At 40.4% G+C, this 250497-nt stretch overlaps 1 protein-coding gene across 1 annotated transcript; it reads left to right on the forward strand.

Moving 5' to 3' along the window:
• The first annotated feature begins 101835 nt into the window (after positions 1-101835).
• LOC124613451 lies at positions 101836-243282 on the forward strand. Its single transcript, XM_047142154.1, has 14 exons — positions 101836-101950; positions 124651-124800; positions 125236-125544; positions 143316-143429; positions 149625-149798; positions 149953-150093; positions 155185-155435; positions 169421-169879; positions 178160-179063; positions 188355-188518; positions 221540-222694; positions 224517-224669; positions 242753-242956; positions 243097-243282. Exons 2-14 carry the CDS (start codon positions 124674-124676, stop codon positions 243280-243282), a joined length of 4341 nt encoding a protein of 1446 aa, XP_046998110.1. The 5' UTR covers positions 101836-101950; positions 124651-124673.
• The last annotated feature ends 7215 nt before the right edge of the window (positions 243283-250497 follow it).

The following is a 250497-nucleotide window of genomic DNA, read 5'->3' on the forward strand; positions in this document are numbered from 1 at the left end:
GGTGAGTTTGACAAGGCAACCTTTGCCACGTCATTCTAGGATGCACTTGTAGTTGGAACACTTAGCCTGTCGACTCAGTGATACATTGTCTGGAGCAAGAGTTGATAATTGTATAGCTGTTATGAGGAAATATTTTGGTTAACAGAGGATAGGAGTCGTAAATAAAGTTCTACTTACAAATGGTTCACCACGATGGATTAGCCGAGCGGTCTGAGGCGCTGCAGTCATGGACCGTGCAGCTGGTCCCGGCGGAGGTTCGAGTCCTCCCTCGGGCATGGGTGTGTGTCTTTGTCCTTAGGATAATTTAGGTTAAGTATATTATAAGCTTAGGGGCTGATGACCTTAGTAGTTAAGTCCCATAAGATTACACTTTTTTTTCTTTTTTTTCTTTTTTTTTACAAATGGTTCAAATGGCTCTGAGCACTATGGGACTTAACATCTGAGGTCATCAGTCCCCTAGAACTTACAACTACTTAAACCTAACTAACCTAAGGACATCACATATACCCATACCCGAGGCAGAATTCGAACCTGCGAGCGTAGCAGTCACGCGGTTCAGGACTGAAGAGTCTAGAACCGCTCGGCCACCGTTGCCGGCTGCAGGTAACAGAACACAGTATAAACTCACCCGACAGAATACTTGTCACCCCCTTAAAAGAGCACACTGGTCGCTTTGTAGCGCTGTAGATGCTGCAAAACTGGTGCCAGGTGGCGTTGTGACCTTCCACCGCTGACTTAGGTGACGGCACTGTGACCAGTCGATAGTATGGAATCAGTGCAGTAAGATCAGCCGATATGGAAACATCACAGAATGTCTGAAATGAGCCATCGTGTTTTGGCGTGCCCATGACCACGGCATGATGAAAGTGGCCCGATTTGTTGGTATACCATCTCGAGCTGTGCACTGTGTCTACCAGAAATGGTTTACCAGTCGCAGCCACTGAGGAGTGTCAGCTGTGATCGGAGCATACCCCTAGATGCACAAAACCAAACTGTGGTGTCCCACAGAATGAGTAATCACCCTAAATATCATGAAAATTAATTGAATGCAATGATACCATCACGCAATGGAAACGTTCTATATAAATGAATATTTATATGCGTGGCCCAAATAAGCATAAGACAAATGGGTCCACACCACTCACATGGATATAGAAATGGAGGGGGGATCTTTTAGCTATGAACGGAAGCAAATAAACACTATAACAAATAGATTTATTAGCTTTTACCATGTACATTACTCACTGACATCTTAAAAAGAACCATGAACAGTCGGATAACGTAATATAACTCAAAGTATAACCTTGGCACTGATGGGCAGGGAGGTTAAAACATGGCTACGTTAGTAATTCGAGGACACAGCCTGTGACTCCATAGGTCGTTGATTAGTGCACAACATACGCCGAAAGATATAAGCGAACACCATTAGACTGCCGAAAATGAGCATTGAAAGCAAGATGCGTGACTGTAAGATCGTGGGTGCGCTTCCTGAAAGTAAGATTCGTTTCTATTAGAGCTGAAGTACAGATATATTCCTAGCGGCAGCAAGGGACATCTCATCAGTCATCTCTTGTACCCAAAGCCAAATAGTGATAAAGACTGTTTTTAATAGTAAACAAAAGCAAAGTCATCAGTGAACGAAGAGCTAAAGCGAAGTGAGTTCTCTAAGAGCTGTCTGAAACTCGGCAGACTTCCTGCCAGAACTTTAAATGGCTTCCCAATGAGCGCGATGGTTCCAAGTGCCGACGAATGAAAAATGCATAACAGCCGTTAAACAACCTCTCACTCTTTCCTATCGCGCTGTAATTCAGCCAATCGCTAAGAGGCGGGCAGCTAGAGCCAGATGATTCGTTCCACTCCGTGATGTGATCCCTAAATGGACAAATGAGCTCTGCACTTAGGCACAATGCAGAAGAGCGGGCACTGCCGAACATGTCAGCGTGGGACGTTCAGGGAGCTGTATTTTGAAAATTTAAACTGGACGTTACTCCCAGGCATCGTAACAAACGTTCACTCGTCCGAAGAGAACCTCACCTAACGTGACTGTCTCTTGGTTGGGTTACTGACGGATCAAGTGTAGTTGGACCCACCACCTGTCTCATCTAAGTGAACGTTTATGTTTCTAGGGGAACCGCCCTCCCCCCCCCTCCCCCCACTGGAAGCTTCTGAGTGCTGTTGTCTATACTGTCCTTTTCATGGGTGTTTAATGGTCTGTTGGTAATTTATTATAGCCAATGCTTTAAAAGAAATTTTTTGTGTTTTATGTAAATCAAGGGCCTTCAGCCCGTATAACTAAGTTTGAATTCTGGCAAGTCGATATTTTGCTGAAAATTTCTGTTGTTGTGCTATCTTTTTATTTAGTGCGCTGTCAGCCACTTAAAACTTAAAGGTTTAAGGTATTTTGAATTTGGAAAATCAATTGTGGGCCTTCAGCCGCTTAAGGCCTTAGTCTCAAAATTTTTCCTTAAGCAAAAAAATTCGGCCTTCTACCTTAAAAGATTATTGTAAAATGTTTTAAAATTTTGAAATTTAATTGTGACCTTCAACAGTTTGTATTGCACCTTGTTTATGTTTGTTCTATCCACTTTTGCCTTGAGGCTTTCAGCCTAGCTGTGATATATATATATATATATATATATATATATATATATATATATATATATATATATATATATATATAATTATTTTATTAACTGGGTGTCTTTAGTCACTTGAAATTTATCTTGTTGGTTTTTAAGATTTCTTGTTTGGAGGCCTTCAGCCGTGAAAGAATTGGATTTTGAAACTCGTAGTTGTAAAGGTTTTGGTTTAAATGTTTTATTAAATTACAATAAATTACAATTTTGAAGTGAAACTGTCCGCCACCTTATTTGGCCCTTTCCACAGTCCTAATCACTTGTTCTGCCCAGTGGGTTTAGCGGGCTATCACAGCCATTTATTTAACGTATTTTTATACTCAAAAACTCACTCATCAAAACCTATACGCTCCATCCCGTTGATTTAGAGTCATGAATTTGAGAAGAAACAAGTTTTAACATTACAAATAAAGGAAATATTCGAAAGTTGTAACTTTCTAATTATACAACACGAAAAAATATTTTTTTCTCATTTGTTTAGCCGTCTGTCTCTTCGTCTCTCCGTCTATTAAGACCCTTGTTCTCTGGAACTGTTTGGTGAATCAAGTTCAAATTAATGTCACATACTAAAGTTTATGATAGCTTGGAGGTGTAAAAATTGTAAGTGCCTAAGTCAGTGCAGTCGAAAGATACGGCCATTAATGTCACGTATTTCGAAACTCGGAAACCCACTTATCAAAAACTATAGGGAGCTTCCCGTTGACAAAGAACCAGGAAATTTGGCAAGAAGTTAGGTTTCACTGTACAAATAAAGGGAAAAGTGCGGAAATTATGAATTTGTAATTATATTACGTGAAAATTATTTTTTTTTCATTTGTTCAAATGGTTCAAATGGCTCTGAGCACTATGGGACTTAACATATATGGTCATCAGTACCCTAGAACTTAGAACTACTTAAACCGAACTAACCTAAGGACATCACACAACACCCAGTCATCACGAGGCAGAGAAAATCCCTGACCCCCCCGGAAATTGAACCCGGGAACCCGGGCGCGGGAAACGAGAACGCTACCGCACGACCACGAGCTGCAGACTTTTCATTTGTTATCAGACTGTCTGTCTGTCCGGCCGTCAGTTAAGAGCCCTCTTTCTTAGGAACGAGTGGACGTATCAAGCTGAAATTTATGTCATGTATTACGACTGCAGATTTTCGGCGTAAGAAGTCACCCTCATTGTGCCAATGGCCTTGTCGAAAGGACGGAGGAGCGGATAGAGGTTCAGGGCAATCTCTTGCCCTTGCGTTAGGAAACTGCTCTAAAGGCGGAGGAATCAGCAATGATCAATGGCATGAGGATGCACAAGGCAATGGAAACTACCGAATTAAAGATACATAATACACTCCTGGAAATGGAAAAAAGAACACATTGACACCGGTGTGTCAGACCCACCATACTTGCTCCGGACACTGCGAGAGGGCTGTACAAGCAATGATCACACGCACGGCACAGCGGACACACCAGGAACCGCGGTGTTGGCCGTCGAATGGCGCTAGCTGCGCAGCATTTGTGCACCGCCGCCGTCAGTGTCAGCCAGTTTGCCGTGGCATACGGAGCTCCATCGCAGTCTTTAACACTGGTAGCATGCCGCGACAGCGTGGACGTGAACCGTATGTGCAGTTGACGGACTTTGAGCGAGGGCGTATAGTGGGCATGCGGGAGGCCGGGTGAACGTACCGCCGAATTGCTCAACACGTGGGGCGTGAGGTCTCCACAGTACATCGATGTTGTCGCCAGTGGTCGGCGGAAGGTGCACGTGCCCGTCGACCTGGGACCGGACCGCAGCGACGCACGGATGCACGCCAAGACCGTAGGATCCTACGCAGTGCCGCAGGGGACCGCACCGCCACTTCCCAGCAAATTAGAGACACTGTTGCTCCTGGGGTATCGGCGAGGACCATTCGCAACCGTCTCCATGAAGCTGGGCTACGGTCCCGCACACCGTTAGGCCGTCTTCCGCTCACGCCCCAACATCGTGCAGCCCGCCCCCAGAGGTGTCGCGACAGGCGTGAATGGAGGGACGAATGGAGACGTGTCGTCTTCAGCGATGAGAGTCGCTTCTGCCTTGGTGCCAATGATGGTCGTATGCGTGTTTGGCGCCGTGCAGGTGAGCGCCACAATCAGGACTGCATACGACCGAGGCACACAGGGCCAACACCCGGCACCATGGTGTGGGGAGCGATCTCCTACACTGGCCGTACACCACTGGTGATCGTCGAGGGGACACTGAATAGTGCACGGTACATCCAAACCGTCATCGAACCCATCGTTCTACCATTCCTAGACCGGCAAGGGAACTTGCTGTTCCAACAGGACAATGCACGTCCTCATGTATCCCGTGCCACCCAACGTGCTCTAGAAGGTGTAAGTCAACTACCCTGGCCAGCAAGATCTCCGGATCTGTCCCCCATTGAGCATGTTTGGGACTGGATGAAGCGTCGTCTCACGCGGCCTGCACGTCCAGCACGAACGCTGGTCCAACTGAGGCGCCAGGTGGAAATGGCATGGCAAGCCGTTCCACAGGACTACATCCAGCATCTCTACGATCGTCTCCATGGGAGAATAGCAGCCTGCATTGCTGCGAAAGGTGGATATACACTGTACTAGTGCCGACATTGTGCATGCTCTGTTGCCTGTGTCTATGTGCCTGTGGTTCTGTCAGTGTGATCATGTGATGTATCTGACCCCAGAAATGTGTCAATAAAGTTTCCCCTTCCTGGGACAATGAATTCACGGTGTTCTTATTTCAATTTCCAGGAGTGTATATATCCACAGGATATGTGGCCTATAATTGAAAAAGTGTCATGACGATCTCTCCATTGGCAAAAAATTCCGGAATAGTCCCCCATTCGGATCTCCGGGAGGGGACTGCCAAGGGGGAGGTTACCATGAGAAAAAGATTGAATAATCAACGAAAGGGTAACGTTCTACGAGTCAGGGCGTGGAATGTCAAAAGCTTGAATGTGACAAGGAAACAAGAAAATCCGCAAAGGGAAATGGAAAGGCTCAATCTAGATATAGAAGGAATCAGTGAAGCGAGATGGACAGAAGACAAGGATTTATGGTCAGATCAGTATAGGGTAATATCAACAGCAGAAAATGGTATAACGGGAATGGGATTCATTATGAAATGGAAGGTCGGGCAGAGAGTGTGTTCCCGTGAACAATTCAGTGACTGGGTTATTCTCATCAGAATCTACAGCAAACCAACACAGAAAAGATAGTTCAGGTATACATGCCGACGTCGAAGAGACAGGGTAAGCATATGAGAATATTGGAAGGGTACTACAGCACGTAAAGGGAGAAGAAAAGGTTACAGCAGAATATGGGTTTGGGAGAAGGAATGACAGAGGAGAAAAACTAATTGAGTCCTATAACATATTTCAGCAAGTAATAGCGAATACTCTGTTCAAGAGTCACAAGAAGAGGAGGTGTACTAGGAAAAGGCTCGGTGACACGGGAAGATTTCAGTTAGATTACATCAAGGTCAAACAGAGATTCCGAAATCAGATACTGGATACCCAGGAGCAGATATAAATTCAGATCACAATATAGTAGTGACGAACAGTAGGCTGAAGTTTAAGATATTAGTCAGGCAGAATCAATACGCAAAAAAGTGGGATATGGAAGTAGTAAGGAATGGCAAGATATGTTTGAAGTTCTCTCATGCTATAGATACACCAATAAGAAATAGCTCAGTAGGCAGTGCAATTGAAGAGGAATTGAGATCCATAAAAGGGGTAATAAGTTGGAAAGAAAAACATAGGTACAAAGAAGGTAACTGCGAATGAATCATGGGTAACAGAGGAAATACTTTTCATCGATGAATGAAGGAAGAACAAAAATGTTCAGGGTAATTCAGGAACTACAAATCGCTGAGGAATGAAATACGAGGCCTGTTCAGAAAGTAAGCTCCGATTGATTGCCAAATTGAAACCACAGTGAACATCAGAAATGTTTTACTTGTAACAATTAGCTACACCTTTCAGCTACTTCTCTACGTAGTCGCCGTTCTGACTTAGACTTTTGTCATAGCGTTGTACCAACTTTTCAATAGCCTCATCATAGAAGGCAGCCGCCAGTGCTTTCCGCCAATTCTCCACGCTGGCCTACACCTCGTTGTCTGTGTCAAAATGTTGTCTTCAAAGACAGCGGTTCATGTGACCAGAGATGAAACTCAGGGGGAAACAATTGCGGACTGTATTGTGGGTAATCTCACATTTCCATTTGAAAACGATGCAGGAGCATCTTCATTGCCCCTGCAGAATGCGGCTGAGAATTGTCTTGAAGAAGAAACAGCACGACAGTTATCTAATGTTAGCTGCATAGCTTCAGGCGAAATTTCTCACCAGGCCCTCGTACTTAGCGGCAGACACTATTTTCTAGACATCTTTACGCACTCACTGCGAGCTCAGAAATGAGAAGAGTGACGTGATGCTAACTGGGGTTATACTAGAGACACTACCCAACACATCTGTGCAAAGCTTTATCGGATTTTCATAGTCGTTTCCATTTCGCGACCGATCTGAGCTTACTTTCTGAACGCCCCTCGTAAATAGAAAGTGTAGGGAAGCTAAGACGAAATGGCTCCATGAAAAATGTGAACAAATCGAGAAAGAAATGACTGACTCAGCATATAGGAAAGTCAAAACAACCTTCGATGAAATTAAAACAAAGGGTGGTAACATTAAGAGTGCAATGGTAATTCCACTGTTAAACGCAGAGGAGATGGTGGATAGGTGGAAGGAGTACACTGAAGGCTTCTATGAGGGGGACGATTTGTCTGATGTGACAGGAGAAGAAACAGGAGTCGATTTAGAAGAGATAGAGAATCCAGTACTAGAATCAAAATTTAAGAGAGCATTGGAGGATTTAAGGTCAAATAAGGCACAAATGATAGATAACATTCGATCAGAATTTCTAAAATCATTGGGGGAAGTGGCAACAAAACGACTGTTCACATTGGTGTACAGACTTACCATCCGACTTTTGGTAAAATATCATCCACACAATTCCGAGATTGCAAGAGCTGACTAGTGCGAGAACTATCGACCAATCAGCTTAACAACTCATGTATCCAAGTTTCATACAGTAATAATACACAGCGAAATCGAAAAGAAAATCGGGTGTGTATTACATGACCGTCAGTTTGGCTTTAGGAAACGTAAAGGCATTAGAGGGGGAATTCTGACGTTGCGGTTGATAGTGCAGGTAAGATTTATCGAACTGGAAAAAGCGTTCGATAATGTAATGTGGTGTGACATGTCCGAAATTCTGAGAAAAATAGGGGTAAGCTACAGGGAGAGCCGGGTAACATACAATATGTAGAAGAGCCAAGACGGAATAATAAGAGTGGACGACCAAGAACGAAGTGCTGGGATTAAAAAGTGTATAAGACAGGGATGTAGTCTTTCGCCTCTACTGTTCAATCTGTTCATCAAATAGCAATGATGGAAATAAAAGAAAGGTTTAGGAGTGGAATTAAAATTCAAGGTGAAAGGATATCAATGATACGATTCGCTGATGATATTGCTATCCTGAGTGAAGGTGAAGAAGAATTACATGATTTGCTGAATGGAATGAACAGTCTAATGAGCGCAGAATGTGGACTGAGAGTAAATCGAAGAAAGACGAAAATAATGAGAAGGGGCAGAAATGAGAATAGTGAGAAACTTAACATCAGAATTAATGGTCATGGAATAGCAGAAGTTAAGGAATTCTGCTACCTAGCCAGCAAAATAACCAGTGACGCACGGAGCAAGGAGGACATCAAACGCAGACGAGCAATGGCATAAAACTCATTCCTGGCCAAGAGAACTCTGGTAGTATCAAACATAGATCTTAATTTGAGGAAGAAACTTCTGAGAATGTACGTTTGGAGTACAGCATTGTATTGTAATGGAACATGGACGCTGGGAAAACTGGAACAATCGAAGCATTTGAAATGTAGTGATACATCAGAACGTTGAAAATTAGGGGGACTGATAAGGTAAGGAACGAGGAAGTTCTGCGCAGAATCAGAGAGGAAAGGAATATGTGGAAAACATTGACGAGGACAAGGGACAGGATGATAGGACATCTGTTAAGACATCAGGGAATGACTTCCATGGCACTAGAGGGAGCTGTAGTGGGCAAAAACTGTAGAAGCTGACATTTATTATACAGCGTAGTGACCATTTTTTTTTTCTTTTTTGAGTGATCAGCCTTCTGACAATCCAGAGATTGGAATACATCCAGCAAACAATTGAGGACGTAGGTTGCAACTGTTACCCTGAAATGAAGAGGTTGGCACAGGAGAGGAATTCGTGGCAGGTCGCATGAAATCAGTCAGAAGACTGATGACTCAAAAAAGAAAAAAAATGGCCACTTGGCTTTATAATACATGTCAGCTTCTAGGTCAACGCAACGAAGAGATATTTCCATTTATCTCACATTTTGATACAAACTCACATCAAAATCTATAGTTCACTTCCCATTGGTCTAGAGTCCTGATTTTTGGAAAGAAGCAAGGTTTCACTCTAAAATTAAAAGAAAAGATCTGAAAATTGTGAATTTGCAATCATATCGCGTGAAGAAAAATTTGGCATTTGTTATCAGTCTGTCTCCCTGTTCGTCCGTGAAGCCCTCTCTTTTTCTCAGGGACGGGTAGACTTGTCCAGTCTATAGTCCTTTGCTGGTGTTAAAACGTTAACATTCTAAGTCACGGCAATCAAAAAATATGGCCAGTTATATCACAAATATTGATACTCGAAAAATCACTCATTAAAACCCATAGCGTATTTCCCCTTGGCGTAGAATCATGAAATTTGGCAAGAGGCCAGGAAATTGTTAATCTGTAGTCATATCGCACGAAAAAAATATTTTCTTTCATTTGTTAACCGTCATCACACTTGAAATTAAAACATTCTTGAAAGTGTTGGAATCCCTGGGACCGATATCTTGCCAGTATCAAAGTCGATAACAGGCAAAAATCGTCGAGATTCTCGATTTTCTTACTGGAAGAACTGTCTTAATACATAAATAAGTTTGTTCTGAACCTTCAAAGCGTGAGTCCTACTCGTACCTGGCCAATTTTTTATATCTTGATGATGGGTATGTTTGTGGACACTAGAGATCATGAACTAACGGCTCCAAGCCGGCCGTTGTGGCCGAGCGGGTCTAGGCGCTTCAGTCTGGAGCCGCGCGACCACTACGGTCGCAGGTTCGAATCCTGCCTCGGGCATGGTTGTGTGTGATCTACTTAGGTTAGTTAGGTTTAAGTAGTTCTAAGTTCTAGGGGACTGATGACCTCAGATGTTAAGTCCCATAGTGCTCAGAGCCATTTGAACCATTTAACGGGACCAAAGGAACGAGAGAGGAATGAATTCTAAGGAACGGTCTTTCATAGATCACTTCGGCCGCGTCTTTCTATTTAAAGTTCCCGGGAACGGGAAACGGTCGATGTCGTTCCCGCGACGGCACGTCGGCCGGTCTCTTTCCAGCCTCGGTCCCGTTGCCGTCTGTCTCGCTCTCGGTCTCGCTCAGCCGGACTCGTCCTTCCTCGCTTGGCCACTCGTCGGAGTTCCACAGCGACTGCTCATAGTTCAGTATCGAATTGTTGTTCATTTCGTTCGCTGCGCACGCCCATTCTAGATCTGTTTCAAACCTTTTGTGAACTCTCCACTTCTGGTTCTTTTCGTATTCTATTCAGCGTCCACGACCGGTAATTAAAATGTATTTTATAATTACGTAAATTACATAAAAATTATGTGGTATGTAATACATACATCTTTTCTGGTAATAAAACGGCATAGTTCAGTATTTCGATAAACAGCAGAAGAAATACTTGTAAAAAGGCAGGATTTTTTGTTATTAGACATGCAAAGAAAGTCCGCACGGCACACACGAGTGGCCATTTTCCGTCTTTTTTTGATCCGAGGTAAAAGGGCATGTTCATTTTTATGGAAGGCAGACCGACCTACAACCTAATGAAGCCCGCGCTTTATAATCGAGTGTCTGGTGTCGCATTTTGTAAAGATAATATGATAACTTCTGCAATATTATTTCAGTGGAACGGGGAGGCGCACAATAAATCGGCCCCGAGTACTAGACTGCTCGTTGTCGCCCACCAGTCGTCATCCACTGTTTCGAAGCCGTTGTCTGCATTAGCTTATTTGTTATTTCTTCACTGCCTAATTATTACATGTTTATCTATTTTTCTCGTAGTGGTCAACAATTCGTGTGTAATTGGCGTGCAGTCTTTACTCGGGGCCGGTGTTTCGTGCGCCACCATATGTTATTTCACTGCGGTCAGCCACATAACGCTACCGTTGGCTAAACGAGAGGTTTTGCAGAATCACGAAAATTACAAGTGTGTGATAATTCTGTTATCAATAAAAACTCTATACTCCAGGGGAGAGGCAAGTGCCCCCTCTTGGCGCCTTCCATCTTCAGTCAACTATGCTACTAATTTTCAGTTTTTCAGAAGAACCATATACCAAGCACAAATGAACGGTGAACGAGTAAAAATGAACGGTTCCCAAAAAAAGGGCGGTCACCAGTGAACTAGTTCCCAAGGATGAACGATTTTGCCCATCTCTAGTGGACACTCATTTCATCCAAAATGACGACAGACTTGTTCACAGGGCTGCAGGAATACTTTTTTTGTTTGGCGAGCATTCACTCTACCACACCTCGACTGACACGCTAAGTCAGCCGATCTTAATCCCACAGATAATATATGGGAGCATTTGAAACAGTGGGTAAAACATTCAATAAAAACGTCTGCGTTTTGGTGCTATACGGGATTTAATCGCCAATGATTGGATCTGTCAAGCTGGAAGAAACGTTTGAGGATGTAAGGTTGTGCAAGACTTTCGAAGACCAAGAACAAAGTCATCAGTTTAAAAGGGACGTAAGGCGGAGAAGTAGTCTTTCACTACCTATTCCTCAAGCTATACATCGAAGAAACAATGACAGAAGTAAGAGAAAGATTCCAGAGTGGGATTAATATTCAGGATGGAAGGATATCAGTGATAAAATTCACTGATAACATTGCTATCCTATCCTCATTGAAAGTGAAGAAGAACTGCAGGACATCTTGAGTGGAATGAACAGCCTACTAAGCTCTAAGTAATACAGACTACGGATTAAGAGTACAACGAAGAAAGACGAAATAAAGAGGAGTAGTATAAATGGGATTGGCAATAAACGGAAAATCAAAACTGAAGACCAAAATGTAGACGAAGTTAAGAAATTATGCTACCTTGGAAGCAGAATAACAATTGACAGACATAACAAAGAGATCATAAAAAGGACTTTATCACAGCTGAGATAAATGTCCGCCTCCTCAGGTAAGTGGTAACGTGTTTGCCTACCACGCAGGAGGTCCGGATTCGATTCCCGGGCGGGTTCGACATTTTCTTCGCCCGTGGACTAGGTGATGTGTTGTTCTTATCATCCTGAAGTAAGACCTGTACACGGCGGCCGAACTTCCCCTAGCTACAACGCCACTCGATCATCTCTTTTTTTTTCCAAGAGGAATCTCCTACTATCAAGCATCAGCCTTAATCTGTGGATGAAGTGTCTGAGATCGAGCTCAGCCTTCTATGATAGTGAACCATGGACTGTGACAAAACCGGAGAAGAAAATAATCGAAGCGTTTGTTGCGTGGCACTATTGAGAGATGTTGAAAATTAGGCACACTGATATGTAACGAGGAGATCCCCCACAGAATCGGCGAAGAAAGGAATATACGGAAAACACTGTCAAGTAAAAGGGACAGGGTGACAGGACGTTTGTTACGAGCCAGGGAATAACTTCCATGATACCAGATGGAGCTGTAAAGGGTAAAAGCTGTAGGGGAAGACAAAGATTGGAATACGTCGAGTAATTCAGATCTAGAGTGCAAGTGCTTTGCTGAAGTGGAGTGCTTGGTACAAGAGAGGAATTCGCCCCGTACCGCATAAAACCAGTCAAGAGACTGATCACTGGAAAAGGGAAAACATAAGGAAAGAAAAATATTGCTTCAGCTAAATACTGCATACCTGAAGAACTCTATGGACTCTCTTCCCCAACAAAACGAAACATTATCGTATATAGAGGAGGCGTTTCACGGTATCGGTATAACGTCTGCCGAAAGTGACTAATTTTTACTGCGGTTTGCTTATTTGTTGACGTCACAGGTGGAATTTTGAGTATTGTAAGTAATTTCATGACCTAGAACGCTTACTGGATAGCCAGTAGAGATTTCGCTGCTCTTTCAGTAACCATCTTGGTGTTCCAGCTAGATGTCCGAATTCAAAAAGGTGGCCGAAAGTAGAAACATCAGTCATTGTGTATGGAAATCCATATAATGGAGTTATTAACCTTGCTCATAATGAATCTGGCATCAAAAGTTTAAAAATTCGGTACAGCAGATCTTATACGGCAGAAAAGTATGATTTCTTAGACGAAAATTGGCATTTTGGGATCTTTGACCATGCTAATAACGATTTTGACATTCTCAGTCGTTAAAACTTTCTTTTGATTATCCTCTGTTAAAAATAAGAACCAAGGCATCACTGCCATTCAATAAGCTGAAAACGCTGAATTTAAATCATTCCATTTTTTTTGTCCCCTTGCATGGGCTGAATGATAAAACGTCTTTAACAACTTTCGACGTGTTCAGCTTTCCTAACGTTCAGAGATTCATTTGCACAGAATATTACAGCCTAGCTGGGCTGTGATACATGAAGCAACCTCGGTTGTCCTTAGCCTTCAGCTGCCGAATAATCCTTCACATTCTCTTCGAGGTACACCTGATTACTTCTTTTCTAGTCTGGCACAAGCAGGAAAACTTACTCTACTATTCAACATACTGTCGAAGTTCTTAAAAAAGTGATAATCTCGATTCGCTTCGTCGTGTTATTTGACATCAGTGTGCTAAATATAGCTGAAATAAATCACCTCTTACCATCCGGCACTTAAGTTGAACGTCCACCCTTTTCTATCAAAGATTCTTGCTGTTGCTAACGACTACCTGAAATTTAATTGACGACTGACACCAAAATCTCTGCCACAGTAACCTCGACCATGATGACAGATGAACCGAGCGTTAACGTCAATATACAGTATTTACTCCGTATGATGTCGTTATCGATTACGTTTTATCAACTTTTTATCTTCTTTTTTCCTTGTCATTTATTATTTTGTCCCATAGTTGTACTCTTGATATAGATTAATGTTCTTTTCTTTTTCAATCAAGAGCTTGACAATATTCTCAAATGACTGAATAATAAAGCTGCCATTTCAAATGAGGGTTATTACCTGAATAGCGACTAGTACTTAAGTTCTACGTGCTGTTCACAAAGAAACAGTACATACGTTATCATACAATTTGAAATACATCAAAATGTCCTGGAGAATGTAACTTATTTTTTGATTTTCATTGTGCTTCATGATAATTTCACTCATTTTTCGGTACGAACCATATTTTGTAAAATGTTAATATACGTTATATTAGAGTTTATCTTCTGCAGCAGCCTACATTTAAGCTGCCACCCATTTCTACGGGAGGAATGTAACACTCAGAACATTAATATTTTACGTTTTGTAAAGCATGTGGAAGTTGTTACCTGTGGCTAAATTTGAGGAGTGGTGTAAAATTAACGACACAAGAAAACATACGCCTTGTTTTCCATAACAATGTGTGCACCAAAAACATACCAACAGATACTCTAGCTCTACACGACCCCCACACTACACGACCCCACAATGTTACAAACATACAATAAATATGTACCACCTGATTCGGAACCGGTAATGGAACGTAATAAATCGAAGACTAAGACAAAAGGCAACTGGTTGCAGTACTTTGTGGAAACTATTAATATATTTTATCTACTAGCACACTGTTCTAAGTAGGAGATTTGTATCTGTGCATGTTGGCCTCGAACTCGTAATTCTGACCAACTGTGCGACCCTAAAGAGATTTCGACAAAGCAGAAATACTTGTTACCAGTACGCATTTACTGAGCCGCCAATACATAACGCCTAAACTCGATAACGAATGACAGGCCTGCACCTCGTATTCTCTCATATCATATACAAATTTAATAATGTATTCTTCCTACTATAACGTATACTCACAATAAGTAAAATTTCGTTATTTGCTGGTCTTCTTGGTGCAAGTTTAATGGGTAGCAATATTCTATCATTCTTAATGAATACTCCTACAGCGCACTGAATTTATCTCGTTAGATCGATTTGACAAGGATGGAGAAGGAAATCGGTAGTGGAATATTCAATTAAACGATTCCCTCACTCACTTGAAACCACGGGAAAGCCATATCTGTACACCGCAGCGGGAATTTGAAACTCGCTGCTGCCGAACGCAAGTACATTAACGGTTTCCCAGCCTCTCTTTATAGGCTATCCTAAATCAAAGTACACATATCCACAGAAGTTAAGTCCCATAGCGCTCAGAGCCATTTTGACATACATTTTATAAGGATTTGAATATTTAATTACTGTTGTTTATGTAATACCCGTTTTCTCGGAAAATAATCAAGCAATAAACTGAAATTTCGCAGTTTACAACTGCATAAGAGGCCAATAAAACGTGTGGAACAGATTTTTGTTTAATGTCAGAGTTACTCTGAAATTAATTTTTTAGTTTTATGTTAACTGGGACTGTTCTGTTTTTCTCAAATTAAGGAGAACATTTCTCAGAGAAAAGATACCGGGAAAGTGCTGCACACAATTATTCAGTAAGTAATTCTTAAGAAGTATGCCAGATTTCAGGTTGCTAGCTTTTATAGTTCCTGAGAAACTTTATAGCTCAAAAAAGTCAGTTTAGGCAATTTGAATTTAAAGTTTTTATTTCAGTTTATGACAATATTGTTATACCTCTAACGATTACTGCTGTCCATATCCACAATCTTTATTCTTTCTGGAGTAATCTCTTCTACTGCCTCCTTCGTCTAGCCAACTTTTGCAGTTTTTCTTCTGCTTTGTCCTGTCGCACTTGACCAATCCTTCTGAGTGTCTTCAGTGTGAATACACCTGGATGGAAGCCTAGTCTCTTCAGGCACTTAATCCTATCTACATTTTCACTAATGAACACTAGACAGACATCACATGCAGCTACCTTCATAACAACTGAGGACACAATTACCCTTTTTGGAAAACACATCCATGTAAGGTAATTGTAACTCTCATTTGCATTCTGTGTTTTCCCATGTACACACAATTACCATATGCACATGAAATGTTAATCATATAAGCAAGTATTTCTAAGTCAAATCCACTGTATAACTCGTCTTTGGAACTGTCCACAGCATCATCAATTCCTTCACTAATTTTCTTCATCAATGAACTTAATGACTTTGTCGAAAATGGTTCTTCACATTTAGAAGCGGCATCTGTAGCACTGTGATTCAAATTCCCTGCATCTTTTACACATGAAATTCGAGATTTCCTCACTTTTTTGAATACACGTCTACTGTTATGGCCCATTTCGAGCAAAACAGGTTGACATATCCAAAATTTAAAACTGAAATAAGTTTGTAGCATGTACTGTTAAAAAAGCACTGTATAAACAAAGGAACAAGCAAAGATAATCTTTCTCACAGCCTTCTAGACTCATCTGTAGTCCGTTTCGATTGTGTGAAAGAAAAATTAACTCACACAAAATTTCTAGCGTAGGAAAGTGCGGATCAAACCATAGAAAGAGGGAGCGTGGCAGGCGCAGACACCCAAACAAAGTGTTTTAAAAGATATTTCTAGCCAGAATTCGAGTATGAAACTTTGTGACGTTATTCTTAAACAATCAATGTAATGTTGTTGTTGTTGTGGTCTTCAGTCCTGAGACTGGTTTGATGCAGCTCTCCACGCTACTCTATCCTGTGCAAGCTTATTCATCTCCCAGTACCTACTGCAACCTACATCCTTCTGAATCTGCTTAGTGTACTCATCTCTTGGTCTCCCTCTACGATTTTTACCCTCCATGCTGCCCTCCAATGCTAAATTTGTGATCCCTTGATGCCTCAAAACATGTCCTACCAACCGATCCCTTCTTCTAGTCAAGTTGTGCCACAAACTTCTCTTCTCCCCAATTCTATTCAATACCTCCTCATTAGTTACGTGATCTACCCACCTTATCTGCAGCATTCTTCTGTAGCACCACATTTCGAAAGCTTCTATTCTCTTCTTGTCCAAACTAGTTATCGTCCATGTTTCACTTCCATACATGCCTACACTCCATACAAATACTTTCAGAAACGACTTCCTGACACTTAAATCTATACTCGACGTTAACAAATTTCTCTTCTTCAGAAACGTCTTCCTTGCCATTGCCAGTCTACATTTTATATCCTCTCTACTTCGACCATCATCAGTTATTTTACTCCCTAAATAACAAAACTCCTTTACTACTTTAAGTGTCTCATTTCCTAATTTAATTCCCTCAGCATCACCCGATATAATTTGACTACATTCCATTATCCTCGTTTTGCTTTTGTTGATGTTCATCTTATATCCTCCTTTCAAGACACTGTCCATTCCGCTCAACTGCTCTTCCAAGTCCTTTGCTGTCTCTGACAGAATTACAATGTCATCGGTGAACATCAAACTTTTTACTTCTTCTCCATGAATCTTAATACCTACTCCAAATTTTTCTTTTGTTTCCTTTACTGCTTGCTTAATATACAGATTGAATAACATCGGGGAGAGGCTACAACCCTGTCTCACACCCTTCCCAACCACTGCTTCCCTTTCATGCCCCTCGACTCTTATAACTGCCGCCTGGTTTCTGTACAAACTGTAAATAGCCTTTCGCTCCCTGTATTTTACCCCTGCCACCTTCAGAATTTGAAAGAGAGTATTCCAGTCAACGTTGTCAAAAGCTTTCTCTATGTCTACAAATGCTAGAAACGTGGGTTTGCCTTTTCTTAATCTTTCTTCTAAGATAAGTCGTAAGGTTAGTATTGCCTCACGTGTTCCAACATTTCTACGGAATCCAAACTGATCTTCCCCGAGGTCGGCTTCTACCAGTTTTTCCATTCGTCTGTAAGAATTCGCGTTAGTATTTTGCAGCCATGACTTATTCAACTGATAGTTCGGTAATTTTCACATCTGTCAACACCTGCTTTCTTTGGGATTGGAATTATTATATTCTTCTTGAAGTCTGAGGGTATTTCGCCTGTCTCATACATCTTGCTCACCAGATGGTAGAGTTTTGTCATGACTGGCTCTCCTAAGGCCATCAGTAGTTCTAATGGAATGTTGTCTACTCCCGGGGCCTTGTTTCGACTCAGGTCTTTCAGTGCTCTGTCAAACTCTTCACGCAGTATCTTATCTCCCATTTCGTCTTCGTCTACATCCTCTTCCATTTCAATAATATTGTCCTCAAGTACATCGCCCTTGTATAAACCCTCTATATACTCCTTCCACCTTTCTGCCTTCCCTTCTTTGCTTAGAACTGGGTTTCCATCTGAGCTCTTGATATTCATACAAGTGGTTCTCTTCTCTCCAAAGGTCTCTTTAATTTTCCTGTAGGCAGTATCTATCTTACCCCTGGTGAGACAAGCCTCTACATCCTTACATTTGTACTCTAGCCATCCCTGCTTAGCCATTTTGCACTTCCTGTCAATCTCATTTTTGAGACGTTTGTATTCCTTTTTGCCTGCTTCATTTACTGTATTTTTATATTTTCTCCTTTCATCAATGAAATTCAATATTTCTTCTGTTACCCAAGGATTTCTATTAGCCCTCGTCTTTTTACCTACTTTATCGTCTGCTGCCTTCACTACTTCATCCCTCAGAGCTACCCATTCTTCTTCTACTGTATTTCTTTCCCTCATTGCTGTCAATTCTTCCCTTATGCTCTCCCTGAAACTCTCTACAACCTCTGGTTCTTTCAGTTTATCCAGGTCCCATCTCCGTAAATTCCCACCTTTTTGCAGTTTCTTCAGTTTCAATCTGCAGTTCATAACCAATAGATTGTGGTCAGAATCCACATCTGCCCCTGGAAATGTCTTACAATTTAAAACCTGGTTCCTAAATCTCTGTCTTACCATTATATAACCTATCTGATACCTTTTAGTATCTCCAGGATTCTTCAAGGTATACAACCTTCTTTTATGATTCTTGAACCAAGTGTTAGCTATGATTAAGTCATGATCTGTGCAAAATTCTACAAGGCGGCTTCCTCTTTCATTTCTTCCCCCCAATCCATATTCACCTACTATGTTTCCTTCTCTCCCTTTTCCTACTGACGAATTCCAGTCACCCATGACTATTAAATTTTCGTCTCCCTTCACTACCTGAATAATTTCTTTTATCTCGTCATACATTTCATCTATTTCTTCATCATCTGCAGAGCTAGTTGGCATATAAACTTGTACTACTGTAGTAGGCATGGGCTTTGTGTCTATCTTGGCCACAATAATGCGTTCACTATGCTGTTTGTAGTAGCTTACCCGCACTCCTATTTTTTTTTATTCATTATTAAACCTACTCCTGCATTACCCCTATTTGATTTTGTATTTATAACCCTGTATTCACCTGACCAAAAGTCTTGTTCCTCCTGCTACCGAACTTCACTAATTCCCACTATATCTAACTTTAACCTATCCATTTGCCTTTTTAAATTTTCTAACCTACCTGCCCGAGTAAGGGATCTGACATTCCACGCTCCGATCCGTAGAACGCCAGTTTTCTTTCTCCTGATAACGACGTCCTCTTGAGTAGTCCCCGCCCGGAGATCCGAATGGGGGACTATTTTACCTCCGGAATATTTTACCCAAGAGGACGCCATCGTCATTTAATCATACAGTAAAGCTACTCGCCCTCAGGAAAAATTACAGCTGTAGTTTCCCCTTGCTTTCAGCCGTTCGCAGTACCAGCACAGCAAGGCCGTTTTGGTTAATGTTACAAGGCCAGATCAGTCAATCATCCAGACTGTTGCCCATGCAACTACTGAAAAGGCTGCTGCCCCTCTTCAGGAACCACATGTTTGTCTGGCCTCTCAACAGATACCCCTCCGTTGTGGTTGCACCTGCGGTACGGCCATCTGTATCGCTGAGGCACGCAAGCCTCCCCACCAACGGCAAGGTCCATGGTTCATGGAGGGGAAGATCAATGTAATAAATACTCAAAAAATTCAAATGTTTTCGCAATTTTTCCCTGCATCTGCCCTTAACGAATTTCATCCGAAATTAGTGCTTAAGAGCAAGCAAATTATTTTTCGTTGAAAAGTCACAGGAGCTCACCGACTCAGTGAATAAACAGTTAAGACTGTAATGAAATGTAAAGCAACAGAAAGCCGTTTTTAATACTAAGACTACTCTTATTGTAAATGAGTATATTAACACACTCGATGAATCAGGCAATTTCCTGGAGTAAGAATTACACCGGTGTGCCAAAATGTTTTGACCGCCTGCTTACTAGAACGTTGGTCCACCTTTGTATCGTAGTACAGCATTGATTCTGCGTGGCATGGATTCTACAGGTCCTTGGAAGGTTCCAAGAGGTACGTGGTATCAGATGTCTACGGAGAGGTCTTGCAATTCCCGCAAATTACGGGTCGGTGGTTTGTACGCGTGGAACTGGCGCCAGATAGTGTCCCAGATGGAATCGATCAGGTTCGTGTCAGGTAAATTTGGTGGCGGAGGCATCAACGTGAGTGCACTACAATGCTCCTCAAACCACTGTAGCATGATTCTGGGAATGTGTAATTGAAAGTTCTCTTTCTGGAAGATGCCACCGCTATCAGGGAAGACATCAAGCACGAAGGGATGCAGGTGCTCCGTAATAACGTTCACGTTAGTTGTCACGAGGCGTTCAGTTACTACCGCAGGTGCCTTGGAAGCTGAGCGGAATGACCTCGTGACATAATGCTACCCCCACCGGCCTGTGTCCGTGGTGCTTTGCTGATTTAGAGCAGTCGAGTGCCTGGATGCTATCGTAGCCGGACACGATCATCGACCAATTGCAACAAGGAACGTGATTCATTCGACCGGACGATGCGTTTTCATTGAGCCATAGTCCAGTTTCGATGACCCCGTGCCCTCCGCCATTTTTTTTTAGTCATCGGCCTTCTGATTTTCATGCGGGCCGCCACGAATTATTCTCCTGTGCCAACCTTTTCATCTCAGAGCAGCACCTGTAGCCTACGTCCTGAATTATTTGATGGATGTATTCCACTCTCTGTCTTCCTCTATAGTTATTGCCCTCTACAACTCCCTCTAGTAACATGCAAGTCATTCCCTAATGTCTTAACATACAGGGTGATTCAAAAAGAATACCACAACTTTAGGAATTTAAAACTCTGCAACGACAAAAGGCAGAGCTAAGCACTATCTGTCGGCGAATTATGGGAGCTATAAAGTTTCATTTAGTTGTACATTTGTTCGCCATTTCAGCCAATAAAGTTTTTGGTCCCTTTTTCTTCGAAGGTGCTACTGTAACTGGACTACAGTATCTGGAGATGTTAGAGAATTGGCTGTTCCCTCAGCTCGAACAAGAAGCACAACAATTCATATTTCAGCAGGATGGAGCGCCACCACATTGGCACTTATTTGTCCGTAACTACCTGAACGTCAACTACCCGAGGCGATGGATCGGCCGCCAGGCAGCCCGTGACAGAGCACTTCATCACTGGCCTCCAAGAAGCCCTGATCTTACCCCCTGCGATTTTTTCTTATAGGGGTATGTTAAGGATATGGTGTTTCGGCCACCTCTCCCAGCCACCATTGATGATTTGAAACGAGAAATAACAGCAGCTATCCAAACTGTTACGCCTGATATGCTACAGAGAGTGTGGAACGAGTTGGAGTATCGGGTTGATATTGCTCGTGTGTCTGGAGGGGGCCATATTGAACATCTCTGAACTTGTTTTTGAGTGAAAAAAAAACCTTTTTAAATACTCTTTGTAATGATGCATAACAGAAGGTTATATTATGTTTCTTTCATTAAATACACATTTTTAAAGTTGTGGTATTCTTTTTTAATCACCCTGTATATCTTATCGTCCTGTGCCATCTCCTTGTCAGTGTTTTCCACATATTGTTTTCGTCTCCCATTCTGCCCAGAACCTTCTCATTCCTTATCTCATCAGCCAATCTAATTTTCAACATTCGTCTGTAACACCACATCTCAAATACTTCGATTCTCTTCTGTTCTGGTTTTCCCACAGTCCATGTTTCACTACCATACAATGCCGTACATTCTCAGAAGTTTCTTCCTCAAACAAAGTCCTACGTTTGATACTACCAGACTTCTCTTGGCCAGAAATGCCCTTTTTGCCAGTGCCCTGTGTGATTATAATTTACGATACGTTGGGTCAACATAGGGACACGTAGGGGTTTTCTGCTGCAGAGGCCCATGTTCAACAACGTGCACCGAACAGTGTGCCCCAAACCCCTTGCGCCTGCACCGGCGTTTTACTGTCCTCAGTTCTGCCATAGAGCGCGGCCTATTGTACTTAACAGAGCCAGCGAGCGTCCCACCTCCACGTTCTTCTATGAGACATAGTCGTCCAGCATCTTGTTACACGTCCAACACCTTGTTAACTCTTCGTGGTTTCGCCGTCTTTCAGCCATTCTCCATAGATGCTCGTAACAGTTGCAAGCCTACAGCCAGCCGGTTGTCGTTTTCGAGATTCTTCAGTCTGGAACCGCGTCACCGCTACGGTCGCAGGTTCGAATCCTGCCTCGGGCATGGATGTGTGTGATGTCCTTAGGTTAGTTAGGTTTAAGTAGTTCTAATTTCTAAGGGACTGATGACCACAGATGTTAAGTCCCACAGTGCTCAGAGCCATTTTAACCATTTTTTGAAGAAGATAAAGACTTCTGGCCAGACGAATATTGGATAACCAACAGCAGAAGAAAATGGTATAATTGAAGCTAGACTCATTATGAATCAGTTACTGTGTACAGTTCAGTGATACGGTTATTCTCACCAGAACCAACAGCGAACCAACACCGACGGCAATAGTTCAGGCATAGGTGCCAAGGTCGCAGGCAGAAGATGAAAGGAGAGAGAAAGAAAATGAGGATACTGAACGGGTAATTCGGTGTGTAAAAGGAGATGAAAACCGTATAATCATTGAGATGGAACGCCATTGTAGGGCAAGGAATAGAAGAAAGGGAGAATATGGGCTCGGTTGTAGGAACAAGGGCTAGAAAGAAAATTTCAGTAGTGACAAACAGCGAATACTCTGTTCAAGAATCACAAGACGATGAGGTGTACTTGGAAAAGACCTGGAGACATGGGAACATTCCAGCTGGATTACATCATGGTCAGGCAGAGACTCCGCAGTTAGATAAAGAATTATAAGTCGTACCCAGGAGCAGATAAAGACTCACATCACGATTTAGTAATGATGAAGAGTAGAATGATCTTTAAAAGAATCGTACGGAAGAATCAGTGTGGAACGAAGTAGAATACTGTAGTACTGAAGAATGGTGTGACGCCAAGTTCGCTGTGGATACGGATACTGCGATAAGGAATACCACAACCGAAGAGGAGTCGACATCTCTCAGAAGGGCACTCACAGATGCGGGAGAGTCTAACAGAGGTACAAGGAAGGTAACTGCGAAGAAACCTTGCGTAGAAGGAGAAATACTTGAATTGATCTTTGATAGAAAAAAGTACAACAATGTTCAGAGAAAGAAGGAATACAACAATATAATTCTCTTAGGAATGAAAAATATAAGAAGTGTAGGTAGTCGCGAAATGGCTAAAGGAAATGTGTGAGGAAATGAAAAAAGAAATGACAGTATGAAGGAATGAGGAATGACTCAGCGTATAGAAAAGTCAAAATAGCCTTTGGTGAAATTAAAAGCAAGGGTGCTAACATTAAAAGCGCAATGGGAATTCCACCGTTAAACACAAAGGGGAGAAAGGATACGTGGAAAGATACATTAAAGCATCTGTGACGGGGAGGACTTTTTCGATGACATGATAGAAGAAGCAATTGCATTCGATGTGGAAGACAGAGGATGCAGTATTGGAGTGAGAATTTAAAAAGGCTCTGGAAGATTAGAGATCAAATAAAGCAGAAGGGATATTCCATTGGAATTTCTAAAGTCATTAGGGAAAGTGGCAGGCATATGACTGTTCACGTTGGTGTGTAGAATGCATGACACTGGCGATGTACCATCAAACTTTCGGAAAAATATCATCCACACATTTCCGAAGTTAGCAGGGGCAGATAAGTGCGGGAACTATCGCAAAAATCAGCTTAACAGCTCATCCATCCAAACTGCTGACAAGAATAATATACAGAAGAATGGAAAAGAAAACTGAGGATGTTTTAGATGACGATGAGTTTGGCTCTAGGAAAGGCAAAGGGACCAGAGAGACAATTCTGACCTCGTGCTTGATAATGGAAGCGAGATTGAAGAAAAATCGGGACCGTTCATTGGATATGTCGACGTAGAAAAAGTGTTCGACAACGTAAAATGATGCAAGATGTTCGAAATTCTGAGAAAAATAGGAATAAGCTATAGTGAAACAGGGATAATACTGTATAACATGTACCAGAGCCAAGAGGGAAGAATAAGACTGGCAGACCAAGAACGAGCGCTCATGTTGAAAAGAATGTAAACGGAGATGCAGTCTTTCACCCCTACCGCTCAATATGTATATCGAAAAAAAAATAACGGAAAGAAAAGAAAGGTTCAAGAGTGGAATTAAAAATTAAGTTGAAAGAATATCAATGATAAGATTCGCTGTAAGAATCTCAATGATAACATTCCCTGGTGAAATTGCTATCCTCAGTGAAAGTGTAGAAAATTACATGATCTGTTGAATGGAATGAACATTCTGTGAGCACAGACTGTGGATTAAGAGTAAACTGAAGAACAAAAGTAATGAGCAGTAACAGATGTGAGAATAGTGAGAAGCCTAACATCAAAACTGTTGATCACGAAGTAGCCGAAGTTATGGAATTCTGCTGCCTAGGGAACAAATTAACCGGTAACGGACGAAGCAAGGAGAACACAGGCAATAATGGTGTTCCTAACCAAAAGTGTTAATGTCAATCATAGGTCTTAATCAGAGGAAGAAATTTATAAGAAATTACGTTTGGAGCACAGGATTGTATGGTAGTGAAACATGGACAGTGGGATACCGGAAGAGATAAGTTTAGGAACGTTTGAGACGTGGTGCTACAGAGGAATGTTGAACATTAGGTGAAATTATAAGGAATGAAGAGGTTCTTCGCAGAATCGGCAAATAAATAAACATATGGGGAACAGTGACAAGGAAAAGGGACACGATGATAGCACGTATGTTAACATGTCAGGAGATACGAGGGGCGTTTGAAAAGTCCGTGCAAAAATAAAAACTACGTATGTGATTGGGGTAAACCTTTTTAATTTTTCGACATAGTCTCCTTTTAGATTTATACACTTTGTCCAACGCTGTTCTGATTTGTTGATCCCTTCCGAATAATAGGAATTGCCCAAGTCTGCAAAATAGCTATTAGTTGCTACAATCACCTCCTCGTTTGAATATAATCTTTGTCCCGCCAGCCATTTCTTCAAATTGGGGAACAAATAGTAGTCGGAAGGAGCCAAGTTTGGAGAATAGAGGGGAAGTGAAACGAGTTGGAATCCTATTTCCAATAATTTTGCGACCACAACTGCTGATGTGTGTGATGGTGCATTGTCATGATAGAAAAGGACTTTTTTGCGGTCTAATCGCCGCGCGTTTTTCTTGCATCTCGGTTTTCAAACGGTCCAATAACGATGAATAATTTGCACCACTAATAGTTTTACCCTTTCCAGATAGTCGATGAAGATTATACCTTGAAAATCGCCGGCCGGAGTGGCCGAGCGGTTCTAGGCGCTACAGTCCGGAATCGCGCGACCGCTACGGTCGCAGGTTCGAATCCTGCCTCGGGCATGGATGTGAGTGATGTCCTTAGGTTAGTTAGGTTTAAGTAGTTCTAAGTTCCAGGGGACTTATGACCTCAGCAGATGAGTCCCATAATGCTCAGAGCCATTTGAACCATTTGAACCTTGCAAATCCCAAAAAACTGTCGCCATAACCTTTCTGGCCGAAGGAATGGTCTTCGCCTGTTTTGGTGCAGATTCTGCCTTGGTAACCCATTGTTTAGGTTGTTGTTTGGTCTCAGGAGTATAGTAATGTATCCATGTTTCATCCACAGTGACGAAACGATGCTTAAAGTCCTGCAGATTCTTCCTGAAGAGGTACAAACCATCCTTGCAACACTTCACACGATTCCGTTTTTGGCCAAGCGTGAGCAATCACGGAACCCATCTTGAAGATAGCTTTCTCATGTCCAAATGTTCATGCAAAATATTATGTACCCGTTCATTCGAGATGCCCACAGCACTAGCAATCTCACGCACCTTAACTCTTCCATCACCCATCACATATCTTGGCTTTTATCAATGATTTCTGGACTCCGAACTTGCACAGGGCGTACAAAAAGTTCAGCATCACTTGTGCCCATATGACTCCTCCGAAAATTTTGAAACCACTTGTAAACTGTTGCGGTAGCGTTCTCGCTTCCCACGCCCGGGTTCCCGGGTTCGATTCCCGGCGGGGTCAGGAATTTTCTCTGCCTCGTGATGACTGGGTGTTGTGTGCTGTCCTTAGGTTAGTTAGGTTTAAGTAGTTCTAAGTTCTAGGGGACTGATGACCATAGATGTTAAGTCCCATAGTGCTCAGAGCCATTTGAACCATTTTTTTTGTAAACTGTTCTAATCGAAGGTACACAGTTACCGTAATGTTTATAAAGCTTCCCTTTAGTCTCCTGAGGCGTTTTGCCTTTCATAAAGTAATGTTTAATCACCACATTAAGTTCTTTTTCGTCCATTTTTTGAAAATCAATCGACTTCCTTGATTCACACGAATGCCAAACACAAAGAAATATACCAATATGGCTGAAACTTGGTGTGCGTTCTTTCCAAAGATGCTACTAACTAAACGTCCGCAGCTCGTGGTCTTGCGGTAGCGTTCTCGCTTCCCGCGCATGGGGTCCGGGTTCGATTCCCGGCGGGGTCAGGGATTTTCTCTGCCTCGTGATGACTGGGTGTTGTATGTCTTTCATCATCATTGACTCGCGAGTCTCCGAAGTGGCGTCAACTAAAGAGGACTTGCAATTCCGGCGGCCGAAGACCCCGCATGGGGTCTCCCGGCCAACAATGCCGTACGATCATTTCATTACGCGCCGGTGGTGCCATCTCTCGGACTTTGCAAGGACTTTTCAAACGCCCTCGTAACCTCCTTGGTACTAGAGTGAGCTGTAGAGGGTAAAATCTGTAGAGGAAGACAGAGTTTGGAATATATCCATCAAACAATTGAAGACAAAGGACTGAAGGGCCACTCTGAAATGAAAAGTTGGAACAGGAGAGGATGCTGTGCTCCACACATACACCCTCAGAAATTTCGTCCTCAGATTAGGGCCAATGTTTAATTATAGCAGCCGTATTTTGCCTACGAAAACCTTCTTTGACCATGCTAGTCTGTTTTTAATGTCCTCCGTGCGTCATTCGTCATACGTTATTTTACTTCCAAGATATTAGAATGCCTTCATTTCGTCTACTTTTTGGTCTCCAATGTTCATATTAAGTTTCCCACTAATTTCATATTTGCTACTTCTCGTTAGATTCCTTTTTCTTATATTTAAGTTCTACCCACATTTCTGTATTCATTAGACTGTTCATTCGATTCAACAGACCTGTTTTCTTCATCACTTTCACTGAGGATAGCAAGGTCGTAGAGAAGCGTAGCAGTGATACCCTCTCACCCTGAATTTTAATTCTACTCCTGAACCGTTCTTTTCATTTCGTTATTCCTTCTTCGATGTACAGACTGAACGGTGGGGGCGAAAGACTACATCTCCGTCTTCCATCCTTTCTAATCCGAGCACTTCGTTCTTGGTCTTCCATCACCAGGAGCAGTTGATTTATTTGCAGCAGGAATAATATTGTGAGGTCAATTGATAAGATAGGATGCCTTAACAGTCATCATAAGTTTGCGTCGCAATTATTCAAGGATTATAAATAGAACTTCATATTCGGTTCAAATTAGGTTTCACAACAACCACAAATTGAGATTTATGCTGTGACGTCGCAAGCTTTCCCGGCGTAATAAGTCTTAAAAGTCTCTTCAAGTTTGCTGCCGGATCCTAAAATCAACTCGGTTCGATATTTCGGCGATCCAACTGGCCGCCATCTTCAGGAGAATGCTGCTTTTGCTGATGAGTCCCGCTGAGACCTGCCGCCAGGGTGCAAATCGACGTCCTATATATGCCACCGTACAGTACACGGTGTTCTTCGTTACATGTCTGAGCGGATATAGATATCCGGAAGTACACATGCGGGTATACGTAGTTGTGGTTACTGTGTGGTTAAAGTTATAGGACAGTGTCTTTATTAGGCATAATTTACATTTCATGTGATCTACGAACGTGATTGCAAGAAATGTTACCGCACATCGGTTTTGAGAGTAGCTGGAATTTTGCAATCTTCAGCAATTCTTTAGACGTTTGCAGACCCTTGGTTCAATGTAAATGTGCTTCCGTCTTTACCTGTTAGCTACAACCGCTTTATCTGTTCTTACGAAGCATGTCCTCGAAGACATCCCTGACCGCTAACTACCTATGCTGTATGAACTGTCGCTCTTTGCATACAACAATACCATGTTCGACGCCATGTCTCCTTTGCTATAATAAATAAAGAAACGTCTTCTGGATCATAACTGTTTATTACCGACTACCCATTTCAGTATGCGCTGTAGATCAAGTCTGGCGCCGCAAACTGCAGTTTGACAGCACAGTTGACTAACTGAACTTCGTGGCGCACGGACTGAAACCGGTGGTCGGTAAGAAAAATTTCTGATCCAGACAATGTTTCTTTGAAACTTCCTGGCAGATTAAAACTGTGTGCCAGACCGAGACTCGAACTCGGGACCTTGCCTTTTGCGGGCAAGTGCTCTACCATCTGAGCTACCCAAGCACGACTCACGGTCGGTCCTCACAGCTTCACTTCTGACAGTACCTCGTCTCCTACCTTCCAAAATTTACAGAAGCTCTCCTGGAAGTTTCATATCTGCACACACTCCGCTGCAGAGTGAAGATCTCATTGTGGAAACATCCCCTAGGCTGTGGCTAAGCCATGTCTCCGCAATATCCTTTCTTTCAGGAGTGCTAGTTCTGCAAGGTTCGCAGGAGAGCTTCTGTAAAGTTTGGAAGGTAGGAGACGATGCACTGGCAGAAGTGAAGCTGTGAGGACGGGGCGTGAGTCGTGCTTGGGTAGCTCAGTTGGTAGAGCACTTGCCCGCGAAAGACAAAGGTCTCGACTTCGAGTCTCGGTCCGGCACACAGTTTTAATCTGCCAGGAAGTTTCATATCGGCGCACATTCCGCTGCAGAGTGAAACTCTCATTCTGGAATGTTTTTTTTATCTTTTTATAACAATACTTCCAGTTCTCTAAAACAGTGTATGTCATTTGTCATCGCCTACAGGGGAAAGGAATAAAATAGAAGACGAATGGGCAGCTTTGAGAAATCAATTAGGAAGACAGCAGAGGATCAAATAGACAAAACGACAAAGCCCAGTGGAAATCCGTGGATAACACACGATACACCACATTTAGTTGACGAAATGAATGAATTAGATTAGCAGGTGAAAGAAGAAAAGTGGCTTATGAGTTTCGCTGTTTTGGCTCTAAAATGACTGACGATGGCCTAAGTAGAGAGGGTTTACAATGCAGGTTGGCTGCAGCAAGGAATGTGATTCTGAAAAAAAAATTTGCTAACTTCGGATATAATTTTAAGTCTTATGAAGTCTTTTCATGAGGTATTTTTGTGGGATGTACGCACCTGTACAGCCACACAAGTCAGCAAGAGACTTCCGTAATTCGAGGATAAGTGCCGGCGCCGGATCAAATGCGCCCAGCGGATTAGCGACGAGGGCGGGTGTGCCGACCAGCCTGGATGTGGTTTCAGACGGTTTCCCACATCCGAACAGATCAATGCCGGGCTGTTATCCACGTCCCGCGTCAGTTAAACGGTTCTCCAACACTTCGAAAAACAATCTAAAATTCTCATGGAATTAACATTGAAAGTAGCCAGTGGGGTTGACTACAGGAAGGTCATCTGGCCTCCCTCTGCCACTAACACTGCAAAGTCCAGATTAACATCTCGACCCAATGACGATACGAGATAAGGCTAGCACAAAAAAGAAGATGATTGGTTCGGTATGAAGCACGGTACGGAAATGAAACGTGAACGAAGACGATTACAGAAGATTTTTGAATGTGGTACTACAGAAGAATGTTCACCCGCCATGGTAGCCGCTGCTTACTGGACTCGGGTAGGCGCGCCGGCCCCGGATCGAATCCGCCTGGCGGATTAACGACGAGGGCTGTTGTGCCGACCAGCCTGGATGTGGTTTTTAGGCGGTTTTCCACATCCCGCTAGGTGAATACCGGGCTGGTCCCCACGTTCCGCCTCAGTTACACGCGTCGCAGACATCTGAAACACGTCCCGCTATTTCACGACTTACACTAGACGCAGACAGTTGGGGTACACTGATTACATCCCTGGGGGGGGGGGGGGGGGGGGGGGTACGGGGTGGCGGCAGGAAGGGCATCCGGCCATCCCTAACACTAACACTGCCAAATCCGTTGTAACCACGCCGACGCTGCGATCGCTGCGGGACTATGGCGTAAGCGAAAGAAAGAAACTACAGAAGAATGTTCGAAATCGGATAACTGATGAAGTACTTAATCAAACTGGGGAGAAAAGAAATTTACGAAATAGCTGGACTAAATAAGAGAAACAAATTGAGGCTTGACTGTAGCAGACAGGTTCAAATGGATGTTGGTTGCAACATTTATGCAGAGATGAAGAGCCTTGCTCAGTATAGCCTATTGTGGAGAGCTGCACCAAACCAGTAACAAGATGCTCACACAAAATTTAAAGGACGTTTAAATAACACTAACATAGTCCGACATATTCAATTAAATATTCAAAAATAATTCTGCTGCCATGACTGTCTGTGATAACACACTCACATCAGAAATAAGTTTGTTAATAAATATTAAGTATACATGTGTACTTTGTGACAGTTGTTTTCCCTATAACTCATTAGTATTTCAGAATTGCTATCTCAGCACACGCAGATCATCTGAACGAGAAAAAACCTACTTCAAAACAAGTCATGCGCAACAACCGTCAAAATTTAAATAACGCCTTCTGATAGTGTTAAATAGCAATTCAAACAAATATCCTTGTTGGGCAGGCAAGAAGCAGATAACTGTGGGGATCCACGAACCATAGATAACAGGCATGAACGACTGCTGCATAGATGTGTACGGGCGAAAAGACTTGCAACTGTTGAGCAACTGACCGCCCAGGTGAGCCAGTGGGCTACCAGCACTGCCACCTCAGCGAACGTTGCTGCGTATGGGCCTCCGCAGCAGGCTCCTGGTTCATGCATCCATGCTGACTGCTGTTCATTGACTGGAATTTGCACGCCAGTACCGGAACTGGACGTCCTATGAGTGACGACAAGTGGTCTTTTAAAATGGAATACGTTTTATGCTCCATCGTACAGATAACCGTTGGCGTGTACGGCGTTGAACACCTGAAAGCATCCTGTAACAATGGTCGGAAAGGTCGAGGGAAATGTTTTCGTGGCATTCCCTGCGCTAGCTCGTCATTCGGAAAGGCACAATAGGTCAACACAAGTATCCGTGTACCATTGGGAGCCAAGTCTACTACCACATGCAGTTTGTTTTCCTCGTCACGATGCACATGTACCAAGGATGTAGCCAAAGGGAGGTCCAGGGGGTCTCCCCCCCCCCCCTCCATTCCCCTGCATCATCTAAATAAAATTACGCACGCCCTTGTTGCCGTGTAGTGAAATTAAAAGATATTTTGATTTTCAATCATACGACGAAAAAGGGATACTCACTATCAAATAGTCAACAAAGCCAACGGTCGATTTAAACTATCTATAATACATAGCGCTATCGGCTAAGCCCATCCCAATTGTACCCAAGACCAGTTGTTGGCCTTGCTTGAGCTCAGTTGTTATTTTTTTAATCAGTTCAGTCCTTACTTGCAGTTGAATTTAAAGTATGTGCTACCGTTTATTGTTTTTGTGCTATGTTCTGTTGTGATAGTATCTAATTATAGATGAGACAAAAATGTAGAGAAAACCAATTTTAATTCGTCCGCTAGCGTTTTGGTAAGTTAAAAATATGTTTGGACTACTATAATAGCCCAATTACCTATCTATAGCAGTTTAATGTTAGCAATAGCGTCATTATTTAGAGGCTGGTAGAACTTTGAGGTTGAAATATTTCCGTATTTCACAAGGCAGCGAAGCGGTAAATATCGTAACAAACAACATTAAATTAAAATTAGCGCATAAAAATATACTTAGATTTGGCTGTGTCACCCAATAATCGCGTTGATCAACAAAAATATCGCCCAAATGGCGATGGTAATATTTCTTTTAAAAATTTGCTCAATATTCTATCATTAGTAGCCGAAATGGCAAAACATCGCCATCGAGCTGCTACTACGGTCGCTGGTTCGAATCCTGCCTCGGGCATGGATGTGTGTGATGACCTTAGGTTCGTTAGGTTTAAGTAGTTCTAAGTCTAGGGGACTGATGACCTCAGATGTTAAGTCCAATAGTGCTTAGAACCATCTGAACCAAGATATTGCCCAATCTGGTCACCCGGCGGTACTCAGTTATGAAAACCAGCTCCGACATGGAACGATGGGGAGGGATTTGTGGAGAGCGGAAGGAGAGTGTGATGACAACACATTCTATACTTCGTTCGTTCCTAAAAGGCTTTTTCAGCGAGCTGCTTGAATTCGTCCGAGCCGGCAGAGCCCTTCATCCCACCCTCCCCCTTTCGTCCAAAATCTATTTACGCTCTTGTAATATTATAATAACTGAAGCCAGCAATCCCATGTACAATTAAATCTTAAAAAAATGCACATGGTTTTAATCCATCCTCAGGCAACCTTGAAGATGATTTTCAGTGGTTCCCCATTTTCAGTTTAGGCAAATGCCGAAGTTGATCCTTACTATAGGCCACAGCCACTTCCTCACGAAAGCCTCTCTTTCCTGACAGATTCCAATTCCCTTAAAGATGCAACCCCTCTGCTTAAATGAAAAGAGTTGCATCGAAGGCGAGCCGAGCATCTCTTCGGAGACTTCCGGCACCAAAAGCCATACGGTAAATAGACAATAATCCAAATGTTCCTGATTTACACTCATGCATTTGTCTGCTGGGATATTCTTGGATACAGAAAAGTATCTTCTTACATTGCAAAAAGTGCTATTGACGTCATGGATTCTCTACCGTGAAACCTAGCGCAGCTCGTCACTGCACTGGAGACGGCACGGCTCCAGATCCTTGTAGGTGCCTTCCAGAACCTCAGTGACTCTCTTCCTGCACGACTCACAGCGGTTCACGCTGCAAAAGGTGTTTATTTAGCCTCTCGACAGATGGACACAATAATGTGACTGGACAGTGTATCTGATATGAGTAGTAGTATGGTATTCAGCCTTACGGCAGGTCTTGTCATGGGTTAAGAATCTTCCACTTTTGTCTGTCCATAGCCAGTCTTTTCATGACTGAATATTTGCCTCCATTGATACTGTCCATCATTTGATATCTTCTTTTTCCTCTTCCTCTTTTTCCATCCACCATCCCTTCTATTCCTTCCTTCAGTAAACAATCCCTCCGCAAACAATGTCCAATCCAGTTCCATTTCCTCTTTCTGATGACTTTCAGCATGTTTCTTTCCTCTCCAACTCTTCTTAATACTTCTTCATTCCTTACTCAGTCTTCCCATTACACTTTTTCCATTCTTCTCCATATCCACATCTGTAGTGCCTCAAATCTTCTTTCATCTCCCTTCCTCAATGTCCAGGTCTCCGCACCATATAGTGCAATGCTCCAGATGTAACATTTGGCAAGTCTGTTCCTCATATCTTCGTTTAGGTGTCCACAAAGTAATTTCTGTTTCCTCTTGAATTTTTCTTTTGCCATTGCAATTCTTTTCCTAATTTCTGTCGAGCAATATCTATCATCCATTATTACACTCCCCAAGTAATTGAAGTTATTCACTTGCTCTATTTCCTCTGCCTATATTTTCTTATGGCATTTTCTCCCCTTTCCTCCAGTTACCATACTTTTCGTTTTCTTCTTTTTAACCTTCATTCCATAGTCTTCTATCTGATGTGAAGCCCCTGTTTAACATTAAACCATTTTTCTCTCACTTCTAGTACGAATATTGTATCTGTAGCGGGGTGTGCGCTGATTTGAAATTTTCTGGCAGATTAAAACTGTGTACTGGACAGAGACTTGAACCAGGTAAGTTCGCGGGTAAGTTCTCTGTGCCGGCCGGAGTGGCCGTGCGGCTCTAGGCGCTACAGTCTGGAGCCGAGCGACCGCTACGGTCGCAGGTTCGAATCCTGCCTCAGGCATGGATGTGTGTGATGTTCTTAGGTTAGTTAGGTTTAATTAGTTCTAAGTTCTAGGCGACTGATGACCTCAGAAGTTAAGTCGCATAGTGCTCAGAGCCATTAGAACCATTTGAACCAAGTTCTCTGCGGACTGATCTTTCCAAGCACGAGTCACGACCCACCCTCACAGCTTAACTTTCTTCCAGGACTGCCACTCCCGCGAGGTATACACACAACCTCTGTGGAAAGTAGATGATGTACTGCCGGAAGTAGTGCTGTGAGGGTGGCGTGAGCCACGCTTGGTTAGCTAAGTAGGCAGAGCACGTGTCCGCGAAAGATGACGGTCCCAGGTCGTGTCCTAGTTAGGCACATGTTTTTAATCTGCCTGGAAGTTCCATGTGTGCTGTTATACAACAATATAGTCTCCTGTAAATTGATTTTTCTTCACAATATCTTTTACCGTGCACTTGTAAATGTGGCACAACACACAACAGAAAATTAGCGCGAACATCAGGAAAAAATTTATTTTATTAAAGACAGAGACACTCGTGCTCGTGCATTCCTGATTACTTCCTCCACTCAGATCCAGACTGAAAGAAGGAGAGCATAAAATGACCCTGGATGGTGAAGGGAGATTGGAACAAGACTGCTTGTTAGTGGTTTGCCAATATACAAAGTGGCGCTAAGCGCTACGGGACTTACCATCAGACGCCGTCAGTCCCCTAGACCTAGAACTACGTAAACCTAACTAACGTAAGAACATCACACACATCCATGCCCGAGGCAGGATTGGAACCTGAAACCGTAGCAACACCGCGGTTCCGGACTGAAGCGCCTAGAGCCGCTCGGCCACATCGGCTGGCTGTCAATATACGGCACACCTAAATATCAAGGTGGTATACTCGCAAAGTAATGCATTCCATTCCTCATTCAAACAATAACAGGTGTAGATGATAGCGCTTTCGATTTATATTAATTAAAATTTACTCTCTAGTATGTAATGAATATACAAGGTGAACCAGGACTCCACTGAAAAACTTTCAGAGGTTGTTGAGGGATACCTACTGGGTCTTTTGGTATAACGGATGCAAGGCCGGCTCGCTACAAAGTTATAACTTAATTATGATTGTTACCGCAGTCACACTTTTTTCTGTGAAAATAACTTCACAACAATGATGCAGCCTGTAATATGCAATAATCAAAACGTAATACACATAAAACAGAATAATGCAACACCCCTCAGACGAAACACGTGCACTTTTATCAAAGTGTATTCAGTCTGTTCTTTCAGTGTACGGCACACCACGTAACAAATGTTCTATTACAGGCACTGTTCAAATTGTTGACTACCATGGTCACGGCTGATTCTACAGAAATGCACAAGCGATTGTTCACAAGCTCAAGAATTCCAGGAGTCTGGCGTACTACTTCCGTGGATGCGATACTCTTAGCGTCCAGGTCCGTGCGATTATCGACCAGAGTCTCGTTAGCTTTTGTATTGGTAGGGCGCAGTAAAATTGCGTTCCTTGCGTACCAGTAACTAATCTTTCTTTTGTGTAGACAGATCTAATGTAAGCGTGCCTTTAGAACCATTTGTAATTAAATTAATGTAAATTAGTTATGTCTCATGAGTTCTCATTTTAAGTTTCCTAATAGATATAAGACACATGGAGTAGATATAAGACACATGCTTAACAGATCGTGGCGTGGAGACGCAATGACGGAATACAAGTAGTATTCTGCCATTTACTCATTTGCTACTTGCCACAGTGTCACTGAGATTAACTGCTTATCATCAAGAAGCGTTTTGGAAACTTGAATGCAAGCGCGGATCCTTAGATGATCTACCCGCAGTTTCCGAGCTACTATTCCATTTCGCCAGTATTAACAGATACAGACCCCACAGAAATGATGGTGGTATTATAAGATGTAATTTTCTCTAAATTTTACAGCATTTTTCTACAAGTAAATTTGCCCACCAACAGAAATGCAGCCACCATCAACAATGGCAGACTGCTCCAATTAATTTTAACAATTTTCTTTCCAGTGATTAATTTCAATTTCTACTTGAAACCAAATTTTAGTAATCTTTCTTGAGCAGAAGCGCCAAAGCCGTACGTGGGGGCTTCTGCTATTAAACTTGCCCTCTCTTGTAAACACGGCCTCGTCTGTAAACAACATCAAAGTAGGAAAATCGCGGTTTCCTGTACATTTCCGGCCGGAGTGGCCGAGCGGTTCTAGGCGCTACAGTCTGGAACCGCGCGACCGCTACGGTCGCAGGTTCGAATCCTGTCTCGGGCATGGACGTGTGTGATGTCCTTAGGTTAGTTAGGTTTAAGTAGTTCTAAGTTCTAGCGGACTGATGACCTCCGAAGTTAAGTCTCATCGTGCTCAGAGCCATTTGAACCATTTTTCCTGTACGTTACTTAGGAATGAATTTTCAAACGTCACTCGAAATGGGAAACCCCCTGGCTACAATGACTGCACGTTCTGTGGATGATACGGGTGCAATTGTTGTTCATGTAAGATTCTCAAAACAGTTGACTGGCTTGTGTTCAGAGCTCGTGAAAAATTAAGTCTGCAAGAGGCAGGATTGACAAAAATCGCGTATAACACGTTCTCTTCCATATCAGATGTCCTAGCATACCTCACACAGCCAGTATGTTCCACTCTAACACGAAGGATCCAGTTTCTCGTAGGCTCCTATGCACAGACGTAAAACTACCGCGATGCGGTAGCCGTCGGCAACAGCTCAGCATTGCGTCGGTGCGCCGCTCTTCCACTGCGTTCAGTGAACCCACACATATGATGCATGTTGGTCAACTCTTCATCAATAAACCTATCCATAGGACTGCCGTGTATCACTGCTAATGCACAGCCAACAACGCCGGAAAATAAAACCCTGGACAGAAAAGAGCAGTACTAAAGGCAAACTTGGGGAGCTTACTATTGTCAACAGCAGGTATGGTGAGCAAGGGGGAACAAGACACACAGCATATATCGTCGACATTCCCAACGCTGTGCACTATCTTCAGTGCAATACGGATAAAAAGCTATTTGGGGCAAGAAACGAAACGAGCCTCCGGAGATGTCCATTACGGCAAACTATTCAGAGGGTATCTCTGAAAAGCCTCTGAAAGTTTATCGACGGAGGTCTGGTTCACTCTATGTATACAATGTACCGTATAAGCGCAACCATATGGTGTGATACAACTGCCGTCGGGTACTAGCTCGTTGCATCAGAGATCACTAAATGCTAAGTATAAACGAAGATATCGTCTTTATTAATAAAATATATTAAAACAAATGACAGGAATATCACTAAGTAGCATTCAGAATGAGAACTTACAAAAACTGAACTGTATATTACACTTTCATTCTATAAAAATATTCTTAGCCAAAATGTCACTCTGAGAAACCACGGTCCCACAAATTACCTTATAAGAACATTAGTACTGTATCACAACACACAAACAAGCCAGAGTAATTGAAAGTCAACAGAGAAAAATAAGTAATCTCGTGCCGAGGAACGATGATAACATCAATAAAACAGCAACAGACATTTAAAATATATATATTTCCTATTAAAATACCTTGTCCAAGTGTGTATCGTTTCTCATCTTTATTTTACGTATGATTGTACTGTAAACAATCGACCAGAATGTATTTGATTCGAGTATTAGTGAAATAAAAACCGCACACAAAACTGCCAGTCAAACTTGAGCTAGCTCGCAGGACGCACCTGTGGCATAGGCAACCCGCGCTACCCAAGTGCAGTAGAGGGTGTATACAAAGCAGGAACGCATCTATCAACAGATCTGCCTACTCTTCTTTATTTTGTTGCGTAGTGAATGTATTGCAAACAATTGTTACTACTGTTATTATTATTATTATTATTATTATTGTTATTATCGTATTTTGAGTCTTAGTGGACCATGTGATGTACAACAGAGCATTTTCAGAGTTTTGTTTCGGTTTTTCTGTGTGTCCATCTTACTTTCATTCCCTCAAAATGGGTTCTTTCCCGCTAGTAGGGCCAAGCTGTTACGGTCTTCATGGATTTTTCTACCAAGCGTATTGTCCAGTCTTGAATCTCTTGCCTACAAATTTTTCTGTCCAATATATCAAGTTCTATTATTCCTGCTTGCTTCAAGTCATCTGTTACTGCACCGACCCATTTTGTTTCAACTTTAGCTTTACTGCGACTTTTAGCGAATTCCACAACCTGTCTAGTTAATTAGACAGGTTCCCTTTTTTAATATGCCCATAGATATTTAGCCTGCGTTTCCTTCGTATCCGAATAAACGTTGGTGTATTTTTCAACTTCTTTATTTGCTCTTCAGTATAATTTAGATCCGAAATTTTCGTTATTACTTTTCGTTTTCTACCTTTGATTTCACAATTTTCTCTGTGTTTAAAACATTTCAGCCCGATAAGAATACTCTAGACTGATGATTGTTGTAGTGTCTCAGATTTGTGTATTTTGAGATGCATATTTTGATAGATATCTTTCCTAAGTCTGGAAGCTGTTTCCAGCCCCATAAGAATACTCTGGATTCATGACTGCTGTATTGTCTCAGTTTTTTTAATTTTGAGATGCATATTTTATAAACATCTTTTGTAAGTATGAAAGCTGTATCCATTTGTGTCAACGAATTACGCAGCAAATCTTTTCTAGACCAGTCTCCTGAAAGGTTTCACCTAAATATTTATGTATGAAGTTCTCCCGTACTTAAATAAACTAAACTCCATCCCTACAGGCCATGAAGGAACAACAGTACCTACCGGCCACTGTACGCGGATATGGAGGGTGGAGGGGCATGTGGTCAGCACACAGCTCTCCCAGCCGTATGTCAGTTTAAGACGGGGGCCGCTACTTCTCAATCAAGTAGCTCCTCGGTTTGCCTGACAAGGGCTGAGTGCACCCCGCTTGCCAACAGCGCTCGGCAGACGGGATGGTTTCAAATAGAAGTGCTAGCTCATCCCGACAGTGCTTAACTTCGTGATCTGATATTTCCTGTACCTAATTTCTAAAATTTTGGATGCCAGGTTGTTGCTAGTCATCTATATTACATCTCCAAATGGTATTTGGAGACCTACTCATCCCTCATCCGCTGTTTCTTTAATATATATATATATATATATATATATATATATATATATATATATATATATATATATATATAATACGGGGTTGCGGTCGGAAACGCCTATATAAAATAACAAGTGCATGGCACAGTTGTTAGATCGGTTACTGCTGCTAAAATGGCAGGTTATCAAGACTGCAGTGAGTTTTAAAGTGGTGTTTTAGTCGGCACATGAGCGATGGGACACAGCTTCTCCGAGGTAGCGATGAAATTTGGATTTTCCTGTACGACCATTTCACGAGTGTCCTGTGAATATCAGGAATCCTGGAAAACATCAGATCTCCAACATCCGTGCGACAGGAAAAAGATCCTGCAAGAACGGTACCAACTATGACTGAAGAAAATCGTTCAAGATGACAGGAGGGCAATCCTTCCGCAAATTTCTGCAGAATTCAGTGCTGGGCCATCAACAAGTGTCAGCGCGCGAACCATCCAACGAAACATCATCGATAAAGGCTTTCGGAGCCGAAGGATCTCTCGAACACGGTTGAGGACTACACGACACAAAGCTTTACGCCTCGCCTGGGCCCCTCAGCACTGACATTGGACTATTATGACCGGAAACATGTCACCTGGCCTGACGAGTCTCGTTTGAAATTGTATCGAGTGGTTGGACGTGTACGTGTATGGAGACAACCTCATGAATCCATGGATCATTCACGTCAGCAGGGGACCGTTCTAGCTGGTGGAGGCTCTGTAATGGTGTGGGGCGTGTGCAGTTCGAGTGATATGGGATCCCTTTACGTCCAGATACGACTCTGACAGGTGACACGTACATGAGCATCCTGTCTGATCACCTGCATCCGTTGATATACATTCTACATTCCGACGGGCTTGGGCAATTGCAGTAGGACGATGGGACGCCCCACACATCTAGAATTGCTACAGAGTGGCTCCAGGAACACTCTTCTGAGTTTAAACACTTCCGCTGGTCACCAAACGCCCCAGACATGAACATTATTGAGCATATACGGAATGGCTTACAACGTGCTGGAGAGATCTCCACCCCTCGTACTCTTAAGGATTTATGGACAGCCCTGTAGGACAGCATTTCTTACGCTGTCTTACAAAATTATCATTATTATTAGAAGTAAGCCAAGAATTACTTACAAAACACCATATGATGCATAAAAGGAATAGACGAACAATAATAGAGTACATCGTCACTACGATTATGTTGAATAGCTTAATAACCCCGTTAGCGGACTTGAAGATGGGTGCAGAGGAGCGCGGAATAGCACAGAACGTTGTCACGTTGGATGCGTGCGAAGCGTGCCACAGGCGGAGCCACTGGCCCAGGTATTTGCCGTCTTGTGCCAACACTCCTTGTCCGGCAGTTCTGACGCCAAGCCTTCACTTCGCACAGTGCTGTCTTTCCGTGTGCTCAGCTGTCGGTCGCTGGCGGTGGTCGCCTGTTGTGTGTTCCTCCGCGCTCGTTCTCTGTGTAGTTTTGGAGTCTGCTTCTCCATAGATTCACTCACATGTCGAAATTCGTTCCCTCTTACGGGTTTCAGCTCACTGGCTGGTAGTCGACCACCCGTCAGCTGTTATACAGTCTAAGACAAAAAGAAAACGACGTACCATCAAAGGAATTACGCGAATATGACAGAAACCGGTAGATGTGATGCACACTATCAGACAAACAAATGATTACAGTTCCAGAAAAATTGGATGATTTATTCTAGAGAAAGAGTAGGTCAGTAGCGCGTTTGACCACCTCTGGCCCTTGAGCAAACAGATTTTTTTTATCAAAGGTATTAGTTACAAAGAAGGTAACAAAAATGCTTAATAGTTATAGACATGTGTGCATGGACCACAGACATTAACATATTTAAACACGGAAACAGACTTGCATGACACTAATTAAATCACTTTCACCCATTACATCACTTCCACGCATTAGAGTTAGCATGCAGTCGTGAGTGTTTGTAAATGAATAAACAGTTATAAATACATTTAAGCGTAGAACTAATAAAAATTTAATTTAATTGTTTTCGCCCAAGACATTAGAGTTGGCCAGCATTAGATCCTCTTCGGTGCATAATGACAGACACAAATGGCAGTTACACGGATGATACATGATCTGCTGCTCTCCACATTCACAGGTTGACGGTCCACTAGCGCAAGCCCACTTTTTAAGAATTTCTTTACACCACCCAACACCAGTTCGTAATGTGTTGAGGGACTTTCAGTTACACCAGTTCTCATTGACACCTAGTTCTTCTTTAGCTATTCTACAGCCTAAAGGAGCATTGTCTCCTTTCTTTTTGCACATTAGGCTTCAAATGTGATGCTGCTGGCGAGAGTTCAAACTTAAAAAGCAGCTGATGTCAGGTGGAGCTATGCCTGCTGTTACATGTAGCTGCTCCACTTTAGTTGGTTTCAAGCGTCCAGTAATTATGCAACACGTCTCATTCACAGCGGTGTCCATTTACCTAGCATGGCAGGAATTTTACCAGACAGCCACCCTACATTTGCCCGCAGAACAGCACTAAGTCAACTCAGAAGTCCGCATTGTGGCTGGTTGTGCATCCGAGTTAGAGCCCCTTAGTTTCCGTATATTATTCCTTGCGGATACTAGTTTCCGTATATTATTCCTTGCGGATACTTTTATCTTGCTGTTACGGCAATGCGTTTTAAAGGTTAAGCTGCGGTTTGAGGTCACCCCAAGGTATTTTGGGGAAAAAGGAATGTTCGAGCTGAGTGCCATTCCATGAAATATTTAGTTGTTGCTTGGCCTGTCTGCTTTTTGAGTGGAAAGCACAGATTTGTTTTTTGGTAGAATTAGGCCTTAAGTTATTATTTTTGTAGACCTATCCTAGTTCTTTCGAGGCTTCGGACAAGTTACTTTCAACATCATGGAAATCCTTTCCCAGGGTAGCAAAACCAGATAATCCGCATACAGAAAACTTTTGGTGTGTAGGGGAAGTGGTTGGTCATTCGTACGTGGAAGGAGCCACCCCGTAAGATGTGCATGTATCTGATTTAGAGCACATCCGGGAGCATCGTGGTAACAGTATAACAGCCGACTAATCCTTCAACTCCAAAGGCATCAACCATTGCAAGCAGTTGGTCGGCTTAGCATTGATAGAAGTGGGTGTCTTCCTGACGGATATCGTGTCAAATTTTGTCCAATTGGCATGTTACATCGTCAAAATCCCGCGCTGGTTGGAGGGCTCTGTCAATGATCTCCAAACGTTCTCAGTTGGGGGAAGATCAGGCGACTTTGCTGGCCAAAGTAGGGTTCAAACGGTTCAAATGGCTCTGAGCACTATGGGACTTAACATCTGTGGTCATCAGTCCCCTAGAACTTAGAACTACTGAAACCTAACTTACCTAAGGACATCACACACATCCATGCCCGAGGCAGGATTCGAACCTGCGACCGTAGGAGTCCCACGGTACCGGACTGAGCGCCTAGAACCGCTAGACCACCGCGGCCGGCCCAAAGTAGGGCTTGGCAAACACGAAGACTAGCAGTAGAACTCTCTCAGTGTTCGTGCAGGCACTATCTTACTGAAATACACTCCTGGAAATTGAAATAAGAACACCGTGAATTCATTGTCCCAGGAAGGGGAAACTTTATTGACACATTCCTTGGGTCAGATACATCACATGATCACACTGACAGAACCACAGGCACATAGACACAGGCAACAGAGCATGCACAATGTCGGCACTAGTACAGTGTATATCCACCTTTCGCAGCAATGCAGGCGGCTATTCTCCCATGGAGACGATCGTAGAGATGCTGGATGTAGTCCTGTGGAACGGCTTGCCATGCCATTTCCACCTGGCGCCTCAGTTGGACCAGCGTTCGTGCTGGACGTGCAGACCGCGTGAGACGACGCTTCATCCAGTCCCAAACATGCTCAATGGGGGACAGATCCGGAGATCTTGCTGGCCAGGGTAGTTGACTTACACCTTCTAGAGCACGTTGGGTGGCACGGGATACATGCGGACGTGCACTGTCCTGTTGGAACAGCAAGTTCCCTTGCCGGTCTAGGAATGGTAGAACGATGGGTTCGATGACGGTTTGGATGTACCGTGCACTATTCAGTGTCCCCTCGACGATCACCAGTGGTGTACAGCCAGTGTAGGAGATCGCTCCCCACACCATGATGCCGGGTGGTGGCCCTGTGTGCCTCGGTCGTATGCAGTCCTGATTGTGGCGCTCACCTGCACGGCGCCAAACACGCATACAACCATCATTGGCACCAAGGCAGAAGCGACTCTCATCGCTGAAGACGACACGTCTCCATTCGTCCCTCCATTCACGCCTGTCGCGACACCACTGGAGGCGGGCTGCACGATGTTGGGGCGTGAGCGGAAGACGGCCTAACGGTGTGCGGGACCGTAGCCCAGCTTCATGGAGACGGTTGCGAATGGTCCTCGCCGATACCCCAGGAGCAACAGTGTCCCTAATTTGCTGGGAAGTGGCGGTGCGGTCCCCTACGGCACTGCGTAGGATCCTACGGTCTTGGCGTGCATCCGTGCGTCGCTGCGGTCCGGTCCCAGGTCGACGGGCACGTGCACCTTCCGCCGACCACTGGCGACAACATCGATGTACTGTGGTGACCTCACACCCCACGTGTTGAGCAATTCGGCGGTACGTCCACCCGGCCTCCCGCATGCCCACTATACGCCCTCGCTCAAAGTCCGTCAACTGCACATACGGTTCACGTCCACGCTGTCGCGGCATGCTACCAGTGTTGCCACGGCAATCTGGCTGACACTGACGGCGGCGGTGCACAAGTACTGCGCAGCTAGCGCCATTCGACGGCCAACAACGCGGTTCCTGATGTGTCCGCTGTGCCGTGCGTGTGATCATTGCTTGTACAGCCCTCTCGCAGTGTCCGGAGCAAGTATGGTGGGTCTGACACACCGGTGTCAATGTGTTCCTTTTTCCATTTCCAGGAGTGTATAAACGAGGATGGCTTTCCACTAAGGACAACAAAACGGTGAGTAAAATATCGTCGACGTACCGCTGTTCTGATAGGGCGCCGCGGATGACGACCGAAGAGGACCTGCTGTGAAACGAAATTGCACTCCAGACCATCGCTGTTAGCTGTCGGGCCATATGGCGGCGACTGCCAGGTTCGTATTCCACCGCTGGTCATCGGGGCTCATTTCAAAGCGAGACTCATCACTGAAGACTATTCTACTCCTGTCAATGAGGTTCCAGGCTGAATGTGCCAGGCACTACCGCAAACGGGCTTGTTGGTGCCCAGAGGTCAATGTTAGTCGGTGCAAGGGGCGCCGTCAGCTCAGCCCCATTTCTGTGAACCAACTTGAATGGCCCCTGTGGTCACTGAGATACCACCTGCCCGTCGGATAGATAATGATGACTCCGGGGATCAGAGTGCCTCTCTGATGACTGCTCGGTCTTGTTGTTCTGTCGTCTCTCTAGGTCGACCGCTTCCTTCTTGACATTGTGTTCGGCCATAGTGTACGCATTCGTGCCAACATCGTCGAACAGTGGCACCGCTTCTGTTCAAATGTCGAGATATTCCCAAGCGATCTCTTTGAGCCCAGATACACGTCCTCTCTCAAATGGTGACATGTGCGTATATTGTTCACGTGCCAGTCTGTGAGTCATAATTACTGTCCAATTGACCACTTAGAATGAAATCCGCAAAAAGTTTATGTCCTGGAATCGACATGTTCCGTGTTTACTATCCTTCCCAGCTGCTCTGCGAAATTGTACATGCATACATCGGCTGCCAAAGTTTACAATTTTGCATTCTCCGTCCATACCGGTGTGAATATCAATTTGCGCCAGATTTGCATAACTCCTTCGTGGTGCGTCTTTTTTTTTTTTTTTTTTTTTTTTTTTTTTGTCTTAGAGTGTAGTTACATATGTGCCGCACTGACGAATTCGCGGCGCTATCACACCTGCGCAAATACTAGAAATGGGTAAGGAATTCCTTCTGAAAACGTGTTAACGATGTCAGAAAACTGCTGACATACACATAGAATATTTATCAAGGGGTTCGAATATTGTTCAAATATGATTCCTAAGTGTTTTCGTGTAACTCATGCACTCCGGCTGATGGTTACAGAGTGATACTGTAATTATGATTTATTGTTGTTACCCAGTTAATTATGTTTTCGTGAAAATACCTTCAGAACAATGAAAAAGATTGTTGTGCACAATTATCAAAATGTACTACTCAAAACACAGGAATCTGGTTGATTGTAGATGTTCACATACACATGTAACACTGCTGTTATGTGATTTGTGTCACAGCACATCTTCGTTTTTGCCAGTCTTCCATTGTTTGCATTGAACTCATACATGACGTACACGTCAACCAATTCCTCTTTGGTGAACGTATGATAGTGCTTTACACTGAGGCGACAAAAGTCATGCAATGTCTCCTAATATCGTGTGGGACCTCCTTTTGCCCCTACGTAGTGCAGCAACTCGACGTGGAGTGTACTCAACAAGTCGCCGGAAGTCCCCTGCAGAAATACGAGGGTCGTCCACAAAGTGAGTTCCATTTCTATTTCTATCGGCGGCAGCGCTACGATCGCGGTTCCGAGCATGCGCGGCGGTTACTCTGACTCAAGGAGAAGACATGTACGCCATTTTCAGATCACTGCTGCCGACGTGTGCTTTGTAGTGCTTCTTTATAATGTCGGCCGTAACTGAAATTGCCACCGCGTGTGAAATCAGATCTGCGATTCGTTTTTTAAACGCAAAGAAAGTTAAACGAAAGGAAATTCATTGGCATATCTGCGAGGTTTTCAGACAAAATGTCATGAGTGATTCAATGGTTAGAAGATGGATCAGACTGTTCAATGAAGGACGCAATCAAGTGCCCGATGAAGAACGAATTAGATGCCCGTCTGTGGTTACTGATGAACTGGTTCAAACAATTGAAGAGAAGATTAAGCACAACCTGCCCTTGCTATGGAAGTTCCGCAAATCTCACGATCGCTAATTCATGAAATTGTTACTGAAAAACTGAAATTTCGAAAACTTTGTTCACGTTGGGTACCCAAAGTTCTTACTGAACAACACAAAAAGTAACGGATAGGTAGTGCACTTCAGTTTTTGACACGCTACAATAAAGAAGGTGATGGTTTTCTTTCTCGGATAGTCACTGGGGCTGGAACTTGGGTATCGTACGACACCCCTGAAACAAAACGGCAGTCATTGAAGTGGAGGAACACTTCATCCCCAACGAAGGTTAAGGCTAAGCAAATCTTGACGCCTCGAAAAGTCATGTGCACCGTTTTTTGGGACAGAAAAGGCACTTTGCTGATTGATTTCTTACCATGTGGCCAAACAATCAATGCAAATGGTTACTGCGAAACCATTAAGAAATTGCGCTGCGCATTACAGAACAAGCGCCGACCATTACTACCAAAAGGTGTTTTTTCCACTATAATGCCCGACCTCACACGACGAATGTAACCAAACAACTCTTCACTGGGACACGTTTGATCATTCTCCGTACAGCGCAGCTCTCTCTCCTAGCGACTTTCATCTTTTCTTGCACCTAAAATCTGTCCTTGGTGGTCTACATCTACATTTATACTCCGCAAACCACCCAACGGTGTGTGGCGGAGGGCACTTTACGTGCCATTGTCATTAACTTCCTTCTCTGTTCCAGTCGCGTATGGTTCGCGGGAAGAACGACTGTCTGAAAGCCTCCGTGCGCGCTCTAATCTCTCTAATTTTACATTCGTGATCTCCTCGGGAGGTATAAGTAGCGGGAAGCAATATATTCGATACCTCATCCAGAAACGCACCCTATCGAAACCTAGCGAGCAAGCTACACCGCGATGCAGAGCGCCTCTCTTTCAGAGTCTGCCACTTGAGTTTGCTAAACATCTCCGTAACGCTATCACGGTTACCAAATAACCCTGTGACGAAACGCGCCGCTCTTCTTTGGATCTTCTCTATCTCCTCTGTCAACCCGATCTGGTACGGATCCCACACTGATGAGCAATACTCAAGTATTGGTCGAACGAGTGTTTTGTAAGCCACCTCCTTTGTTGATGGACTACATTTTCTAAGGACTCTCCCAATGAATCTCAACCTGGTACCCTCCTTACCAACAATTAATTTTATGTGATCATTCCACTTCAAATCGTTCCGCACGCATACTCCCAGATATTTTACAGAAGTAACTGCTACCAGTGTTTGTTCCGCTATCATATAATCATACAATAAAGGATCCTTCTTTCTATGTATTCGCAGTACATTACATTTACCTATGTTAAGGGTCAGTTGCCACTCCCTGCACCAAGTGCCTATCCGCTGCAGATCTTCCCGCATTTCGCTACAATTTTCTAATGCTGCAACTTCTCTGTATACTACAGCATCATCCGCGAAAAGCCGCATGGAACTTCCGACACTATCTACTAGGTCATTTATATATATTGTGAAAAGCACTGGTCCCATAACACTCCCCTGTGGCACGCCAGAGGTTACTTTAACGTCTGTAGATGTCTCTCCATTGAGAACAACATGCTGTGTTCTGTTTGCTAAAAACTCTTCAATCCAGCCACACAGCTGGTCTGATATTCCGTAGGCTCTCACTTTGTTTATCAGGCGACAGTGCGGAACTGTATCGAACGCCTTCCGGAAGTCAAGGAAAACAGCATCTACCTGGGAGCCTGTATCTAATATTTTCTGGGTCTCATGAACAAATAAAGCAAGCTGGGTCTCACACGATCGCTGTTTCCGAAATCCATGTTGATTCCTACAGAGTAGATTCTGGGTTTCCAAAAACGACATGATACGCGAGCAAAAAACACGTTCTAAAATTCTACAACAGATCGACGTCAGAGATATAGGTCTATAGTTTTGCGCATCTGCTCGACGACCCTTCTTGAAGACTGGGACCACCTGTGCTCTTTTCCAATCATTTGGAACCTTCCGTTCCTCTAGAGACTTGCGGTACACGGCTGTTAGAAGGGGGGCAAGTTCTTTCGCGTACTCTGTGTAGAATCGAATTGGTATCCCGTCAGGTCCAGTGGACTTTCCTCTGTTGAGTGATTCCAGCTGCTTTTCTATTCCTTGGACACTTATTTCGATGTCAGCCATTTTTTCGTTTGTGCGAGGATTTAGAGAAGGAACTGCAGTGCGGTCTTCCTCTGTGAAACAGCTTTGGAAAAATGTGTTTAGTATTTCAGCTTTAAGCGTGTAATCCTCTGTTTCAATGCCATCATCATCCCGGAGTGTCTGGATATGCTGTTTCGAGCCACTTACTGATTTAACGTAAGACCAGAACTTCCTAGGATTTTTCTGTCAAGTCGGTACATAGAATTTTACTTACGAATTCACTGAACGCTTCACGCATAGCCCTTCTTATGCTAACTTTGACATCGTTTAGCTTCTGTTTGTCTGAGAGGTTTTGGCTGCGTTTAAACTTGGAGTGAAGCTCTCTTTGCTTTCAACACTTCAACGATGATGACGAGCTGAAAGAACATGTTACTAAATGGTTGAATACACAGACGGCAACCTTCTATGAAGAAGGCTTCCAGTAACTTGCGCCACGCTATAACAAGTGCCTACAAAATTTCGGTAGCTATGTACAAAAGTAGTTAACCGTTGTAGATTTATGTACAATAAATATTTTTTTCTGTATCTGTAAACGTTTGCTTTATATAACCAAACGGAACTTACTTTGTGGACATACCTCGTATTAAGCCATGCTGCCTCCATAGGCGTCCATAATTAAGAGAGTATTGCCGGGGTAGGATTTTGTGAAAGAACTGACCTCTCGATTGTGTCCCATATATGCTCGATGGGTTCAAGTCGGGCGATGGGGCGACCAAATCATTCTCTCGAAATGTCCAGAACATTCTTCAAACCAGTCGCGAACAACTGTGCCCCAATGACATGGCGCATTGTCATTCATAAATATTCCATCGTCGTTTGAGAACAAATGGTCTCCAAGTAGCCGAACGTAACCATTTCCAGTCAATGATCGGTTCAGTTGGACCAGAGGACCCAGTCCATTCGATGTAAACACAGCCCATACCATTATGGTGCCACCACCAGCTTGCACAGTGACTTGTTGGGGTCTGCACCATACTCTAACCCTACCATCAGCTTTTACCAACGCTAATTGCGACTTATCTGACCAGGCTACGGTTTTCCAGTCGTCTAGGAACCAACCGATATGATCACAAGCCCAGGAGAGGCGTTGCCGGAGAAGTCGTGCTTTTAGCGAAGGCACTCGCATCGGTCATCTGCTTCGATAGCCCATTAACGCCAAATTTCGCCGCGCTGTCCTAACGGATACGTTCGTCGTACGTCTCACATCGATTCCTTCAGTTATTTCAGTCAGTATCGTTTGTCTGCTATCACCAACAACTCTACGCAAGTGACACTGCCTTCCATCATTGAGAGTAGACCGTCGGCCACTGTGTTCTCCATAGTGTGAAGTAATTCCTGTAATATGGCATTCTCGACACACTCCGGACGCTGTGGATCTCAGAATACTGAATTCCTTAACGATTTCCGAAATTGAATGTCCTGTGCGCTTAGCTCCAACTACCAGTCCGCGTTCAGAGTCTGTCAATTCCTGTAGCGCGACCATAATCACGTCGGAAACCTTTTCACATGAATCGCCTGAATACAAACAACAGCTCCGCCAATGGACTGCCCTTTTGTACCTTGTGTACGCAATACTACCGCCATCTGTATACATGCATATCGCTATCAAATGACTTTTGTCGCCTCAGTGTAAATCACTATCAACGTGCAATTGACACTGCCGAAAAAACAAACACGAGACAGAACCGAGCAGCAGGACTACTGAATGCAAGCTTGAAGGCGAAGAGTACAGTGGGCGCTACTGTTGAGAACTGCATGCACAGCGAGTGAACAGAACACGGTGATTTCCAAAGAAAACACATACCACTGACAGCCAATAGTTGTACACATACAAATATACACTGAAGCGTCAAAGAAACTGGTACGGATAGGCACGAGTATTCTGACTCGAGGGAAGTTGCCTGGTCGGAAGAGTCTCGCTTCAAATTGTACCGAGCGGGTGGACGTGTACGGGTTTGGAGACAACCTCATGAGTCCATGGACCCTGCATGTCAGCAGCGGATTGTTCGAGCTGGTGGAGGCTCTGTAATGGCGTGGGACGTGTGCAGTTGGAATGATATGGGACCCCTGATACGTCTAGATACGACTCTGACTGGTGACACGTACGTAAGCATCCTGTCTGACCACATACATCCATTCATGCCCATTGTAATTTCCGACGGACTTGGGTAATTCCAGCAGGACAATGCGACACCCAACACGCCCAGAATTGCTACAGAGTGGCTCCAGGAACACTCTTCTGAGATTATACTCTTCCGCCGGCCACCAAACTCCTCATACATGAACATTATTGGATGCCTTGCAATGTGCTGTTCAGAAGAGATCTCCACCCCCTCGTACCCTTACGGATTTATGGACAGCCCTGCAGGGTTCATGGTCTCAATTACCTCCAGCACTACTTCAGACATTATTCCTAGTCCATCCCACGTCGTTTTGCGGCACTTCTGCGTGCTCGCTGAAGCCCTACACGATATTACGCAGCTGTACTAGTTTCTTGGGCGCTTCAGCGTACAAAGCAAAATTTTAAAGATGAGGAGGCTGAGGGAGGTGGGGATGGAGGGGGTGGGGAAATCGGTTAAGAAATCAAAGCAGTGGAGCAGCAGTGATAATTATGACTTTAGAACTACCATCAGTTTAACATGTTTCTTAAAGATATTTGTCCGCACCTAACGTCAGATACTGTAAATAATTATATTCAGGGGTTTTGCAAGTCAATTGAACCAAAGGAAACATTTAAGAACACACATTAACAAAAATTCACAAGAAAACGCCTCATCCTGTTGCAAGAGACGATCTAATAAAATGATAGCTCTTGCCTTTTGATGTCGGTGGGTGGATTATACGTGCTCACCTCATCAGTGCTCGGTACCATTACGAAACCTTGCACATCGCAAATAATGTCCACGGATTCCTTTTACATCTAGGCATTATTACGTGCGACGATTATTCCTGAATGTACACCTTAAATACCTTCCATACTAGACTAACATAGAATCTGACTCCATTTTATCTGCTCAGCCATTACTTCCAGCCTCACACGATACGTCGACTAGTCGGGTCTTACCATGAGCACACACTCGTTTAAACTTTCGCTGCTATTTGTGCGCGTGCCAGCCTGCAACACTCCAGCACACATAGGTTTCCACAACATATGTTTCCAGTTTATATTTCATACAGACACGCAGTAAAAGTTTAAGAAGGACGAAATTACACACACTCCACTATATTCAATCCCTCTGAGAGGTTCATTACACATTCTACTAATAACAAAGACAATTCGAGAATTTACGCCTATATTACCATACAACTAATAATTACTTACTGACCGAATTTAAAAATTTAAAATGCTGTTATAATCTACTCACAGAGAGGCATAATTTTATGTTTAAGATTTAACACAAAAAGTATTGCGTAATCTTGAGGCAGCATATCTCACAGCGTTCAAATACCCAGACTACATTCATCCACAATTTGAGAATGAGAGAATTTAGCAACTTACAACAAAAGTTATACTTGAAACTTCCTGGCACATTAAAACTGTGTGCCGGATCGAGACTCGAACTCGGGACCTTTGCACTCCTCGGGTGAGTGCTCTATCGACTAACCTAGTTAAGAATGTCCTTACAGCTTTACTTCCGCCAGTCCGTTCTGGAAACGACACACAAATTCAAACATTTACTAAGTTTTTCTCGATGATACTCCCACAAAATGATGAAAGGAAAAAAGTTTATAGCTCACTACATATTCGCTATTCATGCAGTAAAACTTGAACATCAAGTATGACGTTGTAATATACTCGTATTACTTCTTTACTATAAACTCTGTTCGCAAGACATTGTGCCGATAGTATCGACATATGTTACAGAAGGTACTTGCAAAATTATATCACAGTACGACATACAGTTAAGGAGAAATGAAATGTACCCATACAGTGTTTAATAATAAGTGTGCTTAGTGACTTCAGACAGAGTTTAAATAATTTCAAATTTTTTCTTAACTTCTGCTCATTCACCTGCTTAACGTTAAATATATAACTTATTAAGTCATTTGAAAACTCTTATTCATGCGATTTCGATTCTTTAAAGAATCGGGCAGGCCGGGGTGGCCGAGCGGTTCTACAGTCTGGAACCGCGCGACCGTTACGGTCGCAGGTTCGAATCCTGCCTCGAGCATGGATGTGTGTGATGTCCTTAGGTTACTTAGGTTTAAGTAGTTCTAAGTTGTAGGGGACTGATGACCTCAGAAGTTAAGTCCCATAGTCCTCAGAGCCATTTGAACCATTTGAAAAAATCGGGATTTACTGGTTGTACAGTTCCTACAGTTTTGTTGTTCTTAGACATGAGCTTGTGTTTTGTACAGCTTTCGAAAATATTTGCGTTCTAGGAATTTAAGTGATGTATAATGTATCGACCTAAACTAAACTCCGCCCGAACAGGCCATGAAGGACCAAAGGTACCGTCCGGCCGCCGTGTCATCCACAGTCCACAGGCGTCACAGGATGCGGATATGGAGGGGCATATGGTCAGCACACCACTATTCCGGCCGTATGTCAGTTTAAGAAACCGGATAATATATTTAAGTTATTTAAATATACTGTTAATTCTTCAGGTACAGAATTTCATGGTGCGTAAAATTCTATATATTTTTGGAATTATTTACATATGGACAGTTAAGCCATACTTTGTCAATAACGCAACATCTTGTACCTTGAAAAGAAGAAGGCATTTTACCATGGAACGTATGATACTTGCAAATGAACTGGGTTTCTTTAATGTCTTAATGATTTTACCTGTCTAGAAAATGAAAAATTGGGTTTATTTTTCAATAACTTCTATTTCAAAATGTGTTTCACTTGTAACTGATTTTTGATAATACCTCTACATCGATTTGACTTAGTGATTATTGGTGTCTAGTAGAGTAATAACGATTAAATACATTACTGAATAGATTTACTCGATTGCAACACTTTTAAATTACAGTACAATTACCATGGAACATGATCTCACAGTTGGAAAAAACTTCATTTATCCGGAGTAGTTTTTGTAATTTGAGAAAAAGGCTGCAGCACATAAAAACGAAATGCTACAATTTAAAAATAGAAAAAGAAACTACGAGTATATTAAACTTCTGTTACAGGGCCGGTCACAGGCAACAAAATAAAAAATTAAAAAGTGTATCAAGATACAGCACTGTCCCTTATACACTCCAAGACAGAAAAAAGAGCACCACGAAGGAATTATCCGAAAGAGAATAAAATCGGTTGATGTGATGTACGTGTACAGTCAAGCAAATGATTACGACTTACGAAGAACTGGATGATTTGGACAAGAGAAAGAACTTCACAAGTTGAGCAAGTCAACAACAAGTTGGTCCACTCCTGGCCCTTGTGCACGCAGTTATTGAGTTTGGCATTCATTGACTGAGTTATTGGATGTCCTCCAGAGAGATAACACCAAATTCTGTCCAACTGAGTCGTTAGAGTGTCAAAATTCCGAGCTGGTTGAAGGGTCCTGCCTATTATGTTCCATATATTCTCAATTGGGGGAAAGACCCGGTGGTTCTGCTGGCCGATAGGGTTGGGAAAGTATGACAACAAGCAGTAGAAACTCTCGTCGAGGCGGGCAGGCACTGTCTTGCTGAAATGTAAGACCAGGTTGGCTTGCCATGAAGTGTAACAAGCCGGCCAGAGTGGCCGTGCGGTTCTAGGCGCTACACTCTGGAACCGCGAGACCGCTACGGTCGCAAGTTCGAATCCTGCCTCGGGCACGGATGTGTGTGATGTCCTTAGGTTAGTTAGGTTTAAGTAGTTCTAAGTTCTAGGGGACTGATGACCTCAGAAGTTTAGTCCCATAGTGCTCAGAGCCATTTGAACCATTTTTGAAGTGTAACAAAACGGAGCGCAGAATATCGTCGACGTACCGCTGTGCTGTAAGGGTCCCGAGGATGACAACCAAAGGAGTCCTGTTACGAAACCAAATGGCTCTCCAGATCATCGTTCCTACTTGTGGGGCACTACAGCGGACGTTAATCAGGTTAGTTTCCCACAGTTGCCCAGGGCGTCACCAGACACGTCTTCGCTAGTCATCGGGGCTCAATTCGATGCAGAATTTATCACTGAACACAATTCCACTCCAATCAATGCGATTCCCCCCCCCCCCCCTGAAGTTACTTGACTAGACTGCTTTTAGCCATTGTGTAACGAATTCAGTGCTACAAATATCTGGTTCCTTTATATAGTCATTAGATGTTCTTCTCACCTCGTTATTGATTTTTTTTTAATTTAGAAAGTCGTTCGCGCTATACCCTCCCAGTCGGTAACTTTATTCTCTATTGCTTCAGCAGGTGGTTGGTCTTTTTTCGTAGTCGATTTGAACAGTTCCTCTTTCGAAGAGTGACTGTGTTGGTTAACATCATAGCCAACATTTATTCTTGCATGCTGGCGACGCTTTCCAACTCTTTCCTTTTTTTATTTTTTTGTTTGTTATAGGCCCTCTATTGTTCCTGATCTATATTAACGACATAGGAGACAATCTGAGTAATCGTCTTAGATTGTTTCCAGATGATGCTGTTATTTACCACCTTGTAAAGTCATCAGATGATCAAAACGACTTACAAAATGATTTAGATAAGATATCTGTATGGAGCAATAAGTGGCAATTGACCCTGAATAAGGAAAAGTGTGAAGTTAGTCACATGAGCACTAAAAGAAATCAACTAAATTTCGATTACGCGATAAGTCACACAAATCTTAAGGCTGTAAATTCAACTAAATACTAAGGGATTACAATTACAAAAGACCTAAATTGGAACTATTACATGGATAATATTGTGGGTAGAGCAAACCAATGACTGCGATTCATTGGCAGAACAGTTAGAAGGTGCAACAGCTCTACTAAAGAGACTGCTTACACCACGCTTGTCCGCCCTATACTGGAGTATTGCTGTGCGGTGTGGGATCCGCATCATGTGGGACTGACGGATGACATCGAAAAAGTACAAAGAAGGTCAGCTCGTTTTCCATTATCACGAAATAGGGGAGATAGTGTCACAGACATGATACGTGAGTTGGAGTGGCAATCATTAAAACAAAGGCGTTTTTTGTTGCGACGGGATCTTCTCATGAAATTACAATCACCAGTTTTCTCCTTCGATTACGAAAACATTCTGTTGGCACCCACCTACATAGGGAGAAATGATCATCACGATAAAATAAGAGAAATCACAGTTTGCACAGAAAAATTTAAGTGCTCGTTTTTCCCGCGTGCCGTTCGACAGTGGAACGGTAGAGAGACAGCTTGAAGGTGAGTCATTGAACCCTCTGCCAGGCACTTTATTGTGAATAGCAGAGTAATCACATAGATGTAGATGTGAAACACTATGTACAGTTTTTGACATACTATATTGTGCAGAGTCTACTACAAAAAAAAAAGAACTATGAAATGCAGGTGAGCTAAAGTGAAATGGCTGCACAAAAAACGTGAAAAAAGTGGAAAAATGAACTGTTAGGCTAATTCAGCAGACAGGAAAGTCAAAGTATATTCACAAAAATTTTTAAACCAAAGGCATCAGCATTAAGAATGTGGGATTCCGTTGCTAAATTCAACGGAGAGAGCATGTAAGTGACAAGAGTGCACTACGGAACTTCACGGGGGGTTGAGGGTCGAAGCTGTCTAGATCATGATGAAACAGGAGTCTGTTTGGAAGGCAGAGTTGAAAGAGCTTTGGAAGCCTTACGATCAATTAGGGCAGAAGGTGTAGACAACATTCCTTCAGTATTTCCAAACTCTTTGAAGGGAAGTGGCAACCAAACGATTACTCAAATTAGTGTCTAGATTATATGATACTGGAAACATAGACGGTTGCCCACATCTCATTAGGTGAATATTGGGCTGGTTGGTACCTACGACCCACCTCAGTTATACAATTCACAAATATTTAGCAACACTTTCGCTCATCTTCACATGAATAACATTGCATGCAGACAATTGTGGTACATACATTCCGTCCCGGGGGGTAAAGATACGGCGACAGGAAGGGCATCCAGCCGTCCCTTAAACTAGTCATCCAAATCCGTTTTAATCATGCAGACCCAACGCCGAAGCGAGGCAAAGGCACAAGAAATAGAAGAAGAATTAAGTTTGACTATAATTTGATTCGTGGTTTTATGTGTGATGTGAGGGCAGATGAGAGAAGCAAATAGACGGTAATGGTGCCTTTTTGTAGAGGTATACTTTATCGTGCCAGATTCCAATTAATTCATAAGTTAATAATCTTCGCCAAAATAGCCCTCTGTGCTAAGCCTGAACGGTCCTTCCCACATGAATACACCAGAGAGGCGCCAGAGAGGCTTGTGAAAGAAGTCAGTGTCTTGCCGCCTAACGCAACTAAGTAGCTTGCACAAAACTGTGCAAAAAGGCTCAGTTAGGTTGACTACGAAAAGTAGAGCCCTCCGCGCAGCCGGTCTTCTTGTTCAAAACCCGAAGCTTTTAGTAATTCCATCAGCAAGAACTTTGTTGCCTGGCACCCGAGTTCTTCTGCTATCGAGACGCGTTTCTGTTGCTGGTACAGTCACTCTCCAGACCAAGTGATCCTACCGTTTAGACGCCATGCTGAGACAGTTTAGCTGTTACAGGCACCAGGAGGTCCATAAGAGACTGTCGGTTAGTCAGAGAAATAATTAATGCCCGTGTTGCTCGCTAGTTGCCACAATCAACGCTTCCACAATTAGGATGGCAACTCGTAATTTCGTTGTATACTTGTCACCAGCGTCTGTAAGCTGCCACTATGGCAATCTACAAGTTCTTTTACCATGTGCAATCATTAGGTAACATCTCTCTCTCTCTCTCTCGTTTTCAATCGTATCTTAAATTTCTTTCTCTGTATATGTCCTTTGACTACTTATGTTTGTGGTTTTTTAGGATTAATCGAGCATTGTCTCCTGGTTTTGTAATAACTGTCTTGTTTCCAGGCATTTTTGCCACTTATTTCAGTGTCTTTTATTTTGCTGTACCGTGTTCGCATTACATTGAGTGACAAAAGTCATGCAATAACGATATGCACGTATACAGATGGCTGTAGTACTGTGTACACGAGGTGTAAAAGAGCAATGCATTGTCAGAGCTGTCTTTCGTACTCCGGTGATTCATATGAAAAGGTTTCAGACGTGATTATGGTCTCACGTGAGAATTAACAGACTTTGAATGCGGACTGGTAGTTGGCCCTAAGCGCACGGGACATTCCATTTCGCAAATCGTTAGCGAATTCAGTATTCCGAGATCCACAGCGTCCGGAGTTTGTCGAGAATACCAAATTACAGGAATTACTCTCACCACGGGCAACACAGTGGCCGACGGCCTACACTCAGTGATCGAGAGGAGCGGCACTTGCGTAGAGTTGTCAGTGCTAACAGACAAGCGACACTGAGCGAAATAACTGCAGAAAACAATGTGGGGCATACGACGAACGTATTCGTTAGAACAGCGGAGCGAAATTTGACGTTAATGGGCTATGAAAGCAGAAGGCCGACGCGAGTGACTTTGTTAATAGCACGACATCGCCTGCAGTGCCTCTCCTGGGCTCGTGAACATTATGATTGGACCCTAGACGACTGGAAAACGGTGGCTTGGTCACATGAGTCCCGATTACAGTTGGTAAAAGCTGATTGTAGGGTTCGAGTATGGCACAGACCTCATGAATCCAGGGACCCAAGTTGTCAACAAGTCACTGTGCAAGTTGATGGTGGCTCCATAATGGTGTGGGCTGTGTTTGGATGGAATGGACTGGGTCCTCTGGTCCAACTGAACCGGTCATTGACTGGAAATGGTTACGTTCGGCTACTTGGAACCATTTGTTCTCAAACAACTATGTAATATTTATGGATGACAATGTGCCATGTCATCAGACCACAGTTGTTCGCGACTGATTTGAAGAACATTCTGGACATTTAGAGAGACCTGCATCGCCCGACATGAGCCCATCAAATATATATTGGACACAATCGAGAGGTAAGTTCTTCCACGAAATCCTACCCCGGAAACACTTTCGGAATTATGGACACCTATGGAGGCAGCATGGCTTAATATTTCTGCTGGGGACTTCCAACGACTTTTGAGTACACGCCACGTCGAGTTGCTGCACTACGTCAGACAAAGAAGGTCCGAACGATATTGGGAAATATCTCATCACTTTTGTCACCCCATTATGTCACTATGGAATTAGTGATCTTTATCAAAAATACATGTATTTGGCTGTAACTGGAGTCGACACTTGCGTAAGCAGAATTTTTGGTACCCACTTCCGTCCTTAATCCCTCATCACGCATGTTGTACTTCACTGTGCCCATGAAGAGAAGGTAGAATCACAGCTGTAATAGGAGATGAATTCGATGCTTTAGGCACGGTGAAGGTATGGGTTGGTGCAGTGGGAGCACTTTTACAAATCACGCAGCTTGGAATGCGGTTTCACCGCTTCACAACGGCAACAGGAAGTAACCTGGCGAACTACCACACGGTCTACTTGACAGCTCATATATCCGGGTCTTGGTATGAATAAAATACAGAAGAATGGAAAAGAAAATAATACATCTGGTAGAAAATAATAAATTTGACTTTTGAAAGATAAAGGCATTAGAGTGACAATTCTGATTTTACAATTGACAATGGAAGAGACAATAAAAGCCAGGACATGTAAACAGCGTTCGACAATGTAACTTCTTACAGGATGTTCGAAATCCCCAGGAAAATAGGTATATGCTATAGGTAAAGATGTTGTGGCTCGGAAAACGTTGAGAATACTAAGTGATGGGGGCTGTATGGGCATAAATACTAATCAAGCATGAAAAAAATTATTATTAACCCAATCCAGCAAATTAGAGTGGATGAGCATAATAAAAACATAAGGAAATGTTACTTGTGTTCAAAAATCAACTGTTGGTTGTGATTCGTACGGGCCCGATGGGTGTTAATGCAGCACTGCGTTCGGAAGACCGCTTTTCTATCTTCGTGCGAAACCATGTGTGGCGCTCCCCAGCCCGGCCGTTGTCCTCGGCTGCGAGAGGCTTTCTAACAGGCTTAAGATTAAATCGGATATCCTGTGCAGGCCATGTGCCAGGGATGCACTATTTTCACATATTTTAGCATTATTTGTGGAATAACATTTTGATATTCGCCTGAAGATGTGTACATGAGCTGGAACCAGCTTGCGCTCTTCTTTTTAAAAATAAATAAATTTTACTACTGTTTACGTTTATTAAGCATCTAGAGGCTGTCGATCCTTATAAATACAAAATTTTACAACTGTAGCGGACTTTATCATTGACGAAATACGTATGAACTTCATCTATGACTTACAACGCTAGCTTGTTAGAATTCTTGGCTCTTAAAATAAATGCAGAGGAGAGCACAAAGCAAATCAACAAGCCTACAACTAACTGACTATCCAAGCTGGAAGATACAGTAATGGAAAAGTGTAGCTGGGCACAAGTTAGGATAAAACTGAAGATCTCAGCTGAAAATAATGCTAAGGGACACTCGGTGAGAAGCAGAGTAATTGCACATAAAACAATACGTGATGTGCTTTATTCTTATTAGTTGATGGCTCCATGACAAACCCAGAAATGGCAGCTCTATCTCTAATTTCAGATTCTCACTAATGGCAGTTTTGTCAGGATGTGTGCATGTGAGCAGTGGTAAGTGCCAAAAACACGGATACTAGCACTAATAATGTAAGCGATGTTCGCTCCATAGAAATACTTTTCACGGACGATTTGTACAAACCTGAGGATGATGTGAATAAGCACGACTCGGATAAAGATCTTGAATTCACTCTAAGACAAAAAAGAAAAAAAAAAAGTCACGCCACGAGGGAATTATCCGAATGGAACAGAAATCGGTGAATGTCATGTACACGTACAAACAAACAAATGATAACAATCTTAGAAAAATTGGATGATTCATTCAAGATTAACAGCTTCACAAAGCTAGCAAGTCATCATTCAAGAAAGTGGCGAGGTTGAGTGAGCAACGGTTGGGAATTTGTACGGGCGCTGATAACCGCGCAGTTGTGCGCCCCACAAACCAAACATCATCATCGTCATCATCGAGCAAATCAACAACGCGTTTCCACGTCTGACTCTTATGCAAGTAGTTATTCGGCTTTGCGTTGACTGATAAGAGTTGTAGCGTCTCCTCCTGAGGGATATCGTGCCAAATTTTGTCCAGTTGGTGAGTGAGATTGTCAAACTCCCGAGATGCTTGGAAGGCCCCGTCCATAATACTCCAAGCGTTCTCAACTTGGGGAGAGATTCGGCGATCTTGCTGGCCAAGGTAGGGTTCGGCTAGCACGAAGACAAGCAGTAGAAACTCTTGCAGTGTGCAGGCGGGCATTATCTTGCTCAGATGTAAGCTCAGGATGGCCTGCCGTCAAGGGCAACAAAATATGGCGTACAATATAACGACGTACCGCTGTGCTCTAAGGAAGCCGCTCGTTGACAACCAGAGGGCTTCCACTATGAAAATAAATGGTGCCCCAGACCATCACTACTACTTGTCAGGCTGTGTGGTGGGCGACAGACTCGTTGGTATCCCGCCGCTGTCTGAGGCGTCTCCAGACTCCTTTTCGGCCTGAAATCTGGCCGTCTTCAGTGACGAGACCTGCTTGGAGCAGAGCCCTATGAAAAGCGAAGACACGTCTGGAGTCGCCCCAGACAGTGGTGGGGTACCAACCTCACTGTCGCCCGCCATAGGGCCCATCAATCAGAAATGGTGGTTACGTGTGTCATTTCTTTTCGTAGCAGGATCCCTTTGGTTGTCATCTGCGGAAATCTTACAACACAGTGGTCGTCAACAATACTCTACGCCCCATTTTGTTGTCCTTCATGATAAGTCATCCTGGGCTTACATTTCTGCAAGATAATGCCCGCTCGCACACTGTGAGAGATTGTACTGGCTTGAATTCGTACGTGACAAACCCTACCTTGCCCAGCAAGATCGCCGGATCACTCTCCCAATTTATAAAGTTCAGAGCACTATGGGGAGGGCCCTTCACCCAAGTCGGGATTTTGACTACCTGAATCGTCAGATGGACGAAATTTGGCACGACATCCCTCAGGAGAACATCCAACAACTATTCCAATCAAAGTCAAGCCGCGTAACTGCTTGCATAAGGGGCAGAGGTGACTAGCACTCCGTCTTCAGGCCACAAGTGGCCCATCGGGACCATCCAACCGCCGCGTCATCCTCAGTTGAGGATGCGGATAGGAGGGGCGTGTGGTCAGCACACCGCTCTCCCAGTCGTTACGATGGTTTTCTTTGACCAGAGCCGCTACTATTCGGTCGAGTAGCTCCTCAATTGGCATCACGAGGCTGAGTGCACCCCGAAAAATGGCAACAGTGCCAGCCACACCCGACAGCGCTTAACTTCGGTGATCTCACGGGAACCGGTGTATCCACTGCGGCAAGGCCGTTGCCCGGCAGAGGCGAGCTAATACGTTATTGATTTGCTCAATTTGCGAAGCTCTTCCTCTTGAATAAATCATCCAATTTTTTTGAAATTGTAATCATATCATTTGTTTGTCCTTACATGTACATCACATCTACCAATTACCGCTCCTTTCCTATAATTCTGTGTGTCCTTTTTTTAGGATGTATTACATGTTGCATCAGCAGTCCTTTGGCTTGGAATTCACTGACTGAATGCAAATATTTATTTACTAGAAAAGTGTTTAATGTCCTCTTGAACAGATTTGCTTCCCAAATTAAGTATGTGACAATTTGTCTTCCATATCAGATCACTAATATATGGACTGTAGTTCGTAATTCTTAGTTTTGTCGTCTGGCTGAATTAGTTACCCTTAGTTCCTGTCATAGTTGCTCGCTTTATTTCGACTAGGCACAAAAATATTATAAGGTTATACAAACACAAGAAATATGTTGCCAGATACTTTGGGCAATGGATTCACAACAACACTCTCTGGAACTGAGTTGGGTTGTTTAGGGGAAGAGACCAAACAGCGAGGTCATCGGTCTCATCGGATTAAGGAAGGATGGGGAAGGAAGTCGGCCGTGCCCTTTCAAAGGAACCATCCTGGCATTTGCCTGGAGCGATTTAGGGAAATCACGGAAAACCCAAATCAGGATGGCCGAACGGGGGATTGAACCGTCGTCCTCCCGAATGCGAGTCCAGTGTGCTAACCACTGCGCCACCTCGCTCGGTTCTCTGGAACTGACTAATATTTTCTGTAATACGAGTATTGTATTCAGAGGCATGTCTGCTATGCAGTCCCAGAGTTCAATACTATAACTAATAAAAGGATAAATTGTTTCCTAGTGCACAGCTTTTAAAGTTTGGCTTCGAACGGTTTTGGCCAGCTGGCTTATAAGATACAGGCCACAGCTGCTTATCACATACACATAATTAATATTGTTTACCAAACGAAGATTTTCATCCTGGAAGAAACCACAAAATGTAAAGTTGTCTGTGTCTATTGATGAAATACCACATATACTGTTTACTTCGCCTAATATGAACTGGTTGTCCAGACACTGTACTGAATAACTAATTACAAGTATTACAGCAGAACTTCTATTAACAATTCAATTGGAAAGTAAGAAAGACTAATACCAACTGATGCTCTAATTTTAATTATTACTTTTCTGTGTTGATGACACTGATTTCAAATCTAAACCGCGAGGGGTAGCCGCGCGGTCTAAGGCACCTTGACATGAAGTTTCGAATCCTCCCTCTCCCATGGGTGTGTGTGTCGTCCTTAGCGTACGTTAGTTTAAGTTACATTAATTAGTGTGTAAAGGTAGGTACCGATGGTCTCAGCAATTTGGTCCCATAAAACCTTACCACAAGTTTCAAATCTTCCAACTTGAAGTCTGTTTGATTTCTGGATTATTCAGTTTACTGTCATTTTATTTTAAAGGAACTCTACAGAAGAAGTAATTTAAAACTTCACATAAGGAACTTTTTGAAACTAATTGAAAATGATATATAAGTATGCAAATGAAAACAGTTTGTCCCAAAATCTTTATGTTTATCCTCTATGCTCCTTATCTTGCTCTCTGGATCTGTCACTTGTCGAAAATATGAATGATAACGAAAGGAAAAGTTACACCACACGACCAAAAACAATAGTCTCAATGGTCTGTCTTCCAGGGAGGCAGCTGCGTTATCTTTGTTCGTTAACGTAGAGGGGGCGGGGGGGGGGGGGGGGCGGAGGAGGCAGCGGGGACTGACAATGCGTACTAAAGGAGTACAAAAAGGCTAAAAATGTTGGCGTTTAGGGGAGGGCAGTTGGATTATTTACAGTCTCCCGTTACATTTGTCTACGTCGGTATCCTGTCAAAATTGATTGCCAAATGAACGCAGAGAAAATTTCAGATAAAACCGAGAGAAAGCTTTCATAGACATAATAGAACTTAATTTCAAAGTTTATTGAGAAACCTGAATGTATTTAAATCTGTATCCAAATTATTCAATTTCTGGATGTAATTTCGTTGTGGTTGCAACATAGCAACTGATACGGAATGTGAGGAGATCGCCTAATCAGATTTCCTGATAAGAAATGATATTCGTGACGTACCAAGGGACTGTTGGTCGGTTGATATTAGGGCTATGTACGGTTCTGTTCAAAAAATGTGGCTCGATGTTGTACTAGGGTTGAGACGGGCAGTTCTGCTTTCATGCCCACTGACTAAGACAGACAAAATAAAATTTACATATAGTGATCCATCGGTGAAATAGCTAACGCGCTGGTACGTTCAGTGAAATTTTATACAAACACAAACTCCAATTAAATAAATATTAATGAATGGCAATAAAAGATTATTATCTACTGATAATGAATTGAAGTGACGACACCACAAATCTATGCTGAATAAAGTGATAATTTTATTCAGTCAGTCACATAAAAGAATATCTGGAATAGTGGTCCTAGAATAATTCAGTTTAAAAGACATCAAAATGGTAAATATTTAATTACATTAAGACTGCGTACATCTGCGCAATCAGAATGGTAGTAGACTCCCCAGAAATCTATAAATCATCATTAGTTCGCCAAAATAACGAAGTCTCATACTTTGAACTAGGTACAAATAATCCCAGAACAGCAAGTAAATAACGTCAGAACTGTTTGACGCACATCTTATGATAACCGTTCACAGTTAAAAGTTCATATTAACTCACTGAGTCAAAAGTCCCACTTGCCTCGGAATTTCGCTAAAGTACGAACAAATCATAAACTGTTCGCGACCATTTACCCCTCATATACTATTACTAAGTGTTCCCTATCACCTCTCGAAGCCACGTCCTCTCTCTCTCTATCCGATCTCGACACGAAGTTCACCGTACCACTTCTCCACGCAAAGTGTCTCCTCTCACATATTTACATCAATTACTTCTCTCAGAAATCCCACCTTGCTCCCGAGAGCAACTCCACAAATCTGAATGTGCGATGAGAAACACTTGACACTCGATCCTCCAACAAATAGCTTGATTTACTAAAATCTATAAAATTGACAACCATTTACGTAATTATAAAGTTACAGATTAGATACATGGGTCAAATTAAGGAACGTTTTCTCCTACAATTGATAACCATTTGCGTAACAATAAAGTTACAGGTTAGATATACAGATTAAATTGAGCAACATTTTCTCCTGCTTATGCAGAGGTCAAACACGATATTGTATATATAAAAGTATAGACATAATTAATTAAACATGATATAGTGCATATGCACAAATAATAGAGAATACTCGTTAAGACATACGAAACATATGTTTGGCCTGCTCAACTAATGCATCTTTTCACGCTTAATCTATTTGTGATATTTAATCTTACGGGTTATTTACTGGTTTTAAGTTACAAACATTTTAATACTGGCCAACATGACTTTTAGCCATTTTTCTTTTCTATTGTTTCGGGCTGCATAATTTGTTGTGAAAACTTAAATTTACGTCTGAAGTGTTAAATTTTGTACTCCATTGCTCCAATACTTGCTGCATGGTCACTGACTGATCAATAATATTTTCATGGCTATTATGCCTAAATGAGTGAGAATAATTCAATAAATGAAGCACAAAAATAGCTCAGCCACCACCAATTTTTTACAGGAAATATATTCGCAGTTGCGAATATGGACCACCTTCGGCTGCATATTAGAATGACGACAATGAGTATTTGAACCAGACTGAAACTCGAACCCGGATCTCCTGCTTGAAGTGTAAAGAAGAAAATCCGGGTTCGAGCTCCAGTCTGGCTCAAATATTCATTGTCGTCATTCAAATATACAGCGGAAGGTGGCTCATATGCGCAACTACGAATACATTTCCTGTATTTCTTGACGGCTGTAGTCGCTGCAATGCCTGTTCCTTCGCACCTGCATGGACTTCCAAAGGAACGTTGCATCACATTTCTTAATAACAAAGACACTGCTGTTTTGTACATTTTATTTTTTTGTAATTTAGTGTTTATAACTTGTGAAAAGTTCTAGAAATTTCTCATAATTTCAATGTTTATACATACCTGAATATTCGATATTCGTATAAATAGTAGCATGCTCTGTGGAGGAGTTCAGTTCTGTTCTGACTGTACCCTGGTGTTCGTAGTAAACATGCTTGCTATGCACACTATGTGATCAAAAAGTATCCTGACACCTGGCTGAAAATGATTTACAAGTTCGTGGCGCCCTCCATCGGTAATCCTGGAATTCAATACGGTGATGTCCCACCCTTAGCCTTGATGACAGCTTCCACTCTCGCAGGCATACGTTCAATCAGGTGCTTTTCTTGGAGAAAGGCAGCCCATTCTTCACAGAGTGCTGCACTGAGGAGAGGTATCGATGTCGATCGGTGAGGCCTGGCACGAAGTCGCCGTTCCAAATCATCCCAAACATGTTCTACAGGATTCGGGTCAGGACTCTGTGCAGGCTAGACCATTACAGGGATGTTAACTGTCGTGTAACCATTCCGCCACAGCCCGCGCATTATGAACAGCTGCTCGATCGTGTTGAAAGATGCAGTCGCCATCCCCGAATTGCTCTTCAATAGCGGGAAGCAAGAAGGTGCTTGAAACGTCAATGAAGGCCTAAGCGGTGATAGCGCCACGCAAAACAAAAAGGGGTGCAAGCCCCCGCCATGAAAAAAACGACCACACCATAACACCACCGCCTCCGAATTTTACTGTTGGCACTACACATGCTGGCAGATGACTTTCACCGGCCATTCGCCATACTCACACCCTGCCCTCGGATCGCCACAGTGTGTACCGTGATTCATCACTACACACAATGTATTTCCACTATTCTATCGTCAAATGTTTACGTTCCTTACACCAAGCGGGGCGTCCTTTAGCATTTACCGGTGTGATGTGTGGCTTATGAGCAGCCGCTCGACCATGAAATCCAAGTTTTCTCACCTCCCGCCTAACTGTCATAGTACTTGCAATGGATCCTGATGCAGTTTGGAATTTCTGTGTGACGGTCTGGATAGATGTCTGGCTATTACACATTACGACCCTCTTCAACTGTGGGTGGTCTCCGTCAGTCAACAGAAGAGGTCGGCTTGTACGCTTTTGTGCTGTACGTGTCCCTTCACGTTTCTACTTCACTATCACATCGGAAACAGTGGACGTATGGATGTTCAGGAGTGTGGAAATCTCGCGTACAGTCGTATGACACAAGTGATACCCAATCCCCTGAACACGTTCGAAGTCCGTGAGTTCCGCGGAGCGCTCCATTCTGCTCTCTCACGATGTGTAATGACTACTGAGGTCGCTGATAGTGAGTACCTGGCAGTAGGTGGCATTTCAATGCACCTTATATGAAAAACGTATGTTTTTGGGGGTGTCCGGATACTTTTGATCAAATAGTGTAGGTGTTATACTTCACTGGCGATCTTGCTTGCAGATGTGGACTTGATTCTGGTTACGATGTGACAACATTAATCACCACCAGGAGACATAACGCTAAAATCACTTCTAACGTTCATAATGATCTCTATTTTGTGAGGAAAAGAATCGACAAGTTTCTTCATGAATGCTGTATGCAGCAAAACCACTCCTTGATTATTAGATCCTGTTGCCCATGGGTGGGCAACAGATCTGGCCCCTGGCTGGTTTCATTCTGGCCTGTGAAAGAAACTCCGATGCGTAAATGATTGTGAAAATCTGAAGAAGCGTGAACATGAAATGATTGTACTCTCCACAAACGTGAGTTTTGGGGCGTAATTTGTTTACATGGCCTGTCAGGAGAGGGGTATCATTCACATCATTCACAAAGGCGTAAAGATTAACGTCTCAGACGCTGTAGTTTTGACTTTATGTGGTGGGAGAGCGCTGTTGTCGCATCACGTGATGGACCGGTTTGCAAGCTTTAGTACGTGAATCTGGTCACCAAAGGATGCCTATGCCTGCTGTAGAGGTATCAAATTGTGGGGATGTTAACTGTTGCATTTCACCTGTTGTTCCAAATAGTCCCAGACATTTTTTGTAAGATTAACGTCGGGTGACCTAATGGGCCATTCAAAGTGCTATGGAATGCACGAGTGTTCTCGCAACCAGAAATGTTTGTGTGCAGCCCTCTGAATACGGGTGTTGTAAACTTGTAACACAGGAGTGTACACACTGTACTCACCATGAAAATGTAGAAAAAAGCAACATTTGTACATCTAGAATGTTAAAATAATGATACTGGTTCATGTTCCTAGTAGTCTGAGTGAGAGGGCCAGCCGTGATGTGAAAGACGCTTCCAAAACTCACAGAATCACCATCAGTCAGCACTAAATCCTTCACACATCGTAAGTTAAGTGCCTAGTTTGGCCTTTGATGCACTCGGCGCGTTGCCTTATCTGAAAAGAAGTGAAATCTCAACTTGTCAGATTGCACTAGTTAGTTACTGCCCAGTTTCTGTGTTACTTGTGCCATTAAAGTCGTGCAGTATCATGTGCCACTGTGAGCCATCGACCTGTGCGAGGTACCTGTCTTCAAATGTACATTCACTTCGCATTGTTCACTCAGAAATTGCTTGATATGGACCTGCATTCACTGGCAGTCACAATTGCTGTTTGACTCGACGAATTTAGACTTTGGTGTTAGCAGGACTTTTTTGAAGGTATTTGTAATGTAGCCAACTAAGGAAGTGAAACATGGACGATAAATGGTTTAGACAAGAAGAGAATAGAATTTTTTGAAATGTGGTACAACAGAGCAATGCTGAAGGTTTGAATCACAATATTGTACTCATTTTTATAATAATATTATTATAATCTTGACGCAGTTTGTCCAGCAATGGCTGGTAAACGACAGAGATTTGGTAATAAAGTAGCTGTCGTTGCAAAGAAGTGAGACTAATTTCTGGTCGCTGTCGGTTAGAATCTTTTTACGACCAATTTTCTTTCTCCGCGTTACATAGCTGTCAGTGGGCCATCAATAGTGTAGATACGTTGAACAACCAACGTCGATGCACCAGTAAATCGGAAAACTTCGTTCACAGTGTGGTCATTGGCTCATTCAAACATGATAGCTTCTCTCTACTATTCTGTCATGTCTATACGCTGAACCATCTTATTGCACTGATTCCATACAATCGACTGACACCCATTCAATACCATGACTTATGCCATCAAAGAGAAGTCACACGGCCGCCTGGTAAAGCTGTACATCATTTACAGTGTTCCAAAGTGACCGGTGTTGTTATTTTGGGGGGCGACAAAATTTTGTCTGGTGGACATATTTTACACAACAGTTTTGTATTTATATTTGTATTTGTATTTGCTCCAGAACATTTCACACATAGAATACAGCACGTCAGATACTGAACAAGTCATTATTTACCACTATGTGAAATGTGAAAAGATAGTTACATAATTCTGTTACATATACATGATACGAGAAAATTTCAACATTTACAGTATATTTTTGTAATAAAATTATTAATATGTAGGTGTGGTTTCTAAATATATTAACTTTAATCGGAAAGAATGGTGTTATTCCTGTGTGTCAATTTTTCTCCTTTAAATTTCGTTCTATTAAATCCTCTGTACAATTAAGTATACTAGTAGAAAAATTGTAAAAATTTCACACTCTGTCGTCACAAAAATAGAATTTTGCTTTATCTAGACATGGTGATTGGTTTAAAACACACTTCATATACCCCAGCTGTCCTTCAGCGAGGGATAATGTTGAATTTCCTTTGCTTCACTTGTTTTGAAGAAGGGATCAAACTCTTTCAATTGTATCAACAGAGAAATATAATTCATGAATAGGGATGTCTTCGCATTGCATCGTCAAACTTAGCTTATTCAAATAGTCTATGATAACAAGAAAGGCAAAATCCTTACGCCACTAGAGATCAGGAAAGTTGTAGAAAGTGTACATCTTTTTCTTCAGTTCCAGTAGCAGAACTGGGAGGGGGGGGGGGGGTAATTTACTTAGGATAGGCATGTTCCGGCACATACCAGGCACACTTCTCACAGAGTTGATATTTATTAATAATACAGTTTGGTAACAAGAAACTAGTTGCAGAAAGCGACTACAGTATCACAGAACACTATCAGTTACAGGGGCGATCACTAAGTCACTACGCATGGGCTCTCACAAAGGCGATCATTGAAATTATTGGACAAACTGTGTCACAGGAGCGATAACTGACAACACTGTATACACTCCATTACTCGAGCGACCATTGTATTCAATGGACATATCCGCTGCATGAGTGAGCACTCAAATCGCTATACACAATCCGTTGTTCAGGACGACCACTGTAATCAATGCATAGAATTTCTTGCAAGACACATAACAGACAGACAGACCTTAGTGCATTCCTATGTGGACTCTCACTATATGCGAGCCAAACGAAGGTGCATAGGTGGGAACACATCAGATTCCTCTGCTGCACCTCCCAAATTGGGCACTCAGTGACACGAAAATACTGTAGCTAGAAACTGGACGCCACTCTAGAATCGTCTATCGTTAGAGTCCTGTACTTATGTTTTTATATGGGATTGCCTCCTCACATACAATCAGTCTGTGCTGTGGACGACGCTGTAAACTTACAGCTTGGCTGACTGTGCATTGTGACCTGTATTGTAAGTTCGCAGCTCAGCCAATAGATCACGATACTGGGGCAGCTGCAATAGGTGATTGCAGATGACAGTCTCCATACAGCCTACCGTGACTGGAGTGTGGAGGCGAATTGGGGCGGCAAGCACTGTCGTCTCCCAGAGCGGAATCGTCAGTCTCAAAATCGGTGGTTATGCTGACTGGGAAGATGGTAGTGGTCGAGGCAAAGCCACCTGAGGGTGGTGCGTAGTGTTGGACTGAGATGGACAGGTGTAGGCTGACTCAACATGATCCAATGACACTATATGTGTGTTATCAGTGATAGCAATCTCCAGTGTACAGTGACCTCACCTAACAGTCTTGTAAGGGCTGGGATATGGAAGATAGAGACCAGGCCTGACCCCATCAATCCAAACCATTACATGCATGTCAGCAGCAGCAGTCAATTCTGTATGTGTGAAGTAAGGTGGGTTGCCATGCCGACAGTCGGGTTGCAGATAGATGCGCGCAGTATGGAAGCACATTTCATCCATGAAGTTTGGGATGTCAGGGGCAGAGATGGAAGCAGAGGGCTCAGCAAATTCTCCAGGTATCCACATGGGCTTATAGCAGACTAGCGGAGCGATTGAGGCATTGAGTTCAATCTTGAAGGGATGGGAAGTGCAGTAGTCCACGCTGTTTCATATCAAAGTAGACAAGCTTTCAAGTTGGGAAGCCATCACTTGACCATACCGTTTCTGGCTGGGTGATATGTGATGGTGCGGTGATTTTGAGTGCCCCAAGAGTCAGACAAGCTCGCTGAAGAGTTGGGATTCAAATAATCTACCACAATCCAAGTGTATGTAGAAAGGGGGGAGGGGGGGGGTACGAAACAAACCCACGATGTACTCACGAATGCTCATGTCATAATTTCAGCTGTGATATCAGTAACTGTCATCACCTCTAGCCAGTGTGTGAAATGGTCAATGATTGTTAAAAGACACTGCTGGATGTCAGAGGTGGGGAGGAGACCGACAGTGTCAATATGGACATGAGAAAACATTCCTCTTGCTTTAGGAAAACCTTCAACAGGAGCACGGAAGTGCCAGCTAACTGCACTATGCTGGCAAGTAACACAGCAGCACCCCCAGCTTTAATTGAGCCAGGCCACACATAGTGGTGGGTAACAGGCTTCGTTGTGGCCTTAGCGCCAGGGTAGCTCATGTTGTGGACGATGACAAAGCCCTGGCAGCAAAAAGTGGCTGGCAGGAAGGATCGTGGCTTGCCTGTGCAGGTACCGGGTTAATGTAATTAAGGTTCAGCTACTCAGAGTGGACCAGTGTGGGCTCTAATTACAGTAAGTCAGCGACACTTGGTAGATGTTATAACATGTTAATGTGGAACCTATTTATGCTGGAAAAATTAGTTCCAATTTCGCCACCAGGCCCAAATCTGGCACTATAAGCATCTCGTCGACATCTCCAACACTCGTGTTGAATAAACTGTGCAAGCAGCAGTTAATAATATCAGAGTTATGCATTTCTCACTTGCCTGACCTTTTCTGCCCATATCCCGTTCCTAATCCAATAGACGTGGAAGCATTTCTATACATCCTTCTTTGCATTCACAGCGCTAGATTTGCAACTGGTGGCCAAAATTGGAACTTATTTTTTCCAGCATAAATTGATTCTGCATTAACACATTAGGATATCTGCCAAGTTTCACTTCTATACGATAATATAGTCCACACTGGGCTCCTGTGAGTAGTTGTACTTTAATTATAACCACCCAGTATAATAGAGCAATATTGTGTCTGCGTCAGAGATAGACACACACTGTAGTCTGTGTCTGTGTCTTGGCGGTAAGCATCCAGCTCTGTATCGATCTCTTGTGCTGCACTGAGTGCAGCAAAATCGATGCAATCGCAGATGCTGGCAACTCGTGATAGACAATCAGCAACAATATTGTTGCCATCTGCACTAATCTGGTGACACAGGAATGGCACCTGGGAGGCACGAAGGAAGCATTTTGAGAAATTGATAATAGCCCCAAAATTGTTGAAGCACTCAAACACAGCTGTCATATGCTCACAGTGTTGCTGCAGTGCAGAAGAAAACACAAATATGTCATCGAGGTAGGTGAAGTGTTGTGACTTGGCAAGACAGCCAAGCCACTAGGAGGTGAAGCCGAAAGGCACGCGTTTAAGCTCACACAGGCTGGCGTGAGGTCTGGAACAGTTAAAGGATTTGAGTCTAGCAAATAAAGTATGTAGCTGTTGGAATACTTAACTTTAATCCATAATTGGTGAACATCGGTCTGACGGTACATGCATCACAAGATAAATAGCAAATGATAATGGCGCCTTGCTAGGTCGTAGCAAATGACGTAGCTGAAGGCTATGCTAACTATCGTCTCGGCAAATGAGAGCGTAATTTGTCAGTGAACCATCGCTAGCAAAGTCGGCTGTACAGCTGGGGCGAGTGTTAGGACGTCTCTCTAGACCTGCCGTGTGGCGGCGCTCGGTCTGCAATCACTGACAGTGGCGACACGCGGGTCCGACGTATACTACCGGACCGCGGCCGATTTAAAGGCTACCACCTAGCAAGTGTGGTGTCTGGCGGTGACACCACATGAAGCAATAGGGCATGTCATGTAGCACACTATTAGTAAATCTCTGCTATGTCTGAACCAGGTTTTAAATTGTAAGACTTTTCCAGGGGCAGATGTGGATTCTGACCACAATCTATTGGTTATGAACTGCAGATTGAAACTGAAGAAACTGCAAAAAGGCGGGAATTTAAGGAGATGGGACCTGGATAAACTGAAAGAACCAGAGGTGGTACAGAGTTTCACGGAGAGCATAAGGGAACAATTGACAGGAATGGGGGAAAGAAATACAGTAGAAGAAGAATGGGTAGCTCTGAGGGATGAAGTAGTGAAGCCAGCAGAGGATCAAGTAGGTAAAAAGACGAGGGCTAATAGAAATCCTTGGGTAACAGAAGAAATATTGAATTTAATTGATGAAAGGAGAAAATATAAAAATACAGTAAATGAAGCAGGCAAAAAGGAATACAAACGTCTCAAAAATGAGATCGACAGGAAGTGCAAAATGGCTAAGCAGGGATGGCTAGAGGACAAATGTAAGGATGTAGAGGCTTGTCTCACTAGGGGTAAGATAGATACTGCCTACAGGAAAATTAAAGAGACCTTTGGAGAGAAGAGAACCACTTGTATGAATATCAAGAGCTCAGATGGCAACCCAGTTCTAAGCAAAGAAGGGAAGGCAGAAAGGTGGAAGGAGTATATAGAGGGTTTATACAAGGGCGATGTACTTGAGGACAATATTATGGAAATGGAAGAGGATGTAGATGAAGATGAAATGGGAGATAAGATACTGCGTGAAGAGTTTGACAGAACACTGAAAGACCTGAGTCGAAACAAGGCCCCCGGAGTAGACAACATTCCATTGGAATTACTGACGGCCTTGGGAGAGCCAGTCCTGACAAAACTCTACCATCTGGTGAGCAAGATGTATGATACAGGCGAAATACCCACAGACTTCAAGAAGAATATAATAATTCCAATCCCAAAGAAAGCAGGTGTTGACAGATGTAAAAATTACCGAACTATCAGTTTAATAAGTCACAGCTGCAAAATACTAACGCGAATTCTTTACAGACGAATGGAAAAACTGGTAGAAGCGGACCTCGGGGAAGATCAGTTTGGATTCCGTAGAAATGTTGGAACACGTGAGGCAATACTAACCTTACGACTTATCTTAGAAGAAAGATTAAGAAAAGGCAAACCTACGTTTCTAGCATTTGTAGACTTAGAGAAAGCTTTTGACAACGTTAACTGGAATACTCTCTTTCAAATTCTGAAGGTGGCAGGGGTAAAATACAGGGAGCGAAAGGTTATTTACAATTTGTACAGAAACCAGATGGCAATTATAAGAGTCGAGGGGCATGAAAGGGAAGCAGTGGTTGGCAAAGGAGTGAGACAGGGTTGTAGCCTCTCCCCAATGTTATTCAATCTGTATATTGAGCAAGCAGTAAAGGAAACAAAAGAAAAATTCGGAGTAGGTGTTAAAGTCCAAGGAGAAGAAATAAAAACTTTGAGGTTCGCCGATGACATTGTAATTCTGTCAGAGACACCAAAGGACTTGGAAGAGCAGTTGAACGGAATGGACAGTGTCTTGAAAGGAGGATATAAGATGAACATCAACAAAAGCAAAACGAGGATAATGGAATGTAGTCAAATTAAATCGGGTGATGCTGAGGGGATTAGATTAGGAAATGAGACACTTAAAGTAGTAAAGGAGTTTTGCTATTTAGGGAGTAAAATAACTGATGATGGTCGAAGTAGAGAGGATATAAAATGTAGACTGGCATTGGCAAGGAAATCGTTTCTGAAGAAGAGAAATTTGTTAACATCGAGTATAGATTTAAGTGTCAGGAAGTCGTTTCTGAAAGTATTTGTATGGAGTGTAGCCATGTATGGAAGCGAAACATGGGCGATAACCAGTTTGGACAAGAAGAGAATAGAAGCTTTCGAAATGTGGTGCTACAGAAGAATGCTGAAGATAAGGTGGGTAGATCACGTAACTAATGAGGAGGTATTGAATAGGATTGGGGAGAAGAGAAGTTTTTGGCACAACTTGACTAGAAGAAGAGATCGGTTGGTAGGACATGTTCTGAGGCATCAAGGGATCACAAATTTAGCATTGGAGGGCAGCGTGGAGGGTAAAAATCGTAGAGGGAGACCAAGAGATCAATACACTAAGCAGATTCAGAAGGATGTAGGTTGCAGTAGGTACTGGGAGATGAAGAAGCTTGCACAGGATAGAGTAGCATGGAGAGCTGCATCAAACCAGTCTCAGGACTGAAGACCACAACAACAACAACAATGTCTGATCAGTATTTTGGAGGCCAAATATATAAAGTGATTCAGAGAGGTCATAGGACAAGGTTATAGCTGGCTTTGAGGACTGGTATCTCCATGAATCCCTTGACACAGTTGAGGACACTGAACACAGAATGTCCACTGAGGAAATGATCGTGGAGGTTGGGGACCAGATGTCTGTCTAGCATGGTGCATGCATCAAGAGCATTAAGGGTCGCCAGGATGCATTATGCAAGGTGGATCATATCTGAACACCAAAGGAACCATCCCACAACATAACTTCGAATTTGGGTTTAGCAGCAGCAAGTCATTCAGGGATGAGATTTGGCAATCCACCGAAAACTATAGGGCCAGTCGTGTTGCAAACGTGATAGACTGTACTGTACACCTCTTGGTGCTCCAGGTGGCCGTACAAAGGCTGAGAAACAGTCAAGAAGGTCCTAGTACGGCCTGTATCAACAGAATGGAATAGTTTCTGCACAAATTTTTGAACATGGTGGAATCTGATGGTTGACCAACTAGAGAACTTGTCAATGAGACAGGTGCTGTCAGTTTCATGGAAGAGACGAAAATGTGCCAAAATTTTAGCACCAATAATTGTGTCTGTGAAATCAGCAAAAATGCAGGCCAAGATCCAGTTGCATTTGGTGGACGCAGCAGGTAGTGACCGACCATTTGTTGGCAGTTGACAGCCAGAACGCTGTCATCTAGTGGCGTCCAGGGAGCAGTGTGCCTGTGTAGACACACAGGTCCCACTTAGTGTTTATAAGGAAATATTGTCTCAACCATCTATCTGAGCTGAACATGCGCTGTGAGGCAGGATGGCATCTGTGTGCACTTACGCATACCGCTGGCGTCTGGGTGGTTGTACAGTCGGTGACAGTGGGAAACTTTGTTCACCAAATGTGCGATGGTGACAACACATAACAATGGTCAGGGGTGCGCTGGCGATGTCTGGTGGTGTGCAAACAGCATTAAGCAGAGCACAAATTACAGACATATGTGCTATGAGGGGTTTCGATTGGGGCAGAAAGCAACTGGAATTATTGACTGGCTATGGTGGTCACCTAAGCTAATGTGGTCTGCAGCACTGGCAGGCGATGCAGCTGTCATGTCAAAGACGGCATTGCTTTAGTTGTTGGTGGCAACATGAGCTGGGCCAGAAGATAAGGCTGCAGTGAGAACCTCAACTGGAGGATCAGTAGGGGTTCCTAGTTGTTGCAGTGCAACTTTCTGCTTAGCTGCACAAAAGACAGTTGCCTCTCTACATACCTGGCTCAGCCAAAGTACTCGGAGCAATTCGTCGGTAACCATGCCATTGTCGACTATGCTACGGAAGTGGCACAGGATCTGTGATGGTATTCTCTCACTAGTATCATCGCTAGTAATCAGACAACGTGTGCTCTCGCCTGGTGACAGAGAGGCCGCCTGAGGTGCTAGTATGGCTCAACGGGTGGTGGAGCATTAATGAAATTGGCGACCTTAGTGTCATAGTGCCGGTCAAGCTGGGTCTTTTATATGGTCCAATGTTTATCCAGGTCCCATCTTAATTTCCTACATTTTTGTAATTTCATCGGTTTAAACCTGGAGCTCACAACCAATAAATTAAGGTCAGAGTTCACACCTGCCCCTGGAAGTTACTTATTTTAAATTTTGGTCTCGAAAACCCTGCCTTACCATTATATAATCAATCAGAAAACTTCCAGGTTTAACCTGATTCTTAAAGTAAATGTTAGCAATGGTTAAATTAAGTTCTGTACAAAATTCTAATAGACGACTTCCTCTTTCATTTTTTTCCCTGAGTCCATATTACCCTATTACTTTTCCTTCTCTTCCTTCTTTACTATCGAATTCCAGACCCCCGTCACAGTTAATTTTCGTCTCTCTTAATTATCTGAATAATTTCTATCTCTTTGTATATTCTTTCTATCTCGTTGTTAATTGTGGATCAAGTTAGCATACAAACTTGTACGTCTGCAGTTTCACCTTGCTCTCAGCCATTCGCAGTAGCAACGTAGCAGGGTCATGTTGGCTAACATTATAAGGCCAGATCAGTCAATCCTGTTGCCCTTGCAACTACAGAAAAGGCTGCTGCCCCTCTTCAGGAATCATAGATTATTCTGCCCTCTCCACAGATACCCCTCTAGTGTGATTGCATCTACAACATGGCAGCCAGTAGCGTTGAGGCACAAAAGCCACTCCATTTTGGCAAGGTCCATGATGGTTAATGGACACCAGCATAGGTTAATGAGAGTATTAGGTAAATTCGTTAAAGGCTGGATTTTATCTTAGCGTTACTTACATCTCAAAACAGCGGCTAGTCACGCTCCTATTTACTGTGGATTGGCAAACGTCACAACCTGGGCACAGTCAGATTGGACCCATCAAGAGTCCATTCTATGGCAAGCTGCAAAGATGGATAGCTTGACCATCCAGTCGTAGCAATAAACAAATTTTAAAGTTTCTGTTTTAACTATCAAGGATTCAGATAACATGGTGAACATGGTCTGAATTTTTCTTGAACGTCGAAGCCCTTCCTATTAACGTATTTTATTGGAGGCGTTGAAGAATCCGCCAATAAGTTACACGGTGACTCTGATGAGAAAATTAAGCTTTAAGTGTGCCGAGCATGCGACGGTTTTGGCTTGTGCCTATGGAGTGGTGCAAAGATCGTATCTTTTACGACTTTCTGACGTTCAGAAAGAAGCGACTGTTCCAGGACTATACCGAGAAGCAATTACAGCATGTGTTACTTAATTAGCAGATGTGGCCCGCCAGCCACTCATGGTACGATCTCAGGTACTGTAGCTCATTGCTTACTATGACCATATCAGTTAATTATTATCAGTGTGTGTATATTTGCGGAGTTCTCACCAATCTTCACAGCGTGTTTCTTGTCACCAGGTATTCATCATAAAGGTACATCTCAATCAGGGTAACGTTTTTCCAGTCACAGTATCTTTCTAACGCCTATCACTTTTGTTTGAAGTGTCTGTGCACCACCTACTTGCATTATTTTCTACTGATAGTAATAGTTTTACTACCTCTATGATTCGTAGTTAGTATTTCAGTTGTCTTTCCAACTTCCTACAAGTTCTTAGACTTGTGCTGGGCCTTTTATTGCGTTGGCTGTGAAGAGAGCTTCTGACGACAGTGATTTAAGTGGGGCAGTGCCATGTCGATACAAATATCTTGATATTTCGAAGTAAACCTGCAGTACTGAGTTAACACAGATTGTTTTTACACTGAAGCGCCGAAGAAACTGGTACACGCATGCTGATCCGATTACAGAGTTATGTAAACACAGTGCTCCGATCGACAACGCCTATATAAGACAACATGTGTCTGGCGCAGTTGTTTGATGGATTACTGCTGCTACATTGGCTGGTTATCAAGATTTAAGTGAGATTGAACGTGGTGTTATAGTCTGCGCACGAACGATGGGACACAGCTTCTCCGGGGTAGCGATGAAGTGGGGATTTTCGGTATGATCATTTCACGAGTGTACCGTGAATATCAGGAATCCGGTAAAACATCAAATCTCCGACATCGGTATTGTAGGGAAAAGATCCTGCAAGAACAGGACCAACAACGAGTGAAGAGAATCGTTCAACGTGATAGAAGTGCAACCATTCAGCAAATTGCTACAGATTTCAATGTTGGGCCATCAATAAGTGTTAGCATGCGAACCATTCAGCGAAACATCATCAATGTGGGCTTTCGGAGCTGAAGGCCCACTCGTGTAGCCTTGATGACTGCGCGACACAAAGCTTTATGTCTCGCCTGGGCCCGTCAACACTGACATTGGACTGTTGACAGCTAGAAAAATGTTGCCTGGTTGAACGAATCTCGTTTCAAATTGTATCGAGCGGATGGATGTGTTCAGGTATGGAGACTACCCCAGAGTCGATGGATCCTGCATGTCAGCGGGAGATTGTTCAAGTTGGTGGAGGCTCTGTAATGCTGTGGGGCGAGTGCAGCTGGAATGAATGATATGGGACCTCCGATACGTCTAGATACGGCTCTGACAGGTGACACGTATGTAAGCATCCTGCCTGATCACATGCATCCATTCACGTCCAATGTGCATTCCGACGGACTTGGACAATTGCAGCAGGACGACGTGACACACCACACGTCCAGAATTGCTACAGGGTGGCTCCAGGAACACTCTCCTGAGTTTAAACACTTCTGCTCGCTACCAAACTCCCCATGAACGTTATTGAGCATATCTGGGCTGCCTTTCAACGTGCTGTTCAGAAGAAATCTTCACCCCCCTCGTACTCTTACGGATTTATGGACAGCACTGCAGGATTCATGGTGTTAGTTCTCTCCAGCACTACTTCAGACATTAGTCGAGTCCATGCCACGTCGAGTTGCGGCACTTCTGCATGCTACTGGTAACCCTACACTACATTAGCAATGTGTACCAGTTTCTTTGGCTCTTCGGTGTACATTTTATTAGCAACTGATTTCCGTTTGGCACAATCAAAATTAGTCTAGAGCACTAGATACAGGAAAAATTCTTGGTTTTTAAGGCTGGACTAAAGTTATCCTAAATGATAGTGTAGCTTTGTTCCAGCATTAAGATTGAAATTTTACTCCAATAGGTCATAGTATAAATTTTCACTTTACCAACCAATGAGTAACTATATACATTAAATTTTACAATGTGTGTTGCGATATGTAATTTATTTTGTGTTTAGTATTTTCAAAAAGTGGTAAAATGTGGTTCAAAGTTACCCCAGTTAACTGTACCAAGCCTCGTCTGTTCCAACCCCTTGGAGAGTGACTATTATTTTCAAAGATACGGTTTTACATGTGGCAAGTCGGCTTCTTTGCCTACGTTGCACAGAAATTTATCTGCACTTCTTTGCTCTAAATGTTTTCTGCTTTTTTGTTTCTCCAACTGGTCTTCTTTTGTAGAAACCATTCTCAATATTCTGTTTTTATTAATTTTAAGTCAAATCTGGTTCAACAGCAAAATGTAAATTATGACACACACTTAGAGCAGATACCATTAGTGACATAGTAGATGAACCCACTTACTGCATAGCCAGATATTTAGATTTGTTGGTGAGACCTTTTGCAAGGAAACACAAACGCTTTATCCATAGTTCAGCGTGTTTTATTTGCGGGTTAAAAACATTGAAACTGCAACGTTTATGCTGCACTGTGATATAGTTTTTGTTTATCTGCTACTATAACAATTTATTCACATGCGAGGTGTGCGCTGCTGTAGTTGTCCGAAGTTTGAGTTGTATTAATGTTGCAGGTTCCACTAATTGTACTGTAGATAGTGGGAAGTGGGCGTGGTAATTACGATGATGAATAATCTCTTGCACTCTGTGTCACTTACTATGAATATTTTTATTCTTGTATCGTATACATAATGCGTGTAGCATAGAGCATGTACTACAGAGAACTGATCCGGCAAAGATATAATTGTTCTTACTGTGCTAGGGCAGTGATATTGTTTGGGGTAGAGCCAGTGGTTCTACGGCCCCACAGTACGAATCGTCGAGGGTCTGGAGTTGTTCCCGTTTTATTTTGATATCGGCAGACGATAAATTGGAGTTTAGATCATTTTTAAGTGAGCTGTTGATTTGTAGTTAAACGTACGTTAACGTCATAGGATACCTCTTAATATTGTGCTGGACCTCCTTTTGTTCAGCTTAGTGCAATAACACGACCTGGCAAGGAATAAACAAGTCATTGGAGGTCCTGTATAGCCATCCATAACTGAGATAGTGTTTCCGGTACAGGATTTTGTGCACTAACTGACCTCTCGACTATGCCCCATAAATGTTTGATGGGATTCATGTCCAGTGATCTTGGTGACCAAATCATTCTGTATGTATGCATATCGCTACCCCACGATTTTTGTTACCTCATTGTATAACCCCTTAACTTTGCTGGTACATGTGTCTCTTAATACTTTGTGTCTCTTAACACTTTGTAATAGAGTATCCACAAAATTTCCCAGGCTCCTCATTCTTGTAACAAACCTTGCCAATACATTTGATCAGTTTGGAGCTGCATCAGTATGCCCACACTCCAGGTTTTAATTCTCGCTTTTTGAGCTATGGAATTATGCTTTCATAACCTCCTTTCAGCACTGACTATTAACATTTCCTCGACCAGTTTTGCACCCAGTGCTTCCCTCTGTGAACTGTGATACGGCCACTTCAGTTTTTTTCAAAAGAGTCTCTCCTATGTTCTACCAAATATTCTGCATCATTCATTAATTTAAATTTCCAGGCTAAGATGCTGTGCTCGAACAGCAGAAATTATTCCTCCTGACGTTTCGTTGCCAACTACAGACAACATCTTCCAAGGTGAGCCAATGACTGGCTGCTGGGCTGCGCATAGAGGGCGCCACCACTCATCACACGCTGTCGACAGTGAAACTATCTCTGACTAACAAGGTCGACTGCCATAACTTATCTAACTTAAGCCTCCTTTTTTCTGTTAAAATTATTGTGTTGTTTATAAATCTCTGTGGCTTCTCTGTACATATGTGCACAGTAATGCAATGTCTTAGCTAGCAGGCTTGTCTCACTAAATTTTATTTCATAATCATCGTCTTCAAAAACATGTTCCACTAGAGCCGATATGTCAGTCAGTCCTAGATGATAGTTCCTTTTGTGTTCGATTAGGCAGGTGTTAAACTCCTTTTTGTTGTTCCAATATAAACCTTACCACAACTGCAAGGAATTTTATACATCTAAGGCATTGCAAATGAGTGATGTGCATCTTTCACCAATCATGAACATTCACTGAGTCAAAAGATTGCTTCAACTGGAAATTTGGCCAGAACTTTCCCAATATGGTCCGTAATATAGTGGATAAATGGAAGAATAACTTTTTCAGACGACAGTTGTTGTTGCATGTTTTCAGACACTTTTCTTCTCGGATGGAGTGCTCGATCTATCTCATTATCAGCATCTCCATTTATCTTAAAAGCTGTTCACAAATGATTTAGTTCCTCTTGCAAATAAACTGGCTCACAATTTTTTTTAACTCTGTCCAACAATGTTTTAGTAAGACCTATGTTCTGTCTGGGTTGATAGATAGAATCCTTACGAAGGTATATGTATCTTTGATATATACCTATATACCTCATTATGTGCCAACCCATGAAAGAAGTAAGGTAAAGAGTAAGGACCAATCACATACAGCAGAAAGGTTTCAACTAACAACATGGAATGTTAAGAGGTCTGACACTATAGAAACAGATCTAGAACAAAACTAAACAATGCTAAAATTGGTAATGCTGCCATAACTAAAACAAAAAAGAAATTCTGGGGAATAAGTGAATTATAGAATTATTTGATGATCATTGCATAGTATTGCAAGAACAAAGAACTGCTACTGCATTCTTCATCTGGGTGCGAAAAGCATTAAAGACAGTATACATTCGTATACATTTATAAACAAAAGAATACTACTGCAACATCTTAAAGTTGAGAGAGGATGTGCTAGAAGAAAAAAGAATTCAAAATTCTACTGAATTTTATGGCATGTTGCAGAACACTATAGGAAAAATAAGTAAACATGATTATATACTTCTCATGGAAGACTTAAATGCCCAGGTGGATAAAGGACCCATTAAAGATATTGTAGATACAGAGAGTGAAGATACACTGAATAACAATGGTAGAAAGGTAATAGAGTTTGCTACAGTTAATTATGAATAACAAACACGTTTTTTAAACATTGTGATGTCAATAAATTTACATAGGCAGCTCAAGTACAGCTTCACTAATAGACAATAATCTTGCAAATAAGAATCCATAGATAAGAATAAAAATACAAGAATTTAAAAACACAAGAGTTTACATAAGCTTCGATGTATCATCACGTCACTTTCTAGTAAGGAGTTACACAACTTTTTAAAAAGGTGCAAGAAACCACACATAAACACCCAGTCAGCTGTAAGAACTTACAAAGTGCACCTGCTCCAGGAGTATAGTATCACACTATTATACCAAGAGAGACTAAATAAGAAATGTGAAATGAAACCAGTAAGCAACAGCATAAACAGAGAATGGAATACTATTAAAGGAATTATAATGCACACGGCTGCTGAAGCATTAACAATGAGAAAAAAGAAATACTCTAAAAAGGGGTTAACGATTTGGAATCGTCATATTAGCAAGTTAATAAAAGATAAAAAGGAGGTAATCTAAAACTTTCTCATTACCTAATAATGCGAATTACAGAGAGGATTACAAAAGTAAATCTGCTTTAATAAATAAAGAAATACAGAAAATTAAATGGGAAAGTTGAGACCAATATGTGAGTGAAATAGAACATGATATCCATGAAAGACAAAACAAAACATACAAGATCATGAATCACTTGATTAAACAGGAACGAGATACTTTGCAATTGAATGAAATATCTGAAAAAGAATGGTTAAAATACTTCAAATGTCTGTAGATAATAAAGAGAAACCAGAAATAAACACCGATACCAGGGACTCTGCAGATCTCATAATAATGGAAGAGCTACAAAATTTGATAAAAGAAACAAAAAACATAAAGTCGACTGGTACTGATAACGTAAATGTGGAGCTGATTAAATACACATCTGATCAACTGAAGCTCAGACTTCAAACTTTTATGAATGTTTGCTGGCTGAGCAAATGTGTAGCACATAAATACAATCAAGTTTTGGTATGCCCTATTTAAAAGAAAGGCGATAAATCACAATGCGCAAATTACCAAGGAATAAGTCTATTAAATTCCTAATATGAACTGTATGCTAGAATTGTATTAGGGCTGCATATTCCAATAATCGCACAAGTCATCGAGGAAACAACGTTTTAGCGTTTTATTCTCCTATTAGCAGACTGTAAACTGTAACTTAGTCTGTTTCTAAGTGAGTTGTTTATCTACAATTTGTCAGAAAATTCTTGAATATTCTGAAACTATTCTAGACTAACAAGATCTGTTAACTGAGTTTCTGTTAGTTCTCTAAAAGTAAAATGAAGTTGTGATGCTGAAGTAGAAGATTACTGCTATCTCTGATGTGTGAAAGTTATGATTGCCAGTATTCAATACCGACAATTGTAACTTTCGCAGGTCAGAGATAGTAGTAATCTTCCACTTCAATGTTGCAACTTCATTTTTCCTTTAGAACAGTTGTAGGCGCCCCCGTAGTCCCGGTCGCCTACGGTGGACTGGAGGCTGAGCGCTGTGCTCTTCAGTTGTCAGGATGCTAGGAAATGGCTGTAGAAGCGTCAGAAACGCCAAAGAAACATTATTAATTCATAATACCTTTATTCCTGCCGAGTACAATGTGGCTTGGTTATATCAACGACTTTCCCGAGTCCTCGCTGACTCGTAGCGATGACACCAGCTCCGGGCCGCACCAGTCTTGCTAGCGCAGCGCCGTGTGCTGTGACGTAGCGGAGGAATGTCCTTACATCGTACTTCGGCCGCACATGGCTGGTGGCGCACGGCTGGCCGGCCGGCTCGGCTGCGGACAGCAAGCTGCAGCGCGTGGAGGCTCTGGGTTGGAGTCCCGGCGCTGTCGGCACGAGAGGCGTTCTCGTAGTGTGGAGTGTACTCTATCCCACCCCATCTTCTTCCCTGATCCTCCTGGTGGCTCGTCTGCGGTGGACGGACGGAACAGGCTGCAATCCCACAGCGTCGTCACTCACCCGGTTGTGACGGCGGATGCACAGGGCCTAGGCCCCGCACGATCTCGACGATGGCTCACTGATGTGGTCAGCAGTGGTGGCGAGAGTGTCTGCCGCGATGTCTGCTAGTCCTGGGTTGATGATTAACAGTGGCAGCTGAGAGGACCAGAGCCGGTACTGTTCCCTCACGTCTGCTACTGGATGGGCCGCCCTTACTGCAACATCTCCTTAATAAAGGTTAACATGTCGATGACCAAGCTGAGCGCTACGCAGCGACCCAGTACACATCTAACTGCAAGTCTAAATGTAAGTGTGAGTGCCTTGTTGCTATCAAAGCTGGCGTATTTAAAGGAAGCAAGAGCGACGTCCTGACGTCATGCTCGTTTGTAATGAACGCATTCGTTCCACTTATACTGCTGATTCATCTGTCGTACTCGCCCCTTAGATGTTCTTGCGACAGAGTTACGTGTTGTTACTGCAGACTTACGCAAAGTTGTGAAATGCAGTACAGCTGACGCTATACCTCTGTCTTGCACTCTAAGAAAGTCTCCGTCTAACACAAACCCGCGTGCTAAGCAATTCTCTCTTGCCTGTTGTGTGTAGCGAGGCCATTGCCCCTGCGTGACGACACATTCCAGACATGTGCAATCCTCCTACCTCTTGGCCAACCTACTGCCTCTGGCTCTCGGCATAGGCAACGAAACTTTGACAATATTTCACGTTTCCAACTCTTTACTATTCCGCGACACTACACAGTAACAGAAACTCTGTTAACAGATTTTCTTAGTCTAGGGATTGTAAAACCTCCATTTGATGAAAGTAAACATAAATCACAATGTCAACAGTTTTACACACTCTTCAGGATATTTTTGTTACTCAGAGCTATACCTGATGTCTCTCCTACGAGTCATCAGGCTCCATTTCTATGGTGTCTCCACAGATATTTACTATTTCGTTATTGTATTGTATGGCTGGAATTAGCCCAAGAAATTACTGCTTGTAAAATCTTTTGTGCAATTCCCAGTGTCAACAGAAACCATCAGTTTGTTTCCCACCAGAAACAAAATTATTTTTAAATCACCTATTCGATAGAGTGCTCTCATATTCATTTTAACAGTGTGTGTTATCAGGGAAGTAAAACTTGCGGAATAAACAGCAATCCAACTGCGACTCAGTAGCACAGCGTGCTTGGTGGTAATGATGAGTGTGGACCAGGGCAGTCCTATCGATGCTAAGTACTGGTTATTCTTCATGTTTTACTATCCCTGTTAATGCACATCGATAAGATAAATATCGCCTTAGACTCATCTGGGACCGCTCTATCCAATCGACATACAAGATTCCGCTATGAAAATTAGTTAGTTTCTCATGGGAAACAAATCAATGCCTTCCGTCGACAGTGTGCATCGCATAAAAGACATGATGAACACTACTTCTTTGGGCTGACTCCAACTCCACAGTGCAAAAAATAAATTGCAAATATCTGCTGAAACACCAGAGAAAATGCTCCCGATGACCTTTCTGATTACGCCCTGTATACAAACTACTGCCATTTCACTAAACTGATAAATTTTTTGATAAGTTTCATTTCATTTTCAGATATGTTTAAATATATGGCCTCAAATATTCATAAATTATCTTCTAATCTTACAAAAGGACAATTTATAGAAACAGCAAAATACTTTGGATTTAATAATTAAAGAAAATGTTTATCCTTATGGAGATACGCATTCTGAAGAAGACTTACAAGGAACTAAAATACCTAAAAATATAGGTTTTTATGCGAGATGTAATAAAGATAATATTTCTGATGAAGATTATAATTGAGCAAGAATAGTTTGGAAGAAATTCAATATTAAAAATTTAGATGAAAATATACAAAATTATTATTAGATCTTAATTATGAGGATTATGTGTCTCAGTAAACTTAATGCACTTCAAATAGTAGATGCGATTATCATTCCTCTTTTAGATAGAATAAACATAATTAAATTATTTCACCAAATACCATTGTCTTTGCATCAACTGGAACAGTTTTAACAGAATATTTTAATGTAACAGTTAGAAAATTTGATTTGCGCTCTATTTTTATTGATTGGATGTCAGGAGTTATTTTGTAAGGTTTGTCAAGAGCACTCATCTGAATATCAAAAACATTAAATGTTAAGTCTCTGTTTATGTTTTCACCAACAACAACAACTTTTTAAAGAATAAAATCATATCCATTAAAATTGTGCATTTTTTGCTCACCACCAGTCATAAAAGTAAAATTAATAATTTTTATATCACTTACTTAATGATGAAGATTCTTTAACTTATTGAAGTATGGAGTGAAATCATTTTTGAAATAGCTTCTTCAATTTCCTTTTTTGAGAAGTATTTACTTAGTTCTTGTTTACTGTACATTTAAAATTAGTTGCAACTTTTGATATTTGGCTGACTGGAGGGGGACATGACACTGTTGCCTAGATAACACCAATAACGAATTTGGTTTCCCTACCACACCACCAGCGGTTTGGCTGGTAAGGGCCTCTGCTGCCAAACCATGAGTAAACACTACCATGTGGTTTCATGCATTAGATCCATCAATGTTTGCCAGCTCTCGTAGTAATGTCGTATTTTCTGGCATTGAAGTGTTCTCTAGTCGTCAGGTATTGTGAACAAGTGTTTTTTGTTGGCATTGCATTAATTATAACAGTGCAGTAGATCTGTATATGAGATTCGCAATAACAGAGTCGTCGAGGAACGCTGTCACTGGCCAGGAAGATAACGTTCTGCTGCAAAACTTTCTTTTGGAATTCGACAATAGTTATGGACTAAACGCCATACCACTCTATTTTGATGCATAAAGCTCCAACATTGCAGTGGATGAAGCAGATATTTTACTCTGGGTACAAAGAAATGTTCCCTGAGATAAAGTTCAACCTACCAAGTATAAGGCGAAGTTAATTGAACTTTTAGTGTTGTTCAAGCCAAAACTTCACGCTATCATGTCGGTGAACTGGCTAACAGTAAAGGATATAGTGCAATCAGGCTTCATCCATATCATATTCATTTAAATCCGACGGAGTATATGGGCCTAGGTGAAAAGTAATGTGGCAACAAACAGCAAGGAGTTTACACTCACTGAGATTGAAATGCTGGTAACAGAAGTCACTGCAAATGTTTCTCATCTTGAGTTGTCAGCCATAATACCAAGAACGTTGTTGTGGAGACATTGATTCATGAAGGACTATGACGAGTTTTGAGGAATATGTAACTACTCCTCTTCCCACGTTAATGTCTGCATCTCTTCTTAAAATACAGCAGTGTTTAGAAATATTCATCTCACTAACATTGTAATGATGTTGATATTGCGACAGTATCATTAAATTGTGTAATATTAAACTAACAACTGAGTGCAAGTCAGGTCAGTAGTTTATGTAACAGCGAAGTCTCAGTGTAAAAGTAAACACAAACCTCTTCACCTATATTGTTACAAAACCCACAGCAGTTCTCGTTTTACCATGGCCCTCAATAATTACATCATTTCTTTTTAAAAAATCTGTAGTCGCTTGAATATCGCTGTAGAAAGTAAAATCACACATATTAATCGTATGGCAAATGTATCGTAATCGTTATCTTTTGCTAAAATCTTGTTTCAATATCTCAAAACATTTATGGAATACAAGGAGTTTATGAATATTTCATTATAGCTTTTTCACTGACATACGAGTTAATGTTGGAGCACTTTATGTACCTTCCATTTTCTCAAGACTGGACCCAGACAGCGATATCCTGACAAATTTTAAGAGTAATTCAATATATTATCTACATTTAATACATGGCAACATGTACCCTAACAAGCATCAAACACAAATTCATAGCAACAACTATTTTTCACTGCAAACTAAAACTTTCTTGCAGTAATTTACCTACTACCGAAATATCAGAATAACTATGAACATTAACAAAACGATAGGTGGTTCATCATGAAGCTGATAAATTAAACTATAGAATGTATAATAATGAGAGTTTATCACCGAATAGTTTCTTCAAAATGCTTTTAGAAAGATAGAGGATCGACCAGCTTGCTGTTCACGCTGTCAAGCGACCCTGTCAGGTTCCGTGCCGAGTAGGACTGGCATTATACTGTGGTCGTCTTCTGACAAATGGTGCACACACTGGCATCTACATTTCCCTCCATTCATTCCAATGCATTATACTAATATAATTATTGAGCTGTGTTAGAGTACTTGTGTATTCTGGTTCTGTAACAAGATTTTATAACTCATTCTGTAAATAATGTTTGTTCACTGAATCATTTGCATACATTCGATAATTTACATTTCCAATTCTTCCACCTTTAAAACTAGTATACCTTCTAGTTACTTAAACTGGCATTTAATTCTTTTTGAAATTGTTTACTTACATTCATTATTTTTTAGCCTACCAATGACTTGATAACTTTAATTTTTGAAATGAATCCATAATCAGTTTTTGGTTCTAATTTAAGAAAATATTTTATTTTTTCTAAATTATTATTGAGTTAAGCATATAACTTATTTTCAAAAATGTCTATTTATTGAATTTCAAATATCATTAAACTTATAATCCATACATAATATTTTTCAAACAAATAGACACAAATGTCCATAAATTTCTTCATCAAAGTTTTATATTCTCTCGATATTGTAGTGTAATTATTTTTTCCTAAATAGTTAACTAGTTGTTTACGTATATTTCTGCCATATGTATCAAAACCAAAATTTATATTTTTATTTTTATAATAACATATCCAATGAGCACCAACATTATCAGAAGCATCTAAATTTACTATTCCACATTCTAGATTTTTTGGTTCATTAGGAATTTCATCAATCATAAAAACGACACGAAAATATTTAATTTTTAATTATTTACCTAATTCTTTAATTCCAGAGTTAGGTAAAGGATTGTTAATTTTTTGATTATTTCTTTGAAAATTTTTCTATGACCACTTCCTTTTTTTCCATAGCTAATTTATGTCTCTTTGTTCTTCTAATTCTTTATCACCTTTTTTCTTATTTGTAACTGTGTTAACAATTATTACAAATCCACCAGCTAGTGAACCAAGATCAGTTAAATACGGCAATGCAATCAATAGTAAAGATAAAAATCCACCTTCATGTAGTCCTACTCCTTTACCTACTTTCTTTTTCATAAAATACTCAATTTTTTTTCAATACAGGAATAGCTAATGTAACACTTTTTTCGCTACATTTGTTTTTTGTGTATCAGTTGAAACTAGTGAAATAATATGTGATTGTTCATTATTGAGATTAATTTGGAGTGATTTTTATTTAATTTTGGCACTAGATAGCATAGTATAATCAACTGTAGATATTCATTTATATAGATTACATAAAATAAACAATTTTTATAATCTCCATTGTTGAATACCCAATCCTAATTTTCGTTATGCTATGCATTAGATCTGTAATTGTAGTTGAAGCTATTTTTTATTCTAACGCAGCATCCCTTACAGGCATTCTATATTTTGCAAACAACTGAAGTTTTTTTTATCATCTTTGTGTCGTTTATCTAAAACTTTATTATCACTATAAGAAATATTATGTTTTTACATGCTTCTTCTGATGGAGTAATTCCTTTATCTCCTCTAGCTAATCATCCTTTTAATTTGGTTCCCAGACCAAACAATCGATAGGCTGGAACATGAATTTCAAATGCTAAGTTATTAAATAAAGGTATAACACATCCTTTCCCATAGTTTTCACTTTTCTAAATCGTATATGGTAAATTATTGAAAAATCTGAATACATAAAGAATTCCTTTTGGATCATTAATAATAAAATCACTAAATTTATCAGTTAACACTGTAGTTTTCCTACTATTTTCTCATTATAATAATTTTATTGCAGCTAATTCTTCTCTGTAGATTTCTGCTAATCAATCAATTAAATCTCAAACATCATCCATCCAGACATATTCCACAGGTTTTTTTGTATATTTATTAATTAAATCTTCAACAACTTTTTCAATTGAATGATTAAGATATCTTACTGAAAAGAGGGAATATATACTTCAACAATTGTTTTTATCAAATAATAATATTTATTTACTTTACTCAATATAATTTTATTTGAATTATTTTCGTTTGGACAACAATTGAGTTGAATAATATTCTAGCATAATTTGCAAATCAGGAGAATAAAATTCTGTACCTAAATTAATCATAGTTAATTGTTTTTTAGTTAAAAGGTTTATTAATCCCTCTGTTCCTCCATATTCTTTTTCACCAATTTTTTTATCTATCAGCATTGAATTCTACTGATAATTTACCAATATATTTATAAGGACCAACAGGTTTTAATCCAAAAACATTATATTCACTATGATTGATAAATTCTGACATTCTTTTCATTATATTTATTTTTTACATCTTTCTCTTTTAATTTTCATTCTTTTTCATAATTCTGTAACAAATTATTTATTCCCAATTCACTTAATGTGTAGTCGTTCCTAGCAGGATTATCATCAAGCCATTCGTATTGTGGAATTGATGTATATCGTCAAATTCTTCTAAATAATGTTGATTGTAAAGAAGCAAATTGTTTCTCAAGTTCTCTATTCTCTTCAATTGCTTGCAAAACTTTTTCTCCTAATCCTTCAGTTTCTTGGATAAATTTTTTAATTGTCTCAATAACTGGCTGATCTTTTTTTAAAATTTTTCATTCTCTGTTCTTGCTTGTTGTTCCGTTACTCTTTTATTTTGTCTGACTTTTTTATCAAATCTTAGATCGTATTTTTCAAGTATTTATTGAAAATTAATATATAATAATCATTTTCATTTTATGTTCAACATTTATGGTCAAATTTTATGTTCATCTTTTACATTCAACATAATGTTCAACGTTTAAAAAATTCTTCCCTATATATACCTACATAAATGTTTCTTGTCATATCTGTTGTATAAAACTAACTTTGTCTTTATTCCAATGTTTACTACACATTTCTTTAAATTCATCAAACTTTAAATTTCCACCAACAAATTCATGATAAATATGATTTAAATTTGTATCCTTTTGTCTAAAATTATTCAAAAATCAAAATTAAGACTAACTGATTGTTTTGATGTTTTTAATATGTTTGACTTAAATTAAAATAATCTAAACCTCTATATCCACCTCTAGTAAAATATTCAAAAACTATATCTTGATTTTCAAGAACAAAATCTTCCAAATCTACTACTGAATTATCTTCACATTCATCTAGTGGAATAATTTCATCATTATTTTCCTTGAAAACAACAATTTTTCATTAATTTAATCATCAATTTTTTGCATCTTTTTATAAATTCTTGATATTTTGATCTAAAGTTTTTGAATAAATGTACAAATAATAAACTTTTACCTAATTTCCCATCTTGGTGCTTGAATACACTTACTAACCATTAATGTTTTTTTTTGCACAACCTCTTAGTCCTATGATTGCACATTGAATAGAATTTGGTAACAGTTTGCCATATTTATTTTTTAATTTTTTTTCTAGAATGCTTATTTTTGGTTCCCAATCAGATATTTATTTACATTACAAAACTAATGTAACTCATTAGATAATTTCAATTGAGTGATAATTTGGCTGTTCTGAAAGAAAGATTAACTGTTCTTATAAAAGCGTTTCACTAGTTGGTTTTGATTCAACTTTTTTTGCTCCAAATATTGCATCTAAAATAATAAATGCTACTGGGATGGAGAAATTTCAGATTCATCAAAAAATCATAAATTAAATACCTTTGTAGAAACGATAGACATTCCTGTTAGTCAATATAGTTTTTAAAATTTAGAAAAACTTATTCAAACGAAAAACCTAATATAATCATTAAAGAAAATAAAATTTTAAATATAGTTGTTATTCAAAGTGAAGTTCAGTTATTTATAGATAAAGAAGATTGTGTTGATTAAGTTTTAGGATTTCTTAATCAAATTTTTGGAGCTAATGACAAAACTATTGGTAACAATATCCATAAAATTTTTCCATTTGAATAAATAAAGATAAACTTTGATCTATTTGATGGAATGTTTGTCAAAAATAATGATCATTTTCATTGAGAAACTAATATGACTGCTTCATATAAATTCAATGCTGTATTTGATGGTCAAGTAATTTATGAATCAAATTATCCTATAAATATTCCACTTTTTGATACTGTACAGAAACTTAGTTAAATTCAGTGGTGCTTAAAAAAACTAATTTTGAAAATGAATTAATAATCATTTCCTTTAATTAACTGTGAACGAAATCGATAATTATGTATTTTACTCATTTCGAATTAATGAGAAAAATTGAATGATTAAAATCTTCCTACAAGGAAACAGATATTATTATTAATATTGGTGATGGTTGAATTCATCCTAACTGAAACTTTTTATGACCTTTGATGTTATTCACACACATGGAACAGATTTTTCAGGATATGATGGAAAAATCAAATATTAAACTAATTGATAATTATGTTTTAGAATTGCTGGTACTATTGCAATTAAAAAACGAAATAACATTTTATCTAGAATAAAAATCCATTTATTTCTATCTCAACCCTTATTTCATTAATTTACCCCTTTCAAATGAATTAAATATGGAAGGACATATTATTAACAATGGTAAAATTAAAATGAAACAAAATTAAGTACATTATCCATTAGAATTATCTGGTGGATTTTTTAATAATTATAAAGAAATTTTGTGGAAGGATGATTTACCTGTAATTTTTACTTAGTGCTCAAGAAAAGATCAAGAAGATTCTATTCTTCGTTGAACTACTGATAATGATAATAGTACTCTTCTTAAAGAAGGTAAAATTGGTATTAAAAGTATGAAAAATCGGGTTTCTGTTGTTAAATGTGAACCAGAATATTCATTTGAACTAGAACAAGAAATACTTAGTAATACAAAAATTCCAATTTCTTTCTTTGAACCCCAAACAATTGAACTTGCTGGAATAAATGGAAAGAGAAATTTTGAACTAGATATTACTAATTTGTATAATTCTGCAAGTTGGTATTTCTTACCTTATTTTCGTTGCTCTTGAAAGTAATTGAAAATATGATCATTTAAATGATTCTTCTTTATTAGATTACGTTAAACCACTAAATATCTCTGTTAAAAATGGAAGAAATCAAGTTTTTCCTCAATTGTTATGGAATCCACCTAACAACTTTTTAAAACCTTATGATGCTTTTAGAGATTTTAAAAGAATAACGCAGTTAACTAACGATGTAAATGTAAGGCTATTCATTTTTATTGAAAATTATCCTATCTATGTCATGAATATGACTAGAAGAATGAATGTTGTAACTACACAAAAACAGCAATGAAATTATTTGCATTATTTAATGAAAATATGCCATATGATGCAATTGCATACGTTATTATGTATGGTAAAAAGAATGTAACTTACGATTCATATAATAGAATGCTTAATGAAAAATTTGAATATTTCCATAAAACTAGAGACAATAAAACTGAAAACTTTGGATTATCTAAAATTGGAACGCTTTCCAAACGTTGGAAAAAGTTTTAATTTTTGATTCCTTAAATATTTTCTATGTAAATGAAAGCAAAACAAAATGAACAAGAATTGTAGCACTGAAAATCTATTAACTGAACTTAACAATGCTTGTGCAGAAGTGCTCACTACATTATCAGAGCTTAAGAAATATAAATCTTATGTCATTCCAAATGCTGAAACTTTACCAACTACATCTGGAGAAAAAGTTTTATTGTTTTTAGATCATAAATTTAAAAATACTCTTTCAGAGCTTTCTATTAAAATCATTACGAATGATGAATTAGAGAAAAGTGTAGAATTAAATTTTATTTTTATCTAAAGAAGTCTCACTCATGTTATTGAATTTGAAAAAAAAATAAATATTTTTGTCATTTTTATTATTTAATTAAATGAAAATTTAGTTTTTCAGGTATAGAAAAATTTTAGTAGTGGGATACTGCGAAATTAGAATCCTGATTTATAGCCTGCAATTTTAATCAAAAATGCTCTTTGGTCCAAACACTCATAAATATACTACTCTCATTCTTCCACCTCCATCAATCCTGAGCAAGGAACATGAAATATTCAGGCAGACACATATCCATTTGCAATATCACATAGGAACATGAACAGACCAGAATAAATATATTTATATTTTCCAATACTTATCACTATATAACTCACCATTTATCGTGTGATGGGAGATTCAAAAATGGCTCTGAGCACTATGGGACTTAACATCTATGGTCATCAGTCCCCTAGAACTTAGAACTACTTAAACCTAACTAACCTAAGGACATCACACACATCCATGCCCCAGGCAGGATTCGAACCTGCGACCGTAGCAGTCGCGCGGTTCTGGACTGAGCGCATAGAACCGCTAGACCACTGCGACCGGTTGTGATGGGAGAGACCAGCATTGTAAGAGGCCTTTTAAAATGCTGTATCATTACAAAGTTGGGAGCTGTTTGTTAGTTCACTTTGACATATTTTCCTATTCTTGATTCTTCAACAGTGATCGACAGAAAGTTTGAGGACAAATACTAGCATTATACTGATGGGTCAAAACATTATGACAATCTTCTTAATGTATGTATGTCCATGTTTGGAATCTCATACAGCTGCCATTGTCTTATACGGTTTCGAGAAGTAATGTGTACATTACTGTAAGTACTGGTTGGTAGCTTGTGGGTACAGAGCTGGCACCTGATAGCATGATATGTGTTCCCTTAGGTTCAGATACAAAGAATGTGTTGGCCAAGATGTAAATGTGATTTCACTAGCATTATCCTCAAACTGCTATAGTATGATTCTGGGCTTGTGACATTGGCAGTTATCCTACTAAAATATGCCATCATGTCTAGGAAGACATCTTTGGATACAGGTGGTCTGCAATAATGTTCACATGATCCTGTCATAGGGCCTATGATTACTACTAAAGGTTCCATGAAAACCCATAACATAATACTGACCCCACCAGCCTGCATCCATTACATGGCATATGCTTCAAGTAGCCGCTCACTTGGATGATGTTGTATCCTCACACGACCATCGACCTGGTGTACGAGAAACGTCATTCCTCTGACACAGTGATACGTTTCTATTCATCCTGGTTGGTAGCCCTGCGCCTGCTATACGGACATCTGAGTCACAACTCTCATACAAGATAAGTAATTTAAATAGTAATAAACTGTTTTTAACACTTCAAACTAATTTATTACGTTAATTATAGTACTCTTCAAGCGTACCATTAAAGGTTTTTGTCTTACTCGCGTATTTTCACAGTAATCACGTAAACTTTGTTTTGTTTACATATCGCATCCAAGCCGAACTTTTGAGCTTTCAGATTAAACTTCATACCGCATTTTTAAGTGCATTTATTGATAGTTTAGTGTGCTAAATACGTTTGCTGCCCCTTTATATCTGTAGAGTATCGTCATCTCTTAAGTAATTTCCAGTAAAAAACTTCTGAACCACTGTTTACATAATAACGAGTAGGCCTAATTTTTCGTACATGTATTTTCATTGTTTTCCGGTAACTTAATAGTCTTTCTGTCACTAAAATCGATTTGTACCATGAGTGTAAAGTGCCTGACGTGCCATAGAATCGTTAGCTCCGGGGTCTGGTGTGATGGATGTAGTAACTTTTTTCATTGGGACGATTGTAGTGACATGGGAATTGGGAAAATGAGCGAGACTCATCAGTGGTTCTGTAGGCTATGGAGTAGAGATAGAAAGATTGTGGAACAGGACGGGAAAATTGCTGCCCTTCAGGCTGAGTTAGATGAGGCTAGACAAGAACTGGGCAGGTTAAGGCGGGAGAAGGGTAAACAGGGGAGGGAAATGGCAACAGGGATAAGGAACAGGCCAAGAAATTCTTCTGACAGCTTTGTTATTAATGTACAAAATAGGTTTGACCTGTTGCCTCAGTCAGAAACTGATGAGTCTCTCACAGAAGCAGATGTAGACAGGGATCAACAAGCTTTCAGCAGCAAATGGAATAGGAATGTAGGGAAGTCTGCAAAGAGAAAGAAAGTCTTGTTGCTAGGTAGTTCGCATGCTAGGGGTGTGGGCCAACTTCTGCAGGATTAATTAGGGTCAGAATATCAGGTCACAAGTTTTTTCAAACCTAGTGCTAGACTGGGGCAGGTTACAGAGGATTTAGGTTCACTATGTAGAAGGTTTACTAAGGAAGAAACCGTGGTTATTGTGGGTGGGCCGGGCAACAGTATTGACAGAGATCTGGGGTGCAGCATCAACATCGAGTCATACCAGTGTTGGGTTTGTGTCGGTTCTGGAGCGCCACGACCGACCTCATTTGAGCTCTTCTGTCAGGAGAGTTAATTTGGAGTTGGAACGGCTACTTGGATCTGGTGCAGGGTCACACATTGGTGTGGTTCCTGTTGATTCACTCTGTAGGTGGGACTATAATAGACATGGCCTACACCTCAACAAGAAAGGGAAGGGTAAACTGGCTGGGCTGATAGCAGGAAATTTAAAGGGGGGAGGAACTACATCTCATGGTGGAAACTCTTTTTTAGTGTAAGATCAGTGTCCAGTGGGAAACTCAACCAGGCAAGTACTAAAGATGTTAAAAAAGTTCAAGATACTCTCAAAAGTGAAGTGAAAAATAATGTTAGTGTATTTCATCAAAATATGGGGGATTGAAGAATAAAACTGATGAGCTTCTGCTTTGTTTAGAAGATATAGAAACTGAGAATGTAATAGATGTACTATGCCTGTCTGAGCATCACATTATCACTGATATGCAAAAGGTTAGCATCAATGGGTACAAGTTAGCTGCACGTGTAAGTAGAGATAATATGATGAGAGGAGGAGTTGCTATATATGTCAAAAGCTTCCACAGTGTAAAAAATGTAGAAACTAAAAAATTTTGTGTAGAGCAACATATGGAAGTATGTACCACTGAACTTAAACTAAATGATGGCACTTTCATAATTGTAACAGTGTATAGGTCCCCCTCAGGGAATTTCCAGCTATTTCTAGAAAACTTGGATGCTTTGTTGTGCTATCTGTCAGACAGGGGGAAGCAAATTATCATTTGTTGGGATTTCAATGTTAATTCCCTGAAAGAGTGTAATAGGAAGAATGACCTTGTAGTATTACTCAGTTCTTTCAATTTGAGCTCTGTCACTGATTTTCCTACTAGGATAACAAAGAACAACAGTACATTGATAGATAACTTTTTCATAGGCCAAGATAAGTTTAAGGACATAAATGCTTATCCGGTTGAGAATGGTCTTTCAGATCATGGTGCACAGCTAGTTACAGTACATGACATAACTCCATGCTGTATATCAAATCAGACTTTCAAAGCAGTGTGTTCAACTAACAATATAAATATTGCAAACTTTAGGGAAAGCCTACAGCAGCTAGACTGGGATGAACAGTATAAGGAACCCGATGCAAACTTGAAATATAATTTATTTCACAATACATTTTTCAGGGTATTTGAAAATTGTATTCCCAAGAAAATAGTTAAACATAATTCCAAGAAAACATATAACTACTAACTAAAGGGATAAGAATATCTTGCAACCATAAAAGAGAACTGTTTCTAACAGCAAGAGGGAGTACTGACCCCGAAATTGTTCAATATTATAAAAACTATTGTGCGGTACTAAGAAAAGTTATTAAAACGTCCAGAAGCATGTGTATCATGTCTGAGATCAGTAACTCTGATAATAAAATTAAAGCAATTTGGAATATTATTGAAAGGGAAACAGGGCAACCAAGAGCACAGGAAGACTTTAGTGCCACAAAACTGAATGACAAGTGTACTAACAAACAATCAGAAATTGAAAATATTTTCAATAATCATTTTTTAAATGTTGTGGAGAAAATAGGATCTAGATCTTCACTAGAAGAGGCAAGGCTACTAATATAAGAGGCCATACCTGTGCAGTTTGAAACAACTGTAATTCTACCAACCTCTCCCTCTGGAATCAGTAAAATAATAAACTCACTGAAAAGTAAAAGCTCTTACGGAATTGATGGCATTTCTATCAAGGTACTTAAAGCTTGTTCCCCACAGATAAGTAGGATCCTCAGCCACATATGTAATAGCTCTTTGGAGCAGGGTGTTTTCCCCAACAGACTGAAATATGCCATTGTAAAACCATTGCATAAAAAGCAGGATACGTCGGATGTCAACAACTACCACCCAATCTCTCTTCTGACAGATCTATCAAAAATAAATTAGAAAGTAATGTATTCAAGACTAGCCTCACATATTTGTAAAAATAAAGTACTAACAAAATGTCAGTTTGGTTTTCAGAAAGGCTTTTCAACAGAAAATGCTGTATACACTTTCACTGATCAAATATTAAATGCTCTGAATAACCGGACATCACCCATTGGTATTTTTTGTGATCTCTCAAAGGCCTTTGATTGTGTAAATCATGGAATTCTTTTAGATAAGCTAAATCATTATGGTTTGAGGGGGGCATTGCACAAATGGTTTAATTCATACTTAACTGGAAGATTGCAGAAAGTTGAAATAAGTGGTTCATGTAATGTCAAAACAACAGCTGATTCCTAAAACTGGGGGCTATCAAGCACGGGGTCCCACAGGGTTCGGTCTTAGGTCCTTTACTGTTCTTGATATACATTAATGACTTACCATTCCACATTGATGAAGATGCAAAGTTAGTTCTTTTTGCTGATGATACAAGTATAGTAATAACATCCAAAAACCAAGAACTAAGTGATGTAATTGTAAATCATGTTTTTCACAAAATTATTAAGTGGTTCTCAGCAAACGGACTCACTTTAAATTTTGATAAAACACAGTATATACAATTCTGTACAGTAAATGGCACAACTCCAGTAATAAATATAGACTTTGAACAGAAATCTGTAGCTAAGGTAGAATTTTCAAAATTTTTAGGTGTGTCCATTGATGAGAGGTTAAACTGAAAGCAACACATTGATGGTCTGCCGAAACGTCTGAGTTCAGCTACATATGCTATTAGGGTTATTGCAAATTTTGGTGATAAGAATCTCAGTAAATTAGATTACTGTGCCTACTTTCATTCACTGCTTTCGTATGGCATCATATGCTGGGGTAATTCAGCGTTGAGTAGTAAAGTATTCATTGCTCAAAAACGTGTAATCAGAATAATTGCTGGAGCCCACCCACAGACATCCTGCAGACATCTATTTAAGGATCTAGGGATCCTCATAGTAACCTCACAGTATATATATTCACTTACGAAATTTGTTGTTAATAATCCAACCCAGTTCAAAAGCAATAGCAGTGTGCATAGCTATAACACCAGGAGAAAGGATGATCTTCACTATGCAGGGTTAAATCTGACTTTGGCACAGAAAGGGGTAAATTATGCTGCCACAAAAGTCTTTGGTCACCTACCAAACAGCATCAAAAGCCTGACAGATAGCCAACTAACATCTAAAAATAAATTAAAATAATTTCTAGATGACAACTCCTTCTACTCATTGGCTGAATTTTTAGATATAAATTAAGGGGAAAAAAACTTAAACATCAGTGTCATGCAATATTTTGTGTGATGTAATATCTTGGACAGACATCTTTTATTAACCTGACATGGTTCCACATCATTACGAAGTGTCGTATTCATGATCTATGGAACAAGTATTAATCTAATCTAATCTAATCTAATCTACAATCCCATCTCGAGAATATGTTGCCCACTGGGATCATAACTGACGATGTCGTTAGGTCAACATAAGAACATGTAGGGATCATCTGGAGCAGCTTTGAAAGACTTGTGCCATCATCAGCGTTATACTCTGTTACAGGTCACAGATCGCCACCTGTCCTGCTTTCCAAAGCGTGCAAGTCTCCGATCTCCACATTCTGTAGCCACCATGTCAGCTGTTCGTGATGTCGCCATCGTTCAACCGCTTTCCATAGATGCTCACGACGGCAATGCGTGAACAGCCTACCAGCTTCATATTTCCAAGACGCTCATTGACAGGCACTGGGCACAGCAATATGCCCTTTGTCGAAGTCATTTATGTCATTTGCGACCCGTATCGCCGCCATAATGATTCCCCATTAGTATCTTCTCCGCTTATATACTTTCCTAACAGCTTCACATGCCAGGCGGCACTCAGTCTCGCTATGCGCAGTGGTCGTAATGTTGTGGTTTATCACTGTATTTAAGCATGCGCCAACTTTTGATTACTTTTAGTTTTGAAGAGATTGACGGTGTCTTTGTGTGTAGCCGTCTCTCGTTCCTATTGCATTGGTACATAAAATTACTAACTGGAGATTTTGTTTATAATGGGAATCAAAATCGACGTCGTTGTCATTGTATTAGGAGCAGCCGCTCTTTTTTTTAGAAGAACATAGTCAGAGAAACTTAACTGAAAACATGTTTAACAAGTCCAAACAAAATACACTCAATAGCTATTTGGAGAAACTCTCGATATACAGGTAAAGTTAACAACAATGAAACTGTCCTACAAACAAATTTTCTCTCTACTTATGAGCAAAAATAATTGTATGGCAGTTTTAAACATGTTTCATTTATCTTAGGGCCGTAGTTAAATTTCTGTTTTCGTTTATAGTTCAGAAGAAACGCTCTCATTGGCTGTTACTATAATTTCCCTCATTACCTTGAACAGTCAACGCTTAAATATATCTTCGTATTATTAATTAAAATACAAATCTGTTGAAAGAGAATAAGATTTACGATATAAAATATTTTCAATCTGATTTTCGAAATCAAAGAGGCTGGACGATGTGGGAAAACAGCCAATCACATGTTTGCTTTTGACTTATAGTTGGTGACTTGTGCAAATGCACATTTGCTACTTGACTGCAACACGCGCAAGTTTCAACTGTCATTCTGCAAAGATCTTATAAATACTTATGACCAACTTTATCTTTGGTAAGTAAAACTTGCTGCCGTGTTTGAATTGAGCGGTCTGCACGAAGGTAGTTTTGTAAATAGTGTACAGTATTTTGATTTAACGGGATGAATACTCACCAAAGAATTTAGGTGTAATATTCGTCAGCCACACATGGTAAGTGCGGAAAATGTAAAATAATCCACCGGCGTCAGTTGCCAGAGCAAATTTTATTTGTTGTTAGAGTCCTTTGCCCCTCCAAATCGGAGTTTGCTACTGTAGGATTACCAGCAGTCGTGAGGGTTGAAATCCCGTATTTTGTCTGTGTAAAATTATAGGATCGCAAGAATAAATATTCGATTTTTCATTGTGATTCTATATTTTCATTGTAGCAAGGCTGTAAGTATAAACTGTCAATATTATCAACCCAGAAAACTTAACGAAAAAAAGTGTGCATGGTGTCATTAACGTTGAGCAAATATTAGCTTTTTCATCGAATTACCATTTGTACGAAGGGCCTACATGCAGTGAATTTCTGCGTATTGGTCGTTCTTTGAACGTATGCACATTAGGGAGACGAGTAGTTCACTGAAATGTGCCAATACGCTTTCTTCTTGCTGTCTAGATCCTTTCGTGTACGTCTGCAGACAACCGTACCGGTATTTTTGCGAGAACTAATTGTTTACATATTTAAATTTACTCATGGGGGAGAAGCGATTGATGTGCCGTTTCAAGTGATTTAGTTTGGTGAGAGAGATTCTGTATGTGTGTTTCACACAGCCGTACTTTTCCAGTGGATCATTACAGCATACTTTGTACATCGAAGTGTGGTATTATTTTGTAAACAGTCTCTCATATAGGTCTACTGACCGAATGAAGCTCTTTAAATCACCTTTACTTTAGGTGTATTCCGTGGATACTGTGGAGAGACAGGTTTTGGATGTGGAAAAAAGGCAAAAATATAAATGAAAGTGTAGTACAGTGAAATTACTTTGCATTAGGCGTAATTTTTTACAGTGCTGATTCTAAATATAATGCAAAACATTAAATTCAGGAGTTTCTGTGAAGTTACTCTTCAGTGGAGTAGGAAGAGTTGGCCAACAGAAAGTTCTGTAATCCAGTCTAAAACTAAAGTACATTGTAAACATGACATTAAATGTGCTCTGGTATGTTGCTGAATCCACAAATAAGACTCCTTTCTGTCGTGGTACCAACATAGGTTGTTTCTGCTCTGAGTGTTACATTCATGCGCTTCACTATTTTCATGGAAACAAACATTAGCAATGTCAAAGGACGTTAATACATAGTTATATTGTGAATTATTTGTAAAGTACCCAGCTTTTTGAAGAAGGATGGTGCGATGACATCAGACATAAGACTTGTAACTCAGTTCACTATTTTGAAACTATCGACTATGTAGATTGAATTTTCCAACAAAGAGATTCCGTAACTCATTAATCAATGGAAATATGTAGAATAAACTTTTGTATCACATACAGCTGTAAATGTGTATTGCAAATATAGCTAATACAAGGTGCGAACACCATTTTGAAGATGTGAATTTTGGAACAGTTCTAGATACTTTGTTTGGGTTTTTTTATTTGAAAGATAATTGCTTTATGATTACAAAGAAATCCTCCATTTGGACTTATCTGTGAAAGTTATTTTACTATAGTGCTCAGAACTTTTTTACAATTTGTGGAAAAAACTTTTTTTTTTTTTCAAAAATGCCAATTCTTCTTTGCCCCCCCCCCCCCCCCCCCATTAGTGTCGTATAGTTCTACATTCCCAGAAAAGGAGAGCTTCTACTTTCAAGTTTGACAGATTTTATTTAAAAAAATCATTTTTTAACTTTCAAGGGTACTGTATGTCTTCACTGAAGTTGTTTCTTACTAATTTCTTTGTTGCAATGTTTATTTCTGTTGGCTTTGTTGCAGTTATTTTTTATCTCTTTCTACGTTTGCAGTTATTTCTTTTCACTTTCATTATTGCAGATATTTCTTACACTTTGTTGTAGTTTGTCAGTTTCTTTGTCGTGGTTGTTCATTGCAGGTTTCTGTATTGTAGTTGTACAGTGCTAATTTGTTTATGGAAGAGGCTTCTAAGAAACCTGAGACCATCCAGTGAGTTCTGTGTTTTTGTGAGGAATTTGCCAGTTGACAGAGTTGCAGTGTGTTTTGTGAAAAGGACTCTTTGAAATGTCTTCTGATTGCGGGCACAGGAGACTATTTGCATATCCATAAAAGAACTATATATAAGACAGACAAAAAACATACTTTGTTTGGGTTGGGAATAAGTGTTCTAATTTGAAGACTGTTTCAAAGTGAAGATGTTCCCAGTGATGACGTTTTGTGTTCTAAATGTTTTGAAAGAGTAACTACAATGATTGTATCTGAACAAGGTGAAGCCTCCCATGCAGATTTTGCATCAATGGAGGACGAATTGAATACCCTGAATCAGCCAACTACAGAGGTAGTTGGGTCATAAGCTCTATGCTTCAAGAAATCTTGGAGAAATTACTAAATCTATGGATTAATACACTACAGCTAAACTTTACTAAATCTATGGATGAATACACTACAGCAAAACTGCCCACACTCTTCAAAGTAGAAATTCCATCTTCAGAAGAAAATTAACCAAAGCACTCTTGCGTCTCTTGCCAGGAATTTTTCACAAATATCAATTCAGCTGTTGAATATTGTGCATCCTACAGTGAAAAGTGCAAGTTTTAACTGTTATTCCAGAGACATTTTCAAAGAAAACAATTTTGAACCACTTTCTATCAGTATCGAAGTACACAGTAGACAAATCGAGAAATGTGAGGTCTGTAAAAGAAGTCTCTATAAGACCAGGTCCCAATTATGGTCATCCTGTAGAAGCAGCTCAAGTTCAAATAGTGCAGTCATTTTATGTGGAAGATAAATGGGACTGTTCTCACCAGAGTGCCAACAAAAAAGACACTATAACTGTAACAGTTAAAGGTCAAAAAGTTGTAAAAGATATTGGAAGATCAAAATTTTTTGCAGTATGACCTAAGTGGGTAGTTCCACACCCACGTAGAAATGTCTGTTTATGTTGTACTGCGCGAATTTTGAACTTCAGGTGGTAACTTTGAAGAACTTACTGGAGCATGTGACATATGACACCTTGGTTGGGCGTGTGAAGTCATTAGTAGTCTGTGACGTAAAGTGAGAAACTAGTTTGTTTGAGGAATGTGGTGACTGTCCTGGAAAGGGAGGACTGTCTTCACTGACACTTGGCCTGGAAGACATAGCAGATAACTCCGCAGAAATTACACATGTGAGAGGAAAATATTTAACTAAGAAAACTATTGCTGTTGGCAGTGTCATTGATGTTAACTTTGTAAATGGTCAGTGAAATGAGTAACACACCAGCATCTGAAGGAATTGCAACACCACCACATTGCAGAAGTGAAAGGGTATGTACAGGCTGAAGAATATGTTTAGTGCTTCGCTGTGATTTTGCTGAGAACTGGTTTGTAGTTCTCCCACAAAAAGTACAATGGTGTCATGGAGTAATGACCAGGTTTCAATTTTTACAGGAGTAACATATTTTCAAAACAAGACCACAAGTGTAGCAGTTATAAGTGATGACACAGGACATGACCCAGCACATGCTGCAAACAGGGGCAGAGAAGATCATCTTTATTACTGATGGTGCTTGTAGTCATTTTAAAAATGGTTACCAGCTGTTTGAATTGAGTAAGTCATTTGTGCTAACTGACTGGGTATGCAGTGTACTAGTCATGGGAAGGGGCCTTGTAATGGTGTAGGAGGCCTGCTGAAGCACCATGCTACGAAACATTATCTTTCCAGACCAAATACAGAGGAAATCGAAGAATTCCATGAGCAGAAGAAAAAGAATGGTCCAAGCAAACTACCCCTGGGAAAGGAATTCAGAAGACACATTTTTGGACTGAAAGTGATGGGCGAACTCATATTGCATGCGCTTTATAGAGCAAGAAAGAAGAAATTACGTTCATTCGGCCAACACCTCAGAAACAGCAAGATAATATTCATATTCACAACCTGAGAAGGGAGATGTTTGTCGTGTGTGTGTGTATGACTGAGACTGGTGGATTGCAGAGATTATAGATACCAGTTATGAGTTAAACAAAATTGTAGTGAACTGTATGCTACCACATGGACCAGCTGCTGGACATAGGTTTCCAGCTGAATGACAGCTGCAGCACCATCAGTGCTCATTTCCTGTTCACTATGTTTTGAAGATTGTAAGTGCTCCAGTTCTTCTTGGTTCAACAGGAAGGCATCACTCTGTATCAAAGGAAGATACTGAAGCAATGGAACACATTTTTAGTTCACTGACTGGCTAATTTCAGTACAAAACAGAGTGCACAGAAGTTGTATAAATTGAAACCTTTAGGTCTTTGGATCTTTTTCACATACATTTTGGAACCATTTAAAATGTTTAAAAATGAGTCTCATACTCATCTTTCAAAACTAAAATTATGTTAAATAAGGTTAGGTTTGGATTTTTATGAACCTGTCATGTGATGATAAAACAGATTTTATGTATGGCATAAATTTCAGTTGTTCATAAAAACTGTTCAACCTAAAAGTGGAAGCTCTCCTTTTGAGGGAATGTAGAACTGTATGACAGTGATCAAAATTTTAAGGATTGGCATTTTTGAAAAAAGATCCATAAATTATTAAAAAAAGTTCAGAACACTATATTAAAAACACTTTGACAGGTAAGTCCAAATGGAGGATTTCTTTGTAATCATAAAGCAATTATCTTTCAAATAGAAAAAACCAACAAAATACCTAGAACTGTTCCAGAGATACAGCATTTTAAAATTTTTTCCAAAATTTGCATCTTCAAAATGACGATCACAGTGTCATCTTTGGAGGGCTTTATCTTGGAGCAGAAATTTTTGACGAAAGTTTTGGCGAAAACAAAAAATTACGTATTCCTCACTTAATCCTTCATTTTAACATATGCTAAATTCAATAACATCCAAGACTATAAGGTAAAATATTTTCCTAGCCTGCCTGAATTGACACAGACTATGCCTTGTTGTTGTTGTCTTCAGTTCTAGCTAGTTAGTTTCATGTCCCATGGAGTGTTTTGCATGATTGTTCACTTGTATTTAAGCTCCACAATCATATTGTAATCATCAGTGAGTCAATCCAAATGAAGTGGTCCAATAAAAATTAAGTTGGTTACTTGACCATTTTTAAATATTTTTTTTTAATATGTAATTACCCTATCATCAAGAAGTTCAAATCGGTTTTTTAAAAAATTTTACCTTTCACCTTTACTGAATGGTGGCCATTTTTGTTTGTGAGCGTGCGACGATGTTTGTTTAGAGACGTTAGCGAAATTTTTAATATCTCTGCACTGGGTTAAGTTAAAACAGTGCAACTGACATGATTGTTCTTAGAAAAGTATCCTCTACAACATTGTCTATTACACAAAATACCCTCAATTCAAAAATAACCAGTCAAAATTACCTCCACAGTTTGGTATCAAAATTTTCAAAAATAACAAGCAAGGAGTGATTTATGAGAGTCTATTTTTTTTTCTATAGTTGGATATCGTACACTACTAGCCTCATATAGAGAAACAACACTTACAAATGTTTCCTTAATTTTTTATGAATTTTTGAAGTTTGAAAATTTTTGTGTTTTGTTAAGTTTGGGGTTCGTTATCTCAGGTGGAACTGAATATAAAAATATGATTTTTGCACAGTTTGTACACCTATATGATAGCAATGTACTGTAAAAATTTCAACATTGATATCTGACTGTGAACAAAGATATGAATTTTTGAAAATGAGGAAATAATTCACATTACTCTGCAACTGATCTTACGGCTGTTGCCTATTCATGTGTGATACTGGTGGGATATAATCAATTATTATTGAAGTAAGATACCGAATGATATACAAAAGGTGGAAACATCACTGAAATTAACATTTATATCATTTTGATATACTTAAAATAAATATTTTCAATTAACATCAGTCGAGATGCGACTGTTCCTAAACCTGGTGGTGAATGTTAAGAACACCTATTTCTTCAGACAGATTCTGTGTTATAGAACAAGATCTTCCAGTTGCTGTGGTAAGTTCAAGCACTGAAAGTTTTCTTAAAACATTTTTCATTGGTATCCAAATTTTTTCACTAGTAGATTTCTTGAATGATGTTCTTGAGCCAGTGGGGTGGTAAAAATGCACAAAAAGATCATTTTTTTCCAAACTTCTTCTTTCAACCTCTGCAAGCTACCACTGTCCATGATACACATTTGCCACTATGTCATTCAACGTTAAAGACAGAGATGTAATTTTACTGACACAATATCCTCATAAATTTTGGTTTCTGATGTTACATAGCATCAGGCTAAGTTTTCTGCAATACCAAGGAATTTGTGGAAATGCCTTATTCCTTTTATTGCTATACAGTTTTCAAATCTGGTTTGAAGGGTTGTTTTCATATGCAGAACCACTTCTTCTTTCTTGATCAGAAAATAGGTAATGCCTTTAATATTATCCTTGCCAAAGACGTAGGTCACCACACACCACCCAACTTGTTTTCTGGTAGGGAAAGAAACAGCTTAGTTTCCACCCACCTTTTCTTGTAGCTTGTTCTTAATCAACTAATGAGTTAAACATTGCTCACAACGTATCGGGCAAGCAGACATGAAGGTAACTTTCTTTCTACTGATGACACGGCCACGTACCATTCTGTTAATGTCCTACATGTCCTGTACTGTGAGAATTTGGTATTTGTAGGCTTACTTTACTTACTTCATGTACCTCCTACTCCACCATATGCTTTTCTACCATGGCAAGATGCTAAAAAGTGCCATTCAGCCTCCAACCAAAAGTCTACTTTGTGGTTGCACAGATTTGAAAAATTCTTTTTGTTCTTATACTGACCACCATTTCCATCTGAAAAGTATATCAGCTTCTCAACCTTGGGAAAATTTTCTTTAATGTAATTTATTACATACTTTTGAAACACATGTACAGCCAAAGTGTTGTGCTCCAAGTAGTCGCTTAGAATGCAAGTTGAAGAACTGCAAACTTCATCTTTCTCATTTTTAAAGCAGAGAATAAATTGATGTACTGTTGCCTGGTCATCGACCCAGTGGTGTCCTTGAATCACAAATGTAAAATTTTCTGCAAAATCAGCTAGCACTATGCATTCAGTTTCATGAAGTTGTGCTTTTTTGTCCTTCACAAACTTACTTTGGATTTTAGAAACATAGTGGTGACTTTTGAGTTTTTGTAAGTTATCAATTAAAGATGACAAGTATTCTCCCTTAGATTTAACCTCTGTTATCATTTCTGCCCTGTTAGTTGTGACCCTCTGTTGAAGGTAATACAGTCTGGTATTTCTACATGTTCGTGAAACAATTCAATACTGGGGGGCGACGCTTCAATCCCGCGTCCGGCCATCCTGATTTAGGTTTTCCATGGTTTCCATAAATCGCTCCAGGCAAATCCTCGCCATCTGGTCCCCCCCCCCCAAACAACCCAACCCCAACTCTTCCATTTACTCTCAGCGCATACTCTATACTCATTAGACTGTACATTCCATCAGCAGATCATTTAATTCTTCTTCACCTTCACTCAGGATAGCAATGTCATCAGCAAATCGTATCATTGATATCCTTTCACCTTCAATTTTAATCCCACTCCTGTACCTGTCTCTCTCCTTGTAGCTTACCACTATTTTTCTCAGAATTTCGAACATTTTGGCACCATTTTACTTTGTCGAATGCTTTCTCCAGGTCGACAAATCCCACAAACCTTTTTTGATTTTTCTGTAGTCTTGCTTCTATTATCAACTGCAATGTCAGAATTGCCTCTCTGGTGCCCCTACCTTTCCTAAAGCCAAACTGTTTGACTTCTTACACTTCCTCAATTTTCTTTTCCGTTCTTCTATGTATTATTGTTGTCAGCAGCTTGGATGCATGAACTGTGAAGCTGATTGTGTGATAATTCTCGCACTTGTCCGCTCTTGCAGTCTTCAGAATTATATGCTGATATTTTTCTGAAAGACAGGTGGTATGTTGGCATTCTCGTATATTCTACACACCAATGTGAATAGTCATTTTGTTTCCTCTTTCCCCAATAATTTTAGAAATTCTGATGGAAAGTTATCTATCCCTCATGCCTTATTTGATCTTAAGTACTCCAAAGCTCTTTTAAATTCTGATTCTAATAGTGGATCACCTATCTCTTCTAAATCAACTCCTGTTTCTTCTTCTATCACATCACACACATCTTCCCCCACATAGAGGCCTTCAGTGTACTCTTTCCACCTATCTACTCTCTCCTCTGGATTTAAAAGTGGAATTCCCATTGCACTCTTAATGTTGCCACCCTTTGTTTTAATTTCACTAAAGGTTGTTTTGACTCTCCTATATGCTGAGCCAGTACTTCTGACAATCATTTCTTTTTCTGTTAGTTCACATTTTTCATGCGGCCGTTTCATCTTAGCTTCCCTGCACTTCCGATTTATTTCAGTCCTCAGCGACTAGTATTCTGTATTCCTGAATTTCGCTGAACATTTTTCTACTTCTTTCTTTCATTGATCAACTGAAGTTTTTTTTTTTACCCATAGTTTCTTCGCAGTTACCCTCTTTGTACCTATGTTTTTCTTTCCATCTTCTGTGATTGCTCTTTTTAGAGATGTCAATTCCTCTTCAGCTGTACTGCCTACTGAGTTATTCCTTATTGCTGTTTCTATAGCCTTAGAGAACTTCAATCAAATCTTGTCATTCCTTAGTAGTTCCATGTCCCACTTCTGAGAGTACTGATTCTTCCTGACTAATATCTAAAACTTCAGCCTGCTCTTCATCCCTTCTGCATTGGGATCTGAGTTTAAATCAGCTCCTGAGTATGACTGACAATCTAATATCTGGTTTTGGAATCTCTGTCTGAGCATGATATAATCTAACTGAAATATTCCCTTATCACCTGGCTGTTTCCAAATATTCCTCCTTCTCTTGTGATTTCTGAACAGAATATTTAGTCTTTCTCATCTCTCATTCCTTGTTCAAGACCATATTCTCGTGTAATCTTTTCTTTTGCTCCATCCCCTATAACTGCATTCCACTCCCCCCATGACTATTAGGTTTTCATCCCCCTTTACATATTGTATTACCCTTTCAGTATCCTCATTCTCTCTCTCTCTCTCTCTCTCTCTCTCTCTCTCTCTCTCTCTCTCTCTCTCTCCATCTTCAGTTTGTGATGTCGGCATTTGTACCTGAACTGTCAGTTCTGATAAGAACAACCCAGTCACTGAACTGTCCACAGTAACATACTCGCCCCGTCTCCCTATTCATAATGAATCCTACTCTCATTATACCATTTTCTGCTGCTGTTAATATACTCATCTGACCAGAAATCCTTGTCTTCTTTACATTTCACTTCACTGGCCCCTATGTAGCTAGTCTGAGCCTTTGCATTTCCCTTTTCAGATTTTCTAGTTTCCCTACCACATTCAAGCTTCTGACATTCCACACCCCAACTCGTAGAATGTTATTCTTTCATTGGTTATTCAATCTTTTTCTCATGGTCACATTCCTCTTGCCAGTCCCCTCCCGGAGATCCAAAGGGAAGACTATTCCGGAATCTTTTGCCAGTGGAGAGATTATCATGATATTTTTTCAATTATAGGCCGCATGTCCTTTGCACACACATTATGCATCATTAATGCAGTGGTTTCCATTGCCTTCTGAATCCTCATGCCATTGATGAATGGCGATTCTTCCACCTTTAGGGGCAATTTCCCATCCCAAGGACAAGGGAGTGCCCTGAACCTCCGTCCACTCCTCCACCCTCTGTGAAAAGGCCTTTAGCAGAATGAGGGTGACATCTTATGCCGGAAGTATTCAGCTGCCAATGCTGATTATTAATCAAAATTTAAGCGGTGGTTGGTTTCAACCGGGCCGAAGATGTTTTGATTACTAACCATAGACACTACCCCTAGATTATCCAGCTATAAACGTGTTTTAAATAGTTCTTCATTAATCCTTCCAGGCACCAACCAGTAAAGCATACTCTCTCCCATACCATGACTAAATTAACACATCTCTTGTGTCTTCTGGCTGCTGCTATATCAGTGTGATGAATTATGTTGGTGATGTTATTCACCGCATATTTTTCATGGCATCATGCTAAGGCATTCATAATACAGCTCCTCCATTGCTGCAGCAGCTTGTGAAACCTTTTTATGCTGTGATTCGTGTCTTCCCGAAGCGATGTGAATGTGACACATGAGAAATCAGAAAAGGAGGGGAGGGGGTTACGAGATGACAGTGCCACAGAAGCTCCTAGGCTACAGATAGGCAACCAGCAACCCTTGGGCTGGATGTGACCCGCAGAAGAAATACTTTTGGGGGGGGGGGAGGTGTGTGAGAGAGAGAGGGGGGGGTGATGGGGCAGGAGGAGGCTGCGGAGTGGGTATTTTTAGGCATAATTTGTTGGCATGGTGTATAGGGAAATTTGTGTCATTCATTTCGGTGCATTACCCCATAAACATTAACGTCATGGATGCTACAGTTCTGATGATGTGCTGTGACAAGGTGGCCCATGAGCTTAAGTAAGTATGTTAACCAGGGCCATGCTTGTCCTAGGCACTCAGTTCATTTGCACACCAGATGATTGCAATGTAGTCCTTTGCCAAAAATTTGTGTCCCCTTAGAAACTGACAGCTGACCTCTCATCCATGAACTATTTTGTCATGAATTATTCCTAGAGAGGTTGAAGAATCTTACACTGTGATGTTATTTTCTGTTTCTTAAAAGTTTTATTTTCTACTGAACTCATCATTACAACAACGAAAAATGATGTCAAGTGGCTCACGTATCAGTGACATGGAAGAAGTGTCTGGGCTGCATGATTTTGCAGTCAGCTGCTGTCACCAGCAGAGAGTGAATATCTAAAAATTAACAGACCTTCCTTTTGTAAGGAAAGTTAATTGCAGTGTGTGTGTGCGTGCGTGTGTGTGTGTGTGCGCGCGCGCGCTCGTAATTATATTATTGTGTAGTGTTACCTTACAAAAGGAAGGTCTGTTAATTTTTAGATATTCACTCTCTGCTGGTGACAGCAGCTGACAGCAAAATCAGGCTGCCTTCCTGTGGCATGTCATGTAAAAATCACTGAATTTTGTATATCCCACCGAAGCTCAACAGACTTCATAGGCCTGGAGCCATTGTTGCACATCAATACTCACGGATTGGCGCGCTCAGAAACTTCACCCTCTCCACATATTGTTACACACTTATTTACTTTGTCGCTGCTGCTAGTATTGTTTATATCTTTCCAAACAGTGCGCTTATTTACTAGGTCAGCCAAACAAACCATGGCCTCCTTCATTTTCTTGAATCCATGCATTCTTCTCCAGGTGGTCCCATCGTACTCATATCCTCTCTTATCCCATCAACCCATCTCAGATATGGTTTTTCCCTTGGTCTGTTACCTCTGATGTCTTCTTCCACAACTTTCCTGGTCATCTGGCCTACTCAATGTATTATTTGCTATTTCAGTCTCCTCTATTTAACCACGAACACAATGTATGATGATTTGTACAGCTCAGTTCACAATTCTCCCTCTCCCTCTTTTTCCAGTCACCTCTCTTTGAAATTGGTCCAAGAATATGCCTCAGAACAGCATTCTCAAGTGTCAGAAGTTTTCATTCTACCTCTTGGGATAGAGTCTCTGCATTGTAAGGGCCATATGTAGCATTACAGTTCTGCAGATCGTAATCTTTCAGTGATATTGCAGTGTAGTGTTTGAATGTAGAGATCAGGCGCCTTCCCGTAGCATGCCAGAATGCAGCCCCACTGTGAGTGGTGTTCCCTAACAGGGCATAAGTTGGTTGATGTTTGTAAATCGCCCTGACTACTGTCAAATGATTGGCAGCTGCTGCAAATCGGTGTGTTGGAAGAGCTCCTGAGAGTCATCTGCTTGTGATACTTGTACCAGAGGTACCTCAAGTACTATCCTCTCCTGTGGATCCTGTCTTCACTGCAGAAAGTACAGGACGTGTCATTACTCACCCACTTGACTGTGAGAGGTGTGTCAACGGTGGATTTAGGCATCCTATACAGGGTGGACGGGGACCAGGAAGCACTCAGGGTGTTGTACTGATACCCCAAACAACAGTTCTGAGGTGCTGTCTTAAACTGAAACTGAGCCAGTAGGACTCTCTTCACCTGTTCTGGGGAAACCATTTTGTCTGGTGTCAGGAGAAGGCAAATGCAAAAGGGTAGGAGTCTATTAATTGTCAGCAGTTCAGACGTGCCGCAAATAATGGTACCCCTTAGGACACAGCATGTTATCTTGGAAGAAGATTCATCATCCGATGGAGAAGTAACTTCAGGTATGCCCCAGGGAAGTGGGTTGGGACCTTTGGTGTTCATGTTGTAAATTAATGACTTTGCGGACCATATTAATAGTAAAATCGTGCTTTTTGCAGATGATACAGTTATCTATAATGAAGTACTATCTGAGAAAAGCTGCATAAATATTCAGTCAGATCTTGATAGGATTTCAACATGGTGCAGAGATTGGCAACTTGCTCTAAATGTTCAGAAATGTGAAAATTTTGTACTTCGCAAAACAAAAAAATGTAGTATCCTATGACCCTAATATCAACGAGTCACTGTTGGACTCGGCCAACACATACAAATACCTGGTTGTAATAGTACGTAGGGATATGCAATGGAATGATCACATAGATTCAGCCATGGTTAAAACAGATGGTGGATTTCAGTTTATTGGTAGAATACGGGGGAAAGGCTGTCAGTCCAAAAGAGATTGCTTACAAATCACTCGTGCGACCTGTTATAGAATATTGCTCAAGTGGATGTGACCTGTACCGGATAGGTCTAACAGAGGATACTGAATGTATACAGAGAAGGCAGCACGAAAGGTTGCAGGTTTTTTTTTAATCCATGGAGAGTGTCACAGAGATGCTGAAGAAACTGAACTTGCAGAGTCTTCAAGACAGGTGTAGACTACCCCGAGAAAGTCTATTAAAAAAGTTTCAAGAACCAGCTTTAGACGGTAACTCTAGGGACATATTACAACCTCTTATGTATTGCTCACATGGGGATCATGAGGATAAGGTTAGAATAATTACTGCATGCATACTTGCATTCAAACAGTCATTCTTCCCACACTCCATAAATGAATGGAATAGAAAGAAACCCTAATGACTGCTACTATAGGATTTACCCTCTGTGTTGCTCCTCATGGTAGTTTGTGGAGTGTAGATGTAGATCTAGATCTCAATAGCAGTGGGACTGGAGAAGCTTTCTGAGTGCGACTCTTGACATGTTTCTGTGTTGCACCAGAGGAGTTGCTGGCAATGGTCCAGATGGGTTAAATGAGGCTGCACATTCCTCCAATAACTTCAACGTATCTTCTATATCACGTCCTTTCAGGTGCATCACTTTTTCACTTAGTACAGGTAAATTGACAGATTGTTCCAGCTTTAGGTATTCTGCATTTAAATACCTTTCTAATTCATCGTATAAGACTTCTTAGTTAGTTTTCAGTGTTTCTTTCGATATCCTCACGTCCTCTAAATGAAAGTTATCTTCACAGGTGCACACTACTCGGCTACCATCTAACTCATGCACATATGACAAACTACCTTGTATGAAACATTGCGTTGCATCCAGTACCTTGTTGCCATGTATTGTATTTATCGGGGTAGCAGCTTCTACATTCACTCAGACCTGTCCTACTGTGCCTTTCGGTATCGTATCCCGCAAGTAAAACTCAGAGATTGTGTTTGCAGTTTAATAGGTTTAACCAACATCTCAGGTATTCCTTGAGACAGTTTGGTTCTTTCAACCATAAAACCTAGACTGAATTATGTATTGCCCAGCTCTATTATGCGCTGCTGTAAATCTCTTTGGGTGTGATGTTTAATAAGGAATTCCAGACCCAGAATGACACCGTAGCTAACGCCCATGGTAGGAAGAACTTCCACACACACACTTGAAAGTCTCTCCTTCCAACTCAGAAACCCAACAGTGTGGAACTGAGAGAATTCACACTTTTACCACCCACACCAATTAACCTACAGCATGATGGGCTCAAATTCATTGTACTCAATATACTCTGGCCAGCCATGGGTATCTGTGATCCTGTATGTAACAACAGCTTATGTGACCTACCTTTTACACAACTGAATAGATCTTGCCCCATGGTGTCCCTTACTCGAATTTACTGGGAGTGTTGCACAGCGGTCACAGTGCCTCTGTTCTGTTTAAAACAGGGGCACAAGTGTTTCATTGATTCCATCATCTTGGTGCCTATGGACATTTTCTAACAGAGTGCCCCATTTGCTTGCACCTCAAATATTGTGGCTTCATACAGAACTTTTGAACATGCCTAAGAGAAAGACGTCTATAACATACAGTCTATGCATTAAACACTTCTTGCTTCACCCTTGGTCTAGTCAGTGAATCAGTTTCAGTCAAAGCTGCTGCATTTGCTGCTGCTGCTTCATCCAAAGTTATCAGAAGCTCTTTCCATACCTTCTGCAGCACTTTGGATGGAAGGCCCTGCAAAAATGCATCAACCACCTGTTGTTCTGCTTGATGAAATTGGCTTTATTGACATGATCGTCATTCATTAATTCATACATATTGACCCTGATCCTTCTGATGCAGTCCACACAACACTCTAAAGATTTTACTTCCTTCTTTGCTACACCATTAAGTTGTTCATGATAATGCCATTAGATACCATATTTTTCTTCCTGAAACTCTGCGAAGGGCTGAGCAACCTGCAATTTTTCATTGCCCTGACGTGTTGTAGCATCCCCTACCAGTTTTAAATGAACTGCGCCCAACAACTGTTCATCACTCCAGGAATACTGTTCGGTTTCTCGCTGCAGTCTGGACAAGAATGTAATATTTTTAGAAGGCAGTTCCCCTTCTCGGTTCCAAATCTATTGGCTTCAGCTGCAAACTACTCACTTAAGTAATTGCACCATTCTGGTACTGTCAGGCGAGGGGGTCAAAAAGGGATCTTGTGTTTCAGGCCATACGCAAACTACCTATGAAGACAAAAATGCCTTTCCCAGATTTACCTGGATTGGTGCCACCAATGAGACTGTACCAGCATGAAGGATAGGTGAAGACACGTCCAAAGATGAACCTTCCATTCTTTGACCTTTCAAATGATTTGCTTCTGTACTCGAAGCTTCATGTCAGCTCTGACCATAGCTACCTTATTTTTAGTATATGCTGAATTGCCTCCTGGGTTGTTGATTTCTCACTGACAGAGATTTTGCTCAGTATAGCATACAGTATACTCATAGATAAAGGAAAGTACAAAAATAACCAGACAGGCTTCATGATAATGCCATTAGGTACCATATTTTTCTTCCTGAAACTCTGCGAAGGGCTGAGCAACCTGCAATTTTTCATTGCCCTGACGTGTTGTAGCATCCCCTGCCAGTATCCCCCTACAGTATACTCATAGATAAAGGAAAGGACAAAAATAACCAGACAAGCCAAAAAAAATTGCCGACACTTACTTGCAAACTAACACTGACCATGACTGCTACTGCACCGTCTTCTCTTCAAGGCTCTGTTGGAAGACCCAAGTCTAGTTCCAGCAGATATTCTGACACCAATACTATAGCAAGTGTAATATAGGATAGGATTGGCTGAGTGGTTCTCTGCTGGAGGTTGGTGGAGGTCCAGGCAATGAATGCAGCAAATCAGTTATTGGAACACTTTATCAACAGACACTAACAGATGTGGTTCAATGCACCTGAAACTGACAGTGGGAGGGATATCCTGTTCCTGGCATGTTGGTACAGATGCACTGACACAGGCATTCCCCATGGACAGCAACGGTGGCCTGACTACCACGGCATGACAGTGGATGGCAGCGGATGGCTGGTGGGTGGTGGTGTGGCATGGAGGTGACGTCTGTGTGGCTAGGTTGGACATGGAAGCAGTGGTCATATGGTTGCAGCTCTGTGGAGACAGTGTCATAGGTGCAGCAACAACTGACACAGGCTGTGCATCATCAGACAGCCCAGACCCACCTGCGGGTTCGGGGGTTAGAATAGGCCCACGGTATTCCTGCCTGTTGTAAGAGCCGACTAAAAGGAGTCTCAAACATTTTAGCTTATAGGTGATGGTCCCCTCTTGGGTTTGACCTCCATATTTCCAAATTCTTCTGAAGAGCAAGCAAATTGGGGATGGGCACCTTACATGGTGCATTGTGTCCATCGTGCATTGAGACCTTTAGCCAGCTTTCTTGTCATCACATTGCCGTCCTGCTCGTTCTCCATCTCTTGGGCAAGGATACATTCCTGGGTGCGATTTACACCATGCACTACGCAGTGTTGCTTTTTGCGGAGATGACGATTATGAACTTCCTTGCGCACCTAATATCCAGCATGGTAGCCAGTCCGTTGTGGTGGGGCCGCCATGTACTCTGTTGGTTGAAGCACCCTGACAACACAGGGATCACTCTGCTGATGCCTGCGCCGTTAACTCCCCATATATGCCAAGGAGTAGATGCCTATCTCCCTGGGGCATTAGGACTCCCAACAATGGCCGTCCTGCCAGCTGGCCCTTGCTGAGGCTGGGTGGCGCCCATGGGGAGGGCCCTTGGTCGGAGTGGGAGGCATCAGGGCGGATGACCCACAATGAAGTGTGGTACGTCGTCTCTTGCGGGTGGCCAGCCACCAGCAGTCTCTAAGCATTCTCGGGCTCAATTCGACGCTCAGAAATACGATCCCAAATCGTTACACTCCCTGGCCACACAGTGGGTGAAGCGTAAGGCTCTGGATGGCAGTGACAATTATTCGCCCTGGTTCCTAGTTTGTACGAGAGCTGATGGGGAGTCTTTCATGTCAACAAAGCCTCAATTATTCGTAGAGCATTTAGAGGACAAGTTTGCGGAGATGGAGGGCTTGTCCAAATTGTGCTCTGTGTCAGTATTGATAAAAACGGCATCCTCTGCCCAGTCACAAAAGTTACTTGCTTGTGACAAGTTGGGGGATGTTTCAGTTACCATCACACCCCTTAAGAGTTTAAATATGGTCCAGGGTATTATTTTCCATAGGGACCTTCTTTTGCAGTCTGATGCCGAGCTGCGCGCCAGTTTAGAGTGACGAGGTGTTCATTTTATCCGTCGCGTTGATCGGGATCCGAAGGATAATCAGATTGCTACCGGTGCCTTCATCTTGGCCTTCAAGGACCAAGATCTCGCCGGACTCTCAGACACAATGGATGTCACTCGCACAGATACTCAATTGGTGGTAGCAGGTGACCCAGCGGCATAATCTGCCTCCTCGATCCCTTCACGCCTTTGTCGGCCATGGACAATGTCATTCTCTGGTGGAACTGCAGCAGTTTTTTCCACCATCTTGCTTAGCTCCGACAACTTTTCAGCCTTCACCGTTTCCTCTGCATTGCTCTTCAAGAAACTTGGTTTCTGGCGATGCGAACCCCTGCCCTCCATGGCTGTCGGGGTTATCATAGGAACCAGGCAGCTTATGAGAGGGTATCTGGTGGCATCTGCATCTACGTCCTTCACTTCGTTTACAGCGAGTCTGTCCCTCTACAAACACCTTTAGGGGCTGTCGCTGTTCGGGTGTGGACACCTCAGGCTGTTACTGTCTATAGTCTCTATTTTCCACCGGATGGTGATGTCCCACAGCGTGTCCTGGCTGCGCTGATGGCCCAATTGCCGCCACCTTTTCTGTTACTGGGCGACTTCAACGCCCATAACCATCTGTGGGGTGGATCAGTAGCAACAGGCCGAGGCAGCACCGTTGAGCAAGTATTGGCACAGCTCGACCTTTCTCTTTTAAATAATGGTGCCTTCACACATTTCATTGTGGCGCATGGCATGTACTCTGTCATCGACCTTTCAATCTGCATCTCTAGCCTATTACCATCTGTCCAATGGAGTGTGCATGACGACTTGTGCGGTGGTGACCACTTTCCGATCTTTCTGTCACTGCCACAGCGTCATTCTTCTGGGTGCCCCTGCAGATGGGCTATGAATAAGGCTGACTGGGACTTGTTCACTTCCATTCCCACTATTGAGCCTCTTTCCAATGACGCCATTGATGCGGTGGTTCACTCGGTCACCACCGGCATCGTTACTGTTGCATAGTCTGCCATTCCCTGTTCTTCTGGGTCCCCTCGGCGGAGGACTGTGCCTTGGTGGTCGCCCGAAATCGCTGAGGCGATTAAAGATCGCAGGCAGGCACTCCTGCGTCACAAGTGGCATCCCTCATTGGAACACCTCATCGCCTTTAAATGGCTCCATGCGCAAGCCCGTCACCTCATTCGCCAATGCAAGCAGGAGTGATGAGAAAGGTATGTCTCCACCATTGGCCTCCATACCTCTCCATCGCAGGTTTGGGCCAAGATTAGGCTATCTGACCCCCGTCAGTGTACCTGCACTTTCACTGAATGGAGCAGTCTTTAATGACTCCGACGCAATTGCAAACTGCTTGGGGGAGCATTTTGCTCAGAGTTCCGCTTCTGCGAAGTACCCACTGGCCTTTCACTCCCTGAAAGTGCAGTTGGAATGTCGGAGCCTTTCATTTCACACGCGCCACCCTGAATCGTACAATACTCCATTCAGTGAGTGGGAATTCCAAAGTGCCCTAGCCATTTGGCCTGATACGGCTCCCGGGCCAGATCGCATCCACTGTCAGATGCTCAAACACTGCTCGGTGGACTGCCAGCGACGCCTCCTAGACCTTTTCAACCATATCTGGGTTGAGGGTGAGATCCTGTCACAGTGGCGGGAAAGCATCGTAATCCCCGTGTTGAAACCTGGCAAGAACCCACTGGAGGTGGACAGCTACCACTCCATTAGCCTCACCAACATTCTTTGCAAGTTGCTCGAACGCATGGTGAGCCGGAGATTGAGTTGGCTACTTGAGTCTGGGGGCTTTCTGGCTCCGTCTCAGGGCAGGTTCCATAAGGGCCGCTCTGCCACTGATAATCTTGTGTGCCTGGAGTCTGCCATCTGTACGGCCTTTGCCCGCTGTCAGCATCTGGTCGCCGTCTTTTTTGACATGCGGAAGGCATATGATACGACATGGCGACATCACATCCTCTCTACACTTCATGGTTGGGGTCTTTGGGGTCCGCTCCTGATTTCATACAAAATTTTCTGTCACTTCGTTCCTTCCGTGTGCAAGTTGCGGCCTCCCATAGTTCCTCCCGAGTTTAGGAGAATGGGGTACTGCAAGGACCTGTCTTAAGTGTCTGCCTCTTTTTGATTGCAATTAGTGGGCTCACTGTGGCAGTGGGAACATCTGTCTCATCTTCCTTGTATGCTGATGACTTCTGCCTATACTATAGCTCCACTGGAATTGCAGCTGTTGATCGGCAGCTGCAGGGCGCTATCTGAAAGCCACGGTCTTGGGCTGTAGTGCATCGCTTCCAATTTTCGGCTGCCAAGACCTGCTTTATGCATTTCTGCCAGTGACGCACTGTTCACCCTGAGCCATGGCTTTATCTTGACGGCGAAGCTCTTGCTGTGGTAGAGACGCATCGGTTTTTGGGATTGGTTTTCGATACCCGGTTGACTTGGTTGCCTCATATTCGGCAGCTTAAACAAACATCCTGGCGGCATCTTAACGCTCTTCATTGCTTGAGTCACACCAGCTGGGGTGCCGATCTGTCTGCCCTTCTACAGCTGTACCAGGCATTAATTCAGTCCTGTCTAGATTATGGGAGCCTGGCTTATGGTTCAGCATCACCTCCTGCATTGCGGTTGCTGGACCCCATCCTTCACAGCAGGATCCGATTCACCACTGGAGCTTTCGAGACAAGCCCTGTCAACAGCATACTTGTGGAGGCAGGAGTCCCTCCATTGCGGTTCCGGCGCCAACGATTACTGGCCACTTAAGCTACACACGTTTGTAGCTTGCCCGGGCATCCCAATTATCGTCTCCTTTTCCCTCAGTTGGTCGGCTATCTTCCGGAACGACGGTCCCGGTCAGGGTGTATGATCGCGGTTCACGTCAGAGCTCTTGTCTATGGGCTTGAGGTTTTCCATCTTCCACCTCTTTTCCGGGACCCTCTGCGTATACCCCCGTGGTGTGTGCCCCGCCCAAGCCTTTGGCTCAATTTGGCACAGGGCCCGAAGGACTCAGTCCCTCCTGAGGCCCTCCGCCGCTGCTTTCTTTCAATCCTTGCCGCGTTTCAAGGCTCTGATGTTGTCTATACTGATGGTTCGATAGTTGCTGGTCATGTCAGTTATGCTCTTACTCTAGGGGATCATTATGAACAACACTCATTGCCGGCTGGCTGCAGTGTTTTCACTGCCGAGCTGGTTGCCATCTCTTGCACCCTAGAGTATATCCACTTCTGCCACACTTGGTGTGATTTTAATTCCTTTTGTCTGATCTCTGCCTGTGTCTTTCTTGTCCTGTGTCGTCTCTTGTCATCTCCATTGTTTGTTTATCTGCAGTGACTCCCTGAGCTGTTTACGAGCTATTGACCAGTGTTACCGTCGCTCTCGTTTGGTGCTGGCTATCTAGGAGTCCCTCCATACTCTTGCCCATTGCGGCCGCTCTGTAGTCTTTGTGTGGACCCAGTGGCGTGTCGGCATCCCGGGAAATGATCATGTTGGCCAAACAGGCTGTCGGTGCATCGGCTTTGGAGATAGGCCATTCGGAGAGTGACCTCAGGTCAGTTTTGCAGCAGCAGGAACTTTGCACCTTTGGTGAAGAATGGCACACGCTTCCTTCACCCAACAAACTTCGGGCCATCAAGGAGGCTACCGGTGCGTGGTGCTCCTCCTTGAGGGACTCTCGCAAGGACTCTGTTGTCCTCTGCCATCTATGCATTACACCTGGATAACACACAGCTATTTATTGCGCCGCTAGGACCCATCTTTATGTTGCTGCGGGTCAGCATTGACGGTGGTCCACATCTTCTTGGACTGCCCACTATTAACTCCGCTCAGGCAGACGTTTGCGCTGCCTGATATGCTTCCTGCACTTTTATCAGATGACGTTGCGAATTTTTTTTTTTTTTTTTTTTTCCCGTACGATTTTAGACTGGGATTTTTAGTGCATTCCTTGGTGGTTGGCTTTTCCTTTTTAGTTTCCGTAATCGGCCAACCACTGCCACACTTGGTGTGATTTTAATTCCTTTTGTCTGATGTCTGTCTGTGTCTTTCTTGTCCTGTGTCGTCTCTTGTCATCTCCATTGTTTGTTTTTATTCCTTGTGGGGGGTTTCAAGTTCATGGAAAAAGGGACCGATGGCCCTAGTAGTCTGGTCCCTTCAATCCCACAAACCAACCAACCAAGACAGCCCAAATGTGACGACACCTTGTCAGGCTGGTCGTGGTAGTTTAAATCCCCCATTCCATAGGCTGACAGTTGCAGAAAGCCCATGTATCGAAGTTGCGACAAAACATCTGGAGCAGGGGTGATGGTCAGGTGTTGCATAACCAGTATGTCACTTGGTCATGTAGCAGGGCTCCACGTGATACCCCTCCAGTTGACTTGCAGAAGCAGGCCTCTACTGACATTGCTGAGCTGATAGTGCATTGGCTGACAGTTTATAGCATGGTTTCATTGCTGAGTGGCTTTTCTGGCTGCCAGATTCTGCAGATCTGTACATCTCGAGAATTCATTGCAATCTTAAGTTGACATGCATAAGTTCGAACAAGTACACCTTCGTTGAGTGATTTGAGTATCCAAATGCCTTCCATGTCATTATTGAGTGAGTATATGGTGTGATCACTTTTGAGGAATATAATTATTTCCACAATACAGCATACATGGCAGGTGCATGTTTGCAGTTAAAATTCACTCCACTCTTGTTCATTGTTCCTGTATGGTATTGTACCTAAGATCATTACTGTATAAAAAATATTTCCAATTTGAGTTAATGAGAGCACACATGAAGTTCCTTTTGTAATATTTTTCACTTCATATACAATAATATTGCATTCATTCCTTGTAAATTCTTCAATTTTTTATGCAAGTTTCAATGCAGAATCCTTTCACCCAACATATGGTTTCACTACTGATGAAACAAACAAAATACTCTTGACTATCTAAATTTCCTTAAGGTGTCTGCAAAGTAAAGTATTTTGCTGCTAATCCTTTCATCAGAAGTTATGATTTGTTTTGTTTATTGAATTTTCCTGATGATTTAATGATATTTTCTGCAAGATGATTGACATAACAAGAATTACTTTAATTCACTATTGCACATTTTGAAAATACATTCTTCTGGATGTTAAATGTGTCTCACACATTTCACTTGTGGTACAAGTCTATATTCAAAATCTGTGATTGTTCCATTCTGTAAATTACAATGTAATATGATGGTGGAAAGTTCCCAAAATGTGCTCTGCAAATAAGAAAAAAGAAAAAAAAAGAAAAAGAAATGTAATGTGTGTGTCAAGGAATCATGTACGCAGGTATATCATGAGCTAAATGCAATTTTGACAGAAAAACAGAAGGTAAATTGGAATGGGACAAAGGAATATCTCCTGGATTTGTAATGAAAGGACTGTTTTGCAAAATCCACCCATTCTGTTTTGTACTGCAGACATGGTTGCCAACATTGACTGACTACCCATGGTACGAGATGTAAAAGCAGAAACTTTGAAGTTCTGTGTCAAACACATAAAATATTCGTATTTCCAGTAACCTGTAAATACATATTTGACCTTCATTCCTATTTTAATGGTGACAGTGCAGTGTTACCTCATGTTAATGTATGATAAAATCCCATTCTCTGCACTTTTTTGGTATGCTCTGTTTTTGTTTTATTTTAACACATGATTAACTGTGTTGCAGGTGTGTTTTTGTTTTATTTTAACACACGATTAAATGTGTTGCAGGTGACATTGTGTCTTTTGTACTCATGTCGAAAGAGTTCTTGAATACAACAGACATTTCTGATACCTTTGCTGGTGTTCCAAGAAAACAGAAATTTGTAACAAATCCAACACCTTCGGCCGTTACCAGATATGTATGCATTTCAAAAGAAGGTAAGATTTTACAATGTCCAAATTTTTGTTTTCTTTGCAGTCACAAGAGGATTCTACATTATTTATTTCAGCTTGGCACTTAATGCAATTTTCTCATGTGGCAAAAATTAAAATTATTATTTTTTTCATTGAGTAGTATTGCTGATATTGAGAATATTGCTTATAATATTTTGAATTTGACTTAAGTAGTGAACAACTATCCCTATTTAATAATAGAAAGTAAATTTCCTGTTAAAACCAGAAAAACAGTTTATAAATGACGATTTGGAAAGGGAAAGAGATTGAATAGACCTAACAATATGAAATAATATTGTAAATATGAAAATAAAAGTAATCTTGTCATAAAAATCAGGAACAGGGGAGTAAACCATTGCTCAATGAGAAACACTGTTTTCCACATTGCAAATTGTTTGTTCAAATTTGTTTACTTTGCAGCAGATGGTTCATCCCATTCTCAACCCTTGGCATTCTGGGAGAGTGTGAGAAATAATGATCCAGTAGTTACTCAGCATGTGTGCTCTTTTGAAGAATCGGGAAGTGATATTAGTTCATCAGTCGCATCCACCAATGTGGTGCTGAAAAAACATGTTGCAGTCATTCCAGCAGATGCAATACCAGCATTTCCTGGTTTTTGTTCTGCTGAGCGTCTTAATCAGAAACGATACAGCCAGCATGAACATGTTTCTCACAAACAGCATCCACCAGCACACATCAAGTCATGCCGAGAACAGCAGAAATCCACAAGTGGGCAGAAGCATGCTTACTTATAAGTCACTTTTGCTTAGTAAATCATAATTCGCATGATCTGTAATCAGGAATGCCACTGGAGTGTGTTATGTATATATGTAGAATAGTGCTCACCAAATACATAATTTGTATCAGAATCAATAGTGCACAACATTTTGTTAGTTAACATAGTCACATAGAGCCAAAGAAAAGAATAGAGAAAGGAGAACCTGAATGAATGTTCAAAAAAAAGAATGATCAATTCAGTTCCTCGTATCAAAGGTGATAGGCAAGAGCAGAAAGGCTTGTTGTATGGTATGTTCTATAGGTAATCAGGAAATGTTTAGTAGATCAAAACCTGCTGCACAATTCCTATTCAGACATTGAAACAAACAGTACTACTCATAAAAATTAATAATTGAAGTAAGCAAGCAAAATACAGCAATTGTAGAGAATCTGTTGAATGAAGTTACAAATGTATGCCAAAACAGGGCTAGCAGAATATATCTTTTGTAATAGACTTTTGTAGGAAAGGATTAATTTGCACTGTTGATAAGTAATTTTGTTATAGAACAATAATCATTCTCTTGTGCATGTTTTTGTTGACAAATTATGTTGTTGAGGTAGCACTATGTAAATGTCAAACTATAGACTGCTTCCCCAGTAATTAATGTAATTCAGGATTGTGGTGAAAACTATTTTTCTTCATTTCACATCCATCTTGGGAGTCTGCAAAAGATTTTCAAATTAGTAATGCCATTAAGTTACGTTTTATTTTAGTTCTTTTTGCAATTTTTGCGTGTTCTGCTTTCATGTACTGGTCTTTTGTTTACAGTTGTTCCTGTAATTTCTGTGTAGCTTTATTTTGCTGCTTCTACATTGCATGTAATTTTCTCACTTTCTGGTCTTTGCTACTTACATTACCTCTTTCTCATTAGTTTTCTTTGCTGTTGTCATAGTTACACTCTTAATATCAGGTGGTTATATTAAACTGACGATGTTCAGAGTGCTGCAGTGACGGCTTTATACATCGCAGGATGCCAGAACATTGTAGGTACGTTCATTAATTGGTGCACTCATGGAGTGTACTAAAAAAAATAGTAGTTCCACTTTGTGTCACCAGGTGAAAATATGGCACAGTAAACAGAATGTGAGATGTTTCCTGTTTTGATGTTAGTATGCTGTTTGTCGCTTGATGACGTGTGTTGATTTCTTGTGTGAAGTGACATAGCTGGTGCAAAGGATTATAAAGGTTGAAGTTTTCCATACAAAGCGCAATGGTATTGAGAAGAAAGGCCATGCACTGCTGATAAAGTTTTTTTTTTTTAATCTGAATTACAGCAGTAGCAGCACTACATTGTGGGAACATCGCCAACAAAAACAGCTGTGAGGAGACCTCGTGTCAATAAGTGAGCTAAAAAATATGATCAAGAAGTGTGAAGAAATGGGTAAATTAGGTGGTGCAGCAGGGGCAGGGAGGTGTCCCATTCCCATGCCAGTTGTTGAAGTTGGTGTACCTGTAGTTGACTGTGCAGCACATGCCTCAAATTCTGCAGCAAGTGCTCAAGCGGTGTCATGGGAATTCTCTCTCCTCTGGTCAACAGTTCAAAAGATATTGGGTGCATTTTACACTCGTATCTGTACAAGATTCAGGATGTGTACCATATGATGCCCCAAGGTAGGCTACAACACCATGAATTTGTCATTTTGTCATGTTTCCCCCCCACCCCCCGCATTTGTTGAGATGTATGATTTGAGACCAGGGAATATTTTTTGGACAGACGAGGCACGTTTTACTCTGCATGCTGCCATGAATACACAGAACTGTTGCACATAGGGTTCTACTCTGCCACTTGTTGTGCAGGAGCATCCATTGGACTCAGCTTATGTGGCTGTGTGGTGTGGTTTCACAAGCTCCTTCATTCTCGGTCCATTTTTCTTTGAGGAGATGATGCCTTATGGGCCTGTTAGGTGTACAGTGACATCTGTACTTTATTAAGGACCTCCTTGTGTAACATGTGATTACAGTTTTGCAAGAATGCAACTGTGTCCACACCACGATTTTCATGCAAGTTGGGATGACACCACATGTTGCTTGCAGGTGAAAGATTAACTTCGAGAAACCTGTGGTAATGACTGCATCATTTCCAGGCAGTTTCAAGATGTGTGGTCTTTCAAATTCCCCGACCTAAATCCATGTGACATCTGGTTTTGAGGATATCTGAGAGATCAAGTCTATCAGGGATGTATCTGGACTCTTCCTTATATGTGGGACAGCATAAGACAACATATCACTCTGCTTACACTGGATATGCTGCAAGCAACCATGCTTTAAGTAAGCATCATGTTGCTGAGTCAGGAGACTGTGTATTGAACACATTTTATAACTTTGAGTGTATCCTAATAAACATGTCAGTAACACTATTATCATGTGTTTGATCATTCCCCTTATCCTGCACCCACACCACATTCTGACTGCTTTTTTTGAGTCGTCAGTCTTCTGATGGGTTTGTTGCTGCCCATCATGAACGCCTTTCCTGTGATAACCTTGTCACCTCAGATTATCGATTGCACCTCATGATAATAATTGCAACCTATGTCCTCAGTTATGTCCTCAGTTAGTTGCTGGGTGTGTTCCAATCTCCATCTTCCTCTATAGTTTTTACCCTCTACAGCTCCCTCCAGTGCCTTGGAAGTTATTGCCTGATGTCTTGACAGATCTCCTGTCGTCCTGTCCCTTCTCCTTTTCAGTGTTTCCCATATGTCCCTTTCCTAGGCTTTTCTTTGGAGAACCTCCTCTTTCCTTACCTTATCAGTCCACCTAATTTTCAACATTCTTCCACAGCACATCATCTCAGAAGCTTTGATTCTCTTCTGTTCCAGTTTTCCCACAGTCCATGTCTCACTATCAACAATATTGTGCTCCAAACGTATACATTCTCGGAAATTCCTTGCTCAAATTAATAATACTAGCAAACATCTCTTGGCCAGGAACTCCCTCTTTGCCAGTGCTAGTCTGCTTTTAAAGTTCTCCTAGCTCTGTCCTCCACAGCTTATTTTGCCACCTAGATAGCAGAATTCCTTAACTTTGTGATTCCGAATTCTTATGTTAAGTTTCTTGCATTTCTCATTTCTGTTACTTCTCATTAGTTTTGTCTTTCATTGATGTGCTCTCAATCCATATTCTGTACGCATCAGATTGTTCATTCCATTCAACACATCCTGTAATTCTTCTTTGCGTTCACTGAGGATAGTAATATCATCAGTTAATCTTATCATTGATATCCATTCACCGTAAATTTTATTCTGGCTCTTGAACCTTTCTTTTATTTCTCTCATTGCTTTTTGTATGTACAGATTCAAGAATAGGGTCAAAAGACTACATCTCCGCCTTACACCCCTTGTAATCAGAGCACTTCGTTCTTGACTTTCCAGTCTTATTGTTCCCTATTGGTTTTTGTACATTTTGTATTTTATATGTCTTTCCATATAGCTTACCCCCATTTTTCTCAGAATTTTGAACATCTTGCACCATTTTACATTGTTGAGCACTTTTTCCTGGTCGACAAATCCAATAAACATATCCTTATTTTTCTTCAGTCTTGCTTCCAGTATCAGCTGCAATGTCAGAAATGCCTCTCTGGTGCCTTTACTGTTCCTAAAGCCAAAGTGGTTTTCATCTAACAGATTCTCAATTTTGTTTGCTATTCTTCTGTATGTTCCAGAGGTTGAAAATACCGCTACAGTTGTAAGGTTCTTTTATTTAACACACAACCAGTTTCAGGCATCTTGTACTCATCTAATTTGGTGCTCGGGGTCACAGCACCAAGCTACGACACCTGAAGATGGGTGTATAAGAGCCCGAAACTGGTCGTGTGTTAAATAAAACAACCATTCAACTGTAGCAGTATTTTCAACCTCTGCTATAATCCTCAGTTGCAGATGTTCCTCCAACAGTATTGCTTCTGTTTATTATTCTTGTCAGCAACTTGAATGCTTGAGGTGTTAAACTGATTGTTTGGTAACTCTCACAGTTGTTGGCTCCTGCTATCTTTGGAATAGTGAGGATGATGATCTTCCAGAAATCTGATTGTATATTGCCAGTCTCATATATTCTACACACCAACGTGAATAGTCGTTTCATTGCCCCTGACCTAATGATTTTAGACATTCTGATGGAATGTTATCTATCTCTTCTGCCTTATGTGACCTCAAGCCTTCTAAAGCTATTTTAAATTCTGATTCTAATACTGGACCCCCTATCTCTTCCTGCTGACTCTTGTTTCTTCTTCTATTACATCATTGGACAGATCTTCCCACCGATAAAGACCTTAAATGTACTCTTTTTACCTCCCAGCTGTCTCATCTGCATTTAACGGTGGAGTTCCCATTGTTCTCTTAATGTTAGCACCCTTGCCTTAAATTTCACAGAATGTTCTTTCGAGTTTTCTATAGGCTGTGTCCATCCTTCCAGTGATCAGTTTCTTCACATTTTTCATGCAGCCCTTTTGCTTTAGCTGTCCTGAGCTTCCTGTGTATTTCATTCCTAAGTTACTTGTGTTCCTGTAATTCCCTGAATGTTTTTGTATTTACTTCTGTCATTAGCTAGCTGAACTGTTTCATATGCTATCCATAGTTTCTTCGCAACTGCCTTCCTTGCACCTCTTCAACTGAAATGCTTACTGGGCTGTTCATTATAGCAGTACCCATAGCCTCAGCAGGTATGTTCATTAATTGGTGTGTGTCTCTTCTCTTCATCATTATTAAATTGTGATCTGAGTCTGTATCTGCTCCTGAGTCTGTCTTACAATCCAATATCTGATTTCCGAATCTCTGCCAAACTATCTAACTGAAATCTTCCCGTTTCTCCTGATCTTTTCCAAGTATACCTTCTCCTCTTGTGATTCTTGAACAGAGTATTCACTATTACTAACTGATATTTATTGCAGAACTCAATTATTCTTTTTGCCCTCTCATTCCTATTACCAAGCCAATATTCTCCCATAACCCTTTCTTCTACTTCCTCCCCTACAATCGCATTCCAATCCTCATGACTATTAGATCTTCATATCCCTTTACATACTGAGCCACCCATTCAATATCTCTCTCTCTCTCTCTCTCTCTCTCTCTCTCTCTCTCTCTGTCACTTCATCTTCTGCCTGTAACATCAGCATGTATTCCGGAACTATTGTTGTCGGTGTTGGTTTGCTGTCAATTCTGGTAACAACCCTAACACTGAACTGCTCACAGTAACTCACATCCTATTCGTAATGAATCCTACTCCCATTATACCATTTTCAGTTGCTGTTAATATTACCCTATACTCATTTCACCAGAAATCATTGTCTTCTTTCCATTTCACTTTACTGACCCCTATTATATCTAGATTGAGCGTTAGCATTTCTCTTTCCAGATTTTCTAGTTTTCCAACCACGTTCAAGCTTCTGACATTACGTGCCCTGACTCATAGAACATTATTCCTTAGTTAGTTATTCAATCTTTTTCTCGTGGTCACCTCCCACTTGGCAGTCCCTCCTTAGTGATCCAAACGGGTGGCTTGCCCGCAATCTTTTGCCAATGGATAGATTATCATGACACATTTTTCAATTACAGGCCACTTATCCTGTGCATACACATTATACGTTGTTAATTCTGTGGTTTCTATTGCCTTCTGCATCCTCTTGTCATTGATTGTTGTTGATTCTTCCGCCTTCCAGGGGCATTTTCCCACCTTAAGGGTGAAACTGCCCACTCCTCTGCCCTCTTTGACAAGGCCATTGGTAGAAAGAGGATAGCTTCTGATGCAGGAAGTCAAGGACCACCTTTTTTGATGATTGTTTAAATTTTTTTATTTATTTATTCAAATTTCAAGCAGTGGTGAGGTTCGAACATGGAACTGAGGACATTTTGATTACTATTCAAAGACACTGCCTTTAGACCATCAACACACCTACAATATTTCAGCACTCTGCAATGTATACAGCCCACACTGCAGCTTTCAGGACATCATCAGTTTAATTATAACCACCCAGTACTTATTGTAATTTTTATTTATGATCTTGTAAATTAGCCTAGATACTAATTCTGAAGTGTTGGGGGAGATAGTTAACATTTCCATTGCATGGCAGCAGCAAACATGTAAGATGTTCCCTTTTTAATAAAGAGTCGTTTACTTACTTTGTGACTGTTAGATTACAAATGTAAGGAACTGTAATTTGATTCTCAATTGTTTCTGGGATTTAATCTAGTAATTAACATTATATTAACATCCAACACTGAATTGTGTGTATGAAACAGAGTTTTGTTATGGTTTGGACTTCAAGTTAAATGATGGCAAGAGCATGCTATATTTTTGAAATCACCACAAAGGTGTAACACACCAACTGGTTTACAATGATGGCTAAAGATGTTGCCCATCTGTGTTAAGGATTCAGCACTTTTATCTCCTCTAAGTGATCTAGTTCTACTTTAACCTCATCCTACAAGGCAAAAGATGCATGCCAGGCTTTGAAAAGAAAATTGATGCTGCCGATTCTTCTAATGTAATGTGGGAGAAAAAATTATAAGTGTGTTCCAAGCCAAGGGAGACACAAAGAATCCACTTCTGCACATGGTACAGTGTTCTGAATTATTGGACAATGTTGGAGGGAACACCCAAAGGCTGTACTCTATATGCATGCTGGCCAAAGCTATTTTCCACTGTAGGTTCTGCCACTGCAAATACAGGAAGGCTTCTGGTTCTGGCATGTATGTTAATTCCAGAACTACCTGGCCTAGTATTGAGATTTCATGATTTCAGTTTAGCTGCTACTGATTTTAAGGGTGGAGACCCAATCCGAGATATGTGGGCTGATTAATAATTGAGATGGAGACCCATGTATCAGAAAGGAATAAAATGGGTATACAATGAACTGTTTCTGATATTGTAAGACTATGTGGGGCTATGCTTGACCCTGTGATGTCATTTATTTGCATCGGCACACTAGACTGTTGATGATGTGTCTGGCTCTGGCGTACATCTGCTATAGAACCTGGAAAAACACTGTTGACAGACATAATTATAATGTGGGCAACTATGTATAGCATGTAAAGAAAAACAACCAGGATAATTAGGTAGTTTGCAAAAATTTTGCTGAAATTGAGTGGAAAAACTGTTAAGACACTGGGTTTGACTTTTATCCGGTGATGTGGAAACTTCTCCACTGATGTCTGGACTGCAGGACATTTTTGCAGTTTCACTGTCATGCTGTATTTGCCAGTTCAGATGGCAGCTCACAGTCTGTACTGCTTGAGAAACCTTGGGAACTCAAGCTATGCAAACCTTTCGTATTCTTCTCGGAGTATCATTGTAGGCTGTGTGTAGGATGGCTGTAAAAATTGGCTGTCAGCAATAATAATATTCACCACACACATTTATTTTCCCTTTACATATGTATTGGAGCTATTAAATCCACCAGTTTCAGTTTTCACAGTAAATGAGTTTTGTAGGCAGGTCCCTTCGCCCTATCAGTAATCAGTACAACATTGACAGGATATTTACAATCACAGACAAACCCTCAACACAATAAACACATGACAATTGTGGCTTTGGTTCACATAAACACTGGCTATATTACAAAGTTTGAAGTACAACTCGGTGGGATGAGTTTTTACGCTCTCAAAGTACATAAACTATATCAAAATCATTCACACATTGCTTCAAAAGGGAAATTCATGAACTACACAAGAAGTCACTAATAGAAACTAATCTCTTAATTGACCCACATGGATACACTGGGAGTATGAGCGATGGCATTAAACTAGCCTACATGATATTACTCGATTATTACATGAGTCTGGTCTCAGAACAGACTCCAACATGAATCAGTGTAATCGCACGTTCCCAAACTTTCACATCAGTGTTGTTCACTTAACTTCTGGTTGCTGACTTTCGTGTTAAGAGTGATAAGTGAAAAGATGATTTCGGAGTGTGGTTGAACTTGTAAAGAATGGAGTATGAACATATAGTAATTTCAGGAACTATGTTTTAGTTTGAAATACAGGTGGTTCAGATTTTGCTAATTTGAATGGTCTATATGGTTTACACTTCATGTAGTAGTTTAGAAATTTGTGGTAGTTTAGGTAAATGGCTGAGATTGTGGAACTATTTTGTACATTTTCGTTGGGAATAACCCAGTTATGAGTACAAGTGTCAGCATTATTGAAAATTTATGCAAAATTTTAATTAATGGTGTGATTAGTGAAATGTGTTATTTGCTGCTTAAAATTTTGTACGACAAAAGAATAGGGGTAAAACCTGGACTCTGACAAGTACAATGGGTAAATCTGCAGTGGAAAGTCTAGGTGCTTCTGAACTTGTACCTTAATTACTTCCAGAGAAATCAAAGTACATTACTATACAGTCTGAATGCTGGTCTTTCTAGTGAGTGGTGCCAGAATTTTCAACTTGACTGATAAGGCCAGTCAAAGCTGCCTGTCTTGTATTGTGGTAAAGTTTTCAGCTGTTAATAACCGTTAATTAACATGGTTTCCAGCAAAGCTAATTACACTTACACTATGTGATCAAAAGTATCCAGACACCCCCAAAAACATACATTTTTATATTAGGTGCATTATGCTGCCACCTACTGCAAGGTACTCCATATCAGCGACCTCAGTAGTCATTAGACATCGTGAGAGAGCAGAATGATGTGATCTGCAGAACTCAAAGACGTTGAACGTTTTCAGGTGATTGGGTGTCACTTGTCATACGTCTGTACACAAGATTTCCACACTCCTAAACATCCCTAGGTGCACTGTTTCTGATGTGATAGTGAAGTGGAAATTTGAAGGGACACAGGGGTTTATGACTCAACCTATTTCCATTTATTCTGTTTTCTCTTGGTTTGTCAAAAGTCCCATTTTGCTGGCACTGTGCCTGAGATCTTTACATGTCCTTCAGCTCTTCATCTGTTTTACTGAGTAAGACTATATTATCTATGTATGCTAGGAGTTTTAGTTCACTGTGTTTGAATCGTGGACCGTTGTATAGCTGTAAATTACTCCCTTGAAGTATTTTCTCTAGTGCAAAGTTGAAGAGAACACATGAAAGAGCGCCTTTCTGTTGTAACTGTTTTGACTGGAAAGTTGGGGGATATGGATCCTCTGTACTTCGCTACAGCCTGTGAGCTATCCATGCAGTGTTACATCATCCTAATGATTTTACTGGATATCCTAAATTCTCTTACTGTATTGTAGAGACTGTTTGTGTAGATGCTGTGCTAGGCTGGCTGGAAATCAATGAACAGGCAGTGGATGTTTTTGTTAAATTCACAGAATTTCTCAAAGATCTGCCGTAGTGTAAACATATTATCATTTGTGGAATGGTTGGTCAAAAACCAGCCTGGTACTCTTGAATAATGTTTCCTGTGTAAGACTTAATTTCGTCAAGAACGATCATTGACAGAACTTTGTAATTTCCACATTCCTTTTTGTTTTCTTTCTTGTGTATGGGGCAGATTATTGCCGTTTTACAGTCTGTGGTCAATGTTTCAGTTTTCCAAACCATTGTGATAAGGTTATAAATTTCTTTGTGTAGTTTGTTTCCGCCCACTTTTGACATGTCTGCTGATATCTGGTCCTCACCTGCAGCCTTGTTGTTATTCAGCTTTTGAATGGTGTGTAGCAATTTCTGTTCTGTCATTCTGTATTTGTCAGTATTATTGCTGCTACTCTTGAATTCTGAGAAATACTCTCTCCATCCTCTCCATCTTGCTAGAATATCTTCCAACTGTGTTGGCATGTTTTGATTTTTATCTTTTATGAATAGTTTTTCACTTTGATAACTTCTATTACTGTTCTTTGTATATTGAAACAGCTTTGTTGAGTGTCTGTTCCTGCTTTCCACATCTACAGATTCCAAGACTCCAGTTTCCTTTTCTCTGTTCTTACAAGGGAACCTCCCCATCGCACCCCCCTCAGATTTAGTTATAAGTTGGCACAGTGGATAGCCCTTGAAAAACTGAACACAGATCAATCGAGAAAACAGGAAGAAGTTGTTTGGAACTGTGAAAAAAATAAGCAAAATATACAAACTGAGTAGTCCATGCGAAGATAGGCAACATCAAGGATGATCTGAGCTCAGGAGCACCATTGTCCCTTGGTTAGCGTGAGCAGCTGCTGAACAAGAGGTCCTTGGTACAAGTCTTCCTTCGAGCGTAAAATTTTATTTTTTTATTTTCAGACAATTACCAATGTTCAGGCACTCACACATAATCAACTTCATTCTCCAAAATTCCAGGACATGTTCAGATTTGCTTGGACATATGCAGGATTTGACACTCTACACACGGAAAAATTTGAAAACGTTAAAAACACATGTTTTGACAGAGCACAGGGAAAAGTGTGCGACTGTGAAACTGTTGGATTCATTTGTTGCAGTTTATGTGACAAACTCTTATGTTTTTATCACTTTTTGGGAGGAATTCTCACATCCACAAGAAAACCTAAATCAGGCAATGTAGAAGAATCTTTTACCCATTCGCCAAGTGTACAAGTTAGGTGGGTCGACAACATATTCCTGTCATGTGATGCACATGCCCTCACCAGTGTCGTATAGAATATATCAGACGTGTTTTCCTGTGGAGGAATCGATTGTCCTATGACCTTGCAATCAAATGTTTTCGGTTCCCATTGGAGAGACACGTCCTTTCGTCTACTAAACGCACGGTTTTGCGGTGGGGTCGCAAAACACAGACACTAAACTTATTACAGTGAACAGAGATGTCAATGAACGAATGGACAGATCATAACTTTGCGAAAATAAAGAAAAACTTTTCTCTTGAAGGGAGACTTGAACCAAGGACCTCTCGTTCCGCAGCTGCTCACGCTAACCATGGGACCACGGTGCTCATGAGTTCAGATTATCCTTGATGTTACCTATCTTCACATGGACTACTCAGTTTGTATATTTTGCTTATTTTTTCATAGTTCCACACAACTTCTTCCTGTTTTCTCCATTGATCTGTGTTCAGTTTTTCAAGGCCTATCCACTGTGCCAACTTATAACTAAATCTGAGGGGGGTGCGATGGGGAGGTTCCCTTGTTAGAACTCTCGCTGTCTCTCTTCTCACTGTGTTGAAGGTCTCTCTGCTGTCCTCATTCTCCATATTTTTCAGCCACAGCATCCTGGCCTCTTTCTTCTTTTCGACTGCTTTCTGATACTTTTTGTTGAATCATTTCTGTTTCATCAGTTTCTTTTTCTTCCTGTTACTACTGTCTTTATTCTTTCCGAAGCCTTCCCAACAGTATTTTCCTCACCAGCTTCTTGCAGTACTGTAAACTGGTTATTTATTTCAATCACTTAGGTTTCTTTAACAGACAATTCCTTCTGTTGTTCTACATTGAACGTAGGTTTTGGTGTGTATTTTGGTTGTTGATTCCAAAGCATCTTAATTTTCATCTTTCCTGACACTAGGAAGTGATCTTAGCTACAATCTGCTCCTCTGTACATTCTGACATCTCTTATGAATGAACTGCATCTTTGGTTTGCCACAAGCAGACATATTTCTCCGACCTTTAACGTGTTTTGGCTGCAACACAACCACCTAACCTTGATGCACATCGTTGTCTATCAACCCAAGTCCAACATAGCCCAGCTGTAACCAACACCTTTTCGCCTTTTTTCATTCCAGATCTCCAGTTACTTTCCGGTTCACCTTTATCTCTAAGAATATGTCTGCTTGTGTCTGTATATGTGTGGATGGATATGTGTGTGTGTGAGTGTGTGTGTGTGTGTGTGTGTGTGTGTGTGTGTGTGTGTGTGTGTGTGTGCGAGTGTATACCCGTCCTTTTTTTCCCCCTAAGGTAAGTCTTTCCGCTCCCGGGATTGGAATGACTCCTTACCCTCTCCCTTAAAACCCACATCCTTTCGTCTTTCCCTCTCCTTCCCTCTTTCCTGATGAGGCAACAGTTTGTTGCGAAAGCTTGAATTTTGTGTGTATGTTTGTGTGTGTTCGTGTGTCTGTTGACCTGCCAGCACTTTCATTTGGTAAGTCACATCATCTTTGTTTTTGTATATAAAGGATGTGGGTTTTAAGGGAGAGGGTAAGGAGTTATTCCAATCCCGGGAGCGGAAAGACTTACCTTAGGGGGAAAAAAGGACGGGTATACACTCTCGCGCGCGCGCACACACACACACACACACACACACACACACACACACACACACACACACATATCCATCCACACATATGGTATATTTTCAAGTTTACTAAATTCCCAAATTCAACTTCATCAGTATCAAATCTATGAATTTCAATATTCTCCAATCTATTTTCTTTTAGTAAATTGATACTGTCAAAATTTCCATTACTCTGATCACCAAGTGTGTTCACAAAACTTGTCTGAATGTATTCCCTTTCACTATTTTCTATCAAAAGTTTTCTTCCAACCCAATCAAATGCTGTATTTACTTTTACTATCCAATTCATACCCAAAAGAAAATCCTAATTAAATTCCTGAATTACAAAACATCCATGTGTGAACAACTTGCCTTCAATTAAAAATGTCACTAAAGCCTGGCTTTTTACCAATTTACTGCTCTCCCCAGTAGCACCTTTTCTCTTTACCCCGACAACTGGCATTTCAACATAATCTTTCCCCTCTTTCAATTTCTTGCTTTACCTTTCAGATATTCCCGAGATCTCATTTCCTGTATCAATTAAACATTTACCAATCCATGACCCAATTTGAACGTTTATATAAGGACTGCAAAATTGATCACTTTTCTCAGAACCTGTGTCCTCATGTAATAAATCACTTTCAATTTCCCCAAACCTATCCTTATCAGAATCATATGGTATACCATTATATGTATTATTTGTCACAGTTATAAAATTTGTACAAGATACAAAATTGTCATTAGTACTCTCTATTATCTCAAATAGCCAAGAATTTTCATCCAAATCTCATTGTATACTATTGAAGTACTTATCCTTCAGCTTTTCAAAAATAAAATATCTCATCTTTTTCCACCACTCAGGACATATAGTTTCACATACATTAATAAGCATCTTTCTAAAGTTCTTGTCAAAAGACATAGTTTTAATGTTCAGCCATAGATTCATAAGAAATGTGTGTGTTTCATTAGTATCTGTAAATGTTTCACTTAGGCTAGAAGTTATACATGTGTCATCATTCTTTGTGTAGTCAGATTCTTTACCAACAACATCAAAATTCACACTTTCACATACACCCTGCTTGCGAGCCTTATTCATCCTGGTAACATCCCTGGGAATTTCTATAATATTCTCACTATTTAATCCATTTTCAACCATGTAGATACCCAACTCCCTATTTAAACTAATGAAACACCTTTCCTCAACATCATCATCATCAATACCATTACCATCATTACCAACTTTATCAACAACATCATTATCATTATACATATTCAGGTCATACACATTCAAATTATCCCCCAAAATATTATGTCCCCTTTCTAAAATTACCAGATCCCTTTCACCAATATTTTCATTCTCACAGCATGCATTCTGTCTTTCATTCACACACGTCTCTGAACTACTACAAATTACATCATCTGACAAAGTGTTGTTCTTTTCTGCGCAAGTGTAAAATTCTGTTAAATTAAATGAATCACAATTACTTCTATCTACTGTATGTTCTTGTTTACTGAAAATGTTATCTTTATCAATATCATTATTATTTTCCTCTTGACATTTTTTCAATAAGTAACAACTAATAACCTCATGTGATAGCTTAGGTTTGGAACTGTCATGTTTGGGTTTATGATAGTAACATCCATTGGTCCTTTCATCATGCTCACCTTCTGCCTCAACCTTGCGGACCTTCAAGGGGGCCTCTACTCAATTTTTATTTCCTGAATTACAACTGATTCCTGTTTGAACTGCTGATTGTGGTTCTGCCAATGTCTCTGATCAACATTTCTGTTCCCATTCCTATGCCAAACATTACCTGGTTGTTGGTAGTTTCTGTTGTACTGATCTCTAGCAAAATTTCTGTGATTTTTATCCCTAAGGTGTTCTCTATTTTGTTGATTATTTCCGCGAAAATCTTGTTCTTGTTTTGGATGAAAATTATGGTCCTTCTTTTGAAAATTGTTATATCCCCCTGAATTTTGACTGACATCATGATAATTGTTTTGTTCCCTTTTTTGAAAGACATCATTTCCCCAATTTTGACCATTACCCTTCTGAGTAAACCCACTGTGTGTTCTTGTTGTTACCCTATCCAACTTTTCAATATAATTGAGAAACTGCTCAACATTACTATCAGGACAATGAACTAAACTCAACTGCTTGCTGATGGCAATCTTCTCTTTAAGGTATCAATTTTGATCAAGTCATCCAAAGGTTTTGTTAAATGAATAAGTTTTTGAAGTTCACTTTTGCAAAATTGTTTCATGCTCCCATCTGATTCTCTATAGTTTCTCCCATTCAAAAATTCACTTTTGATTCTAGTTTGTTTAAGATCATCCCAAAAATTTTCCAGAAATTTTGATTCAAATTCTGAAAAGGTCATCCCCACAGTTAAAATCTGGTTTGCCCAAGTCAAAGCTTCCCCTTCCAAGGATTTTTTCACAAATTTAATTTTCGTATCATCTGGTGAGTGAGGTAAAAAACAATCCTTACAACACTGTATAAAATCAGTGGGGTGTAAGGGTCCATCTGCCGAAAAGTGCTTCACTGGAATATTAGATACAAGATTGCATGTGTTTACATTGTGATTTTTGCTTTGAAATTCAATGTCAAAACTTTCAATTTTTTCGCTAAGTTCTTTGACAGATTTTTTGTTTTCTAAATCATTGCACTCTACTTTTTTTTCTAGAGTAACCAAACGATTGTCAGTTTCTTGTTCTACATTTTTTACTAAAACTTTTGTGTTCTCATCCAAATTTTTAATTTCCCCTTTTATCTCATTAAAATCAATTAAATTTCTTTCCCTATCTGCCAGTGACTCATTTTTTACTGTATTAATTTCATCGCTCAATTTAGCATCAATTTCATTTACTTTTGCTTCCACAGATTCAATTTTTTCCTCAACACTGCCAACTCTGTTCGAAAGATCACCCACTTGGGCATTGACTGCTTGGACTTGCAACAAAATATTATCAATTTTTTCATCCCAGTAAGTCTTATTATCGTCAGCTGATTGTTTAATTTCTTTCGTGAAATTTACAAGAAAACTTTTTAAAGCAAATTGATCGATTCTTTCTGTTTCATTTGACCTGTCCTGATTTTCGAAGTCTATTAAATTACTACTTTCTACTTTAGGCACAATACTCTCGCAAATCTCATAAGTCATTGTGGAGAAAGAAAATGTATACCCAACAATACAAAACATGATAAACAGATTGTTTTAACAAAATACGAGGGTTTCGTGACTTATCTGGAACACTCTTCTACTGTTGCAAATCCACGTTTTCCATCCATGTGATTATTGACCAAAATTCTTGAAATTTTTTCTTCTGTTGAAAATTATATTTTTTTGCCAAAACATTTCTTCTCCAAAACTTTTACTTCCCGATGAACACACATACTGTAACATACATTCTGAAAAAACTGGTATTAACACACAAAAATTTTCTTCCTCGTAGTACTGTTTAAGATCTCGTGAACACAATATCCCGGCTACAGTCCCCAGTTGAAATATGGTATCCCGGCTGAGCCCCCAGTTGAAATATGGAATCCCGGACGAGCCCCCAGTTGAAATATGATCACTATTTTTTATTTACTTAAATTTGGCATATTTCATGACAGTACCTTTTCCGTGAAATGTTAACAAGATGATATTTGTCTTGGTATCAGTCATCTAGTGGAAGTATGATTCCACAATGCAGTTTCGTCGGCTGCAGAAATGACCTGGTTCAATGTGTTTGCCTCATTTTTGGTGCTTCAAATACCATTTCTTCGAATGTGGTTTCTTCTTGAAGTTTGTATAAAAAAGGTAGTAAGACAACTCATTTTTCCTGTTCACTAGCAAATTATTTATGACGGCGACCTGCACATTGTTCTACCGTCAACACACACCAAGAGTTAACTGCCGACTGATTACAGTCAAGGACGACTCCAGCGTCAAAGACATTTTACACAACACACAAGCTTCCACTTGTAATCGGTCTCTTTGATATTCTTCGTCACATTTACTAATAGTAATCAATATGCTGTCGCTCTCAAAAATATAAGTAAATTAGCATATAATAAGGCAAATTACAATAAAAAAATTCTGACAGAAACGTAAGAAAACATTTACAATTTGGTATCGACAAATCCGGTAGAAAATAACACATCTTCCCGATCCATTACATGTTGAAAAAAGTGTAAACTTCATAGACGAGATCTCACACATACTGACTATTTGATGTGTTTTTGTACATACTTCAGAAATAAAGGAGACCCCTCATCGATAAGAAGCAGCATTGAGTCATCAACACTTACACTCAAAAAGAAAGAAGACTTGCTAGCTTGTGGAGTAATTCTTTTTCGAGCTAGAGTGCGCGCCCACACACACGCGCGCGCGCGCGCGCGCGCACACACACACACACACACACACACACACACACACACACACACACACACACACACACACACACCTATGCCCCTACTTGGCACTGGCTGGACACCCAATGCCAGTGCTGAATTTCAGCAGGTGGGCTAAGGTGGGGTGGATTTTGTGTTAGTGGGGGCAGGGGAGGAGAGAGGTGGGAGGCATGTATAGGATTTGAGAGTGGGTGGTCATGTGACTAGGGCCTCCCATCGGGTAGACTGTTCACTGGGAGCAAGTCTTCCGATTTGACGTCACTTCGGCATCTTGTGCGTTGATGGGGATGAAATGATGATGATTAGGACAACACAACACCCAGTCCCTGAGCGGAGAAAATCTCCGACCCAGCCGGGAATCGAACCCGGCCCTTAGGATTGAGATTCTGTTGGGCTAACCACTCAGCTACTAGGGACGAGAGAGGCAGTGGGTTTGCTGGCTATAGGAATGTGAGAGGGAGGGTAGCAGATGCAAGGGCTAGGCATGGGATTTGCAGTTGTCAGAGCAGGTGGGGCACATGCTGAAGGCCAGATGTGTATGTGAATTGGGAGGGGGGGGGGGGGGGGAGGTGTCAAGATAACTGGAGGGGAAACTGTTGGGTGGAGAGTGTGGGACCATGGACTACAGGAGATCAAGGCCAAGACAATTACGGGAGTGAAGAATGTGGCATAATTCAGGGAAGCTGGTGTTGTAGGGAAGGATCCAGATGGCCTGCGTTGTGAAGCAGCTGTCGAAATGAGCATGTTATGCTTGGCTGCATGGTACAGGTACTGTTGGTGGTTAGTGGGTTTAATGTGCACAGAGGTGGATGGAGCCAACAGAGATGTGGAAGCCGATGTCAGTGTACAGGAAGTTGGCGTGCTGGATTGAAGAGGAGCAGGTTAAGCAGATAGGAGAGAATAAGTTGAGGTTGTGAAGGAATGGGGATAGGGTGCCTTGGCCCTGAGTCCAGATCATGAAGATATCACCAGTGAATCTGAACCTGACTAAGGCTGTGAGAATTGGAAAGGTTTCTAAAAAATTGATGTGTTTTTATGTTTGTATGTAATTCTGTACTCAAAATCATTCACAATACCACCACCTCAGATGTTTTCTGCTTGTACTGAAGCAATAAGTAAAATGCACTTCAGCATGAAAATATGTGTATGTTACTCCCAATTATACCTAGAGTGATATTACCTTGAAGTATTTTGAGTAAATTGTGTTTTACCACAACTTTGTTATTTTAGGGATAACTCCACACACATGGCGTGAGCAGGTACAGATCATAAAGAAGGAAGATGCTATTGCTGCGGCAGGAGGAGTGAATAGCATTGTAACTGTCTCAGCTGTTAAGTTGAAAGGTAAAATTACATATTTTACAGTTTCTGAAAACTTTAATAAGATCAGTATGTGTCATTTAATACCTTGCATCATATTACATGCACTTGTCCACATCACAGTTTTGTAGTTATCTCTTTTCAGTATATTCCGAATTCCAAATGGAAGTCAGTATTATTAAAATTATTTACAGGGAGTGCTGTGATAATTGTCATTAATATTTTGCTTTTATATTGGATTAATCATATATTAAGAGGACTGCCAGCTAATTCGGAACATTTGTTAGTATCTATATGTTGCATATTTTTGTACATGTGGAAGAGACTAAGAGCTGAGTGAAGGCTGAATGCAGTGTGTCAGTTGTGATGAATTTTGCATGCTTCTGAGTGGCTGAGTTAGTGCATTCACCTAGTATTCCATGTTGAAGACTCTTTTCTTTTTTTTATTATTATTAGCTTATCTCTTGAATCAGGAGCTCTTGGGAACCATATTGTCACTCCTGGACAACAAATTTGACATGTGGCTGTAAAAGCTTATCAATAAATTGTTTAATTGTAATAAGGAGAGGAGAACAGTGATTAACCAAAAAGAACAAGGCCATTCTAACTGCAACATACAGAATTGAACTTCACTTTCTGCCCTCTCTTTTTCTCTGAAAAACCAAGTGAGGTGGTGTGTAGGTCTGTCCACCCATATTTGTGTTTTCTATGGTTTATATAATTAATTTTTTAAAAAAATGCCAAGATGGTTCCTTTCAGAGATTTTATCTAATTTCGTTCCCTAAACATCCTCAGTGTGAGGCTGTTTTGTGTGTCTGAGACCTCATTGTTGATGGGATGTTAAACTTTATTCTTACTTACTTCCAATTTGTCCTTCCTTCACATCAGGCCTTGAGGCCTTGCTGCCCCACAATTCACAGCTGCCCATGCTGCCTGTCCCCCTCGCCTTATTATTCTTCTCCCTTCCTTTCACAGCCTCTCATACTGCCCTCCCCCCCCCCCCCCCCCTTTCAAAGATGCCTGTGTTGCCTTCTCTTCCTGGTCCCCTTCACAGCTGCCCACGCTACCTTCTCTTTCCCCTTCCGTTCCCTGCTCCCTTGTCCCTCCTCGTTTCTGTATGTCTTCCTTGCACACTGTGAGGTACTTTTATGAATACAGAAGCCAGGAACAGATGTTGTTCATGAACAGTGTGTTCAGAGATTAATTTATTTTACATCTAGTATCAAATAGTGAAAAAATACATAACTTTGTTGTTGAAACCACAGCAGCAGTTGTTAACAGTACATTTGAATGTTGAAATATGTACAGATACAAAAGATTTATAAATCTGTCACTCTTAAATACGATGTCTATTCAGAAAGTATCCAGACTTGGCCACAATGAAAATGTGTAAATGCTATTCAGCTGGCAAATACAGAAAAAGGCTGTTGTGCACGAATGTTGGAGCTTAAGTACACCCACACTGGAGTTCCGGAGAGGGGATACTTGCATCTCATTGGCAGTGGCGTAGTCGTTCGTGGTAGTGCCCTTGTGCTGCAGTGGCAACTCTAGGAAATGCAGTGGTGTACATGGCGGCATGCAACTTTGAAAGTGTGACTGACCCAATAACGGCCGACAGCACCAACTTGGAAGGTATGGGGGAATTCTGTGCTGTGGATAGTGAAGAGGCAGGTACTTGAGTTGGGGACAGAGAAGACTAACCTGCATCCCAACATTGTGTCTTGTGAGCACCGGGGAAACTGCCCCAGAAAATCAGGAGCAGGATGCATCCAACAGAACAGGTAGGAGTATGGAGAGTGCTGCAGAGGGTGCTGGCGAGTAGCTGACGTTGACGGTGTCAATGCCCACAGGAGAGGTGATCTGCAGCGTACATTGTGTCTTGCGAGTGCCAGGGAAACTGCCCCAGAACATCAGGAGAAGACGCATCCAATGCAACAAGTAGGAGCATGGAGGGTGCTGCAGAGGGTGCTGATGACTAGCTGATGGTGATGATGTCAGTGTCCATTGGAGAGGCAACCTGCAGTGTTGGCGGCAAAAGCTTCGCAGGGGACCAGATGTTGACTGCCATTGGTGAGACTGCTGCAGGTGGAGGCACCCATTCAGTAAACTGTGTAGGAGGCTGCATTTCAATGGATGGATGTGGTTTGTGTCACAGCGGCTGGATGTCGTGCAATGAAGAAATCCCTAACAGTGTGATCTAAAGCAGGATTACTGAATTCATAGGGCTGTAGCTGCCTGCGCTGCTGTGTCATTCCAGTGTTCGTTCAGACATGATTATGTCATCAAGGTAATTAAAACAAGAAGGCATCTTGGACATAACTTGTATGAGAAATTTTTGAGACAATGCAGGCACGGAAGCACTTCTGAAAGGTGAGTATTGATATTCAAATAAGATAACAGAGTATTCAGAATAAAAATTTTCTTTGTCTCTTCTTTCTAATGGTAATTGAAGATAAGCTTCTGCAAGACCAATTTTTGAGAGTTGGCCTCCCACCAGGTGACCAAAAATTTCCTCTATATGTGGGAGCAGGTAGGAATCAATGACTGTCTGTGAACTTAGTGTGCATTTGAAATCTGCACAGCGACGAATCTTCCTATTTGGCTTATGAATGATGACTAAGGGTGGATGCCCACTGACTTATTGAAATAGTTTTTAAGACACCAGTAGATTCCAGTCTCTGAATTTCTGTAGCTACTTCATTGTGTAATCCGAGCAGCACAAGGCATGCACAGCAAAATTTGGGTTGCGCATTAGCTTTCAGCATAATGAGAGCATGAAAATCTTTTCCACATCCTAGCGTACTGTTGAACAAATTTTGATACTTGTCACAGAGTTGTTGAATTGCATCATGGGAAATTTTTGTATCAATAGCATGCACATTGTCCTGTATGCCTAATCTGAGGGAATGAAACACATCCATGCCAAAAATATTCGGACTTTTGCGTGAGCAAACTATAGTGAAAGGTACTTCCTTACTCATGTTTTTGGATTTTGCAGTTATGCAGCATCTTCTACGACTGAAATGCTGTTGCCAATATAGGTGGTGAGATGTGGACTTGATGTTTGCGAATGTCGTTGGCCAGTTTTTTCGTATGTATGTAGGTAAAGCAACATGAAAGGAGCTCCGGTATCTACTTCAAAAAGCACTGGCTGGTTACGAATTTGCCGTGTAATCCACAGTTTGCGATGTGTTCTCTGAATAAAATTGTCCATCCCATGTTGTAAAAACCTATCTTCTGTCTCTGTCTGTGCACCAGAGCGCTTTCATGAATTTTGAGATTGGGAGAGCCTTTTTGACGTATGTGGTATTCGAATCAAATGCATGTGTGTGCATTTTCTGCATCTTCATTTATCTGAGTTTTGCGCTGAATTTGAACGCGAAATGATATTGGTTTCCAGTTGTTCCTCCTTTGCTTTATTCCCACGTGAAACAGACGAGGGTTGCCTAGTCTTTTGCAGCAGGCTGTCCTGTGCGATGACAAAAATTGCATTCAGCTCGCTTGAAGAAGCAATTCTTCCATTCGTGATTGACATAGCATTTGACACATGACTTTGCTTTGTATGCAACTGGAGCAGTGTAATTGGGTTTGTGCCAGCCCAGAAAACACTGTATGTACAGGGCTACTACAAATGATTGAAGCGATTTCATAAATTCACTGTAGCTTCATTCATTGACATATGGTCACGACACACTACAGATACGTAGAAAAACTCACAAAGTTTTGTTCGGCTGAAGCCGCACAACAGGTTTCTGCCAGCAGAATGCTCGAGAGCGCAGTGAGACAAAATGGCGACAGGGGCCGAGAAAGCGTATGTCGTGCTTGAAATGCACTCACATCAGTCAGTCATAACAGTGCAACGACACTTCAGGACGAAGTTCAACAAAGATCCACCAACTGCTAACTCCATTCGACGATGGTATGCGCAGTTTAAAGCTTCTGGATGCCTCTGTAAGGGGAAATCAACGGGTCGGCCTGCAGTGAGCGAAGAAACGGTTGAACGCGTGCGGGCAAGTTTCACGCGTAGCCCGCGGAAGTCGACGAATAAAGCAAGCAGGGAGCTAAACGTACCACAGCCGATGGTTTGGAAAATCTTACGGAAAAGGCTAAAGCAGAAGCTTTACCATTTAAAATTGCTACAAGCCCTGACACCCGATGACAAAGTCAAATGCTTTGAATTTTCGGCGCGGTTGCAACAGCTCATGGAAGAGGATGCGTTCAGTGTGAAACTTGTTTTCAGTGATGAAGCAACATTTTTTCTTAATGGTGAAGTGAACAGACACAATGTGCGAATTTGGGCGGTAGAGAATCCTCACGCATTCGAGCTCGCATCAACGATGCTTTCGAACTCATTGATGGGGACATGCTGCGCCGAGTGTGGGAGGAACTTGATTATCGGCTTGATGTCTGCCGAATCACTAAAGGGGCACATATCGAACATTTGTGAATGCCTAAAAAAGCTTTTTGAGTTTATGTATGTGTGTGCAAAGCATTGTGAAAATATCTCAAATAATAAAGTTATTGTAGAGCTATGAAATCGCTTCAATCATTTGTAATAACCCTGTAGTTGTGTGTGTCTGGCCTTGTTTACTTGATGCTGACTTATGAGTGCTGGGACCAGGGCTGTGCCTGGGGCATGGGTTGTCTGCCTCAAGTCAATCACACTCGGCTAAATCGTGAACTTTGTATACATTGATAACTTGAAGCACTTCACCTAGGCTAAGGTTGTGATGTTTTAGAATTTAGGCACTCAGTCTCTGACCTGATAGATTCTGAATAATAGCATCCCGAAGCATTTCATCCAGATCAGTTGCACCACAGACACTGTTGAATTTATAGTCTTTGGTTATGCTGTGCAATTCATTCTTTATAGGACTGATTACTACAAAGTTGCCTGCAGAAAAATTTATACTATGCAGCAGAAACATTTACTTGACTCTCAAAAAATTCGTCTAATCTTGCAATTATAACCTCCTAGGGCTGTGTTTAGGGCTAACTGAGGGGAAACACTCTCACTGTGAAGTGATAGGTGCACTCTACTACACGTGGAAAGATAAATGCACAACGTTATCCACGTGTGATTTTGTAGGCACCAAAATGTTGGTGCAGCTGCGTTGTGTGTTCTTTCCATGTTTCCTTTGTCTCACCGAACTGTCAGAAGGGCGGAGTGGCTGCTGAATTCTGTCTGTACCTTGTGGTGCCTTTTGTTCCAGGGCTGCTTGTGCTTGTACGTGCAAGAAACTGCTGACAGCAGTTCTATTATTAGTTTAGTTTGAAACTGACAGGAGATGTTAGAAACTGTTCAGCACTTAGGTGTTACTCTTCCTGGTTTGCCATGATTCCTTAAATATCTCAATTTAAATATTGCAACTTATGTATTTCAGATTAACACACACACACACACACACACACAAAATAATTCAGTAGAAAGAAAAAAAGTTCTGCTCTGGTTTCCTGGTTTCCCAAGCTCCTTGTACCACTTCTTTTTTCTTGTTGCCAGTCTGTTATGTCTTCCTTGCATGCTGTATGGTTGTTTCGTGGATTTAGGAATGAGAAACAGATGCCATTCATGAACAGAGGATTCAGATATTAATTTATTCTACATAATATCAAAGAGTGAAAATAATACATAACTTTGTTGCTTAATTCACAGCATCAGTTGCAAACAGTATATTTGAATGTAGAATTATATACAGACACAAAAAGTTTATAAATTTGTCACTTTTCAATACAATGTCTATTCCAATGTCGAGCCCTGGCCACTGTGAAAGTCTGTAAATTCTATTCAACTGGCACACACACAAAAAGGGGGTTGTTCAACAGTGTTCAAGCTTAAGTACACCTGCTGCTGGAACTGCAGAGAGGGTATGCTTGCATCTCATTGGCAGCAGTGTAATTGTTCGTGGCAGCACCCTTGTGCCACGGTGGCAGCTGTAGGAAATGCAGTGGTGTAACTGGCTGCATTTGTATTTGAATGTGCAGCTGACCAAATAATGGCCAAAACCACAGTTTCTTTCTATACTTTCCTCCTTTACTGTCTCAGTATCCATAACACATTTAATGACTTCCCTCCCTCCATCACTATCCTCCCTCTTACTGAGAACAAAGGTTCATTTCTAGTATGTGAATTATTGTACCCTGTATTTATTTTGTGAAATTCTTTTTGTCAATATTACTGTAATGACATCTTTCATACACCACCTCTTTTTGCCCCCCTAGACAATATAGGTTCATCTGTCATCACTAAGTCAGTCATTTCTGAAGCAGAAGCTCAAACTACTTTAACAGAATGTATCAGTGCTACTAATCCAGGTGACATAATTATTGAGAAAAATATTATTACCAGTCAAAGAAATGACAAAGAATTCCATGAATTAGACCGTGGTGATCTTGGTAAGAAACTAATATTTGGTGTAGTTAACCAGTTTTGGTTTTAAATAATGTGATAACTAGACTAGTGTGTGCATGAGATGATCTGTGTGTAATTTATTAAATTTAGTGTAGTATTGACATTATACGATTCAATGTTTTAATTTTTTCATATTAGATGTAAATGAGCCAGAGGTTTTAAGTGCTGATGGAAACAATGCTGGAACTGAAAAATTAGCCACTAATATTAAAGTGAAAAGTGTTGGCTCCATGCAAAGAGCTTCAACTGAAGTCAATGATCTGAAAAATGCAGATTCTGGTAAGAAACAAATACTTAATTGCATTAATTTAGTTTGTGGCAGATCTATCAGCAGTGCAAGAGTAGGAAGAAATAATAGTTTAGTATTTTGGATGCGAGTCGTATTGCAGTCAATTTTACAGATATTGCTGTCTGCCAGGTAACCTGCTTCTAACGAGAACAGCAGAGGTCAGTTATCTGTAAAATATATACAAACTTTGTATCAGGGTCACTCAAACGATTTTTGAATGATTGTAGTCCATACCATTGTTATATTTCAAAGAATGACACATAGCAGGAACCACTAAGTCACACTGGCTGTAGGAAGCTTCCACAGTGTCTCTCCATGACTGATCATTTGGGAAAGGCACACATGCAATTAAATACATTCCCCCTTCCATCATCTGACATCTAGCTCATCAACTTCCGTTACATGTTTCACATTTATTTTAGTCAAACTGAAGTTTTGTTTTTGACCATATGAGTATTCAAAATGAAGATTTTCGTATCATATTTTTTATTGTTATACTATACCAAAATGGGCATACTTACAAGTGCTGGGAGTAGGAAGTAGTTACTCAAATCTATATTGGGAGATGACACAAGGTGCAGAAATTGACACTAGAGTTACTAGAACCCAAATGGGGTAATAGTACATGGGGAGTTATAAGAACTATATTGAGTGGCACATAGCATGAGCTAAATGAAATGCTTTTGGTAAAGGTCCTTTTTGGGAGACTACTTTAACATGTGAAAAAAGAGAAATATTGTATCAGGGCTGGACCACTATCATTGATCTGGTGACCATTCTAGTGGCATGGATATGCTTATTAAAGAATAGGGGAAAAAACTGCCCCAATGAAAACAGCGAAGGTAATTGTTATCTATCACAGTTTCAAAAGTGAAGAGAAAGTAAATTCTTTTAGGCAGATAAAAGAAACAACAATCTGAAAACAAAGTAAGAAATGGTCAACAGGTATTTATCCCCTATACCACAAATAATCTAGAGAATCAAGTACCCTCTAGTATGTCTTTCCTGAATCAAATATTCTCAAATGGATCTTACCCTATTCACATGTCAGGAAATGAGGAACGTTTAGTGTAGGGGTCAGGATACTGGTCATTATGGTACATTCATAGGCCCTAATGTGTGGAGCCAGGTAAAAAAAATGAAGGATATGTGAGACTAAAAAGAAGTGAGAAAAGGAATAGTTACTGTGAAAAAATGCCGAGACCAAAGAAATTAATGTAAATTAAGGCCATGTGGGTGACAAGAACCAAGGACATCATGTGTACCTAGCTGCTCTTCTCAGGAAAGAAAGAAAGAAAGAAATACCTTGTTTCCATACATTGGACTAGGAATGTACATTGTTTTGTTAATGTTGGTTGTTACATTTATATGTATATAATTAACTGTTTGAGGATAGATCACAATCCACCAAATAGGAAGGTGCTCCACAGTAGATGAGCAAATAGAAAAGATGGAGAATAGCTTGCTTATTTTTCAGATCTTTATACTTGAACACTCACCCCACCCACAAAGACACACCAGGTGTTATTAGTATGTCCTCAGAATCCTATTATGTTACATCTTAAGTTTTTTTTAAGTGGGTGGTGGTGGCGGCGGTGGCGGCGATGATGACATGTCTAAAAAGTTGCAAATAATGTTCTGATATCCATCTGGGCATCCAGATTTAGGTTTTCCTTGATATTCGTAAATTGGTCACAGTAAGTTTCTTTGAAAGGGCCTGACCTAATTCCTTTCCCATCCTTCCTCAGTCTAAACTTATGTGTTGTCTTCAGGACATTAAATGCTTTTCCAGTGACGACTATTATTGAATCTTTGGACATGTGTTATGTTGTAGTGGTCTCCACATAAGAAGGTGAATGGTGGGGTGATGCACAGTGGCTAGCAGCAGTGTCCCACATGATGCTCCAACCAATAGTGTCACTGTGCTGCAGCTGCCTGTAGCACTTGCTTCGGAGTGTGCATGGTGCATTTAGCATTGATTTTCATGTACTGTTAGGTCACTTAGTCCTATAGTGTAAATTATGGGTGACTTAAAGCAAACATAAGAAGTATTACGTTGTGAAGCAACAGTGATTGTTTCCCAAACATACAAATTCTAACTAGGGAGACTCTGAATAAGAAACAGCAGCCTGATGTAGCTCTCTCTCATCTTGCCAGTTATCAGGGAAGGTGATAGGTGGAAGGTGAGGCATGGGACAAAGGCAGAGAGTACTCTGGTGACACAAGCATTTTCCATCTCTCTCTTTGTGCAGAACGTAACACGCTGCTGCCATCTTATGTGCACACTATAGTGTTGGCATATGTAATTATTTAAAATTGATTAGTTTGTAAATAGAACTTGTTGAAATGTTTGTATCATTTGCTGAAGTTAAATATTATATTTGTCTGCAAAATCTGACACACTTATCCAACAAGGTGTTTGATGCTCTTTTGTACAATATGTGTTCTAAAATGAAAACACCTACTTCTGTTAAAAACGTAAAAATAGACTAGTCTCCATGGTAGGTTTCTGTCCAGCAATGTGACTGATGGAAATGACAATTTTTATTTTCACTTTTGATGTTTTTGTTTTGCTCAGCAACTTCAGGATTGGTTTGGTGCAGTTCTCCATTTCTTTCACTTGCCAGTTACCCTCTTCCTTTCAGTATATCTGCTGCATTGCCTTACATGGGCTCCTATTCCCTAAAACCCAACAGCCTGCTCTCAATCCAGCCTCAATTTTTCACTTCCATTCTGCAGTAACATTCTTTTTTGAATATTTTTTAGTCCTGTGATAGTTGACTTACGATATTAATTTTCACATCTATCTGATCTTGCCTTCTGTTGGTATGTCATCAGTATCTGTGCCTTCCTTCCTTTCACGTTTGAGCAAAACTTTTTGCAATTTAAAAATAAATATTGAATATCCCCTAATATCTTCTTACACTTTGTCCTCAGTTTCAGTAGATCTGTTTTCTTCTGTTCAACTACAAAGCTTCTGTTTGTGTTGTTCTTATCTTCTCACCTTATTTTCTTCTTCCATCACCCAGTTATCCTTCTCGTCTCTCATCATTGGTCTCCACCTTTTGTGCTCCATAATATGATCATCAGTGTGCAGCATCTACATCAACCTGTTTTGATTTTGTATATATCTTCTGACATCTTTCCTCCATCCATTCTTCATTAGATTTTGTACATTTTTGATTGATTTCATACCCGAGTTACCTATATTATAGCTGTTCCCCACAATATTTTTACATTTTTGTTGCTTCTGTATTTGAGTATCTTAACTGATACCCATAACTGCCTGTTTTTTATCTTGGTCTTTCCTAGTAGACTTCTTTCAAGGTATTCCATCAGTGTTCCACAGCAATAACTCAAGAGTTTTTTTTATTTGTATTCTTACAAGCAGTCAGAGTTTTTAGTTCCTTCAGCTTGTTTTAAGTCTCTCAACATTTCAACTGCTTTCTCATTAACTTCTTAAATGTAAACTGTCATTAGGTTATGACCATTATGAATATATAACTTCTTGGATAACTCCTGTAGTTCATAATCAATCTTTCCTTTTCAACGTATCCACTAAGTCTCCTATGAACTGTGGTTCAGGGTGACTTCTTCAAACTCTACCCCTTTTCCTAAAGCTCTCCATTTCCTTTCCCTTCACCCCTGTTCCTTCGCCTTCAACCCTTCCATCAGAAGGAGGAGCCACTGGCTTCAAAAGCTTGCATTAGTAAAACCTTTTTTTGTATGCGTGTTCTCCTGCTAACGGATAGTGAGTAGATTTTTTTATGTATCCAATTACATTATATTGTCAAAAATTTATTATTTTCATTGTCATACATTAGTTAAGTTTCACTGTCACCTATATCCGTGATTGGCGTGTGTAGTTGGATGAATGTTTCTTCTATTTGCTGCAGATAACGCTTCATTCTGTTAATAATTTCCTTTTTTGTTATTGTCATAGTTTTGAACTACCATTTTCTAACCAATGAGGAAGAATTCTGTGATCCCCATTCCAAAATTCCTGCCTCTTCTGACCATTGCATCATTGATTTCTAAAATAACTGTCTCCATCCTGTGTATTTTAGCTTCTAGATTTTTCTACTTTCCCTGTACTACCTTGGCAATTTAGGATTCCACATGCCCTTGCAAATTGGTATTCTCCACATCTCATGACTGGACCCTTGATTTTCATGTAGTTGAATATTGTTTTCCTTTGCTCCTGTGCACATGAAAACTGTGAATATTCATAAATTATGTTGCCAGTGTTGATGCATTTTATTTTATTGTTACATATTTTTATGTATTTCGCTATAATTAAATGCTTTTACATATTTTAACTATATACTACACAAAATTACATAATGCGTTTTCACCCTTCTTCTTACTTACCAAAAAATCTGAATCCAACGTACCGTAAAAGTTTGACAGGAAGTACATTATCTTTAAAAATTATCTGGAGGGAATTCTGCCATCTTCCAAATGTAACCTTTTACTGTGAACTAACCTGAACAGAGATACTAACTGGATATGGAAGCATTGGGATAAACCCTGTATTTAAATATTATGCAGTACATACTAATATTTGATTTCTTATGTTCATAGCTTTCAGACTGTGGACAATTGTCCAGTACTATTAAAATCTACTTCTGATATCCATGTTTTAATCCCTTGAGCCAGATAATGTACTTACATTTGGTAATGAAAAATTGAACTTAATTGAAGCTGAATGAATGTAATACTATAAACAGAATTTTGATACTTGAAGCTAACTTTTAACTGTAAGCAAAATAACAGAAGTATTGAGTCACCGAGAGACACACACAGGAAAGGGAATGAAAACTTCTAGCTTTTGGAAGAAATACTTTGACAAGCTATAGTAACAGACACACACCTTTTTGCTGGCTGTTTGACAAAGGATGTCTTCTGAAATTGTGTGTGTATTTGTGTGCACCTCTCAATGCTTCTGCTCTTCGGCAAGTGTTCTCCTTCACTCCTAAATTATTTAGGTTCAACCAGAACTTTCCATGCTATATTTGCAAGCAAAATAAGACATTTTTCAGTTTGAACAAAACAACATTGCTAATTTATTTATTTTTCAGAGAAAAAATGCACTTCAGATACTCCAAAAAGAAAGTTATTTCATAATCGAAATAAAACTAGGGAATATATACTCCAACAGAAACAGAAACGAAAAGAAAGATTTGCCACTGAACAAAGCAAAAAGAACATGGAGGATGAAATGAAGAAAGTTAAGCTTCAAACGCTGAGGGAAAAATCCCTAAGAATTGTTAAAACAAATGTTAAGAAATCGTTATCTAAGAAAAGAAGTCCAGAAAAAATAAATAATTTGGTAAGTCCAAATAATAAATTCTTTGTTTGAGTATATCTATTTGGCCTGGTAGAAATAGGTAAAACATGTATTATGTTATCTGAAAGTGTAGAGAAGTTTGAAAAAAGTAAAATCTTTTATTATTATTATAAAAAGAAAGAAGGCTTGCTCACGCAAATTTAAAGGAACCTGAATTCCACTCTGTTACCTGAATGTCTTAGTCTCTGTAGTAGACATTTGCTTTATGAGGTCTGTTCAAAAAATTCCGGAACTTTGTCCACAAAATTTTTCTACATTTACAATTTACTTATTGTGAATGGTCTCCTTCAAAATACTCTCCTCCACAATTGATAAAACGCTCGCAGTGCCGTTTCCACTTCTAGAAGCAGTCTTGGTACGCCTCTTGCTGGATCGTGAAACGTGCTGTCTGCGAATTTTCTTTTATCTCATCTATTGCTGCAAATCTTCATTGTTTCACAAGGGTTTTCAGCTTTGGAAATAAAAAACAGTCCACAGGTGACAGTTCTGGAGAGTACAGAGGATGAGACAGCACAGTGGTTTTGGCTTTTGTGCAGTAGTCACACACTAACCACAGTGAGTGTGCAGATGCGTTATTGTGTTTCAAGAGCCATGAACTGTCTTGCCACATTTCAGGCCATTTGCTTCTCACATTTTCTCTCTGACATCACAGCTTGTCCAGATACTACCATTGATTAACTGTTTGTCATTGTGGCACGAATTCATGATGAAGTAATCCTTTAAAGTCAAAGAATATTATCAGCATGGCTTTGACATTTGACCTGACCTGACAAGCCTTTCTTGGTCTTGAACAACCTTTCCCGACCATTGTGAAGATTGAACCTTGGTCTCATCGTTATAATCATTGCCGTTATGATTCTCTTAAGGAAAATCTCATTCTCACTTGCACAATCCAAAAACTCTTCACAGCTTGCGAGGCGAAGGTCTTTCTGATCTTGACTCATGAACTGTGGGATGAACTTGGCAGCAGCATGATGCATTGCAAGATGTTGTATCAGGACTTCATGACATGATCTATCTGAAATGTTAATTTCTTCTGCAAAGAATTGGATTGGAATGCACAATTTCGTTGACATTCCTGACATGAGTGTCGTCATCAGATGTTGAAGGGCATCCAGAACAAGAGTCTCAGTATAGCTTTTCTTGAGTTTCACGCAAAATTTAATGCAGACTTGTTGCTCCTCTAACTCTTACAACTTGAAATTTGTGAACTGTGTGACACAACATTCTACTCAATACAGCACTGAACAGTAACTAACAGACATACAACAATGAAACTGCTGACGGTTAAACATTAAACAAAGGTGTGTGCAGGGATGCCAACTGCATTTCACTCTTGACACACCATTGACACGAAATTACAAATGTTCCAGAACTTTTTGAACAGACCTTGTATTTCTAACTATTGTTTTATGAGTCTCGTTGGGAGGGAGTGGGGGAGGGGGGACTTGAAAACTGTAACAGTTTAAAATACTTTAAAAAATTGGAAGTGGTACATATCTTAACGTTACATTATTTTAACATTACATAGGCCTATAATAACAGTAGTATACAAGAGAAATACTTTCACTGTTGACATCTTTGATGTCTACAATAACTTTAGATAATCACATCACTTTCGATCTGATTATATATCTGGAACATGTAACACTAGTGTATGGGTAGATGTGTGGTAAAAATATCCATAATGTTCCTGCATATATGCAGTAAAAAGCAGGAATAATGTAGTGATGTGTCTGGTAACACCCCTTTGGTAATTTTTACTCTGGAAGAAGCTTTAATGAACTTATCATTTGTGCTAAAAATTGCAGCATACCCTTCAGAATGTAGGAATTTTAATGCTTCCATTATTCTGGTATGTGCCAGACATGTACGTGCTTTAATTTGGCGTATAAAACCATAAGGTTTTGTTCTATTTCTTCACATCTGAGGTTACTTCTGTGACCTTTACATGGAAATTGTAATGTTAATAGCAGTCTTAGTAGCCTGTAAATTGTCTAGTAGAAAGTATGGAGACAAAAATCATCCATCACAAGCATATCCAATAAACTTAGACAAGTAATGTGTGCTCTGCCACCAGGAAACAGTTTTCCCAACTCCTCTCTAGAGAGACCACAAAAATCATTAGGTCTCTAAGAAATAGTAACTCTTCTGACAATATTGGTACCTCAACCAGTGTACTAATATCTTATGCTGACTTGATAGGGCCACCCTTGAGTTACCTTGTAATCAGCCAATGAGTCAAGGAATGTTTCCAGAAAGATTGAAATATGCATTAACAAAGCCAATACGCAGATGTGGAGATACATAATTACCTCTAATTATATACTGGTCACACTTCTTCCTGTGTTCTCAAAAAATTTTGAGAAAGTAGCTTGTGACAAAATAATGATTTATCTATCGGAGAATAACCTTTTAACATCAGTTCTGTTTGGACTCCTTAAGGCCTTTTCTACTGAGAATGCAATATACCATCTCACAAAGTCAATTCTACTACAATTAATCAACAAAAATTACCCTGTCGCTATTTTGTGTTGTATTACCAAGGGCTTTGACTGTGTAGATCATAAAATTCTGCTTTGGAAACTGAAATGGAATGGCTTTAAATGTCTTCCACTGGCATGGAGGAAGTCCTATCGTAACAGTGGAAAGCAGAGGGTCACTTCGGCAACTGATACAATGTGAATAAGATTAAATTCGGAGTGGGGAAACATTAAATATGATATGCTGCAAGTGCAAAGCTTGGCCTGCTGCTATTCTTGGTCTACATAAAGGACTTTCAGAGGGGGAGCATTGGAGGGATTTTCAAAAACTGTATGGTTCGATGATACAAGTACGTTGACAAAACATTCAAATGTCCATCCATATCAGATACAGTCAGTAGTAGCGTGGAAGAGGCTTACAACTTGTTTGCATTCTTTAACCTGCAAAGACTTACTTTAGAAATCAATGGGGATACACTGGATGAGGCACCATGTGTGAATTTCCTGGGCATTTAGATGGATAATAAACTGAGGTGGCAGTATCTTGTGGAAGTTAATGACGAAGCTCAGTTCTCCTGCTTTGCTCTCAGAAATCTCTTTATCTCTGTTGGTCCACGGACAGGATCGTTAACTTACTTCACATACTTTCACCAATGCTATTGTGCAGCATAATCTTCCGGGGCATTGCAGCTAAGATAGAAAAGATTTTATTCTGCAGAAGTATACAGTAAGAATACTGTGTAAAGTTGATAACTGAACATTTTGCATAATCTTGTTCAGGGACTTACGAACTCTTCCAGGTAAACACCAATGCATGTATTCTAATGGTATTTTTGATTAGTAACAGGAGAGAATTTAGGATGAACTAAGCAGTTCTCAACCACGATAGTACAAGTAGAAATAATTTTTGTATAGAATATGCACCCTTCTCTATGGTTCATCCTGGGCAAAAGTCTGTAATAGGTTGCCAGCAGAAATCAGGAGAAAACTGAAAATCCCAAAAATATTTAAATTCAAAGTAAAAAACTCTCACTATCTGCTCCTACAATATATCCAAGCACTTGGACACAGGAATCTAGTTTCAGCATAACTTAATATTTGTATAAGATTGATCCTGATTTTGCCAGCTTGTAGGCAACTAATAATGTTCTGTGTAAAGTTAAAATGCTTTATTTAAATGTTAGGAGCTGAGTAGTAATAAAGTTAAGATGAATTATTAAAGTGTTATAAGCTGAGTAGTAAGGGAGAAGAGGCAGTGGTTTTTCTTTTTTTTTTTTTTTTTTTTTTTTTTTTTTTTTTTTTTTTTTTTTTTTTTTTTTTTTTTTTTTTTTTTTTTTTTTAAAAAAAAAAAAGAAGCTTTTATTTCCCCTAATACACAAATGTATTTTAATGCAGAAGAAATTATCAGTTTGAGTAGATTACTGCTAGTCGTAATTGGTCGTTGTTATACTTCGCAGAAGTAGCAAGTAGTGGTTACTTGATGTATAAATTGACTTATTCCTCGTCCTTGGAGACTCTCCTTTATGATGAGATTGACTGAACATGTTGAATGAATTAATGAATATCCATCTTTAATGTCAGGGATCTGCTTTAATCCACTGAAAAAGCAGACACATACCATGTAAGAGCAACAATGTTAGTGTTAAATACAACTCAGCATAATAGTGCTAGTTTTCCGTGATGTACTGTTTTCATGGTTTGGTTCAACAATAGAGAAGGATTGCTTAAAAATATAACAGTAGTGGTACTGCAAAAACCAAGACTTGATGTATTTTCAAGACATAAATATGCTACCATGACAAACATTTGGTACATCCATGATTTTCACTATTTTGTTTGTGGTGAACTGATGCTGCAGTGTTATTCTTTGGAATACCTGTGTAGAAAGCTAAGTATTTTCCTTTGTGTGAGACCAGTGGCAGATTTGAAATTCTAGATTCTAATGTTTTACTGTTGGCTTGGTTTCGCATACTCTTTCATTGTGTTAAGACTTGGGTGTATTGTGATATAGTTGTATTTTTGTACATTTGTGAGTACTGCACAAAATTCATACTATATTGTGAATTGTAAACTTAGTTTGTGGTTTTTAGAAACTTTTGTCAACTTTATCTTTAATAACACACTCAATTGAGAATGCCAATAAAAATACAACTACTTCTATGCCAAAACCAAAAACATGTGTAATACATCATCCTTATGCATTGATACTAGTTGGACATACAATAATCTGCAAGCAGAGTGAAGTTAACAAGAGCATAAACTGGTTAAATACAGTGAGATGACATTTCTGCTTGGTGGTGCTGGGCGGTGGCTGCGTGCACCACTTTTGATGCACGGCTGACAGTGTTGTCTGAAAGTGTTGCATCCTGGCAGCTGAGCTTAGCCACCAGTGCAGGCTAACTGAATAAAACATGACAGGCTGGTGCCTCGTATACAGCTGAACTTTGATGAATGGCAAGATGCTGGTACGTAGCATGGATGGTGCTTGGTGCTCAGGAGTGCGACTCCCTTGTCTCCTATGGTGCCTCCGTGGACATCATCTGTGCCACAGATAGCTCCCTTTCAGTGTGCCGTGGAGAATGGGGCGATAAATCACTCGGGTCCTGATGAACTTCCAGAGGGCTGAAAACTAGAACAGAGGAGGATGAACTAGATCTAGTATCCTATAGGGCAGAATCAGCAGGACTGTCGAGGGCGGAGGTGAGGAAGGAGGAACAGATATGGGAACAGCAGATGATCTTGTAGGAGGGTGAGGGGGTGGTTGGTGGCAAGCCTCCACTCAAAGGCGGAGTTGATTGCAGTGGCAGGTCACCAGCTGCAATGTTAAGATGCACAGGCTGTACTGGCTGTGGATGACTGCCAGAATCCAACACTCCCGGCACCCACACACACGAGCCCAGACCAGAGTCCATGTGCGTAGCGTGTTGTTGGAGGTTCCTTGACTGCCTCCGTGTTGTGAGCAGTAGATTCAGCATCGTGCATGGCATCTGTGCGGTAGCTCTGCCCTCTTCTCACCAATGTTAAAGGGCCTCTACGAACTAAGAAAGTGTGCGAGAGCCTCATTTTCGAGTGTGCTGCCAACATACTTCATTTTATTCTGTGAACCATAAAATAACCCCGCTGATGAGCATGAGTCTGTGCCATAATTGCAGACAGGATTTGATGCGTGAGCCAAAGGTCGTTTAGAAAAAGAGGGTTGGTGGCAACAGCTTGAGCATTGTGAGAACTGGTAATAGGGAATCCATCCACTGTTCACTGAGCTTCCTTATCGAAGTAAAAACAAAATACTTCATCCCGATTGAAACCAGGGTCAGTTTCCATCAGTAAACTCAAAAGAGCATATTCGTTTAACTGCTGAACTGTGAGACAGGAATGAATCTCATAATTTTATCAGCTAGGGAAGAGAGCCCACCTTTGAAGTCAATGAGCTGTCTTATACGGCAAATGAGCCACAGGGCTATAGAGAGACACTAATAGCTTGTGATCAGTCACCAAGTGAAACTTAACATTGTAGAGAAACACATGAAAGTTTGTGATAATGTAAATAATTGCGAGAGCCTCCTTCTCTGTTTGAGAGTAATTCTCTGCATCATTAAGTGTCTTTGATGCAACCATAATGGGCTGTTCCGAACCATCTGCACAACATTGTGACAGCATGTGTCCCCCCCCCCCCCCCCACACACACACACCCACACCCACACCCACACCATACTGTGATGCATCCATTGCAGCCAAAAGCTGGAGCCCTAACTGATAGGTGGCAAAGTACAGGGCAGAACACTAACCATCCTTTGATGTCTTGAATGCATGGTCACTCCAGATAGGGGTCCCACAAACACTTTGCCTTTCTTGTCTTAAGCAGTTGATTTAGACGATGGTAAACCAAAGCTGCCTACAGAACAAACCTGTGGTAGTACATGACTTTGCCCATGAATACCTGGAGCCCCTTACATTCATAGGGCGCAAAAGGGTCGCAATAGCCACTTTGTGACTGTCAGTCAGCTGGATCCTTCTGTGAGAAATAACATGTCCCATATGTTCTATAGAAGATTGCAAGAAATGTGACTCTTTCAAACTGCACTTAAGATGTGCATCACACAATCTCTTAAACAAAAGATGAAAGTTGTAAAGATGGTCCTCGGTGGTGGGACTGGTAACGACAGTGTTGTCTAGGTAATTGATGCAACAAGGAATTCGTTAGGTAAGTTGCACCAAGCAGTGTTGAAAAAATGGGCGGCACACTTCCAATGCCAAAAACCAATTGGTTGTATCTGTAGAGGCTGTATGGTGTATTAACAACAAGCAGCTCACATGGTTGTTCATCAGGTAGCAGCTGTAAATGTGCTTCCAGTGGACCTAGTTTTGAAAAAGTATTGCTCACCCACCTGCTTTATCATAAGTTCATGCGGGCAAGGAATAGGGTATGTTTCGACAGCAGACGGTGAGTTAACCATCGCCTTAAAGTTACAACATAGACGGAGTTTGTCCAGCAGTTTTTTGTTAATGCCTAATGGTGTAACTCATTGTCTGGATGAAATGGGTTCCATGGTGCCTAAAGCTGTCACTCTATCTAATTCTTTCATTTGAATGCAAGCAGTACAGACCTGGCACCAAAAAAATGGTCGCACCATGTACTTGAGAGTGATTTGCACTACATAGTCAATATTGTTGCTAGTTCCTGGCAAAAAAAAAGGGCAGAATAGTCCTTGCACAAATCATCAAACTCCTTATAAGGTGCAAGATCCAACACAGTGAGAGCGGAATTGGAGACTAAATCCAAATGCCTGGAAAGTGTCCAAACCAGGCAAATTTTCTGTAAATACACTGTCCATTGCCATAAATTGAATTTTCACGTTTTGAGAGAACTGAAGGGTGATCTATTTAAATGTTAAAAACCATTCAACAGTCGAGGTTGCATAAAATATTTCTTTATTTAAGACAGCTGGTTTCAACAGACTATGCTGTCATCTTGCGATCTGTAAAAAATGCATATATGCAGAATATGTCTCGTAACTTAAGATGTAACATTTGATTTAAAAGTTTTATTTTGGTATTACAAAAACTGGCATTGCACCTGTAAATTTTACACGGACCTCATCCGCAGGATGTCAACTGGATAAAAATAGCACATTATAAAAAGTTTGCCATGGTTTGAATATTTAAAAACATAAAGCACCTTGTGCTTTATACGACCATATACAGATTGCCCAGAGTCACTTGTTGTATCATTCAAACAGGGTACACGATAGCACAACTGTTTACAACCTAGCAGTTGCACCTTGTATGCCTTTTAATGTGGATTTGCACCATTTGGAATATGTCCAGCATATGTAAACAATTGTGCTATTGTTTACTGTGTTTGTATGATGCAACAAGCAACTGTGAGCAATATGTACATGGACATAGCCTGTTGCACAAGGTGCTTTATGTTTTTAAATATTTCAGCAATGACAAACCTTTTACAATGCACTATTTTTATCCACTTGACATCTTGTGCATGAGGCCATTGTAAAATGAACATGTTTTACAGCAAAAAGATTTTAAGATATGTGACTACACAAGTCCACTTTTGGTTTTTATAATACCAAACTAAAACCTTTATATCAAATGTTACATCTTAACGTATGAGACATATTTCATGTATACGCACTTTTTTATAGACCTGAAGATGACAGCATAGTCTGTTGAAAGTGTTTACCTTAAATAAAGAAACATTTTAAGTGATCTTGGCTGTTGAATGATATTTAACTACCATAAATGTCACTGGTGGAACTGGTGTGTTGTACATTGTTTTTGCAGTAAAGTGTCAGAAGAAAGGAATCTGCTGTCCGTTGTAATGGATAAGACAATGTGAACTAACCAACAGCGGAGCAGAAATAATACAGAGATATGTATTAGAATAGCAAGGCCACTGCACCTTTGTCTACTTGGAGGCATAATGACATTCTGTTAATATGCAGATTGATGAACATTTTGTTAGAAGCAGTTGCAATATTATCACACACCTGACTAGCAACATTAATGTACATAGGTTGAGATGCGGGAGGCACAGCGGGAGCTGGCCAAGCATTCCATAAAGGTGCAGTGTGACATTTTTTATGACATGGATGGCATGATGCTTATCGTTACGGACAAGCCAGTCAGTCATGTTGAACAAATTAAGGAAGGCAGCGGCATGCAGAAATTTTTCCTCTGTGGCCAAGTTTGTTTGGAGAGCAGCAGTCGGGCATGCTGCACTGCCGCTACCTCCACTTCCACAGATGTACTAGACTGTGTAGGGCTGTTGCTGTTTGAGTTGACAACAGTTATGTTGGCCCCAGAATTTGATTGCCATCAGCATGAGAAACTTCAAATGCTTGCGCTATCTTGAGTACTTCTTCTAAAGATGGATCTTCAAATTGCAATGCCTTTTGGTGAACTTCCTTATCACGAGCTGCCCATATGATAGCATCTCCAACCTTGGAATCTGCTTAAATTCCTGCAGTGAAGGAACAACTCTTGCAGCTTAAACCTTACAGTTCCACAGCCCAAGTGTGACAGGATTGATGTGATTGCTTTTTGCACTGATAAAAGTCCACTTTCACAGAAATCGCATGGGTATGCTTGTGGTAACAAGTAGTAAGCAAATAACACATTTTGAGAAACAGCGAACACACAGGATCCTGAAGAGTGACTAACTTACCTAAAAAGTGGTACTCAAATATTTGCGTAGAGGTCCATGACACAAAGAGAGCTCTGTTACCTTGAAGACTGAAGTGTTGCTCAAGGCATTTTTCATATGCTTGCCACTCTTCGATAGCTTTACAGTAGGTGGGGAATGGAAGTGGGTAGGATGGCAAAGTTTGAGACCTCATTAACAGAAAAATTAACACTCTGCCCAGCAGTTTCTATTTTTGCATTTTTGAACGTCACTGATTTTCCAATTGCTGCTGCATTTAGCACTGCAGAACCACCTCCAGGGATGCGCCTGTCAACATTGCCACCTTTTTGCACAAAATGTAAATAATGAACCTTACTTGTCACCACACACACACACACACACACACACACACACACACACACACACACACACATACACAGAGTTGACAATGCCAATAAAAGTACAAGCATTTTAATGCTGAAACCATAAACACGTACAATACATTGTCCTTGTAGGTAGCTGGGTCATTGTTTGTTGGATACACAGTGATCCGCAAACGGAGTGATGTGAAGAAGAGTGTAAACCATTATGAACTAGAATTAGAGAAAGCCATTCTGCTCCAGTGTTAAACAGTATGCATGTGATGTTTCTCCATGATATGCGCACACCATTCTTAATGCATAACTATCAGCACTGTCTGCAAGTGCTGCCTCCTGCCGGCCAAGCAGACATGCCTGGCACCAGCATGTGCTGATTGAACAACACATGATAGCCAGTGCCTTGCATAGAGCTAAACTTTGACAGATGGAGGTGCCAGTGCGATTGACCGTGGGTTACCACAGTATCCTCTGTCAAAAAATAATCATCCCCTAATTTTATTGTGAATATATGCAAAAAAAGAGGTATATTGTTGAGAATTTGTGGATGATTTACATCATAACATATTCTGTAGTCAGTTGTGAGTTACAAATGTGTATTGTGTAAGCTTTGTCAGGAATACCCACTTATTACAGTGCAGGTATTTATGTTATTAGGCCAATATTTCCACTTTTACTGCTCATAGCCCTGTTTCTTCTAAGTTTTGTATGAAATTTTACGATCACGGTGTAAACTCAGCTTTTACAAATACATTCTGTGCCATTCAAGTAGAAGTACACAGCTGCTAAACAGATCTTAAAATCCTGTCTGTTGTATTTGGCAGCTCGATGACATCCTTTCTGTCAATCCATCATGTCCTGACCAGCCTCTCTGGAAAGTACTGATAGATGCCTGAAGTACAGCTGATGTACTGCTGCTTCTCCTGAATATAACAGACCTTTGGAACAATGTTCTGCTTGTATTCTGGATCTTGTCCATATGGATGAGAGTTTTTACACTGCCTAACTGAAGTCATAGTAATGGAGACGTTTTGAAGTATCAGGTGTCTCCAGCAATGTCATGTCATCACCATAATAAAGTCCAAATCTGAAATAAAGATTCACAGTTAAGTTCAACACTTAGTAGTGGAAGCACTTTTATTATTGACACCAAAGTACAGTCGGGACAGAACTGACATTGTGGATGGAGAGTGCAGCTATTTATAGTGTGTGTATATGTCCCAGGACAACTGGAAAAAAACAAAGGAATTTTTTCATCTGGAAAAAAAAGGGCTTTTAAGAATTCTGGGAAGCTTTTATTGTTTTAGTTTTTGGTTAAATCTTTGTTAATTTTTGCTTGTAAGAAGTGACACCATAACAGAGAATTTTGTTTTAGCCCGCTACTGCTGAATAATACTGCAACAATGAAACATAAATGAGAGACTAACACAAAAATAAAACTGTAGTTGTAAAGAAAATGCACCACCTATAACAACAAATCACTGCACACACAAGTGTCTGTCTGTAGCAAAATGTGTAAGAGACTTTAGGGCTAAGACTATGCAGTACTTCATAACAACAAACTGCTTTCAAAGAGCGTGATGTCACAACTGATTACATTTCGTACAGATTGTGGGAAAATATTGTGAATGGTGGTTTGACTTGTATTATTTCCAAAGTATATTTCCCTTTATGCAAGATGAATTGTCTCACCGGTGAGAGTGTGCAATGAATTTCTTAAATCACAATGTGTTTGACTTTCATTCAAAACTTAACTTTTGAGAACCAGCCGCTTAAGAAAATTTCAGGCCCAGAAGACCAGCCATTTATGCCATGATACAAAATTTGACTGGCACGTTTGTGTTTGGTTTCTCTGAAAAGATAACACATGACAAGAAAATTCAAGCAAGAAAAGTTTTTCTTGTATATTTGGTGTAGTGGCAAAGTCATAACAATGGATTAATGGGCACTCAGCAGAACCACTAGTTCCTATTGAGGATCTAAATGTCTATTATGCCATTCTGACAACTTGACTTAATGAACCCATGAGGGCACAAACCATCGCCTCCATTAAAGTATCAGTGGTTGGTAAAAACTAAAAAGTTTTTCTGCAGACGGTAAGCCTGAACACGATCAAGAAGTCTGTTGTGTGTATTCATTCGTTCATACGGCAGCCTCTGGATGAGGTAATATAACAGTGCAAATGATAAATTTTCTCATGGATCCTCTGCTGCCCAAAATAATGAACATTTTCACCATAATGAGATTTTTGCTCTGTAGTGGAGTGTGCGCTGATATGAAACTTCCTGGCAGATTAAAACTGTGTGCCAGACTGAGACTCGGACTCAGGGCCTTTGCCTTTCGCGGGCAAGTGCTAGAGCAAGCGGTACAGCATTTGCCCTCGAAAGGCAAAGGTCCCGAGTTCGAGTCTCGGTCCGGCACACAGTTTTAATCTGCCAGAAAGTTTCATTTTCACCATACTTTGACAAGCATCTTCCCAAGTCCTGAAAGCAGGAACTTGTAAAAACATTATCCAAGAAGGAATCTGTGAAACAGCTTCTGACTACAGACACGTTTGCAATCTACCAGCATTATCCAGGACTAGAATTCATGAACGTCTTAACCGGCTATTTAAAACATGAAGGAATTACACACACAAGCACGAGCGAGCGCCCACACACACACACACACACACACACACACACACACACACACACACAAAAAAAAAAAATTATATGACACCAGATAATCTTTTAGATGAATATCAGTCGGGTTTCCGGCAAAATCACACCAGGATAACTACTCTTATCAATGTGACTGATGAACTGAAACAAGCTATTGATAAATAACATGCAACTGTTATGTACTTTTTGGATTTCAGCACAGTTTTTGACGCATTTGACTTTGACATTGTGCTTACTAAAGTCACAAGTCAAAGTTTTTCTGTACAATGGTTCCACTTGTACATTACATCCTGCCAACAGTGTGTAATGATTGGAATCTCCCACTGCAAATATCATCTATATGCTGACGGCATTCAGTTATTTCTAAGTGCAAGTCCAACAAACTTGTACACAACCATCCAGCATGTAAATACTGATTTGCTTCTCTTATCTGAGTGAGTGCAGAATGTAGGTATGAAGCCACCTGAAATACAAGCAATCTTAGTCTTTCACAAAAGACTTATTACTATGAATTTCAAAGAATCTCTTCCACCCCTAACCCTAAGCAGCACAGAAATAACTTTTTTCTTCTTCTGCAAAGAACTTAGTGTTAATTCTGGACACTTGCTTAGATTGGACTGAAAACATTTCGAGCTTAAAAAGACACTCATATAGACATGAACACTCTCCATATTGACTGTGGCGATGCTGTTCTCCAAGGACATTTAAACAAAAGCTCACAGGCTGGAAATGGCAATGTTTGCTTGTGTGAATTCATTTGTGATGAATGCTATTTTGACATTATCAGCCTTGCTCATGAACAACTATCATGGCTGCGTATCAGTAAGCGTGGGGAATATCATACACTATGTGTGCCTTATCATTGCCTCAATAATGGCACTCCCTCTTATTTATCTTCAATTCTTACACTACTGTCTGAACAGCACAGCAGCAATACTTGTTCTCAACAAAGTAAAATCCTCTCTGAACCTTCATGCAACAGTGTCATATTCTCTAAATCATTTTCTGTATCAGGAACCCGACTGTGGAACAATCTTAAAAAAAAAAAGAAAATCAGAGAAATTACATTCCTTTCAAACTTCAAAAGACCATTAATAGCTGACCTATCACAATAGCAATCTCTCCCATGTATATGAGTTTGCAACTTTTCCCTTCCCCATGTTGGCAGAGTTCATTACTTAAATTATGATCTTTCCTAAGAGCCACTGTAACTGTCATTTCGACTTTCTCCTCTTTCTTTATTGCTTCTGCTTATGTAATACTTAATGTGTATTCAAATGTGCTAAATTAATCTATATCATTCTTAATGCCCTTCACTATTACCATTATTACTAATTATTATTATTATTATTATTGTGTGCCAACTATTATTATCATTATTATTATTATTGATCTTAAGGACATAATTTGGTCAGGCTAGATAAGCTCTAAATAAATAATGGAATAATAGTGTGCAAAATTCAGGCTGTCTGTCCTGACTTCTGCAGTTTTACACTGTCACTTCAAACTTATCACATGAGTGTGTGTCATGCACTGTTGTGATGACGCATACTCCCACCATTGTTAAGACAGTCACTGATGACTAAATTGTTAATTAAAACAAGACTCTGGCAAAGAAATGGCTGTTTAATATAATTAGTTAAACATCTTAGGCTACATGCATCTGTTAGAGCAAATTTTGATGACCCATTTTAATTATTAGTGGTATTGTTTCTGTTCAGATTGTGGGTGTTACTTAAATATTTAAGTCCCTGTATCTCTTGACACAAACAATTCATTATTTGTTTTGTTACTTCTTTTTCAGGGCCCAGATACTGCTATTGATCGTAATGGGAAAGAAGATGACTTACAGACACCTGATGTTGCTATTACTATGAAAAGTGTCACTCAGAAATCAGTTTCAGTAACTAAATATAAAGTTACAGAGTCCATACCCTCAAGAGATCGTCTGTCAGCTGAACGTGATAATGACATAGATATGGCACACAATTCTTCTCTGCCTGACAGCAATGGAGGAAATTCCAACAAGAGTAGCAGTGTGGATCGAGAATTGAAAGGAGACCAGCAGATAAGAAATGAACTTGATTTGAAGATACGTGCAGTAGCAAAAGCACTCAGTGCAGAGCTAGAATCCAACATTTTGCATTCTAGTTATGACCTAACAGACAAGGTGACCAATGATAGGAACCATCTGTCACTACAGCGTCCATTGTATAGACTTCGTGACACTGTATGCAGTAGGCAGCCAGTTACTCATAATATGGTAATCATGTTTCAAATTTTAAAATGATATGATATAACAAAATTAGTTTTTGTATGTCACTGCTGCCGTGTCCTCAGACATTGAAGAAACTGTACTTCCTCAAGGCACTCGGGATATGTAACTGATTAATGTGAAATATTGCTCCACATGTATAACATTGCATCTTTTATAAATTATTCCATTTATGGAGAGATAAACAATTATAATTATATCTGCAGTTAATTGTAACAGAATTATGTTTTACTTGCGGATTATTAGTCTTGTTGACGTTTACCTCACCACGTAGACAATCACAATAAATAAATCTAAATTACTCTGTTTATGACAGGTAGACAAACAAACTGTCAAATGAACAGAGCAATATTACATGCCAAAAGGCAGTATTCGATGAAGTTACCATGGGGTTACAGGGAATTAAACCAGTTTTGACTTAAAATGACATTCCGGCTACCTTGTACCTTTATACAGGTATTGATTATATTAGCTATTAAGTACAGGACAGAAACAAATCTTCAAGGGATAAAATTATGGGTATGTGCAGTGTGTGAAAAGTTACGCTAATCAGTATGACCTGGAAGGTGGTGTTGTAGAGAATTGCAGTTGGTATTCAAGCTAGGGGCAGATATGTCACATTTATGCAGCATTCATTCCAAGGGCAACAGCAAGGGTCGACTCTAGTGAAATGGGCCAGTAGACTGTCATAAATGGGTGTGTGGCTTGCTATTCATAGGGAATAGCATTGTGCAATCTGATAGGCTTGTAATGCCAAAGAAGATACATTGAAAGTTCGATCATTTCATTTGAGCTGTAACACTCATTTTTACAAGGCCAGGAAAGAGTTACACCAAAGGAAATATTTGTTGTGCATATTGATGGCAACAGAGGGGGGCATAAAAATGTTTCACTGGTGTTTAAGAAGTACATAGGTCACTGCCATATAAGTTTCCAATATACGTTGTCCTGTCACATTAATGTGACGACATGTTAAAAGCCTGAATAACGACATTTTGCAACCCAGACCGCTGCGAGACATTCGGGAAGAGTGGCAGTGAGATTCTGGAAAATACTGACAGTGATATGGAACCATTAAAATTTAGTAAAACAGTATTGATTGCAACAGAAGTTTATTTAGGTTGGCAACCAGTGAGCAGTTGATGCCCATGTTCTTACAGGTATTGCTCCAGACACCATCCTTGGGCTTAGAGCCTGAAGATGTTCTAAATTATAGACTGAAATCAGTTGCCAACCTAAATAAAGATTGTTTTACTGAATTTTAACATTTTATACTGTTTATGCTTCTGTAACAGAACACTTTCCAAATCTTCATATGGAGCCATGTTGACTCCAGTGCCGTGGTCAGATGAACTAGGTGTCTCAGTTGAGGATCCTTAATGAGAGCAGCATGACTGAGGTGGTCCCATAGATTCTTAATTAGGCTTCAATCTGGGCAGTTTGGTGGGCAGGGGAATAGACTTATCGTGGTGCGCTTCGAACCCACACTTACACTGCAAGTTGTGTGACATGTTTCAGTGTTCTGGTTGTAGATGCCATCATGCTGAGGAAAAACAAACTACATTTAGGGGTACACATGGTCCCAGGGTTCATTTATTGTGGATCATAAAACATAATTCATCTGAAAAGGCCACCTTTTGCCACTTAGTTGGCGTCCAGTGGTGGAACTGGAGAGCAAATTCATACTTGTGTCACCAACGAACAACAGTCAGCATGAACTGGGAGACTGCTGCGGAGGACCATACGCAGCAACTTCTGCTGAATGATTGTTGAAAAGGCACTGTTGGTAGCCCCTTGGTTCATCTATGTCATCAGTTGCTCAGCACTGCACACCTATTCGCCTACACACATCTCCACAGCCGCCATTCACCCCTGTCATCTGTGGCTTGTGATGCACCACAGTTTCCTTGGCACCAGTTTTATATACTGTCATTTTGCCATGCATGGTATGCTTTAACCACAGTGGCAAACTGATACAAACTTAGCCATTTTGGAAATGCTTCCACCCATGGTCCGAAAACCAGTAAACGTGCCATTTTGGACATTTGTTTCCACAATACGACAATGACTGCACTGTTGGCTGCATCCCCCCGGCATGCTTTATATACCCTTACTTGTAGTGCTGCCACCTGCCATCTGTGAGTGGTTATTGCACGTTGACGTCGAACAAAGGCAGTGGTCACATTTATCTTGTGCATAATAATTCTTTCATTATGCTGTTTATAGCAGTTTACCAGTCGCTCTACACTAGACTCTTGCTAATCCATGATTCCTGACACCTATGGGTGCTGGATTAGCGGAAGTGCTGGACTATTGAGTGTCTGAAATTTATTTCATTCATTTTCTTCATTTTTCATTTATTTTGAAAATGTAAGGGATATAGTGTACTGTACTTTATTAAACAGGAGGACACAATTTTAAAACATAGAGAATATACTTTATTAAATCCAAAAACACATTAATTTTCAAAGAAAAGTTAGTCCTGTACATGATTATACACTCGTATCACTCACTGTGAAACATCTCCCTAATTTTTAACTGTCACAATGATGATATGCGACAGTGGCATGCTGTATCACGCAACCGCTTTACAAGCATTACATCGGTACTACACGTATCTGGTTGTTGCATAGTGTACTCCAGGAAGACGTCAGCAGCTTCAGCACCAGCAGTGTGAGAATTCTTCATGCACTGTCCTCCTGTGTCCTCTTATTCATCACTTTCATCATTACTTCCTTGCACACTTTTGATTATTTCTTCATATGTTAAAGTTTGGTCTGTATCACAGGTTTCCTCATTCAGTCACTTAGTAACATCTTCATCACCAATTTCTTCTCCTCCTGGAAGGTTGTGGAACATGTCAGTGTACAAAGTAATTGATAATTCCGAATTGACTGGCTCATTGTTGTCACTCACAACTGGATCCAACTCGGCATCAGTGGAAGGCCACAATTTTCTCCAGCTCTTCATTACGGTAGCGCTCTCCATTTTATCCCATGCTTTGGCTACTTGGAAAACAACGTCACATACATTAATTGCTTTCCATGCCTTCAGCATAGTCTCGATAGAGTCATTTTCACTTTCGTTCAGCAAGGAGATGAGAAGTGAATGTCGATAATGACGTTTAATTGATTCCAAAATGCCCTGCTCCATGGGCTGAATAAGGGCTGTCACATTGGGTGGGAGAAAGGGTGCTCGTATACCATCAGACTTTAGAGAAACATCTGCAGGATGACTGGGAGCATTGTCAGTTGTGGTTAGCACACTGGACTCGCATTCGGGAGGACGACGGTTCAATCCCGTCTCCGGCCATCCTGATTTAGGTTTTCCGTGATTTCCCTAAATCGCTTCAGGCAAATGCCGGGATGGTTCCTTTGAAAGGGCACGGCCGATTTCCTTCCCCATCCTTCCCTCACCCGAGCTTGCGCTCCGTCTCTAATGACCTCGTTGTCGACGGGACGTTAAACACTAATCTCCTCCTCCTCCTCCTCCATTGTCAGTTATAAGTGTAGCTTTCAGTGAAAGCTTTTTCTTTTTTAGCTCTTTTCTCACTGGTCATACAAATGTTTCATGGAACCACTGAGAGAATATTTATCTGTCCAACCATGCTTTCTTCTGAGTTCAATACTGCACTGGTAGAGTATTTATGTCAGTGCATTGAAAACAGCATGGATGTTGGGATTTTTCCAGTCACCATGAGTGGTAGTTTATAACTCCCATTTCCATTACAACACACCATTAATGTTATGCACTGTTTCTGTTGCTTGTAACCACAAGCTTCCTTCTCATTCTTGGCAGCTAATGTTTTTGAAGGAAGCATCTTGTAAAAGAGTCCCGTTTCATCGGTATTATACAAGGCATCAGCAGTTAAATCATCTTCCTCTATTATCTTCCGTATCTTGCTTACAAACTCATCAGCATCCTTATCGTTAGTTGAGCAACTTTCCCCGGTGACTGTCAGCTGCCAAATGCCATGCCGTTTTTTCCAGTTCGATAACCAACCTTCGCTCGTGGCAAACAAGTTACTACCGCTGAGTTGTTTGCTAAATGCAGCTGCTTTTTTCCTTTATAATCAGGCCACTGACTGGAATTCCTTTACTGCGTTGTTGTATGAACCATCTATAAACAGTTACGTCCAGTTCATCATTCTGACTCTTTCACATAACCTTCCATTTTCCCGACTCACTATCCATTTATGTTGGGTACTGCTGAATAACATATTCTTTCTTTTTGATGTCACAAATAGTAGCTCGTCCAACATTGAATTCAGCAGCAATGGTTGTCTGTGAAGAACCTCGATTTAACTTATCTAAAGTTTTGAGTTTCTGATTGAGGTCTAGCGTAACACGTTTCCTTTTAGAAGACATGATTCCGAACTGTAAAGAAAGCTACAATTTCAAATACAGTATATACAGCATTGTTTAACCAGGCATTGTTGCAGACAATAATTCATTGTGCATATGTTTTTGGATGTGTGCCGCATTACTGAGAGGCCGGATTAGAGAGAGTGTAGTGTATTTTCACACGTATTATTAGACACACTTCTACATTGCCCTTATTTGATTTTGTGTTGATAATCCTCTACTCACTTGACCAGGAAACCTGCTCTTCCTGCCACCGCACTACACTAGTTACCACTATCTTACTTTAACCTATCCATTTCTCTTTTCAAGTTTTCTAACCTGCGTGTGTGATAAAAGGATCTACCTTTCTAGATTTGTTTTTCTTGATGAAAACAACCATCAGAGTAATACCCACCTAGAGATCAGATTGAAAGACTATTTTATGTCCAGAATAGTTCCCTCAAGATGATGATGTTGCATATTAAACTGTACAGTACAATTGCATATACTTGGAAAATATAACAGCTGCAGTTTCCCCTTGTTTCTGTCATTCACAGTATCAACATTGCAATGCCATGTTGGCTAATGTTAGAAGGCCATGTGAGCCAATCATCCAGATTGTTGCCCCTGCGACTACTGAAAAGGCTGCTGCCTTCTCCAGGAATCATATGTTAATATGACCTCTCCACAGACACTTTCCATTGTGGTTATGTTTCTGGGACGGCTATGTGTACCATTGAAGCATGCAAGCCATCACACCTGGTCCACAGTTTTGAGAAGGTGAGGAGAGCAGCAGCAGTGATGTGTACAGAAGAAAATATAATCATGTTAAGATTATGATTGGATTGTGAAAGTCTTAAGGAGCACATTAAAGGATATTATTTTATTCTTGAAGTTTAATTAACTCCCCTTTGAATCGTTAGTATATAGGATAGCGTAGTGCAACACCTGCTCGATTGTGCAGGTAATGGTTTGGGTGGACAAAAATTTCAAAATAGTTAGTAGTAGTAATAGGTTTAAAGCCTTTACTTGACAGCAGGCTCTTGATATTGGTGCACCATTAACTGCCAATATGAATTATGCTACAAAATTTAATTTTTGAAAGGAAATAAATGATTAATCATTCAGTCCAAGAATAATTACAGGGACGTGGCAATGCAAATTAAAGTCTCACCAATAGCAGCTGTAGACATTTATTGTTATCTCCAGTTATATTCCACAGATCTCCATATAATATTTGAATAATAAACATAGTGACTCCATACCCAAATTGACGTACGCATCTATCTTCTACTATGAGCCGATGCAGAGTCTTAATATTTCATTCGTTCATTAGATAATGGATAGTGAACAAAAGACTGGCAGCAGTGAGAACAATAAGCATTGAGCAGAAAAGGTTATTACCATGCAGGTTGTAGGAACCCTGGTGAACAGAAATTTCGCAGCGTAGAACATGATATACTGTAAGACAAAAATTAGTCACAAATGGAAAATTTGTTAGTGCTATTATTAACATACTGTGCTAATCACTTGGAGAATTGCATTCAGTCAGCAAGTCATTCCAGTAACCACTCATCTCTCTCTCTCTCTCTCTCTCTCTCTCTCTCTCTCTCTCTCTCTCTCTCTCTCTAGGCAGAAATACAGTATTGAGCCATGTCAAAAATTTTGTCCCAGTATGGCTCATTGACACACTGAGTGTCAGACTGCAAATCCAAATGTCCAGGTTGCTGTTGTGAAGCCATAATACAGCTGTTTGGGGTTCAGTCACTGTTTGTTCCCAGGATTTTTTTGGAGTCCTTATCATTGATTTCACTGTAGCCAATGATTTATGTATGAGAAAAATGATGAGTTGGTTTGTGATTAGGAGTTCAGATTTAACTTTAGGTTCCCTTATAACTGGCTGGGTCGTCAGTTCAAAGGTCAGAGGAAGACAAGAGTTCTATTGTAATAGGACTGTGTCTAATGAAGAATTGTCATTTTCCAACCAGTCTTTGTTTTGTTGACACCATTTTTAAGATGGCTCCCATACTACAGAGGAACATTAATATGTTCACACAGCATGTGGAGGAACTAAGACACTTGACACAGGTGATAAATATGTGTCTGTAAGCGACACTGTTTAACATTCTCAAACATGCCTGCGTTAAGGATTATACTATCCACATAAAAGATACCTCAGTGAGGGGAATGCTGATGTTTTATGAATGATGAATATCGTGACTTGTCTCTTCCACCAACTTAACAAATAGTTGCTGCTGCAGTATGTAAGCTGAAGTAGTTCTCTCTCTCTACCTGTCGTGCAGTGAAGCTCCAGTTGTACCTACACAATCTTACCATGCAGATCACATGTCCTTTTCTCTGTTATTAAGATGTTAATATACGTAGTGTGTAATTGTCAACTTACGCTGGCATGGTAGAGGTTTTGAGCACCTCAAAGAGAAAGAACCATTATGTCTTCTGAATATGGAGCAGGGCAGCCATGTTGGTTCTGTTAAGAGAATGTTTCATGCCTTACATCTCACAGCTAAGCCTTGTTCTAAAGTCACTGATGACTTTCAATTCAGTAACAGTTTCCTGATCTGCTTACACCTGACAAGTTGAATAGTGCGTAATAAATGCCACAGACCTGGATACTCTTCTGGGCAACCTTGTTATTGGGCAGAAAATTGTTCCTTAAAGTAAAACTATGCTGCTATTGGTGCACATAATTACAGTGTTAAGTTTGGCATGATGGAATTCGACAGCATGCTGCCATCATCAGGTGCCCATTTATTAATTATTCATAGTTAATTGTTTTTGGTGCCATCAGCAGGTGCCCTGGTGCAATAATTTTGTTTTTATTATGTGTGCGATTGCTTTTTTATTAACATAAAGTACAGGGCAATGTATTTTATGTTAATGAAAATTTAATTTTACTAAGCGAAAGCTCAAAAAATAAAACAGATGCTTATGTTGTTAGTGAAGCAGATGTTCTCCTGTAGATTAGTTTTAGAAACAAAACACATTATTCTCACTAGTTTACCATTCCGCAGCTTACTTCCATAATTTGTGCCATTTATGAAGATATAAAGTTCTTCACATAAATTCATTTAATATTCTTCCAGAAAGCGTAAGGTGGTTATTGTTGTCGTTGTTCTTCTCTTCAGGCTGAAGACCAATTTGATACAGCTCTCCATGCTAGTACATCCTATGTATGTCACTTCATCTCTGCGTAACTGCTACAACCTACATCCACTTGAACCTACTTGCTGTAGTCAACCCTTAATCTCCTTTACAGTCTATTGTAAAACATTTCAAAAACTTATTTTCCTCGTGTCTCTGCTGTTATTTGTCCACATTTCACTTTGACATAAGGCTACACCTCCAGACAAATGTTAACAAAATTCTCCTTTTCAGAAATGCTTTCTCCCTTTGTTTGTGTTTTATATGCTTTATATTTCAGCTGTCATCAGTTACTTTGCTACCCTAACAGAATTTCATCTGGAACAAACTCATGAGTGATGGGACATCAAACCTTATTCTTGCTTTGTAGATAGCAAAACTGGTCTTCTGCTTTTAGTGCTTCATTTCCTAATCTAACTCCCAGCAGTGCCAGATATAATTCAACTACACTCCACTACTGTTGTTTTTCTTTCGTAAATGGTCTTTTCACCTTTTTCATGAGACTGCTTCTATTGCATGAGCCTGACTGCCTTGATCCATGGCTTTCTGGATGTCATGTCAGAATATTGCAAATTGGGTTTCACTTGTTCTATGTTCTCAAAATTCATGCTGATTGTTCTTTACCCCATTATTGCTGTGCATCCTTGAATAGTGACACCTATGTGGGTATGCTGAAATATGATAAAAGTTGTGATTTATTTTCAGTATTAAACTCTGTACCCAAATAATTTTTTGAATTAAAGTCTTTTAAAATCTCTTACAGGAAAATAGCAGTGTGGTGAACACAGACAGTGCAATAATAAATATCAGTGATTCACCTCCAACCAAACTTAAACGCTATGATCATAGAAAGCAAATGAAGTCATTGGAAAAGAAAATGGAGTTAGCGAATAACACAATCAGTATGCTCAGAGAAAACAATATTATTAAATCTTTTGAACGGTCTACCAGAGAACAGGCAGGAAGTGTCAAGGGACCTGAGAAAATCCTAAAGGAAAACTCCATTGAATTGGAGAAAAAATCTAGGCAAAAAACTGTGGACAGTCCACAGCAGTATTTTTCCAAGAGAAGTGCTTTTCCTTTTTGCCCTGAGCAGCATTCTGAAACAACTGAAAAAAGTAGAAAATTGCTTAAGAAACGAAGAATTGCCGATAAAACAAACCACGTTCAAAATCACTCAGGTACTTCGACACAAACAGCGTTAAACCATGTTCCACAAATAAGCATGAAATACTCACCACCAACATCACCTCATATTTCAGAATCTGGTATTATTGGAAAGAGTGAGAATGTACAACCCCAAGTGCGCAAACATTTGGATGAAGTAATTAATTTGAATTGTCTACCTTCATCATTCCCCAACAATTTGCAGACAATAGAAAGAAATACTCATGTTACTCCTGTGGAACAAAAAAAAGACCCAGAACGTAGGCATGAACGTGTTAAAAATAGACAAACTGCAGATGATGATTATAACAAAAGGTCAGATAGAAAATCACAGCTGCAGACTGACATGGTCACTACTCACTCAGATCCAGTGAAAGATTGTGAAATTAAGGTACAAGCTAATGAGAAATTGAAGAAATTGTTGATGCAACAAGCATTTGAAAAAGACCAATATGCAGCAAATTCTCCGTTAACACGTGATGTCACAACCAGATCTTCAGGTAAGCAAAAATATGAATATGTGGATAATTTATTTAAATGAACTACACTCCTGGAAATTGAAATAAGAACACCGTGAATTCATTGTCCCAGGAAGGGGAAACTTTATTGACACATTCCTGGGGTCAGATACATCACATGATCACACTGACAGAACCACAGGCACATAGACACAGGCAACAGAGCATGCACAATGTCGGCACTAGTACAGTGTATATCCACCTTTCGCAGCAATGCAGGCTGCTATTCTCCCATGGAGACGATCGTAGAGATGCTGGATGTAGTCCTGTGGAACGGCTTGCCATGCCATTTCCACCTGGCGCCTCAGTTGGACCAGCGTTCGTGCTGGACGTGCAGACCGCGTGAGACGACGCTTCATCCAGTCCCAAACATGCTCAATGGGGGACAGATCCGGAGATCTTGCTGGCCAGGGTAGTTGACTTACACCTTCTAGAGCACGTTGGGTGGCACGGGATACATGCGGACGTGCATTGTCCTGTTGGAACAGCAAGTTCCCTTGCCGGTCTAGGAATGATAGAACGATGGGTTCGATGACGGTTTGGATGTACCGTGCACTATTCAGTGTCCCCTCAACAATCACCAGTGGTGTACGGCCAGTGTAGGAGATCGCTCCCCACACCATGATGCCGGGTGTTGGCCCTGTGTGCCTTGGTCGTATGCAGTCCTGATTGTGGCGCTCACCTGCACGGCGCCAAACACGCGTACGACTATCATTGGCACCAAGGCTGAAGACGACACGTCTCCATTCGTCCCTCCATTCACGCCTGTCGCGACACCACTGGAGGCGGGCTGCACGATGTTGGGGCGTGAGCGGAAGACGGCCTAACGGTGTGCGGGACCGTAGCCCAGCTTCATGGAGACGGTTGCGAATGGTCCTCGCCGATACCCCAGGAGCAACAGTGTCCCTAATTTGCTGGGAAGTGGCGGTGCGGTCCCCTACGGCACTGCGTAGGATCCTACGGTCTTGGCGTGCATCCGTGCGTCGCTGCGGTCCGGTCCCAGGTCGACGGGCACGTGCACCTTCCGCCGACCACTGGCGACAACATCGATGTACTGTGGAGACCTCACGCCCCACGTGTTGAGCAATTCGGCGGTACGTCCACCCGGCCTCCCGCATGCCCACTATACGCCCTCGCTCAAAGTCCGTCAACTGCACATACGGTTCACGTCCACGCTGTCGCGGCATGTTACCAGTGTTAAAGACTGCAATGGAGCTCCGTATGTCACGGCAAACTGGCTGACACTGACGGCGGCGGTGCACAAATGCTGCGCAGCTAGCGCCATTCGACGGCCAACACCGCGGTTCCTGGTGTGTCCGCTGTGCCGTGCGTGTGATCATTGCTTGTACTGGCCTCTCGCAGTGTCCGGAGCAAGTATGGTGGGTCTGACACACCGGTGTCAATGTGTTCTTTTTTCCATTTCCAGGAGTGTATTTTATTCTTTTACTTGTAAAGTTAATTGCAAGCATGGAATTCATTTTCCGTGGAATTTGAGTACTGAATACATTATTAACTTCTGAAGAAACACAACTATTACAATCAGTTTTTCTTTCTGATTTTACTTTACTGTTCCTCTGCAGTTTTCTTTAATTTTTCTCATCTCGTCTGTGAAAATATCAGAAACACAACACATTACCAACTGTAATACAGTGTAGAAGAACCATTGATATTTGAAATAGTTTCCAATCATCCTGTAATAGATAATATGGGTTCTGTTTGGTATAAAAGGAAATCTTAAACCATTCTTCCGGCAAAATAGTGGCAAGTTCAGGCAACAATGATGGAGATGGTAAGTGATTCTTCCCTCCGAAGTGAGCCACAAAAGCTCAATAATATTGAATCTAGCCACTGTGGTGGCCAGGGGAGATGGATCAATTCATCCTTGTGCTCACAAAACCAGTCTTGGACAATGCAAGTCATGTCACCACTGGGAAACAAACATTGTACCACGGGATGGACCCGATCAGTTAAAATGATCACATAATCCTTGACAGTAATGCAAACTGGGCCCCATGGAATATCACAATACGGCTGCCCAAATTGTCATCTGATCTCTGCCATGTTTCACTGTCAAGAAGCAAACTCAGTCAGAAGTTGGAAACACTGCGACAGTAAAACTCATCTGACTAAATGACTTTCTTCTATTGCTCCATGCTCCAGGTTTTATGGTTTTGGCACCACATTTTCCTCTTATGGGCATTTGTATTACTGACAAGTGGTTTCTGTATCCAGCTCGCCCTGCAATTCCGTGCTTGTGGAGCTCCCTTCATGTTAGTTTAGTACTGAGAGGATTCGTGAGTCACATCCAGTTCTGCAGTGAATTTTGCAGCTGTTGTCCATTTTTTCCCATCACAATCCTCTTCAATGACCATTTGTCATGATCACTCAAGACACAATTTCATCTGCACTGTGATGTTTTTCCTCTTTCCCTGTATGTGATATAAACACTAAATACTTAGGCTTCATTGGTTATGGAGGCACCCACCATACGAGCACCAACAATTTGCCCAGTTACTAGACTTTTTTTTTTCTTATTTGGTCGATAGTACCACCTCTGAAAGTTGCCTACACTACTGTTTCAGCAACAACAATAGATACATGTATTCCACTAACAGAGGTATCAGAACAATTTTTGCCTATAATATTTGACTCATTTACTTCAGACCAGGGTCCCTTATTTCAGTTTCATAAATTTACCGATTTCCATCATCCCTGACATTTTTGACATCATCATGGAATCACCCTGTATGTTAAGCAATTAGATAAACTTAATATGCATATTTCCCCCCATAAATTAATGGCATGCAAAATTCTGAAACTACTAATGGTTCTGGAAGGATAGTAGTATCAGATGTCAGAATAATTATGTGGTTACCATGAACCATTTTTGTTAAAAATTCAAAAATTGGCATTGGTTATCGGGCAAAGCTTTTCCTATTCACCTTTTGATCATGCCCAATACAGACTCAGAGGGAGGTGATTATCTACTTGTCTTCACACTGACACCATGTGGGGAGTCCAACCATAGAGCTAGAAAAGTTCACACTTCCATCACAAAAATGTAACAGTGGTAGACCACTGCGACTTCCCCAAAGTGGTGGGAATACAACGTTCTTTATCAACGTGAATATTACTGCTACAGTCTGCCTCCATGCTAGATAAAAACATGCTCTGACCTCCAGTAGTTTGGAGTGAGACCTGCAGAGTCCAACCTATTTTAATTCTGTCACATAGTGGTAATGTAGAATTGATGTATGCCAGAATTGAGGCCATGCTCACCTGGGGTTAACACTATGAGCAGCAAAATACTGAATGTGCTGTCAATAAGCTGGAAACACTAAGATGTCTGCCATTCCTTACAACAACGTATCTATAGATCTCTCATGGCTAGTTAAGGACTCCCATTCATACTCTCTGTGGCTTCCCCCGATAGGTTATTTCAAATTTGAATTATTTTTTTGTTTCCTCCACAAGCATGATCATTTATTTTTCTGCTACCATCTTGTCTTTCCATTTTAATATGCTATAGGCTGTTGTAAATTGAATTCTCTATCTCCTTAGTTTTTCTGATATCCTTTTAGTGTGTACGTTGATAATCTCACATTGTGGGTTAGTGGGTACCACAATTTAAAAGCTGCTTCAAATTTCATTTATGCTTAAGAATACATGTAACAAGCAAACCCACCCAAGGGATGCACTTCGGTTTTGATAGGCTTTGAATATTTTGTAGTTTAGAGCAAAATTAGACACACTTTTTTTTATACATGCCCATACAGCTCTTAAGGATGTGAACCACCCCCTTGAAAAAATTTGACTGTAGTATGTTTGAATGAATACTGTTAAAGTGGTAACAGACATAAAAAAACTTCAAATAAAATTTCTATGTTTTTTAATGTACATTACAATGATGCACCCAAATTTGTAAAAAAAGTCATTTTTTTAAAAAATCCCTCCACTGTTTTGTTTTTCATTTTGACATTTGACTAATAGCAAAACATATAGCATCATTAATACCAACTTCAGTCATATGTGATGAAGTGGCATTCCAAAGACACATTTGTCAGAAATAAGTTAGTAATATCCCTATTATTGCTCTACATGTACCCGTTATGTGTTCACTTCAATGTCAGTTGTCATGTTGGGTTGTTTAATAAGTCATCCTCAGATCAATATATTCTAAATGTACACCGAGTTGACAAAAGTCATGGGATACTTACTAATATTGTGTCGGGGTCTCCTGTTGCCTGGCATAGAGCAGCAACTCGAAGTGGCATAGACTCAAGTCATTGGAAGCCCCTGCAGAAATATTGAGCCTTGCTGGCACTATAGCGTTCTATACTTACAAAAGTGTTGCAAGTGCAGGATTTTGTGCACAAACTGACCTCTCAGTTTTGTCCCATAATAGTTCAATGGGATTCATATTGGGTGATCTGGGTGGCCAAACCATTCACTCAAATTGTCAGAATGTTCTTCAGAACAATTGTGAACAGTTGTGGATAGGTGACATGGCACATTGTCATCCACAAAAATTCCATTGTTGTTTGGGAAAGTGCAGTTCATGTATGGCTGCAGAGGGTCTCCAGGTGGCCAGACAGTCATTTCCAATCAATGATCGGTTTCATTGAATGAGAGGGCCAAGTCCATTCCATGCAAGCACAGCCCACACCATTATGGAGCCACCACTAGCTTGTGCAATGTCTTGTTGACAACTTGGGGTCAATGGCTTCATGGGGTCTGCACCACACTTGAACCCTACTGTCAGTTCTTATCAACTGAAATCGGGACTCATGTGAACAGGCCACAGTTTTCCAGTCGTCTAGGATCCAACTGGTATGGTCATGAGCTCAGGAGAGGCACTACAGGTGATACCATGCTGTTAGCAAAGACACTCACATCGGTTGTCTGTTGCCATCGCCTGGTAACACCAAATTTCACCACACTGTCCTAACGGATACATTTCTCATATGTCGCACATTGATTTTTGTGGATATTTCATGCAATGTTGCCTGTCTGTAAGCACTGACAACTCCATGCAAGTGCCGCTGCTCTCTGGCGTTAAGTGAAGGCCATCAGCCACTCCATTGTTCGTAATGAGGGGTAATGCTGCAATTTGGTATTCTCAGCACATTCTTGACATTGTCGATGCGGAATATTGAATTCCCTAACGATTTCGGAAAGGCAGTGTCCCATGCGTCTAGCCCCAGCTATCATTCTGCGTCAGAGTTTGTTAGTTTCTGTTGTGTGGGCAAATCCCTTCAAAGACATTTTCACATGAATAATCTGAGTACAAATGATGGTGATACTAGTGCCATCTGTATGTGTGCATATCACTATGCCATGACTTTTCTCACTTCATTGTGTGCGCGCACGCGCCCACACACACACACACACACACACACACACACACACACACACACACACACAGTTATGCATGCAGGGAAAATTTCAATGAACCCAGAAAATATTTTACCTTTACTGTGGACAGAGTTTGATCAGCGACAATATATCGTGGAAACTATGATCCCTAGCGAAGAAATTACTTTTGCATCTCAGTTAGAAGATTTGATTTAAAGATATATTTATGGAAAGATACGCTACTTTAAGGTTTTAAGATGAAAGTGCAGTTTCCGATCCTATTCTGATTGCAGGAAATAATGATGATGATGAAGAAATGGTAACAAAGCAAAACATGATATAGACCATGAGAATAAACAAAAAGCAGTTACTTTTTGGCACTCTGGTAAAAACAAATTTGAGACTGTAAAACATATATACAGGAAGGTCACAAAGAGAAAAAAATCTGTGTAAATGGGAAGCACAAATTGCTGCAGGTGGGACAAGAAATAAAAAGTTATTATTTGTTTCCAAGTATTTATTAGATAAATTTCAAATTTCTTTGGACAATACAGTACCGATACGTGATCTGGATATAGAGATATGGGCTTTTCGAGCAAGGGATGATAAGTTATCGCAACATGTGTGTAAGGTTTCCTCAAAATGGATTCACAGTTTTAAAGAAAGACACCAGATTGTTTGAAGGAAAATCATAAACTCATTGCCAATATGCAAATAACAAATAAAGAAGAATTGAGGGGAAACACTCCAAATTTGTGGAGACTGTGAATAAGAAAATTTTATTGATCGGAGAGGCCAATGTCTGCAATTCTGACCAGTCAGGTTTCAATTTGGAAATTCATGCAGGATGAACGTTATCCTTCAGGGGACCATCAGAAGTTGAAATTCTAACAAAATTCTTGAATGAATGCCTTAACACACAGTTATACAATTCAGCCTATTATATCTGCAAGTGGATCTATTATACCTGCAAGTGGAAATTTAATATCCCTTTCTCTCATAGTTTGGAAAGAAAAAGAGGGCAAGTCCGGACCAAAAGTTGAAAAGATTTATACTGAGCAGATAATATCCATGTGTTTGGTTCTACATCTGGCAAATTAACGTGCGAGCTTACAAGTAAATTGTTTAAACAGGTTTATATATCTACTATAAATGAAAAATCTGTCTTCGTTTAGATGCATGAACCAGGTAAAATGAAAAGATGTGTGGCACCATTCATAAACATGAAAAAGAGGTGAATATCTTAATGATTCTTGCCAGAACTACTAGTATGATTCAGCCATAGGACATATTTTTATTTTGGGCATGGAAAAATTTCTTGAAACTTTTTTCAGATGTAATTACATGGGTTTGGCATTAACTTGGATTTAAGAAATAATAATCTAAAAGTTCATTCCCTCACTCAGTTAGTTTTCTTCTCCCAGATTCGCCAATCTTTTTAAATATGCTTTGAGCAGAAACCAACAGACACTTGTTTGCTTTTGCTTATAAACTGTGATCCTGTTTGTGACTCCAGTCATGTAATTGCAGTTGTCTGACGGGCTGGCTGCGCAAAATCAAAGTGCATTGAACATTTTTTTGGCCAATACAATTCTACACTTCCTCATTACTGCACAGATTTACAATAAAGTAAAAACAGTTTTAAATATAACATAACTGAATCTGAAAAGGTTACAGCTTCAAAATAAACAAAATACACCAAATGTAAAAAGAAAACACCATAACAAAGCAAGAAATTTTGTATTTTATAGAAGGTAGAATATGCATTTAGAGTACATTTAACTGACAAAGATTTATTAAACAATCCAGCATGACAACTGGCATTGAAGCCGAAATATTGGACATGCATACGGCGATATAGGAATAGTTCTAGCTTACTTCTGACAAAGGTGACGCATTCCAGTGAGTAGCAATCAGTCTGTTCCATAATTCTTGATATTCCGGCTTGGGCTTTCCATTGTTCCTCTCATTTCCAGCAAATGCATTTTTGGAATACCACTTCATCATAAATGACTGAATGTGATACTAACAATGCTGTATGTTTTGTTGCTAGTCAGATGTCAAAATGAATGACAAAATAGTGTGTGTGGGGGGTGGGGGGTAGAGATTTTTAAAAAAATGACTTTTTTTGATAAAATATTGATGCACCATTGTAATGTACATTAAAAACCATAGAAATTTTATTTGAAGTTTTTTTTAAGTGTACCTGTTAGCACTGCAACATTATTCATTCAGGAGTATTAAACTCAAGTTTTTTTTGAGGGATTTGTTATCCCTTAATGGTCATATAAACACATTTGCTTTACAGAACAACCTTGTCAGAGCCAATCAAAATGAAAGTGTATCCTTTGGGTAGGTTTACTTGTAAATTTCATTAAAATTCTCATAACTGTTTCATGTCTACAACTGCTGTCCCAGTACATTCATATAGCAAGTTCCAGCAAAAACAACTGCAGTGCAATGGGAAGTCCAACACAGCCATGGTTATGGTGGCAGGAAAATTTTGTTGGAAGTAATGGGAGAAAGTGACTGTTAGGAAAAGACAAATCTGAAGTGTTAAAAGTTGTCCACGGTGTGGTGACTAGAAAAGGAAGTATTAGGCTAACAAAGTGTGATTACTGTTAGCATTTTTAAATGCAGGGAAACTGCATATTTCCTAGTTTTATTGAGAAGTCTAGGAGTAATGTTTACAATCAGTCACATACCTTTTATGTTTAAGGTTGCTTTTAAGAGGTGGATATTGCAATCTCTCCTTAGCACCAAGGAAAGTAATAGAGTAATATGTGCAACAATTGTGCTTTTCATTCATGACAGATCTGCATACAAAGTATAGTAGTCATCTCGTATGCTGTGTTACAGGCTAGAACAGAAGGGACTTAATCCAAGAGAGATTTTCACTATTGCATGTATTCGCTGAACTCTGTATGCTGTTGAGCAGCTTCAATAGTCCATTGTGTCTAGTACTCCCTATTCCTCCTCCCCAGTATCAGGAGAGGAGACAATGTTCTCTTGCATACCAGGCCATTATATGACTGTATGGAAATTAACAATCAGCAGAAACAGCCCTATAAGGCTGTGACCCATCAGTCACTACCATTACAAAGTATTTCATTGTGGTTAGGGCAGTGAGTTTTTATATTGCGCCTGTATCATTTGGTGTTAGTAATCTTCTTTCCTAAACCAAATTTATCTGTGAATTAAGAGCTGTGGGTCTGAGATGCTAAGAAGACTAGGACTGTGAATGACATTATTATTTCTTCAAGGTTTATCACTATGTTGAAAACATTCCACAGTGTATTTCATTACATTATCAGTGTGTGCTGTCAGTATCTTATAATGTGGATATCTTGAACCGCTGAAGGTGCTTATAGCTATTACCTGATTGTAAAAGAATTCTGTCCTGATGGCAACAGAAATTTTTCTGTTCAATTTTGAAGAATCAAATTTTTTAGTCCAACCAATCTCTATGTGTATTTTGATTGTGTTTCATTATGATCAGGGATCTTTTCTGATATGTTCACTTTCATAACAGGAAGCTGAAGGAGAGCAAACAGAAACCTGTGCAACTGTGGTGCTGTTACTTACACAGTTTGTACATACATAGTTAGCATTAATAGAAATGTTTGAGTATCTAAGCAGTTGCTATAAATGATAAATTAGTTACTTATTGTAAAATTGTCACTTTAATAATATTTCTCAAAAAAGGTCTATAGGTGGTCTCATATGCCTATATAAGACTTACAAACTTCATTTCAGAGAGACTCATTAATCATTGTTCACAATTCAGCTTTGACTGGTTAGTACTTACTTTTTAATGCTTGCATATCACATGCTGAATATTAAGTGGCTTGGTGAGTGACAGCTGTGCATATTTTGCATCCAGTGACAGTATGTTAATGATCTCTGATGTTATGATAGGTGCTGCTGCGGAGCTATTCAAGCGTGCTGTTGAACATGAAAAAAGAGAGAGAGCTGCTACCCGAATTCAAGCATTGTATCGTGGACATAGCACTAGAAAAATTACAGATTCACTCTTGATTGGTACCAAGTCAAAGAGTGATGTCCAGCAAACACAGCTACAGGCAAGTGTCACAGACTTTCTTTAGCATTAATTAATCCATCCTGTAAAGGTAATAGAATGTTGGATTGTTTACACGATATTAGATAAATCAGTTTTCATTTTAATTGATACTGTGACACATGACATGATACGGCAGTTTAATCCTACTAAATGATAAATAAATAACACTGGAAAAAGAGATTGATTCCTTTTGATGGAATGGATCTGCAAAGCTTTCACACTGCTGCTGAAAAGTTCTATCTGAAAAATTTGTAACTTCATGACAGTAAGCATGTGCTGTCTGTAGTTGAGGTTATTGGTTTAACATATGGTATGAATTGAACTTCAGGGGTGCCAATTGTAAAGGATATAGTAACTCGTAAGACAGTCTCATAATATCTGTAATAAATTGAATGAAACTACAGTGGATCGCTTCCTCTGCATTGCCATTAACTTTGCTAATGCTTTATATCCAATGATCTTTTAGGTTAGTGGAACCTTAGAAACTAACAGATAATAAAATGGTTAATTCCATGTTAAGGAAGTGTTCCAAAGCAGATATTGTGAAATAAAAATTGGCTTATCCTGAACTTTTACTTATAGTAAGCTGCAGCAGGATTAAACTTTTAATATTTTACTTCTTTCTTCTATCCCTTCTACTTTTCATCGCCTTTACAGATGAGATGGCAGTAATGGCAATGCGAATAGGAGATGAAATTAAGGAGTCAGTGGTGTTTCTGGATGATTTAATGTTGTGAGAAATTGGAAGTGGTGTGTTCCAAGAAAGGCTAAATACTGGGTGGTTATAATTAAACTTTCCCTATTTAATACATACCAGACTTGGTTGCATTAATGTTAAGGACAAGGGGAAGAGAAATAATGCAGAATCAACTCAGTTGAAACACTTTTAATGTGCTGCTATGGTACATCATACCAGTACCATTACTACTACAAAAGCAGCTTAATATGGCACCCATCAGTGTCCAGAAGAGTCTGAAAGCACGGGATTGCATTCTGCGCAGCATGTCTTTGCACCTTGAGCACCAACCTGTTCAAAAACGAATGGGCCAATGATGAACATAGCCATGAAGGCACACCGTACAGTGACACGTTCACCAAATAGAGGAATTTCATGCACAGTGACTGGAGGTAAAGATCCCCACACTTGGCAGTTCTATGTGTGCAACTCACCCATCAGAGAAAAATGAGCTTCATCTTTCCATAGGATGATCCAGGGTCAGCCCTGGTCAACTTCAATCCTTGCGAGAAAGTGGAGAGTGAAGTCAACACATCTTGTGATGCAAGCTGCTGTATGATATGAATCTTGTACAGATACCAATTGAGAATGGTAAAAGACATCTTCCATACAGTGGATCATGGGATGTTCAACTTTTGTGACACTGCATGCGCATGCGCACTACCGTTGTTTACCATAGCAGTAGCGATTTCATCAACCACCTGCGGTGCAACTGGTCATCGACCTCTTCCTGGAGCAATGCCCAGTTGTCCATTTGATTCAGACTTCTTCTTCGTGCTCTTCACAGCAGGTGGAGAAAGAGGACCCTTCCGTAATCCTTTCTGCCGGCGATATTCTCGAAGTGCAGCTGCAGCATTACTGTTGTTTTGATAATGGAGCTTCACCAATAATTGCCCTGCTCCTTTTGTCAGAGCTCATGTTGACATGTCAACAAGTGCACTGCGACTGGTCAGGTGTGTGAGACTTTGAATCACAATGACTGATCATGGCACCTGGTGGCCGTAGTTGGAACTGGATGGTGCCACTGTGGTGCATGGAAATCATGCATCCCATACTCTGGACATTAATGCTACCATGTTTGGTACTCATATAGTAATTAGTTTCCGTGTTATAACATGTTAAATAGGGAAAGTTTAATTATAACCATAGATGTATGTGTGGAAGTGGTGGAACAGGTGGATTGAAATTTTATGCAAAGGAGGGTGATGTGATGGTGACAGGTTATTCTGTTAAACTCTTTCAGCTTCCACAACCACTATACATTTTGTCTTGAATCTTGGACTGAAAAGGCTACGATCAAAAAATTTGGATCTTAATTTTAAGGAGTTGAAACAACTTGTTAATTTAGGTTCCAACAAGGCTCTCGTGTGTTGGAAGTAGGGGAGTATTTTCTCTATCATTCCTTACATAAATACTTACTTAATGCCACATTATATGGTATTATCTCGGATATGCCGAATGACCAAAACTTATATTTGTTATTTCTTCAATGGGCTCCAAAAGCTTAATTCACTCCCACATCAAGCATCACTGCAGGATGTCAAATTAGGAAGCATATCGTGATCAGACACATACAGCAACATTTTTGGTCCAAAAGGTGCTCTCTGTGTAAAAGGCGGCATTCTGTCTTCTGCTGATATCTAACATAGCCAATTGCTTTTCTGTCATATCTTGCACCACCTAATGGTTTGGTGAATTTGGATCCTTTTTAATGCTTCTAACAAGTAATTTGCTTTTCTGGCTTACCTTGCAGCGCCTGATGCTTTGGTGAATTTAAATCCCGTTGAACTGCCAACAGTTTTTCTTGAGTTAGTCTTGAATGATTGAAGTGTGTTATGAGACATTGACTAGTAGTGATCATTGCTGTTTCTTCAGACTGGACCGTCAGTGACTCAGTTATAACCCTCTGAAGGAAATGCATGAAACATCTAGCAGAATCATGTTCAGCCACTCAAACATCTTTTGCCATGTTAATGCCATGAATGAGTAAACATATTTTGCTTTGGTTGATATTCCATTGAATTGCAATAGTACTATTTTCCCCAGTGTGAGAACCTAGAAAAGGTTTCACAGCAAGAACTCAGTGTTTCAGCTGTAATTCACAAGAAAAACCAGTGAGCTGTGAAGCTTGGTGGAAACTGTTATGCAAACAGGTCCATACATCAGAAGTATGGTTTGACATTTTATAGTTGAATAAAGCTTGCTCTAGCAGTCTTGCAAATCCGCTCGGTTCTGTGGTAGATAACGGCTCATGTCAAATGTAATTATTTGTTTTATAAAGTAGTGATATTTTATGGTTTTTGCTTCATTTATGTCCTGAAGCAATTTCCTGTCAAATGCTTCTAACATAGTTAGTTGCTTTTTTTGTTATTGTTAAAGATGAACTTACCCCAAGAATTGGGTTAAAGACAAAGACAGTGTAGAAACAGCAGTGGCTGTACTTATATTAAGTGCTTGGAATTTATCTGAATGTGTCATTTTCAAGTGATTTTTCATAGCTGAAGTACCTGTGAGACAAAAAATAAAAATTTAAAAAAATAAAGTTCGTTGAGGGAGGAAAGAAGGAAGATTGGGTTTAACGTCCCATTGACATCAGGATCATTAGAGATGGAACACAAGCTCGGATTGTGTCAAGAATGGTGGAGGAAATTGGCTGTGCCCTTTCAAAGGGACATCCTGGCATTTGCCTTGAGCACTTCAGGGAATTCATGGAAAACTTAAACCTGGATGCTCAGAGGGAGGTTTGAACCATTTTCTAAACACTGAGCCACCTTGCGTGGTAAATTCGTTGGGCATAAGGTGGGTTAGGTTTTTTTTTTTTGCTAGTTTAAGTGGTTTTTAAAACTACTTTTCACAAAAACAACTGCACATCCAAAACAAGTTTAACTGAACCAAGTATTTGGTAGATAGGTACCTACTTAACGACATTGACAATCATATCTATGGACAAACAACTTGTTGATCTGTGTGATAAAACAATTTAAAACAAAGGAATAAAAGACAAGCTGAGACTTTGGTAATACCTACTTTTTTTGCTTGTCTGCCACAAGAAATTTGAAATCAACTCAACAAACAGCAGACTTACTATTTTCACTGTCCTTTGTTACTCTGCATAGGTAGAAGATTGGTTGTAATGCCTGAGACTAGCCGAAGTCAATGACGGCAGAATTCGCAGAGCGAACAGCATGTGGCAAACAGTCCAGTATGTAGCAAAATCATTGTAAGTGTGTACAATCAGTTCAGGAAGCAGTCTGAATCAAAAATGTTAAACAGTCAAGGTCAGTAACTTTATTAATATTAGCACAGTTGAAGGCTCTGTAGAATAGCATGAACTAACTGTGGGGCCATTGTATTTACAGGCTGCGTGGCATCGGTGTGTGGCCCTACGTGACATGCCTGTGGCTGCGGCAACACCCTCCATGGGAGCAAGTTGCAGCCAGACAGAATATAAAGCTGAAGTATGAGAGGTGTCCTCCACTCTGGCTGGATGGAGAATCTGAATCACTGTCATATGTTAAACACCCCCCCCCCCCAACCCCCCCTAGTAAACAGCACTTGGAATCGGAAGTGACTCCACTTGTGCCGACTTTATCAAGGATGGGGAGAGAGAGGTGCTTTGAATCGCAAAATTACAGATCAATATCCCAAACTTCTGTTTGCTGCAGAATCCTTGAACATACTCTCAGTTTGAATACAATAAACTTTCTTGAGACTGAGAAGCTTATGGCTAAGAATCGGCATGGTTTTAGCAAGCATCGCTCGTACAAAACTCACCTTGCCCTTTTCTCACATGATATACTGCAAACTATGGATGAAGGGCAACAGGCATGTTCCATATTTGTACATTTCCAGAAAGTATTTGACATGGTGTCCCATTCCAGGCTGTTGACAAAAGAATGAGTTCACAGATATGTGAGTGGCTCAAAGACTTATTAAATAATGGAACCCAGTATGCTGTGCTCAACAGAGATAAGGTATCATCAGGAGTGCCTGAGGGAAGTGTGCCAGGACTACTGCTGTTCTCTATATACATAAATGATTTGGAGGACAGGGTGGGCATCAATTTGCAGTTGTTTGCTGATGATGCCGTTGTGTGCGGTAAAGTGTTGAAGTTGAGTGATTGTAGGAAGATACTAGACGACAACAACAACAAAATTTCCAGTTTGTGTGATGAATGACAACTAGCCCTAAATGTGGAAAAATGTAAGTTAATGCAGATGAGTATGAAAAACAAACCTATAATATTCAGATGCAGTATTACTATAGTTCAATTCTTTTATCTTGGCGGCTCGCGCATGCCCGCCCAGATGCGGGAGATTGCTGTGTTGCCAGTTGCACACGACGCACGCGCCAATAGAAGCAGCGCCATAGTATAGCATAGTTCGCAAGCTTACGTTTAGGGGGGAGCGCGCAGTTCATGAAGTAAAGCCACCACGGCTGCATTAACCCTTTCGCTGCTACAAAGACGTGTTCCCTGCATTCCTGCACTGCTCGCCTGTGCAGACACATCGTGTTCCGACTGCTTTGACACCCTTATCAATCGATTCCACAAAAACTATTTGGCCCAAAAATTAGATTTTTACACATCTTCTTGGCTGATACCTTCCCCCCATAAATGACTTAATTTTGTTTCGATGTTCAACGCAGTTATTATGCAGCATTAAATATAGTAAACCATTGCACGAAATTTTGAAGAGTTTGCAGAGGTAAAAGTCCATAGAGTATACTTTCCGTATGGTCGATTTTAGTTGCCACAATGTTGAGAATGAAATGTGGACAAGATACCTAAATTTCATATAAAGTTTACTGTATAACAATAGCTCATTTGAGTACCACATAGGTGTCGTATGTAATATTGAGAAATATTCCGTCTTTCGCGACTGTAACAAAAGTTTTATTTACACTGAGCACGTTTGGCTTTATTTTAAAGCACTTCAATTAATCAAAAGAAAGTAGACAAAATACATTAAACAAAACTGTGGAGTTACAAAAACATTAGGACTTGAATATACCGTCTATCAGTGAAGTGCTCTGAGCTATGTCAAATATAATTTTTGTGTGTGGCACACACAAACATCATTTATTTGCTACAACACTGATCTGCCAACACAAACATTGAATATTGTGTTACCGCAGCACAAAACTACGAAAGGTGACTTGGCAATGGAGGAGACAAAATACTGTCCACTGAAGATGCTTCAAAAGAGAGAAACGCGTCTGGTCTAAATAAGCCCCTTATTACAGTTGCAGAAGAGGAATATATTTCAGTTCCATTGGTAAAATTGCGACTGTGGAACAAAAACAAGAAAGAGAACATGAGTACCATTGTGTATGTGCCATACCTTTCCTTGATTGAAGTGCTTTAAAATAAAGCCAAACGCGTCCGGTGTAAATAATACTTTTATTACAGTCGCGAAAGACGGAATATTTCTCAATATTACATACGACACCTATGTCGTACTTAAATTAAATGAGATATTGTTATACAGTAAATTTTATATGAAATTTAGGTATCTTGTCCACATTTCATTCTCAACATTGTGGCAACTAAAATCGACCATACGGAAAGTATACGCTATGGACTTCTACCTCTGCAAACTCTTCAAAATTTCGTGCAATGGTTTACTACATTTAATGCTGCATAATAACTGCGTTGGATATCGAAACAAAATTAAGTCATTTATGGGGGGAAGGTATCAGTCAAGAAGACGTGTAAAAATCACATTTTTGGGCCAAATAGTTTTTGTTAAATCGAATGATAAGTGTGTCAAAGCAGTGGGAACACCATGTGTCTGCACAGGCGAGCAGTGCAGTGATGACAAAATCGCGCACAGCGCGGAATGCGGTGAGCACGTGTCTGCAGCAGCGAAAGGGTTAATGAAAAGACAAAGCACTAGAAATTTCAAAAAATTGCATTCAAACGAATATAATTTGTGAAGTAAGGCACTTCGATATTGTTCTTTAATAATGAAAATATTAAGCACCGCACAAGATTTGAACTCATAACTTCTCGCGTAGCAGCCCAACACCTTAACCGTTACGCTAACGCACCTCGTCTGACTACATAACGCCATGAGGACTATAACACGTCACGCAAAATACTGACAAACACTGTTGGTATGACTATGAATTACTCACGCTTCGTCGAAGTACAATAGGAAATAAACAATTACCGCTGTTCTTTATTGCGAAAAAGGGGTTCGTGAGAGTGATACAAACACCTTTCCTTGCTATCGCCTGAATTAGGAGTGTTATTGCTTGTTTGGTTTAATTAATCAATAGAATATGAAGCAATTGGTATAAAGAATGCTTTTTCCAAACTTTCTATAAAAGAATGTCTGCTATCAAGACATTGCTTTTGTTCTATTATGTTATTTATGACTGAACGTTTCTAAAACTGAAGACACTCGCCCATGCTCTGCACTGCAGTCGAGATGTGGCAACGTCATTCTGTGTTCATTGGCTGACTGTGTTTTGTGACGTCAGATGCGCAGAACGAACCTAAACTCGGCCGCCAACATAAGTGATGCGCACTTTAGCATCCTGTTTGACAAAGTCGAGTCATTTAAATATTTGGGCGTAACATTGTAAAGCGATATGAGATAGAATGAGCAAGTGAGAACTGTGGTAGGGAGGGTGAATGGTTGCCTTTGCTTTATTGGGGGAATTTTAGGAAAGAGTGGTTCACCTGTAAAGGAAACAGCATGTAGGATGCTGGTATGACCTATTCTTGAGTACTTCTTGAGTGTTTTGGATCTATACCAGGTCAGATTGAAGGAAGACATTGAAGAAATTCAGAGGCAGGCTGCTAGATTTGTTAGCAATGGGTTCGAACAACATGTAAGTTTTACGAAGATGTTCCGTGAACTCAAATGGGAATCTGGAGGGAAGGCGACATTCTTTTCGAGAAACACTATTGAGAAAATTTAGACACCCAGCATTTTAAGGTAGCTATAAAACGATTGTACTGCCACCAACATACATTGTGCTTAAGGACCATGAAGATAAAATGCGGGAAATTAGGGCTTGTAAGGAGGCGTATACACACTCATTTTTCCCTCTGTCCATTTGCGAGTGGAACAAGAAAATGGCAAGTGGTGGTACAGGGTACCTTCACCATGCACCGTATGGTGGCTTGCGGAGTACCTATGTAGATGTAGAATCCTCCATTGGGGTTTAACAGCATTGCACCAATGCCACAATTTGACGTGTCAGTGAGAAGCGTTAAACATTTACCCATATGGAACATTGCTAAACAAGAGGCCCTAAGGCATTTTTTAAGTTGCAAGAAAGCTTTCTGGCATGGCTTTGACTACTTAGATGTAACACCTTTTTTATGCAGTAGATAATGCAGATGGGAGATCTGGGCTATGTTGCAAATGAATTTTGCATAAGAATATATTTTGCCCAGGAGCAGCCGTACATCTTTGAGGTTCGTGGGAGCTGATCAGGTAGTGATTGTGACCACATGATCCTGTGTGGGCATGAATCCATTTTTACTTAATATGTGTGCTGGGGTACTTTAAACTTGGCTTAAAGAAACTACATTTGTCGAGGTGACAATGTGGACAATGGACTTTGAGGCACTCAAACAGTATCTGAAGATTGTGCATGTTCTCCTCCCACGTGGCCCTGATAATTAGCAAGTCATGTAAATGATTAACGTAGTGGAGGATACTTTGGAGGAGTTGCTTGAGACATATCTGAAATATCACAGGTGCACTTGTGACCCTAAATGGTAAAATATTATAATGACACCTGCCAAATTGTGTATTAATCACTAAAAATGTTCCAACTGATCACCTACAGAAAATTGAAAGTAGGCATCAGCTAGATCCATCTTTGAAAAATAATAGCCACATCCACATTCTGATAACAATTCATCAGGGCTAGGAATATGATACAGATAAACATTTGCTTCAGCATTAATGGTAGACTTAAAATCACCACAAATTTTAAGTGATCTATTTGGCTTCTTAAAGGTGCATTCACACGATGCCTTTTTTTTCTTCAACTTTGTGCATGCTCATAAATTCATGCATTTGTAACTTCCTGGAAGTGGAGGCCATGTGTTAAGTGCATTGCTTCCCACCTTTAGTGGGAATCTCTGTGCTTTTTAGCAGCTGAGGCCCATGTGTGTTTTGTTGTGTAGTATGTTGAGGTTACGCTATGAAGCAATTTATGTGTAATAATGCCTGTTGATTCCAAAGGAAGCATGCTTAATTTTATAGAGGATTGCAGACAAAGAAATGTCATAAGGAAAGCTGCTTGTACAGATTGAATAAAAATATGAAGTGTGTGCAACAGGTATAACATAGAAGGTCTCTGATCATATTATTGTAAAGAATAAGATACCACAAGTTTCGAAGTAGGAAAACAGAGAAGAATAAGCCAGAAATTTATGAGAAATGTATGTGAAAACTGTGGACAAATATTCATTCTACGGTGACTTAATAGAACAACTACTGAGAAGCCTGACATCTAAACAAAAGAAATGATTGGATATGTGTAGCTCATCAACAAATTTCTAGGGGTTGGGTTAGGTTGTTTGGTGGAGGAGGCCAGACAACAAGGTCATTGGTCTCATCTGATTAGGGAAGGATGGGGAATTAAATCAGCTGTGCCCTTTCAGAGGAACCATCCCGGCATTTGCCTGGAGTGATTTAGGGAAATGACGGAAAACCTAAATCAGGATGGCCGGACGCACAATTGAACCATCGTCCTCCTGAATGAGAGTCCAGTGAGCTAGCCACTGCGCCACCTCGCTCAGTACAAATTTCTAGAAATAGAAATGAAGGATATTGATGAAGCAAAAAGTACAAAATTGTAAAACACAACCTCCATTCCAGTGGATTCTGGTATCTTTGAAATTAAAAAAAAAAAAAGTTGTGTACACAACTTTTTTATTAAATTAAATCATCATCATCATTATCATTTATTGTACATAACAGGCTATAAAGGCCCATAACCGAAAGCAAAAGAACTATTACAAACCATAATAACACACTATACAGAGATCAGTGACACTGGAAGGAGCATTGTCCTGATCACAGTTGCAGGTATTCCTGGCAGATGTTGTTCCACTTCCTTCTGTCCATTGCATCTTCCAGGGATGCTGTTGGTTCTACCTTCTGCAACATCCTCATCACCCTGTCTTTCCACCTAGTCCCTGAACAACCTCTTGGACGTCTTCCAATCAGCTGGGAATTGAACACTCGATTGGGGATAGATTCTCTAGCTTTCCAGAGATTTCCCAACCTCTGGAGTCGACATTCTCTGATGGTCCTACCAACGTCAGCTTTCCCAAAACGTTGGTACAAGTCCTCTTTTTGCCTCCTTTCCCATCTTCCATTTTCTCTGTTGAACGGAGCCCCATATATCTTTATGAGCACTTTCATTTCAAATACACTCTTTAAGTGTTTGTGAAGTATCCCATGTCTCTCAGCCATACAACAGAATCGATTTTACCAGTGCCATGTAAAGTTCGTGTGGTGTCACCGCCAGACACCACACTTGCTAGGTGGTAGCCTTTAAATCGGCCGCGGTCCGTTAGTATACGTCGGACCCGCGTGTCGCCACTGTCAGTGATTGCAGACCGAGCGCCGCCTCACGGCAGGTCTAGAGAGACATACTAGCACTCGCCCCAGTTGTACAGCCGACTTTGCTAGGAAAGGTTCACTGACAAATACGCTCTCATTTGCCGAGACGATAGTTAGCATAGCCTTCAGCTACGTCATTTGCTATGACCTAGCAAGGCGCCATTATCAGTAGATATTTTAACTTGTGATGCCTGTACCGTCAGACCGATGTTCTCCAATTATGGATTAAAGTTAAGTATTCTACCAGTTACCTCCTGTTTTGCTAGTCTTTATTTCTCTGACCTGTTCCAGACCTCACGCCAGCCTGCGTGAGCTTAAACGCGTGCCTTTCGGCTAACAGTCATAGTGGATTGGCTGTCTGGCCAGTCCACTACAGTTTGATCTTGCTGTTTTGAGAGACCAAGCGTGACTTGAATAAGTTGTTGAGACTAAAGATGGCACGATTATCATTAATTATTCCCTGTTGAACCTCTTTCACAACCTCACTTTAATTAGATAAAATCGATCCCGGGTACTTAAATTTCTCTACTCGTTCAGAATTGTGTCCATCTATATTGATAGTGGTAGGGAAATACTGTCAGTATGACATGATCATATATTTGGTTTTCTTGTCATTGACAACTAATCCCACTTTGCTTGCCTCTTTCAAGAACCTAGTGGCACTATCTGATTGAGTCAGTCTCCCAAATCACCACATCATCAGCAAAGGCCAAGATTGTGTCAGTTCCAGTCATATCCATCTCCCTGTCGTTACCAATTTCATGTCGTACCTTTTCTAATGCAATGTTGAATAGCACTGGGGACAAAGGATCTCCTTGTCTCAAACTGTGCTGAATAGTGAAAGGCTCTGACATTTTGTTTCCAAACCATACTTGGTAGCTTGTATCTGTATAAGGTGCTTCAAACACTTTGATGTATTTTCTTGTGATGCCCAACTCCTGCATTATCCTCCATAACACCATCCGATTAATGCTGTCATAGGCCTGTCGGAACTCTATAAATATGAGGTGTAATTCTCTATCAAATTCATAGTACTTTTCTATTAGCTGTCGTAGCCTAAAGATGTGATCTATGGTTGAGTGTCCTGCCATGAATCCAAATTGATATGGTCCTATGATTTGTAGGGCAGATTTCAGGCAACTAAGTAATAGGAAGGTTAAGACTTTATAACCTATCTCAAGTAGCGAGATTTCTCTATAATTGACTACTTTTATGGCATCACCTTTTTTAAAAATTAGGCATATAATAGCTCTCTTCCATTCAACTAGGATCTCCTCTGATGACCAGATTTTGACAATAAGCTATCTGAGTGTCTCCAATAAAACTTCCCCTCCATTTCTAACCAGTTCTGCACTAATACCACTACCACTGGGAGCTTTATTGTTTTTGAGTGACTCTACAGTTGTTCTTACCTCTTCCATCGAAGGTTCAAGTGCTTCCTCTGTATTTAACTCCCATTCTTGTTCTATACTTCCTTCTGGGGTTTCTACATTTAGCAATTTCCTGAAATGCTTTCCAAACGGATCTGCTTGCTCTGTAGGAGGTGCTACATTCCCTTATTCATCTATTAGGATTAAAGTTTGCTGTTTATAATTACCTTGAGCAAAACCTGCCAACATAAAAAAGGAGTGCAGTGTTTTCTTGGATTCCTCAACTGCCACCAATAGTTTTTTTTTTTCCATAATTTCTTTTCTTCCTTCTAATGAGCCTGTCTGTCAGTCGTCTCCCCTTGTCTCACTTCCGCGAATGTTGCTTGTGTATCTTCTGACAGGTGATTTAACCACTAATCTCTTCTCCATTCTGTGTTTAACAGCTGATTGGCATTCATCATCAAACTACGGTTTGTTTTTGGGTTTAGGTTGTCATCTCGGTTCTTCTTTTGCACTCTGGATAACCGCTGCCTTCAATTGTGTCCATATTCCTTCTACATTATCCGGGGCCTCTGTTGACGAAAGCAAGCCAGTGACTATCTTGATGTTGCTGTCTCACTTGCTCATTTGAGAGTTTGTCGTTATCATGATGAACTATTTCTTCTCTCTTCCTTTGCTGTTTCATAGAGAGTTTTAGACACATACTCTAAACTAGTAAAAAGTGGTCTGAATTCATATCAGTACTCCGGTATGTTTGTACTTGCTCGATGCATCCACAATGCCTTCCATCCACTAATGCATGATCAATCTTGTTTTTTGTCTTACCATTTGGTGATATTCATGCGGCTTTATGTATTTCTTTCTGTGGGAAGTGGGTGCTACTAATGATCATTCTTCTAAGGTCAGCAAAATTTATCAACATAACACCGTTATCGTCGGTCACTTCGTGTAGGCTATTCAGCCCAATTGTGGGACGATATTCATTTTCTTTTCCAATGTGTGCATTGAGGTCACCCAGGACTAAATGGATCGAGTGTTGCGGTAGTCTGTCAATAGTGTCCTCCAAATCAGCATAAAAGTGGCTCTTTATCTCATCATCTGTGTCCTCCGATGGTGCATGACAGTTAACAATGCACAATGCAAATGTATGGTGATGCCTTCAGAATCATCGCACAAATGCGATCATTTATTGGGATCCATTTACTAACCACTGAGAACACCTTGTTGTGAACAGCAAATCCCACTCTAGAGGTTGAATCTGGTTGTTGCTTATTGCTGGTGAATAGTGTGTAGTGATCTCCGACATTTGTGATTCCTTGGGGGATTCTTGTTTCTTGTATAGCTGCTACAAGATATTTCTAGTTACCTAGTCCTGTGTCCAATTGCTTCATTCCTCCTGTCATGATTGATCTAATACTCCAAGTTCCGATTCACAAACCAAGCATCCCATTAACCATTCCATTGTCGTCAACATTTTGATCTGTGCAGTACTTTCTTTTCCCTTTTTCTTTGATCCCATAATTTAAGGCTGGTAGATTATCGGCCTTCCGAGCCTAAGCTCAGTGATGGGCTGCCATCCATGGTTCTGAGCCACCCAGTTTGTGATCAGAGTAGCTTTCTTCTAGGTGAGTTGCCTTCACCACTTCTCAAAGAGTCCCACCTACTCTTGGTGTCCTATGCCGTTGTCCATCATTGGATCTTCCACCTTGAGGGATGATTTCTCAACCCAAGGACATAGGCTATCTTAATGCACTAATCCCTACCCGCTCGTCCGCCCTCCAAGGAGGCCATTGGCATGGAAGATGGGGCTCCTTACTCCGTGAGTCATTCGGTTGCCAGAGCCATGCCAGTTTACAGCAGGGTGCACCACGTGCAGATGAAGATGGCGTTTGGATGATAATTTCTCACCCCTTACATCCCTGTATTAAATTAAATAAACCACAAATGAAGCATTGAAAGAGAACTAACTTTCACACAATGACTATGAACCTCTCTTAAGTATTTTACAGTTTTCAGGAACAAGCACTGAAATGCTTTGTTTGAAATGCGAAATAAATAGTTCAGACTGGTACATACGTATGACGCCAGTTACTAGCTAATAAAATGTTATTGTCAGCCTTATCACTACAGTTTTCCGAGCCAAAAATCTAAACTTTCACTGTGACCTCCTTCAGAAATATGCAAACAAGATGTCATCACATTGTATTTCTTGTACCTCTCTAGATACTTCTTTACCTACAATCGCTTTTGTTATAATCACCTTTTCATCGAAATAAATGCAACACAAGCTTTCAACCAAAGAAGGAGATCTGTAGCAGACCGCTTTTGCACAAATTTTTGTGCATGCCCTTTCATTCCTGTTTATCTGCAATAGTGCACAAGGAAAGAGAGGTATTGTGTGGACGTATCTTAACTGAAAGTAACAGTATTACACCCATACTTTGCGGTCTATCTAGTGTCATCTTAGCCTGCTTGCACATGGTGGGTGGCACCGGACGTGCTCTACAAAACTTAAGCATCGCTGTTTGCTTCAACAATACGTGAGCTTGGAAATCTGTTGTACAACTGAATGCAGGTTCAGACAGTTGCTTATACTGTACACATAATGTATCGAGTTCTGTGAATGGCAATGCAGTTGAAACTAGATTCATTTTTTCTTAAATTCAGAAAACAAAAGCGCAGAAGTGTCTAACATGGGGAGGTCCCCAGCAACACGATCGAACTTTGGAAACTGTCTATATAGTAATGTATCCCAGTTATCACACAGTGCAGCTACACAACCTGGTAGTACTTTTTTTTTTGGGGGGGGGGGGGGGGGGGTGTTGAGATAGGAATTTTGTTTATGGCTCAGTAGTGTTAAAAATGTTGTATTATAAAGTCTGGTTGTGTGATATAACAGCTAAGATTACAGCTTCACATGCAGGATGTTGTGGGTTAGAAACGTTTCTTATCGTAATGACTTTGATCATTATTTTTATTCAGTTAATTGATTTAAATGCAATTTTTAATTCCATTTCTTTGTCACGTAATTTTAATTATATCGTCAGCTCCTTCATTTGCTCTCATTTTTCTTCCTATCATTCTTTCTCCACCTGAAAACTTTGTTCATGTGTTTTTTAATTAATTTTATGTATTACTTTCAATTTAATTTATTTTGTTTTATCACCCTATTTTTTGTCCATATTATTGCATTCATTATATCTATTTCTCATTTTGCTTGAATTTCATTTTACTTATAAACCAGTCTTTTTTTTTTTTTTCCAACTGCATTATTTTGTCCATAGTGCAATAGGTGTTTAGCTTATGTTTGAAATGTTTGTGTGATGATAACTGTGCAAATAAAATTGTGTGTCTGGTGTCAAAAATACATTTTTTCACACCATTGCACAAATATAGATTATTTTGTATTTTGTTTTCTAACTGATAAACTAGAATTTTCAAATAATTGAATATTATAATAGATAAATGTGATTAAATTCATATTCACAAAAATTCTGACCTGATGAGATTCGCACCCACAACCTCTTGCTTGTGAAGCAGTTATCCTATCCATTATACATGCAACCAGCTTACGTAACTCAACTTTTTCAACACTTAAAGAGTGTCACACAAAATTCTGATTCCCCCCCATCAATTACTCACAAACAAGGACCCACCAGGGTGAATGGCTGCAGTGTGTGATACATGATTTTAACCTACATCACCATATAGATAGTTTTAAAAAGTGGGATCGCACCACTGGGTACCACTTCTTGTAAGCTGGAATGTTAACTGTTATCCAAGAGTTGATTATCAGCGGGGTAAGTTGCCATGCTAGATTTTTATATTTGGCTTCGAATACAATTTGATGCTGCAACAGAATAGACTGGCCATTGTACTTCGCCACTCTGCACTGAGGGTACCACAGCTCTTGGCAGCACATGTGCTGCTACATGTCTACATTAACCATATGCATGGACATCCCTGTGTCCAACTGGAAATATGCCGTTGTTCAATTAATTTCCAGCTGCAACATGAGCTTTTACATCCCGTCTGTTGTCGCTACAGACAATGTCAATATGTCGTGCAACGTGCTGACAGATGTCGCATACCGGCTGAGGCAGTCACGTGCTACATACCCCAGTTTGTTGCATACAAAACGGGTGACATCACAGAAAGGACAGTGACAGCTTTGATGCTGTGGGTCTTATTCTGGACACAGTTCAATGGCACGGGGTTTGCTGGGAACCTTTGACAGTGATCGTGAGGAAACTGTTGTATGAGCTTACATTTGCTATGGTATACACCAGTGTCAAACAGAACTCTTGTTTTTTTTTCCATATCTACCAATAATGGGTGTTTTGGATTCCTAAGTACTGCAGTAACTACAGAATTCTGAGTCAACATATGAACACTTGCTTGGTAAATCAGATGATGACATTGATGTGATGTCATCAGTTGATTGTAGACACAATGGGGACTATTGTCACTACTACTACTACTACTACTACTACTAAGAAAGCTGACACAAGAATTTATGGTGAATCATAGCCTGTGCTAATGCTGTTACTTCATGAGCTTTGGGAATTTTCAGCACATTGCCCAGATTTGGATCAGATGATGCTAAATCCATCACACTAACTTCTCTGTCAGGCACAAGCCATATAATGATGTCACAGATTAGTGATTCCACATATGATCACCACTGTTTGCAGGAAAAATCACACTAAGTCTTGCGGGTTAGCAGTCCATGCTCCATAGGATAGCTTACATTGCGTAATGAGCCTAGCTGCAACAACATGGGTTTATTGACCTTCATAGTCAGTCAGCAAACCCCATCAGAAAAGTGCCAACTACTTGGGTTCAATAGTGGATGTAGTTTCTACACCAGTTCGTATAATTTGTTATTAGAAAACAATACGACCACACACTGACATTCTCCACCGGTTATTTGACATGCCATGCAATGAAGAACAAATCAATATAAATAGACCTCCCAACTCTCATGCGCCTCATCAAAGCAAGTGAATGGCAAAGGGGAAGTTGATGAACCTGCATCTTCTGGCTGTTGTTTTTGCAGTAGTTGTAACAGCAGTTTCTGCTGTTGCTGTTAAAATTCCCACTACTGTTCATGCTGCTGCTGGAATTTCCACCATTTTTCTTGCTGCTGCTGCTGCTGCTGTTGCTGTAGCAGTCATCGTTACTGTTTTAGCTGCAACTGCTGCCACATCGTAAGAACCTCTGGATCCATACTTCACATTGGAATAGTTTGTAGTGAGAAAGTCCTCAGGTATACTTTTTTATCCTACTCTGCATAAATAGAATACAGTTCCATCACCACTCACACAGGCATTAATTAACACCAGAGACTGGTGCAACAAACAAGTGGTTCCTGTGGTTGATAATGGTGGAGTTCACAAAGTGAACAGCTAGCCAATAACGAAGTCCAGAGTTTAATGAAATCATCGCTAAGTGCGTACGAGAAGTCCAGAAAGCAACTGAAATTAAAAATACAAACAGGCGAAGTCAATAACTGCACTCTTAATAGCATGTATTGAAGCCTTCACAGAATAACAAGAAGTGACAAGTGTGGGGCTGTGGTATTTAAAGGCACCCTTGCATCATTGATAGCCAGCACTTGATGATACACCTGCAGCTGTGGCAGAACCCCCCCCCCCCTCTCTCTCTCTCTCTCTCTCTCTCTCTCTCTCTCTCTCTCTCTCTCTCTCTCTCCCTCCCCCTCCCCCTCCCCCTCCCCCTCCCCCTCCCTCCCTGGTGTGGACAGAATATGAAGCCCAAGTATCTCTTACCTGATACTGAGATTGGGCAGAGAATTCGAATCGCTGTAGGATACTCAAGTCACAATTTGTTGTATCAAAATATTCTCAACCAAGCAGGCACTCTTTCTTTACCAATGACATTTTTCTGTTGCTTATCTTGTAGTTTAATTATTTTCAATAATAACCTGAAATAACAACAAGAGAAAATGATCACAATGCTGCCAGGAGAATTTTGACTGAAGCACAACAAACTGACAGCAAACTTATTATTGTCATTTTTATACAAAATGTTCCCAATTGTAGTGTTTTTAGTTTATCTTGCAATTAATAAATTATTATCAATAGAGTATCAAAAGTGAAAAAGTGACCGTTGTTGTGCATTTACTTTGGGAAATTCAGTGTCCTTGATGACACAGTTGTGGACTCTTGAGGATTCACTTCACAACCTGTCCTAATATTCAGACTTAATGTATTTATGATTGAAAATGTCAGTATAGTAAATGTGAAAAATTGCTTCATTCCAAGATGATTTGGGTTTCCTTTAAGGTGATCAGGTTGTGCATAATTCGTCACAGTTTCAGTATATCCACCATATCAACTTTGTAAGTCTGTTAGAGGAACAAATCTCACGATTATTTTCTTTTATGTAATGATTTTGACCTTTGCTGTGTACTGTTCTTGTAACGGTATCTGAAATGCTAATATGTAGATATTAGTGAAGTGATTATGACAGTGAAAGTGAAACAGACACACTGGCATTTTGTGGTTAATGTCCCATATTTGGTGTTAGTTATTTCAGGGAAAACACAAAGGTTCTTTGTAAATTTCCTGGTAATATTAGTGGGGATTGTATCTTGACAGCTGTAGGCTGGAAGACTCGAGGGATTGGGGCAGGTTGTAGAGGAGAGTTTGTGAAATATTCTGAATGCCTTATCTGAAAATATATCTTGACCAGTTAGTCAGAGAACTGGCTCCTGAGGGCAACATCTTACACCTGCTAACTACAAACATGCTCAAACTTTTGACGCAATTCATGGAGAGCAGGGCATCATTGGCTATGAGGCTGTTATAGTATCACTGTCTAATGGCCGAGTGCACCAATCTCAATTAATAGTTAACCACGGTTAAGTCGATATATAATCCTGTTCAGTGCAATATTCTGGTGCACCAACATCAATCTAAGTTAAACGAGGGAATGGACCGCGGTTATATTTAACCAGGGCTCTTTCCCGGTTTTCTCGACATAACCGCGGTTTTAGAAGCATACGCTATTAAGATGGGGGCGCGTTTTGATGTTATGGATGGCATTGAGGAAGATTTGTTATACCTTGACCATTTAAATCGTGTTGGACTGATTGTGGAAAGGGGAAACCCTTTTGAAGATTATGGTGACAGGAAGTTTGAAGAGAGATTTCGTCTGTCAAAAGAAACAGTGTGGTGGTTATTAAATCAAATTAATGATAGGTTAGCATTTCTTACTGATCGGAATAACCCTGTTTCTCCGATAAACAGACTTTTGATTACTTTAAGGGCATATGCAACAGGTGCATTCAACATTCTTATTGGGGACAACAGTAATGTACATCGTACAACAGCACAACGAATCATCAGTGATGTATCAGACATAATAGCATCCATGTCTCTTTGCTTTATAAAATTTCCTACAAGAGAAGAAGTGCGCTCTGTGATGTATGGTTTTAGTCAATTGGACCGATTTCCTGGCGTTCTTGGTACCTTGGATTGTACCCATATAAGAATTGAGTCTCCTGGAGGACATAATGCAGAACTTTTCCGCAATAGGAAATCATATTTTTCCTTTAACTGTCAAACCATTAGTGATCACAATTTGTTAATAAGAGATATTGTCGCTCGATGGCCGGGCTCTGTGCGTGACAGTACCATATTTCTCAACTGTGCTCGCAGAGCTCAATTTGAAAACGGAGAAATACCACAAGGTCACTTATTGGGAGATAGTGGTTATGCATGTAGATCCTACTTGTTAACTCCACTTTTAAATCCGTAAAATGAAGCAGAGCATCGATATAACAGGTCTCATATTAAAACTAGAAACACTGTTGGGAGAAAATATGGTATGTGGAAGAGAAGACTTCCCATATTATCTGTAGGAATAAGATGTAATCTACAGAAAGCAGTGTTAATAATTGTGGGTACTGCTGTCTTACATAATACTGCGAGGAGTACAAGCAGTGAAGAACTACCAGACGATCCAGAAATTTCTTGACTTTTAAATCAGTTACGTGATGAAAGATGCCCCAACATTGAAGATAACGAACCCTTGCTATCTGGACAGCAGATGTATCATGATGATACATTAACTGGAAGAACAGTTCGCCGTGCTATAATTAATGAACATTTCCGATAAGCTAACATAAATTCAGACATTGTTCATAATGAAAAATTGTTATTATAGTTATGGGATTTCGCCGTATTTTCAATTTTTCAGATTATTTCAGCATGTAATCTATTTTGTTTCTGCTGTCTAGCGAACATAAAAGTACTCACTGAACTGGGTGTGTGATGCGAAATTTGAGTTTCTGGCGTGCCAGGGATAGGATGTTCTGCCTACAGACAATTACCCAGCTGCTGCTTTTCTGAGATATTTTTTTTTAGTGTGGAACTGTTGATAATTCACTATTAAAGATACATTTGTTGCATCACATTGGTTGTGAAAGCAATACAGTACTCATACCAAACGAAAGCGCTGGCAAGTCGATAGACACACAAACAAGGACGAGTATACACTCGTGCGCGCGCACACACACACACACACACACACACACATATCCATCCACACATATACAGACACAAGCAGACATATTCAAAGGCAAAGAGTTTGGGCAGAGATGTCAGTCGAGGTGGAAGTGTAGAGGCAAAGATGTTGTTGAATGACAGGTGAGGTATGAGTGGCGGTAACTTGAAATTAGCGGAGATTAAAGCCTGGTGGATAACGGGAAGAGAGGATATATTGAAGAGCAAGTTCCCATCTCCGGAGTTCGGATAGGTTGGTGTTAGTGGGAAGTATCCTGATAACCCGGACGGTGTAACACTGTGCCAAGATGTGCTGGCCGTGCACCAAGGTATGTTTAGCCACAGGATGATCCTCATTACCAACAAACACTGTCTGCCTGTGTCCATTCATGCGAATTGACAGTTTGTTGCTGGTCATTCCCACATAGAATGCATCACAGTGTAGGCAGGTCAGTTGTTAAATCACGTGGGTGCTTTCACACGTGGCTCTGCCTTTAATCATGTACACCTTCCGGGTTACAGGACTGGGGTAGGTGGTGGTGGGAGGTGCATGGGACAGGTTTTACACCGGGGGCAGTTACAAGGGTAGGAGCCAGAGGGTAGGGAAGGTGGTTTGGGGATTTCATAGGGATGAACTAAGAGGTTACGAAGGTTAGGTGGACGGCGGAAAGACACTCTTGGTGGAGTGGGGAGGGTTTCATGAAGGATGGATCTCATTTCAGGGCAGGATTTGAGGAAGTCGTATCCCTGCTGGAGAGCCACATTCAGAGTCTGATCCAGTCCCGTAAAGTATCCTGTCGCAAGTGGGGCACTTTTGTGGTTCTTCTGTGGGAGATTCTGGGTTTGAGAGGATGAGGAAGTGGCTCTGGTTATTTGCTTCTGTGCCAGGTCGGGAGGGTAGTTGCGGGGTGCGAAAGCTGTTGTCAGGTTATTGGTGTAATGGTTCAGGGATTCCGGACTAGAGCAGATTCGTTTGCCATGAAGACCTAGGCTGTAGGGAAGGGACCGTTTGATGTGGAATGGGTGGCAGCTGTCATAATGGAGGTACTGTTGCTTGTTGGTGGGTTTGATGTGGAAGGACGTGTGAAGCTGGCCATTGGACAGGTGGAGGTCAACGTCAAGGAAAGTGGCATGGGATTTGGAGTAGGACCAGGTGAATCTGATGGAACCAAAGTAGTTGAGGTTGGAGAGGAAATTCTGGAGTTGTTCTTCACTGTGAGTCCAGATCATGAAGTTGTCATCAATAAATCTGTACCAAACTTTGGGTTGGCAGGCCTGGGTAACCAAGAAGGCTTCCTCTAAGCGACCCATGAATAGGTTGGTGTACGAGGGGGCCATCCTGGTACCCATGGCTGTTCCCTTTAATTGTTGGTATGTCTGCCCTTCAAAAGTGAAGAAGTTGTGGGTCAGGATGAAGCTGGCTAAGGTAATGAGGAAAGAGGTTTTAGGTAGAGTGGCAGGTGATCGGCGTGAAAGGAAGTGCTCCATCGCAGCGAGGCCCTGGACGTACGGGATATTTGTGTATAAGGAAGTGGCATCAATGGTTACAAGGATGGTTTCCGGGGGTAACAGATTGGGTAAGGATTCCAGGCGTTCGAGAAAGTGGTTGGTGTCTTTGATGAAGGATTGGAGACTGCATGTAATGGGTTGAAGGTGTTGATCTACGTAGGCAGAGATACGTTGTGTGGGGGCTTGGTAACCAGCTACAATGGGGCGGCCGGGATGTTTGGGTTTGTGAATTTTAGGAAGAAGGTAGAAGGTAGGGGTGCTGGGTGTTGGTGGGGTCAGGAGGTTGATGGAGTCAGGTGAAAGGTTTTGTAGGGGGCCTAAGGTTCTGAGGATTCCTTGAAGCTCCGCCTGGACATCAGGAATGGGATTACCTCGGCAAACTTTGTATGTGGTGTTGTCTGAAAGCTGGCGCAGTCCCTCAGCCACATACTCCCGACGATCAAGTACCACGGCCGTGGAACCCTTGTCCGCTGGAAGAATGACAATGGATCGGTCAGCCTTCAGATCACGGATAGCCTGGGCTTCAGCAGTGGTGATGTTGGGAGTAGGATTAAGGTTTTTTGAGAAGGATTGAGAGGCAAGGCTGGAAGTCAGAAATTTCTGGAAGGTTTGGAGAGGTTGATTTTGAGGAAGAGGAGGTGGGTCCCGCTGTGACAGAGGACGGAACTGTTCCAGGCAGGGTTCAATTTGGGTAGTGTCTTGGGGAGTTGGATCATTAGGAGTAGGATTAGGATCATTTTTCTTCGTGGCAAAGTGATATTTCCAGCAGAGAGTACAAATGTAGGACAGTAAATCTTTGACGAGGGCTGTTTGGTTGAATCTGGGAGTGGGGCTGAAGGTGAGGCCTTTGGATAGGACAGAGGTTTCGGATTGGGAGAGAGGTTTGGAGGAAAGGTTAACTACTGAATTAGGGTGTTGTGGTTCCAGATTGTGTTGATTGGAATTTTGAGGTTTTGGAGGGAGTGGAGCTGGAAGTGGGAGATTGAGTAGATGGGAGAGACTGGGTTTGTGTGCAATGAGAGGAGGTTGAGGTTTGCTGGAAAGTTTGTGAAGGGTGAGTGAGTTGCCTTTCCGCAGGTGGGAAACCAGGAGATTGGATAGTTTTTTGAGGTGAAGGGTGGCGTGCTGTTCTAATTTGGGGTTGGCCTGTAGGAGGATGCTCTGAACAACCGGTGTGGATGTGGGAAAGGAAAGATTGAGGACTTTTATTAAGGATAGGAGTTGACGGGTGTGTTCATTGGCTGAGTTGATGTGTAGGAGAAGGATTAGGTGGGTGAGGGCAACGGATTGTTCAGTTTGGAACTGGTATAGGGAGTGATGGAAAGAAGGGTTGCAGCCAGAGATGGAAACTGTAAGTGTGAGGCCTTTGGGGGTAATGCCAAATGTCAGACAAGCCTGAGAAAATAAAATATGCGAGCGTAATCTGGCTAGAGTGAAGGCATGTTTGCGGAGGGAATGTAAATAAAACTTAATGGGGTTGTTGTGGGGAGGTTGTGAGGGTGACATGGTATTAGAAGGTGGAAAGTGTAACATGAGGCTGAAATGAAAATGAAAATAAAAATATATGGGGAGAGATAAAGGTGAACTAGAAAGTAACTGGAGATCTGTTGTGAAAAAAGGCGAAAAAGTGTTGGTTAAAGCTGGGCTATGTTGATCCTGTGGTGAACTTGGGTTGGTAGACAATGATGTGCACAAAGGTTAGGTGGTTGTGTTGTCACCAAAACACGTTAAAGGATGGAGAAATTCGGGAAAATTTCGAAAAAACTGTGTGTAAATGTATTAAAAGGAGTGGTTTTGTGGTGGCAGATTATGAAAATGAGGCTAACAATTGTCTGGCCAAGAAATAATGACGTTAAAACCTGTGGAAAGGGGCTAAAAATTATCAGTGATGTGGGAAAAACGGAAATGGAAATAAAGGAAAGTTATCAGAACTAGCCGAAATTTTTCCCTCGTGGAATGTTTCCCTCTATTATATTCAATACAGTACTCTGTTATTTATATACATGTTCAGTTTCTGGGTATGTACTTAAATTTGAGAACAAATGACTCCATTACATTTAGAGAGTGTGAGATGAATAGCGAGTGGAATAAAATATAATGGATATTTCTGTATTATGTTCACTATAGATCCTAAATATCTCTTAAATTTTCTACTGTAACAGCAAATATGTGAATGTCCAACAGTTTTGCAATATTAAGAGCACATTCTTTATTAGTAGAACCTTTCAGTTTAGAGATTATTTTACTGCACTTCTGCTCAGTATTAATGCAGTCTTATCACCTAGATTAGCCTAAACTTGTGAATATGCAGTAAACACATAGGCACAAAATAAATAATCATTTGTGTAATAACATAAAATGTCAGTTTGGGATTGTTTATTTGTTAAATTGTTTCCATATTAATCACTACTCTTTGTTTACAATATGATTTTCTTCAAACATAAGTGTGTGTGGCTATAAGGTTGTGCAAAGTATTGAATTACATTGTTAATTCTAGTCAGTCATGCGTGTAGCAGCACTTTACACAATATTATGTACAACTGTATAGTATTAAAGAAATACATGAAATTGAAGAAAAATTTGTGTTTAGAAATTGCCACCAAAAACAAGTTCTCATTGCTACAAAAGGCAATGGAATTTTGTCAGAAATGTCTAATACTTTGGGGATCAGTGCAAGAGCAATAATTAGTTAAGGAGTGTGCTACTTCGGAAGATATGAAAGCAGAACCGTAATGCTGTGGGTTGACGGTACGAAGTGTCATACTTTAAGTTATTACTGAGGAAAACTCACTCTGACACTGATATTGATGCAGTTTTTTCACATATTTAATGCTCACCTTTACACAAGGGAATTCCTTGTCATTGCATAGTGCCACTGAAAAATGCCTCACTACAAATACAGTTGTGGCAGAAGTTGTGGGTTGCCATCATAAACATTAGCAGGTGCAGAGTATTGCTAAGAAAGCCACACATGCTATGATTACTATTGCAGAAAACAGTGACCCATCATAGGAATGCATTACTGAAACTATCTTGCTACAAATTTTGTTGTGATAAAAGTTATGGACTGACATTATAAACATTAACATGTGCAGAGTATTGCTAGAAAAGCCACACAATGCTAATCTCACTACTGTCCACATTAGCAATGTATTACTCAATAATGCCTCTCTACAAATACTGTTATGATAAATGTTATATGTTTCCACCACACACATTACCTTTGGTGTGGCTAGGAAAGCCACATATGCTATGCTTACTTTTGCAGAAAAGAGAACCCACCACAGCAATGTATTTCTCAAAATGCCTCACTTCAAATTGTATTGTCATAAAAGATATGGGTTCTCATTATAAACATTACCAGGTGCAGAGTATTGCTAGGAAAATGGCATGCACAAAGTTATGATTTGAAGCACTTTCCCTCATAATTTAATATGTTAGGATATTTCTGGTACAAATAATGCAAAACATGATAACATTGGGCCTCATGTATATAACTGTTGCAGTACATATGTTCATTCCAAAGTTAGAGTAACAAGGATGCTTTATTACTATTATTTTGTTTCATTAACAGTCTGCCTCATTGTTAAGTCATTTAAGTAGAAATTGGCACCTGATGTTATGGCTGCAGGCCTGCAACTGACATGTAGCTTTCTTGTGTAAACTGCAGTGTTGCTAATCTGTTTTTATATATGAAGTAATTCTAATTTTAAGTGATTGGATGAAACTTAGTCCAGACCAAGCAAGCTGTAAGCAGGTATTAGACAGACAACAACTAGGATAGTAGCAGTATCACTAACAGGACAAACACAGAGAAACAATTTGAACTGTGAGACAACTTTAATACAATAGATAGAATACAACACAGCACAAAAAATTACAAAAATTCACTGTCACAGGAAAAAAAGTCACGTGTCACTGGCATTTTTCTTCTTCCAGTATTTTAGTTTTTCTTTCATGGCCAGAATCTTTAAATTTTTAATCCTCAGCTCCTTCTTGTGCTCTGCCTTCATCATGTGTTATTGGGCCTCCAGTAGTTCCACTCTCTTCTTGCACACATTTTAGATTACTGTTCCCGAAACCGATGGCCTTGGTTTTGCAGGCATCCTGCGATGATGCCATGTATTTTTCGGCATGCAAATGTTTTCATTGGGTTGATCAGGAGACTGTGAAACAGATTGCAGCTGGGTGACATCCACCAGAACATTCTTTGGTGTCTCTTTACTTTGTATTACGACAGGTGTGTGGGAAGTGCTAGGTTGTGTGCACTCTGCTAACTCTACAGCTGAAGCAGGCGGTGTGTTCTCACTGCACTGCACTGCACTCAATGTTGACGACATCCACAATCATGCTAAACTGTGCATCGGAATCGTATGCATTTGTTAACGGTTTCATTGAGGAACCAACAATTTCTAATAGTTTAGCCCAATCATGGATTTTCGTTTTTTGGGTAGGCTTCACCCCACCTGTTTTATACACTTCCACCTCTTCTTCTGCAAGGTCTTTTGAAGTCTTCTTTTCATGTTTTCATAACAGGTTTTCAGCCTGTCACAGGATCTTTTTGTCACACCTGAAATTAAATAAATGTTGTAGTTTGTAGTACCATAAAATAATTCTTATATTATTTACATTCATAAGTCCATTTTGCATTCTGAGGCTCTTAACTTATAACTGCAATAAAAAATCTAAGGTCTGTATATGGCTTTTGTTTACATATCAGTTCATTAAAAAGAAAGTGGTATAGGCATTTATGAAGAATACGGCACAGGACTAAGTGAGAAACGTATGTTCACAATTTTCGACATAAAAGCTTCCGTTACTCACATAATATTTAGTTAACAGTAGCACGGCATTGGATTTTAAATTTAAAACTAACAAAACAATTCCAACCGTAAACGTACATAGTCCTATCACGTATTTCAGTGGTACGCCAATAACACTTTCAAATTTCAAACTAAAAGCCAGTGTGTGCTATATCCTACGCTTACGATGAACCTAGAAAAGTTATTCATTTATGAGTAAACTTGCCAGGAGTAGAATTAAATTGCGCCTCCACATGGGTCCACATTGCCTGTTTTTCTTTTAAGCTACAGCCGTCGGTTTTCTTATTTTCAAGAACAGATGCATTAGCACCCACCAGTTCAAGAAGTACATCTATCTCGTACTTCGAGAAATTTGGTGTTCTTCTTTTATTCTCCAAAAAAGAAACCAACAGATCAGAAATAGGTACCGAGGTACGTACGCACACTTCTGCTTGTCGATGGAAAAAACAGCAAAGATATAATGTGGCACCAGCGATTATCTATGCAATTTCATGTTTACTAACATCTTTGCGTCGCCAGGGCACGTTCCATTGCAATGTAGAGAATTTACCGCGGTCAAATGCACAGTTGGCTGACGACGGTTTGCTGACCAGCGATTAACGTTGGTGCACTGTAGAAACATTTTAAACGCGATTTACTTTTAACCATGATCGCGGGACCTTGGTTATCATGCTTTTTGACCGACGTTGGTGCAATCGGCCATAAGGATGTAAATATCTTTTTTTACAAATGGAAGGAAGACATTTTTGCGTAGTATGTGTAATAAAATTTCAGATTCCCTGTGCAGTTAGTATCAACCATTCATCTCAGAGACTCAAAATGTTGAGTATAAACAACAAATTTCAAGGGGATTGTTCAATGTACCATAGATAATGTTTGTTGCAAAGTTGTGAGGAATGAGAAAGACATGCTGTTGTTCAGTAGCCATATGAGTTGGTCTAAAGGAAAAAGGAGAGCTTCAAAACTAGGGACAAATGTAACCAAACGCTCTTTTGCAAAATAAAGAAAAAAAAAGCCAAAATTAGCATAAGAAAAGTCATGCATGAAGCCTTCAGTTAATATGAAAGTTAAGTTTTAAGTCCCAGTCTAGCAAAAATGAAATCAGTAAATGGATTTGAGTCATATGTCCAGACACTCAGGGACCATGATAGCATTGAAACAGAGGATGACAGAGTGGCCAATTTATTAAATTCCTTTTTCCAAAATTGTTTCATGGAGCAAGATTGTACTGTGATTCCTCTTTGTTACGTGAACACCAAAATGACATGCATGAAAATAAGTGATGCTAGATAGAGAATCACAAAAAATTGTCAGACAGATGAAATGTGATTGGTTTTTATGACACACGCACGCACCTGTATGCCCATATTACTGATATTTATCTGTTCAAGGATTTTGGAACCTGTTTTATGCGTTTGTATAGTAATCTTTGTAGCAACCAATAATCTCTTCTGTAGAAATCAGCACAGATTCCACAAACAATAATTGTGTGTGATCTAGTCGTCTGAGATTCAGAAGGAAATAGATACTGACGTCCAGGCAGTGATGCTGTCTTCCTGACTTCCAGAAGGTGTTTGACTGTTTCGCATTGTCACCTAATGAAACAAAGCACCAATCTGTAGAATATTAGACCACCTTTGTTGCTGGGTGAGAAAGTTCCTAGCAAATACAACACAACATTTCATACTTACTGCAGTAAAATTTTCGGGTATGAAGGTAACTTTAGATGTATCCCATAGGAGAACATGACAATTACTCATCACATTACATGTAAATAATGTAGTAAGTAGTGTATGAAGCTCCATAAGGCTGTCGATGAATAATGCTGTTGTATATAAACAAACCGTAACAGTACAGAATTATAGTTAAACACAGGGAGACCTGTGGAGGATCGACACTTGGGGCAACGATTGGTAGCTGACCCTTAAAACAAACAAATATAATGTTTTGTGAATATATTGGTAGGAGGACCCATTACTGTATGTATACATGATGTGAAATTATGCATATAGAGGAATTAAAGTGGAATGATTTACAAGCTCATTACCCCTCTGACTGTGCAAGATACTGCTGTATTTTTGCCAAGGCTGAAAACTCCCCTTTGCATGACAAGTTGTATGTGCCTACTGAGTCATGGTACAGGCACTCCTGGCAGTGACTACTATACCAAGCAAGTTGTTGCTCTGGTAGAGTGGCACCCATGGGGAGAGCCTCTGGTCTGAGTGGGTGGGACTATGGCAGATGGTCTGTAATGATGGCTGGAAGAGAGTCCCACTCAGTTGCCACCGTGCTGTTGAGAGATATATTCTTCTACGCCTACTCGGTTGACTAATGCTCCCACAAAGCACAATTCGGCCAATGTTTGGAGACACAGGGTATGAGCAACAGAATTATTTGATCATATTTCCTTCCAGATACACACCCCAGTTCCCCCATCCAAACAAGAGATAAATCTCCACAAGGAGAATAACAATAAAAAGAAGAAACCAGATAAGAAAAAAATCCAATTGTGAAGGTGAATTCAGTGGCACAAGCTGCTACACTTCCCCTCCCCATGTCCTTCCATACACTGGCGTTGAAATGGTGTTAAAATTATGCATGGTGATGTAGTTATCATACCACTCATTGTGCAAACAGAAGCCAAAATATGAAAGAAAGAAAGAGAATGCATCCTATTAGTAATTTAAAGCTCTTTGAGAGGTCTCTAAGCTTGGATTATTGCACTTGAATTAATGGTATCGTGGAGCTCTTTGTCAGCAGCAAATTGCAACATTTAGAGCAATGCTCAACAAGAAAAATAGTTAGGCACTGAATCGTCTATGCTTTTCTTCATTAGAGGTCAAGATTTTAAAATAGTTCACAGCAAGACTCGCATCTTCAACAACTTCAATGAATTCTACTGTATCGTTGAGATATTTTCCAAGGTACTCGTTACTTTTAAACCATGAGTTCCACCTGGTGATGACAGGAATAGGGAAAAGTTGAGCTTTTGTGTGTTGACTTTCATATTTTTTATTTAAGAATTGAATATATGCATGCTTTCTCTTTTGGGTATTAAAGGAGATGTGTTTTGCCTGCACAACACAATCACAAAGTTCCACAGCCCACACAGTGCCCACCAGATTTAATTTATGAATCTAGCACTGTGTTCATACTAACACTTTTGGAATTAAATCTGGAATTGCGTCTGGAATTGTATAACAGACTGAATGTGAAGTTATAGAAACTATGTTTCAGTACTGAATTTAAAGTTTCTGAATTACACTTATAATTGCTTGTGAACTTTCTGTAGAATTTGAATTTTCAATATCTTTCACTCGCCCAGAAAACAATTTCTGAACTGTTCCATCACCACAACTAAGTACGTTTATCAGAACCACAAACACACACTGCTTTTTTCTGGCCATCATTTCGTCACAAAAAACTGAAACTCTCTCATCTTTAACAGCTTCTTTTGATCTTTCCTTCTCCTCTATGATGATTCGAGGCACAGAACCTACCCACAGTCTTCCAGCTGAAACCAAGTTTCCAGCACCTTAAAAATGTCAATAAACATGATATTAGAGTGCTATTTAACACCATTTAAGGAATTAAATTATTAATTTCCATGTCTTTGAAATGAATAATGTACCCAGCATAAGCCTAAATATCATTGAACTGAAAAAAGAGCATAACCACATGGCTACTAATTTTCCACGGGGTACTGAAATCTGTCTGAAATGCAACTGCCTATGTTCAGTTGTCATTTGTGCCGCACACATTGCGTCTGCGATTGCTTTTGTGTTCAATGATTTCAGTTCACTAGTTCTCATATTTTGCCATGCTTAATATTATAATGATAATTAACATACAGTGTACTGAAAGCATATTCAATTTTATTCCAGTCCCCACGTAAATGAAGTAAGTGATATCATGAAAAAATATGGGTTTTGCTTCAATGGTGGGGCTTCTGATTGCCTACATAGGAACCATGCGGCAATCACGCACCATCGTGGCCGACTCGTGCACACGTAAATAGAGGGTTGCCAGCTTTGGTACATCATCCCAAAATTTCATGCTGTAAACATTATAAAATCCTTATGCGTGACAGTTTGGTTAGGTTGAGAATGTCACTCTATTTCTACATTTTAAAATTACTGCCGTGTGACAGTTTGTAGAACAGAAAGTCTAAATATTGCTGATTCACAAGGTGTCTGCTTCATTCTTGTCATAAAAGTAAGAAACATTTTGAGGTGAGATGGTGGGTTCTAAGCAAGCATGAAGGAATTATTTTCCTTCCCTGAAATATTTCCTTACATAAAACCATGTCCTTCTATTTTCAATAACATAAGGGAGATTGCTGATCTGAAGCCCAGCAATGAAACCAGCACCGATATAAGTTAAACTCAAAAATGTGCAATGTGCAATGTCCTATTGCACAAACCTGATATATACCTGTTCATCCATTCTCTCAGCTTTAGGTGATCAGCTTTTTCCAATGGAATGTTAGCTACAATGAAAGCTGCAGTTGTTGATAAAATGAATTTTTCCTTTTCGGTTTTCACTCGTTTTGCCATTACACTGACGTCTGCGAGAATAACCTGTCTTTTGAAATCTGACCTCGTTAATCGTTACTGCCACCTTCTTGTTCTTCTTATGGGAAAAACTGTTATTAATATGTTCTAGGCATGTGTCCTTTCTGTGTCACTCAATTCACACATTGCAGTATTTGCACCTAAGTATCTTTCTAATTTTGTCAAACACGTAAAATCCTTCTGATGGAAATTATTTTTCTTGAGCAAAAACTGTCACCACTATAGTGATAAACTGCAGCACAAAAAATTTAAAAAACATAAACTGAATGCACTGATGGGATGAGCAACAGTTTCAAACACACAATGCAAGGCCAGATCAAAAAATGCACTGGACATTGTTGAATGTCTTTCTGCCTTGCACAGGAAATGAAGTTAGCAGGACTTGATACAATATAAGGTACTGATATACAATGAAGTGGTGAAGAATCGATTGTCCTTGATATTTGGATTTTATTGTCATAACTCGAATTGAGTTACCACCATTAACTTCAAATGATGTGATTCCATGCAGTTCTGTCGATTATTGTGCGATTTTGCGTAAAGGTAAATGGTTTCGCATTCAGAGCAGAATTTGTAAAAATTTTGTGATTTCGCGCTTTGTGAAAAACACATGCCTCTTCATATAATGCCCTTTTCAATAAATAGCACTCTTGCCCTTGGCCATTACACATCACAATGATCTGATAGAATCTACAGTCAGATGCTAAATCATCTATCTGTGGATTATTGACACCAAACTTTTACTGACTTTAATCACATCTGGTGTGAGGGGACAGTACCCAACCCAATGGAGGGAAATCATGACTGTCACAGTCTTGAGTCTGGGTAGAAATATGTATGAGATGGACAGTTGAAGATGCCCTCACTGACATGGATATTCTGTCTAAATTGGTCAGACAGACGGTGAACCAGCAGCTTTGTTGGCTTCTTAAGACAAGAGTCGTGTTTTCTTATTTCCATTGTGGATTTATGGTGGATGTCAGATGAATGTTTGCCCTCACCAACATCTCATCATCATCTTTCTTAAAAAAAGGGTCAGTGACACCTCATGCTGTTATCACATTCCTACTGCAATACAAAAATGTTGTAATCAGTCAACAGAAGGGCAGAGTTATCAATGCTTGCTGTCATATTTTTGTTAATATTTCAGTACTGATAAAGTCTTTTATCTTAGGTTATTTGGTGGTACTACTGTATATGGTGTGTGTGGTCTTTCTGCATGTACCATCTTTTGGTTTCCTGGTTGACAAAACACCACCCACTGATTGTTTAAATTTGCATGCACTGTGATCTCTTGTTTCATTTGTACCTTTTACCTCTCAAAATATCAGCAGTTGTCAAGGATGCTACCCAGTTGCATTTGTGTAAGTCATTTCAAAATTCTCAGTTGCATTGTGAAAAACTCAAATTTAATTGTCCATCTCAATGTGTTGCAAATAGTGATCTCAGTATGAAATGGGTGTCTCATTGTGAAATGGGTGAATTGTGACATGCCAGACAAATTATAGGGGGTATAATGTCACTTATTTTGCAAGTGAAACTTTAACTATTTTTTTCTGTACTGTTGTTATTTTCCAAGCAAGTCTCATACCAGGTTAATCAGTTGCACATAAAATTACCACAACTGTAAGTCAGATTACTGGAGTAAAAAAGAAGAATAGGAGGCAAGAAGCTTAAATCCTGGCTGTATTCTTATACTCAAATTACTAGCAAATCTTGCTTCATACCACCAAGAAAGACACCTCTGTTAACAAATTACAAGTATTTATGTTGGCCTTAACATAGTATAAACTATCTTACTTGTATTACTTTATGTAATGTGAGTAACCACCAGAACACATTAACAGTTTTCCTGTGTTTTTAATGATTGTTATTTGTTTTAGGAAGAACAACATCATAACAGCACAAAGAAAGAGACCTGGTTCAAAGAAGATCTTAGTGGAAGCAAATTGAATACTGGTGAACCAACAGATTGGCTTGAACTAGAGCCTGTCAAACCATGTCCGTACAATGTCATGACAGCTGTTAGGCAAAAACTTTTAGCCCTTAAAGTCTTGGATGCCAAAGTTGAAACAAAAACTGCAAACATTTGTACAGATCGGACATTGGCAGGTGATAAAAGTGGTATTGAAGGGAACAATAAGAGTACTCTAGATCAAAACAAAGAAGTGTGTACTTCAGGCTTCTGGGTGGAAGAGAATGCAATTGTACAAACAAATACTGTTGCCCCTGCCACAGAAAATAAGAAAAAAGTGCAGGCAGTACAACTATGTAGTTCAAAGGAGAATTCCTTGTCTAATGCAGAAGGAAGATCAGGTAATAGAAAGACAAGTGGATCAGATAAAAGCTATGTCTTTTCTGAAGAAGCTGGTTGGATTGAAAATGAAGAGCCAGAGCAAAAAGGAATTGGATCTTTACACCTCAGTACAGTAAATAAAACCAATATTACACAGCACTCTAGAAACCAGGGTAAGACACGTGAATCCTCAGCCAAATCATCAATAGTAGGTAGTGATAAAGAACACTCACTGACATGTAGCCTTAGAAATAACAGTGAAAGTTTATCATTACCAGATGTGCATCTTGTTAGAAAGCGTAGGAGTTCAGAAAATGAAACAGTTTCTATCCCTTCTAATTCCAAAGAGCCGTATTTATCTGGTGTGAAGGAAAGGGAGAATTCACTGCCAACAAGCAAGGCAGATTGGATAGAAGCATCAGTACATTTGTCATCTCCTCAAACTTCATTTCCCTCTGAAACAAATAATAGGACAAAGAATAATGAAAGTGAAACACATTACAAGAAAAACATAACAGAGACAAAATCAGATCATAGTGCAAAAAACAGCAACAACTCTAAGGAGACAATGTCGAGCATAGACATCTCTGATGGAGGTCATGCAGAAAAGTCATCCATACAGTGCACTGGAACTCCACTTGAAACTGAAACCAAGAAGACAGGGTCTTCTCATTCTGGCAGTTCCGCAAATTGGAGCCGCAACAGACACAAATTTCACAAAGTATTGGAATCAGGAAAAATGGTAATTTCTTGCTCTCATTTAGAAACACTCTTCTGGTATTTGTATTACAGATATTGACATGTGTAATAGTGTACCTTGCTTTACTTGTTTCATCTGATGTTGTTCATGTGATAGTGGAATGGATATTCTTAATGTGTAAATTTCTACATTATAGAATATTATAAGAGCAATTTCTTAGGACTAAGAGACAGTAATTTAGTAAGTATTGGACATTTAATAGAGGAGGCTGTTACATGAATTTTGGCCCAGATGTACATATATATTATTTGATTTTTTTCATCGCAGTGACATTAGTAAAGAAGTGCAAGATTGAAACTTCCTGGCAGATTTAAGTTTTGTGCTGGACTGAGACTAGAACTTTGGACTTTTGCCTTTCGCAGGCATTTGCTCTACCAACTGAGCTACTCAAGCACGACTCATGCTCCGTCCTTACCACTTCAATTCCACCAGTACCTCGTGTCCTACCTTCCAAACTTCACAGAAGCTCTCCTGCATGAGCACTTGCCCGCGAAAGGCAAAGGTCCCGAGTTCGAGTCTCGGTCCGGCACACAGTTTTAATCAGCCAGGAAGTTTCATGTCAGTGCACACTTCGCTGCAGAGTAAATATTTCATTCTGGTCAAGCACAAAATTGCTTTCTGCAAATGTATTATTTGATTTTTTTCATCACAGTGACATGAGTAAAAAAAGCACAAAATTGCTTTTACTAGTATTTATTTATATCAACATCATAATAGAGCAGTGGAAATATGTGTGTTCTCTTCCCGTAGCTTTTATTTTCCTCACTTCATTCTGGGCAGTTATTGGGGAAACAGCATAGAAGACTGTCTAGAAGAATTCTATTTTCTGTCTGTCGCATCCTCTAAAGACATCATTGAGAAGTGAGGAAGTGTGGTGTGCAGGAATATAATTTCATTAATTTCTTCAAAATTGTCACTTCAGATGTATACAATTTCAGCTATATGTGTCAGTCGTGTCTAAGATATTATTGTGGAAGAGTTTGTCTTCATTGAGTTAATGATCATGAAAACCTACAAATATGTAATGAAATTAAGCAATTCTCCATGTCTATATGGGAAAACCAATGTATTATTCATATATAGCATAGGAAAGAAAGCACTATACATGGACACATACATGTATGAACACTCAGTATACTTTTGATCACAGTGGAATTAAAATTGTAATACTATAACATTAAACTGTTTCACTAACTAAGAGAAACATTTTAGCGGCCCAAACATACTTTCATTTTACGAGTTTGTGACCTAGTGCACTTTACCACATACCAAACAAATGCAGTTTGTACACACAAAGAACGTGGCTCTTTTACAGAAGTGTTTCACTGCTAAAACTACATAAATGTAGCTAACTTGCACATTTTTTGTATGCATAAATGGGTTAATGTCCAGGGGCAAAATTGCTAGCTTCATTAAATTTCATGTGGCAACTTTTGTTAAACAGTATTTCTATGTTATCACATCAACATGCTGTTTTTGCAGTTTCTGGACTATTATGAATAACAGAAAATGTTGCTTACTGTCCCATCTCTGAAACAGTATTTGACATTGAGGGAAACCAACATTGGGAGAACCCCTGCATAGAGCATTTATTAATTAAAAAAAAAGAAATTCAGATCATACGTCGCGGTTTCTAAAATTTATGAAGGCGACATTCATCTGTATTCATTAAACTTACATGAGAAACACAAGGTTTCAAATCCATTTTCCCCCCAGCCAATCTGTTCCAGTGTAAGATCTGCTACATGTTCTTTATACAAGCATTTATTCGTAATACTAATCTCAGTCCAACGCATTGTTCCAGATGCCACCAGAAGCTTTGCATTTGCAATTCCAGGCAGAAATAAATCTGCTAGAGTCACTTGAAGAATCTAGGTTACGACTAGCTCAAATAGAGGGGCTACATGCTCTTTCTTTAATACAGCATCAGAACTGTCCTGTAACTACACAACAAAAGGTATATTTTGGGCAGTTTAATTGACATTAAGATAATTTATTGACTATAATGAATACACAATAATGAATAATGAACATACTATAATGAAATTTAGACTTCCACAATTGATGCTTGTCATTCTTAACAAAGTGCCTCTTCTGCAGGACATCCTTTCCTAATGCCATTTGCCATCTGTGTGCTTTAATAGTTCAGTTTCTTTTGTTTCTGCATGTAAATTTAATGTCTAATAGCCACAGTTGTCACGTTTTTGTTTGCGTCGGAAAGTAAATCGATTTTGTGACATATTAAAAGTTCCTAGTCAAGGGCAAATTATTTAGTTTCACCTGAGTGCTTCGGTAGATAGGTTTTTGAATATCTGCGTATTACTAGACACAGTTCGTGCGTTTTCGTCAGGATCTACAGTAGAGTTAAACAGCACGTGCCGATAATCCGTTATCTGCATAGTTTAGTTTTCCACGGCCTTTAGTATGGACAGGGACTGCAATTGTTGTGTGCGGATGCAAGCCGAGCTGGTGACACTTCGCTCTCAGCTTCAGGCTGTGATGGCTTCGGTTACACTGCTTGAGGTTGCAGTGGATGGGCACCACTGTTGTGGGCCGGCCATGGGGATCCAATGGACATCCAGCACGTCAGAGTTCTCCGATTGGTCCTCACCGGTGGCCAACCAAGCCTGCAGACAACTGCGGGTGGTGGCTCACGTCGGTACCAATGATGTGTGTCACTTTGGATCAGAAGAGATTCTCTCTGGTTTTGAGTGGCTAACAGAAGTGGTAAAGGCTGCCAGTCTTGCTTGCAAGATGAAAGCAGAGCTGACCATTTGCAGCATAGTCGACAGGACCGATTGTGGATGTCTGGTACAGAGTTGAGTGGAGGGTCTGAACCAGCAGGCTCAGACGGTTCTGCGACCGTGTAGGCTGCAGATGCCTCGACTTGCACCAAAGGGTGGCTGGGTTTCAGGTTTCGCTGAATAGGTCAGATGTCCACTACATGCAGGAGGTGGCTACATGGGTAGCAGGGGCTGTGTGGCATGGACTGGGTGGCTTTTTAGGTTAGAGGGTCTCGGGAAAACACAAGAAGGGCTTCAGTCACAAAGGGTACAGGCTGAACACAGGAAAAACGTAGATACAGGTACCATTGGTATAACAGTTGTAAATTGTCGTAGCTGTGTTGGGAAAGTACCAGAGCTCCAAGCGCTAATAGAAAGCACTGATGCTTAAATCGTTATAGGCACTGAAAGCTGGCTAAAGCCGGATATAAGCTCAGCCAAAATTTTTGCGATGAACCTAACAGTGTTCCAAAAGGAAAGGCTAAACACGGTTGGCGGTGGCATGTTTGTTGCTGTCGGAAGTAGTTTAACTCGTTGCGAAATTGAAATAGATACTTCCTGTGAGTCAGTATCAGCAGAGGTCATTGTTGGCAACCGGAATAAAATAATAATTTGATCCTTTTACTGACTTCCCAATTCAGATGATATAGTTGCTGAAAGATTCAAAGAAAACTTGAGCTTGATTTCAAACACGTACCCAACTCATACGATAATAGTTGGTGGTGACTTTAATTTATGCTGGATATGTTGGCGAAAATAAATGTTTAATTCCGGAGGTACGCATAAAATATCATCTGAAATTGTGCTAAACGCATTCTCTGAAAATTATTTCGAGCAGTTAGTCCATGAACCCACACGAATAGTAAACGGTTGTGAAAACACACTTGACCTCTTAGCAACAAATAATCCTGAGTTAACAACGAGCATCAAAACCGATTCAGGGATTAGTGAACACAGTGTTGTCATAGCGAGTATGAATATTGTAATCCCCAAATCCTCGAAAAATAAGCGAAAAATATACCTATTCAAAAAAAGCAGATAAAAATTTGCTTGACGCCTTCCTGAAAGACAATCTTCACTCATTCCAAATTAATAATATAAGTGTAGACTAGATGTGGCTTAAATTGAAAGAAATAGTATAGGCAGCAATTGAGAGATTTATACCAAATAAATTAACAAATGACGGAGCTGATCCTCCTTGGTACACAAAACGGGTTAGAACACTGTTGCAGAAACAGCGAAACAAACCTGCCAAATTTAAACAGACACAAAATCCCCAAGATTGGCGATCTTTTACAGAAGCTCGAAATTTAGCACGAACTTCAATGCGAGATGCCTATAACAATTTCCACAATGAAACTTTGTCTTAAAACCTGGCATAAAATCCTAAGAGATTCTGGTCGTATGTGAAGTATGTTAGCGGCAAGAAACAATCAATGCCTTCTCCGCTCAGTAGCAATGGAGATACTATCGACGACATTGCTGCCAAAGCAGAGTTACTGAACATAGCCTTTCGAAACGCCTCCACAAAATAAGACGAAGTAAATATTCCAGAATTCAAATCGAGAACAGCTGCCAACATGAGTAGCGTAGAAGTAAATATCCTCGGAGTAGTGAAGCAATTTAAATCACTTAATAAAAGCAAGTCTTCTGGTCCAGACTGTATACCAATTAGGTTACTTTCTGAGTATGCTGATGCATTATCTCCATACTTAACAATCATATACAACCATTTGCTCGACGAAAGATCCGTACCCAAAGATGAAAGTTGCACAGGTCATACCAATATTCAAGAAAGGTAGTAGGAGTAATCCACTAAATTACAGGCCCATACTTTTTACGTCAATATGCAGTAGGGTTTTAGAACATATATTGTGCTCAAACAATATGAATTACCGCGAAGAAACGAATTTATTGACACACAGTCAACATGGGCTTAGAAAACATCGTTCCTGTGAAACACAACTAGCTCTTTATTCACATGAAGTGGTGAGTGCTATTGACAAGAGATTTCAGATCGATTCCGTATTTCTGGGTTTCCGGAAGGCTTTTGACACTGTACCACATAAGCTTCTCGTAGTGAAATTGCCTGCTTGAATATCGTCTCAGTTATGTGACTGGATTTGTGATTTCCTGTCAGAGAGGTCACAGGTCATAGTAATTGACGGAAAGTCATTGAGTAAAACAGAAGTTATTTCTGGCGTTCCCCAAGGCAGTGTTATAGACCTTTTGCTGTTCCTTATCTATATTAATGATTTTGGAGACAATCTGAGCAGCCGCCTTCGGTTGTTTGCTGATGATGCTGTCGTTTATCGACTAATAAAGTCATCAGAAGATCAAAACAAATTGCAAAACGATTTAGAATAGGTATCTGAATGGTGCGAAAAGTGGCAGTTGACCCTAAATAACGAAAAGTGTGAGGTCATCCACATGAGTGCTAAAAGGAACTCTAAACTTCGGTTACACAATAAACCAGTCTAATCTAAAAGCCATAAATTCAACTAAATACTTAGGTATTACAATTACGAACAACTTAGATTGGAAGGAACACATAGAAAATGTTGTGGGGAAGGCTAGCCAAAGACTGCGTTTTATTGACAGGACACTTAGAAAATGTAACAGGTCTACTAAGGAGACTGCCTACACTACACTTGTCCGTCCTCTTTTAGAATAGTGCTGCACGGTGTGGGATCCTTACCAGATAGGACTGATGGAGTACATCAAAAAAGTCCAAAGAAAGGCAGCATGTTTTCTATTATCGCGAAATATGGGAGAGAGTGTCACAGAAGTGATACAGGATTTGGGCTGGACATCATTAAAAGAAAGGCGTTTTCATTGCGATGAAATCTCACGAAACTCCAATCACCAACTTCCTCCTCCAAATGCGAAAATATTTTTTTGACACTGACCTACATAGGGAGGAATGATCACCTGGAAATCAGAGCTCGTACGGAAATATATAGGTGTTCATTCTTTCTGCGCGCTAGATGAGATTCGAATAATAGAGAATTGTGAAGGTGGTTCGATGAACCCTCTGCCAGGCACTTAAATGTGATTTGCAGAGTATCCATGTAGATGTAGATGAATTTTGATGTCAGAGCTATGGTAATGGATGTTCATTACTTACCTACATCACTCCCTCCTACTTGCATTTCCTCATTGCTTCATTTCGTGGTAACATAATTTCCAATGACTTATATCAGTTTGAAATTAACAATGTTTTGAAAAGGATAGATTGTTATTCACCATAAAGATGACACGTTGAATTGGAGACAATCACAACGAAAAGACTGTTACACATTTAGGTTTCAACCAATGCCGCAGTCAGAAAAGAAAACACACGCATTCACACAAGCAAGCACACATCATGCACTAATGACCACTATTTCCAGCCAGAATGCAAGAGTCATGTTGAACAATAGCAGCAATTGGAAGGGGTAGGTGGAAGGTTTGCATAGTACCGTTGGGGTGAGGGGGGGGGGGGGGGGGGTCACTGTCCGGCAGCGGGCAGAGCATGCAGGATGCAAGGCAAGGCTGCCGGGCATAATGTGGCAGGGGGGGTGGGGATGGAAAAGGCGAGGGGGAGAGAAGGGAAAAAAGACTGGTGGGTGTGTGGTCAGAGAGTGGCACACACTGAGTATTTGGGATTTTAATTGTGTGGGAGGGGTGGCTGTAGGACAAAGGGGACAGAAACTGTTGGGTGGAGGATGTGGAAACAGTAGGTTACTATAGTTTGAGGCCAGGATAATTTCGGGAGTGGAGTGTATGTTGTAAGCATAAAAGCTGGTGGTTGACGGGGGGATCCACATGGCCCGGCTTATGAAGCAGTGATTCAAATAAAGTATGTTGTGTTCAGCTGAATGTTGTGCCACAGGGTGATCCACTTTGCTCTTGGCTATAGCTTGACAGTGGCTGTTCATCCCAGGGACAACCAGTAGGTAGTCACACCAAAATAAAAAGTTGTGCAGTGATTGTAGCAGAGCTGGTCTATGACAGGGCTGCTTTCCCAGGTGGCTCATTGTCTGATGGGGTAGGATAAGCCTGTGACAAGACTGGAGTAAGAAGTGCTGGGGGGGATTGGTGGTCAGGTCTTGAACCTGGGTTGTCCACAGGGATATGATCCTTGTGACAGGCAGTTGGGATTGGGAGTGACGTAGAAACAGACTACGATGTTGTGAAGGTTAGGTGGGAGAAGGAATACTTCTTTAGGAGGACTGGTGAAGGACCTTGGGTCAGACGTCCCTCCTTAAAGGACATTATGATAGATAATTAAAGCCCTGATGAAGGATGTGATTCAGTTGTTCAAATCCTGAATGTTATTTGACGATTGGGGGGGGGGGGGGGGGGGGGTGCTCTTTTGTAGTTGGCTCTTGGGGGTGGTGGGAGGATTGGGGGTGAGTGGGGGTGTGGCATTGTCTCCACCTATAAATTCTGCCAGAGTGATCCCATCCCATAAGTCCAACATAACCTCCAGTCCCTGCTTATTAAAGCCTTTGGCTTCCCAGAAGTGCGTTAGTTACTGTAGCTGATATTGTAACTAACATACTGTTTACATCTTGTTTTCCCTTCAAGAGGAGTATATGTTTTCTTCATTTATCATAAATTAACTCTGTTTTGAAATTTGTTAACAACAAAATTAACCTAAAAAAGTTATAGGAAACTAGTAATTTTTGCCACAGGTTTTCCTGTTTTAATAGAAATATTGTTTTTCGTATTTGTTTCAGTTCTTACAGGGAATTAATAATTTTTTAGCTAAGCAGGTTAAAAGATAGTCTGCAGCCTTAATTTAAAGTTATTTGTTCACTGCGCTGTAATTCAATGAACCAGCCAAAACGCAGCCCAACTGTGAATGCTGTTCTCAAACAGAGGATGTGTTGGTTGATGTTCATTAACAGCTGGAAATTGCCCTGAGGACTATGAAACATTTGGAAACTGCTGCAAATTGGGGTGTTGGAAGAGCTTCCTAGAGTCATGTTCATATGGTACCATTACCAAAGATACCACAAGTACTGTTCTCTCCTCTGGATCCTGTCTCCTCTGCAGGATATGCTGGATCTGTCATTATTCATCCACATTACTGCGAGGGGCATGTCAGTGGTTAATCTAGGTGTTGTGTACAGGGTAGATTGGGGGGGGGGGGGGGGGCAGGGAAGACCTGGGGTGTTATACTGACCCCCTAACCAACAAGTTCAAGGTGCTGTCTTTCATTGAACCGAAACGGAGTCAGTGGTATTCATTTCTTCTGTTTTGGCAAAACTTGTTTTGTCCTGCATCAAGGGAAGGCAAACATGAAAGGGTGGGGTCCATTAACCATTGGCATTTGAAACATACGACGACAAATTGTACCCCTTAGGGAAATAGCAGCAAGGGGCAGGAAAGAGCACCAGGTGCACTGTGTGTGTACCTGGGTGCCCCAATCAACATGCTGAAGATTCTGTTCTGGCAGCCATTGAGGGAACCAACTGCAAATTGTGATTAACGTTTGAACAAATGATGCCTGTCATCTGGGTTCCCAAATAACTGGCAGAGAAAGATGAGAAGACCATCTGTGCACACAGAGTTTCAGCGAAGCTCACAATTTGCAGCATTGTCCCCGGAGCTGATTGTGGCCCCATGGCCCCCTTGTTCTAGTCAAGTGGAAGGACTGAACCAGATACTTTGAATGTTGTGTCACAAGCTGGGTTGCAACATCCTGGACTTGCGCCATAGGTTTGAGAACTGTAGGGTCCCCCTAAATGGGTCAGATGTGCTCTACGCAGTGGAGGCTACTACCCAAGTAGCTGACAGTGTGTGGGGTGCACACTAGGGTTTCTTAGCTTAGGAGACTTTCTATCCAGTCCAGATAACTGCTGCTGTAAGTGACCCAGAAAGGTTCAGAAAACTTTGAAACCTGAAATTAATAGCAGTAGGATTTTTGGGAAAAGTTGAGGTGTATATTGAAAGAATAGGCTGAAGGAAAATGGAGGTGGTGTACTTGTCACAGTAGATAAGAAACTCAGAGCCACTGATATAGAAATTGAAGCTGTGTGTGAGATTTTATGGGCAAACCTCAGTACCAGGAGTGCGCATGAAATGGTAATTAGGTCCTTCTGTCGCCCACCAGACTTGTCTTCTGATGTAATAGAGAACTTTAGAGAAAACCTCAGTTTTCTTGTATGTAAGTTCCCCAATCATACTGTAATCATCAGTCGAGACTTTAGTCATCCAACAATCAACTGGGAAAATTACAGTTTTACTAGAGTGGGCGTGATGAGACATCCTGTGAAACTTCACTAAATGCCTTCTCTGAAAACTACCTAGAACAAATGGTTAGAAATCCCACTCATGATGGAAATACATTGAATCTAATGTCAGCAAATAGACATGCCCTCTTTGAGGAAATCCACATTGAAACTGGTGTCAGTCACAGTGATACAGTTGTGGCAACAATGATTACTAGAATACTGAGTGCAACTAAAAGAAGTAGAAAGGTATATATGATAGTAAGTAGTGTCATATCTCAATGAGAAAATCGAAACTTTCAGCACTGGACAGGAACATATAGAGGAACTATGGCTCAAGTTTAAAAGAATAGTTGACCATGCAGGTGGATAGATATGCACCCTGTAGAACAGTTCGTAATGAAATGAACCATTTTTGGTATACAGTCATCGTAAAGAAACTTTCAAAGAAACAGAGACTACTGCATAACAGGTGTAAAACAAAGCATATGACTATAGATACTGGATGAAAAGTGTTTGGCTGTCAAGTGAGCAATGTGTGAAGCCTTCAATGACAGCCATAGCAGAATATTGTCAAATGATCTTTTGCAGAACCCGAAGAAATGCTGGTCCTATGTAAAGGCTGATGACGACAATACGAATAAAACAGGAACTGAAACTGAGGATAGCAAAACAAAAACTAAAAAGCTTAACTCTGTTTGTTTTCAGATGTTCCTTACAAAGTAGAACCAAGGGAATTGCCACAATTCAATCATCGTGTCATTGGAAAGATGAGTGAAATAAGTGTTAGTGTCAGTGGTGTTGAGAAATGCCAGAAATCATTAAAATTGAACAAAGCTCCAGGACCCAATGGAATGTCTGTCAGATTCTATACGGAATTTGCAATGGAGTCAGCCTTTCTTCTAACTGTAAGCTATCATAGATTTCTCGAACAAAAAACCACGCCCAGTAGTTGGAAGAAAGCTTAGGTCTGTGTCCAGCAGTTTGAAGAAAGCGTAGGTTCCACCTGTGTACGAGGAGGTTGGTAGAAGTGATCCACAAAACTACTTCCCAATATCTTAGAACATATTCTGAGTTCAAACATAATGGGGTATCTCAGACAGAATGACTTCTTCTGTGGCACTCAGCATGGGTCCAAAAAACAACGATCATGCAAGACCCAGGTCTCACATTTCTCACGTGATGTAATGAAAGCTTTGAATCAAGGCAGTAAGGTAGATGCTGTATTTCTTGATTTCCAAAATCATTTGACTAAATACCACATCCAAGTTAATTTGTCAAAAGTACCATCATATGGTGCATCAATCAAAATTTGTGGCTGAATTGAGGATCTTTAGGTAGCATGTTATCTTGGATGGAGAGTCAACATCAGATGTAGAACAACTTCAGTTGGGCCCCAGGGAAGTGTGATGAGACCATTGCAGTCCATGTTGCATATTAATGACCTTGCAGGCAATATTAATAGCATCCTCATACTTTTTGCTGATGATACAGTTATCTGTAATCAAGTACTGTGTGATAGAAGCTGCATAAATATTCAGTCAGATCTGGATAAGATTTCAAAATGGTGCAGAGATTGGTAACTTGCTTTAAATGTTCAGAAATGTAAAACTGTGCACTTCACAAAATGAAAAGAAACAGAGTTTGCTATGAATATAATATCAGCGAAGCACTGTTGGAATTGGCCAGCTCGTACAAATACCTGAATGCAATATTTTGTAGGAATATGAAATGGAATGAAATGATCGTATAGGCTTATTTGTGGGTGAAGCACATGGTAGATTTGGGTTTATTGGTTGAATACTGGGAAAATGTAATCATCAGAGACCGGATTATATGCATTTGCATGTTGCTCATGCATTTGCATATTAGTCTCCTTTTTCACTGGTTATTGCATATTTTAACTAAAAACTAGTGACAATGCATATTTTTGCTCTATGTTTACAATATTTTAAAAATTTAGATGGGCTGTCTCCAGCTCGATCTAGTTTTGATGTCCCACAGATCGACTGCATCCTAGAACTGTGTGCAATCGCTAAGCGAGAGGCCACGGCCTAGCAAAATCATTATAGAAGAGAAGCAGGAACAGGCAGACAGAGTCAATGCTCCTGCGCCAGCAGCCCCATTAATCCCCTCTGCTGTCATATCGTACATGTTGGCAACAATTAAATTAAAATATGCAATCTTTTAGTTGCACGTTCATTGTTTCAGTTTAGCTTTCTGTTTACTTGTAAACAGTTGAATGTGTTTACGTGTATTGTGTAAAGTGTTATGTGCCATGCCGCCTGAAAAAAGAAATGTTATTTCGTGGATAACTGATCATCCTGGAACATTTTTGTATGACAGAATTGTTTTATATTATCGAGTTGGCGAGAAAAATGTTTCGTGCAAAATTGAGAAAAAAAGAAAAGAAAAGAAAAGAAAAGTTTCAAATAGACCAGCATGTCAAGACAAGTCTTCATACCACAGGAATGCAGAAGAAAGGACAACGACACCAACTTCTGACAGTGGCAAGTTGCAGTAGCAGAGATTTCCTCAAAAGTTACCTAAAAAGTCAGTTTAACATGTATCTATGTGAAGCATTCATTGCAAGCAATATTCCTCTTCACAAACTTACAAACCCTATCCCTAGAGGCTTCCTGCGCAATTATTGCTTAAATCAAAATATACCAGATGAATCAACATTGCTTAGTTTACGTAAATGTTTTGGAAGAAATACGCAATGAACTCCAGGGCAGCATTATCTGGATTTCAGTTGACGGAACTACAGACACTTGTGGCCATTACATTGCAAATTTAATTTTTGGTTCTTTAAAAGAAGAGTCTTCTTTGCTGAAGAAGTACGTTCCATATTTGTGAATGTAAATAAACTGATTTAATCCTCAAAGAAGGTGTTTCTAAAGGCTCCTACTCACATCAAGAGCTACAGAGAACCAGTGGTAACTCATTGGGGTACATGGGTCAAAGCTGTGTTGTTTTACAATGAACATTTCAAGGCCATTAGAGGGGTAGTAAATGACTTTGATACTGCAGAGGTTTGCCAGTGCAAGGAAACTTTTAATGATTCCAGTATTAAAGAAAGACATTGCTGTGATTAGCACTCATTTTTCCCATATGCCTGCAAGTATTAAAAAGCTTGAAACTCAAGGTTTGGTGTTGAATGAATCTATTCAGTTAATGAATGAAATTATTTTAGTGAACTCCTCATTCTCAGAGGTATTCCCAAGAAAACTTAAATAAAGTTTGAAAACATTGTAAACAATAACCCAAGCTTTTGAACCCTTGTGCTAAATTGATAGTTTCATTAATAGGACGGGTGAACTTTTACCAGAAACAATAAGTGCCAACATAGCATCCAAATGCACATACTGCCCAGTTACCTCAGTTGATACAGAATGGTCCTTTTCTGCTTATAAAAATGTTTTGAATGATCGAAGACACAATCTTACTACCGAACATTTGGAACAGTACTTGGTCATTTGCTTATAATAGTAGAAAAATGTAAAATAAATTGTAAATGATGCTTTGGTCCTAAAGCATTAATTAAAAGTTAATGCTGTCCAAAAAATTCATGATTGTATGTTGTTTTTTAAATAAAATATTAGAGTTTTTGAGCATGACCCTCTGCGTGCGATATATCTCGAAGTTGGACCTGTACATATCGATTGTTTTGCTGCGAATCACTCGCATCGCATCTGCTTGTTACCGACAACAATAGCAAAGAAGGAACAATTATTGAAACATGGTCTGTGTCCCCATTTTGCAAATTTTTAGAAAATAATCCCAGAAAGGCTCCCTTCCTAATCTCTATCAGAAAGTATTCAGAAAATGATATCAGTGTTCTAAATGTACCGATTTTTCGCTTGGCTGGTGCTCTTTCTTGTAACTGATGTGCTCTGGTTTGACTTTGAGATATAATGCATGCAGTAACTACCTTGTTTTTTTATTATTTGATCTTGTATATTTCAACACTTTTTATGCATTTTAAAGCATTTGCAAGCTTATTTTAAGGTTTTTATGGTGCATATAATCCATCTCTAGTAATCATCCGACTCATTCTAGAATATTGCTCAAGTGTGGTGGCCCCTTAGCAAATAGGACTAGCAGGGTCTATTGAACACATACAAAGGAAGCAAGCACAAATGGTTACAGCTTTCTTGACCCATGGGAGTGTGTCACAGAGATGCTGAAGAAAATGAACTGGCAGACTCTTGAAGATACACGTAAACTATCCTGAGACAGCCTATTTACAAATTTCCGAGAGCTGGCTATAGGACCGAGCGAGGTGGCGCAGTTGTTAGACTCTGGACTCGCATTCGAGAGGACGACGGTTCAATCCCGCGTCCGGCCATCCTGATTTAGGTTTTCCGTGATTTCCCTAAATCGCTCCAGGCAAATGCCGGGATGGTTCCTTTCAAAGGGCACGGCCGACTTCCTTCCCCATCCTTCCCTAATCGATGAGACCGATGACCTCGCTGTCTGGTCTCCTTCCCCAAACAACGCAACCCAACTGGCTATAGGAATATACTACAACACGCTACATGTCACACTCGTAGAGATCGTGAGAACAAGATCACTTTAATTGCAGCTGGCTCAGAGTCGTTTAGACTATCATTCGTCCTGCACTCCATACACGAAAGGAATGGGAAAAAAACTAATAACTTTTACAACAGACCTACTTTTCACCATGCACTTCACAGTTGTTTGCTGATTATACATGTAGATATACAGGGTGTCTGAAAAGTCTTTCCCTGATTACATAAATTGATAACTCAGGCTAGAACTAAGATACAAATATGAATCTGGTGTCTAATTGTTTACAAACTATCAAAGTTTTTTCCACACATCACTACTCCACTGACAAAAAACATCGCTTCATCGGAAAAGACAATTCCTCTGAGATAACCATCATCGTCCTCAGTATGTGATAGCATTTCGACCGCAAAGTCATATCAACGTGTACTGTCATTGGGCAACAAGGCCTGAATGATTTGCACTTTGTACGCACAAAACAATAAACGTTTGTGTAAAATGTCATGGAGAGAGCTTTCTGGCATCTGTAATTCACATGAGGCCCTGCGCACCGATTTTTTCGGACTTCGCAGAAAAGACTGCCTTACAGCTTCCACCCTGTCTGCTGAGGTTCTTGGTCGACCAGACCTCGGAAGGTCAGCAACCGATCCTGTGTTCTTGAACTTCTCATACCAGGCTTTAATGCTCTTGACATCAGGTGGATTCCTTCCAAATGTTGTTTGGAAGTGTCTCTGCACTGTGGTTGGTGATTGTGTCTCATGGTACCATGTGGTTGGTGATCATGTGTCATGGTACCACAGGATACACTGTGCCTTCCCCTGATTGGTTAACATGGCTTCTTGGGCACTGAACCTCATCCACTACTTACGTACTGCGAACCTAAAATAGAAAAAAAAACTTTGATAGTTGTAAACAATTCGACACAAGTTTCATATTTGTATCTTGCTTCTAGCCTGAGTTATCAATTTATGTAATCAGGGAAAATCTTTTCGGACACCCTGTAGAACCTCTCCTCTGAAGCCATTTCCCTCCTCACCCTGCATGCCCACCTTCTACATGCACCCCAAAATCCAAAAACTCAACTGTCCTGGGTGCCCCAGGGTAGCTGGTTATTGTGCCCCCAATGAAAAAATTACAGCCACCATTGACCAATCCCTCCAACCAGTTGCCCGAAATCTAGCCTCCCACGTCAAAGAGACCAACCACTTCCTTCACTGACTATCCACCAATCTCAGCCTTTCAACTGGATTCCTTTGTATCACTGATGACGACACTTTCTCATATATTAACATCCCTTATGCCTATGGTCTTACAGCTATTGAGCACTACCTCTCCCAACATCCTTCAGACTCCAAATCCACTACCACGTTCTTCATACACCTTACTAACTTTATCCTAACTTGCAACTACTTATCCTTTACAGGGAAGGTATGCAAAGAAATCTGAGGCACACCAATGGGTACCCATGTGGCACCCCCTATGCCAACCTGTTTATGGTCCATCTGGAGGAAACCTTATCCTTCCAAAACTCCAAACCTCTGGTGTGGTTCAGGTTCATTGATGACATCTTCTTGATATGGACTCGTGAACCAAAGCACCTTCTCCTCATTCCTTCACAACCTCAACGCCTTCTCTCCCATCCTCTTCAAGTGGCCCGCCTAACTCAGTGTTCCGCCTTCCTGGATGCTGATTGCCTGCTCTCTGATGGTTCCATCCACACCTCTGCCCATTTTAAATCAACAACCACCAAAAGTATGTACAGTGAAGAGCTGCCAACACTTCCACACCAACAAATTGCTCCCAAACAGCCTTGCTCCGTGGGGATGGTGTATCTTGAGTGATAAAAACTCCCTTTTTCAGTATGCTGAAGGTCTCAAAGAGACCTTCATAGACAGGCACTACCCCCAGACTAATCCGCAAACAGATTCCAATTCCATATCCACACACACCCTTGATCCTCCCACCACCCCCAAGAAACAGCTACAAAGGAGCACCTTCCTAATCAGCCAATATCACCCCAGGCTGGAACATCTGAACCACTTCCCTTGTCAGGGCTTTGGTTACCTATCATCATGGCATGAGAAGAGGGACATCCTACCCAAGATCCTTCCCATCCCTCCCTGAGTGGAGGTCTGTTGCCCACCCTACCCCTGATCCATCCTTATGCCATTCCCAGTCCCAAACCCTATCATAGTGATCATACCCCTGTGAAGACCCAGGTGCAAGACTTGCCAAATCCACCCTCCCACCCCCAGCAATTCCTAAACCAGTCCTGTCACAGGTTTACCCTAGCCCATCAGAAGCCAGGTCACCTGTGAAAGCAGCCAAGTTATATACCAGCTGTGCTGCAATCATTGCACAACTTTTAATATTGATATGACTACCAACCAGCTGTTCACGGGATGTACAAGCCTTCACCAAAGTGTGGCCGAGAACAAAATATACTGCCCCGTGGCACAACATGCAGCTGAACAGCACATGCTAATTTGAATGGCTGCTTCACAACTCGGCCCATCTGTATCCTCCCCTTCACGACCAGCTATGTGAACTGCGCGCATGGGAGTTACCCTTACAACATGTTCTCCATTCCCTAATTGATTCCAGCCTCAACCTATGGTAACTTACTGTTGCCACACCCTCCACCCAACAGTTTCCACCTCCTCTGTTGTACATCACCTCCTAGTTCATAACCCCTCACCCTCATTGTGCACCACTCTCTGCCAGTGCACCCACAAGTCTTTTTCCCATTCTCTGCCCCTCTCTCGTTTCCCACTCACCATTGCCATCCCCCTTCCCTCCCCGCAGCCTCCTGATTACTGCACCTGGCAGCCTTGTCTTGCCACAATGTAGTTTCTCCTTGCTCTGCCAGAAAGCACCCTTCTCCATCCCCCATCCCACCCCTCCCCCTGTACCCTGCTAACCTTTCCCTTACCCCACCCCACTCTGGATTGCTGCTTTTGTTCAACATGACTGTTGCATTCTGGCTGGAGATATCAGTTGTATGTGTGTGAGGTGTGATTGCTGTGCTGACTTGTGTGAATGTGTGCTTACTTCTGATGAAGGCTTCGACCATAATCTTAATGGGTGAAATATTTTCATTGTGAGTTTCTGCAGCTTAGCATGCCATCTTTTCTGTGAGTAGCAATCCATCCTTTACATAATATTGTTGATATTCCTACCTGGATAATATTGTTGATATTCCTACCTGGTCCCTCCAGTGTTTCATTTTTACACTTGTTAGATATGTCCCGTCATTTAAAATATGTTAAAATATGTTTGCTGCTGGTATTCAGAATTGGCCAGTGTTGCTATCAAACAGTTGTTTTCTCTAATGTAGGGTTTCTTAAGGCAGAATTTACCAAAGAATTGTTCTTAACCCAAACTGTTCAAAATACCAAAATACAGTACAGCTTGCAATAGCTAGAAATATTCACATGATTAAATTGACTGCCATACCAATATTGTTCCATATAGAATTGATGGAGAAACTGTATGTAAGGAATGAGAGGGATCAAAATCACATCTACAGCAGAACAAGCATGGCAATGCAGGAAACTTGATGACTCTGTTTTCGATGGGGGGGGGGGGGGGGGGGGACTTCATGTCTGAATTCCCATCACACTTCTAATAGTTACAGAACTGGATTTTTTAAATGCAGTAGAGTATTAGGTACCTGAAACAGTTTGGGATGAAGATGTTTGGATAACTGATCTTGTATGAAAATATATTGTACCAGTAGCATTGCTACAAATATGAAACAATGACATGGGAAGCTGATGACATAGCACAAAGTAGTAGCAGTAGTAGTAACTTGTAAATAATAGATTTCAGCTATCAGTCGTCCTTTGGAATTTTTATTGGCAGATCTAGATTTCAGCTAGAAACTAGCCATCAATGCATTTATCAAAAATGATAGTGCATTGAGAATGGCTAGTTTCTAGCTGAATTCTAGATCTGCCAATAAAAATTCCAAAGGACGACTGATAGCTGAAATCTATTATTTACAAGTCAATATAACAGTTGCTGTGTGCAACAGCCTCTGAATGGAGGGTAACCTTGAAGTAGTAGTAGCTGTTTATTAGTTCTTTGGGTGGATTGATAGTCACCTGAAGGAAGGAGGTTATTTCAAGCTTCCTGTAAGTCAAATTTATTTTTTTTTTTTTTTCTGCTGAATATTTTTGTATTCTTTGCTGCCGAGTACCATATTTATTTATGCTTTTCTTTCATAACATTTGAAGCTTTCTGTGACATGCTTATCTGTTGGTTGGAGGAGTGGGGTAATTTTGGAAGGGAGAGGGGATAATCGTTCCTTTCTGTCTGTCAAGCGAAATGTTTGAAAGATGACTTGGGGCATTAGCAGTCAATAATGAAACAATTTCTTTAGATACTAATGGGGATCTAAGAGTGAGGTGTTTGTTATTCCAGAAGAAAAAATTAATGTCTTGAACTGCTATTATTGTCTCTGTTGAACTTATAGTACCATAATGGAACTATGCACGTGATGTGAAACAACATGAATTGCTATATTATGAAACTTCAGAGAGAGAAAGAAAGAAAGAGAGAGAGAGAGAGAAAGAGAAAGAAAGAAAGAAAGAGAGATATCAGAAATGTGCTCCATATACTTCTTTTAAGCTCTGCAGCGAGTCCTGTGACATCATCTCCAAATTTGCCATCTCTGTGTGCTCATCAACTTGACAAATTTCCACTGCTGCCCACTTGTCACTTGAGTGTCTTAGGGCGAGAATCACTCACAAAGGGACGCAAGTACATGAGTTCACGAGTACAATCGTGGACTCATGGCATTCCTGCTACAGAGGCAACCTGTTTGAAATAAATTTTCACAATTAGACTGCAAATTAGTCTCCTATTCATTTATTTTACACAATCATGATTGTGTATTCATTCTCATGTGTGAGTTGAAATTTCACAAAATGTCCAACATGCCTAATAGATGTAAGCAATCATTGGGCATGATGATTATTATACTGGTATAGTGACTGCAAAGCTGGCAATGAATATGTTTGTTTATACATACATTTATATAGATGTGTATGTGTATATTACTTGTGAGTGTGAGAGAGAGTGTGTGTGTGTGTGTGTGTGTGTGTGTGTGTGTGTGTGTGTGTGTGTGTGTGTGTGTGTGTGTCATTTGCAGGTCAGTAACAGACTCAGGCAGCTTCACCCTGAGCATTTGCATAGTTGGAATCCTGCTACAAGTGTGTCAATTTCTATTGTCTCAATTTACTGCAGGCTGCTGCTCAGTGCACTGTATAACAATATTTCTTCAGACATGACAGTCCATATACAAATGTGCCAATTGGTCACATATGACCTTTTGTTGTGTGACGTAGTTCAGTGTAGACTATAGTGATTCTTAAGCATTTGAGGCAATGTGGGTGATTTCAGCTGAGCTACTAATAGCAAAGTTATACACCATGAAAATATTAAACCATGAAATAGAAATTTTTTTTTCAACACATTCCTGGAACTTTATTCAAAAAGAGCTATGTTTGTGTGTATGTTGCAAGACATCTTAAAAACATGATCAGTGCACAATGCACAGGGAGTACCAGTTCTCTCATGTACGACAGGTAATAACGTCTTTCACTGTGTGTGAATTGGTACATGGTGTTGCTTTTCTCAAATTATTAGTAAAGTATTGATGAATCCAGCATTTAAGGCCCATGTTTCATACGTTTCAGATTGTGGTTATAATTACACAGACATTGATTGTAATTTGGATATACTGTTGATTAATTTTGCTACAGCTACACGGGGTAGCCGCGCGGTCTAAGATGTCTTGTCACAGTTCGCGCAGCTCCTCCTGTTGGAGGTTCGAGTCCTCCCTTGGGCATGGGTGTGTTTGTGTGTGTGTGTGTGTGTGTGTGTGTGTGTGTGTGTGTGTGTGTGTGTGTTGTCCTTAGCATAAGTTAGCTTAAATTAGATGAAATAGTGTGTAAGCCTAGGGATTGATAACCTCAGAAGTTTGGTCCCATAGGACTTACTACAAATCTCCAAAATTTTGCTACATTGTTGTTATGGTTATTAGTGATATATCTTAGTCTAGAAACAGCTCTCAGAAATGGGAAACAACTACGATGAATAAAAATGTGTTTCAGAATTGAACATTAAAGTAATTGAAAATGCTAGATATGACAATTATTAATAAACGATATTATGATTGCGGAAGCACACTTTGTGACAGTCGTTTCGTTGTACCTATCTGCGACTCAGTGTTGTTACGTTCCATCCTTGATTTATCATTGTTTGATTATTAAAAAACGTTTCAAATGATTATGAAAAACAGTTAGAATAATAATTGCAAAAAAAAAAAAAATAGAAGGGATGAGAATGAAGAAAACCACAACTGACAAATGTGAAGATGTTTCAAATGATGAGTATGAAGGTACTTTAGTAATAAGAAAGGATTTATGGTGGAAATCTATTGCTCTTCTTGGTTATTAAATTCGTACTGAAACATAAGACAAAATATTATATTTCAGGATGAACGAGAGCAGCAGGTTCAGGTTACATCAGATCATCAGCAACAGCGTGCCCCAAAACAGGATAAGATTGATGACTTTGAAAAAAACAGAAGAGAATTCAATACAGTTATTGAATCCATGAGAAGATGTGCTACATTGTCTGGTGTTGACCCAGAGATCATTGATTGGCTTACATTTTCAGACGTGTCAAGTCCAGTGAAGGTTAGTGGTGTGTGTGTGTGTGTGTGTGTGTGTGTGTGTTGTCTTGTTGCTGGTTGACTGGGGAGGGGGTCAGAGAATATTGTTTATTTTAGAGGGTGATGATAAATATATTGTTTCTTTAATCAAGTGGTCTTGTGTAGAATGCCAAAAAATATAACTGTGCTACACTCATCAGCAAATCCAAATATCCTCAGGCCAGTGTTGACTGGCATGTTCCTACAAAAGTTTCTGAAGTTCCTTTCCTTGTGTGGGCACTTGATAAATTTTACTGTTGGCATGATCATTGTGTCACATTAATACATGTTGCACTGCAAACAGCAGAGTAGATCATTCATATTCTGTGAACTGATTGGAGTTCAGTGCTTAATACAGTGCGTAGTGGGCAGTGTGGGACACCCCACATTCTTTTTGTGACAGAGCCCCTTTGAAGACAGTTTGCCATTATTTTCCTCAAACCAGTGTATAAATATTTCATATGTGTAACTGTATCATGTAGCTTGCTCTTAGTAATATTTCTGATGTGTGTAGTGTCAATAAAGGGGGAGAGAGAGAGAGAGAGAGAGAGAGAGAGAGAGAGAGAGAGAGAGAATGTAGAAAATTTTAAACATATTTGGCATTGGAAATGGGTCAACAACTGAAACCGGATTAAACAACACGTTAGATGTGTTATTTGATTTGACTGTGGTAGTTGATTGTGTATATCACAAAGTATCACTGCAGACACAGGACATCCATGGAATAACAGTAGCAGTTCACAGTTGGTTATTCTCACAATAATGAGAATGACTATGAGTTGGTGCTGGGTTGCGACCAGGGGAGGGGGGGATTGTGTCAGCCGATAGCCTCACTGTCAAGCAGCCTATATGTACCACTGATGTTTATCTACAGGCTGTTAAGTAACATGTGGGAAACTTCTGCAGAATGGATAGAGGACTTAAAAAGAAGCAAAAAAGTTCCGATATACAAATGGTGATTTCCCCCCCCCCCCACCCTTCCTTTCTTTTCTTCTTTCTTCTTCTTCTTCTTCTTCTTATTTTTTGTTGTTACACATTTGCTTTGTTTCTGTCATGTTGCTTTCAAATTTTCAGCTTGGTTCTAGCATATCTTTTTCATTTGAAATGTTGGTTGTTTCGGGAATTTTTAAGTCAAACCCATCTTACGTTTATGTCAGCTGTTATGGTACTAGTAAATAAACAAATCCTTTTAGAATTGAGAACATAGTAGTGGAAGATTACTCTACAGTTCTTGTTGGACTAGTATTTAGTATTTACTGAATGTTCTTTTCCCACCAAGAATCGAAACAGCTCTTTCCAAGAGGGGTACTACCAAACAAGTGTGTGTTAATGACCTCATCTGGAGGTCAACACATTGTGTCTGACTTCTAGGCACAGGCATGATGCCTGCTCAGCCATATTCTAATTGACTAGTGTGTGCTGTACATTTTTGGCTAAGATGTGTCTGATATATGGATTTGCAAATTGCAATGCTTCCGAAGCCAGACATTTGTATGCTGAAAGATTTCCTAAAATAAATGTATCAAACAATAACACTTTTCAAAGAAAACATGAACATATTATGGAGGCAGTCTCTTTCGAGAAAAGATCATTTCATTTTGAATGACCAAATAGTGTTGAAACATCACCTGATTTAGAGGATCGAGTACTATATCATATTGAGAACAATAATGGCAGCATTATCTGAGAAATAGAAGAAACAGAGTGTAAGTCATGTGACAGTTTCAAAAATGTTTTGAGGGCAGCTCCTTTATCAATATCTTCAGAGAGTGCAAGTTCTTAATGAAACAGATTTTCAATCTAGAAAAGCTTTTTTTATCTGGGTACTGGGGGTGTGCGCTTACAGTCAACACTTTCTGTCTACCATACTAGTCACTGAGGGAGCAAAGTTTACCAGGGATGTGGTGCAGAATTTTCCCAACACTCGTGTATGCGCAGGTGAGACTCCTTTTGCAGTTTTGGAAATGAGGCATCAACAGTAGTTTAGCATTAATGTATGGGTTGGCATAATTGGAGATAGCTTAATAGACATTTCATTTTCCATGGAATACTGACTGAATTTTTAATGCAATATTTAAATATTTTGCTGGAAGACCTTCCGTTGCACTTACATCAGAGCATGTGGTTCATGCACAGTGTAAAAAACATCTGGTAGTGATTGTGAGCGAAGCTAGTAGTAGTGTTTATAGGGACAGAGAGTGTCACATAGATTATGACATAGAAAAGGTAGCTACTCAAACTGGTGACACAAATGTGCATATTGTCCTACTGGCCATTAAAATTGTTACACCAAGAAGAAATGCAGACGATAAACGGGTATTCGTTGGACAAATATATTATACTAGAACTGACGTGATTACATTTTCACGCAGTTTGGGTGCACAGATCCTGAGAAATCAGTACCCAGAACAATTACCTCTGGCCGTAATAACGGCCTTGATACGCCTGGGCATTGACTCAAGCAGAGCTTGGATGCCGTGTACAGGTACAGCTGCCCATACAGCTTCAACACGATTCAACAGTTCATCAAGACTAGTGACTGGCGTATTGTGATGAGCCAGTTGCTGGGCCACCATTGGCCAGACGTTTTCAATTGGTGAGAGATCTGGGGAATGTGCTGGCCAGGGCAGCAGTCAAACATTTCCTGTATCCAGAAAGGCCCGTACAGGACATGGAACATGCGGTCGTGCATTATCCTGCTGAAATGTAGGGTTTCACAGGGATCGAATGAAGGGTAGAGCCACGGGTCGTAACACATCTGAAATGTAACGCCCACTGTTCAAAGTGCCGTCAATGCGAACAAGAAGTGACCGAGACGTGTAACCAATGGCACCCCATTCCATCACGCCGGGTGATAACGCCAGTATGGCGATGACGAATACACGCTTCCAATGTGCATTCACCGCTATATCGCCAAACACGGATGCGACCATCATGATGCTGTAAACAGAACCTGGATTCTTCTAAAAAAGTGACGTTTTGTCATTCGTGCACCCAGGTTCGTCGTTGAGTACTCCATCGCAGGCGTTCCTGCCTGTGATGCAGCGTCAATCCTGCCTGTGATGCAGCGTCAATCCTGTCTGTGATGCAGCGTCAAGGGTAACCGCAGCCATTGTCTCCGACCTGATAGTCCATGCTGCTGCAAACATCGTCAAACTGTTCGTGCAGATGGTGGTTGTCTTGCAAACATTCCAATCTGTTGATTCAGGGATCAAGACGTAGGTGCACGATCTGTTACAGCCATGCGGATAAGATGCCTGTCATCTCGACTGCTAGCGATACGAGGCCGTTGGGATCCAGCACAGCGTTCCGTATTACCCTCCTGAACCCACGAATACCATATTCTGCTAACAGTCATTGGATCTTGACCAACGCAAGCAGCAATGTCGTGATACGATAAACCGCAATCACGATAGGCTACAATCTGACCTTTATCAAAGCCTGAAACATGATGGTACGCATTTCTCCTCCTTACAGGAGGCATCACAACTATGTTTCACCAGGCAATGCCGGTCAACTGCTGTTTGTGTATGAGAAATCAGTTGCAAACTTTGCTCGTGTCAGCACGTTGTAGGTGTCGCCACCAGTACCAACCTTGTGTGAATGCTCTGAAAAGCTTATCATTTCCTGTTGGTTAAATTTCGCATCGGTAGCACGTCATCTTCGTGGTATAGCAATTTTAATGGCCAGTAGTGTATTAACAAAGGCTTGAGAGGGCACTGATGACGGAGGGAATGGCTGACATTTGCAGAGTTGCCAGTTAAGTTTATTGATAGATGGAGTTTCTCTAGGCATGGATTAAATCTCAGTAGGTATGAGAAGAGAAGTTTGGAAAAGCTTCTAAGTGACAGTGGGGGGAGGGGGGGGGGGGATCACTCATGAAAAAATTACTGTACTAATTGGTATTAGAGCTGCACCTTTTTTAGGTTGAAGCCAGCTGATAGCTATCCCTGCTTAAGGACACACCTCGAACAAAGGAATTGGCACATTTCATCACAATATAAGAAGTATTAGAGATAAGTTAGTGATTAGCAATCGCTTTCTGAATATAGCAGGTGAATTTATTTTAAAAAAAAAATTGCAATGAATCATAGATAACTCTTAGAAAATGACTTTCCCAGACTTGTATCTGAAGTACACCTCTGTGATAATGCCAAGGGAAGATTGAGCCAATAATTACACCACTGAAGACTAAGAACTGTCATGGATAGCATGCAATATGCAGCAGGATACTAAATCACTGTGCTGAATATGTTGGTTCAGTACTTGGCCACATTTGTAATTTTTGCTTTAGGATTGTTTAGTTTCCTAAATAATTAAAGTACTCAGCAATAAAATCACCATATAAAAAAAGGAGTAAGGGATAATATAGGCAAAATTAGACCTATTTCTGTGCCATCGCTGTTTGCAAAAGGTATTGAAAAGACTGTATGTACAGGGTGATTCACGAAGATATGCAAATATTTTAATATGTTTCCAGAATGAGATTTTCACTCTGCAGTGAAGTGTGCGCTGATATGAAACTTCCTGGCGGATTAAAACTGTGTGCCCGACCAAGACTCGAACTCAGGACCTTTGCCTTACGCGGGCAAGTGCTCTACCATCTGAGCTACCGAAGCACGACTCATGCCCGGTCCTCACAGCTTTACTTCTGCCAGTATCTCGTCTCCTACCTTCCAAACTTTACAGAAGCTCTCCTGCGAAACTTGCAGAACTAGCACTCGCGAAAGGCAAAGGTCTACAAGTTCGAGTCTTGGTCGGGCACACAGTTTTAATCTGCCAGGAAGTTTCATTTTAATATGTTGCTGTACAAGTAAAACTAAAGAAAAAAGTTCATATAAACATAGGCTCTCAAATGTTTAGTTATGGGGTTATGGCTAATAATAGATTTTGCCTGAAATTTATCAACTTCACCAATATGAAGCCATCGCAAAACTGTATTAGGTTAAAGTAAAGCACGAAGGACGGGTTGCGAGTCTTGCTTGGGTAGCTCTAGATGGTAGAGCACTTACCCGCGAAAGGCAAAGGTTCTGAGTTCGAGTCTTGGTCCGGCACACGGTTTTAATCTGCCAGGAAGTTGAAACAGAGGATGACACACGTAAAGCTGAAATACTAAACACATTTTTCCAAAGCTGTTTCACAGAGGAAGACCGCACTGCAGTTCCTTCTCTAAATCCTTACACGAACAAAAAAAAGGCTGACATCGAAATAAGTGTCCAAGGAATAGAAAAGCAACTGAAATCACTCAACAGAGGAAAGTCCACTGGACCTGACAGGATACCAATTCGATTCTACACAGAGTACGCGAAAGAACTTCACCTTCTAACAGCCGTGTACCGCAAGTCTCTAGAGGAACGGAAGGTGCCAAATGATTGGAAAAGAGCACAGGTAGTCCCAGTTTTCAAGAAGGGTTGTCGAGCAGATGCGCAAAACTATAGACCTATATCTCTGACATCGATATGTTGTAGAATTTTAGAACGTGTTTTTTTCTCGCGTATCATGTCATTTCTGAAAACCCAGAATCTACTCTGTAGGAATCAACATGGATTTCGGAAACAGCAATCGTGTGAGACCCAACTCGCTTTATTTGTTCATGTGAGCGAGGAAATACTAGAGACAGGTTCCCAGGTAGATGCCATTTTCCTTGACTTCTGGAAGGTGTTCGATACAGTTCTGCACTGTCGCCTGATAAACAAAGTAAGAGCCTACGGAATATCACACCAGCTGTGTGGCTGGATTGAAGAGTTTTCAGCAAACAGAACACAGCATGTTGTTCTCAATGGAGAGACGTGTATGGACGTTAAAGTAACCTCTGGCGTACCACAGGGGAGTGTTATGGGACCATTGCTTTTCACATTATACATAAATGACCTAGTAGATAGTGTTGGAAGTTCCGTGAGTCTTTTCGCGGATGATGCTATATTATACAGAGAAGTTGCAGCATTAGAAAATTGCAGCGAAATACAGGAAGATCTGCAGCAGATAGGCACTTGGTGCAGGGAGTGGCAATTGACCCTTAAAATAGACAAATGTAATGTATTGCGAATACATAGAAAGAAGGATCCTTTATTGTGTGGTTATATGATAGCAGAACAAACACTGGTTGCAGTTACTTCTGTAAAATGTCTGGGAGTATGTGTACGGGACGATTTGAAGTGGAATGATCATATAAAATTAATTTTTGGTAAGGCGGGTGCCAGGTTGAGATTCATTGGAAGAGTCCTTAGAAAATGTAGTCCATCAACATAGGAGGTGGCTTACAAAATGCTCGTTTGGCCTATACTTGAGTATTGCTCATCAGTGTGGGATCCGTACCAGGTTGGGTTGACAGAGGAGATAGAGAAGATCCAAAGAAGAGCAGTGCGTTTCATCACAGGGTTATTTGGTAAGCGTGATAGCGTTACGGAGATGTTTAGTGAACTCAAGTGGCAGACTCTACAAGAGAGGCGCTCTGCATCGCGGTGTAGCTTGCTGTCCGGGTTTCGAGAGGGTGCGTTTCTGGATGAGGTATCGAATATATTGCTTCCCCCTACTTATACGTCCCGAGGAGATCACGAATGTAAAATTAGAGAGATTTGAGTGTGCACGGAGGCTTTCCGGCAGTCATTCTTCCCACGAGCCATACGCGAGTGGAACAGGAAAGGGAGGTAATGACAGTGCCGCGTAAAGTGCCCTCTGCCACACACCGTTGGGTGGCTTGCGGAGTATAAATGTAGATGTAGATGTAGATCAGTGTGTACTCTGCTGCAGAGTGAAAATCTCATTCTGGAAACATACCCCAGGCTGTGGCTAAGCCGTGTCTCCACAGTATCCTTTCTTCCAGGAGTGCTAGTTCTGCCAGGGTAGCAGAAGAGCTTCTGTGAAGTTTGGAAGGTAGAGGATGAGGTATTGGCAAAATTGAAGCTATGAGGATGGGTCGTGAGTCGTGCTTGGATGCTCAGATGGTAGAGCACTTGCCCACGAAAGGCAAAGGTCCTGAATTCAAGTTTTGGTCCGGCACACAGTTTTAATCTGCCAAGAAGTTTCATTTGCAGACCTATGTTTATATGAACTTTCTTCTTTAGTTGCACTTCTGGAATGACATATTAAAAGATTTGCTTATCTTTGTGAATCACCCGCTATAAGAGTAACTGTTGATTTCATTTCATATAATTTGCTCTCAAATGTATAGTTTGGTTCACAAGAGGCGTAAAAGCTGAAAACACTACTTTTTTTCCTTCGTGAGGCACTGGACAGATTAAACAAAAAGTTGTGAACATTATGCAATTTCTTTTATTTAACTGAGGCATTTATGTGGGTCATACAGAATATTACTGCAGAAGTTGGATGATTACGGAATAAGAGGAGTAGCGCATAATTGGTTCCTCTCATACTTTAAGAACAGACAGCAGTAATGAGAACAGCTGGGAGGTGGCATCTAATTGGGGCACAGTTAAGTGAGGGGTGCCTCAGGGGTTGGTGCTGTAACCACTGCTGTTTCTTATATATGTAAATGATATGCCATCTAATATTACAGTTGATTCTAAA

This window comes from Schistocerca americana, chromosome 4, assembly GCF_021461395.2.
Source record: "Schistocerca americana isolate TAMUIC-IGC-003095 chromosome 4, iqSchAmer2.1, whole genome shotgun sequence".
NCBI classification, from domain to species: Eukaryota; Metazoa; Arthropoda; class Insecta; order Orthoptera; family Acrididae; genus Schistocerca; species Schistocerca americana.

Bases quoted from the DNA above. Each gene is read 5' to 3' on its own strand.
- LOC124613451 (XM_047142154.1), top strand. From the start codon at position 124,674: ATGTCGAAAGAGTTCTTGAATACAACAGACATTTCTGATACCTTTGCT. The intron at 179,064-188,354 runs GTAAGCAAAAAT...ATGTTATGATAG, and splicing joins TGTCACAACCAGATCTTCAG to GTGCTGCTGCGGAGCTATTC. The intron at 224,670-242,752 runs GTATATTTTGGG...ATTATATTTCAG, and splicing joins CTGTAACTACACAACAAAAG to GATGAACGAGAGCAGCAGGT.